The sequence below is a fragment of the Mugil cephalus genome, chromosome 22, assembly GCF_022458985.1.
Source record: "Mugil cephalus isolate CIBA_MC_2020 chromosome 22, CIBA_Mcephalus_1.1, whole genome shotgun sequence".
Lineage (NCBI taxonomy): Eukaryota > Metazoa > Chordata > Actinopteri > Mugiliformes > Mugilidae > Mugil > Mugil cephalus.
This window is the reverse complement of record NC_061791.1, coordinates 12263398-12548651: the sequence shown is the minus strand read 5'-3', so window position 1 is coordinate 12548651 and position 285254 is coordinate 12263398. Positions and strand designations below refer to the sequence as shown.

Genomic DNA, 285254 nt, shown 5'->3' with positions numbered 1-285254 from the left:
GCGGAGAACTGGAGCAGATGAGGAATTTTATTTCTGATGGAGCAGACGGCCGTACATCAGCCCTTCATCGTCTCATCACGGCATTTAATAGAGATGTTTCATTCCAGGCAGACGGGCCAACGAAATGATAGATCTATAATAACACAGGCCCTGCAACATCTGTCGCCTCCGCACGGCCCAAAGCGCCGATCCCCGCCGCAGCCCTTTCGCAGCGAAAGGCGCTCCCGCGACATCTCTTCGTTCGGACGCGATGCGGAGACGCGCTCAAAGCGCGAGCTCCCTCAGGCCGTACGTCAACTTTACGGAGCGGCCAGTGACAGAAATGGGAGCGTGTGTCCAATCTAGCGGAGTCTGCCAGCGGAGAGCGAGAGAGGGGGGCCAGCTGTTTGGCTGGGGAATAATCTAGGTTAAGACGTTTAGTCCCATTTTCTCCTCTAAGCTCCGCTCTGGAGAGACCCACGACCGCTCTTTTCTGTTTCGCCTTCTGCCACAGACTCTGAAGCGTCGCGTTTCGGGTCACGAGCATTAGCAAGCACATGAGGTACGTTATGAAGGACGGTCTAATAAAGTTATTCCATAAATCAGGGGTCTTCAACATTTTTCAGGCCAAGGACCCTCAAACTGGTGGAGAGATTAAGTAGGGACCCACCTACCTACTATATGTGTTCTATATTAAACTAGCACTTTTTTATAAATATACATTATTATTATCATTTTGCATTCAATGTTAAGCTATCCCTATTTAATGTGTGTTTAAAGAAATTTAAATTTGTGGTGGGAAACTAAAAAAAATATATACAAAATGTCTAATCAACCAAATATTTTGAGACCCCACTGCAGTACCGACCCCCTGCTAAAGACCTACGCTTTAAACAACTTGTGCGGTTTAGTCGCACACACCTGTTTTCGTGACGCTTTTTTAGCTTTTCGCCAAATTGCATTAAACGTAGCTAAATTGCTAGCCATGTGGATACGCAGCGTCTCTATTTCTAATCCTGGCTCCTCCGCTCTAATTGTCCAGGTGCTTCAATCAGGAAGTCATCAACAGGCATTTCTGACTAAAGACATTTTAACACGTTACAGTAGTGCATTTTACATCTCTGTCAGGCTGGAGTTCATAAGAATAATAACTGAAACTAAACTCATTAAAGGTAAATACAAATCTTTCCCGAAACCCCGTTACAACAGCGGTTGTGTGTGCCCAGATATACATACACACACGTATGCCTGCTGTGCTGTAGGTTACAGTAGGCTACAGGAGGGTTGGGGGTGGGGGTGGGGACGGTATAGCTGTAGGCGACCACGGGAAGCTTTCTAAGGCCATTTCCAGTGCGGTGTAAAGAGCAGCACCATCTGTGACTGGATCTCTAATGAGCAGTTTAATAGGCTTGGCACCATGCGGCTCCCACTATACGTACGCCTCCACGTGCGTATGTGTATGCGTGTCTGTCACACACACACATAGATGTTGACACCAGCCAACGTCCGCCTCTTCCTGCATTTATCGTGCACGCGTCTCCCGTTGTCGCACACTTTCTGCCTCTCGTGTCTTTTCTTTCCGTTGCCTCACACGCATTCAGACGCACGGCGACGCCGTTAATTGAAAACCCTTTAATTGGAGACGGGGACTTTTTCCTGAGCGCAACCTTAACTAAACTGCTACATTTTACGCGGCGCTTGCTTTTTGCGCAATGCTACTCGGTCCCCACAACGCGAGCGATACCAGCGCGCACACACGAGCAGATGTCGTCCCCCCCCCCCCTCGGGGCACAGCCATCATCAGCGTGATACCTTGCTAATAGTTTTATAGGACCTGGGGTGCAGCTCGCACATCATAATGTTATGTGGATGCTAATATCCTCTGATGCGGTGCAATTTGAGCAGAAAGACATCATCCGTGTGCTTGTGATTACACAGATCTGGTGTTATTGTACAGTACACTTTTATTAGTCTAATATTAAAATTATATAGCGGGCTCATATTGGTCCATGCGGGCTGTAAACTTGCTGGCTCACAGCACACAGCGCTTCTGTGTTGCGGATTTTTATTGAAATGTAAATATTGCATCACGTTGCAGCTCCGGATTGGAGATGACACGCACGGCGGACGCGTTTGTGTGAATGCACGCTTTGCATAAAACTGCGCGCTCTGTAAAAAACTGCAACATTTTCAGAATATTGCCGCTCGCTAATTAACTTCAAAACGACATTCTTGCGAAGTTTAACTGAGAAAATGACAAAAATTTTAAATAAATAACACATGTATCTGACAGACTTACGGCAGCAGCAATTATCTGCATCGGTTTAATTTACATTTCCCAGCGTATACCGGAAATAAATCAAACACATCACCGTATAGGTGGAGTCGTAATTTATGTATGAGCTGCAGCGGGGGAAACAAGGCTGATAAATTGCAGCTCAAAGGAAAACTAAGCGATATCAGTAAATGTTGTCTCAGTGGGAAAAGGAAGAAATATCTAAAAAGAAATAAAAAGAATTACCCTGCCAGAAAATGGATCCTAGAAGGGAGCAAGTGCATTTTATCTATGTTAAAACCTGTAAAAAGAAAATTCTATGGAGGATAAATAATGCCCCCAAAAAACAAATCTGTATGACAATGTTTAAATGGTGTTGACATTTCACTTTTTTTCTTTTTACTAAAGAGTCAGTGATGCATATTATGTTTAAGCTTACACTGGCACCCAGTAGCCGACACTGAATTCAATTACAATACGAATGTTTCTATATCTGTAAAGTTAGCTTTGTGCGACAGCTAAAAAGCAGCAGAATCAAGACAAGTTAAATAACAGACCTGAAAACAACTGGTATGTACAGTAAGCTTAAAAAGCACGAGTGCTGAATACATCTAAAATGTATGAATATACATGAATATCTAATGTATGAATGAAATGAATATCTAAAAAATACACAGTGCAGTAGCAAAATATTTTTTTTTCCCAACAGATTCCACATGATGTTAGCTTAGCTCGTGTGGAAATCTTTGGCGTCATCTCGCCGACACATTTAGCTCAGCCCCTCGCTGTTTGTAATTCATCAGCCGAATAAATTAACATACTACACCACTCAGTTAAGGTTGTGGATCTGGCTAATTACTGCTTTCCCCATTGTTTCGGTAATGAATTCTGTTTATTAGCATCTACAAAGAAGCTCCATGCTGTCACAAGGCACTGTGCAAAACCATTTAATGAACCGGTAGCGACAATTAGCGCAAGGTCGGTTCTGCTGCTCGCTAGAGGCTCTGGTTAGTACCATCAAATTGGTGTAATTAATTGTGTGATTTCTCCCCCCCCCCACCCCTTCCCTCTTCGGTTCGGTGGTGCTTTCATTTGTTCTTTTCTCCCTGCTGAAGAAAGTGAAAGAGGAAGGGGGCCATCGCTCTCAGCAAAAAATTACATTCACCCCATGTTTTCCTTCTTTTTTATCTTTCACCATCTAACTTACCCTCCATTTTGCCAGACGTACAACTTACTGTTTTCCTCCGTTGCCACTGTTTTCCACTGTACTTTTATTGTTTCTAGAGTTTCATTGTAATCTATGTCTTCCTGCTGAATCCTATTAGATTAAGGGAGATAACCCATCTACCCTTGGGGGTCATTTTATGATCCACATTTCCATGCTCGTGGCTATATTTCTCTCTTTAGTCTACCTCCTGTCGACCTTTCCACCTTTTATTTTTGCCACTGCACCAAACAGTATGCGCTGCTTTGTTAAACTAACATATTAGCAGTCCAGCTGGGACCTATCGGTTCATGTACAAAGCTTGTAGAGTGTAATGTGATGCTTTTTTTTTTTTTTTTTTCACTGGATTAGATACTTGATCCCTCAGTCCCTTAGCTTATGAACAGGAGAGGATACAGAAAAGGCCCCTCGCAAAGTGGCAAAGACAGATCAAGGAAAAGGGGGAAAGGCGGAAGGGGTGGTGGGGGTGGGGGGTGGGGTGTGCGGTTGTAGGCCTGCTAATGGTGAGGGTCCAGGGGGGGAAACAGGGTTAATGTGATGTCTGTGATGAATGCATTGTCAGGGTGGATGCGTGTTCGCGTGAGTGGGACATGCTGGCGGGGCCCCAACTCGTCTCTGGGGCCTTGTGTACATTATTTGGTCCCCCTTTGCACTTCACAGCAATATTTTAAACACACACATGCGCACACACGGGGGAAAAGGCATTATTGTGGTTGTCAAGTCGGACAGATTAACAAGAGCAATAGGGACCATAACAATAAAGGACCTCCGCTTGACTTGTCCCGTCAAGGATCTTTGGAGGTATGGATGGATGAGGTTGTGTGTGTGTGTGTATGTGTGCGTGCGTGTGTGTGTTTGAGGAGCATTATGATGGAACACAGTCAACACTGGAAGTTGCGTCAGTGTTGCTTCTTCCACCCACAGCCAGAGTTTCCATAAGCTATAGGGGGTTGTGTTTGCATCAGAGCCGCCTCGTCTTGCCTCAACGTGCGGCACCGACGGAGCGAACGACAGAGCAACGCGCCGCTCCGTTTTTTTGTTTCGTGCGATCCCACACGCGCGAGAAAAAGATGGGACTGAACGGATGATGAAACCTGCAGTCTGCTCTCAAAACATGCGACTGACTTAATGCAAACGGCATCAGATGGGTGTGTTTTCCTCAGAAAAAAAACAGTGTTTGTTTTTTTTTCTTTCCAGGTTCGCTTACAGTTATAAATACGTATGCTCCGAGATTTGTGCAAGTCAGAAACTGTGAAATTAAACTCATTGTAACTGTCAAGGAACATTAAAAAATAGATTAGCTGTATGTCCATGCAAAGAAAGTAACTGGAACGTCGTACACCGGCCGCACGCGTGAGCGCACCGAATAAATGTGACAATTTACACTTTCTTAAATGTGTTTACAGGGTGGGATGGCAACGGCTTTTAAAACTTAAAGCTGTATAAACATTTAGGTTTGATTTTAAACCTTAAATCCTAAATCCTAAAATCATTGGTCTTCAACAGGGGGTCTGCGAGCCCTAGGGGTCTGTAGAGGTACTGCAGGATGGTCGCAAAACCTTCCTTTTCTAAATATATATGTATATATATACTTTTTTCCCCCACAAATTAAATTGTTTTTAAAAACACATTAACATGAATTCAACATATTTTAGTAAAGGGATAAATGGAGGCAGAAGATGTTATCTTTCAGTCAGCACTTCACTCATTCAACGATACAGGAGCTGTCTCAGCAGTGCACTGTTTCATACAGAGCGCTACACGTGACCTGTCAATCAAGGCCTCCTGTATATAGTAGGCCACGCCCCTATCGCTGTTGAGCCAATCACGAGGCCACATATTCCACACTGACTACCAGGTTCCCCGCAATTGGCCGAGAGCCTATTCCAGGTGAAATCCAGAAGCAGGCTAGGTTTATGGCAGTTGGCCACTCTACTGTTGCACATGTTTGAAATAAAAAAAAATTTAAAAAAATGAAGAATTAAACCTGTGCATTATTTGAATAATATTGAATGCAAAATGATAATAATGACTTATATTTAATAATAGCACCAGTTTAATACAGAACAAATATAGTAGGTAAGGGGCTCCTACTTAATCTCTCCCATCAGTTTGTGGTCCTTGGACTGACAAAAGACCCGTGCTATAAATGAAAAAAATGCAGATTGCAGATTTTTAATGTCTTACGGGATACTCACATGAGTCTGTATGAAACAGCACCAGAAAATATATTTTGTGAAATTAAAGTGAGAAAATAGAGCCATTTACTGCCATTAAAATTAAGTAGTTTAATGTGTTTTAATGTTTGTTTTTTAATGGATTTATAAGTGGCAGAGATATAACCCATTATATTGTTATTATTATTATAAGGTTGGCCTGAACTGTTCCATATTCCCTATGACTGAAGCTCCTTTTTTATGTGAACAAATTTAGGCACGCATCTTCCGAGAAACCTTTAGTAAAGTCAGAGTCAGCTGAACAAGCAACCAGCGTGAGCCTCGAAAAATGGAGCAAAAACCCAACAAGTGACATAGTTGCCACGACAAGTTGCTATACAAACTGCCGGACAGCTGTTATTCAGCGTTGTTCCAAACTGGCGGTCCAAATGCAAACAGAAAAAAAGATATGCTAAGTAGTTCTGGGAAGTCACCGGGACTGTTTGGTCAGAAAGCGTCTTATATTTAGAGTTTGCTTTTCAGCGCAAAACGTCGAGCCCAAAATAAACAAATTATGAGGCTAATTATACAGCGTTTAGGATCGAATCAGCTCAAATTCCTGTGGAAGAAGGATCAAGAATGTCCCTGCTCTAACCCAGTTTGTTGACAGCAGAGACAGCGTCTTAAAGGTCTTCTCTATCATCATCACGCATCTCAGTAATCACAGGCTTAGCATTAAACACAAGAGTCCTATTGTTAATTCTCCATTCAAAGGTAGAGTTTCTCCCTCCGCTGAATAGGTGAGCTGTTCACGCTTCCATTAAAACTTGTCGACTTTGTGAAAATATTGTTGGAAGAGGCTGCCAGCGGAGGGCTTTGGGTTTAGGATTACACCGCCGGGGTATAGTGCCGGATTATGTTAGCGGCAAGCAGACACTCGGTCGAAACACCTCCTCTTTGTGTTGTCGAGTTACAACAGAAGGCTGTTGTCGGAAACGTGTTAGCAATTACGCCGACCGCTTCAAGTGTCCCGCGATCGGATCGGTTCAAACGTAATGGACGGGGGGGAGAGGGGGGCCGTCGACGGTTAAAGTTACCGCGTCATGTGATGCACATGCAGGCTGGACGTATGAGTTGATGAAATTTTATGCGCACGTAAAGCATTTCCTAGGGTTCACCTTAACGTGAAGTTCATCGCATAAATCAAATTAACTGTACAGAACGCTGCCGCGCGTAAGTACGCGGACGTATCATGTGATTTCACACTTAACCATTTTACACGCCGCGTGAAAGCCAAAGAACACATGAACGGTAATTACTGGACTTACAAAGCATGTCTTGAGGAGAAAGCAAGAGACAGGGCGGTGAGGCGGCTTTTGTAACGCGCCGTAGGTGCATCAGGAGCGAGTCTCCGTGCACGCTCACGGCTCTCCGGGGACCGACTTTAATCAATGCCAATCACAAACAAATTAGCCTCGCTTTAACGCACCACCTCTCCCCTCCCTCGCTGACTACGCAGGTTTCTTCCCCCAGCCGCGCACGTCGGAGACGTCCCACGTGGAAACCGCTCATAAGACACCCCTTGGATATACAGTATATGTGTGCAAAGCGCATCAAAAAAAAGCAAAACAGAAACACGTGACAACAATGTTTCCTGAAAATAATGTGCAGCATTTTTTATCCTACTGTATCCCTCAGCAAATCTCATTAATACAGTAAAACGGCACATGCGCCGCTCCGCATCCGAGGCCAGAATATAAATGCGAAGCTTACAGCACCACGTATAGGAGCATCTGCTCAAGAGGTGTTTAAACAGTTAAGAACGGGGATTACACTAGTTTACAGTAGATTATGCTAACACCAGAGTGGATGCTAATTGCAAAGACACGTCAGCGAGCTATATGATCGTGTGCCAGTTAGTGCAGAGCCTGTGTGTTCACGCAGATGCGACAGACGCAGCCACAGCGCAGCCAACCTCCACGGACCTCGCGTTCTGATCGCGATTCGACACAAGCAGACGTCCAATTTTTCACCCTTTTACGAGTCCTGCTGTGAAAACACTGCGCAAAGCTTTCTTGAATGTCGTCTTCTCGCAACCACGATATTGGATCCATTGATTTAGGCTCGCTGGGTCGTGTTTGTGCAGGAGTCGGCCATCCGCAATCTTCCGTCTTGTCGGCCGCAGCAGATTTATACTGTACCCCAGACGCCGATCAATGGGTGGAGCGAAAGCATGAAGGCGCACTTTTGTCACCGTCCCTTAAAGCATATGAGTAAAGTGGAGGTGTGTGTGTGTGTGTGTGTGTGGCAACAGTAAGAATTTCAGTTCGTAGCGTTTGTCTCTGAACATCTGTCTACTTATCTGTTATAGCCATGCACGCACCAGTGCATTTTCTGTGTACTATGTGCATGTGCACACATTAGTATAACATTCACGTGCTCCAGGAGCCAAGTCGTACGACATCCTCTGTGATGTTCAAAAATTGATTACACAGCCTCTTTGTATTGAAGAGTTTTCAGGCATGAACTGGTACGTTTTGTGCCGTCACTGAACTCGGTATTTGACTGAAGCAAATATGAAGAAGCAACGCTGGCCTTGCAATTAACCCCGAACAAGGCGATGAGTAAACATTCCAGTTCATTGAGGCACGGGGAGCTCATCAAGCAATTTATGTCAATTTTCTGTGCAGCAACCAGGACAATGCACTGTGGAAAATTAGTAAATTGGTAAAAAAAAAAATGTAGTTATACATAGGCCTCTTCTGCCATTTCGGGTCACTTCAGCTGCCGTATTAGTGTGTACCACATGGTATGAGTACGGTTGAGTACTGGACTGGCCTGTGGACTGCAGCATATGAAACAGCGTTCTACCTGAAAGGTTCAAGGGTTTATAAAAGTGTATATAAAAAAAAATTATATGTTTCATAAATCTATTGAGTGGCATATGACTGGACCTTGAATTACGTTCTGAATGAAATACAACATTTCAAAAGGACACAAAGAGGTGGTCAGCAAAATAAAGAAGTACAAGGTGCTGCCAGCCTGAGGCAAGATTAGAACTAAAAAGAAATAACAGGTCCAAGTATTGAACCTTGAGGAACTCCACAGACCTTAAGAGCTTAACCTTACAACTGCTGCAAAATTGTTCAGTTTCTATTAAATTGAAACAATTTCAGTTCAATTCAATTTTATTTATATACCGTCAATAACATTATAAATTGAAATCTTCCAGAGCAAACATGAAGGCATCAGGGGCAAAGAAGAAACCTTGAGAATCAGGTTAGCTGATGATGATACAAATCCAAGATATAGCTGATGATGATACATGACAGTTTGAGAATATAAGAGCAATTATGGGCAGGTTGGAGACCACAAGACTAGAAACAAAACCCATTGTTAGATTAACGCAGTTAGATTAGGCAAGAGGCTTGAGGCTGAGATGAGGTGCAGACCAACCGCGTTTCATTCACCAATAAAAATCATCACAAAAAGAACCTACGAGACAAAACACACACTCACTAGAGAACATTGGTGTGAGTAGCAGCAGGCCCAACAACCAATCACACCGTGTCTGTGGTCCCTGGCCCACTCATCAAACCTCAAACCCAACACTGAACAGGTGGACTCAATGAAATGATAATAAAATGCATCTACTCTTAACATACAACACATTCAATTCGTTCAGTTACATGTGTTCATCTAGGGTACTGTGGGACAACGTAACATGCACGAAGCCTACGCCGGTGCGAGCCATTTGCACTTGTACGCCTGTCAATCTGCGCTCCGTAAAAACGCTACATAAACACCAGTCGACGCTACGCCTTTTTTGCCAGTCGGGTAAATACCTGCTTCTGCTGCCAAGCTCCACTTTCTACAATGGTGGTTTAAACTTTCACCAAAGACAAGTCATACAAATGTTTGTATGTCCTCAGTTAACCTTTCCTCAATGTGTTTCATCTTTATTGATGCAAAACAGTCGATTCAAAAACTGCAGCGGTGGAGAAGCAGCTGGAAATAATAAAGTGGAAACACGCCACTACCAAGCGAACAAATCGCAACTCTGCGCTGTCGCCGTAAAAGTAAGAAATACACAAGTTTTCACACTACTGGAAGAGATAGCACCATTTAAACAGTATCAGACCAATATGTATCTCTTTACATGATAAACCTTGTTCAGTATCAGCTGAGAGGCACTAGCATGAAACACACCCAAAAACCGCAATAAAACCTATTCAAACTCTATGTGGTGAAGTTATTTCTTTCATCTTATATCTAACAACTGTGTTGTCCTTTAGTTACTTTGTTTTTTTTTTTGGTGGCGCCATTTTCCTGGAAGGAAACACTTGCTGGATGCAGATCAAAGGGACCACTGTGTTTTCATCCCCTTTCACTACTGGTGATGCCGTAATTGAGAGCTGCAAATGTCAAGCAACGACAGCGTTAAACATTCCGTCACGCCCCTCGGATCTTTTTAAGACTCCCTGACTGACTGCACTGTTCGCGCAGGCAAACACGCAGGGGCCGCATCCAGCGACGCTGTCGCCCCGCGTTCTGTCGAACCCGTAGTCCACAGGTCAGATGCCAACAGCTGTGCCGCGGCATCTCCGTCCAGGTCACGTGACCATCCGTGTGTCGTGCTTAACGGGAAATAAAGGGAAGATGATGAGGCGAATAGAGGCCAGAACGTTCTACAAAAAGCAGGAGGGAGAGGAGGAGCGGGACGGTGAAAAATGACAAAAGAGGAAGCGGGCAGGAAGGAAGTGAGAGATGAATGAATGGGCGAGAAGACAAAGAGAAAGAGAGGGAGAGAGCCTGGTGTTTGTATCTCCGCATTAAATGGTGAGAACTGAGCCCGCTCCCTGGCGACCAATCAGTCTTGCTGTGTCCGCAGGAGGAGGAGGAGGAGGAGGAGGAGGAGGAGGAGGAGGTGGGGGGTTCACACCAGGCTGACACAAACTCGGTGCCCTCATCCAGTCATCCAGACGAGATGGACCACCCTGACACACACACACACACACACATTCGTGCACACACCGGGATGCACCAGAGAAATGATGAAGAATCACAATTGCATTAATGGATTTAAAGTGAGGCTCCCATATTCAAGATCACACGCATATCAGGGGATCAAAACAGAGGCAAATGAAGACATGTAAATTACCACACACACACACACACACACACACACACACTTTGCTAGATATCGTATTCTTGGCCCGTCGTCTGCCCTTCCTCTCCCCTCTGACACAGTGAGCTTCAACCGGAAGCTCGGGCTCCTTCTCTGGAGAAAGAGGAGCTTTTGTCTCCAGAACAGAGGCCTCTTTCTCTGGGCTGTGTACTTTGTGCGCGCGTTTGTGTGTGCGTGTGTGTGTGTGAGAGAGAGAGAGAGAGAGACTGTGTGTGCGCTGCCGGGGTAACAAGTGCAGATAAAAGTTAAGAGTAACTGAGAAAGAAGAAAAGGGAGGGACGGAAGAGGAAGGAGGGAACAAAAACAAATCATGAGAAAAACCAACCGGGACCTTTTGTCAGACGTTGTTTGGAAGCCTTTGAAAGATTCTGTCAGATTCAAAAACAAAATGCAAATCGGAGCCGCCGCTTTCTGGGCAGCGGCGAGGTGACATCATCGCGTGTGTGAGGGCAATATAAAGTTGAGCTTTATTTCTCGCACCGTGTTTCTGGTTGGAGGAGGCGGGGGGGGGGGGCTTGTTGTTGGCTGCGTCTAGACGCGGGAGCCGCTAACGTGGCGCCCGACTGTCTCACTTGTGTGCGGCTGAACAAGCAGCATCTTTCTCGCTGACAGGTCTCGCAGGAGAAAACGGCGGGACGGATTTGTTACGGTACTTTAGAGGTGAGAGTGGGCGGCGTGAATTGTGCAAAGAGTGGGACTTTTTTTTTTTTTTTTAAGAACCTGACTGATTTTTATGTTGGGGGTTATGCGGTTGTGTCACTGGATCTGTGCTGCAGTGTTTTTGCGCTGCACCCCTGGGGTCAGTGAAAGTTCAGGGTGCTCAATTAAAAATGGAAAAGGAAGGCGAATGCGCGCGCCGGAGACGGAAACCTTGAATCTAGAAGGATTTGCGGCCGCTTCGCTCCGACTGCGAGGCTTCAGCTGCCAATCTCACAGTATTCCCAGTGCAGCGGGTTGCAGGATTTCACTCGTGAACAACAGCACAAAAGGCTCGAGGATACAATAGGAAGCGCGCTACATAACCGTGCTTTCACAAGGGGATGTCTCAACCGCGCAGCCTCTGCCTGCATCACTGTCCCGCGTCTGTGTCGGCGGCTCGACAACATCCAGTGTCGTCACCTTCATTCAGAGCGAGACGAGCGGGCCAGACGTCGGGTTTCGAGGCTTGAACTTTCACCTTCTTGCCCAACTCCGCCAGACGTCTCTGAGCAACGTGACACAACACCACCCCCCACACACACACACACACACTTCGACCCCCCGTAAGAAGCCGCCCCTTCCCCTGTTAACCATCACACAAGCAACCTTTGACCTCCATTACGTGCTGCTTGCACCTCTGTGGGCTTCTTTAAGTCTTGTACTGTAAGCTTGAAGGAAAGCGCTAACTTGGCCCAAAATTAAGCCAAGGGATAAGAGATACAGTTCTCTGCGATTAGCGTCGATCCCTTCCTTCTTTTCCCTTCTCTCTCCTTCATTTCATATATTCATGTTATTTAAGGTTCATCCCTGCGTTTCACTGAATGGACAGCGTCGAAGTTCTTATTCCTGCAACCTCTACTCTCGTCCCGGGGAACAGCGCAGACGCCGCAGATGTCGCGTGTCCAGACACGGTGGGTTTGCTTACGTCAGCCGCGTTCAGTCTGAATTGCAAAAAAGATTTGCACCATGAGTGCATTTAGGTCGTCAGAGGGTTCAGCATGCCAGAAAGAAATGGAGGAAAGGTGAGCCGGGGCTGACTTTCGATCAGAAGGAACCTGCATTGTTGATCTTCTACATGCCCTCGGCTGTTTATCCTGCGGGGTTTCGCGTTCGGCTTTTGATGACAGGCGGCTATTGTTCACTTCCAATCTGAATGCAAGGGAGGTCGTTCGCACAAGACACCGATCGCGACGGTGAAAGGAGTGTGCAGAACATACCGATTCAACGACCGCAATCGCCTATAGACAACAGAGATGGCAAGAAAACCTTTATTGCTGTGAACGCGCTCTTCTCTCACAGTGAAAGTGCCGCCGCTGCCATTGTCGCCGGCATCTTAAAATGACATCATTTGAAACTGCGAGGCACGCGAAGCCCCCATTTGGGCCAACGAGAGCCTTCGGGTGCAGACAATCACCCATCGGCCCAAAAGCGCAATAAAGGGATACTACGGAAAATGGTTGTTGTTACAGGCGAAACAAATACGACACGGATATACACAAGCGGGGATATTGAAGTGTTCACGCATGCATGTAGGACGACATGCTCAGGCATATGCGCCCATGCATGAAACTGTCTGGGAGAGACAAGAAAACACTGCTGACCCCCTGGCTCCGGGCCTTGTATTCATAATGACTGGCTACTTTTCAGCGTGACGCTGTTCGCAGCTTATTGCAAAAGAGCTGCTTTGAAAGCGAATGGAATGCAGCTCACTGTGATTTATTTTCAGGCCTCAGCTGATGCAGCTCACTCATCTTAAAAAAAAAAAAAGAAAAGAATGAAAAGATATTCTTTTATGTAAGGCGACCGCGTTTGTTACGCATGACTGACAAACTGGAACGCTCGGCAGCTGAGAAACGTACAGTAAATAGCGCGCCGAGCGTCAGTCTCCTGCCATCAGAATCCTCCCGTTATCCCAAAAGGACATCCTCTATGGTTTGACATGCATAATTTAGCGACAGGATGGACGTTGATTGCAGCTGCATAATCAATACGCTTCGAGCTTGCGTGACGCTGCACATACGCAGAACAGAACCGGCAATACATTAGTCGTTAGGTCGGATTCTTTCTGACGGTGTCTCAGGTTTGATTTTACTAGTTTAATGAAGAAATGGCCGAAAGTCTTCAACGCGCACATGTCCAGCGCATACCAGCTGCTCCGCGGAGAAGCCGACATGCTTTCACATACAGTAGGCTACACCCACACGTTGCCCACCACCCTGCAATAGTCTTCCCCACATTACCGTGGGGATGTGACTCAGGCCACTTGTACAGTAAAAGCACTCTCTTATGTGGCAAGAAACCCAGACACACACATACACACAAAACACTTTGCCATCTGGGACTCATTTCCCCCCATCTAGAACAGCTGTGGCCGAAGCTTTCATGTGTTGCAGTGGGCAGGCAGAGGAATGCTGGGCGAACGGCCCTACGTGCTCCGACAGAAGGTAAATTACAGGGAGCCACATCGTGCCATAACTCAGGAGAAAACGCAGTGGCCGCTTTGGAGTTTGCGGCCAAAGTCTGCGTTGACTCTCCTCGGGTTTGACATTTCTTTCTCTGCTGGTTGAGATCGACAGATGTTTCTTGGGAGAATGTGTGCGTGGGTGATTCATGCATCCCTTTGCTACTGGTGATGTTTGCTTTGCGCACTTTATGTTTTTTTTGTGTGTGTTCATGGTAGTATCTAAATGAGCTTAAGAGTCTTGAGTCTGTCAAATCTTAGTGTTGCAAACTGACCAGATCGGAGGAACTGAATCAAATATGTAGCCGTGCTGGCCGATTGTCCAACTCTTCGGTCCTACATGTCTCCTACATACTACACCTCTAATCAAACAAATGTCTTTCCCAATTACATTGTGGTGGCAATGTAATTGTTGGCTAGACTGCATTAGAAGGCATCGGTTCGTTGTGCTCAAAAGGAACGCCAGATTTATTGAGAGAATGAGAAACTGAGCTTGGGGCGGATGAAGGGTGGACAAAGCACTAGACTTTTAACAGAGTAAAAGTATTTCTTGATCTTAACCATCGAGTAATTTAGTGATATTGCAGTCACTACAAGATTGAATATCTTTAACAACACCAATGACATTCCTATGAACCTCAACTGTACACTCAACTGTTCTATGGCTCATCAGCAAAGTTAGCATGCTAACACTGTAATCAGACACTTTGTAAAGATTAACATGCTATATGTTAGCATTAACACAGCTGTGTTGTAAGCTACATGCTAGCATGTTAAGATGCTATATGTTACAATTAACACGGCTGTGCTGTAAGCTACATGCTAACATACTAGCATGTAGCTTGCAGCACAGCTTGTTAATGGACAGCCTCTCTGAGTCGTTAGCATGGCTGTAGACTATTAAAAATTCAGATCCACTGCATTTTTAATTCCTTTACTCAAAAGTATTGATATTAATCTTTACTACTATAACACGGAATTGGCTTCAACTGCTTACCCAGTGAAAATAATTTGGTTTGTGAATGTTCCAGAGCAGTTTAGTGCCTCTTATGAGGCTCTAAATGTTGTTTTAGAGGACCAGTTGCTTCACGCTGCCAAGAATAAAAGTCTGTGGGAAACATTAAATCCATGTAATTTACGGCTGTGAAAATTTAAATAGAGACTGATTATTGACTATCGGCAGCTTCAATCAAATTTTCCTAAACACAGTGTTGTCTGCGTGTGTGTGTAAGGAGGAAAAAAATACAGTCATGCACACATCTGTAGAAGTTGAAACCCTGCTATTAGCATGTCAGGGTGCAGGGCTCAAGTGCACCATTCAACACAAACACACAGGCAACTGCACACTTGAGCCATCTCTCACACACACATTTTTTTTTTTTTTTTTTTCAGAGTACCGAACCCAGAAGGGAAACAATAAAATGTCAGCAATGAAGAGGTCGTCAGGGGACAACAGACAAGCTTCCACATGTCTCCTCCTCTTTGCGGTGCCATTCTTTTGCGTCTGCGATCAAAGGAGGCAGGGAAAGCAGGCGTTCTCGTCGCAGATCACAGAGCCATCACTCAAACGGCAACCAGTGTGCCATACAGTCGAAACGCTGTAAGTTGAGCTAGGCGGGCGCGGAGCTGTGAACTCGATGGGTGTCCTGGAATTGAGAAATATGAGTTTTTAGCAGCTGCTTTTAGCAGACACATCACAAAATGCCTGCTTAGTTTACAGTTCCCAAGCTGTAACATTATCTCTCTGCCCTCTTAAACAAAAGGCACTGGCTTTCTCTTGCTATTCTTCTTCTCCAGAATATCTTCTTTTTTTTTTTTTATGAAGTCCTTGTCTCTGGTGTCTTCAACCTCAACCTTAAATCTTTTATTTCCATTGTGCTCATATTTTTAAATCCCCTGGAATGTACAGTAGCTCGACACAACTAAGATACGCATGCATATAAATTAAAATGGCTGGTTGGGGTTTACTTCGCACATTAAAAGAACTTGCAGATACATCATGATACAGTAGGAAAGTCTGCACCACCTGCACAAGTTCTTCACCAAAAACTACATTAGCCCCAATGCAACCTGACCACTGACTGGTCTGGCTAGAGATTCAGTTGCATTATTACGTGACGGCGAAAGCAGATGAGGAGCTAGGGTCGTGACACACCAAGGCGATGGTCGGTCACTTCTTGGGTGTTTCTGTGGCCGTAGATTTTGTGGCGTGTCCCTAACTGTTGGTGTTGGTCGGACGAAATTGCCATTGAGCAGGTCCAGTGGAACAAGTGATTGATTGGCCGTCCACTGCAAAAAGAAAAACTGTGACAAAACTTTAGATGGCGCACCCAGAAGTTTCCGTCACCGTCGTCACATCTGAACATTCAAAGAAATGACCCATCACTTTCCCCTTTTCATCTCTACCTCATTCTCAAACCTCCGTCACCTTCACCCTGAACGACCTCTCCTTCTTCCTGCATCCCATCTCGTTCTCACCTCTCCCGTCAGGTGACTGCTCTCCTACTAATCCACAAAACTGCAGCCACTGGTGGTCTAATCTGTCATCTCGCTTCTGACGTACACCTTTTTTTTTTTTTTTTTTCCAGCGAGCCCCAATGAATAGCCTAATCTGTGTTTATTAGCCCAGTTAGCCTATATATAGCCCCAACGTACGCACACACACGCGTCCGCGGCAAACACAGGAAACGGCAAAGGAACTACTGCCGTATTAATATTAAGCAGCTTAGCTTACGTAAGGGCCAATGTCTTTTTAAAATACCACAGAGGACTCAGAAGGGATTAGATCGGCTAAACTGGATTTTTCTTCTTTTTTTCCCCCCCTTGATGGGAGGAAGGATGAAAAATAAAGAGAGGAAAAGGGTGTAAAGATTGATTTCAAGGAGAAACGTGGGAGTGGGAGTCCAGGAAGACAGCTGCGAAGCACACCTAAAATGTCACTCACGTCAAGCTCTCGCAGTTTTATATAACTGAACCCACTACAGACACGGAGCATTTATTGGAGCCCGTGTGTGCATTTGAACAAACAATGGATTGTTGTTGTTTTTTCCTTTTTTTCTTCTCCTTCCACCACAAAAGCCACACTACCTTTGTTTTGCGCTGGAGCTGTCACGACGGAGGCGTTGCCGTGAAAAATGAAAGCCACATCAGAACAGTAATTGAGCTGCTTGGGGAATCAGAGGCTCCTCGCGCCACGGTGAAAGAAATAGGTTTTTGATCCCTTTCGAGCATATTCCGCTATCGACTGTTACAGTTTACAAATTGTCTACAAATTGGCAAGCGGGTCAGGACGCGACATATGTGGAGAGCGCGTGTGTTCGTGGTGTAAATCTGGATATTATTACTAGATTTCAGGGAAGAAAGTCTTCACTGAGATGCACCGCTGGGTGGAAACGGGCCTATAAAATTCCAAGGACACTTCACGCCGTGAATCCACTTAGCATGATTAATGTGTCCCTCTTTATTCGGCGTAAGTGTTCGTTTTTGGGGGGAAAAAATAAAATGTGCAAATGCGTGCATGCACTGAACGCTGCAAGCCTTCTAAAATGGTGCAGTGGAGCAGGGCCCCTCTCTCTCTCTCTCTCTGTGTGTAGTGTAGTATCCTACGCAGCATTTGGCGAGAGCGAGCGAGAGAGAGAAATTTGACGGCGTGCCAAGCCGACCTCGTTTCCCCCACTCGGCGCGAGTGTGTGTGTGTGTGTGTGTGTGTTGCAGTCACAGCAGTACTGTAGCAGCACTAGCCAGCTTGGCTCACTTCACAGCTCCCGGATCTCCACCCTGCGCTTTATACATGTAACTAAATCTCCACTGCTGCACGACGGTCCTCATCGAAACCAACCCCCCCCCCCGAACGCGCACAGACACACTGATACCTGGCGTGTACATGCATGCACACGTACGCTGATGCCGTATTTTTAACGCGCGCACGGGCTCGCCAGAGGTCTAGCGAGGTAACGCTCAATCAGCCTAACATACAGATATTTACAGTAGGTCACAGTAGGGATACTGTACATTCTGCCCTCAGGTTTGTGGTTGTGCATGTGTGAATTTGTGCATTTCACCCCATCCCACTCCTGAGCTGCACCATACCAGGGACAAGCTCAGGGTCCTGAAAATATTACAGTGTCTAATAATAGATCTATTGAATGTGTAGTCACAGTTCTTTTTTTTTTTTGATTATCTATGTGTGTGTGTGTGTGTGCAAGTGTGTGTCCTGCATGTGCGCATCTCTGGCACCAGGCCTGGCTGCTCTCCTCACACAAGGAACTCATTGACCTGAATCGTTGCAGAGCCGCGCCCCTCCTCAGGGCTGCTGCAGAAACTCCAGGGAGCCTCTGGTGGCCGCAGGGAGAACTGCAGCCCAGACCCTCAAAGCTGCAATATCAGACACATTGACTGTCTTGCTGGTGCTGTCAAAATTATTAGCACACATTAAAGTTTTATGATCGTGATCAAGGAAAACAGGCTCGTGAATCAGCGGTGGCGTATTTGACAATATGTTTTTTATAAGCGTGTACAAACCTGAATGAATTGATTAATTTCTAACGCATTTATTTATCCCCGCGGGGCAGGCTGGTGCCTTTCCAGACTATAACACAGAAAGACAATCAGCAATGCACACATACAGCCGGTTAAGAATCGCCATTTAACCGAACACGAAACATTAAATCCCACCACCGCTCGCGCCTTTCGAATTATTCGCCATCTTTCTGAGGAAAAACTGGACCATTCTGGTTTGGCGTCATCATTAGACACACGGCCGGCACAGACATGTCATGAGCGCTTGTGACTGGGAGCATGTGAGTGACAGTCCCAGGATGCACTGGGTTAATCTGTCAACCGTTGGATGAACTCCAGTATTTAATGGATTAGCCTTTCGCTGGCTAACTGGAGGACAGACAATGGGGATTACTTTTTCTTTGCCACATTGCAGCGAGGATGGAGCGCTGAACTGTTGTGCGTCTGTGTGTGTGCACTGGCATGTGTGATTGCGCCTGTCTCTCTAAGGCGACCCTGGGGATTCAGAGGTCAAGAAACTTCTCTCTGAGCGTATAGACTGTTAAAAAAAAAAAAACAGGGATCAGAGAAGCTGTCTTTTCAGGGAATATATAGAAAAACAAAAGAGACGCAAACTTTATTTAAATGACAGCAAAAATGTCTATTTTGGTATTTTTTTGTCATACCACAAATTTGCCTCAGAGAGGCTGTCAACCGGTGACAGAAAGCCCCCCTGATCATATTCTCCACACAGACACATCCATCTTTGAAGTTCTACCTCTCACATTCCCGTTAAAGTGGCGCCGCCTTCATGTTCATTCACTGGCTGTTAGTGGAAATGGCGAGGAATGCGATTCACTCGAGGTGCCGCGTTTCTGTCAGACGGCTTGGCTTTAGCGAGTGAGCGCGAGCGCTGGGAAGATTCCGCGGTGTACAGTCACACGTTCAGCAATAATTAATCACATGAGGGTTTAGTCGCAGTTTAATATTTAAGAAACGTGCAAAAATCGGATTCTGTGTCTACATTCTGTGCAAGTTGAACTGTGGGGGTTTTGTCCTGCACATGGAGGAATTCATAGGGTAAGCAGCCATTCAAACTAGAAAAGATTTTTGAATAAACAATAATGAAGAGAAGCTTTTTGGTGCAAAGACGAACATTACCACAGATTGGGAATATCCACACAATCAGTGTGTAAAAAGTGCAGTTTTAAAGCATGTGTTCCTTCTATTACGGGCAATGATTTAACCCCCTCGTCTCATTCACAGACACAGAGCCCCACCTCACTTCGGAGCCCACGTTTTGCTCTAATTCCACGGAGCCGCTGCTCTGGGTCTCTCAAGGGCAAACACCGCGGTCAAGGGCACCTTGACATGATCTGTAACAATATTAACTCCTCTCCCTTAGCACAAAGCTGCCTCTTTAACCTTGTAAGTCCTTCTTTCTTCTTCTCCTTTATTCTTTATTCCTACATAGACAAAAAAAAAGAATCAAGAAAAAATAGATTCTCCAAAAATAATAAAAAAAAAAAAAATAAAAAAGACTTTCTCCAGGTTTGTGAGAGTTTATTGTACTTTTTCATGCGACAGGACACCTAGTAATAGTTTGTTAATTAACTAGCTTGGCAGCGTAGTTTTTTTTTCACAAGCTAAAGCGGCTCGTTGGCATCGTTTAAGGAGCTCCACCTCAACAACAACACAATAAAGTCAATACACGGCTGGGTGAATTGGAACGTCTACTCTAAAAATTGCACAATATTTTAGCTCATGTTTTCTTGGGCCGTCGTGTACTTGAACACAATCCTCATGAAAGGCACCTGTGAACTACGTGCTTTTGCCCTTTTAACCTTAAAGTTGGACACAAAAATGAACATGACGTGAAGCTGAAAACCAGCTGATGGTAAAAAAAAAAAAAACAACAACAAACACACACATATTCACATTCCAGTCACTGTTTGCCTTTTGTATGTGGCGGGTAATGGCAGGTGTACCTTCAGCGTGTGTGCACATCATTTGAATTTTAGCCTGCATGCACAAACATTTACTCTTTGTTTGCATTGATGAGGTGGAAGATTTGCATGTTAGGAGATGTCTTAGAGTGTTTGCACACCTCTTGCTGAGTAACATGTAACCCTCTGATCTGTCCTTTGATGGTGCAGAACTGCCGCACACCAAGAGTAAATGAATGTCAATAATTTCTTTATTATTTTTGTGTTAATATTTTTCTGTCCTTTCTAGGAATGAGATGCCTGTAAACAGCATTAAAACTAAGCAATTAAGTCATTATCATAAAATACCACTAAGGTAGATATTTTTGTTGCTTCTGAATGTATTTTTATTAATTCCTTATTATTGATTTTCTTATTTAACTCCCATTAAGTTGCTGTTATTAGTTTTAGCATCAGTGGCCAGTCTGACTATTTGAAAACTGAAACGTCCGTCTAGCCACCTGGGCATGACATAAACCACTCTTTGATCCCGCCCGTTCAGGCAGCTACAGTACACTTTGTTAGAAAAACACACAAGTGCTAATATTAGGATGCTAACACAGCTAGATTTTCTACCCAGCACTGAAAAACTACTTACAGATTTTTGTTTCAATCCATCCTATGGTTGTATAGCTGTTGAACTACACTACCAGTCAAAGGTTTAGACACACCTTTTCACTCAGTTCAATTCAATTAAATTCTATTCAAATCAATTCAATGAAAAGGTGTGCCCAGACTTGTGGGTTTTGTCAAAATCTACAAGTGGGAATCTCACACCTCATTAGAGGAAAGGTCATGGGATTACCACGACTATCTGCAAATATTGTACTTTAGATTCTTCTGACGGCTGTTGAAAAGTTTTAGTGTGGATACCCCCGGGCCTAAAGATTAGCCAACAGGCAAGTACGAGTGTCGGCTCCAGTTCCTCAAATGTTCACAAATAACGGATTTAATCACAGTTTGCATTCCAAACAGTGCATAACTTTCGTCAGTGTACGATTTCGTAGGATACCTATTACACTGATGCACGTGTCAGAGCTCGGCACGGCTGATGACTGGTTGATCAAGCCGAATGTAGAAAATAATTTGTGCAAAGAGTATTAGGAGTTTAAAGGAGATTAATGGTTAAATGGTCTGTGTCTATTATTGGATTCAGTCGTGCATTAAAATCTATTTAATTTAAAAAATGCTACTTTTCAAGGTGAATATTATTATGCGATTAATCGAGATTAATTTATTACAAAGCCAAACAATTAATTAGATTAATTGTTTTAATCGAGTCGAATTCCTAATTTTAACATAACTCATCTGTTCGGATAATATCAAGGTTTAAATTTGCTAATAATTTAGGTTGTACCACCCTTGCTACACCTCTATGTCCATTTTTGAATCAGCCGGAAGTTACACGTAGTCCGGCCATGCCAAGTTGGCGAAGGCCAGAGTCACCACACTGCGCCTCAAAACACCAAAGTCAAATGTAAAGCTATGCATTATGCAAAGAATGACAAAGTTTCCCTTTGTTCTGCTTCTTCAACACGACATCGGTTCTGCTTCGCTGTCTCCAATTTAGAAATAATTTGACTTTGCTATAGTCAGTTTTAAAACTTAACTAAAAAGCAAAAAAATCAGAAAATAATCACACAATTAGTCTGAAAAGGTTAAACTATTTGCGGTCTTTCATCAAGGCCGACCTGACACCTTCATCACTGCACCGATACAACATTTTCAAGTCGTGCATTGTTTGTGGCAGCTCAACATGTGGTAAGGAATTAACTGAACCCTGTAGACGAGCAGTCAGTCGTAGCACATTCTGGATTAAAAATAAAGATGCTTTTTTTTTTGCAGACATTAACCCAAATCAGAATCATATGAGAAGGTGTCTTTGTTTGTTTTTCCCTCTGTACACTTGGTGGTTATTTTCTAATTTCTGGCCATGTGATGTGTCTGGGTGAGAGACAGAACATTCCAGCACTCTGTGTACCCACGAGCTCCAGGTTTGCTCCGTCAGCCTAGTAATTACGGAGGTCTTTATAGAGGCGCAGCGTGTGCTCCAGCATATGTGTTGATCATTCACACTGCATTCTCCCTTTCTCTCCACCTACAGGTGTCTATCTGCTGGTTTGCCTCGACTAGTTTAACAAGTCTCCGGGTCTGAGTCCGATGCGCTTGCCGTCGGGAGAGCCTGTTCTGCTCTTGAGCGATGGGGCTCTGTGTTTTGGGGGACAGTTGTGTAACCTCATTAACGCTGGAGCTCTGCGTGTGGGAAATGTGTCAGAGCACGGCAGAGCGCTGCCATTGGCTCGCAGGACACACTCCCTCGCTGCTCCGCCCCTCCCATCGCCTCCAAACCCGGGAGTGTTCAGACGCTCAGGCGTGATCTCCATGGCAACAGCCACTTCAGGAGGGAGGCCTCATGTAAATATCCTCCTTCCCCTCTCTCCTCCTTTTTTTTCCCCCCTCTGTTTTCTGTTTTGATTTCTGGGCTTCTTTTACTCCATCCTTCTCCCCCTCGTTATTTTAACATTTTATTCTGTTTCAGTCGGAACGTAAACTTACCTTTTTTAGGCTTGTGAATCTGAATGATAAGCATCACTTTTGTTTATTTTTCCTAGCAATTCTTCATGATTTCCACATTTTTTTTTTTTGTTTTTTAATCCTCTCTGTCAGGGGGGACGCCTCCCTGGAGCCTGTTCCTGAGTTTACGTACCTCCAGCTGAATCCCACTGCCCATTTCTGGCCATACTCGCACACGTGAAGGCTAGCTATAACTCATCAAACATATACACAAGATGTTTAAAACATCAGGACCACCCACCCCTATTCGTGATGATAGATTGCGGAGAACCTCAGCGACCGAAGTGAAGGTCACTTTCTCCTGTTAAATCCACTTCAGGTGAAGATGTGGTGAAGATCCCGCGTCAGGATCGCGTATGGACTCGTGTTATAAATCAACTATAAAGAAAGTGAATATTTAATAGGGAGGGTGTGTGTAACTCTATTACAATATTGATGGGCTGAATCTCCCAAGAGCTGCAGTGGCCGATAATGACATCTTTCAGTAATCGCGGTCGTTTCTCATTTCCGTGCGTCAGAAACTTTTTTTTTTTTTTTTTCCTTCCCGTAAAGCAGGTGAAGTCTTCGCGTGTGTGTGCTGTTGTTGTGAACTGTCTGTCGGACGTCGGGCAGATTCCTGGAAAGCTCAGCCTACAGCGTGCCCGTTTCCTGGTTGCCGAGTGGTCATCACGTTGCTCCCGACTGACCGTCCGCTCCGTGACTCACTCCTTCCGACCCTTGCGCAGCCTCCTCCTCGTGTCTTCGGAGCGATCGCAAATCAGTAGTAACGGAAAATGTGTGCGAGAGGTGATGCTGATGGGAGTGTGCTCGGGTTGGGAGGGGTAGTGGGAGAGCCCTCTGTGTTTATGTGTGTGTGCGCGAATGAGAGACACCCAGAATCCCCTTGTAGAACAAGCTGCAGCATACTAAACGCTGAGGGGATTTCTCCCTTTTTCCCCCATTTACTATTTGAACACCGACGCACTTTCAAATACGTGTTTCTGCTCTATCGATCGGTAAAAATGAGCAACAAACACCACCTTAAATCGATCGGGAGGTGAATTTTCTGATTTTTCTTTTTTTATTCTGAAGGGACGAGAGGAGGAAGGAGGGATGATGCGGAGGAGGAAATGGCGAGAGGAGAGGAGCGGAGGAGAGGGGAGGCGCGGGGGCGGAGTGGGGGAAAACCTGCAGTGCAACACGGTCTGAATTATTCATCGGCGTCTGAGCGGGTCGCCGCAGACGGAGAGACGGAGAGGGGAAGACAAAGAGGGAGGTGCGGAGAGAGGAGGAGACGATGAGCGGGGAAGGAGGAGAGGAAACGGGGGAGGAGGAAGAGGAAGTGAGGCGGGAAGGGGAGTCGGAGGGAAGAGCGCAAGGATGAAGGAGGGATAAGAGATAGGTGAGGAGGAGAAATGGAGGAGTGGAAGGGGAGATGGAGAGAAGGCAGGTGAGGAAAGGAAGGAAGGGAAGGGTATCAAAAGGAGAGACGGAGGGGGAGAAAGAGGGAGGGATGGCGCAGTAGTCTGAACTCTGTGTTCCCGACACTCAAGTCACGTTTGCACTGTCTGCTCCCCTCCCTGGCCGCACACACACACACACACACACACACACACACACACACACACACACACACGCCGTGCATGCTAAACCACAAGCACGGCCGCACACCTAACACACACCGTTAACACACCTGGGTACCACTTCACACACATTCCAGACAAAAGAAAGCCGTACTTTGGGTGGCATCCACATTAGGATAGAGAGGACAGGCTCCGACACCGTACATCACAAAAAGTACCAAACACACACACACACACACACACACACACACACGCTTAGCGTCTCCTTCAGAGGCCGACCTGACGGCTTCAAAAAGGAAGGACGCATCAAACGGTCGCGCAAGCACAGACGGAGGGTACTACGGGACGATCTGACAGATACTGCTACGAGATAAAGAGGAAGCAGGGGAAAAGCGTGAGGGGGGGAAGAGACGGAGAGGTCAAATGAATGGATGGTGGGAGAACGGCGGGGATAAAAGGGACGGACGCGCCCGTGGACATAAATCACGAAGCGACGGAGAGGAGACAACAAAGAATAGTCGGGCAAACATATCTGCATGCGTGATTCAAAAGGTGCTTTTAGCTTCGTCGACTTGGACACGGGTGAAAATGCTACAGCTGTACAAAAGGACCACTTTTCTTAAAGTGTGGCCGCGCATGCAGTTCTTTTGAAACATAGAGCAGCTCTATACGAGCCGGCTGGCACACGCGGCAGCACAAAATGTACAGACGGAACATCGGCCCCCAAACTGTGCGCGAAAAAGCGAGAGCGAGAGAGAGAAGGACGTGTTGTGCACACACAGAAAGACAGAAATACTGAGAGATCATTTGAGGATAAGGAAGCAGACTCAGAGAAAAAAAAAAGTGGAGATGAGAGAAGCGGATGCGAGAAGGAAGGAGAGAGGGATGTCAGAGAGGAGGAGGAGGAGGAGGAGATGGAGGGGTGAAGGTGATAGACAGCTCTGCTGCAGTGTGAACTCTTTGTCCCTGATGCATCTCTCTCTCTCACACACACACACGCCAAAATAGATATATAGCATGCAGAGGGGATGTCATATCAGCGCCGAGCACAAAGCCGGGCGGCAAACTCCACAGGCTGCGTGGCGCACAGACACACCTCCGCGAGCAGCTCCGCACACGGCGACGTGCGTTCAATCTGTCACAGCTCACTCATGCATTCACACATGCAACGCTGACGTTCGTCTCCGGCAGGTGGTTACCTGAACTTTTTCCCCCTAATTTGCATGCTGTAACCGCTGCGCTCTACAACTTCCACCTCTATCATTTCAGTGCATCAGATTGTGTCATTTGTGTCAGCCCCCCCCCTCCCACCGTCAATCACGTCAGGGTGAAGCCGAGCCGGTGAATAAAACACACCGAGTGCCTCGTACTGTACGACACGCAGACATCTGGAGCGTTCCTACCAGAACCGTTTGTGCAGGGTTACCTCAGGACAGCAACGAGCGGAGCGGAAACTTCAATTCACATGTGAATTCGTTTCAGTTCGTGTTGCGGAAAAAAAATCAAGGTTAGGATATTTATTAAAAAAAAAAGAAAAAGGAGGCACATAGGAAAAGTTATGTTTCTGTGTAGTAGTGATCAGAAACCCATGCTTGGAGGTGAAAAGGGTGTTAAAGCTTAATCGGCTCTTGGAGGCTGTGGATCTCTCATTTTCTCCAGGCGTAGCCACAGAAGCTGATTGCTAACGCTTTCCAGGTGCGTATGTGTGAGAGCGAACTCTTCTGGCCTCCTATTATCCTACTACCAATAATTATAGTAGCAGTGTCGAAGCAGTTGAGGTAACTAGATCAGACCGTCAGATCTACGTTTTCTGACGATTGTATTTGTGCCTTTAATAATGAGAAGTTTGGGCTTCCACGAGGGTTTTTAAAACAGGAAACTGTTAAATATGCAATAATAAGTGCTATTCCACAATCTGCTTTATCAGGTCATTCACTGACTTGATTCATGAATGGAATAAAAAATTAGAAATTGCAAAATTTTACGCCATAATTTCCAAGTTGGTTCAGGAAGTTCTGAACCTAATTCAAGAAAAACTGCTCTGTTAATGGACAAACAAACAGAAGTTCTCTTTCTGTGAGTGCTTTTCTTTGAGATTCTTATTAGTCCTCGGGATTAATAACACTGATCAAACAACAGGAACACCCTATTTTCTTCAAACAATTAAACTGATACGGTAAGAGACACAGAAAATGCCTCAATAAGTTTTGGTTTTGCCTCGTCTTGAGTCACAGCGCTGCCCTGCAACCCCACTGCCACAGCCAAGCGCTCCGGTGACATTTCCTTGGTGTATTGGTCACGATTCCTCTCCTCTTTCTCTTTTTGCCCCCATCCATCGCCCGATCTCTTTTTCATCCCCCTCAGCCTGATCTCCTCTTTCATGCCTCACTTGTTTTCCTTCCCCCAGCTGTCTGTTCTAATAAGAATTTGTACTTGAATGGGGGTGGCTTGTTAGGCAAAGGTTGTATAAAAAAAAATTAAATAAAAATGAACACTCTAAAATGTGGGAGGAAACGCATGGCATCCTTTCGCATCTGTGTGTATGCGCATGGGTTTAATGCTCACTGTAATAATATTATGTCTACATAAAAGAACACTGTAAATGGCATGAGGATAAAAGACTGGATCTGCCTTTTGAAGTACAGTTTTAGGCTTTAAGGCCAGCTATATACAATGCAGCTAAGTGGATACATCTGAATACATTACTGTTGCTTTTTAATTGAGCCAAGATCAGCCTTGGAGTATAAAAATGGTGATGGTTATGCTGAATCCATTAACACTTTCAAATATATATACACACACATACATACCTAGCAACCACAACATTAAAACCTAAGACAGGTTAAGTGAATAAAATTGGCCATCTTGTGACAATATGATGTTCTGCTGGTATTCATGTGGATGTTACTCAGACATGTACCATCCATCTAGACCAGATCAGGTGCCTTGCTCACCCCATAGCAATGACACTCCATGATGGCAGCAGTCATCCCCAGCAGGATGCAGCTCCCACTCAAAAAACATGAACAACAGCACAAGGTGTTGACCTGGCCTCCAAATTCACCAGATCCCAAACTGATCAAGTATCTGTGGGATGGACTGGAATAAGCCTGATACACGGAGGTAGAAGAAGAATTCAACTAGAAAGAGAAAGCCACAGCAGGACTAGATCACTTCTTAGTGTGCTACATGATCTAGATCAGTTCACCACTACAGCTCAAATAATATTAATGTTCGTTGGGTGCATTAGCTCAGTGGCATGAGCCGGATTAGATGTACCATATAAGGGCATCTCAATAAATGAAATGTCTAAATGTAAGTACATTCAGTTAAGACTATGATCCATCCATATCACCCAAAACTAATCCAAACACTGCCACGGCCACAGCATAGCGTGACGGAGTCATATTACACTAGACAACTCCTGTGGAGCGCCTTTATCTACATATATGCGTGCGACTGTACAGTACATACACGGCATATCGGTTTAACTATGTGTATCCAACATGTTTTTGGATTGCGCACTTGCATGTGCATTGCATGTAAATGTTGCGTGTTTGCGAGCACGCTCGGCTCATCCGTGTGCGTGGATCGAGCGCACGTGGACAGGCCTCCTTCCGACATGCGTGAGACTCGGGCCTATTACAGCAGACGACCCCTGCGGTGCAGCTGGCAGGCAGTGAGATATGAGTGTCCATCTCTGCTCTTCCTCCTGCCGAGCGGACCAGCCGCAGTCTGTCACTTAGCGGCAGCGGATGATTCTCAACCAGCGGTCTGCCACAGAGCGACGGAGAGGGCCGTACGTCAGGCACATAGAAGGAGACAGCTTCCATTTACCGTGTGTCGTTTTGGAGCTGCATTTAGATTTGGACTCAGTTCGTTTTGGCACAAATGAGAATCCGAATGAGAACGAAAGGAAAAGAGACAAAGTGAGACGCTTGTAAGCTTCTCTTAAATAAATGGAAAGAATTACAAATTGCCTCATGCGTGTGTAATAAGAAAGGGGGGAAATAACACAGCACAGAAATTCTAAATTTAAGGGAAACACAAGAGTTTGCTCTGTGAAATATCAGGGGGCCTAGGTGATGATGACCAACCTTTGGGCTGGTACCACATCAAACTCTCCTCTGAAGCAATGTTACTGAGGCAGCAACAAGTGGGAACAACTGTTACAGTATTTTCATGTACATAGATGTAAAGTAAAGATGTCATCATCCACAGCTCTGGTTCCTACTCCCCCATCAGCGTGTTGAATTTCAACACGCTGATGGGGGGATTGGAATGACTTCTTTTTTCAAAATGGTGACCATATAAAAGGTTACCCTGTCAGCACACTAGCAATATTTTCATGTTTTGCTTGTTTCTTATTTGTGGTGCTTAATCTTAGCGGCCAGAGCACAAAACGTCCACTAGCAACCTCATATCACATCAAATATATACGGACACTCTCAAGCATTCTGATGTCTAGAACTGAATATAAAGCAAGAGCCAGCAAGCATATTGTCATAAAGCCAGGAAAATGCATGCAAATGGCCTTAGGTTCATATCTAAGGATGTGTCAGTGATATCAAAATATTCCACTCTCTCGACAAGTAGGTAGTAGGTGAACAGGTATTCCTTAAAAAGTTACTAAAATGTGTGACAAGGAGTGAAGCATGGACTTGAGGCGCAAAGGCAGAATACACACAAGAAACCATGGACTGGATTAAAATAATAATCTTTAGTGTAATGAATACTCATGATTATGGTAATCCTATAAATCAAAAGCGAGACAAAATTTGCCTCTTTGGCCGCACTCAGTTCAGTCAACTCAAGTCCTTTAAATCCATCCCTTCCTCCGTCACGTAAGGTGTGCCCCAGGGCTCCGTCCTGGGGCCCCTCTTCTTCACCATATACCTCTCTCTGCAATATCTTACACAAATTTAATATTCACTTCCACTGTTACACAGATGACACCCAGCTCTACCTCTCTAAACCCTCGCCACTCACGCACCCACCTCCCTCACTGATTGCATCTCTAAAGTCAAAACCTCATTCATCCTAAACCTCCTTAAACTAAACAGCAACAAAACCAAAGTTCTCCTCATTGGCACCAAATACACTTCATCCAAAACCAACAGCTTTTCTCTCAATCACTGCGTTCACATGCACAGCTAAATCGAGCGATGCTTAAAATTCAACTTTCTATGCTATGTCCTTGTCCCAGTTTACGTGCAACAGAGAAAGTTGAATAACTGACAGGAACATGTCCTCCTGGTGATATGTGTCCTTTCAGCGGGTTAATACAGCCCCTTTCTGTTTGACCTATTGTCATATAACAACTGGAGTCGTTCATGTGACAGCATTTCAAACAACAACAAGATAGATAATAGTTCAGCTTTTTAATCTCACACATAATGTGCGCGCTACTTATGGTGCAGAAAAGATGGTGCTATCCCATGTTTTTTTGGATGTTCTTGTCATACGCCAGCACAGCGGTTGTACATGCATTGTCTAGTTTAACTCTGATTAAGGCGTATACATGCTACGGGGAAAATCAATTTTCCAATCGCATTATATAGGTGTCATAGCTGGATAAGGAGAACTCTGATATTAGCCAGAGTAATGCGTTTACATGCACTTAAGTTGTTAATGTTGGATTAAGGTAATAACTTGTTGTTTTGTGTGCATCTAAATGTACTGACTATTGATAATTCCTCTGTTTCACCCTGCGCAGGTTAACCCTCCTCTTATCCTCAATCTCCTTCCGCACCTCCTTCAACCCCCACACTGCTCCCCATCTGGAGTACTGTAACTCTCTCCTCTTCATCCTCCCTCAAAAATCCCTCCATAAACTTCAACTGTTCCAGAATTCAGCCCGAGCATTCAGTCGCTCTGCTCTCTGAATTCATTACTACTCCAACTCATCGATTCAGTCCCTCATTTCAAATCACAACTCAAAACACGTCACGTTTAAAACTGCCAGTTCCATCAGATGCCTATTGCTCTGTCACTTTTTATTGTTTTTAGATTTCTTGTTAAAGTATATTCTGTGTATTTCTGTACGGTGTCCTTGAATGCCACGAAAGGTGCCTTCAAATAAAATGTATTATTATTATCAAAACAAGGAACCACAAGGAAATGAACAGAAACACCAGGAAATACAAGGGTACATGAAGAAGTAAATCCAGGAAAAGGGAACAGATGAAAGAATAGAGTAGAAGCACTGGGAAACAAGCAGCTTTACTCAACAATTTTTTTTCAAGGGAAATGCAGGACTATATATACAGACTGAGACTAATGCGGCTCAGGTGAGACTCCTGAGGACGGAGCACGCAAGGTGAAACCAATCAAACAATCAGCGGAGGGAAGATGCACCAAGTAAAGTAAGACAGAGAACACCAAGAAAGAAACTTTTAAGGCAGAAACAGCAAAGTAAACCAAACAGGATAACAGGGAATGTACAAAACATGTCAACTGTGTGTGGAGATGAAGATAATAATAATGATAATAATAATAATAATAATAATAAGAATAATTTTCTTTGAGTCTGTTTGTCCTCGCAAAATGAAATGATTAAACCATTAAAAATTAATGATATTTTATCATGATTTATTGAAATAAACCCTTTGATTAATCTGATATATATATATATATAAAAAATCATTTGACAAGACATATATGAAGCATGTACTGACGTGATTCTGAAAAGATATACCTCACCACTTAATCCTAACTCATAAAGCGATAAATTAAAATTTTTATTCCATAACTCTCTCTGTCTTCGCTCATGTTCTGGCATGGGTTGACCTCTTTATCTCCCAGAGAGCAAGGTTGTAGCTTACTACAGCTAATTCATCAGAGGATTTATGAAAGTTAGTAAAGGTCAGCAGTACTCCAGACTTTCGCACATTCAAGAACCGTTAGCTCAAACCACCGGAACAACAATTTTGCTTTGATCTGAGACATATTTCACGCCTGAAATTAAATCCATATAAGTTGCCACACCTATAAATATATATATACGTATGGACTATACCATTCCATCCAAGCTCCTTGATGTTAGTGAATGTGTCAATGATTTTACCTGTGCTTGACAACTTGATCTCCTACCAGAGACCCCCCGACCACCCACCCACCCACGACCCACCCCACCCCAACACACACGCGTACATTCAAGAACACACATCTACACACACAGAGTCAACAACCATGAAATGACATCAACTGCCAAGACAATCACGGGTCAACTTGATGTTGAAAGGTTTCTATGGTTACTGAGATGGCTCACGCGCAGTCAAGCACACACAAACACAGATATATGTCTACATACATACATGCAGAGGATACCAACCATTAACGTTTAAAATGCATTATTTTTTATCCTGCAACAACAACCACCGTTGTTTCCGTCCATGTAGCAGCTGGAGTCCGATACCAGATGTAGCATGACCCGGATGACAGAGCATCTAAATCCTTTCCTTGGATTCGATTTTCCATTTAGTATATGGTATGCTGATTCTCCAGAGGTTGCTTGGTCTTCAACATTTTGGAAGGGTGACTATGATTGGCTTGATGGTCCCCTGACTTTACAAGGGCTGCAGCTAAGATGATACTATGAGTTTATAGCAGGGGGGCCAGCTGCTTTCAGTCAATCTCCTGCCAGGCTAAAGGTCAACCGAGCCATCTTTCCATCCCTCCTTCCATCCCTCCTTCCATTTATCAATCCATTTATCTATTCATCACTTTCCGTCTTTCCCTGCGTCCCTCTGTCTGTTTCTCCATCCCTCCTTCTGTGGCCTCTTGGTAACCTCGCGGAGGATGAGAATGTCAGTGGCATTTACGGCCCATTCCCCGCTCCACTCAGAAGACCTTATTACACCTAGGCCAAAGGTCAATTTGTGTGTTTTTGTTTGTGTGTGTGTGTGTGTGTTTGCTGGGGGGAGAATCACCAACACATATGCACCCATCACCTGATGGTCATGCAGCTGATCAATCATTTGTGACACTAGCGGTTATTCTACAGACGCACACGAGATCTTTCCCATGTGCTTAATCCATTGTGACATATTTGCCTGTGAGCACGTGTGTGTGTGTGTGTGTGTGTGTGAGATGCTAAGGTGGAAACATTTCATAAACGTATTGATTAGATGAATGGCAAATGTAAACACGGAGGTGCTGATGCATTATGCATAGGCCGAGTGGATAGTTGTGTGCGCAGCGTGTGTAAATATGTCAGCGAGCAAATGCATGTGTGCACGATTACATGTGTCGCTAAGCGTGGGCCTAAATGCGAGCATCCACATGTGTCTCTATTTACTGTTATATATAAGGGTGCGGGTGTTAACTAGAACAGAAGAGGCAGCTGCGGCAGAGAGCACTGAATACAGAAACCCCCTCTGGACACCCATCCGTCAATCAAACGCTCTCGGGGGTGGGGGAGTGTGTGTGTTTATTTTATTTGTATTTATTTGTGCTACTGTCAATCAGTTCGACTGACGGCCCACCCATCTGTCCGCCTGTCTATACATCGGCTATGCATAAACACATGAACAGTCATTACCCGCGCTGACAAACTGAGTTGATGAAGCTTTTTGTGTTCTATGTGATGCAAATAATGTCACTCTGAGGTTCTTTTCACACATAAACCTCACAATATTGCTTGGTGCAGTTTGCATGTAAGATAATGGCCAAGTGAATGATGGATTTCCAAACTTATTTTGCAGCTGAATTACCCATTATCTCCGCAGCTGGATTCCAGAAAACATACAATTACTTGCATTGATTGGTTAGTTTTTGGCCAGTAATTTCACTGCATTAAATTACCAAACTATTACTACTGTGTATAGCCATGTTTTAGTTTCTTCAAGTGGTTGGTCAAAATCAAAACGCAGAAGTTGGTGGAGACCAAAACGGAGTGACAAAGAGTAAGTATTGGAAATAAAATGATCAGATTATATAGAAATATGCCCCGAAGTTGATAATTCTTGTTTGTGCTGTATGTGCAAGGTTTTGTTACAAACGTGCGATGTCTACTTTAAAAGATAATAAATTGTCAATTCCCACCATAGACTGTAAAGAAACTGGATGCCATGACAGCTCCGGAGTGAAGTCAAAGCATGTGGAGCCCCCCCTGGTGGTTAGCTGCAGTATTTAAATAAAGGAAGTATTTTTTTTCCTAAAGTCTGTGATTCCCACTGACCATAAGTCATTATAAAAGGCTGCTATAGGACAAGTGATTTCCTAGAGAATGGATAACATTTTAACTTTTCGTATTTATTATCATTTTTAGTTTAAAAAAAAAAACAGACAAAGGGACAGCTAAAAACAAAAGGGCAGAAAATGATCAAATATAGCAAAGAATAACGTGAGCCCAGTTCCGTGTTATTATTTTTGTGGGAAGGTTAAATAGGATCAGGGTTGGTTTTTGTTTTATTTCACTGGAGCCCGTACAGGTCGTCGTACTCATTTCAGACAGGCACATGTGGCTCCATTCACTCGTAAATTATTTCTCGGCATACGTCAAATCATGCGTTTACATAATTTCCCAGTGGTGAACACCTGCACTTTGATGGGGAAAACAGTGTGTAAATACACTCCAGATCACAACAACAGTAAACAAGCAGTGGAAGCAGACCAGAAAGGTTAGCAGAAGATGGGAATATTAAGCTCTGGCTCGGATACGACGAATGAATCCTGTGAGAAAACAGCCTAAATAGCACAAACACGCATTCTTATTCCAGCACGCCTTATGCGCTATTCAGAATGAAACCGAATGTAAACAGCGGCTCCGTGTTTTGTTGCTTTACACCGACAGAGAATTACCACATTAATGAGTTAAGGTGCACACTGAGGTATAGGTTTACATGTTTTATTCAGAACTAAACGCACAGTGAATTTCTGTATATTAGTGTGAACGGCGTGGATGGACTAATGGAAACGTTTTCTCAGTTTATTCTTGTGTTCTGTTGTTCCCTGCATGTGTGTAGGTAGTGTGGTGAGGAGGATAGTGTGAGTGTGTGCAGCCATTGTAATGGGCATGTGCATGTGTGTGAGTGTGTGCCACCTCACGTGGAGGTTTTCCTCCCCTACAGGTGCTGAGTCGATATCCGTGCCAAGCTCCACACTTCGCCACACTCACCTTTTCCGAAATTGTACTTGGCACTTTGCGTGGTTGGATAAATCTGCAGAGGAAATAAGCTTACGCTGTGCAGTTTTAAAGACTGGTATCAACGGACAGTTTAACTCTACAGTTTAAAAATCTAATTAAATTAAATTACGTTTTAAAGGTTAAGCTCACCCCTTGCAACCCTGTTTTGACATCTTTTTCTCCAATAGTATAATGGGCATTCAAGACATTCAGTATGAAAAGGATGCTAAGCTTAGCTTTGCTTAGCTTAGACAGGAGAGACAGTTAAAATTGCATTTTACTATAGTACTACTACTAGATTTTTGTTATTTTCAAGCAAAGCTTAGCTAGCTGTTTTGCTAGCGTGTATGCTAAGCTAAGCTAACCTGCTGATAAATGAGACCTTATATTTAGCGCAAAGATGTGACTGTGTTGAAAAAGCAGAAAAAGACAAATCGGCTGTTGCTTTTACTTTGTGTTTGTGCAGGTAGGATCTCACAAGAAATCTGTTAGTCTGTCAGCAGATTGTACCACAGACTGTACCACTGGCACAACAGTGAAGCCATGTCTCAAAAAAACAGGGTGTAATTTTTAATTACCTTGAGAATTTATGTCCATCATTTGGTCACAGACTGAAAATGTTTATATTTAAACTACTTTGACAGGAGATATGCTCAGTCTTGATAGGAAGTTTTTATTCTAAAGTCTGTAAACTAAAAGAGATAGTTAGCTTAGCTTAGCTCACACACTGACACAGCTAGCCTAGAAGAAAGAATGAAGAAAATGAATTTATCTTCCAGTACTTCTAAAACTGAATTAAGAGCTTATTTGCTAGCTGTTTCTACTTGACTTCTTTGAATTAAACAAGGCTAACTGGCTGCCAGCTTCATATTTACTGTACACAGTGCCCAGTCAGGCCAGGCAAAGTGAGCAATTGTTTGAGTTCCCATGAAAAACATTAAAACGCAAGCTACCCGATAGCTACCATTTGTCATACAGCACTTTGTAATGACAGCTGTAAAGCCCCTTAAACTTACACAGGCCTCACAGATCATCGGCAAAGGTGAACATTTCCTAAAATGACCATGAATAGAGGCACACATTAAAACTAAAAAAGAAAACATTTGAACACCAAAGGTGGTCTGAGCTGTGCTGAAAGTAATAGCTGCGACTTGTTCAGTACAGAGAGAACAGCAGGAGAACGGAAAAAAGGGAACACACACACAGAGCGTGAGACCATACGTGCTCACAAAAGCCCCTCAAAAGTTTTTTTCCCCTTACAAGTGAAAATATGCTGCTATGATCACACAAAGCTTTGGAGAATGTGCATGCATGTGTGTTATTATGTGTGCGCTGGCTCCCATCCTTGGGTACGGTAAATATTTCTTCAGTAGAATCGTTACCAGTTGGTTCCCAGAACAGCCACCCTGCCTTCAGCCAGAATTATTTGTTATTAATTCCACTATTATGATCTCCTCGTCTTCTTCTATTTGCCTCCCTCCCTGCTTACAGTCAGCAGCTGAAGCCCCAGGGAGTGTGTGCGTCTTCGTGGGTGTGTCTTTTTTGTGTCTCTGTGTGTGTGTGTGTGTGTGTTAGTGTGAGAGAGTTATATGAGATTCAACATGTGACAGAAACTCCACGAGAAGAATCAGGTGACGCCAAGGTCAGATCAAAACAATAACAGGCGCGCACGCACGTGTGCACTCTCCCCCGCACACACGGGCGAACCACCTTGCTGCTCTTTTCTCGAAAACACGCTCCTTCACACGCAGCTGTCAAAAGTCGGCCTCTTCGCAGGGTTCGCTGCCTTTGTTTTCTCTGAGAACAACCTCCTTCACCCTGATCACGTGCCAAATGGTTTTGGTTTTTCCAGAAATTATTCAGCGGCATCAATTTTGAGATTTTTAGATAATGTTCGTTGGATTCAAATCACCTTGTTAGGTTTTAAAATCGGCGTGTGCACTCCAAATATTAACAGCAAAGTCAGTAATAGGAAGGACATTAACTTTAATAGAAACCTTTTTGGAAGGGAGGCATCGCAACCGTCGAACATTGTTAGGTTAAAGGTGAGCTCTTTGGAAAATATACTAGTTTCTTACTATATAATACGGGTCAACTTCTCATGAACTCATATGAACTGTTTCAAATGGGACATTAAGTGAAGATCCACCTATTGTTCAATGATTAATATATTAAGAACCTTACATCGAAACAGCCCTAATGTTTTAGTGGTGGTAAATGGACATATAATTATCATCTAAAGCATGTGAATCAAACACAAAACACATTTATTAGTTTTCTCAGCATTAACATTAGTTTGTAGTTGGAAACCACCCGTCTTTAAAAGGGTGTACACAAAGGACTGTTAGCGATGTGGTCATTAAGAGGACATGGACAGTTAATGAAATTTAATTTAAATTGTAGTGATGAAAACTTGAGTAATACAATGTGGGCGTGCGCCAAGTTAAACTAATCTCAAGTTACAATGACCAATGGGAGTGACTGATACAGCTGATTGACATATAATATGACATAAGCGCAGAGTTTACCAAAAGGAAACACCATTCATGACTTGATGACAAGAGGGAGGGAAATATACAAGGGGGTTTCCTAGGCAACCACAGCCTTAGAGTTCTTGATGTCATTACTGTCCAACATGAGAATAAACCACACTATATAAATTACGCTCTTGATACGGCATTTTTAAGCCAACTTCAATGAAGTTGATTGACATCCATCTTTAATAACCATTAGTAACATGCAACCTTGAAGTCTTGCTTTCTTGTTTCACTGGTCAGATTTTCACCACAGCTGAATCTCCTCTAATAGAGTGAAATTCAAACATGTACTCTTTGTCCAAAAGCCTCAGTTTATCTGTCTTCCATAACCCTGGTTGGATCTGAAGAAATCACCCACTCCTAATAGGATTACAAGGATGCCGACCCAACCGCAGATCAGTCCTGAGAGGGTTGGATTGGCTTCGGCTTATCCCCGAACTAAGACAAAGACTACAGATGGCTCCTTTTGTTGCACTAGAGAAAGGTGCTTTGGAGACTGAAGCACTGGATGTACATAGACTCACACCGTGTTCATCTCCTTGTCCTTGAGAGCTTGCACACATGGGTACACTTGTCCATTCAAGAAAAGATAAACAATGACACCTGAATGAAAATGTGTCAATGACATCAAAATTTGCCAGACAACAACAAAAAAAATAAATCACAGCAACAGTTGGTAAGGAGTGACAGGTACAGGAGGCTCGCTTATTTCATGGTCGCGCATCAACATAAAGAGAAAGTTGTCCTCTTTGCTGCAACACACTCACACAGGCAGTCGTCTCTATAAACAGCTTCCTGGTTTCCAGGTTTCAAGGCAGCTATCACTTTCTCAACCAGTCAGCCAGTATACTTCACACTTGGCAGGTGTACCACTGGGGACCCAAGTGAGTGCTGTGTTGAGTTTGAAGCTGTTGGGATGTGCCGTCGTCATACAACAGTATGTCTTAACCCTAAGCCTTGGTGATCAGGGGACGCTGATGGTGTGTTCGCCAATAAGTCGCAATTGTCGGTTTAAATGGCCACTAAACTGAAATGCAAATACACGGTATATTGGCCATGGACACTTCTGCCTGACTGCATTCAAAGGAAGCTTAGAATTAAGTTCAATAATGAAGATCTGTTCCCCTCCAGCTGAATGTATTTCCTCATCTCTACTACTTTCTCCCGCTGTCAAAATCTATTTGACAGCAATCTAAACTATTTGCCCGTCTTCTCCCAGCCACTTCGTCGTGCAACCCTCGTCCTCCCCATCTCCACTTCAACCTGGTCCTCCCGCAAGTCTTCTTCAGAGGTGTCCTCCAGCCGCCTGTCAACGTTATCTCCTGTCCCAATCTACTGCATCATCTGAGATCCATTTCAAGGACAAAGTCTAATGGAGTTTAACCATGAAACTTTTACCTAACATTTTCATGATCCTTGCAAGCTGCATGACAGTCTTAAAAACCACAAGTCCAGATTTATGACAAGATATGTATTTGTCAAATTGACTACAGGGCTTTTCTGTCAAACAACCCCACATTCCCACTGCAAACACGGTCCTGTCTCTGACTGCCAGTCTTTGTCACTTGAACGTAGGCATTTCGAAATCTGCTGCAAATTGACACTGATGTTTGTCTTGGGACAAACACTCCTACAGCATTTTCCATTCTTCATCAACATATGCTTATGGTCTTCATCGTGCCGGATTATCAGCTCCTCTGAGGCCGTGAAGGACACAGTGTTCCCTCTCATTGTTGTCTGCCACTGACGATTTGAATCAAGCATTCCTCTGCTAGGACAGCTATTACTTCAAGACTGACTTCAATTAAATGCTAACTTGAGAGAATGTAAATGAATGAAACAAGACTGGAGCCGATAACTGTTGCTTTGCGTGGCCTGCTCCGTGAACCTGAGTTATCCTGCGCTGACCGTGATCGTACGACTCTCCCTTTTCCACCGTTCACTCTACGACCTTCGCTCTGAGGACAACTTACCCCGCGGCTGATTTCCACACAAACCCAGACTTCCTTCAGCCTCACGGGGGTGGCAGGAGGGGGAAGTTTCAATTTCACCCTCTGTACTAAAAAATCACTGTCCACATTCCTCTTATCTCACCCCGTGAGCACTGCGAAGAACACTCACATGTACATACGCACAGCGATCGGATCTCATCTGATCCGGGTGACATGGTGCAAGGTGAGCTGGAAGACACATGTAGCCGGAGAGACTTACAGGACCCCTTTAATGGCTTTTCATTTCTCGACTTTTCCTTTTATCCATTCAAATCCACTTAGAATGGAACTCAGGGCTGTTGTAAATGACTGGGTCTCTCTGCATGAGCTGGAAAGAGCACGGCTTTTTGAGCCAGAGGAGTGTGATTGGGGTCACTGGGGAGGTTGGCTGAGTAGAGAAAGGAATCATTTGCATTTCTCCTCGAGTGACCCCGGTGGAAAGAAGGCGGCGTGCAGAGCAGAAAAAAAGAAAAAAGAAAAAGAAAAGAACGAGGGAATGAAATATGGGTCTAAGTATGTATGCATGGGACTAGCAGGCATAGAGAGTTAGATTTGAATTATTTACAGTATGATGTTTTTGAATATGATCAAATAAAAAACAACCAATTTGTCTTCCCTGATATATGACTTTAGGAGGACAAATAGCTAAGGGTTGTCGCTGCACTTCAAGGTAAACTCTTTGATTTTCCAGCATTTTATTAAGGAGCGCTATTGTGTCTTTGCATACAAGTCTCAATTTAAGTTTTATTGAAAAATAATCCTTTCAAATACCGTTGAATATAAGCTTTTTTTCCTCTCACCGAACATCAATTTGTTTCATTTCATTCCCCTTTCAACTCGTGGTAGTAATCTAGAGGAAAACACCCAGGCTTTGTTCTGATTGTCTTCACTGCTTGCGCTGCCTGACATAAAGGCTGACACCGACATGCTCCTTCGGCGACTCCGCTGTCAGTGATGGGGCTCTCATAAAACATGAAGCTAAATTTTATATTGTATTCTGTGAATGAAACTAAAACAGACATGAAAAGGCTTCCCTGCAGCGTAAATACAATTTGTTTTGTGGTTCTCTGGCCTCGTGCACACCTGTTATTAATTCGCGTCCTGGATGATTCCTTCGCAAGCTCTGTTTAAATGCGTCTGGCTCTGTCTCCACATGCATCTTGAGTTACCACTTTTGATCAAATCACAGTTCCACACACTATATGCTCTATATAACACTCAATTAATTTGGGGCACGGTAGAATATTGCATAAAAAGCAGCTGCCTCCAAACAATGGACCTCTTTTGCAGAGGACGTCGTTTAATATCAGCTCCAAACTAGGCGTTTCTGGTGTGTATTCAAATTGTACTGAAACTCTTTAAGGCTATATCTAATGTTTCAGTGATAACACAATATCTGGCAAAAGAGAAGCACTGAGCCGGGAATGTGGAAACGACACGTGTCGGCTTAAGCGATGGCAGCACATACCGATGAGCAGATGCCACTGTTTTGACTGTGGCTGCCGCCGTTGGAGGTCATAAAGCTGCCATATTGTATCAAAGGAGCCAGCAGCTGTAAAATGCCCATTGTCCGCAGGCGCCTTCAAGTAATGCTCCGCTCTTTTGAGTATTTAACACTCTATACTAGAAGGGGCTGTTAAGTTTGTTTAACCACTCACAAAGAACAGCAGCTGCCGTTAGCTTAAATTTATATTTGTTACACTGGATTCAACTGGTGACAAAACAGGACCCGAGTATTATCAGGTAGGAGCGGATACAGTGACTGAAAGCTATGAAGATGGGGTGGATGAGACCAGGACCATAGATGAGTAGGATGGAGCTCCACAGGTCAGAGACACTTATTTAGGGAATAAACTGCTTCTACACTGCGCTATTACCCTTACTTGGTCGTGTTTGCAGCAGTAATTAGGGCAAAACCATGTGAGAATTGAAAAAGTACAGGTAACACTGCAAGACTCAATAATTAAAATACATAGAAATATTAATAAAATCAAATATTTAAATTAAACATCATTAAAAATGAAAGGAGTCAAACACAAATTCAGCAGTATCTGGACTCTAAAAGTCATGGGAGGAAATCTTTTTCTATCTAATGCTGCTCTGCCTTTGTCCACTTGGATTCTGCCTCCTGCATGTCTGACTGATTATAGTCATTCACGGGGTCAGCAGCTCCATCCAAAGATATTCGAACATAATATCTCTTTCTTACTTTTTATTAGAATGCATTAGATGTGTTCAAATAGACCGTTGAACTGTCATTTTTCATTCAGGAAGTTTCTCATTTTGTGACAAATTGACCAAAGCCACTTGCACACATCTGTTGCAGGCATGAACTTTTCTAGAGATCACCCTGGGAGCTTTATGTCGATCAGAAGAGACAACTATCCCTCTAGTACCTACGCAGCGTTAGGATCTTAGCTCATGGTTGCGACATTGGTAGTGGTGTACGCTTGGGAGTTCTACTGGTAACATCCAAGTGGTAACAAGTCGTGAGACTACAACAAACATTGCAACTAGGCAACTGTTAAAATCCTTAAGCCAGAGAGACTAGCAGTTTAAAAAGATAACACAATACAAAGGTTGAGGCCGTTGGGAATATTTACAGTCCTCAGATGACACAAATAACAAAACTGAACTTGAGCATAAAAGAGCAACTTACCATGCACCTAATGTAACCCTCGATGGTATCCACCACTTCTGAAAACGTCTACATGTGAAGAGAGCAGTGTTCGTATGGACGTTGCTCTCGTGCATCTGGGGTGAAGAATACACACACCCAGGGACAAAGATGTCAGAAGTGACAGATAAAACCAATGTGGAGCAAAAGATCAAACTCTTGCACACTCTACCAAGTACTTGATGCAAGGATCTTATGAAGGGATGAGAGCGGTCAAGGAGAAGGGATGAACGAAGTTGAATGCGGAGGTGGAGGATGGTTTATCAGGAAGCTCGTCCTTGTCCTTCTGTACTTCGATTCTGCAATGAGAGAGAAAAGAAGAAGTGTTTGTGAAGGTTGAAAGGGCAACTCTGTACAATGTCTGTGAGTGAAGATGGCTCAATATGGCAGCACACAAGGAAGAACAACGAAGCTAAGACAGGTGACAGATGACCATAGGTGAACTCGTGTTATATTCCCTGTTATGCACATGTCAGATGAAGTTTTTATGTGAGGTAAATACTATAAGCGTCACAGCTCCAAGTCGGTTACATATACAACCCCGGGAATAGCTGAGCCGCGTATAAATGTTTACTCGCTAGGAAAAAAAATGCATTATTCATTTAAAGTCTCAGACCATGTATAGCGCAACCTTTCCGATACGTACCTGCCTGCGTGTCACACAGCGCAGTATACTCTAAATAACTTGTCGGAGAACGTGTGGCCAGAGCCTCTTGGATTTGTATGGTAATGCTTTTGGCCTCCAGCCAAAGTGGACCCTGCAGTTGAGTTATTCCACAACAGCACTCACACACACACGCACACACACGCACGCACACGGACACACACCATGCTTTCACACTGGGAAAATAGGGATGCCCTTTACTCTTTTGGATGGAAAAAGAAATATGTTTCAATTAGCAGCTCAGTCCAAATACACCACTGTAAACACAGTGTGTATGTGTGTGTGTGTGTGTGTGTGTGTGCGCGTGTGTGTGTGTAAGAGGGTGAGGGGGCTTGTGAATAGGCCCATAGAGTCACTAACCACAGGCTGGCCATTACACCTAGTTACAGTCACCGCTGGATCGACAAGGAGACAGACAGTCTGCAGCGCTGACAGAACTCCACTGTGTGTGCGTACGTGTGTGTGCGTCGGTGTGTGCGTGTCTTATATCAGGTAGGGGATCCCCTGAGTTGCCCCTGTCAGTACCACATGGTTAATAGAAAACGTAAACTCTCCCAAACAGGGAACAAGGGGCAGAAAGAAGGAAAGGCGAGCTTTTCTCTTTCAGCAGAAAGAGTCCTCTGTAACCTGGAGCTCGGGACTTAAAGTCTGTCTCCCAGCCCGTCTGTCTCTGTCTGTGTCTGCGTCACCGTCGGCGTTGAAAGAAGTATTCAGATGATTTATTTATGAAAAAGGTGGTCGTAGAAATAGTTCTCCAGTACAAGGGTTCTGCGTTAAAAATTGTGTAAGTTCACTCCGACATACAACATGTTGCTAATGGTTAAGAGCTGCATTGTACCTGTACTGTACATACATCCATGCTAGCATTTCCTAACGTTTTTAGTTATTTAATTTGAATGCATGCTACCCCTGAGGAAACTGGTTTTAAATCATGCTATTGAATTCTACTTACAGCCGTTAAGTGAATGGAGAAAACCAAAGATTTCCAAAGAAATGAAGACAGATGGCTCTTGACATTTTGGTTTGTGCCCTCTACTGAAGTATTGATTACTACATAAACACAATGTAGCAAAGTTTACACTTAGAATGAATGAGACAAACACACAGAATTATCAATCTTAGAGCTTGAGTAGTCACCACCTCACCAACCTTCCACAACCCTGTTGCCATTTTCTGGTGTTTAAAACAGATACGTGTTTCCCATCAAGACCTGGGTCGTTTAAAATGCTTTGTGGCTACGTCTTAAAGAGAAAGCCTGCATCCAAGAATCAAAATCATGCTTAACCGAAGCGGTCGACTGCCAGTGACTCCAAAATACGACTGTCAGAGAAAGATAGTATAAAGTTTGACATAAGCCCTATTCACATGGGATTAATTTTACCTGAGGACGGCCTGTGAGTCAGATATTACCCCCGTATGTTTGCATTTCATGTCGTGCATTCGCACGGGACAAACAAACTCTGAGTTTTACTCAAATTCCCAATCCGTTGTAATGTCTCTGCTACTTTTAGCAGTGCCAGAGGCAGTTTTAATTACTTGGCAAATATAATGGATGATAAAAATCTATTTTTGATGCTATTTATCCCAGGGAAGAAATTATCAACAACCTGCCGGTATCTTAATCAGCCGTTGCCACATTAATGAGTGATATAATGGCTTCATCCATCGAAACGGGTGAATAGTTCAGCGACATCTCCACTAACATCTGTCCAAACTCTGAATTATAGCACATCCTTCATAATTCTTAAGAGACAAGAGGCAGAAAAAAGCTGCAAATCAAACAAAACTCACGAAAAACTAAAAACTCACCCTAAAATCACAGAGATGTCAATTCGCACGAGATTAGTATTATCAAAGAGCCTAAGAGATAAAGACATGAACATGTACATATTTCAAGGTTTCGATACAAAGGTCTTCAACTATGCTAAAAATTAAACAGCAGATTTCATGTGCACTTATTCACAATCTGTGTAACATTGGTCATTTTTCAGTCTCCTTAAAAATCCCACTGCTGCTGCCGTTTTCTGCTGAGGTCGGGCTGATTTCTTTCACACAATGTAATGACACGTGCAAAATTAGGAACATGGAACATATTTTTGGACTTCTGGTAATTCCAAAAAAATAAAAAAAGGTCATTCAAATCAGCAGCAAAAGAGCAGCAGCAGTGTGACAAGAAAGAAATGAAATGAAATAAAATGAAAGAGAAAGATGCCCAATACTGCATACTTCCAGGATGTGCTAGTGGGATTTCTGCAACAAGTAATAACTCTATTAAAAAAACAAAACCTCAGTGTCCCTGAAAAGTACCTACGATTCTTCTGTAAAGGTATGTTTTTACATTCCACCACTATCTTCTTTTCTGTGTTTATCTACCGTACTATTAGCTTTCATTCTGTCTCCCTCTCTGCTGCTACATAATATTACTGTTCTGTCTTCTGGCTCTTACATCTCTCTCTCTCTCTATTTATACACAGTGTTACTGTTCCCTGTCTTGGCCCTTTTTAGAGTCTCTCTCTTGGACCCGGCCTTAAATGGAAAGTCTATACGTGCTGTCTGTTTGTGAAGCCCAAAGAACTCCATTCAACAGCTGAGCATTTATAATGGTTTGTTTATGTTTTAAAGGGCTTTCCACAGTAACCCACTGTCATGTGTGGAGCCTGGTTCAAACAGTAGGCAACTGAGTGGGCGCGCACACACACAGACGCACACACACGGACGCAGACACACAGACGCAGACACACACACAGATGCAGACACACACACACTGCTGTGCTTAGAGCATCAGCGATATGGATTTAATTAGTCTTATTATTCTAATCATAGGCTGAACATGACAGGCTGTGCCACTGGGGGGGAGGGATGAGGGAGGAGGGGCTAGGGGGAGGAGGGAGAGGAGTCATGGGGGAGGGAACCAAAAAGGAAAAAAATGGAGGAAAGGTGGAAAAGATTGGTGTTGCAACTGATTTTGAAGATAGTGGGGTTATTATTGGTCATTTGGAAGCTTGGAGACGCTAGGCTGGACCCATCCTCCCAGGAAAAGGCTCACGTTTAATAAACTGATCGCTTGCCACTCGCAGCTCACCTGCTGGTTTGGTTTTTCAGTGTGTGTGTCAGCTGATGCGTTGCACTTTTAAATGGTTACGTGTGCGTATCTGTGTTTAAAAATGGGAGTCGTGTGATTGACGGGTGTCAAGCTTCTTTGCACCTGTCAGTGGCATCGCTAATGGAGCTGTGAGCACAGGAGGTGGAGTGAGTGTGTGCGTACTTTAGCCCCCCCCGGGGGTGGTGGTGGGGGGGGGGGGCATCTTGATGGAGTGGTCCTCTGTGACACACACTCGGATGGAGGAGTATGGGCCTGGGTGTGTGTGTGTGTGTGTGTGTGTGGGAGGGGGGCTTCTCCCTGTTCTGTCGTTAATTGCCCCTACTCCATAACCCGCTGAGCCGCCGTGGGGGAGGAAGGGAAGGGAAGGGTGGGTTTGGGGGTGGGGTGGGAGGGGGGAGAAAAAGTAGAGGAGGAGGGGCGGCAGCACAGTCTGCCATCTGCTCTGACTCCTGACCACGCTCACCCTACCCCACCCCCAACAACGTGCACGGCTCAGCGCTCCACCCTTCTTTCCTTGCTTCACGTCGGCCTCTCCCGCCTTTTTCAGTGTCCTCAGGGGATTGTTCCTTTTATTCCGCAGTGAAAGAAAACATTGTACGTGTGTATATTGCTCTGTGTGTGTGTGTGTGTGCGCTGCCGCCATCAATGAACAAGCGACTCCTAATTACATTCACGCAATTTTCAACTGCGAGCTACGCGCACGTGCCTCCGTGGGGTTATTAGAATACCGCATGCACAATGCACAATGGACACTCGCTAGCACAAAATAAGACTTGCACAATACTTAAAGCAGTCACATGTTCATACTTTCATAGCTCGCTCATGCGTCCGTGTGCGCGGGGAGACTCGCACACACTCGTTTGAATCGGGGCATTCAGTTGAACTAAAGGACGGAAAAATCATCATTGCCACAAAACACGCGGCAAAGAGAGAAAGAAAGAGGAAGAGTGGGGGAGAGAGAAAGAGGAGAGGATAATGCACGGGTGAGGCAGAGAGAGAGGGAGAGAGAGAAAGGACAGACAGCATCCTTGGTGAGAGTGGTAACAAGTGTCTGGCTCTTTGTGTCTTGATGTATTGTTCCAGCAGCAGGAGGAGACAGCCTGTCGTGGCTTGTGATTGACAAGCACATGAAATGTGGATCAGCTTTAAAGTAGGTTGCCCAGCTGTGTGATTGTGCATGTGTGTGTGTGTGTGTGTGTGTGTGCACAGGAGCACATGCATGTTCAATTGGAGAGCAGCCATTCATCCATTATTGACATGAGGTTGTCACTGTGGTTTGGCTTGAAAATGAAAATGTTAACTGTGTCGGCTATAGAAAGGAAAAGAACAGAATAGAATACATTGTCAGGTACATTAACAAGCTATTCTATTACACCCTTGCAGTGAGATAATTTTATTTCTCCAAGATTAATAACCGAGGGATTTTGTTCCATTTAATCACACGGTTTGTGCCATTCTTCTAAGATATCTCGCTCCGCACTGAAATATCTCCCCAAATCTGCCTGCTGGAAATCCAATTAAAGACGGGAATATTGTGATTCAAAGCAGGAAAAAGTGAGTCCTCTAACTTTCCCTCTAACACCAGCGTGAGGTTCACAATGTAGCTTTGACTCAAACTGTCTCAACATCCGTTAAATGGAATTACTATAAAATCTGGCCCTGATGTTGATGCTCATCACAGGATGGATTTTTATCGGCCGCTAACTAGCTACTGTTAGCATGCTAATGTGTTCACTTGAGATGACAAACATACTAAATGCATTACACCAAACATCAGCAGGCAATAATTGACACATTTAGTGAACTATAGTATAATATACATTAGAATTTAAGGCAAATCACAACAGTGGCCATAATGTCCAGCCTCTCAGAGCTGCGGTCGTGTTCAGTAGGCTGTTAAGGTCAGGTTCAGAGGGGAAGAAAAGCTACAAGGTGTTCCAAGTACCCACTCTTGAAGATAAAGAGGAAAAGCTGGCGGATGAAGAGAAGGGCAGAGGACAGCGACATGCATTTACAGACAAAATCTCCAGGAACAACTCTTATAGTGTTGGGCTCAGTTGTTGACATTAAAAGTCATTTCTCTCCAGCACACACATACAAAACACTACTCAAAATGCAGGTGTCCCATCAGGTGAACATGCAGGTATACATGTCATGTGTTTGCGCATAATGTGTATATATAAATATACGCACATCAATAGAATGACGGTGTTGGTTTCATTTTGTTAACTGGTGACGGCAAAGTGAAACGTGGGAGAGACCAGCTGATGTGTTGAGCTTCTCTTAAAACGCCACCTCAGCATCTCTCAGCTGAAGGTGTTTGCGTGTGACCTTTGTCTACCCCTTCTCCAAAGCTGCACCTCTGCAAAATAGCAATTACCGACAGTCCATCAGTGCTCTGGCATTAATGGGCTAGCCCCGCGCTCCCCTGGGTATTGTAGTATGATTACAGGGCATTTGCCCTCAGGGCCACTCTGATGTCCACGCAGAGAGATTTCCCCAATAGGGACATCACAGATGCGTCCTTAAGAAACGTCCACCAATCGCATTCAGAATTCAAGGATAACACGACACCCAGATGAATTAGACATGCGGCCCTAAGACTAAACAGTCTCAGAGAATGTTTAGGATACATGTAGATATATCAGAGGGCTCTGAGACGCATGCATCAGAATGAATTGTGTGAGTTGTAGCTATGTGCTCCCAGGGGACACGTGCCTCAGAAAGGTCTGAGGGCCAACAGGGCCAAATGTGGCCCCTAAGGTGACAATAATAATAAAGGCTTGTGGAGCATGCTGCAGTGTGTGAGGTGGGGGGGGCGATGCAACCCCCATTATTACATGGGAATTGAATTCCCACAGGGGCCCTAGATGTGCGAGGACACAGGCTGGAATATAGGCCATCCATATGGATATGCTGTGATGATGAAAGACGTAGACGTGGAAGAATACAATGTGCATCCCTCAAGCCCCCTTTTCTCATCAGCTGCTCCACAAAGGCCAATGAGTTCACCTGTCATTCCGCCACTGCTGCAATGTAACCATAGCGTTTGAGGGCCACCGTGGCCCCCTGCCAGTACAGTATCGTATATCCGCATATACTGCGAGAGCTGGAATGTTGGCCGCGGCCCAAGCTGACTCACCGGCCTGATTTTCCTACAGGAGATGGTCTGTGTGAAAACAAAAGTTGAGCGGACCCTGAACGAGTCACGTTTTCCCCGTCTGTCTTTAAATAACATAATACTGATATTTAAAAAGGTACAGGCTCATTAGTCACTGACCTGATGCACACTGAAGGCAATGCATTCTCTTCTTGTAATCATTTCCTAAACACACGTAGAGCAGTGGTTGCTGATGTTTTTATTCTTGGAGCCCCTCTTTGCATTTTTAGGTATTAGTCATAACACTCTGATGGAAAACAGTAGTGAGGCAGGAGGCAGGAGGAAGGTCCACTAAGTAGCTTGTTAGTTATAGCATGAACCAGGAAAAAATATATTCATTCAAATATTTTGTTAGGGGTTCCTCGTGCAGCCTAATGTACAGTCAGGATATAAAGTGTGGAAATTTCCTCATCAAAAGTTCCTGCGTAACATCAGTGATGTGACCGGGCCTTACTTAATGTCCTGTGTTTATTTCTAAAGGACTGTCTAACACTTCTGTCTAACCCTTGTCCCAGTTATCAACCCATCCCTTTTGTTTTTGCTTCCTCTTCCCTCTTTCATTACAGGAACCAGAGGGAGACGGAGCCACAGCTTCCTGAGACGTGCCAGCCTTCTTAAAGCGTGTTTTATACTGCCGCAACCATACATCACAGGGGGCATCACAGATGAAAGCGTATAAACGTATGCACGTTTATGCTGGGGTGTCTGCATTGTTCTGTATTTACGCCTTTAACACACAGCGACGAGTCATCTGCCATTCACACAACGGCGAACGCAACTGAGCGTCTTCGGATCGACAGTAACTTTCGCTGAAATCACTGCAGCTCAGATCACAGAGGAGACATCTGAGTAGATGGTGTGTAGGAGGCTGCGCTTGTCTGGCGCTGAGATACTTGAACAAGGAAATGCCTTTTGGACCAATCACGGCCGTTCGGCCCTGCTTGCTTCTGATGAAAATATCAGAAAGCAAACATTTTCATTGAGGACTGAATTGGATAAGATTATGACCATGCTCAGTGGTCATTCATGGAGAAAACATGGGGAGAGGCGTTTATACATCGTCATTCTTGCTCCTCGTCTGACTTATCTACTGATCAGCATTAATAGAAGCATGTTTCTTCATTAAACCCTTCAGCGAGTGCCCACACGATGTGATGCAATTGAAAAAAAAAAAAAAAAAAAAATCCATATGGAGGTCCGAGGTTTGGCACGGCATCACATCTGAAGAGTAGCAGCGTATCAGTGTGATAGTAAAGAAGCCAGCCTTTCATGGCTATGACTATCAGTGCTGAATTCCTCCATGTGCTGTGATGTATAGCAGGTGGTGTGTTCCTACTAGGGCAGTCACAGTGTGTGCATGTGTGAGGGGACCCCCCCCCAATCTTTTTTTTCTCATTAATCTTCTGCTTTTTCTTTTCTTAGTGTCACTTTTTATTACCTTTGTCTCGCCTTTTCTTCCCTCTGTTATTAACTAGTTAGTCTTATTCTCTCCTGCCCTTTAATCTTCTCTCTGAATTACTCATTGAGATCATCTGTCTTTGATGGGATCCAGGAACCTTGCATAGAATATGACTGCGGTCTGATGCAATTGGCCTGTATCAACAAATGCCATTGAGCACGAGGGGGTGGTGGTGGTGGTGGGGTTGAAGAGGGGGGGGGGGGGGTGTAGGTTGGCTGGCAGATCTCTCTGATGCCGAGCCAGTTCTTCTGCCAGGCGTGCACACCCACACACACACATGCGTATCTGTGATTATCGAGCAAAGCCCGACAAGTGGGGGGGCTTTCAGGACTGCAGGAAGGGCCTGGCGCTCATCCATCCACGGGCCTCTTACCCCCACCCCCACCCCCTCTGCTTAGTGCACAGCGGGGGGTCAGTAAATACACCCTCGCACACAATCCACCCCCTGCAGAAAAAACAGCTTCTGTATTGCGTTTCCATGTTATTCTTTTTTTCTCTCCCCCCCCCACCCCCCCTTCAGCCAATCACAGCTTTTGCGGTGAAGACAGGAGGTCTGTGATTCGGCTGAGCTTTCACTTTAACAAAGACGTCCCAACCAGATCAAAGAGTGACAAGCTGACACACACACACACAAAGGAACACGCAACACGCTTCAGTCATTGCCGAAACCACACACCTGTCTTCTTTGTTCAATTTAATAATGAAAACAACGAAACACCTTATCTCAACGAGTTATCTTGCCTATGGTCTCGGCTGCCAGTCCGACACAATGAAGATACGCGGGATTTAGTTTGTGATGCTCTTTGTATTAAACCCTTACATCCCATTAATCCAGATTATTTTAACAGCTTTCACGCGAAATACTTTCAAACAACAATCCCCCGACGGCAAAATCCAAGAGAAAGCAGTTTGTAAAGCAGTACGGTAACATTTATGGAAACAAACAGACAGACCTCCTCGCCTGGAGTGAGATGTCATGTGCGCGTACGCTCACGGGCGCCGCTTGTCAACAGGCGAGGAGGGCTGACAAACTTTAGACTGGAGCGGCGGCAGTGTGCTGAGTCTTCAATGACATCAGGAGACCTCCCTAAGGGCCCCTTCACCTGACACAGCTCTGCACACTCGGTGCCGTCGCATGTCGTGCGCATGACTCTTTGAAGGCGGATGAATATGTCAGCGGCACCCAGTTCGAACTGGAGAAGAGGAAGCACGACAGCGGAAAGTGAAGCTAGTGATATATGATGGTTAATAAAGACCCTGTCTAAGAGTCAATGCCACCTCACCTTGAGAGAGAGGCAAATCTGCCCATTAGTTTTTTACTAAATAAAAGCGATATTTCTGAAATTTCCATTAAGCTCTTTGTACATGTCTCCATGGAAAGGTCTTGTGCAAATGAGCTGTATCCCATAATTCTCTCTCAATCGCCTCCTTCTCAATGGACATCACAGCTAGGCGCTGGAGTCTCTGGTCTTTCCCAGCCAACTATGTTTATCTTACAGGCAGTATTTGTCTTACACCGTGGCTGGAACATCAACACATATTCCCACCAAAAGGTTAAACAACAGCACAACAGCTCCAACCTAAACTGTGGACAGCGGCTGACTGACAACCTGCACTTTAACATTAAGTTGCCAGAGAGAGAGAAAAAAAAACGCCAGCTAGCCAACTCCTACTTAACAAAAACAACAACAGTAAAAGTTGGGGCTCTTGCAAATGACTATAATGTGCTGGTGATGAGCGATAAAGTAAATAGATGTTAGGTAACTTACAGGAGATGGTCAAAGCTAACGTGTGTGCCAAGTTCGTTAACGAGAGGTGGATCATACCACTGCGATGCAAGAGGGAGGGGGGTGCTGCATTGACTCTGTAAAATATTATGTAATATTAAACCATATGAGTTCTACTCAACGACACTTTTTTTAAAAAATAATAATAATAATAATAATTAAAAAGTTCAAATCTTATTTTCAGGGGTGCTGAGACACGCCTATGATTAATACTAAATAGCCAAATGAATGCCACTAGTTTAGCCTTAAATATGAGGGAGAAACATTTGCTGAAAATCATTTTACAGCGTATTATTTCCTTCGTCGTCTCTTCGACGTTTAATATTTGTTTGTTAGCTTCGTTAGCATGTTGCCGAGCTCTGGCGTCTAGAGTGGGAACCTTTGCCTCGGGCCTCAATAGACGCTAGAATCGCTTGTGTGTACGCTAAATATTAAAACCCCACAGCAAGCAGCTCAGCTTATCACTTGATATAATGAAATTTAATGACGAATGTCTCCTCATGTTTTCTGACTTGTTTTCTTACCTTTGGACAGGGCCTGGCCAGATGTTTCCATTTGTTTCCAGCCTTGGTGCTAAGCGAAGCTAACATTAGCAAATAGCCGATGCTTCAGCTAGCTCTTGGTAAATTAGCATATTTCCATAAAAAAACTAAAAAACATGAAACTGTTCCTCTATGGTCATTACAAAAAAACATTAACAAAATAAAAAAAATAAGTTCTTATTACAGGCTAGTTGGCTTTTTTTTCCACAACGGACGTCTTGACTTGTCGTTGCGGAAGAAGCACAGGTTCAATTAACGAGCTTTAATGATGGCCGCGTTCCGTTAAGTTCCTCACTAACCAACCTCCGGTCAGCTGGCAGGCACGACACCAGGTGCCAGGAAAGGGCTCACCTGAATGGAATGCGGCCATCGTTACTGGCTCAGTTACACTCACTTGGGCCTTTACTGCCGTGAAGGGGTCCTTTGATCCATCTTAAGAGAAAACATTTAAAGAAAAAAGGTGGATGGCATCATATATATGGACTGTTTTTCCTTAATAGAATTTTAGTAAATTAACAAATTTGGTTTCTCTTTTATAACACATCTGCCCATCACATCCACATGTGATCTGTCGGGAGTTGTAGCCAGCAGAAAAAAATATGATCTGTGGTTTTCAAAATTGCACACTGAGCATTATTTTCAAAAGCTAGATCTAAGGAATTCAATGGACGGCTACTGTATGAACCTAATGTGAATTTCATACTGAATATGGATTCCTAATCTTACTCCTGGATGTTGGGATCCTGCCTTTCGGCCTGTTTTTCCGTAATAACGTTTTGTGCTGAGTTAGCACAAGACAGCTGTGGGAGTGTGTCTTTCTTATTGTTCTCTTGTCTCTACACTTATGTGTTAGCACTCCAGCCTGGTGACTCAAACACATGCACACATGCACACACACACACACCCAGGAGTGTGGGACTTCCACAGCTGGCCCGGCCGGCACGTGGCCTGACCTATTGAAATGTCAAGGGTCACAGGTTGGCTTCCAACAGATGGACTCTCTGAGTTTGTGTCGGGGGAGAGTGTTGGGGGGGGGTTGGTCAGCGTGCACACGAGTGGCTTCAAAGTGGCGAACGGACACAACCTGGAGGAGCTGGGGGGCGGGTGGGTGGAGGGTTAGATGGGAGCAGGCTCGGCGTGTGCCGGGGTCGCGGCGGGTGTGAGGTCAACGGTGCGAACAAAAGCCAGCGGCTCGGCCGAGGTCAGGGCTTCGCTCGGCCGCTCACAGAGCTACCGGCGACCTGGCATTTGCGGCGCGGTCCCCGGTGGCGCGACCCTTTCCGGAGAGAGCGCCGCTGAAAGCGAGCGAGGTGGCTCCTAATTAAAAAGCGGGAGGTAAACGGAAAGGTCAGCTTTAATTGCGTGGCGTGGCGCGGCGCCGCGTGAGTCGTTGCGGAGAAAGAAAAAACAAAACAAAACAAAACAACAACCGGCGCGAAAAACATTTCTCTCAAGAACAAACGCTGAGCAGAGAGAAAGAAAAGGAGGGAGAGCCAGGATGAGAGCGGGATGTCGGTGTGAAACAGGGGAGGAGGGATTTGTAGAGGCGGCGGAGGGGTGACAGAGAGATAGGAGCCCATGGAAAAGGCCTTGTTTGCCAGCTGGGAGAGGCATGAGATCATAGCCCCGTGCTACTCTGCGCCATTATCCCCCTAAACCCTGCACTCCTCCTCCTCCTCCTCCTCCTCCACCTCCTCCTCCCCCTCTCTGCCTCCCATTATCCTCCCCAAACACACACACACACACACACACACACACACACACACATATACACGCTCATCTGACTGTTCTGTTTATTGATGACTCAAGCTTGCCGTTTCTTTCCGGATACACAGTCAACACTGGAGCTCCGGCACCTCGGGGCCTAATGGACTGATCTCGACTGTTTACAGCTGTGCCCTTTCTAGAAATGACTCACAAAGGAACAAAGAGGCCTCTGTGCGCGAGAGAGCTTTTCCTATTCTCATCAACGGGACCCACCGACGAGCCCCGTGCTTTTCTTCGAAGGCCCTCCCCGCCCCTCTCTCCTCTCCCCCCCGATAAGGCTGTCGCCTTCCACAGTCCCCCTCATTCGTCCCTCCACCTACAGGACGCTCCTTCACCTTGTCGCCCCCCTCTGATTTTTTGATTTTTGTCACCTTTTACAGTTAAAACTTTACGCCACAGAGGCGCCTTTGAGCGTCTCATCTTTGCGAGTGCACACTATCACTGTACAGTGCTTTTTTTTTTTTTTTTTTTCCCATCCTTGAACCTTTCACCTTTGTCCCACTTACCCTCGGAGCTCTCCTCCTATGTGTGCATATGTTAACAGATATGCGTCTTTCCATGCATACCTGAGGGCGTGAGCGCCTCTCTCTCTCTCTCTCTCTCTCTCTCTCTGTGTGTGTGTGCCGGCCTGTTTGACATCAAAATTTCCACGGCGCGGGGCGCTAAAAGGCCGGTGTTTGTTTGCACAGCGCAAAGCCCCGGCGCGGGCTCGGCGTCGGCGCTCGCCGATTAGTCCTCCGGGAGCAACACCCCATCGGAATGTCTGGAATTCTACACAACAAGGATTAGCTCATCCCTGTCTGTTGTCTCCGGTCTCCGTGTTTGTCATTCTTTTCACTGCGCGGGCTTAGAGGCTAAAGAGATAAAGACACAGAGAAATAAAGAGGCACGGCAGGGCTAACGTTTCATCCGAAGGCCTCAGTTATCGCCCGATTTGTCAGTTCCTTTTGTCCCAGCTCTGCTTCGGTTCCCTTTCTTTTGTTTTCGTTTAAGGAACAGTTCACCAGAAACAGCTGCTGGCACTGTACCTGGCATTTTTTTTTTTTTTTTTTTTTTTTTTTTTTATCCCTGAGGATAACCGGCCAAGCTCAGGCAACATGACATCATTTTCAGTACATTCCAGCGCAGCTACAACACAGTTTGATTTTTAGGATCAACAATCCACGGCATCAAAGAGACACGCAGCGTCACATGAGGAGAGCGCCGTGTTCTTTGGAGGAGTTTTGTTTTGCAGAGCCAATACCAGTACGAAAATGGTCTTGAATAGGCAGCGTTTTGAGCGTTTTGTCAGGATGCAAAAGCCGGCGAGTCAAGGAAATGTGGGAAAATCGCGGCAAATGAAGCGCGTTTGTATCGTTTCTTTGCAGTTTCGTGCCCTAATGTCGGTAGTGCGCTGACCATTGAGAGTGTTTCGGGGTCCGAACATGACGTTGAACCCTGTCCTCGGGTCCTTGGGCTGGGAGTCGGTGTGCCAGCCGTGCAATTAACGAACTACCACCTGCCCAACCTGAGCCACAGCCGCCCAACTTCATCACAGCATCAAACAGCACAGACACGTGATTCATCATTCACCCCCAGCATTATTTTATAGCTTTTACTTCACAGGGTTCTGATGAAAACTGAGGTGCACTCTACTGACATCCTGACACGGGCCTTGTTCGCTGGTATGCTACCAGCACTGACCTATAGACGCTTTTCACTCGCAGCCCCACTTCCTCTGAAATACCCCCATCACATACTTATTTATGCTTTCATGGACTGCTCTCGTTTAAGTTTCTAATTCTCTCATTTATATCATCAGTGTGACTGTAATATCTTCCACCACAAGCAAGCATCCTTCAAACCTTGGTGAACATCGCCACCTTGTGGCTGCTAAATTTGACCCTTCAGCAATATCTGAAGCATATATTGTATTCACCTTGTATTTCACAATACAAATAAATAACTATTATCTGCCAAACACCACCTATTGGGGGAAAGTCCTGAAGGGATGAGTGTGGCGCCATTTTTCTTCATGAAACCCGATCAATGCAGCCACAACAATAAAACCACTGACAGGAGAAGTGAATGACGTTGTCATGGCAATTGTAACAACTCAATGTTCTGCTGGGAAACTTTTGGACCTGACACTCATGTGGATGTTACTCAGATATGTACCACCCACCTAGACCATAGCAATGACACTGTTGATGGCAACAGCCATCCCCAGCAGGATGCAACAACTCACATCACCACAAGGTGTTGACCTGACCTCCAACTTTCCAGCAAGTGATGCCAAGTATCTGTTTGGATGAACTGGATCCACAGAGGCCCCTCCCCTCAACCCACAGGGTTAAGTGTGATGAAAAACAGAATGTTGTTAGACCCCCCTTTAACAACGTCCTGTTTCCAGACACCACAGGAAACCCTCATGTCCACTCTCTGATGAGTCATATTGTTTTGGTCTCCCTGTCGCCTCTAAAACAGTTGTAAGGCAGGTGGTCATAATGTTATGCCTGGTCAGTGTGAGTCATCTCCTCTGCATCTTCTTCTATCCTGCATTCCTTTCTCTCAGTCTGTCAATACCAAAGTAAATACAAAAAATACATATGAATATAATGGATAAATATCTTATTTATTTACTTATTTGGTGACTCCCTTTGCCCCCCTTCCTCTTTCCTCTTGCCTACTGTTTTATCATCTGCAATTAATGTTGTTGTTGTTCTTCTGATTATTATTATTATTAATATTACACCTATTTTTCTTTTTTTCCCTTCTTTTTCTTCCTTCTTTTGTTAATTCCTCTCATTAGGTATATTTATGTATTATTGCCATCATCGCTATTACTGTAGCACTTATCATTAACTGATGTTTCTACCCTCTTAAACCAAACTACCAATATATTATTATTATTATTATTTATTACAAAAAAATCAGTCTATGGTAACCTCCCACCTCTTCCTTTTTTTAATGATAAATATAATTAATATAAAATAAATGAATTAGAAATGCAATTGACATTGCTAATTACATATTCATCTTTATTCATTTGTGTTTATAGTTATTATTATCTTGACTATCTGATAATAATCATTATTATCACAAGCTCTGTAACTATCAGTATTACTATCATATTTATCATCAATAATATTCACTTACATTAGTTATAATAATAATAATATAGACCATGCTAGCAGGTGTATAATGCTCTTTGCATTCTTGCATCTAATAAGAGCTACGACCATCATAAGAAAAAAAGCCCTCATAGGTATGTCCTTTACGTGATTTTTAAAACATATATTACCTTCTTGTATTTCACAACACAAATAAATAAATACCATCTTGGGGAAAGTCCTGAAGGGATGAGTGTGGCGCCATTTCTCTTCTGATAGTTATTAGTGAGGAAAGATACTCCATTTCTGGGCCAGACTGGGAATTTCCAGTAACTACAATTCCAGCTTAATAAAAAAGATATTTATTATCCTTGAGGCGCCAGTATGATAATAATGTGTTTATTCGCACTCTTTGCCCCCACTTTTATTGTTTCATTTCTCTCCAGCGTTCAGCTTGGCAGACATTAACATTTGAGAAACACGCAAGGTAGGCTACGTGCATTGCCAATCAAGATATTAATGTGGTCTTTTAATCATTACAATGGACAGTAATATAAACCTGGCACAAAACACTCCAACAATACTATTTGATGTAGACTAGGCTAACAGGTGTTTATGAGAGAGTCGTGTAATAGGGTGAGGAGGATGACCATGATGAGAAAAAAACCTCCCTCCGTTTTACTTATTCAGAAAAATGTCCTCAAGGTGGCAGTGTTTACCACATATAGGACTGCATCATCATCATTATTATTATTATTATTGAATATAATTATTATTATTATTGGCATTAGTGTAGAATTTTGTATTTAACTTTAAATTATTGAGCAGGCAAAGCAAATTATTGTAACATTAATAACAAACCCTAACAAAATCTGGTAATAATTTAATAATTTCACATCATTACATGGGAACTTATCAGATTTCCTGATTCACGTGAAAAGCAAAATGAAAGGCCTTAATTGCTTTACTAAGAAATCGGAGGTGTGTAGGCTGTGGCCTGCAGCTCTTCATCTAACAGCTCAGTGTGGCTGCTGCTTCTTGTTCCCTGAAAACTAATCGACTATAGACACATTTCTGATAAACACATTCATAATAAGAGTCAGGTTTTCCAGTTAAGCGTGAAGCAGTTTCTCTGAACCTACTGCCTGTCATTTGATGATGATCATCATTAGTATATTCCTGTCCAGATTTCTGTTTATAGAGATTACAGCAGCCTTTTGTTCAGTAACCCATGTCATATTATTTAATTAAACATAATGTTACACTTTTGTCACTGTGCCATGGGCTCTGCCACTATGTTTTATCTCCTTTAGCAAGAGATGTTGTCTTAAGAGAAACCTTTGAAATTTCCACTTCAAGTTAACCCATTGACTTCTACACTATATGTGTTTAATAATCGCGATTAATACGATTAATCACGATTAAATATCATTCATTTTTAATCTATATTAGTAGTGTGCACTGCAAACTGAGTATTTTGACATATCATTATGAAAATGTTCACACAATATAATTATAATTATATTTTTAAATATTACTGTAAAATATATTGTCGAGCTATGCTCATCTGTTCAAAAGTGCTAGATCGCAAAAAGGATTAAAGCCACAGTTTAGATATTTGTACATAATAAGTAATGCAAATTTGCATACAAGTTGAATGACCAGTGGTTAGAAAATGGGTACAAAGTGAGAAATAAAATAAGCATTTTATTTATATAGTCTATTAGTACTACTCCAAAAAAAGATCAACCTTGCAGTCAAAAGGTTAAACTCAAGAGATTTTAAATGAAAATTCGTCAGAAAGAGGAACCATATGAAAGGACGTCACCTTCACTGGGGAGTTTAGTCATCATGGGTTTCTGGCAAACATCCCCCCTCTAACTAAAACCATGACGCGGGACGCGACTGACCCGGATGTGAGTGACTGATGCGAATGCCTGAACGTAAAGGATGGGGGAGACTGGCCAGGTGCCAGTTTCTCCCATATTGAGACCAGCCCTCTAAGGTACCTGCAGGAAACGGACGAGCGACCAAAACAAGGCACACACTAACCAGGACACTGCAGGAGATGTGACGGTGAAATGGTTAGAGGGCACGGGCTGTGACGTAAAATCAGATTGCGGTGTCTTTGAGGTTTGTTTTTGAGAAGCGTAAACTTACAGGAATTTTATCTGATCGGTCTAAAATCTTTTTTAGGTGTGGTGCTGTCACGAGTCGGGGCGTGAGGGCCCGCCCTGTGTTGGACTGAAAACAACAAAAACATAATTTTATTTTTGTTTTTCCTTTCATGTCATCCTGGGCTGCAGAGAGTTACATTATGTACTATCTGTTGATAGATATGTTTTCAGTTGTCCTCGGAGCAGGATTGCTCCATTCACAGTAAATGCCTGGAGCTGGGGGAAGCGGATGTCATACCTCAAAAGGAAATTCCTGCACATCTCGAGGTTCAAATTTACGAGTGCTGGGGTCATTCAGTGACTCGGATTTGTGTGTGTCTTTCTATGTGTGTTCATCCCCTGACTCATACTTTTCAGTAACCTTTTCCCAGAGTCGCTTAAAGGGTTCATGGAATAAGCTCAGCCAGGGATACTGATTAACCAGTGGCTGGACACAGGTGTATTTATCCCACAGCCACTTGGGACTCATACTGTACATTGACATCATTTACGTTATTCTGTTGAAATAGGTTTTCATTTTTATGTGTCAAATAGACGTCTGATAGACTTTTCTTCAAATTATTCCTACAGACCTGAACCCTGATAGCATTTTTTTTTTTTTTTATATATTATATATAATATATATATTATATATATATAGCAATATTTTTATTCTCCAGTGTCCTTTTAACTCTTCTATGTATAAGTCACCTAATGTTTATATTGCTAGAGCCACCCTCTATGTATTGGACATTCACACAATCACTGCACATTTGAACTACCTTAAGAGTCTCCGGCTACGCTAAAAGCTCCGTTAAGCTAACAGTACTTTGAGCTAGGGTGTATCGTGAATAAATCTAAATCTTTACTTTAATATGCAGCTAAAAGCCAACTAATTTCTGTCAAGTCTTCCAACATTTGGTGATCTGTGTCTTCTGAACCGCCATTCACAATTTTCAGGGAAGGACAGTTGAGTCGATCGAACGGCGCTTTGAGCGACTGATTTTCCCATCTATTGTACTCGTCTGAAACTTCCGCAGCACTTATCAAAAAGTGTGGCCCAATTAAAAGTACCTGTGCCAAGTACTTAATGAAACAAAGTAATGAAGTCATGGCGTTGGGAACGTTGTCAACATTTTCACCATTGACTTTTTTAGCTTTGTCACTGTGAACACTGCTGATCCCTTCTCCCTAGCCTTCTGTCGCACACATAATCTATTATGCCAATGACATTATGACTAATAGCGACTAATAGGCTAACAGTAACTCAAACACGTACCATATTGTTTTACGATATCAGATGAGGAAGCGTTGTACGCGCAAGGTTTGGGAAACACACGCGGATTTGTTATTTAACCTTTTTTTTCTTCTTTTTTTTTAATCCATCCTCATGTTTACAGTCTACACTTTGTGCCGGATGATAAAAATAGACCTTGCTTTTGACTTTCCTGCTCCGCTGGTGCTGGGACTTTATTCCATGTTCCATGTTTCATATCTGGCTGACCAGATGTTTTACATGCTTGCTTGCTGCGCATTCAAAACCAATCGGATGAGGAAGCGTATCCTCCTGGACCAAAACCAAAACACTCACCCTCTTAGAGTTTTACTGCAACAGTTCCTCATACAGTATATTTACATCCGGCCAGAGGCCTGCACGTTTGCAGTCCTTCTGTGAATCTGAATAGAGGGGCCTCTGTTCTCTGACTGGGTCTGCATCCTCTTTTTAACAACATCATTTGACTATGTAAACAAAGCGGAAATCATTCCTGTCCAGAGAAAGACGCGGGGGTTTGCAGTAAAGTGATGGGAAAGGCACTGTGACTGGAAGCACGAGACGCTTTTAGCTAAAAGCTTTTATCATTCAAATCGTTGAGAGTGTTTGTTTTCCATGTAACCATGGCTTTTCAGAGGTCAGGCCTTACACTGCACGCTTATTTATACGAGGTTATAAGGTAATACCAAAGCCAGTTGGGACTTCAGGACTTGCACTCTGTCATTATAGCTACTTATTTCACAACAATAGACTCATTCATGTTGCTTCTTCAATTGGAACATGTATGTTTGTCTGCTGACACTAGCCAAGCAAGTTTTTGGTGGGTCACCACCAGCCAAGCCCTTTAGAAACGTCAATGAGCGGCGAAATGACTTCAAGAAACTCTACAAGCACTTTTTGGGATATACCATGACCTAAATGACTGTGCAGTCCTTTGGGTATAGTGCTCATTCGGAAATAGTGGTGCTTTAGCTAAGATATTGAACATTTCATGCTTACGTGATCTTGGTCAAAGCACGGTGATTTACACCACGGTTTCATTTACAGCATTGCCAATGAAAGGGATGGATATTCAGTTTGAATGCTACAGCTGATAAATGGGCTGATAAATGAAGTTATTTCAGTGCATCTCTGTGAAGGTCCTCCGTCGTCCAGGTCACGTTTTATCCACAAACATCAAAGAAGATGCCACTCATTCATGTGGCGTCTTCACGTCTAAAAGGCTGGTGGGGTGTTGGGGTTAAACGGGAGCAGCTATGGGTGTAACCCATCAGAAACTTGCTTGACTAGTGTTTGTTAATGACCAGAGGCTGGCACGACTGGTGTTTGTGAACGGCTCCAGGTGATTTATTTCTGTGAACTTTTGTTAACACTTTGACTGGCTTCGTAACCACACAGTTGATTCTTCTTTGTAGCAGTGGGAACAGACAATGAAATGCTCAATTTCTTATTTTGTACCCATTTTTGCATTAAACACTGTACGTACAAATATCTAAGCTGTGGCTTTTACACTTTTGGAGATGACCATAGCTCGAAAATATCATCATGTAGCTTCAGTATTTATATTGTATGAATCTGTACATTACAACAGTGTGTCAAAATACTCAGTTTGCAGTGCACACTGTTAATATAGATTAAAAAATTAATTATTTCTTAGTGTGGAAGTCAAAGGTTTAAGAAGTGGGCGTAACAAAAAGGCCATCTTTTCAAAGACGGATCAAGAAACAGTGTCGCTAGTTTTTATCTAGCACATGTTGCGTTATCATCCATGATCAGTTGTTATGGCTTGGCAAGACATGGTGCGCGTTGTTTACACCAAAACAGCTTTTTTTTCAGAAGCAGAAAAACGAGGCGGTTGACGAATGTTGACGAAAAAACGTTGCAAAGGTCGCATCCTTCAAAAAAAAATTTTGCGGAATTTTTAAAATTTTTTTTAGTGGGACGCTTGGGGAGTGACACTTTTTACGTTACATGTAGACAATGGATTTACTGTTATCATTGACATCACAACCACATATGAGGAATCGTTCCTCTGAGTCACGTTCCACATCCTTATAGATGTAGCGAATACGAAAGCGAATTGGAACTTATAAGGAATCCCTGCACTCAGCTGCATTGGCTTGTCTCAACAAGCGCACACACAATATGGCGTGGGAACTCGTTTCTGGGAAACTATTGTGTTAACATACCAAAGAAGACCGGGCACGTACAGGGGACGGTCGAGGGACTCTGTAGGGTGTGGATGAAAAGGTCTTACAATACTACAGAACCCAAGGGGAGTAAACACCTGTGTGGTACACAAGGTTGAGACCTGCCTTTTGTTTGCAAGTGACACTATTTCCGTGTCACGTGTGGTCGCGGCAGTTGTCATACGAAGAAATGTTGCGAGTGCTGTGGTTAATACTGAATATCCAGCACAAGGAAAACAATATCATAGTGAAATATTATTGCGCTGCATTGTATAAAGGTCGAAATCAATTACAAAGGTCAGTAATTTCGATACACATTTTGCATTTTTTATTCAAAATAGATATTTAAATTAAGATGGTAACTGCTCAGCTGCAAGACGAAGGAATATTTTAACTTAAAACACAAACAAAACAATGCACGGACACGTTTCACCCATACGAACGACACCACACAGAATACATATTTTTTTAAAAACAGGCAGCGCTCACAAAAAGCATTCTAACCAGTACATCTACAGTTAACACAATGAAACATCAATCCAAACAATATACGTAAGGGATTCAACAGAGAACTTATTTGGCGTTTTTGTAACATCTTTATACTGCACAATAAATGTAATGCATTTGACCAGAGAACGCATGTTTGGTCAGTTAGAGATTAAGTTGGCCTTCTCATTGTTTCCACACAGTGGTGAATCAGGTATGAGGACGCCTCTGTGGAGAACTGGTCGAGTTTCTAACGCAGCGACCGCACAGTCAGCAGCAGGAACTGCAACAATAGGAGGAAACACATTTTTAGTTTTGTTTTTTTTTCCTTCTTAGGTGTGCATTTCAAAATGAGTAAGCTGCCGGCTGACTAAATCAGGCCATCATCTTACCTTTTTTCAAATCGCAGGCCCCGTCTCTTCTTTGTTTCCGCCTCCGATGCACTGAAACAGAGCGTGTGGGAATCGGATGAGGAAACAGATACATGATGATGATAGATTCGCTGCCTGGCTCTCATTCAAATTTTAGTTAATATCAACCCATCCATTCACAGAGGAAGCTGATTTTATGTGACGCATCAGCTGGGGAGAGACGGAAAGGAAACAGGTGTTTTTTTGACATTGCTTCTAGTTCCCTGCATCTTTGAGTCCTTAACCCAAGAGTTCAGTTGTGAGCGTTTGCAGACTTATCAGGGAAGTGTGACAAAGGTTTCAGAACAAGTGTTTACCTTGTGCTGTGTAAGCAGAAGATAAAGCTGAAGGTCTGAGCTTAGCTTAGTGTAATTTTAAACATACCTGTTAACAGCACATGGAGCCCCAGCGTCACAATTATGACGGCAGACAGACAAACACTGGCTGCCACAACAATCCAGGTCATGTCCTGAGAGCTTTCGCGGGGGATGCGGGAACTGGCCGTTAATGATTCATCTGTGAAGACAAATAACGTGGTGATTGATGGGTTTTCATTGGACTTCACGTGTGGCTTTTGGTGAAATTATTTACAAAGTATCCTCAGCTGATTAGACATAATGTTCAATACTTTCTTCAAAGCAGGAGCCGGACCAAAGAAAGCTTATCATTGAAAAGTGTTACAATGGGGAAACTGTTAGCTTTAAAAAGCCCTTTGAAGCCTGAACGTACCGCTAGCGATACGTTAAACAATTTTACCGTAACTCGCAATGGTTTGCGCTATTGACGGCATTCACGGGGTGGCTGAACACTGGGAAGTTGTGATTTCGTCTGGAAGAACTTCATGGCAGCTCAAGTGTATATCACTAACTTCGTTTTTCTAACAAATTTGTCCAAACAACTACTTCCTTGCGTCGCTCCTCAACCTGTGGCCGAAAGCAGCGGTGCGGCGTAATTACCGTAATGGCAGCGTCCCGCCCGAAAGCGCAACTTCCCAGTGGTCAGCCACACTTTGTCTTTCGGTGAGATACGGTAATTCAAATACCGCGAGTTTTTTTTTTTTTAATGCGCAGGCGGATGTTCAGGTCTTCCAGGTGCGCTGAAAGGTACAGTCGATAGATTACCTTTGCACTTAGCAAGGCTAGCTGTTTGCGCCAAATAGCTAAAATAGCCGCAAGCTAACTGGCTACATGTAGCATTAGGGCGGTATCTGCTCCACAACTTTTCAGTCTATTTTCTGCATTTATCAGACATTTGAAATATGATAGACATCACGTTCTTTGCAGTTTCTTAAACGAGTGAATGTGGATTTTCAGATCATGCATATTAAATTATCTTGCAGGTAAATTCCAAATGAAGCAAAAGAATAAATGTGTATCATAGGTTAATCAGTGAGATTAAGGTGTGTTGAAAGGCGGATCTTAAACCTTTTCACTGAACAAGGTTAGCTGTTTACTCCTAAGGTATTATACTTATATAATTAAACAATTTTCTATGTTCACTATTGAATATGCGGGTATGTGTAAATAAATAAGACGATAAATAAAATCACAAAAGGTATGGAGTACCTGCTAACATGCTTGCGTTTATTTTAACCTCAAGATAAGACAATATTATTTATCGTAAGCAAACTCTTTTTTTTGTTTGAGTACTTAAAACTTTTCTGTCTCGCAAACAGCCAGACACACAATAAAGGCAGAGTTTTGTTAGTTGGGCTACGTTTCATGACGATGAGGTTGTCGTAAGTCATTTGGAAGATGGTATCTTCCTCTTTCCTTAAAGCCTTCATTAATCATTGCACACAAAATTAAAAGTGTAATAAAGGATGTTGGTACTGAGCCACCTTTTTTTCCCCTGACTAATGCCAAGGAACCATTTAAAACATCAGACGCACATACATTTGTGATTTCCTTGTTAGAACTTGCGTGACAGTAATATATTACCGCTTTAAAACCTCAAGTTGAGAAAGGAAAACAATTGGAAACTATTTACATTTCAAACTGGTTAATGCCTTAGGTTGTGAGGCATTATGTGAGGAGAAGGAAAGGTTACGTAAACTGCACAGAAACGAACCAGAGACGACAAGAAGGATGAATAATTCTCTTAGCTGGTAAAAAGCAGCCTCAAAAAACATACTTACTGCACAGTCCAAGACAGTGAATGACTGTGGCGGCATAGTTCACATCAAGCCTCTTCACCTGCATAAATACAAGAAGAATGTTTAAAATCAAGGCGTGCTGTTTACTTAGACTGACTATTTTCTACAAAAACATACCTGAATACAAGAGTCGCATAGTATTCCCGGCAGTTCTAGGTTAACAGCTTTGTGTTTCTCCTGGGAAAGTGACAAAGGAGACAAAAAAAAAAGAAGTTACCCTCCAGATTGATCCCGAAGTTGTCATAGTTACCGTATTTTTGTTGTGGTCTTTGCCGCGCTATTAACCATAACCGTGTGCATGACTGCGACGGCAGATTGATCAGATGTAACGGGTGAAAACATGCTGTTGCATGCAACCGGCGTATTAGCAGATACAGCTGTGATTTCTATGAAGGATTACTTTTAAATGGTGCAATTAAATTTATAGTGTTGCTGATAGCAAATAGTGGTTTCAGTTTACAACACCGTGTTGCTTACCGGCCACAAAGAGGAAATATAAACAAACAGAAATCAAATTTCAAAAGAAGTTCATATGCAATAACTGCAAGCATGTTGTGGCACCTCCTCCTTATAACATAGAAACTAGGTCATCACTTCCTTCTGCTTTTCACTTGGATAAGAAAATCGTATTGCGCCAATCTCCCAATCTTTTTCAGGCTGCATGCTCACAATAGGCTGATTTTCTCTTGAAGGAGTATTATACCTACCACATGCATGGAGTGGGTGTCTTCAGTCTGGCATGCAGGGGAACCTTCAGACTTCCCGCAAAGCCCCACAGAGAATGTTGCAGTGACCTGCGACAACATCTTCACTTCTTCATGCGCCTGACTTCGTGCCAGAGCCACCTCCCACGCTGGAAATGATTATTATCATTACAGACCAATACAGCGCGGTATAATTTACATGGCTATCTTTGTCATGTAATCTAGCAAATGCAATATGTGCAACCTAACATAATTGCTACAGGCTAGCACTGTGATAAACAGTCATTTGGTATGATAAGTGTGTTGATTTGAGAAGAAGTGTCACCTTGGAATCTCCCGTCTGCGAAGGGACACCTGGTCCAGGAACGAGAGCTGACAGTAAACTGAGAAAGACATTAAAGTTATATAACCACTTTCCATCCACCAGGTCAGTAAAACAAGATGATATAACTCTGGATTAAGGAAGGGCAAAGGATTATTATGGAATGGAAAACAACTGGCAAATGTTTGTTTTTTTAACCTCCTGAGACCTGGTGTCCTCATATGGGGACATATGGTTTGAGGTTTGTGGCAGTTTATTCTGTTTCATTTAGAGCTGATGTTTTCATAAGGAGACACTTTTGCCTGCTTTTGCATTAAAGTAAACAGTTAGGTAATCCCAAATACCTAAAGATCTTAATCTTATTTTAAAGAAAATAAGATGCATTCCAAACAAATGTTTGGGTCTCCGAAGGTTAAATTAAAAGGTAACGCTGCAAGTCAAGAAAGTAGCACTTTGTTGTAAAACTCACAAGTTTACGTAATGAGAAAGACTACACTGCCAAAAAGGTGCACACGTGACCATTATAAATTTCTGTCTGCAAAGCTAATTGCTGAAGATCAATATGGGTAGATGCTCTAGATAAGACAGCAGTGACTTAATCGATGTAGACTAAATGCCTTCACACATAAAAATGAAATGGCAGCATGTCTTTACTGATCTTTCTGATTCCACATCTTTCTAGTTTAATACAGTGCATCCAGGACTTTAGGGCAAGCTGCGTCTTTTTTGTGAAATATTGTGTTGCTGATTTCAGACTGTGTCATGTTTATCACATTCATGAGTAAACTCCATAAAAACTATGCTCCCTCGTGGTGTTCACAATCTCGTAACATGAAGGCGAACTCTCGTGTTTTAACCCGTTTGCTTCTGGTGGTGGATTCATATACAGATACCTCACTTTCACCAAGAAGAGCCATATTTTATTGAGGTTTTAAAATGTCAAAAGTATTTCCTGAAAACACAGATAGCTAATTTGTGAGTTCTGTAATTCTGATCTGGTGGAAAGGGCATCTTACTGTAAACAGATACCATTATCAAGTAGTGTAGAAAGCAGAAACAATATATAGACTGTTTGCTCCGTTCTTTAACTTTACAACTAGATGCAGTGGCACGGTTCCAAAGACCTGTAGTTTTTGTGAAGAACCAAACAGTAGATGGAAGTGATAATTACCTTCATGCAGAGCTGTGGATGTGGATCCACTTTGGCAAACGTTATCTGCAAAGCATACAGGAACGAAACATCAATTACTGAAATACCAGCCAGACCTCACAAAAGCATGCCGCAACTACTTAAGATGACGTGCTTTGATTGTTGGGACAGCTGTATTCAGTCTTTAAATGTCACGTCTCTGCGTCATCTTCTCAAGTGACTAGCCTTGGGTCTAAACTGACGTCAACCTCTTAATAACACGCAATCTCAGTGTACGCTAAGGATTCCCAGGTGTTCAGGTTCCCCTATTCACTCACCCTGGCTTTACAAATACCAACAGCCCTGTATTTATGTGAGCTAAAGCCAAGGTTAGGACAAAACCCACACTTGCTTTAAGAGAAGGAGTCATTACGGGAAGCCTGGTTAAGTGAAAAACACAGTATACCGTGAGATTAATAAACCTCCTGCTAGAGTCATAGCCTTTTACCCCTGTGAAGGGTAGAATTACGCTCAGTCACAAAGGAGGATGTTGACAGATTTATTTAATATGTAACCTGTTGCCCGGTTTCAAATTACAGGTCACATTTGGATGAATCAATCACCACGTATTCTCCTCCAGTAGGACATTGGCGTGTTCACTTGACATTTATTGTCATTCATACCTGGGCATGTTTCTCAACAAAGCTCACTGTGTCAGCACATTAAAGTTTGTACCTTGTCTCTGCTGACATTCTGGGAGGCTTGAGGCAGATCCACGCAGACGCCATCCTGTCTTTTCTGGCACAACGTAACCACCGCAGAAACTGGACAAGCAGGCTCCCACTGCAGAGCCTCCTCAAGTGGGTCAAAGGTAATTCCGAACCACAGTTCTTCAAGACCTGAGAGGTGTGGAAATCAGACTTTCTCTAAATGGCTTGTTATCAGTTCTCAAGGACATGCTTTCAAGTGAAAGCACTTGCTCAGTTTGGTATGTCTAAGAGCAATAGAATTACTCACGGTCTTTGAACGGGCAGACCTGGACCCTGGGGGCGTCCATCACAACCGACCAACCCTATGAGGAATTTATCTATTTAGTACACTTTGTCAATCTGAAACTATCCAAAACAAGCAATAAATCTGAGCGCCTGTGCGTGCAGGGACTTTACCTCGATGCAGAGGCAGGGCAAAGGTCGGGCGTATTGAAGGGTGGCACTCTTTATAGGTTCCTCCTTCTTAATCTGCAATGTGAGTAAAACAATTCATTTATCTTCATTATTTTTCCTAAAAATTCCCATGTCAGGATACTTGAACTATTGTAAGATGACTCGCGAAGGACACACTGCACTTCTAATGTTACATTAGGGGACTTTGCTCTCTTAAAATCGTTGGAGAACTAAAGCGGATCAGTGACTGAGTAAATGTTCAAATAGCTGACTCACACGGGAAGGAACAGTCATAGCAGGTGCTATGGAATAAGCAGCATGACTGGACAAAATTCTTGGTTTTCAGTGACCTCACTTAGTTGACAATTAATAAAGGATTGGAAAATGATTTGCAGGGGAAGTTTCTCACTCAGCAGGGTGTAACGTGAAGATTATTCATTTGCAGTGTTTATGCTACTAGCTATTCATAGCCATCAGTTTGGTTTATTTATACAACCCAGTGAACCATCGGAGGAAACTCCTCTTGCTTTGTGGCTGTGCTCAAAGTCCTCCGAGCAGTCAGGACTTTGGACACACGCGTTACTATTTTGAAACGCAAGAAGTTATGTCCTACAAATCGAGGCCCTCACCAGAGTGCTGGCCCCTGTGCCAACGCAGATGTAGTCTCTGTGGCACAGACGGAGGTGGTAGTTGTGATCCTCGAGCATGTCCGACACGTTGACCCTCAGCTCCTTCCTCTCTGGGTCCACATCGTACGACAGCCTGCCAGCTGAAAGAGGCAAAAGAAACCGTCAGGCGATGAGGCGGACGGCGAGAGCCCTCAGATTAGAGGGGAGCAGCGGCAGTGGAGGCCGTGGAAGATCGTTTGACTCACTGATGCATTCTGGGACGTTTCTTCTCAAAGCGTCAGTGGTGCAATCTGCGGAAAAAGAAGTGCATTTAAAAAGGGTGAAATGCCTCCTACGCGCGGTTTTACGCGATATCCAGTTTCCTCTACGTGACTCACCATGGTTACGTACCACAGTGTCATTTGGCTGTTTCGCTCGGTTAAGCATCACTCAAGGAAATATTAGGTTGCATAACACCCAATTAACATTTGCTACTCTTTGGCTACCGCGCACCCGTGTGCGTGTGTTTGCATAATTATGCAAATACCCGCGCGCTCTCACCTGGAGCGTGATACGTGCCGGTCCAGGTAATGCCACAGTAGCTCGGCACTGTTTTCACGGTGATAAGGACTTGTTGGTTCGGAGACACTTCGGTGCAATTATTGTCAACTTCCACCTTGAGGAAAAGGAACATGCAAAACACACAAGCTGTCACATGTCTGTCATGGCTCAGTGGAGTCATAGTGGAAACCGGAGTGCGTGTTGGCAACTATTAGTGATGTTGGGTAGTTGGTTGTTGGTTAGCAGAAATTGTAACACCAAGAAGTCTCGCATCAAGCTCTAGTTCAAATTAGGACTAAACGTCCAGTGGTGCTGTCCACGTTACCTGCTGTCCAGACATCCTTTCTCTTGACGCCTTTGTGAAGCTTAAGATCCTGCAGTTCGTCATCATCCCTGCCGTGCTGGTGCAAATGGACAGGCCGTTGATGGACTCTGTGGAAGCATAATGCCAGAAGATGGCTTTAAATTACAGCTGTTTAAACAAAACTATGAATACACCACGCTGTGAGATGGTTTAGGTGTTGGTTCAGGTGTCAATTTAATAACGGAAACTGCTTGTCCCTGTCAGGCCGAAAGGGATTTCCCCAATACAGTCCAGACGTGGAGGAAATCCAAAGTTATTTCATTATGCAGCGGATGCCGAGATAAGTGTGCACGCGTCTGCGAACAGGTGTCCTTCTCGGGAAGCTTGTCTGATTGTGCCGCTTGTGTACAGAACTGGGAACATGAAACGTCAATCGAGCCAAAAGCTGAAGTTCAGCTGTAAAAGGTGGCTGGTCACTTCCACCGAGGCCAACTTCCTGGTCACCATGTTGGTTGATTACTTCCAAAGAGTAGCATTTTAAACTTCCCCATGAAGGCAAATTTAAATAAGCAAAGTCACAACTTCTGTAAATGTAAAGGGCAGCCACAGTACGCTGGACCCAGGTATGACCTTCCTTCTGCTATCAAACCAGAAACATTAACCTGATGGACGTGCAAAGTGGTTTTGTACACCGATCAGGCGTAACATTATGACCACCTTCCCAATATTCTGTAGGCCTCCCTGGTGGTGCATGTCTAAGTAACATCCACATGATCGCTAGGTCCAAAAGCTTCCTAGCAGAACACTCGATTGTCACGAAATGTGGCTGATCAGTGTCGCAATGACAGGCGGCATTTCCACCGGCCTGTGCAGCCATTCAGCCGCGCACGGATTCTGTGAACCGTCATGTATACGCACTGTCAAGCTGCAGAGCCGCCTTGATGCTGAGGTGCAGCGAGCACTTCTGCCTCCCCTCACACCTCATGGCCGTGGAGAGGCTGACGTTGTGGAGCACGGAGACGTTGAGGCCCTCTGGAGGGTTCTGACACGGGGGAGGAAACAGGTCTGCGCGGGACAGAGACAGGAAAGATGACTTACAATAGGAAAAAAACAACAAAAAGTTTAGTGTTGTCTTTCACTGCATGTGACCAAGTTATCTCAGGTGCCCATTTATCACGGGGGTGACTGCCCTCACTTGGTATGTCTTTATTATTAATAGAGAAGCACAACACACGCAGACATTTCCTCCTTCAGACAAATGCTACGCTCAGTTTTAACACCAGAACAATGGGTACTTTGCGAAGAATTAATCCGACGCCCACACGCCTGTGAATCATTTGCATTGTCTGACAACTTTCTAATTAAATTGAAGGCATTATTATCCATTGCATTCAAAAAGTTAATAATACATTATAATAGGTGGGGCACACTTTCAGTTCTTCTGCAACATGTGTTTAGTGTTTTGAATGCGTTTTTCCAAGTGTGATTATGAACGCCGCCAATACAGTGGCTGCAAGAACATGCAGAAGGTCTTTTGGGTAAGTTATTGTGCAAAGATGTAAATTGGGGGTGGAAATACTCACAGTCTGGTTTGGGCTTGCAGTGAAGTCCCTGCCAAAAGAAAGCAATTCAAATGAGAGTTTGGAGCAGGAGTCACATGAATAAAGTAATTCTTAAGAGAACAAAGGTAGGAGAACAAAGGTAGCAAGATAGGGAATTCCCAAACACCGAGGACTTTACATCCTCATTGCTCGTCCAAGTGTATTTGTGCGCGCTGTTGTTTTTCTTGTGGCAAAACACATTTACTGCATGCCGTCTCACACGTTTGTCTCCGCTCATAACACAATCTCACGATTGTCAGCGCGTATACCACCGTGAACTTAAGCGACGCCTCGCACAGAGATGCAAATCTTCGGTCATTCAAATTTTCTTAGGCTCACTTCCAGCATGCTGACACATCCTTGTTTGCACTAGTAGAAATGTTTTCTCTGAAAGATATTCAAAAAATGTGTTGCTACTCTTCCACCGAGTGACGTTTTCGTTTGTCATGAAAAAAAAAAAAAAGGAAAAACACTACACACATATACTTATGTTCTGCTTTGAGAATATCAACAGATATCCAGAGGGCAATTTGAGGATATTGTGGTGAGCTGCAGTGACTCTGATTTTTCTTTTATGACACCTGTAGAAACTTGCAAAAGGAAAAAAACAAAAAAAAACAAAACAAAACAGAGCTATATGCAAAAATATTAAAAGCTTGCAGGTCTGCTCAGGCCACAGAGAAAGAAGTAAACACGGTGTAACCTATCCACCTCTCTCCACCCAGGTATATTTGCAGTCGTTTCCTCCTTTGGCTCCAGTAAATGATTACGGAGGTAAGCTTCCTGAGCTTTCAGTAATACTAGCCAGGACAAGACAGCAACACGCTTCACATGAGCTGAGTGGAGGGGGCTGCTGACTGTTATGAAAAGGTGTAGGTGACTGAGCAGGTGAGTCACACAAACTGGGGTACTGTTATCCTAAACTAAACTATCCTGAGTAAACACTTGAGGCAATCCAAACAAAAAAAAGTTTACCTCATACAAGACGTGTGGCAAAATACACTGATATTAGAATTCAATTTGCTAAATGTGCTCAATTAATCAAAATACACTGATATTAGAATTCAATTTGCTAAATGTGCTCAATTTTCTAACGGCACATAACAGCAGAAGAAATAGCACTGGTGGAAATTATTGTAAACACAAGTGTACTCCTCTTTTTTCACCAGAAATGAAACAGACACATAAGACACATAAGATATAGCAATAGCAGGAGTATCATTAGTTATAGTGAGCATATACTATTGGTGGATTTTGGCAGAAGATGTTGTAGATGCGGTATTACCTGAGAACATCTTGTGCGACACCTCTCCATCTTCTCCAGCCCCACGCTTTCAGCCGCTTCCGCTCCTTTCAGACCCAAGCAGCAGTGGAACACCAGCAAGGCGACCAGCAGGATCATTTTTACCATTTTCGTTTTTAAAGCCAGCCCCCCTGGACCCACCACAGGCTCTTTCTTTTGCTGCTGCTCTTCCTTCTCCCGCAGGTCTGCTGATGTTCTTCTTCTGGATGGGAAGAGTGGCAGGACCGGATGAGGCTTCAGTGATAGGCTGACAGGTAGTGGGATGGTGAGTAAGCCGTGTCCTGGAGGTGATGATAACGTTTGCGTAGTGAGTAGAGTGAATGACTGCAGAAAAGCTAGAGGTAGAATTTTGTCACTGGAGGCGGGATCTGTGGTTCTTGGCACTGCCACATGGAGCTCAGTATTTATAAGTGACTGTCAGTGAGCCTATTGTAGCAAACACACTAAAAGCACACGTAGACACAAACTATAACAGGATTATCTTCCTTATAAAACAATATAATAACCACATCACCTCCCTCTTTGAAATGAAGCCATTTACCCTGATGTAACCATGAAGGTCACTACGCTGCGTTCACCTAAACAACCTTTTATGAAAGATGTTGGCAAATGTAGTTTTTAATAATACCCCTGGCACTCCCTAAAAACTGCAGAAAATGAACTTCCTCTCGGTTTTGTGACACAGCTTTATGATGATACAGACCTTATATGGACAAACTTCAGATGAGAAGTAATTAGGGCGATGGTTGGCTGTTCTCTGCCATATTTGAGAAGTTTGATACATTTTAAACTTGCAGAACTTGTGCAACTTACTCACAGTGGAGAAAACGCGGTAATTGGAAACTCACTGGCATACAGGTCTGACCAGCAGTTTTTTCCTCATAGTTTGGTCTCCACCGTCTCCAAAGGGAAATTTCAGGCTCTTTAGCAGTGACAAAAACAAAGCAGAAAGGAGATAAAAAAATAAATCTCTTTAAACGAGGGGCTCTGCCACACAACATGAGAGAACAGCGGCTACGTAACCGTTGGCGTGTAGCTTCGGCGGCTAACATTTAATCAAGCTAATGAGCGGGTACGGCATAATGGAGGGACGGGGAATGTTTTATTCACAACAAATATTACAAAACATTGAAAGAGATTTGTTTTTATTGTCAATTTTCGATATTTTCAAGATATACAGAATGATCAAAATCGAATAAAATCTACAAAGAGCAATGTGCCAACAGGTGCCAACTGACAGCTTTCAGAAAATGTCCTCTTTTGGTAGTGAAAACCAAAAAAAAAAAAAAAAAAAAAAAAGGAAGACTCCCATTTCCCACAGGGCACACCTGTGTTGCGTTTTTGTCATGATTAGCATCCCATTTGACAACGGAATTCTGAGAATTGAATAATAATTCTATTCTGAGAAACGCACCGATGTGATAAGAAAACATGTTACACATCAATGTCGCTGACGACATACATTTTCCATTTCCTCAACTGCCTGGGGAAGGATGTTCTGTTTCTGAGAAGAGTTCCAGCAAAAACCAGCAAAAAAAAAAAAAAAAATTTACCACAGGCGAACTCTTAAACTACTACAACTCTAATGCAGTTTATTACGAGCTACAGGTTATTGATTGTTTGCACTTAATAGGTGTACCTTAGGTCAACATACGCACAGACAGTTGTACTGCAAGTCATTGCGGCATGTACGAGCCATGACTCAGAGCTTCTCCCGTGTCTTTACTGCTTCTTTCAAAGCTTCTTGTTCTGCGCAAAACAAGAAGATAAAAAGGTGAATGAGTGCGCTCGGTAAAACAAGCCGGGCTGATTACCACCACAGCCACATTCACGGCAATCAAAATCCCCAATTCATGACCTTAAAAACAGATGATATCTTTTCACTATTTAAATCCAAAGAGTTTTCTGCCCACGCCTTCAGAAAAAACACAAACATAACACCACCACCACCTACAACTCACGGTGTAATCCAGCCGCACGTGTGTCTAATAATATCTCATCCATTTGTGTTATACTCCCTGTTGCGCCAAACTGTTGCGATACGGCAAAACTGTGTCAAGTGGAAAAAAACAAAAAAAAAAAACCAAAACGGTTTGCATATTTGGCACAGGCCAGATTCAAGCTTCCTCAATGAAAACGTCTTTCAACTCATACAATATTGGCATAACCCCAACCCTGAGCTAAGATCAGAGAACGCGAGCTCTATTTATTGACTTTTTTCTTTACAGGTCCTTTTACTGTTTCACAGAAGAGCATGACAATGCGGTTTGAAGTATTTCCTTGACAAACATAATCATATTTTTTTTTCAATAAATAAAAAATGAACTCTTTGGGAAGTCATAATATTTCCTTCTTCCTCTTCTGTATAATGGCTCTATCTACTGGAAAACAGCGTGCACTGCAATCAAAACATGGTGTAGGTCAGTTCAAAGTTTGCGCTATAGGTTTCTGTGAGATAACGTAATTAGCCATGGGTTTTATTTGTAGTGAGGCATTATCGTATCACAACAGCTCGTCATTTATTAACACGTGGTCCGTTAGAAGTTTTATTGGGAGTAATTAATACAGGATTCCCGTCTGCACAGCAGTGTGCACAGATAGAGTGGGTTCAAGCCTCATAAAAACGGAAATATCCTCTGACACACTAGAAGAATATGAGAGAAAAAAAGAATATGTTCTCACCTGTAAGGTCATGTGCCGTTTGAAGGGTGAATTAGCACATTTATAGCTGGTTAACTATTTATAGGCAGAAATCATAATGAGAATGCGCTTCTCTACTCCAGTCCACAGTCTAGTGAATTGCTCCCGCGTACTAACGCATGGAAAGGCCGCCTCTACTGGACTTTAAATTAGCTATTTGATTGACCTCATGCATGGGAAAATAAGTTATGACATAATTTTTTTTTTTTTTTTTTGCACACACCCGACTTGCGAGCTAAACGGATTCCATATATGGCGAGGTTAGCAGACGCCCTCTCATTGCCTAATTTCCCTTCGGGGATGAATAAAATAATCTATCTATTAGTTTCCGAGCTCCACCAAAGACTTTGGGGACTTTCTGACATGACATTAATCTATTAATCTATTTTTGCTATAGAAAGAAAAAAAAATCTTGAACGGCATAAAGGCAATAACACTATTTCTGGCTTGATTTCATGATTTAAAATCAGACTGTTCTGCTCACGAATAGAATTTGAAGGCGGAAAACACAGACATTTAGGAATAAGATCACGGATCAATGAGCCTGGAGAGCATTTGGATACGATCTAATGGAGGGAAGCTTGATGGGTGTGCGTAATGGCACTTATCAAATCGGAGACTAGGGATTTTGGTTGAGCTATATCGACTAGACGGTATGATTTATGGCTGTGGCTGTAGAAAATGGACACCTAATTATCACAACAGCTTCCATCTATGCACTGTGCAAGAGACAATCTAACACTGGGACAAAACGAATTTTAAATCCATGCAAATACCAGCTACTCGCGTTGGTCCTTATTAGAAAGAGGTCCTGTCTTTCCAGCTCACTGGGTTTCTCGCACACAAAACAAAGTGACGCGCAGCCTCTACACACACTGTGTAGCCGGGATCCGTTATTATTTCTTGCCCCCCCTTTACGTTTAGTAGCTCATGTCATGGAGTGCCAGACTACAGAGCAATAATTTTCTCAATAAAAGTATTTTTTGCACAGTGAGGGTCTCCTCTGACTTGAGAATCTGCAGATTACGATGCTTGTAGCACTGATTTGCCTTTAACCTGCTCTCAACCGCTTTAAGCTGCTCATCCTGCACTGTAAGAAATACCAGTCTCACGAAGCCATAATCCCATGCGAGGCCTTTAAATCGTATTACCTATAAATGCCACAGTTGGGAAATATATAATTAAAAATATGCCACTTTTGGCTGTTTCATTGAAAGATTTTAATCACACGTCGATGCTTTATTTGTGGTGGTTCCCTAAAATAATGAATAATAATAATAAAAAAACAGATCTATCTTTTATTTTATACAGTGATATGCTTTAAAATCATATTAAAATCACTTATAATAGCGTGTATGAGGCTGGAGCCAGCAGCTTGGATTTTTTGCAGTGTGCCTCCATGGATGCATCACATGACCCGTTAATCTTCACCGTGTTTCCGCCTTCACGACGGCCGAGCTGCTATCAATGACTCTCCATGGAGGTGTGCGGGGTTTTAGCCAAAGCATCTTTGCCGTTCCCTCCATCCTCCCCCCCGGCTGTTGTTTTTAACCCAGAGTAAATGCACCCTTAGCCTCCTGCGCGTCTCCTCATCCTCCTCCATCATCCGCCGCCGCCGCCGCCTCCTCCCCTCGAGCCTTCCCATCACCGAGCCAGCGCGATCGAGCTGGGGGGCAATCCGGGAAAAGGCAGCCGCGGTGCCGCGCACCGGCCGACGGACGCCCCGCCGCGACGCGCCACCAACATGCTCAGCCGGGTCAAGTCCGCCGTGGCCGGCTACATGAGCGGCATCATGGCCGGGGGCGGCTCCGGCTCCGGCGGGAATCACGGCACCGAGATGCCGCTGAAATTCCCATATATGAGACCAGATTTCCTCGGACTGTCCCAGGATGAGATTGAGTGCTCCGCCGACCACATAGCTCGGCCCATCCTCATTCTGAAGGAAACCAGGAGATTACCGTGGGCCACCGGATACGCTGAGTAAGTAACCCGGCGGCAGCTGGCCTCTGAGCGGCTCTGCTTTACTGGCTCGTGCCACTAGCATTTAATCATTGTGGAGGCCTTGCAGGTGCTCACCCGTACACTTTCTCAAATGTATATGCTCCTCTCAGGTTTAAATACACACCCATTAGACCTGCACGGACTCAAAAATGAAGAACATTAACTTGGAGCTGCACCTGTTGTGACCTACATCCACCTCCATCATTGGATCCAACCACTGAGTCAAACGCAGCCTACTGCCAGCCTCCAGAAACCGATGGCAGCCTTCATCCAAAGGATAACTAGAGTTAGTCTCCATTTAAGACCAAAGGTAGCTGTGTTTCACCAGCACCCCACTAAGACACAGACTCTGCTGCAAACTGGCCGACCGGTCTCTAGGTGCATTTAATGCTTTTTATGCTTTTCAGTGGCACAGTCAAGCAGTGAACCATCTGTCCTCTTTCAATCATGCCACATTTTACACAGCAGCTTTATCTTCGCACTCCTCCACAAAGCTGAGATAAAAGCTTAGAGAGCAGCTTTCGTCCTTTGCCTTTACTAAAAGGCTTGGTGAGCGCGCAGAACATTCAGAATTACATCATTAATTGTAAACTATATGCATAATCCCCCCCGGGGTGGCAATACAGTGAATTAAACAAGTAAATAGCAAGCAAGCAAATAATTACATAAAAATATTACCTGCATGGGTTAGCGTTACTTATTTTGAAAGCGAAAATGTGCACCGTTCACATAAAGGAAGCCCTCTTACTGGAAAGTCGGTGTCTAATCTGATTAATGAATAGCTTACTACACCAGATGGGCGGGTTACAAGTTCACTTATTCAATGATCAATATTTGTTTGGACAAAGACCGGCACCCTTGACCTCTTTACTTGGTGCCAGGTTCTTTCCTTGGGAATCACACAACTGACAACTGCAGGGAACTACTAAAGATTAGATAGAGACTTAGATAGAGTTATTAGTTGGAAGCAGTCACAGTCACACCCAGGAATGTGAATGAATGGAATATCCAGGGAGTTTTCCTGCAAACACTGAAGAAAGATTATATCAGCCGTTAATGATGCGCAGATATGAGGACCTGAGCTGACGTGTATGAGCACGAGTGACTCAATTTAATGCTGCCCTCATGTTTCGCCCTCATCCTGCTACATACACTGATTATCCATAAGATTAAGACCACCTGTCTATAGTCAGTATGATACTGGGAAATTGGCATTCATGTGGATGTTACTTAGACATGTAGCACCCATCTAGACCAGACCAGGCACGCCCACCCCATAGAAATGACACACCTTGATGGCAGCAGCCATCCCCAGCAGGATGCAGCACAAACGGTTTAGGAACAACTACAAAAAACATGAATAGGTGTTGACCTGGCCTCCAAATTCCCTATATCCCAACCCGATCCACAAAGGCCCCTTCCCCTGACCGAAAGGACCCAACGGCCTCCACTAACAAAATCCTGTTGCTAGACGCCACAGGAAACCTTCAGAAGGCCCATATCTATTCTCTGATGGGTCACAGCTGTTTTGGAGGGACAAGGGAGACCCACAAAGTATTGGGAAAGTGGTCATAATCCTCCGCCTATTAGACAAATCAATTTTGTCTTCGAAACTGATGTGTTAGAAGCAGAAAAAAAGGAAGTGGAAGGATTTTAAGGACTTTGATGCTGGATGATTGGCATAGAGCATCTCCAAACCTGCAGCTCTGGCCAGCAGTGGTCAGTATGTATCAAAACCGGGCAATCAAAGGAAGGGAAATCAGAGAACCCCCAACGGAGTCATGGGCGGCCAGCGCTCGTGGAGCATGTGGGGAGCCAAGGCTGGCCGGTGCGGTCTGCTCCAGCAGACGAGCTTCTGCAGCTCTGATTGCTTCAAAAGCTCACGCTGGTTCTGACAGGAAGATGTCAGAACATCGAACGCTCACTCAGTACATTGCAGTGTCTTTTTATATGGGGCTGCCTAGTTCCGGATATGTCAGGGTGCCCGTATTGACCCTGTCCACTGCTGAAAGCCCCTACAATGGGCATGTGAGCATCACAACTGGCCTACGTAGCAATGGAAAAAGGTGGTCAGGCTGGATGTACCACACTTTCTTTTACATCGTATGGATGGTCAGGTGCCTATGCACCGCTTACATGAGAAACAGGTGACACCAGGATGCTAGGGTGCTGTGTTCAGGAGGTGTACCACTTAAATGCCTGGTACAAGTTTTCCCAAAACAAGACGTTGAAATTAGATCATCAATGATATTCACTGTTTTACTTGTTGTGGCTGATTGATGTATGTTACAACACAATACCTCAAGAAATACATGACATGATTAGATCTTGTAGCAGCTTCATTATTTTTTAGGGGTGAAAGTCTTGGGCAGCATGGGCGTCCTTTAGCTATAGTATCACCCAATCAGCTGCTCCCTACGGTATCCTTTCCCACCCTTGGCTAATGTTCCTGAAAAGTCGATTCCTTGATGGCAATCTCCCTCTCGAGCCTAATACAAGTGATGTGATGATTAAATTTCACGATGCGGCACACAAAACCTTGAGAAGAGAACTAATCTGGAACTAACTTCTAATTCGCAGACGTTCCAAAAGGTAGCTCCTGATTATAGTATCCTCACACTAAACTATAAGTACATCAGAACTGTACTGGCATATCTGTGAATCTGCTGTTTTTTTTTTTCCTTGTCATGCAATTTCCGGTCAATATATTCCCTTCTTAAGTGAAGTGGGGCATCATTCTGAGTTACTCTTAGAAATGCACAATTATTTAATAATTGATACCATTACATCCTGTTGATGTGCACTAATACAAAGCAGACTACAGTTTATTTTTTAAGTATTCAGAGTCACCGAGTCTAAGCTATGTGTCATATTCCTGCTCTTAGTCTTTACAGCATTCCTTCAAGAACATGTGCACATTTAAAAGTAGTTATTCAGGGTCTTTTTAACCTATTTCCCAATCTGCAAACTGAATCTAAATATTAGTGCAGGGAACATTCTCCTATACCTACGAGCATAATGTTACTCTAGTATCTACTATGGATACTTGGGTTAAAGTAACAATTGAATGTGTGTCAACATGGAGTTGGCATGATCCGGTTTTTAATCGGGCCCCAAGTCACATCTTCCTTTCTTTCTTTAATACACACACACACACACACATACACATAACCCAGCAGTGCTCAGAGCAGATTTGAATCGTCTCATGCGGATTGGTGTGGTTAATTAAGTTCAGTCCGTATCAGCGTTTATCTGTAATTAAAGTCTGCTGTGTGCTCATTACAGCAGCTGTTATGGCTCCTAGAACTTGGGGATAGATTAGGCGCATTATTGCATTTTTTGGAAAAAAATTCCTGGTAGAAATTGAATTTAGTCCAATCTTCTGTTGCAGTGTCATCATTTTGACATTCGTTTAAGCCGTTCCACTAATCACGGTTGTGCAGTTCTAGCTTAGGAACTATCCAAATTTCTCCGTGGGCTGGGGTTAGGGGGCGGCTCGCACGGGGCTGTAATAAAATGATCCGGAGTGCTATTTCTTTATCCATATTTACATGTTTCCTGTAAAAAGGAGCAGGGTTGGCTGCCTTGCTCCTGAAAAAAACTTTTCTGATCAGGCACTGCCCATACATGGTGGAGAGGAGGAGGGGAGGGGAGGGACATGAAAATTAAATGTTAATATACGACCCCTAGTGCAGGATGAGTCATCAGTGTTTTTACCTAGTTTCTGGGGAAATTGAAAACTCTAAAACATTGAATTTTAGTAGCTGAGGACTTTAAAAGACAATTCTTTATTGCATTTAGTTTGATTGCATAGCAAAAGTTTAGGATTGTTCGTGTTATGGATAACTTGCTACCATATACGTTCCAAGAAATTACAATGAGCAATGAGTCTAAAATTTGCTGTTGGTGTCGGGCCTCATGACTCAACCCACAGAGTTTACATTTCTAAAATAAAACTGCAGCGCTGCCCACGCCTTTTAACACAATACCATATATGTAGCTAGCAAGCGTTCATCAAGCCTATTATAGGGTTCTGCAGGGTAAACGAGAAGGTCTTTTCCTAACTTTGAGCTAATGTTAGCTAGCTAGTCATAGATGAAAAAAGCCTGTTTCAGTGGAAGTTACAAATTATTTTATTTTTTTTTTACCCGTGTGTGAAATCAAAGGCCCGTTTTCATAAATTACAAAGAATTCTGAGCAGCAAGTTTGCTTCCATCACCATTTCATAGTCATTTCCAGTCATGTGCCTCATATTCCTCTTAAAACAATTTTATTGTTTATCTCATAATTTCAGATGGTTGAGCCAGAACAAAACCAAAACAAAGTACTGAATTTGGACCAATTTAGCATTTAACTCACAGATGTTTTGTTGTTACTGTTGCCTTAATGTTTTGAGTTAACCAGAGGCGAACCTCTGAACGATGTGCTTTACCAAATAATCATTACATCACTTGGGCCACCGTCTGGCCCAGAATCTTTTGCAGAGGCAAGAAAAACAAAAAGGGCATTAGACGTCTGACAATTGAGAGGGAAATTAGGTTTTGTTCCTAGTGGGAGGAAAGCTAATTGTTTCGAATGAAACCAAAATTTGATTGGCAGGGAAATTAAATCATTCTTCCTGCAAATGGTAAATTAAGGGCAAATGAGTTGCAGGAATATGCTCAAACACACAATAGCAGCAGCTGCGGCTTTCACGAAACACCGGAGGATTATTGACTTAAATGCACTGCGGTTACGGAGGATGATAATTGTTTTACTAATAGTTTTTATAGTCGTGCTCCGAACGTGCTTCATGACATGTTTACGTTTCCAAATACGAAAAAAAGCAGCAGCCCACAGCAACACACCCCGGCGTGTGCAAGTCATCCCGTTTCTGCCTGCATTCGCTGATAGCAGATTGCATGAAGTGGACAAAAGCTTCCTGGACTCCTGTGTATCAACAAGCTCAGAAGTGGGTGTGTTTTATGGCTGTAATAACTCAGAGGGAATTCTCTACCATGGTTATGGGTGCAGTGGTAATGCATTAGGTCTGAAAGCCGAGCTGAGTAATTGCAGCGAAGACTTGCCCCCTGGACATGATGGCTTTTGTACTCTGTTTGCACGGTGAATGGCACATCACAAGCAAAGTAGTGTCACTTTTTGTCTGGAGAACTGTGAGTACTACATGACTTAGCACATAGTTCTATTTGTATAACACAGTGCCTCCTTGTAGTTATTGGCATGACTACGAGTTGTTATGTGTCAGGCAGATTTGGGATTGCTCTTAACTATTTGTGAGTGTTTCACTAATTAACTTTGTTCTAGTGCATCATTTTCATTGTTTTTTGTATAAGGACTTTCCTCAAGTCAGAGAAACTCCTTAAAGTTATATATATATATTTTCATAAGCAAATTTAAAAATCTCTCTTACCTTTTAGAAAGTTTCCTCAAATCCCAAACTGTCGTCACATAGCTTGTTTTGACGGATTATTTTCTGGTGATTGACTCAAGATAATAAAATATCATAATAAAATAAGAAAGCGCAGCGATAACAGAACCTCCACCAGCCATTTAGTCACCTGGAATTATGAGGAAGACGAGGGCCCCCTCCACCGTTCCCTTACTTTGTTCAAGACAGTATTCAGGTTTGGCCAACAGCCACACACAACTTACAGTTTCAAATTTTCTTCTCTGTTTGTTTCAGATTTACTTTCAAGATAAGTCTTGAATAAACAGTGTGAAATTACACCGTAATTTAGACAAGCCAAAAGACTGTTGATTCTGTGATGAGTATAAACCATGGAATCGCTGGAGATCCGCTAAAGCACACGGTTTTGAATTACAGTACCTCACAGTGGTTTTTGAAGTGTGGCTGAACACTGTTCTTTTGTTCAGACCTTCGTGACATATCGGGGGTATAACTAACTTACCAAGAAAATCCTCCAAATAGCTCTCTCTTCCCGGCTCTCCTTGGCCTTGATCCCCAACCTGCAGCTGTCAGCAGCGGTGCTTGGTCACCGCAATGGCAGCACTTTTTTTTTTTTTTTCAAGAAAGTTGTCCACCGGTGAGTTTCGGTAATTCAAATGCCACAAGCTTTTTTTTTTTTTTTTTCCTATCTGCGCGCGAATGCTTAGGTCATAAGAGGTAAACCATATAGCTTTATGATGTACATGTACACATACTTCACATATACTTGCGCTCACATTTCCAGGAACCTGTCCTTGTGTTTTTCTTTCTGTCTGAGGTTAACAAGCGTTTGAGGCCGAGGACCAGGCAATAACGCTGCCTAGTAGAAAACAGGCCCACAGTCTGTGTCTATAAATAGACATGCCAATTTTGCCGCCCACTCACAGCAGCCTCCAGAGATGTTGTCTGTCAGACTTGTCAGTCTCAATTTCTTTTAACCATTTATTGGTAGCCCATTTGTATTAATCCAGGGCTAGCTGTTTGGCAGGTGAACTGACCAGTGAGGAGCCAAGTTAAAGATTATTTCTGCCTATTAGATGTTTGTTTAACTCAACCGAAAAGAGATGAATATTTCCTTTGCTAGGATGATATGAATACTACTTGAGCCTGAGGAAAGACTCCAAATCCACTGAAACACCTAATAAATGACATGAATTTAAAAAAAACTTCTTCATACATCGGGATTACAACAAGAAATATTTTGATAAACCCGCTTTTCCATTATGTCGGCACACTAACCCTAAGGCACACATACCTTACAGGGCAAAAATAACTTTACTCACTCAAGTCTTGTATCCTGTTGGTGCTGCTGGCCGTGGTTGTCTTTTCAAATTACCTAAGGGACGTTGAAGGAGGTCTCCAGCTCACCTCTGTCCAAGTGAGGAGCAAAGTCTTTGTACGTTTTAAGGCACACACCTCCCCACGGTCTCCCTCTGGTTTGACGTCAGCATCAGGGAAATACTGCCCACACTGAAATTTAAAACAGCGTTATGATTCAGTGTGTTGGCATCAAGAGTGATGTGAGCAAAAACACTATCTGTCTGTGTATGGTTCCCAGCAGCTCACTTTCTGGACTTCCCCGGGTGTCAGGTCTTCTCATGGAGCTAATGCAGCTGCAGCCTTGGGTTGTCTCTGCTTGGCACCAATGACATTGATGGTTCCTGAAAGAACGGCAAATTATGAAGCTAAGCCAGAGAGACGAGAAACAAAAAAAAGCTGCTGTTGTTCATATTATTTCTCTAATTATTTTTTTTTTTTTAAATGCTCAAAATGTTCTTACCTTTGATCTAAATATGACGCTTCTTTAAGCAATTTTTGGTGTTTGGTTTGGAGTACATGTATGGATGTACAATCTATGTCACAGGGTTTATACACAGAGTCTGGGCTTTGGATAGCGAAACTGCTATACGAAGTCATTTATATATATATATTATATTATATGTTTGGACCCTATCTCTCTGTAACCTGCCTGGTTAAATAAGGCACAAATAAAGCTGAATAAGACCTAACACACATACAAACAGCATCGGGCATGTTGTACACAAATAGAGGCTTCTTATTCGCCCAGAGGCAAGTGTCCCGATACACGACGTCACTCTCCACAGAGCAGCAGCATCAACAGCGGCTCCTGTTTGATCCTCATCAGGAACATTAAACGTACAAACGCAGCTGCTTCGCCGGGTGCACGGATAGAATCCGCAGGCTGGGTCTCTGGCTAATTGTTGCGACCCTGCAGCGATCCATAATAACCACGGAGGACTGCAGCGGCGTTTCATGCAACAATAAGCATCTGATGGTAGCTTTCATTTATCTGCTTGCTCCAGACCAAATCTGGGAAATCGCAGCCAGTGCTACATATATGGCAAATTATCAACTGGAGAAAAATTACTGTTGTTCCCAAATGCGTCATCTAAATGCCTATAATATGACCTGTAATGTGTCACTGTTTCAGGGTCATCAATGCTGGCAAGAGCGCGCTAAATGAGGACCAGGCCTGCTGCGAGGTGGTGGTGGCGAGACGGAGGCCAATGAGCTACTGCCCCCCCTCCACACCTAGCAGGACCCCCACCGCCAAGAGGCGCAACTCCTTACCCAATGGAGAGGGCTTAGGACTCAGAATGGATCACAACAAACTGGGGGAGGTGAGAACATACAGGAAACCTAATTCATTGAATGCAGTGGTGTTTACAGTGGTAGTATATAGTGTAGCAATACACCTCCTTAGCTGATGGAGCTACTCACTTGTAAACAACTACTATTGATGTTCAGCCTGTAAAAACTGGGCTATTTCTGTACAAATGTCAATACTAAAATACCTACTTCAAGGAACATTTCCTTCTAGGTGTTGTTGACGATTTATAATTAAGACCACTGTGGTGTCTGTCCATGAAATGTGAAGCTAGAACCACGTTAACATAGCTTAGCATAAAGACCAGAAACATAGGGAAACAACAAGCTTGGCTCTGTGGAGAAATGTTGAACAGCGCCTCTATTTACCACTACTGACTGTATATAAATATGGACAAACCTCTCAGTTACCATTGGCTTTCATAAGTGGCTTCCATGAAGGATACGTGAGATTTCCCATGCAACACAGAGGGCCGTAGCAACAGAAAATTACAAACCTCTGTAGTCTACTACTGAACGCTGAGCCTCAGCGTGGGCGGCACTGGGTGGCGCTATTTTGACAGTACCTCACTCTGACCTTAATGCTGGCTAACTCAAAAACAGGAAAAGAAGTAGAGGTTGAGTGGAGCTGAGGAAGACGGTTAGCAACTTGCTACAGCAATCACCTGTCATTCAGTGGAGCCAGGCCGTAAATTCTGACGTAATTATTGACTTTTTTCCTGAAGCAGCGTCAAGTGGCCATATGTGGAACTGCAGTTTTGCGTTTTCGTGTGTTAGCTTAATTTTTTAACTCTGGAGGCCGATTCTTGGGAAAATCAAACTGTACTTGAAAGCATGGAAATGGGCCACACGTGGTTACAAATGGTTGGTTTTCTACAAATTAGTCTAAGAGATATAGTTTATGAGCCCTGGAGATGTTTGTTAAGCAGAACAAAAACCCTTTTTCCCAGGATGAGGAGCACTTTAGTGTGACGCTTCTTTTTTTTTTGGATTATGTGCTGATAAAGATCACACATTGACCATACATAAAGAAAAACTGTGTGAACGGTGAGAAGCAGTTGAGAAAGACTGTCGTCATGCCTAGAGTTAATACCACTGGAGTTTGTTATTGTCATCCGCTGCCATGGTTACGCCCTCCGTGTTGCGTGGGAAATCTTACATATCCTTCATGGGAGCCACTTATGAAAGCCAATGGATATGATTATGAATTTATCGGAGCTCACGTTCCAAGTCCGGTTTAGTTTGTCTTGTGTGACTGGTGCAGAAACATTCAAAGATTGAATGTGCATTCCAAGCCAGGTAAATACCGCGCAGAATGTGAGGTAGCTCACGTGTGAAGGTTTCTCAGTACAGAGAGGAATGAGGAGGTTGGAACTCTGCAGCTTCCTCCTACTGGAGGGAAAACTGAGTCATGGATATTTCTGATGACTCAGCCGTGCTACAAGTTCAACTAGCAGGCGACATCATGGGTAATGTTGTTTTTTCCCTCTTTATTTAAATAAAATACATAATTTCAGATTGAGTACTTTCACCTGGGCGATATGCCTCCTTTGTAGTTTCATTATTCAGATGACCTGGGCATTGCAATTGTTCACATTTTTAGATTGTGCTCTTATCACGTCTGGTGACACACTCCACTGGAGGAAGTAACAGTCATGAGGGTGAATAACTTTTCCCAGTTACAGAGTAAAGCCTGTTTCTTTATCAGAGTCTGGGTCAGAGAAATGTCTGCGAATTTCCACAAGGAACTGTCATACATTTAGAGCGGTGCTTGAAAGTATTAAAAATAAAAGTGAACAATGTTCTGTTATGTTTATGCTATTATTTGTCATATCATTAAATTATTGTTACTCATGAAATCGTGAGAAAGCGCTGCTACACTGCTCTAGTTTGTAGACGTGGAGCTACTTTTTTGTATCGAATGCAACTAGCGATTATTCGATTGACTGTTTCTCCTTTAAATGATTTATTGTTTGGTTTGTAACCATTTGGTTCTGAAGATTTCCCAGAGCTCCAGGTGTCCAAACCTGAAAATGATAAAAATCAAACAAACATGATAAATGATAAAAAAAAGAGGAAAAGCAGTAATGGAAAAACATTCTGTTCTCCATCATCTGGATGTGAAGCATTTTTTATTTTTTGTAATCTGAAACTGAAATAATTGAGATTTATAGTGAGATATGATCCAAAATGCAGATCCTCTTACAGATTCTCTCCATGGAGACCCTTATCTCACGGTGACAGTGTGCAACACCATGTAGTCACGACTGACTGGTTTAATGTGGTTATGTTCAGTTTAGCCGTTAACTCGCTTTCTCTCGCGTGTGCTCACGCCACCTCGACCCTTTTTGTCTGCAGGACAGCGAAGGCCTCGTGTTCCACTACTGGGCCTTGTTCGACGGCCACGCCGGTTCCGGCGCGGCAGTCGTCGCCTCCCGTCTGCTGCAGCACCACATCGTCTGCCAGCTCCAGGCCGTCATAGACATCCTGCGCAACCTGGCCACCCCCCCCCCGACCGTCATGGGCGAGGAGCCCGACGCCAACCCCTACATGCAGGGGAACACGCCTCACCGAGCCCTGACCCGCGCCGCGTCCCTGCGCGGGGCCGCCGGCGCGCCGGGCTCGCCGTCCAGCACCCCGCCCCCGCCGCGCTTCTTCATCGAGAAGAAGGTCCAGCACGAGAGCCTGGTGATAGGAGCCATCGAGAACGCTTTCAAAGAGATGGTGAGACACTGGTGACAAGCGTTCACACTCGGCGGAGGTCACGCTGCCATGCCTCGCTGCAGAGAGCTTTAGATGAGAGGAAATGTAGCATGAAGTAAGCATGCGGAAAAAGGGTTATTACTGAACTACAATAACGCCCTCGTCTCCTTCCTCTTTCATTTGAAGCTATTTAAGCCACGAAGCTATTTTAAGACAAAGCGGCAAACACAAAGGTGAAACAGATAGCATTGAAAACAGGTTTTATGATTCTGGTATTACATATGGTGACTCAAGACACTTGATGGAATTGAGCCACTGTTGACATTTTTAGTCATGCCTGGGCTGGGTTCTCCATTGCTGAGAAATTACCGCGATTGTCGCGGACAAGTCTGTCATTTCATGCAAAAAAAATTACATAACACTTTGGAGTGGCACTACATTTCCCTAAAACGTACTTTTCTTACAAATTATATATTTTTTTTAATGAAATTTGGAGAATGGCTGTCAGTTCTGTCTACAAATCTTTCATGATTTCCATTAAAGGTACAATAGATAGGTGATTCATGGGGGTTAGGGCTGAGAAAGTGAACACCTCCGCACAACCTCTGCAGGAACGTGCCTCGCTGACAGATTTCGCGTAAACGCAGCTGAAGGGAAGTGTTGGTCTGTGGTCGCTGCTCAGACTGTTTGTGTGTGTGTGTGTGTGTGTGTTTGTGTGTGTGTGTGGGGGACTCAGCCTCAACCTCAGACGCACAGACCTGCAGCCCTTTACATAACCGGAGCAGTGAGCACAGGAATGCAGGCGCAAGGCAGAGACTCTGCAGATAAATGCAACACCAAACACTTGCACTCTAGTTTCCACCGAAAGGGATTCGTTTTCTGTTAGCATACACCTTGTCATTGTGTTTCAGGTCTTAAGCTTCACGGGAGGCGGGAGTCTAGCTAATAATATGGATATTACGCAAATAGTTACCCTGGCCCCGTGGAGGCAGCTTTTTGACGATTTACAGAACAATTAACTGCAGCCGTGCTCAAATTTGCTCTCGGTGGAATGTACGACTTTCTACATCTGTCGGTTCCAAGACTGAGAACACGAGTGGCACCTGCTGTTGTTGACATTGGTGTTGGTTGAATACATTTCCCTGAAACACTTCATCTTATCAGTCACTTCCAAGTCGCTCACATTATGAGCCGAAGCCGGTGAGCGCATATGGAGAAGCACAAAGCGATCTGTGAATAGCTCCCGTATTAAAAATGCATCGCATTCATGATTGCAGTGTGTGTGCAGTAAACATTTACAGGGGCTGATATGGGAATGTGGTCGCGGGAAGGAGCCAGCGCAGCACAAATAAACAAAAGCTGGTATCAGCTCCTGGATGCCATGCTGTGTTTGCCGTCGTAATCTGACATATGCTGTATTTGCACTGCTGATAGTCTGACCAGAGGACAAAAAGGTCCTAACATTTCACATCTGTGTTTACAGCTCATGTGGACAAACTGACATCTGGCGTCAGAGAAATTACGTCTCCTGGCTAAACACCAAATCAGCCGTGCACATAAGACTGTTCTGCACATAAGTTTAAAGGCGGCGTTACGCCTTTTTAATACAACTGATGGTCATCATTTTAGAAATAGAAATCTACATTAAGAGTCAGTTTCCAGCATTCACTTTTCATGCAGCTTCCTTGAAAACAGAGGTCTTTCATAAGCTAAAGATTACCCCGTATCACCACTAGATGGCGATAGAAAGCAGCTCAGGGAGTTTGAGCTGCACCCACGTGTGAAGAACCCCTGTGAAGGCTCCTCTAAAATCAGCCGTCCGCCTGCTCCCCTTCCCCTTGTGAATAGGAGCACTCTTACGCTTGATTTGACATCCTTAGAGGGAGATTATCATGCAACAGTTAAAGCTTTAGCCTCCGCTGAAAAAAGATACTCCAACCCTGCAGGAAAAAAAAAAGAAAAAACCCTGCTCTCTTTCTATCTGGGCTACAGATCTGGAACCACGTATTTTATTGTATGCATGTGTGAAATAATGTGGAGCTCTAACGTAAAGTAGACACGCATGGTGAAATTAACAGAAGATATCTGCATGTACTACCAGTACACAACTTCTTGAAACGGAGGCACATCCCGCATCCCGATAAAAAATGACACAAGGGTGACAAGAAGTTCAAGTGTAAAACAATGCCCACACCAGGTTTTTTTTTTTCCCCCCCCTCTTTCCTCTTGCTGACTCTTCTGTGTCTCATTATCTCCCTCCCTGGCTGCATATTTAAAACCCTCCTTGTGCCCATGCGTGCCGCCCGCGGTTTAGAAATACATTTTTCTGTCAATCGTGGGTGGACGTGGGAGCTTTTTTCCGGATCGTCGTCTCGCGCGATGTTTCATTAAACATCAACAAAGCTGTCTCCTTTCCCAGGACGCCCAGATCGAGAGGGAGAAGCAGGTCTACAACATCACGGGGGGATGCACGGCGCTCACTGTGGTCTACCTGCTGGGAAAACTGTACGTCGGGAACGCCGGCGACAGCAGGTATGCTTCGGTTCGTTTCGGCCATTGAGATGAAAGGATCTGTGAAGGCTGGGGTACTAATTACACTGTGGTGAAGACATGTATGGTGGCAGTATGTGAACATGCAGGGGCAGGAGCAAATAGATCGTAGGTCTTCAACAGGGGGTCCGTGGAGGTACCGCAAAATCTTTGGTTGATTAGACAGTTTTTATGTATTTTTCAATTTTCCACCACAAATTTAAATTTCTTTAAATACACATTAACATGAATCCAACATATTTTAGTAAAGGGATATGGGGTAGCTTAATGTTGAATGAAAAGGCCACTAGGTCAAGTTTAATATAGAACACATATAGTAGGTAGGGTCCTTAGTTAATCTCTCCATCAGTTTGGGGGTCCTTGGTCTGAAAAATGTTGGAAGACCCCTGAAATCGATGTTTTTTAGAACCTAATGTTTCGTTTTTATCTGTGTCTCCAGGGCTATCATTATTAGGAACAACGAGATCGTTCCCATGTCGACAGAGTTCACGCCGGAGTCAGAACGACAGCGACTCCAGTTCCTGGTAAGAACAATCTGCGCGTCTAAAAGAAAATCTGAATTTTTTTTGACAAATTTTTGACCTGATCTGAACCGTCTCATCTACTTTTACCAGAGAATTATTGACAATTGTTCTCCAGTGGTACAATCAGCGAGGCGCTTCTAGTTTGGCCTGGGGCTGGGGAGCAGGGAGAACCAACCAATCTGAGGACACTCACTAGACTTGTTAGCTAAGAATAGCCGGCGGTGATTGACCTTTTTATAGATAATAGCAGTAAGCAGTGACTCATGTTTCTGCACTAGTGCGTTTCATTTGGATGCGACGAATAAATATGCGTCAAAGGCAGAATTAGAAGAAGTGGTTCCGTTCTATTCCAGGTCGGGCACAGCTTGGTATTTTTGCTCTCATTAGACGATACTGAAACCTGAGCTTTTAGCATTTCCAAACGCACTTGCTTGGAATGTGTCAGTTAATAATAGATGCTTTGGCTTCTTTTTAAAGTGAATTTCTAGTGGTTTTCTCAAAGTCGGTTCAATGCTGGCCAGAACATGTCAGCTTCTGCAAATCTGCCCCTGCTGCTTGACTGACTTGAGGACGGTTGTCTGTCCTCCAGGGTTTCATGCAGCCTCACCTGTTAGGAAATGAGTTCACGCACCTGGAATTCCCCCGGAGAGTTCAGAGGAAGGAGGTGGGCAAGAGGATGCTCTACAGGGACTTCACCATGAACGGATGGTGAGTCCTCCCGCGTCCTTTTCATTTTCTCCTATTTCTGAGCACTTAAAAAGGGGCTCATGCAGCAGAAAAAAAAAATGTTAGTTATGGAGAACTACACCATTCAAATGCTGATGCTGGATGGAAGATGCACGTGTTCTCTGGGATCGCAAAGCCCAGCCGTCTCCACCTGGATCCGTTTTAAATGAAACAACAATCTAAAAAAAGGTTTTTGATATGTTTTTCGCACTGTAGCCTCTTCTCCTGACACTCCATCCCTGCCTCCCCTTTCTGCTGCGTATGCTCTTCGATGCAGTTGCAGCTGAAGAGACCAGCAGAGAGCTAATGAGGGAGCAGCCCTACCTGATATGATATAATGATACGGCGGAGATGGTCCTGTACGTGCAGTGTTATGTGGGCATGCAAGACGCCATGCTGTTGACTCTGGCTGCGGTGGAAGCCAGTAATGAGACGTGCTTTTACTGACATACACACCCACGCTTTCTGACACACACACACACACACTTACACACAGGCACATACAGTGCTGTGCCTATTGTGGCGTGTGATGTATATTTCAGAAAGAGACCGCCCCTCAGGAGCTGAAATGTTCCAGACAAGGTCTGCCACTGGATCAGCTACTGTTATGTTTCTCTACAAGCCCAAGAAAGGAAGTAGTTTGGAGTCATTTAATTTTTTTTTTTTACATTTTGTCCGTGCGTCAGAAAGACGCGGTACTTCACTAGCATAACATTAGTATTCACGTTGCGGTGGTGACGTGAATACGGTGGAACAAAACTGTAAATTTAAACCTGGAGAAACTAGCAGTCAGTGCAGCGCTGCTGTGTTATCACCTGGAGTCTTCGTTTACCTTAAAAGTATCGGCACCTCTCAGAATGTTCTACATTTGTGGAATCCAAACCTTTTCCAGCCTCGATAAGAACCACTTTGTCCACGCCATCATAAATTTCCACTTCCATGTGTTGTGAAAAGCAAAAGTGAAATGAACTTACTTGTGCAACTCAGATATGTGATATTGGCTCACTTTCCCAAATAAACAAAATCGTAATATTTCTGTTTAATTTGTTTGATTAGGTTGTTTTTGTCTACTTTTAGGACTTTTCAGTCATGCAGAAATGTAGAAAACTCTGAAGGGTGCTCTTTGAAGCTTTGTTTTGGTTTCCTCCATCTCCTGAGGGAAACACCTGGCTTTCAGACCACTAAATCTCATGCTGTTCACCAGCTAGCACCTCACGTTGTCTGCCTTATGGGCTGTGGTTATTTAATTAGTTACATTAATTAATAGCGTTCAGAGCGAAGATATTGGGCTGTAAAACCAAAACAATGGGCTAAAAGCGACTAAAATGGTACACAGATCTGAGAGGAACTGCAGGGTCAGTACGTATGTGGGTTCATCACTACTTGTGACACATTACAGATACAAGTTTGATCCATTGTTAATATCAAAATATTGATATTGGCAGTTTTTGATATGTTTTCTACAATCTACATTGACTAAGGTGATGTCTTCAGTTTGCCAAAACCCAAGGATCTAAGCTAAAATCAAAACATTTCATGCACATCAGAGAAAACCAATATAACATGCAACATGTGCATGCTAAAGATAGGGCTAGCTGAGTAATAGTAGTTGCTACGTTGTTCGGTACAAGGCACGGGTGTGAGGTTCCTTTCCCGGGGAAAGAGGTAGCTCGGACACCAGACCGACACAATTGGGTATTTTGTTGAATAGCAGTAAAAAAGGCTAAGCTAATCTCTCGGTGGAGTGGTTGAAAGCGTGTCTCCAGGATGCTGGAAGTCACTGCTAGGCCTTCTTGAGGTATTGTGGGCCTAACTTAACGAAACATCGGTGAAAACACCAATGATGTGCAGCATACTGCCTACCAACGTTGGCTAGGCTAGTTAGCTGGTGTCTTCTTGTTGGTTGCTAGCTGGTAGCTGACTGCTAGCCTGCTGGTCAGTTTTCAGTTGGACTGGTCTACGAAATGTGTTTTGCCTTGAATCCTGGCACAAGGAATTGTAACATCTCATCCTTATGAATGCATAAGGATAAGCCAATTTTGAGAATAACATTTCTCATTCAGAATTTCCCTCACCTTCAAGATGAAACTGTAGAGATAAATTAGCGCCATATATGACTAACTGTTGTCTCTACCAGAGGCGTTTGACGGATGGGAGGGCGGCTGACGGATGAAGCGGCGGTATCTTCGCTTCTCTAATAAAAAGGCACAGAGGAAAAAAGCCACTGAGACAGAAAGATATCTGGGTCGGGAAAAGTACAACGCTCACTTTTGAGACTGACAAATTGGCAAAAAGAGAACGGAGACGGAGTCAACCCTGGTCAGATATGAGTCCGTTTGAAGTTGTTGATATTCTCCTCTGACTGGTGACGCCAAACTTAATCTAGCTAGTTTAAACACATCATTGTCAACCGTGGAGTCTCTCAGTCTGACATCAAAGCTCCCTTTCTAAGTATGTTTTCTGATGTTCTCCCTCCATTTGTGCACTTCTGAACTTGCAGTCCATCCCCTCTCGCTAAATCTTTCAGCAGCACAAACACTTGTTATTGCACTCCAGAGACACACTCTCGCATTGAGATGAAACTTAGAGCAGAAGCCTCGAGTAACAATGCCATTTAGTTTGTTTCTCATCTACAGTATATGTTCATTATGCGCAAAACGAATCTGACTGCTACGGTAATAAATGGGTCAAATGTAAATGAACGTCTGATTATAGTAAATGTGCAGGGTAGGTTTACAGAAAGGCTATGCTATGAGCTAAGGCGGAGAGCTGGAAAAACAGGGATTTACCAGTTAGGGAGGGTCCAATGAAGCCACAATATCAAGTTGCATTGATCATTCTTTCAAAATGTATATCTGGCAAGTTCTTCAGTTTTATGAATGTGCTGCACTGATGTACTTGCTGGAGTACCCCTTTAATGACAACTTAAACACAACAGTGAAATGTTATCACTTAACAAAGTTGTTTTGGTGACTTTCTCTGTCACAGAGATGGCACAACTGTAGCATTTATCTGTGTTTATTTCCACCTAACAAATTTTTAAGCGTCCTTTTAGCCCTGTTTTTGGTCTCCACCGCGCTCTTTTATTTCCAACTGATCCGCTGTGTTTGCAGGCCGCTGGCTATTTGTTTCATGGCTTTTTAAGTAGCGTAGAGTCTGTGGCTTCAAGAAACTATGTTGACGCGAGCAGTGACAGAGAACCATAGCAGCGAAGTTGTGGGCGGAAAAACCAAAACAATTTGCAGAGATATGCTTAAAGCGCCATGTAGCTGAGAGATGGAAAAATCTGATCTGTTCTGTTTCTCTGCCTCCTTTCTCATTGCACATAGCGTGCATTGTTAAAAATTTTGGCAGGTGTAGCTAAGGGTGGGTATTGGCAAGGACTTCACGATACGATACGCATCACAATACGACACATTATTGCGATATTATGATATTGAGATATATTGCAATATTCTACTAAGTTAACTGAAGTGAACTGAAGAATTTTAAATGCAACTTAAAATACAATTTGTATATACTATATGTACATCAGATGACAGTGACAGTGAGTCAAATGATCCATTTCCAATTTATTGAACTTGTATAGAAAAAGTGGGTCAAGTTTTTTCCACTTAAATGTCAAAACATAGTTTGCAAACTGCATACTCTTTGTCCAGCTTATCACTTCCTACATCCAAGTGCCTCCAAATGTCAGCTATGGATTTTGATGGCGTCGACTGCCTCGCTCAAGGTGGCGCTACAGCGACACCTTGTGCAGAGGTGCAGAAGTCGTTCACGATCGGCCCAAAACATGAATTTTAAAATTGATATTAAGACATTCAAAATCGATATAGTATCAGAAGAAAAAGTAACACGATATATTGCCGTATCGATACTTCTCCCCACCCCTAGGTGTAACTTTAATGATTTTTTGCTTCAAAAGATAATTGTGTCTGAATGGTGTTTGTACGTGACTTGAGTTCCCCTGAGCTACTTTGAAATGTCTTCATATACACTAAGGCTAGAGAGAACTCACCATCTTGGTTTGCTTCTCTTTCTTTCCTCACACACAGGGCATACAAGACCATCGAGGATGAAGATCTCAAGTTTCCACTTATATACGGTGAAGGGAAAAAGGTAAGTGTGTGTGTGTGAGTGTTTGACTGTGAGAGTCTGTGTCTTCTCCAAGCTATGTATGTCTACTTGGAATTCAGAGCTGCAGAGAAAATCACTCGCTCCAAAAATTGTCAGTCTGACACACACACACACACATTAACAACACGCCTGCCAGCCACCCAAGGAGTGGGCGAACACTTGATCTCTGATGTGTAACACACTGTGTGCATGTGTGTCAGCGTACAGTACACCCTCACTAGAAGAGAGGAGAGACGGTCCATCTCTTTCACTCCGGCAGCAACACTATACATCTAACGGGCGCTTTCAGACAGACACCACTCGGGAGATGGCAAGTCGTATCTCTGAGAAAGTTAATGTACACTGGGAGAGCATCGGAGAGATGAGAAGAAGAGGCCGAAAACAACATAAAATGCTTAAATTCAGTCACGTCCGTCGATGTTTTCAATCTTGCCGGTTTGATGCGAAGAGAGACATAACAAGGAGCGCTGTCGGAAAGGAAAAGCGGCTTCTGACGACCACACAGCGCCAGTGTTTTCTGACGAACGGAATTCAAAGAGCGGCCACAACAAAGGCTTTTCACGCGCGGATGAAAGAGACGAAGACTTGCTGCAAAGGAATTTGATGATTAAAAGAATTGTTTAGTTTCAGTGCACTTTTGACACATTACAACAGCGTGGCATATACGCCGTAACCCTGCCAGCCTTAGTGTAGCTTGTATAGGAAAAAAAAATCTATCTGCGTAAGAAAGGAATAGAAACCCTTTATGACAGAACAGCTCATTTGAGAGGCTGCTAGCAGATATATGACGAACATGAACGGAAAGGAGGAGCTTCACAAGAAGACTTTCGACCAGATACTGACGAGATGACTCAAAAGCTGCCGTTTGTTCAACATAAGTATGACTTTCGATCTGAGAAAGTCATCATGTGTTGGTAGGTTTTTGCTATAAAATATAGCATGGAGACTAAATGACTAAAACACAACGGGGAACAACGGGAAAGGATGTGCTTTATATTCACAAGGCAGGGGGGGGGGGGGGGGGGGGGGGGGGGGGTGACGAGACACAGGTGAAACCAATTAGGGCGGAGCACACAAGGAGGAAACCAATCAAGCAATCAAGGGACAACACATGGGGGAACACCAGACAGGAAACCAAAGAACTTAACAAAATAAAACAGGAAACTCAAAACGTGTTCACGGGAAAATGAAAAAAAAAAAAAAAAATGAACCATGACAAAACTTTTCTTGCAGTATCCTAACTTCATGCATCTGTAGTTACTGTATACCAGCAAATCAGTTTTCTGGAACTATAGAAATGATTGACGATTGCACCAGAGATGAATTCAGAAGTCTACACCCATTTTTTAATACGCATTCTTGTACACATCTAACCTAACAGAGTCCAAATACAGTCCACAAGTCTGAGCTACCAAGTACTTAAGTCTGACTTTTACATGCTTGGTATAGATAAAAGGCCTACAACTCCCTCAGCTGTTGGTTAGATGCTGCCTAACCCTAAGCCAAAGCTTTTATGAGCATCAGATCAGATTTGTTTGTCCAGACAACACCAACTGATCTGCACATATTGCTGTTTATACAGTTTTTCAATGCAGATAGATGAGAAAAGTTTACAGCCAAAGGGCCGGCAGATGATGTACTTGAGTGTATGTCGGCAAACTGTCTCAATGTATCCTCCAGAGCAGCATGGCTTCTGCTCAGTACCTCAGTCACGATTTCAAAACCGATTCAAGCAGCCAGAGATTTGAGGAAGTATCTATAGAAATCTCATTGGAATCAATGCCAAACGTGGCTCAGATCCAAAGCCAAAGTCCAGACTTTCTCAGATTTCGGATACAAAATTTGATCTGGCAATCTGATCGTGACATAGGACGGCAGATTTAAACCCTTGATTTTCTCTGAAGAGAAAGGAGACTGAGTACAGAGAGTCCCTGTCACAAAAATCAACTGAGGGCAGCTTTTCCAAAGACCGGCTGTCCAACCAGATATATGAAACACATATTTCCTGTGTTTCCTTTGACATTTGCAGTTGCCTTTAGCTAGCCCAATAAAAGGCATTAAAACTAAAGCCAGACAGTACTTCTGTCTCATTATTTTGTACTCAAATTGAAATATCTTAGATGCCAATCGATCAAAGTTATATATGATATCGTAGATATCGTAGTGAGAGAAATGCTGCCAGTTTCTCTGAGATCAAATTTGCTTTAAAATTTCCAATGAAAAATGTTTTCTAAAAATATAAAATATGTGAGTTAAACCATCTCTTCTGTCCAGGCACGGGTGTTGGCCACCATCGGTGTGACCCGCGGGCTCGGTGACCATGACCTCAAAGTTCACGACTCCAACATCTACATCAAGCCGTTCCTTTCCTGCTGTCCGGAGGTAAGAGCTAGCGCCGCGGCTAACGTGACGATTCACTGTCTTCGCCAAAGCAGACCGAGGAAAGACTGGTGGTTTGGAGATGAATGCTTTTCTCAGTCATTCATGAACTTTGTGTTAAAAATAGCTCGTCTTTAAATGCAATATTTAATCTGATGACGTTGTTAATAAGATAAGTTCTTCTGTGCCTTCTTTTAAATGCACTGTAAACTAAACTAGAGTATGATTTAATGGCACGTTATCACCGGGGTTAATAGATACTGAAGATGAGCACAAGAGAAATCTGAATCCTGTCCTTGTAATTCATCCTGGACATGATGAACTTCGAGTCCAGAGAACATCAGATCGGTTTCGTCTGCGGTTGGGGTTTGTGGCCAGACATGTCATCGTTTATTTCCTTAAAGCTATTACGGCTCAGTCTGGGGTGGTTTCCTGTGCTGCAGTTGGTGTAATTACAACCTAAACAATCCTCCTCTTTCTTAACTATCAGGATCACATGTTACACATGTTCCTTCTTTCTTGTCACATGAACTGAGCCCTGCTTTAAGGGACACATCCATCACATGACTGAGCCTCCTTCTGCCCCTGTCACATCTTCACTACAGTCGGCGGAGCTAGCGTTTTTGCTGCTTCTCCATCCTCTGCTGCAGGAGAACTTGAGCTCCCCTGTCTGTCTGTTCAAAGTGCTTTCATCTCCTGATGTAGTTTGTTTTATGGAGTTTTGCATTTTTTTTTTCCAGACAGAGCTCTCTGCTTGATCTTTAATTCATTAAAAACCGGAGGGTTCATGCCGGGTTCACATGGAAGACTTAACTCCTCTCAACACTCTGTGCCTCTGTCTCCGTTTTCCTCACCGACACAACTCTCACCTCCCACTACAGCCTCTCAAGTGGTACCTCAAGATGCCCTCTGTTAAAGAAAGCTGCTTTGAGTTCATCATGCTATGGAAATGTTGCTCGCTGTGCTTGTGTGAAGGCCAGAGTGGTATAGATTTCAGTATGGGTGAGAAACTCAAGCCGCATCGGTTGAGTGCACTTGATCTTCTGAAGCGCCTAGAGAAATCTGTATCTTTAACTCAAATCTAGCACGCTGAAGTCCTGATGTCTTTATTACACGTTCTGAGCCGATACCAACGAGCGCGGCGAGCGCTGGTATTAATGCAAGCTGCTGACTTCTTGTTTACCCCCTAAGCCCAAGGCTACTTTTGAAGTTTCAGTCTGAAAAACATCTCAACGTGTCTGTATTCAGTTGGACGCAGCTGCCAAGCTGTCAAAACTGAACGAGCTTGGCCACTACACGTAAGAGACGCTTAGAGATGTCCATTGTACTTCAAAATTCCCTTATTATTATCTTCAAGACGCAGTGAGGTTTGAATAACTCAGAAACGGGCACGAATGCTCACTCTGAGAGGCAGCTGGCAAAATTCTTAAGACCGCAAGACAGTCCGGCTTGTCCGGCTTCCACACAGGAGTCGACCAGTCAGCATCTGTTGCGTAACTCAAAAGCTGCATCTGTAATTTGCCTTATGAAGATGGCAAGAATCATCTCAGAACATGCCAACTGCATAAAGATTACATCCCTGTTTAATAGCTTTAAAAGTTGTTCCGACTGCAGCTAGTTTGTGTCTTTTCCAAATGGTGTCCAAGGAGGACTCAGTCAGTAAACAGGGATGTTATTTATCTTGTTCTGAAGATCGACATAACTACAGGTCGATGGGTGGTTGGGTAGTTGTTACAGCAGCTGCTTTTTAGCCAATTCAGTATGTTAATTTGGCAGCAGAGCCAAGGGCACTAGCTAGTTCTAGCTATTCTGGTTTCCTCTTTTGAATGGCAAATACAGTTTACTGCCACCTGCTTTTGTTGAGTTATTTCAACTCACTCTGGGCAGAACGGATGTGGTAGTTGGCCATTGCCTGTAGTCTTTGAGGTGTGTTCAAGTGAAACTCCTTGGTCCAGACAAAGGTGACGTTGTTGCTCGTAGTTTGGTAGTTCTTTGATGTTGCGTAGTTATCGTTATTTTATGCTGCATTTTGGTGCCGTTATAACATTTTTCTGGGAACCATATATGGACATTTCATAGATGTGCTGTAGTCTTTAGATCCTGCAGCACTTAACATGTTAATTTTTTGTTATAAATAGTTTGTTATTATAAGTAACACTTTCAGTTGCAACGGGCAGACTTGAAAAGATCTGAAACGTCAGATGCTATAAAGAATCATCATAATTTTTTTTTGGTGATTTTTCACCAGGTGAAAGTGTATAACCTGACGCAGTACGAGCACGGTGCTGATGACGTCTTGGTGATGGGAACCGACGGCCTCTGGGACGTCCTCTCTAACCAGGAAGTAGCCGAAGCTGTCACCAGCTTTTTAGCCAACTGTGACCCAGATGACCTGCACAGGTGGGAACTCTCCTTCTTTTTCTTTAATCACGGGTTAGTTATGGTTGGCTCCAGACTGTTCTATCTTTATACATTACTAAATATGAATTTTGCAAACTGTGCCTCAGTTCTGCATGGATCATTTCTTTGAGAAAAAAGTAAATCCTTACTCTTAGCTTATGCAGAGCGGGTCAAGTATCCCTTTGTCTGACAGTTGCTGTCTGTGGACAAGGAAATCACCAGGGTGCTATTAAACGTTAAATATTATCGTAAGGGCTTCGTTATTGCTTCATCCATTGCACAGGTATACAATGGCAGCACAGGACCTGGTAATGCGAGCACGCGGCGTGCTGAGAGACAGAGGCTGGAGGATCACCAACGAGCGTCTGGGCTCTGGAGACGATATCTCGGTCTTCATCATACCTCTGATGTACGGCAACCGCCAGCCTTGAGGACCCAGACTGAGAGGCTGCATTTCAAGGACCTGAGGGGCCTGTAGAATCAACAGGATTGTTTAGCCCTGAAACCTCTTTCAGTTCCTTTATTTATTTGTTTCCTTAGACGGACGTCAAGTGGAACGAAGATTTGTTGGTGCTTCATTTCTCTATGGGAGTTCAGGATCGGTAATCTAAAGGGAATTACAGTCAGCGATGCTTGTTTGGCTCATCTTTTTAAGAAGTCAATAACAAGCTAATTTAGTTTAACTTGAATCGACACTGGAAAATGCCGACGTGACACCAGTTTCACAGCGTGATGACTGTCCCTGAACTTCCACTGAGATGTGAAAGCTACAACCGAATGCTCTTCCAAAGTGGAAAAAAGGTCTTTCCTTCCTTCTCTTTTCCTCTCTTGTTATGGTATACTTGGCTCCTTCTCTCTCAAATCTCTCTTTTGATCCCCTCTTCTTCTCTTAAACTGCACAGTCAACATGTTCATTATATATATATATGAAAAAAATACCTCCTTCGTCTTGTGAACATGGACCCAGCTGACTGGTCAGCTGAATTTTCCGTTTTGCCACAGTGTGGCTTTGAAGGATTCATCTACATGCTGAAGAGCTGCTTCTAGTCTGACAAAACAAACAAACAAACAAACAAACAAAAAACGGAAGAAGGTGATAATATAGATGCAGAATAAAAGAGACAAAGTTACTTGTGGAAGCAATGCCCATATAAGGAAGAGCTCATGAAGGGACGGGAGCTTGTAACAGTTTCATATGGTTTACGAACACAATTTGAGGCAAAAGAGGTAAAAAAAATGAAATGACAAGTCATTTAGTCTATCATGTCAAAAAAAAAAAGAAATTTAATTCACTTAATCGTCTGGCAGAGTTAGTTATCTAGCCTACAAAGAGAAAAGCGTCAGCCTAGCCTAGCGTAAACACTGCTGTAAGCTAGCCTAACTCTCTCCAGAGATTACAGATAAATAAAACTGTACAACTTACTGATGACACAGAATTTAAGTTGCTAAATCTGCCATTTGAAAAGTGCAAGGCCAAGCTGTTTCTGTTACTTCTAGTCTTAATGCTAACATAAGATAACGTGCTAACATGCCGCAGCTTCAAAGCTACAAATTGTACTGTATGTTGCTGCCTTCAAATACACCCAGGCATAAATGGTAATTGAATATACTGTAATTGTCATATAAAATTTTGTTTCTCATTTTATTTGTCTGAAATAATGTTAATGTTTTCATTATACCTTTGCATTGCCTAGATTGATTCGCCTCTTAGGCTCGAGGGCTTAGAGTAGCTAGTAGCTAGTAGCATAATAGCTTTGTCGTGACTTATGCTCATTTTACCATGAACTCAAACCATTTTGTAAACATGGCCTCCTATGCTACAACCACAGGCTCCATTTGAAGGCAGCAAATAAGAAACCTTTTTAAAAAGTACTTCTAAACAGTACAAATATTTTAGTCTTTTAAAGACTGAAAAATAACTAACAAGTAATTAGATTAAATGACCTGTACATTAGCCTAGTCTTACCAAGGAGCCACGATACACTACACTGAAGGATTAAGAGGCAAATATTCCCTGCAGCAGGGAGGAAAATAAATGTTTAATTTTAATTTCAAAAAAGGAAAAACAGAACTACAATCAAAGTCAAATTGAACATAAAACTCTGAAAGCGTTCTTTTACTTTAACATGTTCAGCACGTTTCATAAGATCCAGATGTACCCTCGGAGGGATCGGTAATGAAGTACCACATACGGATGGATGTAGTGAAATAGTATGTGGGCCGTGCACGCAGTGACATATAGTGTGGGCCTGGGATCATGAGCAACGGTGCAATGGTTTAAACTGCTATTTGTTTTATATGAACTGAATTTGTATTTATGTAATGTATGTAAGAACTGGTGACCATGTTATTTGTTTGTAAACGTGCAAAAACCATGCATATATTTGTGAGGTTGTTATTTTACCGTTAGCATCATCCCACATATTTAGCATCAGAGCTAAAGAATGAGACTGACCACGAAAGAAGGAAATGCAACGACTGTGCGAAATGGCCATACAGGAAACCAAATCATGTGCCGTTTTTGCACATATTTGTCTGAGTTTTGTAATTTATTCCCCTGATTTTGGAAATATACCAATGTTAACACTGGGATGCAGGAGACGAGACGCAGTTTGCACTAAGTCATCGTTTGTGAGAGGTTTGATTCTGAGCAAAAAATGTTAGTCTAATAGCATAATTGCCTCATGTCATTTTTGACTTACTGTTACAGTATAAATAAAGATACCAATGTGCTTGCTAAAAATTGGATTTTTCTTGTTTTCCAAAAACGTTCAAATATGACGTAGGCAATTATGCTACTATGCTAACGAAAAGATAGCATTACGTTTAAACTAACTGCATGTTTTAGATGAGCATTTTGGCGAAAATAAATTAATAATTAAATAAAACAGGGATAACTTATAATATATGACTTATTATCTATGTAGTGAAAATGTAGAGCCTTGGAGTAGCACAGGTTTACTTTTGGCTAGGTGGGTACATCTCCCAACTAAATGATAGAGGTTATGGACTGAATCCCAAAAGGTTCATTTGGAAATTGTGCTGGGATGAGGAAGCCATTGTTAAAAAAAAAAAAAAAAAAGTTAAACATTTTGGGAAATAACGTTATTTTACCTATTTCAGTATGGTAGCTCCAGGTAGCTAGCAACCACTTCGATTAGCTTAGCACCGATTACACTGGAAACAAGGGAAACAGCGAGCTTCAGTCTCCAACAAAAACATCTAAACAACAACAAAAGCTCACTAGTTGCTTTATTTTATAATAAAAATGCAACAATAACAACTGGATGTTTGCTTGGGAAGTCTTCCGGCACAACTCCAAAGTTAGCTGTTTTTGTTCTAGACGTCGCGGTAAACTAAGCTAACCTGTTACACGGCCTTTTTTTATTATTTTTTTTAATTAATTTATTTTTTTTAGCCACTGACTACCATTATCAACAGTCAACATGCAGCAGACATTTATATTTACCTGAAGTTCATATGGTGCATTTTCCTCCTGTACATTCCATGAAGCAAACATTTAATTTTTTTTTTTTTAGAAAATTACGTACGTAAAACTTGCTTTACATTTTAGTTAAAAACTCACGTGTCACGTGACCGACTTAGCGTATCACTCGGTTCAAAACAACTGTCGTCTGATGCTGGAGATTTTTTTTTTTGTTTTTTTTTTTTTAACCGTGTTGAATGTTCATCCTGTCATTAAGCCTTCTTATCTTTGATGAATGTGAAAAAAAATTACATATATACCATTTATTTTTCTCATCCTAATGTGCCACCCAACTGCTGCAACTCAGGTTCAAGTGTTGTGCGTTAATGACAACCTGGTTTTCTAAAGGCAGGGAGTCCACCATGATGGTTTATAAGTTACAGTACATATGTAAATACTTGAAGGTGGATAGGTGTACGGGAAGCTCTTAGACTTTAACGCTTACTTTGACCCTTCAGCCCGACTGTAGGTATCTCATTTTGAAGTTGCTGTATTGTGAATTTTTGTCATTGCTGTTGGATCTTTTTCTACCTTTAGATTACAAGGTTGGTTGTGGGTAAAATACAAAGAGCTGGCAGTTTTTTTTTTCTTCCCCTGTAGCAAAGATGAAGTTTGAAATCCACGGGGAATAATTTTTAAGTGACCGTTACTCTATCCTCAACCTACTTTGTTTGTGAATGTGAAATGTTCATTTTATATAATCAAAACATGTGCTGCGGAGTGAAAAAGAAATATTTTTTATGTTGTTTTTTTTTTTTTTGTGAAACTCTTGAACTGAGGCAAAAAGGAAAAGACAAAAAGCAACGTTTACCTTCAGTGTTTCTTATCCAGAAATGAAAAAAAAAAGACAATAAATGTTTAAGATCAATATAACAAAAAAAAAAGTTGTGGTTTGCCTCATTAACAGAACTGAATGTCAAGTAGTAAAGCGTAGTCGATAGTTGCCCCAAATCTTTCCGGTCTAGGTCCGGATCAGTCTCTAGGAGCAAGAAATAAAAGAGAAGGGCAGATGAGATAATCGATAGAGTTGCTGCTTGTATTCCCTGGGTTCTTCTTGTGGGGAAGCAGAAACTAACAAAGTGGGCTCCAAAAGACTAGCTGGAGTTTGTAAGGAGACACCAGAGGGATTCATTAGCTGAACTACGCAGCGCAGCGAGTTTGAAACACTGTGAAAGAAACCACCAGCAAACTCAGTGTGTGGTAAATGTGTGCACTTATTCAGATCCAATTATTAGATTATTTATTCAATACAAAAGGCATGCTTCCAGACTGAAATTCTGATAAATATTCAGTATGACTACACCAGCGCAGAGGGAAAGTACTAACGTCCTACTTTGTGTGGTATTACTAGTAAATGGTTTATTTATGACCTATGGCCAGATGGTGATTTGATGACCACGGTTACTCACATCTACGTGTTGCCTACAACGTAGCCTTGTAAATTATAGAGCTGAGGAGGGGTGCTTTCTGCAGCACCTTCAAATTGATCTAAAATCAAGAATTTATTCGAGGTACGTTGATGGAATAATGATTTGTCTGTATACCCACTAGAATACAAGTGAATTAGATTTCGTTTTTACTGAATATTACATCCAACTATTATTTCATAGCCCAGCAGCCTAACACCAAATGCCGCAGTACGTATTTAAATACAAACATTTACCAAATAAAATTCCTTTCAACTAGTTAAAAAAAAAATCTATTTATTTTTAAAGTATGTCCTTCCTTTAAATGCCTGCCCTCTTAATAATTTTGCTGTCCCTAAATGTTCTTCCGAGGTAAATTCCAGTTTAACTAATTGCATTTGCTGATAAAATTATTTTTATGATTTTTAAACGAGAGAGCACTGGTAAAAGACTCTAGGTCAAAGTAATTCTGGAGGAAAAAAACGACTTTCTTCATGACATATTTGCCTAAGCATGAGACTTGAAACTTGAGACTTGGAGAACAGAAACAGATTCAGATCCATAAACATAATTTATTGAAAAAAATTAAAGAAAATAGAGACTAGCTTTGCTTTTTCTACATATGTGCAGCACCAGTCGACTACCATTCTGTTTACAAACACACGCCGAGGTCCCGTTCTTCACGCCCATCTTCCCCCGTTGCAAGTCACCAGCGCTGGCAAGGCAGTAGATTGCGCAGTCATCTCCACATGGGGTAATATGACAACCCGACAAACAGCACAAACTACTACCTCAGCCAGCGCCTGGCCTCTGCGCCGCTCCGTTCTTTTGTTCTGTCCGCGTCTCTCCTCTTCATTTTTAGCACGGAACCCCGGTTCTCTTGGCGTCGCCGTGCGTAAAAGCGCACGGCGAAGGGGGAGAAAAAATGGCGTGCGCCCAAACACGGGGCCGCAATAAAGCGTGACAAAACCCCACCCAAAGCATGGAAAGGAGGAGGAAAAAAAAAAAAAAAACACCACTAGTACCTTTTCCATGCTTCCTCTGCACCCACCGCTCGCCTCGTATGACCTCGGTGAAAATGACATATGGCAGGTGAAGACGGCGGGGGATCGCTCTCTCTCTCCGGATTGGCACAGGCGACGTTCAGCGCCGTCTCGGATCACAAAATATGATGAAGGCATTAACGGTGTTTTTAAATGTTGAAAATAGCGCAGTTACTCGAACGATTAAAATCACGTGCAAGTGATAAAGTCGGTAGCATCAACGTGTTCAAATGCGCACGGAGCACCAGGCACAACACTTAGGTTACAAGATATAAGAAGAAATGAATGAATACTGTTTTGATTGAGCAATAAATCGTAAGAGATTAAAAATCGAAGCTAAAGTCACAGGTGTGATTTTATATAAATACCGCCGGGATTTTGTTGGAGATATAAGAAAACGGAACGGAGGGGAAAAAAAAAAAATCCACCTCGGCGCTCCACACGATCCTTCACCTTGCAGCTGAACTGCAGCAGTCTGTTTTATAATCTATTGTTGTCTGCTTCTCTCCCCGCGCAGTCAAAAGAAAGTTGTCCCGCGATCCAGTCCCTTCCGACTCCAAAACGCGACCGAATCCGCGAGCGAGCACACGACGCGCGGGTCCCTCTCTCTGGCCCCGATCCCTCCGCAGACGCCGCGTGTCAGGTAGTGTGGAAAATGAGTGGATGTGGCGGAGCGGCGTGGATAAAATTCGCGGGGAACGCCAGGACGGGTGTGGGCACGGGCAGAGATTGGAGAAAAAACCGCGACGTCCCACTCCGACTGGTTTTTCCGAACGCCAGGGAGGGGAGGGAAACTGCCCGAGTGCGACACCCGCTGGTGAGAGGTTGGTATTGTTTTTTTATTTTATGGCATTGTTGAATAAAGCGGTGCCAAAATCAGTGCTCCCAGCCATCTGCCAGATTATGCGCAATATTTGCATGAGAAAAAAAAATCATAATGGAACAAATCGAATCCAAAATCCCAGAAGCAGCTCATACTAATGATACTTTGTTTTTTTTTTTTAATGTCTAATGGTTATTTTTCTGATGAGCTGTGAATTTTCCTCAATTACATTTATATTTTTATGGAAAAACAAGCAAATCAGAATGTGCCTCATGAGGGGTAATTAAAGTTCTGACAAAAATAGTCACCCATTCAAATTTTCAAACTTGACTGGATTTGTGCATTTCTAACACCATTTAATAAACCCTTTATTCCACAGACCTGGGTTCTGGTTTTTCTTAGGTAGTGATCCACTCTCTCCAAACCGAAGGTCCTCCTTCTCCTTCTCCTCCTCCTCCTCCTCCTCCTCCCGCTCCTATTGGCCAGGAGGACAAGCCGCTGCCGTGGAAGGGGGACCTCCCAGCTGTGAGCTGCCCGAGAACCCTTCAGAACCCGGAGAGAACACCGTGTTCCTCCTCACCAAGCATGCCGGGATAGGAAGGTGGAGAATAAAATGGAGGGCAAACCGCAATCCTCATTTAAATCCCTGCAGCAAGAGGGGGAAAAAAAAAAAACGACTGCGTTTCACGGTTAATTTTGATGTAACGCACGGCAAGATCTGCCCGCGCTCGTTAGGATGATAGAGGCCGAGACATTTAAACTGAAACGGTGGTTAAACAGGTCGTGGTTTTACTTCTGCGTACGAGACCCTCCACAGTAAAAAAGGAAAGAAAACCAGAGCAGGACCCGCAAGAAGCTTTACACAACTTTATTGAAGATTGTGTATAAATACACATGCACATTTCAAATGTAAACCCAAGTGAACTCAAGTGCAGCCAAACCTGGAAACCCCCAACACATCATCATGCAAGGATGTCTGGATCATTTTTACAAAAAAAAAAGAAAAGGAAAAAAAAAAAAAAAAGAGTCCCAAAACAGAATCATCCTTTTATTTTTTAAAAATATTCCCTCCCTGACGAGAGCACAGGCAAGACTTTGCAAACTAGTGTGTCTGTGTGGACTCGAGCCACATCGCCCCCCTCCCCTCCCCTCCTCCCCATCCCCGTCCCTCCCTACGACGTTTTGGGTCTTGCCGCGGTTTTAAATATATTGTCTGTTTATTATTAAATGCTTACATATAAATAAATAAACTTTATCAAATGTGCACTCACAGAGTGAACTCTTATGTACAATATTGTATAAGCCTATAAGTAGCAGTCACATCTCACTCAGTTGGGATGGGGTGAGTCGCCCGAAAAGCAAGGCAGCGCCGAGGGCGCGTGAAGCCCACTGAAGTCAAAGCACAGAGATGCTCGTAAAGGCATGGTACACGTCTAATATTCTGAGGCGACAACGGGTACGCTGATGCTGTTTACAATGGAAAGAACAGGTAGAAAAAAAGGAAACGACGCTCCACCGTGGAGAATAGTTTTATCGCCTCGATGGAGGAACGTCCTGCAACGACCCGCTGCAAAACGTTTTCACTTGTATTGTGATCCCAAAAGCTGAAAGGCCTTTTAGGCGGACTCACCCCACTGATTTCATTTTTTTTTTTTCCCCTCCATCTTCTCCTTCTACCCTCCCTCTCTCTTTCCCTCCCAGCTCAGGACCACAAAGACGCATCACCACCTCCCGCCTCTGGAAAGGAAAGCGTTCGGCCGATATCCAAGGCGAAGAACCCGTTACTATTAACCAAACCAAGAAGCCGTGAAAGAAAAAAAAAAAGAAAGAATCAAAAAGGCATCAATCACATACATCTGGTCGTGTTTCATTCCCTTCAGCATACATTCTGGCCCTCAGTGTGAGTTAAAAACACTGTAAGAGGATGCGGGTGACGAGCGAATAGCGTCTGATGTGTGTTTGCGGAGGGCGCGGCGGTGATGTGCAAAGCAGAAGGCGGCCGCTGCGAGATTGAGGGTTAAGGCCGAGGTGATCCCGACGGGAGACATCTGATGTCAGCGGAATCACTGATGTTCCTAATCTCACAGTGCCAGATACATGAAGAGCGCGAGGCCGACGGTAAAGCTTTAAACGCCACCTACGGAGGATCCTTTAAGAGGGAGAGTCGACGGTTCGCGGTTCGCGCCGGCTAACCTTTTAGCGGACGCTCGCCGCGCGACATACGTTCAGGCAGAAGTTCTACAGCAGCCACTATATAATATGGTTTATTCTGCGACGTTAGCTGGATAACTGCTTGGTTTTAGGCTTTAAGAAATATAAATTAGAGAACCACATGACCTTAAATCACCACTAAGGCTCAAGCCAGTACACTGATAATCAGTCTAAAAATGCAAAATCACAGCAGCAGCAGCAGCAGCAGCACAAAGCTACGACAGTTTGGCTGTTTGACATTGTATAAAACCACAGCTATGGGCTTTACTTCTCTACCTTAAGTCTAGATTGTAGACGCGCCTCACCGCTGGCTTACTGAAGGCAGCTTCCTAAGCTTTTAGTGTGAGAAAACTCTCTGAGGAACAAGGTTGTTAAACAATTGCAGTGTCTGGCATTAAAATATATATAGATATATATATATATTTTAAAAAAAAAAAGGGGGGTGGGGAAGGTGGATGGTTGGTGATTGTGCAAGTTCATAATATTTTAGCTCGTCATGAAAACTCAATACGATTCAGTGTTTAAAATATTTACAAAATCTAAATAATACTAAAATGATATGCCGACGATGCATTGCTCTCAAAAATATACTCATATATAAAAAAAAAAAAAAAAAAAAAAAAAAGAAGAAGCAGAGGGAGATTGAGAATCGATCCCGGGTGTCGTCGTTCAGTGACTCTTTTTCGTGATTCTGGACAAATGGACGTGGCGACACACACTCGCACACATTACACGCACACGTTAACACACACAGTGATCCAACCACAGAGGAGGGCCCTGATTTTCTTAGAGTTGCGTACCCTGGCAGCTACCTGACCTAACCACCGTCAGCCCCGCGGTGGCTCTGCCTGTCGAGGGGCTGAGCCCGAGGTCCGCTGGGTGGGACCGACGCCGCCCGCTGCCATGCTGTGTGTCCATATGGCTTTGGATGGAAAGATCCCGTTCTCTCTCCGATTATTCCTGTCCCCGTTTACCTCAGTTGGTTTTCATGGCGACATCTCGACTGGGCGCTTGCTCCTCCTCCTCTTCCTCCTCTTCTTCCTCGTCCTCGTCGTCCTCCTCCTCCTCCTCTTCGTCCTCCTGCTCGTTGTCGTTCTTTCTGCGCCGGTTCTCGTTCAGGTCCTCCTCGTCGCTCTGAGCGGTGGCGGCGGCGGCGGCGGAAGCGGAGGCGGACGAGGACGAGGAGGCCTGGGTCGACGAGGCGGCCTTCCTCTCCTGTCTCTCTTCCCCTTCGTTCTCTTCCTCCTCCGCCTCCTCCTCCTCTTCCTCGTCCTCCTCCTCCTCCTCCTCGCGGTCCAGAGCGAAGTAGCCGGTGCCTTTAACCGTGTCCTGGCGCTGATAGAACAACACGTAGCCTGCTTTGGACTGCACACAGAGGGGAAACGTGAAAGTTACTTGAAGATTACCGACAACACACAACAGAGACTAAAATCGACTTTTAGTGCGACTTTGATAAAGCGAGTTATTCGACAAGATTGTCCACGAGGTGATAACTGAAGCCCTCCCAGGGGAATCCCCTCCCCGCGGTGAATAACAGGCAGGTCGACATAATCGATAAGGTCGATTCGTCTGGAACATGGCATCGTAATGTGCACATTCGTCACTAATTATGGCAGCTCCTTCTGACATGAACACACACACAAAGAGATCTGAAAAAGCCACATCCTAATCATCAAACGTGAGACAATCGATGGCAGTGCAACCGCTACGCAAGAGCATCAATATTGTCTGTCACATCCTTAAATATACCACTATGAGGAAATGTTTCAATAGAAGTTCAGCGGTAGAGGTTGTGATAATTACTGTGATAATTGACGGCTTGTGTGCAGTAGCCCTAGTAACACATTTGTCCATCCAGGAAAAGTTTGAGGATATTTTACGTGAGAATCTAGGCCTTGTTGTGTTCCTGTTGGCTCTGTCAGAGATACCACATCTACATCTACTGAACAGAAACTCAACGCTTCCTGTAAGCGTCCTAGAGTTTCAGTGGTCAAAGGTTTGTGGAGGAGTGGAATTATTTGCACATTATCTGTTCTCACAGCCACGCTGGGTCACAGCCCGTCCTCCTCTGCTGCTCTATTGTCAACAGCAGGGGAGCTCCTGGTGCCCCGGCCGCTGTCGCCAAATTTCAGTCGAAGGGATATCCTGCTAAATATTTTATCACTAGAGAACAACTGTCTACGGCACACGCTTACTCCTGATCAACACTTGGTGTGTGTGTGGTGTGTCTTCTGTGGCTTAAATCACTTCGTCTCTGCTCTTCTGGGAACGTCTCGGCACAGCTGGATATCTTTTGGAACTCGGACCGACTCTCTAATCCCAGTTAGTCCCAACATCCGATGTACTCTGATGAAATGAACCGTTCCAGTCCGCACATCTGCCTCTGACGGATGTGCGGCGGGAGCGCGGCCGGTGGCTCCTGCGAATGAGGACACTCACCACTATTTGATCTTCGTTGGCCGGAGACACGCTGCTGTCGTCATAGTTGTACCACTTCCCATCGTCTTTGTTCTTAGCGTAAGCAGTGTCTGACAAGGGTTGAAAGATTATAATTAGAGCAGAGATATTAACCGATGAGTCAGTTAGTCAACTGCAACCATTTATAGACACAATGACCTTTTTTTATTTGTTCGAAATAATATAAATTCAACATTTGAGTTGAGCTTATTGTCAATACTGAAAGTACAATGTGGGAGATGTAGCTATTTTAATACACAGTGGCCAAAATTCAGTAGGTTAAAGATGCTGGAACGATATACAGGAAATGAAGCCAAAGCAAGTAGAGCTCCCCCTGGTGGCGGACCGCAGTAAGGGCATAAGGTCAAGTTAGTGGATGGGACTTGGAAAAACTAAAACACACAAAAAAAAATTGCCAAGGATGGTTCCGGTCATTTTATGTAGTTAATATAATGTTGATGTTGTAAAATGTGAGTGAGTCTGGATTAGAGACTTCTCCGTGTTTGTTTATTTATGTTGTAAAAGTCACCAAAGAGATTCTACAGAGAAGCATTCAGATTAAAACTTTGCAGATGTTATGTAACACTCATTTCTTGAGAAAAATACTTTTGGTGATAGCGGTAATAAGCAGGAATGAGGCCAGGAAGTCCTTGAAGCAAACTGATTTGTCTTTAAAGATGTGCCAGACTCCTGCTGTAAAGCAGGACATGAACTGCATTTTAAAAGGAGCTTTAAACACCTCCAGTTATTATTGTGGCCGTTAATAGCGAGTGAGTTGGTGAGAATGAGAGTTTAATTTTTTTTTGGTGCATAAAGGAAGGAAGGTTGTAAAAAATAATTAATAAATGCGCGCGAGTGTCTTACAGTGGCCTCCGCCCATCCCTCCGTAGTGGTTGGACACAGCGATGAGGTCGTAGCGACAGGGCCCTGCGTTGGGGTTGATCAGGAACTCAGACATGTCCAGATCTCTAAAAGAAAGACGGTCGTCATGTAAATACACATGACAGGGATGTGAGAGCACAGTATGAAAGCTAATAAATCAAATCTACAGAATATCTATACTGAGAGTCTGCACAGCTTGTCCTGAGCGTGGATGATTTATAGTGTTGGGAAAAACAGAAAACAATACATACAATACAGTTGTGCAGCAGTGATAAATAGTTTTAGCTGTGTGTGTGTGTGTGTGTGTGTGTGTACCTGAGTGGGAAGTCAACGAGCGAGTCCAGTTTATCCCTCATGTAGCGGCTGTAAGAGAAGCGTTTCAGATGGACCACCAGCACCGGGGGCAGAGACCACAGGTCCAGCTTCTTGGTGGCCTGTTGGTGCTGCTTACAGTTGGGGCAGTACCTAAAGGAAGGGGCAAATGCAACGCATCAACAGCTGGGGTCGGCACGTACTCGTAACTCGTTTGTTTTTGCTGTGTTGTGTTTCTCACCAAGGGTCTTCTGCTCCCAGTTTCTCCTTCGTGGTGAACAGCTCGATGCAGTCCTTCAGCTTGAAGAAAGCCTTCTTCTGAGGCTTGTACTCCATGCTCTCGTGCTTGTCGAAGTCCTGCTCTCGGCAACACGAAGACACAAAGTTGTTAGATGAAAAAGTTTCTCGTGACGTTGCTTTGTCTAAATCAGGGGTTTCAGACTCATTTCGGTTCAGGAGCCATGTACGGTCAGTTTTGATCTCAAGTTGGCTGGACCAGTAACATAATGACTATACTTTATTATAGAATATCTACATTTAATAAACGGAAAAAAAAAATTAAGTGCATTTGGGCTCATTTCTTTCTGCTCTTTAGTCCTGGGTCTCAGCGTCGTGTCCCAATGGGCCGCTTTTGGCCCACGGGCCGTATGTTTGACGGCCGAGTGGACACTTTGACGAGTGGTTTCAGGATCACTGTGCTCTACGGGATTACACCGTGTCTGGGCTGTGTCTATTTCGGTGCACGGATGGACAGCAAACAGTTAAATGCATCAAATAAAGCGAGGATTCAAGGTTGTATTTTAACAAGGATGCAGCACCAGACATCAAACCTGCGACCTTTACAAGATTACAAGATGGCCGCATTTGTCTCTTGGACTCCCTGCTGCTGCTGCTGCCGTGTAGGTCGCGTCGTCATATTTCATGGTGTGACGGCTGCTTATGTTCTACACTAGTCGGAGGACTTTCCGCAACGTGAACCAGCTGCTCTGCAACACCGATGGAAATCTGTGTCCGTGCATAATGCTTTATTTCTGTTAGCTTTACCTCGACAACGGTCTCGTCAAAGTATTTCTTCTTGATCTCTGGTTCCCAGTCCAAGGAGAGATATGAGCGGTCTGCGAAAACAAGGTTAAGATGTAAATAAACAGATCAACACTTCTCATCGTTCGGTCTCGGTGCCGTCGTATGATTTCCAGACGTTTATAGTTTCCGTTCATGTATTCTTTCAAATCAAAGCCTGTTCGATGCTGTGGTTACATTTTAAACTGAATCCTATCCAGTACTCTGGGAAAAATACATTCATTTGCCACTTTTGTAAAGCTACAACAAAACAAAAATGGTAAATACTTAATAATGATGAATAAAGTTATCTAAAAAAAAAGAAAAGGGAGAAAAGAGAATGAGAATTTCCCGCTTGAGCTTCCTACCACTGAGTCGCAGGTGTCCCTCGTCGAAGCGGATCTGCCTGGTGTCCTCCTTGATGAGCGAGAAGTCCGTTTTGCCCATGTTGTTGAACTGGAATGTAAAAAGTCTCTTCCTGTTGTGCCCGGCCGTCTGCTGGCCTTTGGTGGAGTTCTGCGGGCCGACCACGCCGTTCTCCAGTTCGTTGTCCCCGCCCACCGAGTCCTCCGACTGGCTGTTGTCGTTCTCCGAGGGCAGCTCCTGATCCTGGCTGGACTCGTCGTCCTGCTCGTCGGTCTCCATCTCGCCTGGAAGATGACAGGTGAGCTTTTTTTTTTATTTTTTTATTTAGGATTACAGGCTTCAAACTACACAATGCTACAGGGCACAAACTTTTCATTTGACATGTCGGTGCACTCACTCGGAGAGCCCTCCTCCAGCAGTCCATTAGTAGCGTTACCGTTAACAGTGTGTTGTTTGGACGGCTGTGTCTCTTCGCAGTCGCCCTCGTCTTCCTCCACAGAAGATCGTACAAACCGGCTGCGAACACAAAACCCGTTTTAATCTACAGCACGGGATTTTTAAAAATAGTTAAAAAAAAGTTAAAGTTAGAAAGATGAAATGGCTGAAGCTACCAGAGGCGCAGGAGCAGCATGTTGTAGAGTTTCTCTTCACTCAGGGTTCTGGGGACGGCGAGGAGGAAGGGCTGTCCGAACAGAGGCGTGCTGGTGTGGTTGTAACCCGACTGCTTGTACTTTTCCCTCAAGTGCACCGGGATCACTACGTGGTCCGTGTCCTCCACTCGGTTCACGGCCACCTCGAAGCTGCGGAGAAAAGGGCGGTGAGTCCTTCAAAGCCCCACTGGAAAGGAGGGGGAAACTAAAAGCTTTACGTCGCAGGCGAAAGCCCGAACTTCAACGCGGTCCGGTCGCCGCCGGGATTTAGACAACGACGCGGTTGCGATGCGACTAGAGATTCCGGTTTATCTGTCGGCCGAGCTCGACACTCACACGTAGATGTCGTCTCTCTCCATGATGCTGCTGAGGTTTTCGTTGGTGGCGAAGATCCGATGGAAGCGGTGGTTGTAGATGTCGGTGACAATCATCTGGAGGATAAGAGGTGGAGAGAGACACAGTGAGGAAATCTCTTGGTAATGGCGGCTAATTAAGCTGAAATAATAATCTATCCCTGAGGTGAAACCCTGACACGCTGATATGGTGAGCTTGAGATTAATTTAAATGCAGGCGGGGCGACTTTTAGGGAATTTTAATTAACTAGTCAAATATTTTATCTCATTGTATTCCCGCCCCTTATTGCTCTCTTGCTCTTAAGGAAAAAGACATTTTTCTCCACTAGCTTGTAGCTTGGTGGGCAGGGAAGTTTAAAAAGAGAATGGACTATTTTGGGCTGAACCGTCCGCGGAGATGTCGGCATTATAGCGTGAAGGCTAATAACAGACGGGGCCGACTGTGATGTTTATACCTTCTCAGCAGGCACCCCAGACAGGCTGGAGAGGGAGGTACACAGGTCGGAGATGTAGCCCACCTTCGGCACGGTCAGCTTGTACTGAAACAGAAACGTCGTTATCGCCCGTCTTTATGTCGCCTTGGTTTTTTTGTCTTTAAAATTTTAAAGCTTCTTACCTGTGTTGGTTTGGCCACGGGGTCCAGTCTGACCAGATAGACCTCCAGCGTTCGCTCCTTCTTCATGGGTAGCGGCAGTGTCAAGTAGCAGAAAGGGTCAAAGGTCACGGAGACCTTGGAGCACACAGGACACACCAGCGTCGACTTGAAAAGGCCGTGGAAGATGTCCACGATGATGGAGTCGTTCCTCTTTATGTGGTTCTCCCACGCCTCCTCTGCCACCACCTGAGATAAAGAAGACACAGGTCGTTTTTAGGATAGATGCGAGCATACGTATTATTCATGTTTTATAATATGACACTGTTGTCGTGCGCTAGCCTCACCTTATCGGGCCGTCCGTTAGCGTCCTTGAGCTGGATGTAGGGCTTCTTCCTGATGCGGTTCAAGTCCTCGTGAAGGCCGTCGAGGAGGAAGGCCAGGAGCTCGTGGGAGTCCTGCTGCTGGTAGCCCGAGAACTGAGGGGCAAACCGGCCCACTTGGGTCTGGGAGATGGAAAAACGTAAAAAAAATGATGTGTGATGTAGCACAAACACGAGAAAAATGTGCATGATTGCGCTTCATTTACATAACCTGTATTTTAAGGCGACAACATGTAAAAAAGTAGTCTGGGAATAGGGGAATTCTTTCTTTTGGGTATTTTTCCCCGAGGTACTCACTTTGAAAGGCCTCGGGGTGATGTAGCTGTACTTCCCCGTCCACAGCTGCTTTATAAGCTCGGCGTAAGCCCTGGCGATCTCCCCCTTCATGCCCAGCGGGTTGTCCTCATTCAGCTCGTCTGTGTACTTGTCTTTGAGGAAGTACTCCGTCAGCGGAGAGATATTACTTAAACACTGAGGCGCAGAGACGAGAGAGAACAACAACGGGCTGGATTCAGTCCAGTGCAGCCAAACAACGGTCGTATATTCAAAGAACAAACGTTCGAAGGCTTGGACGGGATTATTAGAACTGTCCAGATCTCCCTGAAGGCACGTCAAGTCAAAGTTTCTAAAAAACAACCTCGGCCGACCACGGTGCTGACACGATGACACGTACACTTAATAAATAAAACAGGGGAAGGAATAAAAATTCCAAGTTTGTTACCTGCACAGCAGAGTTCATGAAGCAGGTGTTGCCCAGGTTGGAGAGGCCGCAGAGGCCTGAGCGCTCACTCGGCCTCTGGTCCGAGTAGTCATAGCTGTTGCTGTAGGTGTGGTAGGACGGCAGACTCGAGTAGCTTGAATTCTTCACACTGTGCAGTTTAGGAAATAGATAAATTGACAGGTTATACGGGAATGAATTGCTGTCAATCAAAGTGCTACAAGCAAAGAAAAAGTCATGAAGAGTATCGCACACATCACTGCAATGCACAGCTCTATATTAACCATGGAGATACAGCTCTTATAAGTTGTTAATTCGCTTGAAACTAAAAAAAAAAGGATAAAATAAAGCTTCAGTTTTCATTGTTTTCTTTTCTGCGAAACGCCAAACTACCCCCAAGACCAGTCAAGATCTCCCTAAAATAGACTCTGGTCGTCAGAGAACAGGGAATAAGTAAGAGCTCTGAGATAGACATCCACAACTGCAGCAATCAGCAGACCTCTGGGAGGCCGGCAAGGCATTGTCGGTCGTCTCCGGCTGCCATTGGTCGAGGGAAACTGCTGTGATAGCGGTGGAGGCGGTGCCCTCGCAGTTCAGCACGCGGTGGTCCACCCTCCTGCTTTCCAGCTCCACCGCCTCAGACCTCAGGCACCACCAGCAACACAGGAGCATGACATCTCAGCCCCGCCCCGGCCCGCGCCGGCCCGCATGTCCACGCTAAACGCTAAACCGCCGGCGGCCGGGACGAGGTTCGGGACGGCCCCCGCGCGTGCAAAGTCATTCGAGGGGGTCGGGCAAAAAAAACAAAAAAAAAAAAAAACAAACAATAAATAAAAACAAAAAAGGGTCCAGCAGCTCCAGTCTCCACTGTTGAGTCCTTAACTCAGCTCAGCACAACGCAGCTTACAGTTTCAATGCAGTCCAGGTGAAGTTCAGGCCCGGATTTGACTTCTCAGTCCGGCACAGGCCCAGAAACAAAACACAGAATACAGAGAAACACAGACTCTCATCTTTCTTTGAGCTAGCCGAGCAGCTCCCCTCTCCTCTTCTGTCCTCTTCTTCTTTTTTGGGTTCGACTGCCTGTCATCTTGTTATCCTCTACGCCTCAGATTCCTTCCCCCTGTCCTGTTCCTGTCCTGTCCTGTCCTGTCCTGTCCTGTCCTCTGCTCCTCCCTCTGGCCTGCCTGCCTGCCGCTCTCTGCTGCTCTATGGCTACCCGCAGATATTTATAGCAGCAGCAGCAGCAAGGATGCTCAAGACTACTGCTACTGAAGCTAGAGGTGCACAGCGAGAGGAAGAGGGAGGGAGAGGCAGAGAGAATAGGGGGGAGGGGCGGACAGTGGAAGGGGGGGGGGCTGACAGAAGAGAAATGAGATGGGGATGGAGGGAGCAGTTGATCCACTGCATCCAGCTGAGGCTGCAGTATTTAGAGGCCCGACTCTCTGTGTCTCTAACACACATTAGCACATACATGCCGACACACCACCTATCCTCTTTCCTGCGCTCCACCGCGACACACTAACACACAAAGTCTTTCCCGATGTCCCCCCCCCCCCCCCCCCCCCCGTCTTGCAGCTAAAACGAACCCTACGACACCCTCCGCGCACCTTGACACTCCCCCTTTCATCCTCTTTAATAAGCCGGGGCCGTCCGCCGTCTGCGGGACGGATTTAAAAGGGGCGGGCCCCAAATAAATAAAATAAAACCTTGGGGAAGGGTACGTTTTGTCAGGAAACGCCGGGCAACGGGAAGTAGATGAAATGCATTCTGAAGGTCACTTGGACTGCAGAACGCGTGCATCGCAATGAGCTCAGGGGAGAGGAAAGGTGCAGAGACACGGAGACGGAGAGGGAGAGGGAGAGGGAGGAAGAGGGAGAATCAGGGGACGCCACCTCGGGAGACGCTCGCTGCCGTTACGCGGCGTCGCCGCCGAGAGCTAAAAACGACTGGGGCGAAACTGCAAAAAATCTAAACGACAAGTGTTATGCAACGTGGGAACGGCTTCATACGGAGGGGGGGAAAAAAAATAAATAAAGAGGCCCCATGCATAATTCAGAGGAAACGACAGCGCCGGCAACCAGAGAGAATCAGGGACAGGAGAGCCGCCGGGAGTGAAGATCCAATTTCCCCAAGTCACCCGTTCCCCCCACAAAACCACCGTGCAGAAAAAGATGCCGCTGCCATCAAAAAAAAAATATAACGCAGAGCTGTTGGATGACAAATATAAGCTAGAATGAAAAATAATGGGCAAGAATGTGAGCGCAGGAGCTTACTTTCCTTCTTTCTCAGTATAGATTTTTATGGTGGCGAAGCTATTATTTCTGCATTCCAATAGAAATAACAGCACAGTGTCTATATCTAAGACACACACACACACACACACACACACACACGGACACACTCGGACATGCAGTAAATCACACCCATTAGGTGGAAGGAGGGCTCTGTGAATGTAGGAAGCTCCACCCACAGTCGAGCAGTGCTCTCTAGCACATGGCTGACTGAGCCTCTAGGTCCCGATCACTGACGGAGATTTCATTTAGGCAAAGAAACGGAAAATGGAAATAAAAGTGCACGATGGCGAATAATGTGTGGCAGCCTGATGATATGGAATAAATAGGGCTGCGTCTTTTGTATGAGGCACTAGAGCTGCATGATTCAGCATGTGTTTGTTTTTTTTTTGTTTGTTTTGGACAGGTCAGTAGTTTATGATGTCGTAATATCTGAAACTCACACGGGCGTCTGTTAAGACACCAGAACGGTTCAGGTGGCCTTTAGAAACGGTTAAAAATGCTGCGCAGAATGAAGATGGCAACACTGGGAGTCTCATCTTACTTAGAAACGGCCGAAATGGGGAAAGACGTTAACAGACTTGTGATGCAAGTTCCTAACAAAAACCTAATCTTCCTCACGAGTCATTCGGAACTAAAGGAGCTACTCAAATGACTGGTGAGAACTCAACGAGTGCAGCTGCCTTGGGTTCGGACTGTTATTTGGATATCCCCTGACCTGCGTGACTCTAAACAGATTCTTCACAGACGCTCGGTGGGATTATTTACTTTTATTTGGGGGATGTGTTGCTTTAAATCCGATGCCGGATTGGTGCGTCCGGACCGCACGGCTTAAGTTTCCACATTTGTTTAAAGCGGACGTAGTGAGAATATGGCAACACTCAAAGTAATGATGATGCGAGGGAAAACAAGTAAGTAAGTGGTGAGACGTGGAACGGGATTTTTTAGTCTGAGTAACAGATCCACCAATGTCAGTCGATCAATTTGGATGAACTCTGGTGAGAAAATCCATTTTTGTGCAACATCGACGCCTCGCTAACATCCTATAACATATACATTATCCTATAACATACCTTTAACCTGTATCATGCAACCCCAGCGAGCCAGCACCACTAATCGGTCAGATTTAAAAATCAGTCGTGAACTCTTAACCGACGTGATTTAATGCTCACTAAAGCACCCGGAGGCACCGGTGGGACGTTTTTTTTTTTTTTTTAGAGAGCACTGCTGTCGCTGAAGGAAATTCCAAGAGATCAATCCCACGTAAGCCCCTCCCCCCTCCCCTACTATCAGCTTTTACAGCCGAAACTGCATCGTCAGGAGGTCGTTTCAAACGCCCGAATCGCAGCCAGAGACAGAACCGGACGAAGAAACGTTCGACGAATTGAGCGCTTAAGTAAATGCGAAGCTGCAAAATTTGCGGATTTCAGATTTTCTTTGAACGCCGCTACGCTTTTGTGAGCCGATGCCGCCTTGATTTCAAACCGAGCTTTCACCGACGTCCGTGCCGAGACGCACTTCGGGCTCCATCTCTGGCTGCCGGCGTCCAAACCCACCCCCCTCGGCTGTTCAACCCCACAACTATGCCTTACTTCCTGCTGTTGAAGCTGCTGTTATGATTGTTTGTGAGAGATGAAGGCGAGATCTTTGGCAAAGCAGAGAGATTGGAAGCACCAGATGACCTTCAAAAGATAAAGAATAGATCATGAGTTAGAGTCGAAAATAAGGAGTCCGTCCAGAGGAGGTGCGCGAGTGTCCGTAAAAAAATCAAATCAAGATGAAATCAAATGAATTAAGAGTGATATGTCAGCAACGAAAGCTCAAGCAAAAAGAGGTAGACGGAGTCACAGAAAGGAGGAGTTATTGAAGATGACGTGGTGTTGAGGTGTAAACCTTTAAAAAAAAAATAAAAAATGAAAATTAAATGGTTATCTAATTTAGCAATTTCCAAAATAAATGGTAATGACAGCTTATTATTGGGCTTCTCCCCGGTGAAGGAAGTGCGCTCCTACGTCATATATTACTTCATTTCTTCAAACTGACTCCAAGTCCTCATTAGTTTCATCATGCCTCTCCTATGTGCGATCTTTCCGTCGCGAAAGCAGACAGGAAATTGTGTTCGGTTTCTGTGCCACGACTCCTCAGAGTCAACAAAGAAATATAATCCAGGCGATGTGCCATTCACTCACTTGGCCGTGGAGCCTCGGGGCCATGTGCCATCCTCGTTCTTCTGCTCTATTACGAGAACCTGTGGGAGACGGTGGGAAGAAAAAAAAGAGGGGTCCATCTGCTTCTGATAGTTTAAAGTCACCGAAAGTATTCGAACCCCACTGTGAGCTGTGGAGTTATAGAAAATGAAGACGTCTTTTCGCGATTTATAGAGCTACGTCCTTAACGTGATACAGATTTAGATCAATTTTGATGTATTAATCTAATGGACTGTGTGACGTCTTAATCATGCTGCAGTTGTTTCTAAAGACTAGGAGGTGGATGGATCTTATCCACTGTTTCACCTAATCAGGATTTGTCTGACGCTTCACAATCCTGTGGAACAGCTGCTGGCGACTGGAACAATGCTGTGACCTGAGGCCGAGTGTCTCACTGTGGCCAGGTGTCTAAATTAATCTGTGGAGGAGGGCGCCAGGATATGCGTGCACATTTCAAACCGCTCACAGGTATTAGTCACATGACAGCCACAGGTTTAGCTTTACCTAAAAGCTAAAAAGTTTTTTTTAGCAGCTACATACTGAATTTAAATTATTTAATTGTGTATTATAGGAAAGTTTGAGTTGAGGAGAAGTTTGTTTGTCTGAGTCTGACTGGCAGAAATCACAAATAATCAAATCAGACTGCAGAGAATATTCCAGTGAGCTCAAAGAAAAGAATGGATATTAAAACCATTCTTCAAATATGTCCTTAAAATTTGATATTAAAAATCATCTTACAATGTTGATGATTCAAACATTCATGTGATGATGTACATTATAACATATACGTTTAGATTCACCCAAATCATCAATGCTACTAGACTTAAATCTGCTTTAAATCTAGCAGAATATAACACAAGACGTCCCTCCAGTCGGTTATTCACTTAATGTCCATGTAGCCATAGTGAGACTTGAGCTGAGTCTACACATGTACCTACCTGTCCCTGGTAGAGGCCTGCGTCCTGGATGGTGCTGTCCGGTTTGTTGAGAGGCTCGAAGGTGTTGCTCATGTACCTGTTCCACAGCCTGGTCTCCTTCTCATCCGGGATGCTGAACAGCTTTCTCATTTCCTTCTCTATCATGTCTGCAGCAACATTATCAACAGAGATTGCATCAGTGCGGTTCACTTTGTAATCGTCAGACGCAGAAACACATGCGCTGACAGAGTGTGAAAGCGAAGAGCCAAGACACAACCGTCGATAAATGAAATCGTTTAATTTCGTGTTTGCTTTGGATAAAGCCTGGATCATGTTGGGGCATGATCAGACATGGCAACATGAAAGCCAAGGATGTAATGACATGTTGTTTAATGAGGGAAAAATGGCACTGAAGAAGAAATGTTTGAATTGAGGTTTGAGCGATTATAAGCGAAACCTTTGTTTTGTTACGAAGGAAACTACAAGTAGTGGCACGAATGATCCTTCGTTATTCAGAATGTGACACGCAATGACTCAACAACAACATGGCCAGTGTGTTTAATGATTAGTTCAGTGTACAACATGTACGTTTGCCTCAGTGTCTGAAATAACAACTGTATGTTTTCATCTACTGTGCTTCATGAACAACACGACGGTGGTTAAATGTTAACGCTTTAAAACCAAAACGCTCGACATCAATACAAAGTGTAAAATGAAAAAAAGTGTAAACGAAAATTAGCGGAAGTCATTTAATGGTGACCAGCTCCAGCAGGACTCGTGCCTACCTATTGTGTCAGCTTTACTGAAGCGTCTGGTGATCACATTGTCCATGTTGCTGTCTTCGCAGAGCTTCAGCTCCGTCAGGTACACCTCCACCTTACAGTGCTTCACGAACATACCCTGTTCCACCACCTGCATCAAGACAAAACAAAAAAAGGGAGCAGCTTATTGTTGAATACGAGGCTCGAACATCGTGCAAATTACATCGTACAATGAAGCTAATGAGATACTGGCTTCAAACATGGGTGATTATACAACAAGAGGAACACAAAATCCCTGTGAAAAAGACAATTCAAACTAAAAATGCTCTGCTTCCACCCTATATCAGTTGGATAAAGCCTAACAAGTCTGTATTATAATGCAAAAAATGACTCTTGACATTTGACAGCTCACAACCAAACAGAAAGTATGACATTAAATAGCTGTTCCACAGAATAGGATGCAAATTTTCTCTTATTCTTATCTAGTTGCTGTAACAACGAAACAAAACTGCATTGTGGTTTGTGCTAGCAACTCTTCCGAACGGATCACACCGTAGACAGAGTTGGCCACTTATCTACTGTCCTGACAGGAACAGAGTCAGAGTGAAGTGCCTAAATTAGCAGCACCTCGTGGAAACAGCTGAGGGGTCCCAGCCTATTTATTCCACCTCTGAGCCCCTCCAACGCACACACACACAGTACCAGCTTCACAAATGTCCCTGAGAAATGCACCGGCCCCGCACACACGGCTTAGATTCTACTACCCACCCCTCCCCGACGCGGACCCCGAACTCCCAGCGGGCCAGTCCTGCCCCTCTACTACAACACACATGTGTGCGATCTCAGAGCAAAAGCCCAACTCAGCGCAAAACTCCAGCAGAATTCCTCAAATCACATCCAAGCCAAAACCATTCACCCCACCCCCCCACCCCACACCCCCTCCCACACTGGTTATGCCTCTCGCACTCCTCTCGAAAGCTTTCACGCCGCTTCTCTCAGAGTGACCTCAGCCGGCATTCCTCCACTTCAAAAAACAAGGACGCAGGAGCCCTCCACCGGTGTTGACAAACCAGAAGAGGACAGCGGAAGCAACCATAGTGCCGAACGTCTGACTACAATCCTCCTTTTTTAAATCACACGTGCTCCCCCTACACCTCGGACTGACAAAAAGGAAGAAAGAGCTTCAAAAAAAAAAACAGAGGAAAACTAATAATGAACCTCCTGCATGTTGTGTCTCGCAGATCGCTCCATGTAGCTTTTTAGTCATCCAGGACGTTGCCTGAAAATAGAAACCCCGCGGCTACCCGATACGTCCCATGACATACATGGCAAAAGGGGAGGGTCGATGAAAGGGGGAGAAAGAACGAGAGACAGAGTGGTAGGGATGGAAGGGGAACCTCTTCCAGCAGCCATGATGCCATGACTAGCCAGATTTGAAGAGGGGAGGCCCTGTAAGGATGTAACTGCTGTCCTGAAGCATACAACTCGCTAATCGTCGGCAAATACTCGGACACGCACATTTTTTTGAACTCGTTAAAAACTTGCTTGAACTTCTTAACCCTAAAATGACTGTATTTCATGACAGAAATGAATGAACATTACTTCCTTGTTATAGATTTTTAATATCCAACATGCTTAATGCATCTACTTAGCAACAACATTTTGCTCACAGACCTAAATTACTTATATACATGCCCATATTGCTGCATTCGAGGTTAAATTAATTCAATTTTGAAGCCTCAAATGACTTTCACTGTGTCGTACTGTTCTCAAACCCACCAAATGTTTTTCTCACACTGCTTATACACTAACCTAAAATGGTCACTTTACCTTAATTGTTCAACAAAAGCCTCATTGAACATCGCTGACACCTTCGCCGGTGTTTATGATACTCTGTTGTCAATGCAGTGAGCAGCGCATGCACCGTCCATCAAACCTACTCCTCGTGCCAGGCGGACGACTGGACCCTCACCTTGCGGGAGATCGGCTCCTGACCCTCTGTCAGTCCATACCAGCTGACAAGCTTATTCCAGCCTTCTGTCGGGACCAGGATGTAGTCGAGCTCATCAATGAGGTGCTCCTTGATGGCCAGCACATCCCCGTCTGAGCGGAGGGAGGGGGAAAAAAGGGGAGAGACATGCGGGGTAGACAGGGAGACATGAAGCACATTCGACATGCCAACACTTGCACCACCGACCCCACGCTGACTGTCTCGCGCTACACAAAGAAAGGGTACGCTGGAGAGCTTTCTATGAACCTCCTACTCTATACACTCCGCAGACAATGATGTTTTTTTTGGTGCCATTTTCCCTGAACTCTGCTGCTACTTCCAGAATGACAAACGCACACTACTAAGCTGTTCACTCAGTGTTTATAACGCGCTTCTTATTGCGATTTCATGTCTGAGGAGATGAAGCGTTTCCTCTCTTACCTCTGAGAAGACCAGAGTTATCAACTGGTCCTGGGTAGACATTCTGGTCACCCATCTGGTATTTGTCCCAGCTGTCAAAGCCCACATATTTCTTCCACTGTTTGAACCAGTGACTGTCCACTAGATACCTGCAGAAAAGGACACCAGGAATGAATTAGCGCTGACAGAACAAGGTGCATTTTTTTTTTTTTTTTTTTTTTTTTTTGCAACAGTTGCTCTTAGATACACACCGAACGAATCTGACTTTTTGGGGGGCAAGAGCTACACAGACTGATAGCTGTAACAGAAGCTTTCTTGACGCCAAGTTGAGTTCAGGTTGCTACGAGCTTGGCCAGCTGGCTCTGTGATTTTGACAGGTGGTTCTTTTTCGACTCCGCCCTGCTGAATTCGACGGATGAACCCACTGACTGGTTAACCACTCGGAGCGTCGGTACGTTAGCCAATTAGCTACTAGCGTGCTAGCGAGCTAAATCCTACAAACGACATGTACCTTCACTGAAGTCGTGTCACGACGTGAAAATCGAGATGGTGAATTGGACGTTGAGGCTGTAGCTGCCGGAATGTAACATTTAAACGATGCGTGGGGAGTGTCGCTCTCTGTTTAAGTCAAAGAGCTAGCGTTAGCGCTAACCGCCGCTAGCCTGCCAAGCTGACAGGCTGCCGTTAGCTCCCTCTGAGCCCCACTGTCAACACGGCCCGTCCCCTCGCCTTTTCTCCTTCTTCGTGGCGCTGACAGCGTCCGCCGAGGCAGCCGGCGGCCACGCGGCATAGTGGAAAAGATTTCAGCTCAAGTCTTACCAGGTGTCCCCCTTTCTTAGCTGTGTTTTTAACAGTGCCGCGACCTCTCCTCTCTGGGTATCCAGATCCGCCGCTCCTCCTTCCGCCATCTTTCTTCGGACATCACCCGCTGCATGGTGGGAAAGGGGGCGTTACCGAGGCACGTAAGCTCGACGCAGCGGCGAGCAGCCAATCAGGAGCTCCGCGGCGGCTCGGGAGAAGCGTGACACCCAGCGGTGAAATTATTCTAGAAAATCTTTCAAAAGTGCTCCATCATTGTAGCTGCACGGGCTGCAACTTGTATGAGAAACCGCGCCTCTACAAATAAAGCCAGAATGAATTACTAACCTCTTTATCCAGCGAGGGGCACTACATCATCTTGATATATTTACAACACTGACATGAAGTTAGTGTGTTGTACAGGGTGCTTAAATGCATCATGATAGCATAAAAGCTCGTTTCTTAACTTCTATTAACAGGCGCACATGAATCAAATGAATGAGTGAAACTGGTTGAGGACGTGACATTAACTGTATGTACAATTGCTCAATTTGAGGTATTTGTACTTTTGCATTTTGCACAGTTTTATGTTCCACTACATCTCGAGGGGCAGATGTTGCATATATAAATTTTGTTCCTTTTACTTCATAGCATTTTTACATTTGTTTTAGTTACTTTTCAGTTGCACTTATTTATATACTAAATTGATAATAAATGAATAAAATAATCCTAGATGTGAAAATGAATCGTCACATGGTCACACAGATCAAAACAGACCTTATACAGCTGCAACACAATTTGGATGCAAGACTTTTAGAGGGGTGTAAAAGTTGTTACTAACACTTTAAAAGTTGAGTTAAATTTCCCGTGAGGAGCCGATTTTAACGGTCAAATTGGAAGCATAATGTAACTCAGTGATATACTCACATCGAGTCCTTTAAAAATCAACATGTGCGGTTTGTAATGAAGAATTTCAGTTTAAAATACGAGTTCTACATTTTTTTTTTTTTTTTACAAAGACACACGTACAAAATGTGTCAAGACAACATAGAGTTTTTATTGAAAACCATACTTACAAGATTCACATTTCTTTGTACAGTCATATTATGTTACAGTACAAAAATGAGCTTTATATACCGTGTTAGTCCTCTACATGTAAAACTATAGTCGTATAATGTTTACTGCTAATCTATATTCACGTGTCCACTATAAAGCACAACAGATCATTCATCATAATACACATATATGATACAAGTGTGACTCAGTAGCCACATCGTGGTGGCAGATATATAAAGAATCATCATTCAGTTGATGAATTTGTAGGTGTCCCATTGTTATTTGTAACTTTCAATGGTTAACCTAGTCTTTTATCATTGTTTTTTTCTTACATACAACCATTATCCTCTATACTGTACATTCCAATTCATTAACAGATTTCAGAGTGAGTTGAGCAATTTCGTTTCGTCCCTGAAAAATCCACTTCTAAATAATTCAATAAATGGCAAATTCTCTTTAATTTCTCGTCCTTCGCCCTCCTCTTATCTCTCAGTGTACAAAAAACAAAATTGCGACACGCCATTATGTTCCGAGTCCTCCACGTCTGCATTTAATTGGGCGATTTGATACCTTCTTGCAAGGGTGCAGGAAGTCAGAGATGTAGCCGAAACCGATGGGTCCCACACACTCGTCGCCGCTCATAAATTGGAGTCTTTCTCTGACACGGGGAAGTAGCCGTTTGTAGCCTTGGCAGCTCCTCCCTCGGGAGCGAAGATGGCCAGTAACCTCTCCTGCTCCCTCTTGGTTTTGGGTAAATCGTCGGCCGGTGTGGTGAGCACCTGGATGCGCTGTGAAACGCAACACAGTGTTCAATGAATCCACTCTCTGTACTTATTAAATGAATTCCATAGGATGGTCAAGATCTTCGTGAGGACCAACATACCTCTCTGAGAGTTCCCTGGGTGGTGCTGATCTTATACACCATCCAAAACGGGATGCAGACCATAGAGGAGAGAGCGAGCAGCCAGCCAATGGCATACCCCCACCACGGGTACACATACTCATTGTTGTACTTCAGAGGAGTGTATTTAATGAGGGAGAAGGCGAAGGTACCCTGCAGAGAGAATTTGCTTTCATTTCTGCTGGTGACTTTCTGGAGTGACTTTGAGGACTGATACTCACGATGCACGTGGCCGGGGTGAAGAACAACCAACAGAACTTGATGTAAGGTCCCGGGCGGTAGCCAATCATGTCCTCAATGTTATCGTAAAAGCGATCAGCGCCTGGAAAAAAAAAACACAGCGATAGCATGCCTTAGCACACCGGGGCCTTCAAGATGAAACCGATCGTCGGTTAAGAACGCATCAAAGTAAAACAGCGCGCTCACCGTAGACCCACGCAATGCAGACCGACTCAAAGATGGCCATGAAGAGAAGACACATGCCACTGGCCGCGTAGTAATCGAACAGCTGGAAGACGTACATGCCCCCCTAGGGAGAGGTAAAGCAGAATTGCGCACAGGCAGTTAATTTGGTTCATGTAACCCGTTTGTTTTTACACAATTAAAAGTTTGTTTTCAATTTGGACTTGAACTAACTGCCTGCTACAAAAAAGTGAGGCATTTACAGAACACATCTTTCTGCAGTTGCATTCAAGAAAATTGTAAAAAAAAAAAAATATGTAAAATGCAGGTTTCTGACTTTGCAGGATTGCAAAAAGCAAGTCATTGCGATATTAATGCTCCACAGATACGGTATATACATTGGAAATGATCTATATTCATATAAACCACATGAAACAAAGTAGATGTGTAGCTGTGTGCAGTTTCCATTCGTTTTGTAAAAGTTACATCGCTATGGTGAATCACAGCAACTTTAAGTCCAAAAGAAAATATTGCATGTGAAAAAAATATTTGTAGCGCTAACACACAGACACAAATATATGGCTATCAGATCTAGTTTGTGTACTTCAAATCGTAGAAGCACCAAAAACTGGGTGCTTCACTTCAATCCAAGTCGACAACACCCGACTGCGCAAAGAGACTTAGGCAGACTTTAATGATCCACCCGGGGAAATTACTCAAAGTCACAGTAGCTTCACAAAAACCTTTGACGTGCTCACAGAATGATGACTTGTTGACACCTCTGCAGAGCACTCGTCTTTCCAGCTGTGCAGGGGTGAAACCATGTCAACTATGCTGGAGTTTGTTTCAGCAGCAACAAAGCATCCAACCAGAAGGCGCAACCCCCGAACCCCGGCTTGTCAACTCTCATCATCCGACAGATTAATCGCTGTTTAAGGCATACAATTTAAATGTAGATTTTAAGTAACTAAATGTACATATTGATGATGCTGTTTATGCTTGCAAGTCTTTGTCTGTGTGCATGCATCTGCGTGCAGTCCCTGAGTGTGACCCCTACCTCCATGAGCATGATGAGGCCCATGAGAAAGGAGAACAGGGAGACGGCTAAGAGGAAGAGCTCCCTGCGGTTCTTACGGCGGAACACAGCTGGATACATGTCGACCACGGCGGTCACGAGGCTCTCGACGCACACAAACTGGCGGGAGTTGGGAGAGAGAAATGCAGCATATTGAAATACAGAGGCATTGATGTGACGGACAGCCGCCCCAGTCAGCACAAAAACAAAAATCTTTCATCCCGGGAAAAATCATGGCAATCATGGGTCATGATGGGAAAAGCAGCGCTCTACCTGGCTGTCTAGCCCCAGGAAAACGATCATGATGAAGAAGAGGGCGGCCCACAGAGGAGAGAAGGGCATCATGCTTACGGCTCGGGGGTAAGCTATGAAAGCCAGACCGGGGCCTGCACACAGACAATGAAGGATTGTTAACAGGCTGAAGGCTCAGACTGATAAAATAAATCACCTTTGCTGTTCTAGCAGCAGCCAGCCAGCTAGCTAGCTAGCTCCCGTGAGCCTCACCCGACTCTGCCACTTCCGAGATGGGAACATTCTGCTCGTAGGACATGAAGCCCAGGATGGAGAAGATCGCGAAGCCCGCCACGAAGCTAGTGCCGCTGTTCAGGAAGCAGAGCGACAAGCAGTCTCTGCAACACAGCATCGCAGTCACACGTGGGATCAGTGTAGTCAGTTGCTTTTTTTTGCAGATGATTTTGTACTTTATGTGGCCACAAAACATGGAAACGCCGCACCGCATACACACCTGTAGCAGTTATTATTATATTTGTTGTAGCTGCCCAGAGCGGTCAGAGACCCTAAACAGATGGCGTAGGAGAAGAAGATCTGGGTACCGGCATCCATCCACACCTGACAAGAAACAGAAAAAAAGACGCTACGTCAGTTGCAGCTCCAGTCACAACGCTAAATCACATGTAGCGGGTTTGTGTACGCAGGCAAACGTGCCGTGCAGTGTTTGTGATAGTCCGCAGGAATTCACATGCTTTTAGAATGATTGACCGGAGCGGTTGCACAATACTAACCAGTTAATTATGGCGTTTGTCATTTCGTCATTTATTAACAAACCATGCTGCCATTAAGATACGTCATGAAAAAAAAAGAAGCAAGACTGAGCTTTATTCTAGTTCTAACAGGGACTCATCCAGATGTGGCCCATTTTACAGTTCACGTAGGTTTGACTCCTGTTTTATTTTGAAGGAGCCCCTTCCATTGTGGCATGTTTAGTTTCACTTCCCGTCTTTGTTTCCCTGCTGATGCGGCCCACCTTCATTGATTTTTAATCAGTGTCTTTTTAGCCGATCAGCACAAATACACACACACACACAACTTTTGCAGTTATCTTTCTGAGGACCCTCACCGTAACCGAGACCAAATTCTAATTGCAACCTTTAACCTTAAAGTAAGTCTTAACAGGTTTTGACCCTTAAAAAGGTCTTGGGTTCAGAGAAGGGGGCCCCACAGTGACACAATGCCCCCCACAACTTAATAAATACAAGACCATCACCTGGACTCTATGGTCTGGACTGCACCCTGTCAGTTATGTTACTTGGTTAAAACTTTAATATTGCGAACATTTGAACGCTAATATTTTGCATATCCATGCATCATTTGTTTTTTAAACCCAGACTTTTTATATATTGTTATTATTAGTATGTGTGTGGCAACAGATTCACTCCATTACTTTTGTTTTTGTTTCACCCTTCTCCATTGTGTTCGCAACCTGTTTTCTTTTTGCTTCGAAGTTCTGACTCTCTGTTCTCTCAGCCAACGCGTCCTCTCTTGCGTTCGAGTCCCGCTTTTTGGCCACAGCAAATGCGAAATGCTTTACTCCGGCTTAACCTTTTCAACCGTGAGTCAGGCAGAGCCAGTTAAAACTCTCTAGTCACAGGGAGGATGGGGTGGGTTGAGGGTGGGGGGGGTTAGCTGACTGGCTGCAGATCACTGATGGTAAGGCTTATGTTGACAGTCCCAGTGGTGTCCTGACCCCGCATCTGTCCCCCGCGGCCTTTTCCTCTTTCATGGAGAGCAGATGGACCCAGCGGGATCGCCGGCAGCGAGCCGCGGGATACCTGCACTTTTAACACCATCTCTTTGGGAGTTGTTTTTATTCTCGGTCCAATCATAGGCTGGATTCAAATAGAAGTTATTAATTAACAGACTGTCCAAAGCGACTGGTACCTGTGGGTCCGCCAGACGCCCCAGGTCAGGGTAAAGGTAGAACTTTATGCCGATGGCCGCGCCGGGCAGGGTGAGCCCCCGGATCAGCAGCACGATCAGCATCACGTAGGGGAAAGTGGCAGTGAAGTAGACCACCTATACGGAGCAAACAGGTCAAAATAAACACCAGATGTCATCCCGAATGTGTCCCAGATCGGTCTTTGCTTAAACAAATAAACAGGGGAAAAAAAAAAAAAAAGGGTCGCTCGGCTCGTTCGCGTCGGAGCCCCCCCTCTCACCCACCTTTCCCGTGGATTTGACCCCCTTCCAGATGCAGAAGTAGCACATGACCCAGGCGATGAGCAGACACAGGGCCAGGTCCCAGTTCAGGGAGCCCATGTGGTCGAGGCCCGGGGAAATCCTCAGCGCTCTTCTCCTGCGGCGGCGGGAAAGAGAATCATTTACACCTCACTCCATCATTAATGGGAGGCACAAAAAAACTAAAACAAAAAAAAAAAAACTCACTCCCAGAACTCCATGACAGGAGAGGTGCTGTTCTGATAGATCTCTTGGTTGGCTGAAGTGTTCCTCCTCTGAAACTCCACGCAGTGCTCTGTGAAACAACGCAGAGTTGCACTAACGAGCGCTCTTTTAAAGAGACCTTCTGTGCGTCTTCACGCGGGCTGTTACCTGTGTTCCACGTGTTGTTGCAGGACGACCAGGCCAGGTCCCAGGAAAAGGAGAAGGACAGGTAGAAGATCCCCCAGGCCAGGACGACGATGTAGTAGAAGTTCAGCAGAGTCACTATCACCTGGGTGCCGTAGCCCAGACCTGCACACGGGACACGGTCAGTGTATGAGAGAGTGTTCAAAGCGTGCTTCGCCCGTCCTGGGGGCCTCCTTACCTTCGAACAAGGGGCTGATTTTCCTCCAGCAAGTGATGCCTCCCTGGCTGGTGTACTGACCCAGAGCCGTCTCCAGGAAGAAGACGGGGACGCCACAGGTGAACAGGAAGATCAGGTACGGGATGAGGAATGCACCTAAGTTGACGAAAGGAAATGAGTGTTCATACTTTATGTTGACTTTATTGATTTTATTGACAGATTGTGCACGAACTGGTCCGAACAACTGAAGGTCCACGAGAAGAGACAAAGGAAAATTAGTCTTTCTAAGCCCGAGCCGCCGCTCTGATTCGGGCGTCCCGTAGGGCGACCCGAGGATGTTTGGCGCGCTCAGATTTCCGCCTCTCCGCGGGGACAGCTGCGGTGAGCAAGGAGCAACAACAGCTGTCTGACCTGGTTCGAGCCCTGACCCCTGACCCCCGCCGCCCCGTGGAGGGAGAGATGGAAGAGAGAGCGGGGCATCCGATTTAGAAGATGCGCGAGCGTGTCCGCGAGTAAATAAGGGGGTTTTGGACATAGTGTGGACTTGAGGTCGAGTGAGTAAAAGAGGTCTAATTTCACCTTTTTCATTAAGTGCATGCAAAAAAATAATAAATAAATAAGTGTGGATGCATCAGAAGTGCTTTGAATTCTGTGAGCACGCTGGCTCCATCCTCCACTCACCTCCTCCGTTCTTGTAGCAGAGGTACGGGAAGCGCCACATGTTGCCCAGGCCGATGATGGAGCCCGCCACCGACAGGATGAACTCCAGCTTGTTGCTCCACTGGCCTCGCTCCTCCATCTTCTCCTCCGAGGGCGGCAGCACGTCCTTGGGCCGGCCGGAGCCGTTGGGGAGGCCCGCTTTGGCAGAGTCTCCTGCGGGACGATCAGAAAGAAGAGGAGGGCTACAGCAGGCAGGTCGTTGGAAGACTTTTTTCCCTGCCTTCAATCCCGTCAACGGACATTGAGTCACGGTGGCACTGTCACGAGTTGAACAAGGGAAAAGACTCACCTGTCATCGCAGAGATCTTCTGTCTACAACTCGAGTCTGGAGCAGAACCTGTAGGTTTATCTGTAAATGCTCAGGTTTTAGTATTTAACATGAGCACAGAAAGGGGCGGAGGCTTGTAATGCTAAACCTAGGCCAGCCTCCGCTCTCTCACCCATACGTACACCCCCCCCTCTCGGGCAAAGTACACCTACCTCGACTCTGGAGTTAAAATGAGGTCAGCACGGGAGGATGACACTCGACCTGTGAGACCTATGTGTCCCTCTGTGTCAGTTTCTGCAGCTCCGATGAAAAAAACAGTAAAATCAATGTAATAAGAAATATATATATATATATATTGTATGCTCTCTGGGAGTTCTCACAAAGAGACACTCGGTGCACATCTGATGAAAGGAGCAGCTGCAACTTATGTGAAGATACGAGTGGTTTAAAAAATAAAAAAATGACAAAATTTGACTTTTTTCCATGTTGTAAAGGATGCATGGACCAGGGGCGTCACTAGGTTTTAAGGACCGGGGAGGCTTAGGTCCCCAGGACGTGTAAAGGATGCGAGCAAACGTAGCGCGTGAGCACAAAGTTTCACAAGCAGCTGACAAAGGCTGGGAATTTACTCACTGTTATTATTTCAGTCTGTTTTTAAACACATTGCAGCAACAAACACAAGTTCCACCAGTAATTATTGACACCTGATCACCGTAGAGGCATGATTTACGCTCACAACACACAATTGTTTGCTCTCAGATATTTTAAAATAGTTGTAATTTGAAGCCCTAAAAAAAGTACTTATTTACTTGAATTGAATTAATATTAATGAGTGGAATGGATAAAGACAAACTGAAGGGGCTCTACCTCACACTTTAGAGTGAAGATTTATGATCATATTTAAGTGATCATATATAATTCTTTATTTAAACTCCATTTTATATTCTATTTGAAAATTTTTGCAAAAAAATAAACCAAATTACTCAGGATATTTGAGGGGGGCACCATCCCCCTTAAAATAGGCCTAACGACGCCAGTGGCAGACATTACGTGTCAATGATTTGATAGAGAAGTGGATAGAGGTAACAATTTTAGGATGGAAGCTGTACTTTTGAACATACAGCAGGCGGCGAAGAAGCAAAAAAAAAATATATTACAAATTATGTAATTTGTGATTTATCATCTAGTTTAGTTTGCTGATCCTGTGCAGCCCCTTGTGACTGCGTGCTTCCCAGTTTCTCTCCAGGTGAGTCACTATGACGGGAAGAGAAAGCAGCCGAGGTCAGTTCGCACCGGATTCAACTCGGCCGAGGAGAGAAGAGAGTGGACAGAGGAGTGGACGGCAGCAAAACCCCCTGACCTCCCCCCATCCACGATCCTCTCCGTTTCTGCATCGAAGAATTCCAGTGAATAACCAAAGAAGGCTCGTCTGCTCTGAGGCATCGTGCAATCGAGAGGATCTCAGAGTAGATTTTTTGTACGAAGCAGGGAGATTCCTGATATTGTAAACTGGAAAAACAAAACATATGATCCGAACTGCGAAAACATGGCTCCTCTAATGGAGCTAATGAGTAACACAGGAAGCTTAACTTACAACTTCGAAAATCAATCAACCTCTCAATAACACGGCTGCTGCTGAGTCAAACACGAACGCTGCAAATGGTCCATCGTATGGATTTTAAACATCCTTTTAAAAACGGCCTCCGTCGTTCCCCGCCCCGGTTCCACCATCAGGACGAAATAAAGTTCAATAAAAACAAAAAAAACAATTCTCATTTGACTAGGAATAGTTTATTAAAGGTGAGAAACGAAACAAAAAGCCACAATCCATTTGTTTAATTGCTTAAAAGCTATGTACATTATAAATAATTCCACTACATTACAACCGTTTGTTTTTTCCTAGTCTTGAGACCTACATATTGAGATGTTACTGTCTGGAGGGCCTGGCAGAGGGCAGAGGAGAGCGGTTCACGATGTTCTGGGACTGGGAACATGTTTATTTACTTGTCTGCTCGCATTGAATACAACAGCTGGAGAAAGTCTTTGTCTGACGGCAAGTTAAGTGTACCAGCGTCCCGTTATTGTTCATAGGGAGGACCAGGAAGTAGCTGGTGGATGTTTCTAGAGCTAAAACTGTGAACACATCTTCGGAGAGAGGACGCTTCATTGCTGAAGCCACACGGAGGATGTTTTTTTGTTGTTGTTGTTGTTGTTGTTGTGCTTTACGATCCGGACAGTTAGAGAAACGCTCAGATCTTCTGACAAGCACAACCTCTCTGAGGTTGAAACACTAACCTGGGTTTTGTGTAAAATGTTCAGTCCTTGGTTGTATTTGCTAAGCGCTAACTGCCCTGCTGAGTCTCTTGCTGCTGCTGATTCGAAACTACTGGGTTTAAATGTGGAGCGGTGGACCACGAGGCGATGACGGACGACGAGGGTATGCTCTGCACGCCAACGCCGCCAACGCCGCCGCCGCACATGGACGTCGTCAGCACCACGACGCTCTCCTCCGCCACCTCCTCCTCCACGGCGATCCCTCCGCCGCCGCCGGAAGCCTTCATGGAGCAGTCCACGCAGATGTAGTCTTCGTTCTCCGCCATTTCGCACGAGACGCCAACGCAGACCTGGTGGAACCACTCGTCGCAGCCGCCGTCGCACTGCACCCAGTCCACCTGGAAACCAATCGAGGTATGTGAGCGTTAAGGAGATCAACAAGATGAACAACTGCAGGTCAGCAATATAGCTACTTTACAGCAGAACTGGGAAGAAACAGAACTACCCACACGAACAGAGACTGGATGGGATCTCAGCAGCATAGGTTCATAAAATCAAGAAAAGCACAGCGAACTTCATTAAACACTAAGGTAGAGCTGGGCAGGACCGAACATCGGTATATGTTTTCATTTTATGTTTAATTTTTAATATACCGGTATATTTGATTAAACAGCGTAAGGAACGCTGCGCCACAAGACACTGTTTCAGACCGGAACATTTTCAATGTAGCGCTTGTAGACACGCATGGCGTGGTGAAGATGGAAACGTCTGAAAAGCGAAACGGCAGAATGAGGAGACCGTGAAGACGTGCCAAAAATAGGTGCCGTGTCGGTAGTTTTTTTTTTTGTTTTTTTTTTTTTAAAGAAAATGTCCCTGTTTTTAGCTTTTTATGAAAAAGAAAAAAAATTGTTGCACACAGACTACAACTACAGTTATTACGGTAGCTGGTCGCACTGCTATTGACATGTCAAAATAAATCAAACCGGAATTGTCCCTGTGTCTTCATTTCATCTTGATAACATTTTGTTTCATTTCAGAAGTCATTGTGAACACATGATTATGAAAAAGCAAAAAAAAAAAAAAAAAAAAAAAAAAAAAGAAGAAAAAAAAAAAAAACGTGATATACATTTTTGGTCGCTCTGTACCCTGTTCAGACCTGGTACTATAACAAGGCCAAAGTGATCCAATCACAAGTGGACTGTTAAAACAAGCTAATACCTCTACTGTACTTAATAACTTGTGTGTTTTTGATGATTCAAAAACTTCTCATTTCATTACTTTCCACAATTTGTATCATGTCCCCATGTTAAGGTGCACACACATAGTGGATGTCGGTGTGATCCAGTTCAACAGGACTGGACCAGTTTGCCAAGGAGCTACAACACAGACACAGATGTCACACCTGTGGATTACTTTTGTATCCACATTGCAGATGACTTGTATGGCTTTGGGCTCGCACAAATATGTAACACGAACACAACCCAAATGAAATTGTAAGAAGGAACAGGCTGGCGAAATTTCAAAATCCCAAACCCAGAAAGCTGTTAATCATCCCAAAAATGCAGGTGCTGCTGGTCTGGTTTGGAGCGGCACCTTCAGAATTTCATCACCTCCACTCCACCTGAGGAGCTGCGGACCTAACAGGGTCCTCCGCTCTGATTGGCCGCCGGGTAGGACACAGAGGGGACGGAGGCTGGCCACTGGTTAACTCGAGTCTGCGCTGCTGTTTCCGAACAGGACCACGTCGGCGTCCCCTGTTAATACGTTATGTGTAACTCTCCTCAAGGTGTTCCAGTGCTGTTATCAGCTGTTGATATTCAATAAAGCTGCACGACATTCATTTTGTGAAATGTTCGTTATTAACTCTGCTCTAAGCAGAGAGACAAACCCCGTGTCGTTGACCGGGAGACGTTTCGTTTGCAGCACTGATGTAAGTGATGAGGAGTAACGAGGTGCAAACATCACATGACATCATGCCTTATTTTCTTAGGCTCATCTGGACGTATTGAAATGTTACAAAGCAGAATGGAAGCATTTGTTGAGTCTTGACATGCTACACGTCAAGCAGTGTTGGAATAGTTATAAATAAAGTGAATCAAAAAAGCGATTGTTGCAAATGTGTTATAAGATACAAGAGCTCTTATTAGAACTACATCATATATCCTTGGTTACAGATCCGCCGAGCCCATATCCATCTCCGCTTACCATATATTTATATTGTAAAAACTCACATCAGGAGTAATTATGTGAATAACAACAAGTAAAAGTTCACTATATTCCGTCAATGCAAGTTTTTACAATTTCTAAAATTTCAGAAGGGATTTTAAAGGTCAGTGATTCACATTGTGTGTAATTGGGAATTAGAAAACGGTCAACATATGCCCATAATGATCACGTGTCTGTATTGCCCGCAAATGCACTGCTTCCAAAATATTTAAAACACAACTATAGAAAGGTGCATAGTCACATGGTCACCTCCGACCCCTGTTAATTGGTAATCTATAGCTGCGTCCATCAATCATCTATCGTTCACTGCTTGTTCTTCTTCTACCGCAAAACACGCCTGGATCCGAGGTGCTGAGGAAAATGCATGTAACACCACATCATGTGCCGTGTGTCCTCACCTTGTCTTTGCAGGGTCTCTGACAGTTCTTGGCGGCGCACACTGCGTTCTCGTCATTCGAGTCCTCGGCCCCCGACCAGTCGTACTTGGAGGGAATGTCGAGGATCTTCTTCTCCTTCCTCTTCTCCAGTCCCTCCCTGATGGCCTCGGCCTTCGCCGCCGCCTTCTCCTTCCTCTTCCTCTCCTTCTCCTCCTTGGCTAACCGCTTGGCCAGCTGTTTCATCTCGCGGTTCTTGTCCAGGTTGAGCTTGAGCTTCTTCTTCTTGGGTTTGCCCAGGCCGAGCTCGAGGCCTACTCTTTTCAGCTCTTTGGTCTTGGGGGGTCTGATTTCTCCGATCGCCGAGACCCCGCCTGCGGCCGCGGCGGCCATTAGTATGTGGTGGTGCTCCGCCCGTTCCAGCTTCCTCTTCCTTTTCTTCTCTGAATCTTTGAGTTTGATCTTCAGAGGCTTCTCCATCAAAGAGTCGTCGGGCTGTAGAAAAGTAGGAAAAGCTTAAATTACACTGCTCATTTCCATTTCTTATTCCGTTACTGTTGAGCATTTGCAATAGTGTCCAGCTGTGAAACAAGGTTGCATAATGGATGACCTCCGTACCTCCATGACCTGCAGGAATCTCTCCTCAGAGGGAGGGTGCGTGGCCTGCAGGATCCTCCAGATGTGCTGGGTCTCATCCAGGGACACCTCCAGCAGGTCTCCCAGCATCATCAGCTCCTCCAGCTGGGCCTTAGCCTGAGGGGACAGCTCCAGCACCGGCGGCTCCAGGCTCCGGGGTACCAGAGGGGTCTTCCGGGGCTGCTTTCTGGGTGTTCCCAGGTCTGGAATGTAAATATTTAGAGTGTGAGAGGTGTCTTTCAGAGGAAATGAGGAATTGGATAAACAGCAATGGCAAGGAAGTGAATCTCACTTTGCACGCAGGACTTTGAGGCGGAGGAGTAGGCGTGTTCGGCGCAAAAGGAAGGCGTGGCGGCCGGCCACATGTGGCTGACCACCTCTTCTGACTTTACAGGAATCTCCTCGTCGCAGAAGAGGTAGGGCTTCACCTCACCCGGGTCCTGGGACCAAGCAGACGCGACGGGATCAGGATCGAAATGACAAGAAAAAATAAAAACACACAGGGGGGTTTGAAGCTCGCATACCTTCATGTCGTAGCCGTAAGTCTCCCTGATGTCCTCGTCGGAGTCCGTCTCCTCGTCGTCGTAGTCCACGGACGGCCGCGGCGACGTGGCTCTGCTGAAACCAGACTGCTGAAAAGTTTGGATGTGGCCCTGGTGAACACACACACACAAACACACAAACATGCACATACACGTATATGCTTAAAATGTCTCTAATGTTGTCTCAGATTTCAACTGTGACTTACATGATATATTTTCAGCAGAAAAATAGCCCTTGTGCAGTTTTATTTTAAAATGATGCCCAATAAAAATAAAAAGATTAAATAGCCACCAAGAATTTTCTGTCATTTCCTGTAATTCATCAACTTTTAGACAGTCAATTGTGGTAAGTTCATATTGAGGTATTACTGCCCTCTGTTGGTGCATTCTATATTTACATCCAGACCCACACACCACAGAAACCGTTTCTAACCCTCTAACTTATGTTCTACTGTTGTAAAACAGGAATTACAACAATGTACAATGACTAGGTACCTGTAAGTCAGGGTTAGCAGCTGCTTTCTGCAGCTCAGCGTTGATGATCTTCTCTGTTTTCTCCCTAGCAGCCTGCTCCACCATGCGCTGGCTCAGCACAGACAGCTTAGCCAGGGCTGAGGACAACTCCTCCGTTGCTAGGGCTTGACGTGCTCGGTCCTGTTGGGACAGTTTAGACCGGCGTAAAGGCGGGTGGAAACCAAAAGAAAAAAAAGCCATGGGTGTCAGGTGAGAAGCTTTACTCAAACAAACCTGCCAGCTCATTGCCCTCTCTGTCAAACACTGGAGGGCTTCTCCTTCTGGCAGCCGCACCGGAAGCTTCTGCAGCGAAACCAGCAACGACAGAATGGTCTCTAGTCTCGGCCTCCTCGACCGCTGGCACAGCGGACACAAGAACTTGGAGTCTTTGCTATTGCTCTGCCAACCGACACCCATTTTCTTTTGAGATCCCGTCTTAGGGAGGGGAACACAAGCTCCGTGGAACCAGTCCTTGCAGAGCTCACACTGCAGCATGAAGCCGCTGGCAGTCTTTCGGCACAGGCAGAACTTGACCTCCTCGATGCGGTCGGCCATGGCCATCTTGGCTAAGTTGGCAGCACGGAGCGAGTGGATGGCCTCCACTTCTTTCTGCTCTTTGGCTTTGAAAGCTGCTACGACAGTGGAGGGGTCCCGCACCTCCTCGAGGCTCTCCTCCAGGTCGCTCAGGGTGTCGGGGTCGAATCCGCCTCTCTCCTTCTCCATCAGCTCTTTGACGCGCTTTCTCTTGCTCTTACTGTTGCCGTATACGCCAATGTCGACACGGGGGCTGAGGACCTAAGAGATGCAAAAAGTTTTTATTGTCAACACTCAACCTTGATGTTACAGATGAAATCTATTACCCAGAAACTCAAGACGAGAGATTTTCTCAAGATCTCATGGGTAAACGACAAACCAAACGTCTTCACGGTGGCCCACCTGGAGCAGCGTGTACGTGGAGTTCTTCTTGAGAAAAGTGCGAGCAGTCCTCTCCCTCCAGGCTCGAGCCGAAGCCACCTGAGACTCCACCTGATTCAGCGGATCTAGCCGGACGGGTATGGAGCGACCCCTGGCCAGCAGGCTCTCCAGCTGCTCCAGGTAAGCGTAGCTGCTGCCGCTCTGGATGGCCTCCACCTTGGAGGTCCACTCCTTGGCCTTCTGTAGGGCCTCTCGGAGGGCCAGAATGTTAGGCAGGTACGCCGGGATGTTCCTGGCTTCGAGAACAATGCTCTCCAACGTCACCATGCTGTGTCGAGGCCTGAGTTTAGAACAGAACAGTGATATGTCACATTTAGGTGCATTATATTGTGGTTTGTGTTCAATTACTCCTTAAATGCGCAATTCAAACCCTACCTGGCCTGCAGGCAGGCACGAGCCTTATCCTCCCATCTCTCTGAGACAGTGAGGATCTCCTGCAGTTCAGCCATGGCCTTCTCAACAGCGTGATGGGGAGCCAGACCCACCCCGGAGTCTATCAGCCTCTTCATCAGCTCCAGAGTGACACGGTTCGGCTCGGCAAGAGTGACACGAACCTGGGGTTTAATGAGACCCTCAAATTAAGTAATACCTCTTATCAGGAATAATAGCAGCTGTTCTTAGGTCCAATCTTTTTGGATATATTAACTGGCTCAACCCTTTACACCATTTCATAAGTATTTAGAAACATCTTATCCTGTTACCAGTCAGTTATTTTCATCATCATTTTCATGGGTGTTGTTAACAGAGCTAGAATGACAAGGCTTCGTTAGAACCATGTTGCGCATCTAATAACAGCAAAGCTCACCTCATCGAGCCAGCGGGCCTGCTGGAGCTCCTGCTTGAGTCTAGGCAGCTCAGGCAGCTCTATGTCCAGGCCGCTGCCCAGGTCCAAAAGCGCCTGCAGCTTGGAGGAATCGGGCATCTCGTCCGACAGCGCCACCTGGGCCCGCTCGTGGAAATCCTCCACGTTCTCCAGCAACTCCTGAACACGCGCGAGGAAATGTTTCAGAAGCAGCTCAACAAAAAGAGGACGCGATAGTCTGACTGAGAAAAGACGGGACCGACCTTGACTTGTCGCGCCTGGCTGATGATGCAGGGGAGCCTGTAGAGCTGATCCACGAAGGCTTTGAGCTCATCCACCGTCAGTTTGGTGCGGTTGCGACTGCTCTCCGACCGCAGGCGGCTGCTGGAGACACACGCGGACAAAGAAAATACGATTTAGTTTCCCTTGATTAACAGTTACATTGATTTCCACAAACAAAATACTCGCTGGTTACGGGCGACAGGTCCCCAACTGGTGAGGGATTAATGCGCATATTGCTTTTCTGCGGGATTGAATCAAGGGGGTTGCGTGAGTCCGTGCTGACCTGTGTCGCTGCTTGCGGCTGAGCAGCAGCTGCGCTACAGAAGAGCACGTCTCTGCCTCTTTGACCATTTCCCTCAGGCGACGGAACAAAGCGTTCTCAGGATACTTTCTATCCTCTGCATCCTCCGCCAAGACCTTGAGCTCAATTAGATCTGTGGATAGTCAAGAAAAGAGAAGAAATTAGTCTCGAGTAGTCACCATTAAGAACGTTTTAAGTATTTTGTAGTTGTATTTGAGACCTTTTTTGCTTTTCTGGTCTGCAGCCAAGGCTTCTGTGACTCTTTTTGCCCAGGTGTCATAGGACTGTGCCCGAGTCTTCACGCCATACAGCATGGAGGGAAACTCCTCCAGATCGTAACGATACCTGCAGATATATCATGCATATATCTAATTTAGAACATTAGAGCAGTAAAAATCTGAAAGGCGCTTCACATTTGAGCCATGACAAATTACAGAAACAGATTTCCAAACCACATGCTGCGGATATTGTTGTTGATGGACACTGTTTGTAAAGTCCCAGAAGAAAATCTCTCACCGAAGACACTTGTCGCCCAGTGGACAGTCACAAAGATCCGTTGCGTGGTGCAGACAAACCAACCGATCAGGGCTGCAGGAACAGGTCAGTGCAGACAGGAAACACGTTGTCTTACACTTGTAGCACTGGCGCTCGTCATCTGGAAGAAGCTCAAAGACCTCCTGTTCTGAGGACAGCACCCCCTGCAGGCGAAGAAGTTACAGAGAAGTTCAGATCCCGTTCCTAAACCAAGAAAAGTCTTTTTGTGGTTCCAATACAAAGTCAGCCGACGCACCATCTCTTGTATAGCTTGTCTGAGTTTCGTCTCCTCCTCTGTCATCTCTCCCATTTCTTTGAAGACGGCAGCAGCCAGTTCCACGTCAAGGCTTTCCGGATCAGCGGCCATCTTGCACAGCAGCTCCTCGTGGGAGAAGACGCAGTAGCGGTGGAGCCGCCGGTAATGGGCAACACACTGACGCCCCATTGGTAACTGCGAGGAAAAAACATTACAATACATATATAGCATAACAAAGATCCGTTCTATGTATTGAATGACAGAGGGGTTTGTTCTTCCCCTCACCCAGTCAGCAGTGCAGAAGTTAACAGCTTCTGCAAAGTTGTAGCCCTGGTTGAAGCCACTGTGGTAGGCCCTGGGAAAGGTCACCACAAACTCTCCAGCACACTGATTGGTCCTGTACACCTGAGGGGAGAATAACACACGAGACTAATAAATAACGGAGACCACGTGAGCGACCGGATCAAATGTTCTGGCCCAGGTTACATACAGGGACACCGTGCTCCATGAGGATGTTGGGATTCATGATGGTGACCAGCTGATGGAGCAGGTCAGGTTGGGAGTCAAACAGCTCTGGAGCCAGCTTCTTCATTACAGCCTCGAGCTTCTCAGCAGCAGAGGCAGGCACGCCGTACCAAGTCTTGGGTTCACCCCTGGGGAACAGAGGAACAGGAAATCATACGTATTATTAATATAAAATGCACGATGCGGCTCACTGTCACGCGCATTAGTTATTACGCTATTACACGATCTCACCAGTGCAGAAAATTGATGGAGTAACTCCAGTGGTCCTCGATGTGCCAGCAGAACGAGGAGAAACACATGCCCACGTAGAGCCAGGGTACCTTCATGCCCGAGATGTCCACGTTGATGTGGGTGAGCACCGACTGCTCCAGCACCGGCATGTTGTTCAGGTTCCAGCCTGAGTTGGCGTACTCCTAAGAGCAGAAGAGAAAAAAGGGCTTTTATACTCAAATGTCATGTTTTCACTTGATTAAAAAGACGGAGATCTGATAGAGATCTGGATTAAAGTAAGTCTATCTCCTCCATATAAACCTCCGAGAGAGGATGAAGGGGAGGAAATGAAGGTTGTCAAAGAAAAGAAAATTCTGTGATCATCATTTTCTGATTAAGAGTCAAGTTAACACTTGAAAGGTATGGAAATGTACATGTAGATGGTCAACATGCTCTCATCTGACCAAATCCTCAACTCGAAAACAAGCCATCAACTCACATGGCACATAATCAAAAACATTAATTCTTGTTAACATTACATTTATTTATAATGTATTTAGGCCTCAAAGTCACAATTTTGTTCATCTAAAGCCCAAGATCGATCAGGATCTCACCTCCTCATCTCCCAGCAGCCTCCTCTTGCCGTCCCTGACAGGAAACCCGCTGCCCACGTCCTTAGAGCTGATGTCGGCTCCGTACTCCACGATGACATCCTCCTCGATGCTGCTGACGAGACGCCAAAACTCCTTCTCCACCAGCTCCGTGGGGACCATCTGTTGGCACAAGGGGGCCGAGTGTAATCTCCTGCTTCACTGTATCACTGGAAGGCCTGTGAGCAACACGTTTGGCCTTTAACGCGGTGATTGGGACGTACGTTGGGATTTTACGTACGTGAACGGGCATGTTGAAGTAGTCCGACTTGAAGTGGTCGGCCATTTCTCCGAAGCTCTGCAGCGTGTACTCCCTCACGGCCTGCTCGAAGCCAAACGCCTCCCTGGGCTTACTGCACTCCTGTGGAGACAAATAAAAAGTTGCTACATCGTTTGCGTCAGTGTAATGCTTCACATAACAAGACCACAGTGTGATTCGTGTGGCACCTATGAATGTTTAATGTTCTTTGAAGTCTGTTGGATCAGCGCACAGACTGTATATAAATATGGACAACACGTCTCCAATTCAATCATATATGTTCAACTGTCAATCATGATGTCACGTCCTGTTTTAGTAGTGCAACTAAAATAAAACTTCTCAGAAAAACACGCATGTGCACCTGCACCAGAAACCACTCTTCAAAAACAAATATGTGCGGTCCACGGGCCGGCTTTCAAGCGTTACCTCGGCAACACACTTGGGACACCGCCAGTCTCCCTTGGGCACATCCTGCAGGGGTGGGATGAGGCAGAACGTGTGGTAGCTGTCGTCACAGCCGTCGCACAGCAGGAGCCGGTCCTCCTCGTCGCCCCGTCCGCATACCAGACAGAGGTAGAGGTCGATCTGGGGGATCAGTGGCACGGAAAAAACAAAAGATTGTCAAGCCTTTAGCCGGGAACTGAGTCATCCACGTAGCACTTAACACTCGACACTGCTGCAGATGCCAAACACAATTGAGTGACACTCACAAAGTTGACCTCCAGCGTCTCCTTGCGTGGTCTCATTTTGATCGCAAAAGCCTGAGCTTTGAGGTGTCGCTGCTTCTTGTTGAACCCGTCATCTAAGTCACAGCGGGAAAGTGAGATTTAAAATACAACTAAGACCTGTGGTCTTCTGTCTGCCATGCGAGTCAAACAAGTCACACCAAAAATAAATAAATAAATAAATAAATAAATAAAGCACGCTTACCAGCCGCCACAATCTCCAAGCCAACCATTTTGGGACTTGTTCCAAACAGTTTGTGCCCCTTCGGCTCCTTGTTTTCCCTCTAGAGAAACACAACAACAGATAACAGTGAGACAGAGAGAAGCAGCTAAAAGGCCAAATGTTCACATGGCCTCTGGAGAGCACGGTTACCACAGCTGGGAATCTGGGAGAGGGACGCCAAGACCAAAGGTGTCAATGTTACAAGATCAAAACTCTTCCTCTGCTTGGGACCAAGTGGCAACGATATCATCAAGATTAAGGTACATGAAACGCATTATTACAGACAAACGGTAGCTTCCTACACTACTGAGGCGTGACTAACAGGAACAGAAGAATATTTGCACCAAAACTTCCTCAAGTTCCACAGCTTTTTACCTCTGACTTTAGGCGCCTGGAGCGTCTCTCAGGCGGAAGCCGCTCCTTGTTTTGCGTTGGATCGCCCTCCCCCTCTTTCTCCTTATCCTTCTCCTCCTCTTCCTCCTCCTCGTCTTGCTCCTCTTCTTCCATCGCTTCCTCGCCCACTCCCTCGTCTACGTCATCCCCATCATTTCCCTCATCATACAGCCGCTGGAGGCCCTGTAAGAGGGACAAATGTGATAAGTTGCTGTAGATATCTACTTCTTATACATTTTGAGAGTTGCTGTGCGATTTCAGTTAGAATCATTTACAAAGCTACAAACTGGATGCATTTCTGAAACACTCTGAAAGACTGAGTTAACATATTATGAGCCTTTTTGTCAGACAACCTCAAAAAACAAACTCTTGTTTAGAGAAAACTAGAAAAAAAACAGAGCTACTTTTGATCGACAACACGAAGCCCAGATAATCTGCAGTCAGCACCACTCACGGTTAGCGTGGCTCCAGACTGGAAGAGCTCGTACGGATAAAGGATTCTCTCATAGTGGGAGCGCAGAAGCGAACCGGTGCCTTTGCCGGGAGGGAAGCCCATCCGGCTGGCCACGTTGGACCATCTCTTCTCTTTACACACCGTCTCAAAGCCGCCCTCCGACGACACAATCTGAAACACACGCATGAGTACACAGTTAGCATTTTTGCCAGCTGAGTGGACGGGAAAAACCCCTGATAAATACTCTATTTGTTCTTTCTAAAAAAAGGAAAAATTAATCTTCTGGTCGGTCTGTTTTTTACCTTGCTGAGCTGATAGAGGTCCAATATCTTTCTCTCCACATGAGGGAAGCGAATCTTGGATCCCTGCAGCTCCCAGAACTTTGCGATCTGATCCAGAAAGTTGAGTTTAACCCGAGTGAGGGCCTGGACGAGCAGGAGGGAGGGGGGGAGAGATTATAAATACAAGAGTCCAGTGTTCTGTTGTTACGCATGCCAGACGCCTCAAGTCAGGTTACGGTTCAATGAGTGCAAGTTTGATACACAAACACACTTTTCTGGTCCTGTATTGGAGCTGATCTGCTAGAAACAGAATCTACGCACGCCGAGCGGTGATGAGCACATTTTTTTTCCAGCTCACTTAAAGTTGGAACATCATCAGAAAGAAGAAAGGGGGTAATTCAAATGCATTTCTGTCATTGACCCTAGGTCATCGGCTACTAACAATGAGATTGTGAATTTAATAGAAACGTGTGTTGGTACATGTCAACAATCCAAATCAATAGTCCTAGAAACCTACAAAATGAAAACATAGTTGAAATGCTGAATACCATAACCTTCATGAAGATAATATTTAGTGTGGGAAAGAAGAGGCAAAAAATAAAATGTCAAGGGTCTCAGAGTGGACAACAGTTGGGACAGAAGCCTTGTATATAAAAATGTTCTATAATTATTTATTACATTCATTTGTTTTAACAGATATTGTGCAAATCTGAGAGTTACAGGAGAGGACCGACCCATCACAAGAGCCTATGGACACTCTATGTTGTGTGTTTAAGAGAAGGAACTAGTGGCCTATCATGCTGTCCACTTCAAAAGGGTCAACAGAGGCATGGATGAATACACACCATTCAGCCACAACATTAAAACCACCTGCTTAATACTGTGTAGCTCTCCCTTCTGCCTCCAAACCTGTTGTGACTCTCGTGGTGTTTTGCTACAGAATGATGTTAGTGGGGGTCTTTGGGTCCTATGGGCTGAGGGGAGGGGCCTCTGTGCATCAGGTTTGTTCCAGTGCATCTCACAGATATCTGATCAGTTTGGGATCTCGGCCAGGTCAACACCTTGAGCTGTTTTTCATGTTTTATGAGTGGTTCCTAAACCGGTTTTGTGTGTGTGCCTGTGTGAGGCTGGGGTGGGGGTGCCTCGCTGGTCTAGAAGGGTGGTACGTGTCTCAGTAAAATGAATGCCAGGTCCAAACGTTTCCCAGCCAAATATTGTGTTGTCACAACATGGTCAGTGTTACTTAGTTACTTACGCCACTTTTTCTGCCAATGGTTTTAATGTTGTGGCTGATCGTGCATGTGCTCACGTAAATATTGGTTGTCGTTTTGTTATTTTATGTGAGTGGTGTGCGAGTTCCAGGAACATATACGAGCATGTTAACCAGGAAAAAAAAAAAAACAGTAAAAAAGAAAAGCATGATAATGATCAGCACGAAAGAGTTAATTACATGAACACCATTTAAAGGAGACATATAAAAGCGTGTGCTCTTTTCTCCCGTGTTCCTCATAAAACAAAGTCTAACAGACAGGTTTACCGCAGCATTACCGTCTCTTTGGCAAACTCACCTCAAGTTCATTAAGTCTTTGTACTCTGGGAGTGAAGCGGAAGTTGCGTACATCGCAGGCAAATGGAGGCTGCCAATCCTGAAAGACAACAACACCAACATCAGGTCTTCCAAGACCAACTTCGGCAATGAGGAAACGTCTGCATCAACTCTGACGTTTTTTAATTTTTTACATTTTTCTTTATCAGTGTTTCTCTCCTACTCTTGAACAAAAGCTATACAAATGGTTTAAAAGTGCAGCTGAGCTTTTAGTACAGTAAAAAAATATTCTTAAAACTATTTTTTGCTAGCCACACACTCAGTTCAAAATCCTGGATAAATGCAACTATTTGCAGTTCTATATATAACATATAAATCCAGGTTAAATAAGGATCTGACAGGAACTACAGGCCTGCATGCATGTGGCCCAATGTGGCATCTTAGCAGCTAACCTAGTGCAACCATTCGTGTAACTTAGCTAGCCACCAGGAAAACCAAAACAAAGCCACGAGAACCTCAACCGGTGAATGTATTTTCCCCTTTTTTCAAACTTTTCTGAAGAGCTAAACCTAACCAGTGTCACACAAGTGTAAAATTTGTGCAGCTGGGTGCAAATAAATTAAGCCTCATTTGACCTCTATTACTGTGGAGTAATGGACACTAGTTAAAAAAAAAATTAGGCCTAAAGTGAAGCAGACCTGCGTCCATGAAAGACATGTTCAAAATGTGTGTTTACCTCGGGGGGCCGGATCTTGCAGATGCCCGTTTTCTCTGCAATCGGTCGGATCTTGTTGATAAATCCTAAAGGATCCGAGAAATCCTCCCAACTCGGCTCAAACACCGGGCATTCAGGGGGAGGGACGAACTCGGCAAACGCAGACATGTCGGACAGGATCCCGTGAAACAGTCTTTAAATGTAATGTCTGATGATTTAAAACAACAACAACAAAAAAATGCACAGCTCAACAGTCCATGATTATCTTCAATAATTGTCTTCTGGGGGGGACTTCCTCCTTGTCCATCATGATGCTTCCAAGTCGAAATAACAAATCACTCCAGTGACAGGCGGATCATAACGTGGTCAGAAAGTGAATGTAAAAATCCAAACAAGCGATCTGCAGCTGCTGGTGAATGTTTCCCCCCACCTCCATCATCATCCTCATCATCCGTAAACAGCGGTCCAAGCCAGGCCGGGGAGTCTCTCTCCACCACTACTCCCCTACCCGGGACGGAGGGCAGGGTCAGTCCGAGATCCCACCATTCCTTCACTTGAACAACAGCTTTACCCAAAAAGAAATTAAAAAAAAAAATCAATCCAAGACTTGGCACAAAGACGATCGCGGGGCTTGAGAGGAAGTTTGCAAACACGCAACAAAACACTCCAGCTTTACAGCGCTGGCTGCGATTTTACGTTACGCAAGCTAACATAGCTGTTGCTACGTCTCTGTACCTCGGCAGTGCATGATTCCTCGGTGAGGACGCATTTTTATTAAAGTTATCTACGGCCAGCTGAGTCCTGCGGCTGCTCGCATTGTTCGTCGGGTAACATAATACTCAGCGCCTCAAATAAACGACGTTTACCCACTGCTGGACCGCAGTCAGCCTGGACCACAACAAGGGGGGAGGCTAGCAGCGAGCGTACTTTGTTGACTGATGTCTTCAATCCGTAAATCAAGCCCCATTCATTGAAGTCCTCTTTGCAAAGGGGAAACCAGCAGACAGCTAATCAGCTACCGCGGCCCGTTGCGCAGCTAGCATTGGCGTTAGGAGATAAAGTCGACTGAGCACGACCGTCCGCCGTGGTTTAAACGAGATAACGCAGTCACATGGGACACATTTAACAGCCTATTGATTTTGTTTTACCAGAGAAGACTTTCAGTCTAATTTAACGTCGTCTGTAGGTGCGGTAGCCGCATTAGCTAACGTGCTAGCTACCACTAGCAAGGTGGGGAGAGCTGTTATTATGATGCATTCAGGGCCACTCGGAAATGTCTTTCTACTTCCAAATTAGCAGCTTGTACGAAAGTAGCGATATTTACATGTCAGTGGCTTATTCCGGTAGTTTGTGCGAGAAACAGAAAGTTGTTACTGTTGTAAATGAGGCTATATTTGTTGTTTCAATAATAATAATTGAATACGATGACATATAGTCGGTGTATGCATCTATTTAGGCAAGAATTAGGGGCCTACTAATGTGTGGTACTAGATTTAAGATAAATTACTGGTAAGACTAATATGTGGGCACTCCTTTTGAGCAACGCTGACTTATTTCTCTCATATGAAAATACTTTTTTTGTGTAAAACCTCTCTAGGTATGTGTTTCTTTTTCATTTATTGTATGTATATATTTACTCCAATTTGTTTATCCTATGTTACTTACACCTTTAATTGTTCCTTGTTGCCTTGTCTGTGCGTCCTTAATTGGCCCCTGGGGACAAATAAAGCTTCAATCTGAAATCTGAATCTCTCATATACATGGTCTCTAGAAAAGCTAAGTAGAGAGCTCAGTTTTCCGCGTGTCTTTAAATCACCCACAGAGGCCTGTGATGAAATTGCACAGAACGAAAACAAAGTAGGCTTTTACAACTCAAGTTTAGGCAGAGAGACTTTATTGATCAATAATCCTTTTAAAAGTACGGTACAATAAAATGCAGTAAAATCAATAAAAATGAACGAGCTTGCTCTGATTAAATTGAAGCAGTCTTGATATCCACGGAGTCTAGTAGTCATCATGGAAAGGGTACTCGGGATGATCGGACCACCTGTTGAGTCAGTAAAGAAAAATGTAAATTATTTGCATAGTGAAGAGTGAAAACATCCCACAGGGTGTGCTTTGTACTCACATGAGGAGCTCCACGAAGCGAATATTCTTGTTCAGCCCCTCAATCGCCTTCATCTCATCCTCGGAGAGAGTGAAGTCGAATATCTAGAGTGTTGGTGAATCAATAAAAACGTTCATTTTTTTTTTTCAAAAACTGGACTGTAACGTACACACACGCAGCACCAACAAACCTCAAAGTTTTCCCTTATACGAACGGGGTTGAAGCTCTTCGGGATGACCACTATTCCCCTCTGCACGTTGAACCTCAGCGACACCTGGGCTGTGGTCTTCTTGTGCTTCCTGGCGATCGACGCCAGCAGCTCATCTTCCAACAACGGGGGGCATTTTAGGTTTACCCTGTTTGAGAGACAATTGTTTGACTATGACACATGCCACCACGTACAGTAAAAGGTTTTAAGTCTGCACATTTGAGTTAAATGAGAACTTAAACCAGCTCCACATGAACTGAATATGACGATCCATACCAGGATGCATCTCTAGATGTCCCCAGTGGGCTGTAACCGACAATGACGATCTCCTTCTGCTTGCAGTATTCTAGTAACTTTGGTTGTGTGAAATAAGGATGACATTCAACCTGTGTTAGAAAAAAAAAAAAAAACAGCACAAATATGTTTCATCAGTTTATGAAAAGTACTGTACTTTCCCTTGTCATGTACTGGCATGCATGTTTGTGCTAAGCCGGTTTTCCAAAGCGCATCTTTACAGTCTTAAGATGTTATCTGCGTTGTTGTTTGCCATGTTGTCTTTCCGGCTGTAATGAGATTAGCGCTCTGTACTTCTGAGGTGGATTGTGTCTGCACCTGGTTTGAGACAGGCTTGTGTTTCAGTCCAGGTTTGTTGAGGATCAGCTCCAACTGTCGCCTGTTGAAGTTGGACACTCCGAGAGACTTCGCGAGTCCCGCGTCTTTGCAAGCTTCCAAAGCCTGTCCGTGAGAGAGCATAATAAAGCAATACGTGACCTTTGGAGTCCCGAACTTTACCGCACATCAACCCTGGAGCTAATGTGCATGCGAATTAAAGCATTTATTTTCACACTTTCATCAAGGTGTAGTTAGCTGTAGTGCAGTAATACATTCTTCTTCTTGAATGAAGAGGTCAACAAGTCTCACCTCCCATGTTGCACACAGGTCTGTTTCATGATAAATGTCCTTCCCGTTCTCATCTTTGGGGTAGAATGTGTCACCCGGCTGCAGAAAGTCATAGCGCATATGGAATATTTCGTGCAAAGAATTCAAAACAAATAATAATAAAAAAAAAAGATAAGAATTGCAGTTATGAATGAAGTGCTTGTTTACCTTAAAAGCTGTGGGCATTTCTACAATATAGAGGTCGACATAATCCAGCTGTAATGTCTTTAAGGTTCTCTCCAAAGCGGGTCGGACCAACTCAGGAGGATGGAACGTGTTCCACAGCTGCAAGAAAAAAAAAAATAAAATAAATCACAACAACGGCCCTCGCCCCCCCCTTTGTGGCCGTGACAGTGGTTCAGAGGACAGGTTCAATGGTCAACATAGAGTAACTAGGATTTGTTGACGTGCGTGCAAGCAACCATGCAAACCTTTCCGCAGTAGAAAATGTCCTCTCTCTTCACAGTTCCATCTGCAATTTTATCCCTTATCGCTTGCCCAACTTCATGTTCATTGAAATAAACCAAGGCTCCATCAATGTGTCTGTATCCCTTTTCAATGGCCACTTTGACTGCTTCATATGCAGTGCCTTTAGGGGTCTGTCAAAAAATAAATAAATAAATAAATAAATAAATAAATAAAGTATGAGTAAAATACCTCTAAAAAAAACTCATTAATAAACATGAAGTGGAATCTTGAGCATATTTAGATCTGTATTAACATATACAGTGTATTCAATCTTACCGTGCGGGGATCCCCATAAGTTCCCAGTCCTATCAAAGGTATACTGTTTCCATCACTCAGAGGAATAGAGTGATTCTCTGCTGTCAACTCCATGTCTGATCAAAATGAGTGCTGTCAAAAATCCTCCAGTGCTTCGAATTTCGCGTTCACTGCAAGCACACTTATAAATGATAAGGTTTATCTTGTTGCTCTTTGACCACAGTCAAGACTCCTCCCAGACGGAAAGAGGAGCCTCCTGCAAACAGCGAGAGGGGGGAAAAAACGTACTCATAAGTTATTTGATTACCGAACTGGTATGCCATTAGATACGGGCGATTGCGAAAGAGTGTTACGACCACTGTGTCGAGAACTGTGAAGTTGAAATGCAATGTCGAGAAAAAAACGTCGAAAAGTCCAGGGAAACGGGCGGTACCGTTTGTACTCATGGGAAAAGTGAGGTCTTTGGCAGACAAGAAGGGGTTTACCATGACCTGGATGACTAGGAATCTTCACAGACATGGATGAACCGTGTGCCCTTGTTGGGGCCCGGAGGGACGGTGCCGTGAGCAGCGTTTTGTGTTTTGCGGAGACCTGGCAGCATGCGAACCTCCCCTGAAAAAAAAAAAAAAAATCACAATACAATTGTATTTTCTTAATTATTCTTAATTATTAATTAAGCCCCAATACTCTTCCTTGTGGTACCGCTGGTCTCGATTTTTCTTCTCGACATTATATTCGACGTTTTTCTCGAAGTCATGAGGAAAAATAATCTACCTCCTCTCATGTTTTTTTTATTTCTTTTTTTATTTCTAATGTGTGGCCCTAATACTCTTCCCCTAAGTGTCAACTTTCACAGCTGCGCGCTGAAGTGGTTTGAACCCAGCCGACCACCATAGCTTTGTAAAACCGCGGTGCCGCCTGGGTAATATATGGTTTGTGTTTTGAGCAGAGAAAGCACAGATGGTCGCCTCTCCCTGTGGACATATGAGTCTCAAAATAATACGTGTGTAGCCTCATTTTAACTTATCTTATCTACCTTATCTTTTGCCTGTTTTAATTATGACCGCCACAAATGGTGGAATGACGTATTTATTGTGTCTGATGCATGTGCATTTAAAATAGGCTACATTGCTAATTTAGCTTCTCTTACGGAAATAAATACATTCCAGCTAGCCAAAGCTCATGTTGCACACTTTAACAACTGAGGTGAAGGAACAGTCTCTATAATGATGTAATGTGCAACGTAAGTATTTGTCTTAATGCAGGAAGGGGAATTGTAGACTTTCATTTGTTTGCAACGCTCTTCACATTGATTGGTTGACTGGAAAGATCGAGAAGCAGTCGCAAAGAGGGGAGAAAAAAAATATGGATGAAAGTGCCGAAAATGTTGACAACGACGACATCGTTATCATCGTGGAGAACGAGGCGGAAAGCCTGCCAGCTGGGGAAGGGAGACAGAAGCAGCAAGGCACGTTCGGGCTCATGGACACTTGTCCCATGTGCAAGTTGAGCTTCCACAATAGAGAGCCCAAGCTCCTGCCATGTCTCCACTCTTTCTGCAAGAGGTGCCTGCCCGCCCCCTTCAAGAGCGCCGAACCGAGACCGGACTCGCAGGGCCCACCTGACAACAAACCATGTGAGAAAAGTGTCCACTCTTGTCCTCATATGTTTTACACCAGCTTGCCGTATTTGTTCAGTTTCAGCATACACCTTGTTGACTTTGTATCTTCGCACAGGTGTAGGTAAAATCCTTCCTTTTTTTTTATGCTGCGAGAAACTTGATACTCTGTAGCCAAATCATTAGTTACGGGTATGTGATGACAGAGTAGCCATGATACTGTGCAGAAGTAAAGCAAACCCTTCCTGCGCTCTCATGTTAATGATGCCACAGTCCTGCTCTAAACAGTCCCTTTGTGACTGTCATAATGTTCCGCTTATATTGATATAATGAAAATGTAGCTGTTTTAGGTTTGCAGAGTAAACTATTTCTGCAGGAGCAATTCACCTGGAACAGGTATTACACGCTCAATTGCCAGCTCATTAGGTACACGAGGGAAAAATACAATTTTACTCAGATGATACAATCCCACACCAAATGTTTCATGACTTTTCCCATGATCGGTTGGCGTAGAAACAACGTCAGAAAGGTGGCGATTCAACGGTTCGGCCATTCTTGAACTACAAACAAGAGTCGTCAAGAGAGAGTTGTTGATTCAGCTGCATTTTCTTACATCTCAGTGAACAGCTGTATCAGTTATTTTAATCAAAAGCATTTTCACTAGGGTACCTAATGAACTGGCAAGTGAGTGTATGTGCTGCTCCAATAAACAGTCATTGCTGGGGTTCTGAGGAGCATGTAGAGCTGTTTAAAACGGTTAAAAAGAGATTACTTAAATTGTAGCCTTTAAGACCAGTTACACAAAATGACATCCTAACTAATATTATACTTTGTACTATATTCTGTTGCCACGCGCTATACCATGTGTCTAAATTATGTTGCAATCCGTGGGCAGTTTACAAACTTCTCACTAAACTCTGTGTTCACACAGGAAACAAGTTCATGTGAGTTAATTCCTCATTGACGGGTCTGGTCCCTTGTTCTAGTGGGTGCTATTCGATGTCCAGTATGCAGACAGGAATGCTGGGAGATGGACATACTGGACAATTTCTTTGTCAAGGACTCGGCTGAGGTGCCGAGCAGCACCGTGGAGAAAACCAGCCAGGTCAGGCATCAGATGTTCAGCTCTGCAATCGCCCTTATTTTCCTTCAGGTACTGAGGAGATTTTTCACTCACTTCGTCCTCCAATCTCTTGCCGTTTGTCCGTCTCTGACAGGTGTGCATGAGCTGCGATGATAACACGGAGGCGACGGGTTACTGCGTGGAGTGTGTGGAGTTTCTGTGCGTGACGTGCATCGAGGCGCACCAGAGGGTCAAGTTCACCAGGGATCACACCATACGCCAGAAAGAGGAGATGTCTCCAGGTAGTTTGAGTCCTGTCGCTCTCCTGCAGTTACAGAGTTGTCATCACAGACTAGTATTGTGTATACTAAATAAATATGAAATGAAATATTAAAATAAACCAACTCTCCAGGCAATTTGCTGTTTGATAGCTGACAGTTTTTTTTATACATGTCGTAGTACATGTAGATACACCCGAGCGAAATATACCCACAGCTCCTGACATTTAATCCTAGAAAACATTCTCCGTATTCGTTCAGGTAAGATCAGCCCTTTATTTTTTGACTGTAAAATGTCAGAATGATAGTAGAGATGAAAATGGTTTCTTGTGAGATGTTTAAATAGACTCGGTTAGTATGTGTTGCCATTGCTTTTAAATTCTTTAACTTGGATCAGGAGTTGTGGGAAATCTTCCATGAGGTTCTTTCAATAAGGATTTCAGCCTGTTGGAGAGTGAGTCACAGTTGTTGCTTCCAACAAATATTCTTTTGGATTTGACTGGAGGTCATGGATTTGTGACGACCACTTTAATACCCAAAATTTGTTATCTTTAACCCGCTTTGCCACAACTGGATGTGTAGCTGGGGCTTGGGAGCAAACAAGGAACCAGCTTTAACCTCCTGGTTGATGTCATGAGATGTTTCTTCAATATATCCCCATAATCTTCATAATCTTCTCCACGCTCCTCTGTGTACCAGAAGCAGTAGGCATGTCCACGCAGAAGCCCGTCTTTTGCGACATCCACAAGCAGGAGCCCCTGAAGCTGTTTTGCGAGACGTGTGACCGGCTCACCTGTCGAGACTGTCAGCTCCTCAAGCACAAAGATCACAAGTACGCAGTTTTTTTGTTTTTTTCCCAACGATGGACTGGAAGAGCTCTCGAAAACACGCTCATTTGTCATGAGATTAAGCATGCGCTTATTCAGGAGTTGCGGTTTTTGTTTTGCTTGCAGCTATCAGTTTTTGGAGGATGCTTACAGGAACCACAAGCAGTACTTAGAGAACATGACGCAGCAGTTGCAGGATAAGAGAAAGGCCATCGAGGAGGTGTCCACTTGCATCAACTCTGGGTAAATTTTTGCTTCGCGGCTGGAACTTGAGTTTAATTCACATTTCGGATATGGATTGTAGTATTCATTTTCTGTCGTTGACTTTCCCAGACTACAACAAGTTGAAGAGAATCGTAAAGCTGTCACCAATGAAATAAAGAAGTCCATCTGTAATCTGATTATGGAGATCAACAGGAAGGGGAAGATTCTGGTTAATCAGCTTGAGGTACAGAGTGTTTAATGCGTGAGGCATTCGTGGCATTTCGCACTCATCGCCTGACCTTTGGTGAACACATCTACTCCCAGGCTTTGACTAAGGATCATGAGTTGAGTTTGAAGAAGCAGCAGGACGACGTCAACTCCCTGAGCCGCCACCTAGACCACGTCATCAACTTCACCAAGTGGGCCACGGCGAGCCACAGCGGGACAGCGCTTCTATACTGCAAAAGACTGGTGTGTAACTTTAACATCCAACTGCAGTTCTAATTAGTTTACAGTGGAGATGAATGTGCGATTGTGGTATCTAATATTTTCTCTAATAAGTACTTAACAAGATCCCGCCGTCCTTTTAGAAACATAGTCCCTTTAAATTTGAAAACTTCTTTTTGTTTTTTTTAGATCCTTTATCAGATCCATTACCTGATGAGGGCGAGCTGTAATCCCTCCGTCGTCCCTCAGAGCACAGTTCGCTTCCAGTGTCGCTCCGGTTTCTGGGCCACGAACGTCGACCTTGGTAAGATTGTCGTCACTTAAAGTGTTCACTGTGCGTAAAGCAGCGGCGATTTCTAATTGTGGGCTGAGAAATGTTTCCTGCCGATCCTCAAATTGGGGTTTTGTGTCTTAAAAAAACCAGCAGGAAAACGGCGATAACGAAAAATATACTTTAGCTCTTTAGCAACTAGCTACAAAACAGGTGTCAAACACGCGGTCCGCGGGCCGAAAGCAGCCCACCAGAGGGTCTCATCTGGTCCGCAGCAACCCAACATTCAGATACAGGATTAAACCGCAGACGATAATGTGCCCAGAATGCACTTATTTTTTGTTCATTTGTTTTTTAAGGATAGTTTATTAAATGTAAACATTTTCCTAATTTTCTTGTTGTATTTTCTTAATCTCTGTTTTCAGTTTACCTGCTCCCGTATTCACTATCTTGTTCGTGCAAGTGGTAGTTAAACAGTAACAGGACATTAAAGTTTGCTAAAAGGCCAACAACCTTTCTCTCCAAATGAAATGTTGCCGCTGAATTTTAAGCAATTTAATTTATAAGAGTTTTTCTACAACCAGTAGCAGCGACGTGTTTAATGGGCAATAACACTCGTGTTCATGCAATTGATACATGCCTGTATTTCATTATTGGTTGCAAAGTAGTATACAGTGTACTGCAAGAGCACATAGAAGAGTGCTACTAATAGACCTGACGAATACTTAACCCATCTTAACCCCAAATATACGTTTTCCTGTGAAACACGCCTGCAGTAATATTGTGAAATGTTACGTGAGGCACAGGAACCGACTCATTTGTGGTTCACTCTGAATCCAGACCGTGCTGTTGCATTTATGCAGAGTTTGCCGATTTCTTTGGAGTAATCCTTATCAGCCACCTGATGTCATGACAGCGGCCGGTGTAATGTTTAGCTGAGCTGGGATGTTAAAGATTAATTCACTGGCCTGTGTCTATGGGAAGGAATCATGTGGTCGACAACAGATACTTAGAAAGTTCTTAGAACTTTGGACGGTTTACCGTGACCTTCAACACCTTTTAAACTTTATTGAGGTTCTTTCTTTTTATTGTACATATAAATATATCTAGAGTAAAACAAACAAATGTTATGTAATGACTGGTGTATAACTTCCTGACTTTATTGAATTTGTAAAGGGGTTTCAGAGCTAGAAAAGGAAACTCCACAGGAAAATATGACTCACTGACAAACTTCAGTCAATATTGATTTGGGCAGACAATTACCTATTTATTCGTGTTCCCATCCCAAGTACTCGGGACATTTAGTTCCAGGAACTGCTACAAGGGAAATAAACTGCTCCCTTAGGCCATTGTTTGCATTTCCATTGTTAACTAAAAAAAAAAAAAAAAAAGAAAAAAAAAAGTCTGCTAATGTGTGAAAATGAAGTGGCGTTTTTTTTTATGCAAGTTACTGTTCTGCATTAACAAAAATCTATGCATCCTGCTGGTAAAGCATAAAGCCGATACGGCAACAAGAACATTTGGACATAAAGTCATTCAAAGCTGAACGTCATGAAATCCTTTTTTTTTTTCCTTTTGTTGTGTAGTGTAGTGGAACATCACTGTGGTACTTCCAAATTTCCCTCGTTCCCTTGGTAAAGTTCCTGTAGTGGAACAATTGTGCAAAAGCAAAGGGCTTCAATCGTTGTGGGTAATCTCCACGCTCGCTATGGAAAATAGAGATCGACTGATATGGATTTTTTTAGGGCCGATACTGTTTTTTTTTTTTTTTTTTTTTTTTTTGAAAAACACCAGCCTTGGCTGATACTTCCTGCCAGTTTTTCTCAGCTGACTCTTGGAGCCGATACTCCCATTTACATGATACAAATTAAGCAATGAATTAAGCTGAACTATCGGCCCGATATATCTGCCAGCTGATGTATCGCTCGCTCTCTAATCAACAAGTACTACATTGCCAGCAACAAAGCGTGGAATCAATTCATACAACTTTCTTTTTTCTTGCAGGTTCTCTGGTAGTAGAAAGAGGTGCAGGGAGGCCACCCATCGCCAACCATCAGCCAGGCCCCAGAGCGGAAGTCCCGACTGGAGGCCTCTCGCTCTCGGCTCAGCAGCGACAGAGCACGCTGGCTCAGCTTCAGATGCAGGTACAAGGATTTTCAACATAGTTTAATATCCTGAATTTGCTGACTGTTATAGAAACATTTAACTTAGTCTTCTGCTGCCGTGGAACGTGCTCTCCGTGGAACATCTAATCTGTAACATAAAAAAGTTAAAGCATATTCGACTTTGTTAACTTGTCCAAGGTTGACAAGCTTTCCCAGCAGCCCCACAGGCAACCTCCCCCCAACCACTGGTCCTGGTACCAAAACGTCCGGCTCCCGGGACCTCCGCCCCCCATGAGACCCGCCCACGGAGGGTCTTCGCCCTCCCAGGGCCCTGCCGGCTTGACGCTGCCCGGACGCAGGTATGGGAGCTCCCAGCCCAACCCGAGGAGCCCCACGTCATCCATGCTCCAAAACACCGGATACCCGGCCGCGCAGGTGAGCGGGTGCAGGTGGACGGGGTTTGAATGCGTTGCTGTGGGTGGAATGTTCTGTGTGCCTGTGACACGGCAAGTTTTTGTTCGCGGTGCTTATCAGTTGTGATAAAATTGTTCCCGGTCCTGGTATTTTGTTCTGTCCTGTGAGGTTTAATTCATGTACATAATGTTGAAATACCTCTGATAAAGTCTTGTGCCTTAAACACTTCATGTTTTCTCTGCATGTAGTCCCTGAGGGATCTGATCCACAGCTCCAGCTTCCCACCCAAACCCATCGAAGTGTCCCAGGTTACTTCCCGCTATCCACAGCCTCTGACCGCTGGAACAGCTACACAGACGTCACTACATCAGGTGGGATAAAAGACTCATGGCTCCGTAGACTGAAGGTTTTGGGCGACTGCCACGATTCATTAATTGTAACTTTCCTTGTTTCCTTCAGAGATGCCTGCCAGAGTCCTCCTTGCTCAAGAGGAGTGAAGCTGGAGGACCCGTCCCCTCCATCACCATCTCCGTCCCCAAACCCAGCTTCGGTCAGAGTCTGGCCTCCGCAACCAGAGACAAAACGAGCACGCTCAACCACATAACGGGTCAGTGTCTGTGCTCCGATCGGCCCTTCCTCATGTCGGAATCGGTCTCAAAAACTTCTTTTAAATGTTCATTTATTTTAATTTCTCAAGTGCAAGGAAGGCAGAACTCTCCGCTGGCTAAGCCGTCCTCTTCAGACAGAAGCACAGGGTAAGAGGACACCTCTAAATCCGCCCCATCAGCACCTTGGCTGTTGATGCTGCTGTCAGAGCATGGGCGTATCCTAAATGATGTGCCATGGATAAACCAGTGGATTTTATCTTTATCTTACCCTCTCCTCTGTGGCCATCTATGTATTTTAGGACGACCACTTGGAAGCAGACGTCTGAGCCGCCGTCAGCCCCCTCAGCCAAGAGACGAAAAAGGTTGTCCCCGGGGCCCGTTATCGTCATCAAGGACGAGCCGGAGGACGAGGATGAAGTCCGTTTTGTAAGAAAACTACTCATTAGTGATCAAAAATTGCCATTAAAAGTGTTTCAGGATCTATATTTATAACGTGAAAGTGCAATAATCTCACATCAACAGATAATCTTGGACAAATCTGAGTATTGAACATTCTGAATGTTTTCTATTGTCTAGCTCCAGTTTAAAATAAATGGTCACTCTTGTATACGTCATTGTAACTATAAATATATATATATATCCCATATTTGCATTGCCCACAGGTGCAGTCCAGTGTAGGGTCTAGCCTGCCAGACAGCAGCACAGGGGTTCAGTCAAAACCCCGGCAGCAGCAGCAGCAGAAGGGGCCTGCATCTGCATCTGCATCAGTCTCCGGATCAGACTCCAAAAACCAGCGCCTGCCGCCCCCGTCGCAGCCGGAGTCTGAGAAGAGAGCGGACCCAGAGGAAGATCCTAACGAGGACTGGTGCGCCGTCTGTCAGAATGGAGGAGAGCTGCTGTGTTGTGATAAATGTCCCAAAGTTTTTCATTTGGCCTGCCACATTCCCACTCTCAATGAATCTCCCAGGTGAGAAACCAGTCACCTCTCAGTGTCATGCACCTGCAGACTTGATGATCCAAAGTTTTATTTTCGGGTTCTGTTAGCCTTAATTTGACTGTGCATTAATATGCACCCTGACCACAAGGCCATCAGGTCTAACCTAAACATTTTGTCGCTTTTCCAAAAAGGAATAAAGGATCAACAAACGTTAATATTATTAAAATGATTGGAACATTGACAGTTAAACAATTTACACTTGAATTTGGTAGATCGGGTCAATGTTCCTCTATGAAGCTGTGGATCCACCCAAATTCAATACGTTTATTTTAGAAAAGCAGTACTTTATGTTATACTATTTCCAATTAATCTTAAATTGGCAATTTCACAGCTGTTGATGCTCACGTCATGTGACTTCAGTGACTGGACTGTCTGAGGACCTCCGAATCAAAATTGCCAATCGCCGGTGCTAAGTGTCCACTCTCCAGTGCATCAAATTAACACAAACAGCACAGATTAAACCCAAGGACCAAGGCTGTGAGCTATGACACATGCTCCGTGGAGAGCAGTGAGTGTTCAGACACTGCGTTTGACTTACTGTTCCTGGTCTTAAGTCTAAAGCCTCATGTTCTTCGGACATTTAGATCAAGCGTAAATGGAAGATAACAAGAATGAAGACGATTAAACACGGACAATAAACAAATAAATGGAGGCTCTGATACGGAGTAATTTGTGAGCCATCCTCCACGGCAGCAGCAGCAACAAAAAAGTGCAAGGGCCCCACCTACCAGCCAGAAGTGGTGACTCCTCAGTGAGAGAAAACTGATCCTGGCGAGCTAAGAACGTGGGATAATCGAAAACGGCGGGTGGAATAAATGAGAAGATGGACACCGTGACGCTCCAACCAAAGGATGCAGATGAGGATGAGCTGAGGGATTTAAAAAAGAAAAACAGGACAATTGAGCTGGTCGCCAGACGTAAAGCAGAGAGGGAGGCAACTGAAGCTGTAGACCCTCTAACCCAGCAAAAACCTGAGGGCAGCATCACAGACGTGCTTTGTTTTGCAGAGGGGATTACAGCACTGGAGATTGAACAAGCCAGGGTGCATGCAGAGGACGGGATCCCTGCAGAAGCTGAGATCTCTGCGCCCGTCAAAAGATTCTCCATCAAGGCCTTTCAAGAAATTCCTCCCTGCAACACATTTCCACAAATACAAGAATGTGGACCATGGAACTTGAACTATGCCAAGGAGACCCCTTGTATTTGTGAAGAAATATCTTTTGTCGTTGTTTTCACTCTAAGGAACAAGATTGAGCCCACAATATATAAAAAAAAATAACTCTAAGTCAGTGTGGCATAAGTGTGTTTCCTAGAGTTTTTTTTTTTTTTTTTTTGTCGACTCTCACAGAATTGTATTCATTGAAGGAAATTGTTTACTCCTTTCTCCTGCTCTGCAGTGTGCAGAAACTTCTAATTAGGCGTGTGAATAAGTTATTGGCATCTCGTGGAGTTTCTGTAATAAAAAACGATCAACAAGGTTCATCACCCTCAAGTAGTTTTCTCACCATAATTCACTTATCGGTCCTCACATTTAACTGACAGCTTAAATGCGAGGTAGCGCGGTTGGGAACGAGGTTCAGCCTCAAAAATAGATCTGCTTATGTGAACCGACCTACCCTGATTATACTGGTTGAGCTGTTATAGTGACTAGGACCAAACGTACATGCACAGAGTGGTTGACTGAGCAGCACACAAATAACTGAGAAGACAAAGGGCGCCACCCAGAGTGGATCTGACAGAAGATCCACAGACTTAGACACAATGACTTTGTGATCACTGACACACAAAAGCAAAAGCCATCTGTCTTACTGTCGAACATCAAAATGAATTAACACATTATAGTGCTAGAGCAGAAAGCTTGGATGTAACTTGTATAAGTTCACTAAGTATACTTGGCAAGTACATTTTATTCAGCAAATCCCTGTATCTGTCCTAACAACTTGACAATCTCGACTCACCTTGTCTCACCCCAGTGGCGAGTGGTTCTGCTCTTTCTGCCGAGACCTGGTCTCTCCCGAGATGGAGTACGACTGCAACACCAAGGACGACCCGGTCTCTGAGAGTTTCCCTCCGGTCGACAGAAGGGTCAGCATTTCTCTCAATGTTGTTCTTCAGTTTCATGTCCTTGCTGCTTTTGAGATTCGTCTTAATCCTGAAAGTTTTCTAAACGTGCATGCAAACGGATCTGATGTCATTGAGGTTTATCGTTTTTTGTCTGATGTTTTGTCTTTTCTGAGTGTAGAGATGCGAGCGGCTGCTGCTACGACTGTTCTGCAATGACTTCAGCGCTGACTTCCAGCAGGCTGCTTCTCCATCGGTAAGGCGTTCTTTCTTGATATTTAGTCAGTATAGCTGTGACATGTGCTGCGCTTGTACTGTAATGTTACATGTTTTTATTGTAATAGGACATAGATCAAGCAGAATGCAGTTAAAAAGTAAAGTAATGTTAAGGAAAACAATATTAGATTTTTATGCATTGGAGGTACTGTGGACTAGAGAACAAAAATGATGGTACACTTGTGTTTCGGTAGACTGGTAAACACTCGTTCACCTGTAAATTATATTCAGAAGAATAAAGCGACTAGTTAAAAAAAATGACATACTCAGTTGTAGTAAAAGGTGAATATTTTGTCATAATTTTATCATTTTTACAAATGTCACATATTAAATATTATATTCATTTCCTCTGATTTAGGAGACGAGAAGATACAAAGAACTCATAAAGACCCCGATGGATTTGTCGATAGTAAAGAAAAAGCTGGAGTCCAAAGCAAAGGACAACGAATGTTACCTCAGTCCGGAGGGGTTTGTTGCTGATGTCAGACTTATATTTTTCAACTGTGCAAAGTACTATAAGGTAAGTATCGGCTTTAACGATTGTCACTTTTAACCATATTTCCACCGCAGGAACTCTCCCCAGGAACTAGGAACCACTGGACCTTAATTTATGCCTAGCATTTGGGTTAGAGTTAGGGCTAGGGCTAAGGAATCTGCTTTGCTACTACTACTAAGTTTTTTTCTAGTATTTAATGATCCCACTTTACAAAACCGTAAATCTGTCGGCTTGAGTTGCTTTAGAGCTTACTGTTGTTGAAATGTTCCTGTTTTATACAGGACCATTGCTGGTTGTTATGTAGTTGCTTGCAAAACAAAGTTTGTCACATTTATATGATACCTCTTGTGTTTTTACCAGTCAACCTCTGAGGTCGGGAGTGCAGGCTTGTACCTAGAGGACTATTTTGAGGAGCAGCTGAAGCTCATCTACCCAGACAAGATCTTCCCCGGAGGTAGGGAAGAACAGATGATCCCTCCTTTAGAGGATGAGATAGACGAAGAAGACGAAGAGATGATGCAGGAAGGCGTGGCTCCCGTTGAGAACGATAAACCCCAAAGTCCTGCGGGGAACGGAATCCCTCCGGTGGAAGAGGAACTGACTCCTTTGGATGAAGCCCCGGCAGAGGAGGAGAAGTCCGAAACGGAAAAGAAGGCGACTGAAACGAGTGAAAACGACACGGAGAAAGTTGCGGCAGCCACGGAGGGAGACGTGCCTCCGGTGGAGGAGGTAAAGAAGGACAAATCGTCTCCTGTAAAAGAGATGGAAATCTCTTCAGCTGCTGATAGTGAAGCAAAAGATGAAACAGCTCCTAGCTCTGCGAAAGAGGACGATCCTCAACTGCCTGAAGGCGAGACTGAACCCCAGGAGGAGAAGTCACCTCCTGCAGCGAAGAAGGAGGGATAGAACGATACTGTAGAAGAGACGGACGATTTAAGTCTTCCACAGAAGCGGCCCCAGTGGGGACCAACATTTGCTGCAATCAGATCTTTTTTTTACTGTTATTTACGAACGGAGGAAAGGTCGCTGCTGTACTAAATAGACTTTAGTGGCAGTTAGGCTGTAGATTGTTGTAACATAGCTGTAGTTGTGTAACATAGGTTATTTTCTGTGATGGTGACACTGAAAAGCACACGTATAGATATTCTTTGTTCATCATGTTTACGTTATGAGCTTATTACTTGTACAGAATAACTAAGTAAGTTAAGAGCACAAATGTTGTAGCAGAAATAAGAAAAAAAATGGGATTAACAATTGCATGCAAGATGTCTCAGTATAAATAATATTATCTCCATTTTGTATTTATAGGTTTTAGCTTACTTGCTCTGGCCATTTGGCTGATGTTTTATTGCAATAGTATAATTTTCTATTGTTTTAGTATGGTATTAATTATGTATGCAACAAATATGGCAACAAAGTACTGTAATATCTGTACAGAACAAATCTTATAGTGTACCAGTGTTAAACAATCCCCTAAAAAAGGAAAAAAAAAGCTGGCTTTTGAAAATTGTGCTGCTTGCGTGCCTCTATTCTGAGTTGCCAGTTTGAGGCCTTTTTATCCCCCAAATCGCAAAACACTGTTTTATCACAGAGCAGCCTTGTTGTTTTCATCCAGAAAACAATTCCTCAGATTTCGTTGACTCTCTTGTTATCAGTCCCAGATAGTTCAGAGGCGTGATGAAGTGCTTTCTCATCAGCCTCTGTTCCAAATTGTGTCCTTGCCCTTCTGCATCGTGATTACTCTTACATCTAAGATTAGGCAACAAAAGCTTACTGTTAAAGGCAGTTTCTCCTCACTGGAATCATGAGGAAAGAAGGATGTGCCTCATTTTTGGGCCAGTTTTAAACAAAATATAGAACCAAGCACTCCTGTATAGATATCCAAAGAGTGACTCAAAACCTGTCAGTGATAGATAGTTGATATATTGTCTAGTACTGTCATTTTATTACAAATTGAAGATGCAGGGCCTGTAAATTAACACCACAAATGACGCTGATCCTAAAAATACCTGTATTTACAATATTTGTAATAAACAGGATTAGGTGTGTATATGATTTGGTATTTTGTTTTTTTGTTTTTTAAATAGTGCAACTAAATGCGACACTTTTTACACTTTTAAGTTTTAATACATTAGTTTATGAGTTAGAATTAGTTCATGTCTTGCAGTATACGTTGCCACTTTGGGGCCAGGCCAAGATAGCTTCTTTGGGGTCGCAACAAAATTTGACAGTTTCTTAAGTTTTTCAACTATCTCCATTTTGTACTTTGTGGTGGCACCTGTGGCAAAAAGCAGGCAATTGCAGGTTTGTGTTTAAACCCCACAAACATTGGTGAGTAAAAACACTAAAAAGATCTAGGGTCCTGTGATACACGTTGTGACGTAATTTTGTCATATGGCGTTTCGCTGATGGTTTTCCCTTTTATGTCCTAACCTCTAGCTGCGAGTTCCATTTGAAGACAGCTTTAAATCCAAACAGTGTTGCCTGTTGGGCTTCAACTAGTTCTATCTCCTGAAAAATAACTTTGATATTGCTCCATGCTGCCTTCAAATGGAGCTGAAGAACTTGAGTTTAACAGTTCCTGGTGAACCCAAGAGTCACAGAGGCTAGCAGTTGGCAAGTGAATTACTAGGTAATGTATCTAAGAAATGGAGGACATGAAAACTTAAAGCTCTTGGGAATATAGGTCTAGAAATAACTTAAATTGGATCTGCCTGACAAAGTGAAGTAGACTAAGTCTGTAAAAGGTTATAGAGCCATTTCTAAAGCTTTGCGACTCCAGTGAACCGCAGTGAGAGCCATTATCCACAAATGGTGACAACATGGAACAGTGGAAAAAGAACATCATAGCAACAGTAAAATCTGGTGGTGGTAGCGTGATGGTCTGGGGCTGTTTTGCTGCTTCAGGACCTGGAAGACTTTCTGTGATAAATGGAACCATCAATTCTGCTGTTTACCAAAAAATCCTGAAGGAGAATGTCCAGCCATCCGTTTCGTGACCTCAAGCTGAAGGGAACTTGGGTTCTGCGTCAGGACAATGATACAAAACACACCAGCAAGTAAATGAGGACTTTAGAGTGGCCTAGTCAAAGGCCTGACCTGCGGTTCATGCTGGAAAACCCTCCAATGTGGCTGAATTACAACAATTCTGCAAAGATGAGTGGGTCAAAATTCCTCCACAGTGCTGTAAAAGACTCAAGATGCAAGTTATCGCGAACGCTTGATTTTAGTTGTTGCTGCTAAGGGTGGCCCAACAAGTTATTAGGTTTAGGAGGTATTCACTTTCACAGAGGGCCATGTAGGTTTGGATTTTTTCCCCCCCTTAATAATAAAAAGCATTAATTTTGAAAACTGCATTTTGTGTTTACTTGTGTTATCTTTGGCTAATATTTGAATTTGTTTGATCCGAAACATTTAAGTGTGACGAACGTCTCAAAAAGAAATCAGGAAGGGGCCGACACTTTTTCACACCACTGTAAAACTGGCATCAACCTCGTGGTATTTTGTTACCGAAGTATCACTAATCTCCAGTTTGAGGGCAGATGCACAGTTTACGACAGATATGTCAAACTCATTTTAGTTCGGGGGCCACATTCAGCCCAGTTTGATCTCAAGTGGGCCAGACCAGTAAGAGTAATAACAGCATATTAACCTATAAGCAACAACTCCAGATTTTTCCATTTGTTTTAGTAAGAAGAAGGAGAACATTTAATAAACTATCCTTTTAAGAAAATGTACGTCCAATTGGACGTTAAAATGATGACGAGGAGTGATAGCAAATATTCCCTTTATTATTTTATTGTTGCTTATACTGATATAGTTACTGTCGGATGTAATTACGCCAAAACAGCAACATTGACAAACTATCTGACAGCCCTCCAGAACCTAACTTAAAAAGTAACTTAAGGTATAATTTCATCAAAAACTACAGCATAAATTAATATTAACAGACACTAAATGTGAACCACAATACCAGGTTTCGGTGCCTGGATTTAAAGTTGTTTCCTCTAATGCAGCGATCCATTTATTTCTCTTTTCTTTGGCAGTCGGAGATATCTGTAAAAATATATCTCCAACTGCTTTTCAGATCGGTTGGTACAGTCAATCACAAAACAGCTGTTCCCCTTATTTTAAATTAATATTACAATTTAGACACCATTGAAGTCTATGATTCAAGCTAATGCGGCTAATCTCTATGCTTAAGTGTCACTTTTTACCACTTCGCTAGCTGTGACGTCACGCCCATACCCTATTTTTGCTGTTTGATGTTCAGTCCTGGGTCTCAGTGTTGTATTCTGTCCACTTCTTGTCATTAAAATAGTGGGGGGAAAAATTGGGACAGCATTTATTTTCATTGAAAAACTGCAGTCTTCTATGTCATTTTCGCACTTTCGCAAATTCATACTGCGGGCCAGATTTGACCCTCTGGCCGGCTGCTTTTTGGCCCGCTGACCGCATGTTTGACACCTGTACGAAACTAAAAATAAATAAATAAATCTTTAAAGCGCCGTTTTGTCACCTCAAAAGGCGTCAAAAGGTAATTTAACAGACATTTAAATATTTAAATATACGTGATCTGCTTATGTTCTCACATGGCCCTAAATATCTGAAGTTGGAAAAAAAAAACACACTTATTTTCTCCGCTTTTGCAAGAACTTCAAGAAGACAGCATGAACTTTGGCCCGATTCGTTGTCGCTTTAAATGAATCCTTTTATCGGCGGCGTTTTAATCATTCAGTGGCCCTGACAGTGAGTCTCCTCTACCCCTCCCTCCCGTCTCTTCCCCCCTCCCTCCGTCCTTCCCTCACCGCCCTGGACCTCTCTCTCAAGGCGAGATCTCCGTTGCCTCCGCTGCCGCTGGGACTGAGATGTTCTCCTCTTTCACGCAGGAGACACCGCCTGTAGCTCTGATTCATCTGAATTTGATCTAATCTAGTGTACCGCTAAGTTTAAACCACTCCAAGGGCTTGCGCCGTTCAAACTGAGCCCCGATGGCGCAGTGGAAAATACTTTTATTTTTTCTTCCCGCAGTTCTGCATGGACAAGGTAAGAAACTTTGGCATCCGTACACAGACTTTGAACACATTTAAAGAATGTTTGTGGTTTAAATAGCATATTATTAGCTGTGTTACTTACTTACTTACTTAATTAAGAGATTTAAAAGTACGCAATTTTAATTCATAGTGACCCTGGCACTAAGAGGCTACTTTCTTTCCATCTTCTGATCTGCCTCTGCTATTTCTAATACCATCCTCCTTATAATATAGAGGTGAATCCTCCCTCTTTGGAAGAGTGCTGTCAGGACGGGAGGGCTCGGGGCCTAGGAGGAGAAGATTGCTCAATCCGCCCATTCGCAGCCTCCTACATCTGCAGGTAAGCAACACCTGGTTTCGCCAACAGCCCTCTGCTGTGTCCAAAGTCAGTCCAAAAGGAGGAATTTTAACTTTTCGAAATCATTGTGTAGGGTTCGGCTGTTTAATTTGAAGGTCCGAGTACGTTTATGTGGATGTGTGGGAGTTTGGCAAATGTCTCAGTCCTGTGGGGTGGCGTATATATTCTATTTTGAAAGAAAGAAATACCCTCAGGGCTGCAAGCTTCAAATCCTCTCCGCGGCCCTCAGAACTACTCATCTCACTGCATAATAACTAGGAGCAAGTGTTAAGTGGGGCCCCCCTGGAGCATGTCTGACACTAAAGGGTGCTGTTTTACTGTAAGAACATGACGGTGGTGATTGATGAAATAGTGGAACACCTGGTCATCACACTGAGGTTAGAAGAGGAAACATTTGCTGGGGAAAGCGTAGCTACGCGAAGCCTTTTTAAGGCCACAAAAGAAACTGGGTAAATATGCGAAACATTACGACATAAACCCACTTTCAGTCCGCTGATCTAATGTAAGTGCAAAACCTTTTATTCGCCTGCCTCTTATCTTGAACTCTTTTCCCAGAGTTTTTTTTTTTTTTTTTTAAGTTCCAGCTGAGGTTTTATGCCAAATCTCCGCTGTCTGATTTCAGCATCGCCCACGAGCAGTGCTGTCGATCGGCAGAGAGAGACAGACTCTGCGACAACGGCGTCAGGATGTCTCGCGAGCAAGGGGCCTGCGAGAGGCCCTTCTTCCAGGGAGAGCCCTGGGAAACCCTAATCTCAAAGGTGGCTCTCAGTCTTTACTCACCTTCTTCTTGAAAACATGTAGAGAGAAAAAAAAAAAAAGAGACTGGTCCGGATGTCACTCTACATGCACGATTAAATTTAAATTTTTATTTATTTTTTGTTTAGATGTGCTGCGACTGCTGCTCCCTCGGCCTGGTGGCGGCAAGCCGGGGCACGAGCTGCGATCTTCAGGGTTTTCTGCTGGGGAGGGACTGTGCACACGTTGCTAAAACCTGCTGTGGCAAAAACACAACAGGGGCAACAACGGAAGGACCGCAGGAAGTCAAACCAAATGCTGGAGGTAAAAGAACACAGCGATCTTTCCTATGCCGACGACGGCGCCTCTGCTCTGTCTTGTCGTGTAGGAACAGCGGCTCAAATCAAATTGTACACATTTGGTAGGAAATTTCAAATAATACACCAGGTATAAATAAATGTCTTCACTGTTAGGAAAGAGGCCTTATACGAAGTCAGGGCCAGGATTTTCTTGGAATTGGGGCGTGAAACCTTGAGAAAGACTAAGATTTCTTGTGTCTTGAAATAGTTTGGACTAACAGTGTTGGGCCTGCATCAAAACAAGCAGCGTTTCTTGGATAGGGCTGGATAAACGGCCTTCGCGTGACAGCTGCGGGGCAGATTTCTTCCATACAGACAGGTCACAGACCCGGTCACCCAGCAGGCTAAGCTCTTAGATACCCCGCCAAATGGTGACTCCGGGCCAACTGGCGACATGTTGTGGCTCGCAAGCTTTTGTCACTTTGCCGACTTCTGGAGAAAAGCACAAATGTGAGGGAACAACAGAGCTGGGAAAACACTCAATATAGGTGAGGAAAAGCTAATCTCCGCGAGATGTAGAGCAAAGGCCGGCGTGATAGCGGCGCGTCAATGCAGCAACGAGAGAGATTTGTAAAGTTGTACCGCGTGACAAAGTGCTGACTCCTGTCCAGCGGCTCAGCAAAACATGTTGTTAAGATGATTTATTTTCTTTTTTTTCATTTTTGTCCTAGCGGGAGAAAGGCCTGAAGTAGTTACTACCCATCCTCCAGAGGAAACAAACGCCTGCAAAGGTTTGGCTTCTCATTTCCTAATGTGATCTTCCTTTGTTACAGTAGGAGTCGTAAGAAGCTTAAACAAATGCCCCTTTGTGCTTTTGTCCCCGGTAAGCCAATTATATGTATGCCTCCTATGATCCAGGACGTACAGTACATTGCACATGTCATGCTTTGTGACGTTTTCAGACTCCAGCTGCTCCCAGTTGTGTGTGGGTAACGGTACGTGCGCCTGCCATGACGGCTTTCAGCTGCAAAAGGATGGAGTTCAGTGTCAGGGTACGTAAAAGCGTGGCTCTTTTTATGGCAATGTCAGTCTGATGGAATGAAATAAAATTAATTCTCTTGATTTGATAGTGTCATTAGTTAAATTCTAGTTAATCTTCTTTCACATACAAATCCATCCCAGAGTTTAAGCCTGCAGGTGCTAATTCGCTAACATTAACATGCTAACTTCTTAAAGTGAGATTGTAAACATGGAAAAAAAAACACAGAGCGTTTATCAGTGCCAAGTACTCCATGATATAACTCTTACTGTTCAGTTGGTTTTCTGAAGAGCGCTATTGAAGCTTGGTGTTGTCGCTGCCAACTGGGTCGCTTAAATGTCAGCTAATCCCAAAATAGCTTGAGGGCACCACTGAGGCCAATTTCTGCTTTAAAGTTGGGCATTTGAATACAAAGTTTTATTGGGACTCACTTTTGGAATCATTCTCGAGTGGCCATCGCAGAATTTGGCACTTCCGGGTCGCTGTTTGAGCAAACGTTATACCTGCTTACCATTAGCATGTTAGCATTGCCATTGTGAGCATGGAAAGCCTGAATATGAGCTTCAGTTGAAATCCTTAAAAACACAGGACTCACTGTTTTTCTTGTCTCTGCCTGGGTGTCTGTCTCCTCAGATGTCAATGAGTGTCTGATCGGCAGTCACAACTGCGTCTTTGGGCAAGTGTGCATTAACACCGAAGGCTCCTTTCGCTGTCACAGAGAAACTGGCTGTGGCACCGGATACGAACTCACTGCAAATAACAACTGTCAAGGTAACAATGAGGAGCAGCCCAGGACGGAAATGTCCAATCCACAATGCAGATGGCTTTAACTGAAGTATCACAAATTGGTTTCTGATTTTGCAGTGTCATGTTTTGTTTTGTTTTTTGTATGTGATCATGTTTTCATCGTTGCTTGTTCCAGACATTGACGAGTGTGCTTTGGGGATCCATAACTGCGGACCGGACTTTGCTTGCACCAACACGCCGGGCTCGTTCCGCTGTAGCCCAAAGTCAACTTGCTCAGCCGGCTACATCCAGGACGCCTTCGGCAGCTGTATAGGTAGGCTTATGTGTCACACTGGACTAAAAGCGTTAGTGTGGCTTATTTACTCATACGTCAGCTAGATTCAAAACCCTTGCCATTCGATTGGATAATCATTGCCAAGTAAATCCCCCTGTGTTTCGTAGTGTTGTCAGCGTTTTGGAACTGGGGAACTGCAAACTGTAGACAGTTTGTGTAGTTACTCTCACCACCAGAAGGGGGAGATAATAGTTCCAAACTGCAGCTTTAAAAGATGAACTCTCTTAAGTGTGGTTTATACCTCTGTGGGACTATAACCTATGCAGGTAGTCTACGCCAGTGTGAGCCATTTATACTTGCGAGCTCATCAGTCTGGTTCGCTCTGTGTCTTTTGTGTCTGTCGGGCTTTTTTGTTTTGTTTCTACTTCCTACTTCACATTCAATAATGGTGACTGCAACATTCGCTGTAATTTTGCCGAAGACGAGTCCCAAGGTACAATGCTTGTACCTTTGAACCTCCTCAGCCAATCTTTCTTCGGTGTGTTCCATCATTGTTCTTGCATCCACGTGGACCAATCACAGCTCGGTCCACGTCGCCGTGGTGCTTTAGGGTCCATGTAAGGTCTGGGCTGCCGCTGTAGCTACGACGTCAAATAACTGAAGGTGTTTCTTTCTATTTAGATGTTAATGAGTGTGTGGTCCATCCCAATCCATGTTTGCCTGGCCAGACCTGCATCAACACTGTGGGCTCCTACACCTGCCGCAGTAACACCATCACCTGCGGACGAGGCTATCATCTAACGGAGGATGGTTTACGCTGTGAAGGTACATACCGTCACAGTCTGTTTTTTTCGTGGTTTTAACTTAAGTCATGTAATTCCCTCTTCAATTTCTTCCCCTCCGCCTTCTCCTTGCCGCTGTCGCCTTGTAGATGTGGACGAGTGTCGCACAGGCAACGTGTGTGGCAGCCACGGCTGCGTCAACCTGGTGGGGTCGTACCGCTGCGAGTGCCACAACGGCTACATGTTCAACAGCATCACCAAGCTGTGTGACGGTACGTTCGCTGTTGTCATGTGAGAGCATGTCAGCAATGAAAGAAGGTATCCTGTGTTCAGCTAATGATCCTCCTCATTAATCCTCTGCTCCACGCGTTCTTTAGATATCAACGAGTGCCGGCATTACCCTGGGCGACTTTGCGCTCACAAGTGCGACAACACAGAAGGGTCGTACCAGTGCAGCTGCACGAGGGGCTTCAAGCTCGCCTATGATGGCAGACACTGCGAAGGTAAGCAAGCGCGTTTGAAAAGCTTGCGCGTTTTTTAAAAGTGCTGATTCGTGCGTCTGTTTGATGACAGACATCAACGAGTGTGAGGCCAGGCCTTGTAGCCAGGAGTGCTCCAACGTCTACGGCTCCTACCAGTGCTACTGTCGCCGCGGTTACCAGCTGAGTGACATTGATGGGATAACGTGCGACGGTACTGTTTTCTTTACTAACCTTTACCATCTAAAAAAAAAAACTTTGCTTTACAAAAAAAGGAAAAAAACATTAAACTGACCTGCCACTGTCTTCTGCCCTCCTCAGACATTGATGAGTGCGCCCTACCCACTGGAGGTCATGTGTGTTCCTACCTGTGTTTCAACACTCCGGGAAGTTTCGGCTGCACCTGCCCCCCCACGGGCTACACACTCGGCCCTGATGGCCGCACATGTCAAGGTGAGGAGACGCGCGTCGGCATTCACGCACGTCATAATGTGAAGTACAAATACACATGGCAGTTATGTTAAATTTTTATTTTTTTCTGGGGTGTGTGTCTGCAGATATTGATGAATGTGCCGCAGGAATCCACACCTGCTCCGTGTCTCAGAGCTGCTTCAACATCCAGGGAGGATTCCGCTGTCTGTCCTTTGAATGTCCTACAAACTTCCGCCAAACGGCGCCAGGGTAAGAGCTGACAAGTGGCGACCTGGTTTTGAAAATGAAAGGATTGAGCATCCTCCGCCGTGCATGATCCACTCTATTTGTATGACTCCCGCCCTGTCATCATGTGTTTGGTTTTGGCCTGCTGGTGCCTTCAGCTTTTGTGCGCGCAGTCCTCTCTCACACTCCAGCTTCCGTCTGTCAATCCACCTCTCAGTACCGCAGACGCCTCCAATGCACACCCAATGAGCCCTTCCTTTCGTTTTCTCCCTTTTCAGCCGTTGCGAACGCGTAACTTGCGAGTTCACGCGGGATCCTGCGTCGTGTTTCTCGCTGCCGTTGAGAATCTCCTTCTACAACATCAGCTTGCCCGCCAACACCCCGGTGCCGACCGACGTTTTCCGGATGGGTCCCTCCAATTCTGTTCCCGGAGACGAAATGCTGCTCAGTATAGTCTCCGGAGATGAAGAAGGCTACTTCGCCGTTCAGCAGCAGGCTCACGGCGGGGTGATCTCACTGCGCCGTGCCCTATCCATGCCCCGGGACTTCAATTTGACGGTGGAGATGAGGCTGATTCGCTACGGGACGTCACACCTGTACATGGCCAAGATTGCGGTGTTCGTCACGCACGAGCAAATCATCCGGCCCTCGAGAACGTTTCCAAATTAGAAGTATGTCAGGTCGAAAAGGAGTAGTTTGGCTATCTGAGGTCTGTCCCTGTTTTGTTCTCACCACATATGAATTATGAAGAGTCAGGATGCATGTGGTATCTTTACTCTTCAATAGGGTGCTATAGTTTTCTGGATTCTGGAGTGCACTGTGAATTGACTAAGACGGCACAACTGACCCTTTGTCATCCTTCCGATTGGTCTGCAGACGGCCATCCAGAGGACTTCTAACATAAAACAGATCAGCTGAAGCCCAGTAATTAAACTCGGGAACAGTTGGATCATTATTAACTAATCTTTTCATGGAATAGTTGGACACTTGTTCACTTGTTTTTCGCTGTGGGCTAGACAAGCGTAATCAAGACCAGTTTTATGTCTGTAGACTAAATAAAGTCATGAAAGTGGGGAAACCGCTAGCATGGCTCGGTCTAGCAAAGTGTCTGGTCAAACAATTACCGGGTACACAACCCCTCTACTTAAACTCACCGCTAATTTGTTTTGTGTGTTTTAGGTTTATTACATAACCAGGTCAACTAAAGTACGGTGCTAGGCTTTCAGACAGCGCTACCTGTTTCCAGTTTAAGCTAACAAGCTACTGGTTAGGCTAACTTGCGCTAGATGGTAAAAGAAAAAATGCAACCTTTAACATTAAGTTAAATCATTATTTTTGTAGCATAAAATTAGTAACCACGGTCTTTAAACTAAAAAGAAGTAATAATATTTCATTTTTGGATGCTATTCCCTTTTCTGTTCTTTGAGAGGTACAAAAATCAATAAGATAAGAAAATGAATCAGCTTTATTGCCTTTTTCTCCTGAGAACATCAGGAGACATCATGCACCACTAGATGGGGCTTGTTAGTTGCAGAGGATCGCCTCGACGGGGTGTCAGTTTTGCACTGCGAGTATTGATGGCAGCTCACTCTACCTCATATCTGTGCGGCAGCTTCCCTTTGAGTGTACTTTCTATGTGTATGAATTAAAAAGTGACAGATAAATAATGTCTTTTTTTTGCTGTGTAATATCCACACACACACACACACACACGCGCGCACAGGCAACGGTTTCTGCCACCACTCTGCTGCTTCCTGTGCTGCGGCCACTTCTAATGCTGAAACCAATTTTTCCTATGATCTCTTCCAAGCGGTCTCACCAAAGGATCAAACGGCCTCGGCGGACAGAAAAGAAAAACAAGCGTGGCACTTATTTATGGGCACCTGGGGCCAGGCCAAGAAGCGGGCGTTCAATTAGTGGTGGGGCAGCGTCTTACCTCGTATGATGGATGGTGCTTTTAGTGTTGGTGTTGGGTGGCTATCAGTTAATTTGCTGTAAATGATACTGAAAGGCTAGTAGCAGACAAATTTTCCACTGTTCCACTTTCCTCTTGGTGGTTTTTGGGGTTTGATGCATATGGAGCTGATTGAAAGATATGAGGTATATGTCAGCGTAACGCTCCCTGATCTTTAGATTATGTAACCACCTAATTATTTTACACACGATAAAAATAGTGGACCACTGCTTTCTTCATTCTTTAAAAAAAAAAAAAAACATCTCCAAATTGAATTTGCCTTTGGATCGCATCAGACGGGCCCTCATTATTCATGACCATACTCTGTTTTGGTCTTCTGGTTTTCAACTAGCCTTTTTCCTCGGTGGCACTGGGCTGGTGCGGAATACCACACAATCATCTCCGCGGCTTGGCCCTCGTGCTCAGCGAACGACTTGGACTCACCTGCTCGCTGCTAATTACATGGCTGGGCTCCCTCTGCAGCCTTTGAGGTCATGTTTGAAAGCGCCACTGTCTTCACGTCGGGGAACCCTCGCAAACATTATTCCAGGGTTTGGGATCAGGGTTTGGCTCACTTTTCGACTCGGTTAACCATTGCATGGTCTATGGGACTATTCAGGTGTTGCCAGGTTCGTCTCGCTCGAGTCGACAGTGGCGCGCTGGTCAAAGTGTTTTCCGATAAATTTTGTTGTGTACCGTACAGTATGGAGTGACACTGTTTGTATTCTTTTCTTTCCGTGGCACACGCCATTTGTTCCCCGCTTTTTTTTTTCCTATCCCGCTCTCAGGTCCGTGGCGGATGCCTCGCTCACTGTGCGTTGTATAAAATCCTGTCCGCCATATGACACCGCCTGCGGTCTCAATCCGGTCCACCTCATCACCAATACCGCCCTCTCTCTGCCAACCTTCAGAGACTTCTCTGAAGCGGAGGGTAAGGCAAAGTTCTTTGTGAATTTATGCACACATTTGACACAGAACAAGTACTGGTTTCAACCCACAGGACAATCGATTAATCACGATGTAAACGTGTGACTTGAGACGCTGAATTTTTTTTCACTTTTTTTTTCCTTCTACTGGGACTGACTAAAACTTTAAACCCACTCCGCCAAACAGAAATCGTACTACTGCGGACTTCTGTGGCTGCTGACTCTGCTCCTCGACCTGGTGCCACCGACGTTTTCTTCGACATCCTGGCTGCCGACGACCAGTTCTCTTTTGACTTAGTGAAGCGCTCCAACTACGGCATGCTTATGGGTAAGAGGAGAGCATTTCGGCTTGAAGTGGCCTCACGTCAAATGACTTTAATTAAGTCACCAATCTTAATCCGGGTCCTCCCTCAGGTGTAATCCGGCAGGTGAAGCCCATCGTCGGCCCCAGGGACCTCGTGCTAGAGGTGGCTATGAACTACGTCAAGTCGGGGGTCGTTTCCCATCGCAACGTGGTCATCGTCCACGTCTTCATCTCAGAATACTGGTTCTGAGATGGGCTAAGAAGGGGAGGAAAATAACTGCAACAAAACATTACTCATTTTATCATTGTTAGGATTTGTTGCGTCTGAAAGGATAGCGACGTTGCGCAGGTCATTTGCAAGTTTTTTTTTTCACGTGCACGGAACTCAGTTACAGCTGCAACATGATCCTTAGTTCACGAGATGTCATTTAACGCAACACTACACGTACTGATAACATAAGAACACCAAAGGATACGGGACTTTGTGTCTACAGCCTCTGTGAGGAAGTGCTTGGGCTCGAAATGGCAATGCTAATGTGAGGTGTAATTCCGTGTTCAAAGGCGTAGTTTAAGTAAACAAAATTATTTAAAATTTTAAATTTAACCTGAAGAGGTGTAAACGTCTGGAACCAATTCAGTGACGGGTAATTTGTTTATTCAAAATCACAAATAGTAGCCTCACACTAAGAGGAGACATCAGTGGATGTCTAAAGTTGGCGCGTAATCTAATTTATACAGTTTTTTTTTCATGGAGCAACAGATGTGTCGAAACATGCTTTTTACCAGAGTGGAATGAAATAATGCAACATATTAACACGGCGCAAGTGGCCATCTGTCGTCTCCTTCGCTGCTGTGACGTGTGTAAGTTTACCGTACAGTTTGTTGTAAGGGAGATAACACGCTGCTACGTAACCTGTTTGATTCTGGTCAAACGTGCTTCATTTCACGATAAAATGCTCCATCAACGGGCTTGCTTACGACAACACTGACTGTGTTTTTATGCCGTCCGACCATCTGTGAATAATAAAGACTTTGTTTGGTTGATTGTGTCCATGTGTTGGTTTGGTCTTTTACGGAGAGCGCTAGCTAGCAGAGCAAAGCAGGCGTCTTCTAGTAAGCATAACTGAGGTTTCTAGAATAACTCGAATCTGATAGGATGTCTGGTTTTCCCTGTAACTAAACTCTTCAGATTCCCTCCATCATACCGGGCCGTTTCCAGTTTGCGAGGATATTTCCAGTTATTCCAATCAAAGAATGAGTTATGCGAAGGCTATAATGGGAATGTTTGCCTCCTCGAATGCCTCATATTAAGGCTGACAAATTGCTTGAGGTGGACGCTTCTTACCAGCCGTAATCAACTCCACTCAACGCTGAGCTGCCTTCCACCACCGCCGTGCCGCTCCTGGCCAGAGGAAACACGAGGGCCAACCATGCGGGTCTGTAATCTAGAGTTTGCCACACTGCTTGGAAATCACAAAGGCTTGTCTTGTGGCTGCAGCTGCAATAGTTGTCCCACAGCTTGCCTGGACTGGGCGAATTGATCTTTAGACTTTTTAAACGTTGCTTTTAAGTGCATGGATTACATATGGCACTGCAGCTGCAGCTCACTGCGTTTTCTATTATGTGTAATAATGGAAAATGATTGGGTCTAGTTTAATAAAATACACAGTCTGTGATGGATGCTGCCCGCTTTCACCAATGACGTCCCCGAAAAACTCTTCTCAGATTTATACTGGATGCGGGTGGAAGCACAAGCTAGTGTACAAACTAAAAGCTTACGAGAATGGACAAAGTTGGTTTTACAGACAGCGTAGCAAAATGCAAAAAAAGTTAGGCGCGAATGTGAATTTAATTAGGAGAAACGTAGGAGGAGTTGTACACGATTTAAACATTTTTACATGCAATCGAGGAAGGTAAGGCTTGTTAACCCACTGTGGGATAAATTTGTAGAACATCTGTGGGTAGGACACTAGCTGTAAAAAAAAAATACAGGTTGTCACTTCTCCGATTCAGGTAGAGCACGTACCCTCCAGATTTGAAGTAATAGATGGAATTAAACTATCACAAACCCATGAATCAATGATAAAGGTGAAACTTTTAAGAGTCGATAGGCCTACTAAGGCTTTAAGAGGAACGATTACACAATGCACAATAATGATTTAATTGTGTACCTTGACTTAGAAGTCAAATAATTAAGGACATTCCTTTACTGGGGCCTATTATTCCCTACTTGGTCATTACATGCTAAAAATCTTTCGGAGCTGTAGCATTAAAGCAAAGCTGACAATTTTAGCTCTTGGTCTGAGGCCTTGTCTGCAAGAAGGTCTCCACAATCTAATTTATAAACCAGCCTCGTCCGCGACTATTACATATACCGGGGTTATTTAGTGCTTGGCCCAACATTTTGTGCACCTACGCTCTCTGTTGCATTGACTTGCTGCATGCATGTTGTATGTTGAATGTTGGCAGCGGTCGGTATGAGAAGCTGCCCTGTGAACGGAGTCAAAACAGGAGCACATGCTCTGACCCCGCCCTCCTCTCGGGTTTCAACCAATAGCGTGTCAGAGAGCGACCCGGACGTCCCGCCCACACGCGTGAAAGCAGGCGAACAAACATGGCCGCTTCCACCGACAGCGCTTTGGAGATTTCGGCGTCCGTCGCTGGGATTTTGAATGAAAAACACAGCCCGGAACACTTGCAGCTTTTAAAAACGCTCACAGCCGAGTTGCGGGAGAAGTATTACAGGTGCGGCGAAAGCAATTTGCGGCTGTTTAAAATGGAAATCGCGAGTGTTAGCATGGCTGCTAAGCTAGCGTTTACTCGAGTCATCCAACTGTCGACTGCGTAACTGTTACTGTGACATATAGATGAAAGCGGATTCAGACCTAATTATTATCTTTATAATATTAACTCTCAATAATGTTGGAACTGTAGTGAACCACGCAGCTGCTCTATGAGTTAAATATATCTCTGTGTCGCTTAGGGTTAGGGGGTGAGGGTTTCTATACATTTCTGAAGCACTACCAATTGTTTGAACTAAGAGGTAATTCCAGAATGAAAGTCAGGAAGCTCATGCTACCTGTGTATTACAAATTACCAATCCTGCCGCTGTGATCATATTTTTTTGTAGTTCTTAATTTCCCTATCAACATTACGGTGCAGGTTTCTGTTACTTCTCCATCTGAGATAACGCACTTCCTGTGATGAATTTTGCATACAGAAGACTGTAAGCCTGTGTCATGCTGTTAGCAACGCCTGTGTTTGAGTCATTTTGCCAATTCAGCTTGTAATTCCACTCCACACGATTCCTGATTTTCTGGGAGTCACGTAAATAATCCCTCTCTTGACTTTTATCCCTGCGTCCTGACTGTCTGTGCTCAGAGATGCTGTGGAGGAGGAGGTGTTCTCTAATCTCCTGAAGGTCCTGACCAGCCTGCGCGAAGAGCTGCAAGCTGCAGACGCGGACGGCGAGGACCTTCGACTGCAGCTCCAGCTGACGGCCGAGTGCTTCAGGGCCCAGAGGAACTCCTGCGTCCAGAGTCCACGCAACCAAAGCCTTCTCAGGTGGTAACCACTCTAATTCCGAAAACCGTGTGGGTTTTCGGATTGCATTATATTAAATTTTAATGTGTTTTTACACCCTTCATGTGTACTTTTAAACAAAAGCAAAAAGTAAAGCAGCAGTCTAACTTAAGTCTTTTTTTTCCTTCCCTTTAGGGAACTTGGTTTCATTGATGTGTCTCTTAAAATCCTGAGCTTTTTTCTGACCTTTAATGTGGCCAGCAAGGATGCCGTATTTGAGCGTGAGTACCAAATATTTTCACTGATACTTGATGCTATGACTCAGTTGTTTTTTTTTTCTTTACGGGGATATTTTTGAATATCGTCTATTTTTCTCTGTGGCTCAGCTCTCCGTTGTGGCGTCCAGTTTCTTGGCAACTTGGCAGTTGGAAACCAAACGTGCAAAGATGACATTTGGCAGCTAAGCTTCCCAGATCTTCTCCTGTAAGTTTTCTTTGCTCATGTGTGTCACATTTGTAGTTTTTCAACACGTACTTTCAAGCAGACTCCGTCACATCCGTCACCTGTGCTCTGAAAACACTCGTTCTGAATGAATCTGTCTCTAATCTGTCTGTAAACAGGCAGCTGCTCAGTGTTGAGGATGAGAAGACGGTGAACTACGCCTCTATGGTGCTGCACACATGCCTGGATGAGGCCAGGGTGGAGGACTTGTCTAAGCCGCAGAATATCAAGCTGGCGCTCAGGGTGATGGAGCTCTGCATGACCCAGCCTGATCTGGACTGGACGTAAGTCTGCGTTCGTGTGTGTCACATGACTGCTGCTGTTCGTGAAGAGTTGATGTGTGTGTGTGTGTAATTTCTGCGCGGAGCTTCTTTTTTCTGCTTCTTGTAAAGTTTTTTCATCCATCACCAGGGTGATCATTGCCACTCAGCATTTCCTCAGGTCTTCAGCTCTGGTGGAGAGCATGTACTCAGGGATGTCTCACCAGGAAAGGTACGACGCTTTTACTGCTGATCCACGAAGGTTAACAATTCATGATCATGATGATGTTTTGTATAGTTTTTTGAGGTTTTTAATGGCGTCTTGGAGCTATGAAACTTGACTTACTACTCTTATGTGGTTTAATTGAAAAATGCTGCTGTTCAATACAGCTTAAAACAGTTATTTATGATACTGTATAATATGTGTGTGTTTTTTCAGAGTTACTCTGTTGGAGCTGCTCTTTGCTCAGCTAAGAGAGGAGGGCTCGGACGAGTGTGGCATCCCTCCCAGCGTGGCTCGGTTCCTGGCGAGTTCCTTCCAGCAGGGTTGCGGAGCTGTGCTTTCACTTGCTACTGGTTCTGCTTCCAGTGATGAGGTACGTAACACAAAGACACAGAGGTGTTAAGCAGACCTTCAGCTGGCATTGTTAATATGTTACACCCACTGTGGAGCCTTTTCCGTTTTTCCACTTTTGCCACTGCTTTTATCGGAGAGAGTCGGCTGAATCCATCACTGATTTCGCCTCCAGCATCGGCTAACAAGTCGTTATTTCTCTGTGTCACTGACACCTATTGGTTGCAATCCCCTGCAGGTCCTGCAGGAGGCACTGACGGTGATCAGTCTCCTGGATGTGCTGTGTGAGATGACCTCAGACCACAAGCAGTTTATGTTCCTGCAGGATCATCCCGGCCTTCTGGTGACCACCGTTGGTAAATGGAAACACCGCACTCGCATAACTTCTCTCACCGGGTTTAAAGATCCACATTCCAGTCAAAACAACAAGTTAGGATTTTTGCACACAGCCCTCCACGCTGCTGACATGTAATTTAAGACGCTGCAGCAAAATGCATCGGGGTTGAGTCATCCGCGAAAAATGTTCTTCAGTTGTTTTTCACTCTTTTACCACCATTCACGTTTTCCCTGCAGAGCTCCTGGAGCAAGTACACGCCATCGGGAAAGCTAGCAAGAACATTTTCAGCGCCGCTCAGAACTTCTCCTCTCTCAGTATCGACGACGACTCTTCATCCCATTCTCCTGTCATCAGCTTTAAGGCGCACCTCATCAGGCTTATAGGAAACCTCTGCCACAGCAATACCAACAACCAGAACAAGGTTTGGATTAATTGTACCTTAGGTGGATGAATGATGAAATGTAATTACACCAAAAGTATACCTTTTTAAGCGTGCAGACCGTAGTTCACAACAGCCTGAATGGAAAATGTAAAGAGGATTAAATGGACGTTTTGACAAAAGCCAAGATCGGAGGCAGTGCCAGGACATCACAGAGGTTAAAGTCGTTGGCTCAGACTGTTTGGTTTCCTATTCCCGTAATAAGGGGGCGGTGCAGTATACCCCTGTGCTCATGGAATCTGGGGTTCAACATCGTTGATCCCTCATCTAGAATGAATAAACTTCAGAACAAACTGATCAGCGTTGTCCTCAGCTCGCAGGTAATAGTAGCTCCTGTGGTTTCTCATTTTAAACGAGAAATACAAACTACTGCCCCCAGCTGGCGCGGGTGTTGTATGCACCAACTATATTCTTCACAGTGTGTTCAAGCGCAACTTTTAGGTCCAGACACATGCGACAGGAGGTGATTCAACAGTCACTTGAACCTCGGTAGTTCTTGGATGACGCTTTTACGTGTCTGTGCCGTAACAGATCGAGGTCCGATTAAAGAGGTTAAATTTGCATGTTTACAGTTGAAGCTGCAACGACGCGCCTTTAAAACCGAGTAACCTCTCGAGGACAACCGCGCCAAACGAGCGGAACATGTAACGGAGCGGGAGGCTGTGTTCCTTCAGCACATTTTTGTTTAATGTGAAACATTCCCACCCTTTCTCGCTCTAGTGATCTTATCAGCGCGTCTCCATCCCGTCTGTCATCATCTCAGCGTTAACAAAAAGCACGGATAGATAATAAAGCAGAGGGGCAGGGGGAAGGCGGGGGCGGGGGTGGAGCTCGTCGAATCTATGGCACATTATAGACTGGGTTGCGCTTAATAGAAACAGATTTGTGGAATGCTTGTGGGATGGCCACCCTCAGTTGGCCTCTCAATAATATTTATGGTTGCTGATCTGTGGTCTGTCAGTGGTCAGAAATCACCCCATATCTGTTTTCACTAAGATCCCTTCCAGTAAACCAAATGTCATTCTGTTCACCTTGGGGAGAGATTGTAATTTAAGATGTGCATACAAAGCAGCGTACTGCTGTACCGGGTCAGGGTCCAGCCGGTTGTTATTCATCCCTTTATGGGTTTGGACATAATGTAAGCAACTTCAGACAGTCACTCTGTAAGTGGAAAACGCAGACCTGGGTGATCGCAGCAGTCAGCAACTGCGTGTCCATGACAGCTTAAATGACATTTCCATTTTCTGAAACTCAGCACAGCGTCTCGTTCTGTTGCCCCTGCCGCTGTGTTTGGAGAGCGACCGCAGCGGCGAGAAGAGGGAAAGAGCAGGCAAAGACAATAATTAAGCCTATAGAATTAGACAGATGAAAAAGTGCAGATCACCCCGGTGTCGTGGTCTTAGTCTAACCCACAACCACAGCGCTGCTTTTGCACGGATGTGAGGCTCTGCTAAGGGAATCTCCATATTGTTACTTTTCTGTTCCTGTCTAAAGTGGAGTCGGCTTGACAAATTCAAGTCATCACTTTTCAGTATAATATAATCTACGCGTCGCTTTTAAGCACGCGGGCTGTTTTTCACTTTAAAACACTCAGCGGACCGTACGGTGAAGTCCTGTGCTGCGATTTCAGTTTTGTTCTCCAGATCGTTTATTAGGAGCCGTCTTGGCTCCGTTCTACTCAAGAGTCTCAACATGTCATTACAGAGTAGCAGCATGAACGATACCAGGACCTTGAAACTCAAGCAGCAAAATTAAATGTATCACATAATCAGAAATGGCTTTGCAGAATACTTCGAGAGTAGCGACACGATGTTATTTTGAGCGAGCGTGTCGACGACAGTATCACTGCCGCTGTTGGAAATGAACTCTATTTATATTACTGACTTCCTCCGCAATCTTGTTTCCTCAGGTCAGAGAACTGGAAGGCATCCCCCTCATCCTGGACAACTGCAACATAGACAGCAACAATCCCTGTATCCTTCATTAATGAGCTGATGCCGACTTGGAAACACATATTTGTTTAATGTATATATGTTGTTTATATTGAGACTCAGATATCATTGTAGTTGTCTTGGTCTGGCACGTTTGGACAGTTGGTGGATTTGCAACTAAAAAAAAATAGCTTTAATTGCTGCAATCTGAAATATTACCGCAATCATGTTCCCCAACTTTCAGTACGTCTTAGTTTGCAGATGTTCAACAGTGCCGACTGACATTCAGTGTTAAAAAATATCACTGAGACTGCTTGTACTGTATGTTCCCATTCTTATTTCGGGTGGTGTTCAAATGATTTTAGTCCACTACTAAACTAAACTTTCTATTAATCAATCAATCAAACTTTATTTATAGAGCACGTTAGAGCCCAAAGTGCTTTACGTAAAAACAAGACTACAAACAAGAGACCACACACGTGGACGCACGCGTTTACACACGGACACGAACATTTAAGAACACTAAGGAAACGCCATCCCACCCTCACAACCTAGAGACATAAAAATAACTGCACAAACGAACTATAACTATAAAATATGAAATAGTAAATAAATAAAAAAAAAATGATGGAAAATGATATTCAGTGGAAAGCAAGAATAAAAAGGCAGGTCTTTAGTTTGCTTTTAAAAATGTCCACATGGTCTGTTTTCCTCAGGTTCTCAGATTGTTCCACAAGTGGGGACCATAATGGTAAAAGGTAAAACCGTATGTTTTGGTTAAAACTTCTAGTTCTAGAGGGCTCACACGTTAAAAGCAAATCAGATAAAAATAATTAGGACCAAGACCATTAAGAGCTTTAAAAACCATTCATATTACTTAATAATTAATAATGCTAATTAGGTACACAGTCAAAAACGATTTAAGTTTAATATTAATCAGTTTACAATAATGTTTAGATCACTGTAACATTTTAATGTTCATTTATTTTGTCATTACTCCTTTAAGATAAGGAGATAAAAGTTGTCTCAATATGACGCAGTCCAACACTTTTAGCTTTGACCCCAAAAACCAACATGCACTTAAATCTTCCCGACACTGAATGTAAGGAAATATATAGCGGTGACACGGAGATTTACTCTGGCAGCGTTGTAGAACTCACTTGTCACCCCGTCCGCGATAACTCTGGCTTCAGATAGTTTATGTGGGAATCAGCAGACCTTAGCTTGGACCAGGAGGAGGAGGAGGAGGAGGAGGACGTATGGTGAGGTTTTACACTTCGAGAGCGCACATGTTTCTGTACGGCTGGGAGGATAGTACACCGCAGGTCGCCGAGCCCCAACCTCTGACTCATTCTCATCCCCACACCCCGCTGGGCGTTGTGCTGCCAGTTGATATTCAGCTCGCCAAAGTGGGGGTATTGTGCCAGGCCGCCTTTTTTACGCCAGCCGACGGTCTGAGCCGAGCCTTTTGTCCTCGCCCGCCCCCCCCCGCTACACATGCCCATACCGCACGCACAACCCTCTCTAGCTACCTTGTCGTAGAAACAGAAAAAGATTGTCAAAGCAAAAAAAGATTTTATGGATTTGCGGGAGAAACCCGAGAGGGCTGAGTTGAAATGTTTCGTGCAAACATCCGCGACATGTCTGTGCGAGTAATTAGCTCGCCGGGCCGCCGCGCGCTCGGCGGTCTGAGCTGCGTTCGTCTCGCATGCATCTGCAACTGATAGCGTAAATACACTTCGCTTGACAAAAAGCTACAAATGAAGTAGCTAATTGAAATGAACCCCTCTGATTCCGGCCTTGCTGTCCTTAACCGGGCGCCTCCAGTTATCAGCCAGTGGGCCATCTTCGCCGTCAGGAACCTCCTGGAACACAACACGCAGAACCAGGAGCTGGTCGCCGCCTTGGAGCGGCGCGGCGCCGCCGACTACTCCGCTCTGAAGGAGCTGGGTTTCCTCGTGGAGGAGCGAGATGGAAGCTTGCTGCTGAAACCCGTGAGGAAAGACTCCTAAAAACACACTGAAGAAGAAGAAGCTGCGAGGACAAAGAGCCCACGAGCAGGTTCCCATGCAAAGTCATTGTTGTGTGCATAATATCGTCTAATGTTAGAGGCCTCGTTAGTGTTACTTAGTAGTTGAGCCTGCAGGTTACAGGACCTGTGCGTAATCAAGCAGAGTAACTGCCTATATAGTAAGCTGAAAAGCGCTTTTGAATTTGAGATTTGTATTAGAGAAGTATATATAACCTGCCTTTCTACCTCAGTAATGCTGTCTCTCCTGCCCAGCTCGGGCAAAAAGGTATTACTGATACACAAAAGGCCCGCGGGGTCTCTGTGGAATAGAAGTCAGGATGTCAGGGGCTCTCACTTAGTCTTAAACCCGAGTCTGAGAAGCGAAGAGCTGGCACCTTCTGGCACCGCCGCCGCTTTGAGATCTAATCCAAAGACAAAGAGCGCCGCAGCATCCGGCCTTTCCGCTTTCTCAGAGACGGCGATGTTACCAGCAGGGGTCGGAGTTTAATCTCGGGCCCTTAGTGACTTCTGCAGTAACCATGAAACGGAGAATGACCAAAACATGATGTAATCTACCCCCTCCCCGCCCCGGCTAATTAAACGGTGGCATCTTGGCCGCGGTAGGAAGAGCTTCTCATCCCAACGCTTACAATGACCGCTTGTCTGAACGGACGTTAAAATCTAAGCGCAATAACAAAACTAATATCTAACACTATGCATGTTTTCTAACTTAAACATATAGAGACTGAGTCTGTTTACCTCTGCTCGCTTTTGCAACGATTCTTGTGAATTTCCCCTTTCCCTCCTCCTAACCTTCTATTTGTTCTGTTTTACATTAATATTGATAAGTAAGGCATGCTGCGTGAATCCTTAGACGGCTTCTCTTCGCCCTGCGTTAGCTATAGTTGAGTTATACGAGTGTTTTTTTTTTTTGTATTATTTATTAACTGATGTGCTTCATATTTAGTTGCGGCCGCGCTTCTTCTTTGAGCCGAGATTAGCCGGCGGGCGAGAGCGCAGCGAAAGCGCGCATCCGTCGAGCGAGCGAGCGAGTGAATCAGACCAGAAGCATTAGTTTGCAGAATGACATCCCTCCCTGCTCCTCCCGCTAGCCGGATAAGCTGAACGGTCCTGACACCTCAACAATGCGGCGCTTTACGGGCCTGCCCACACCCTGCTCCACCCTGTTTGCTCTGCCTCTGATTTTTTAATGACAAAATGTATCGAAACAATTGGCTGGACTCTCCCCTCAATCCGCCGGCATAGTGAGGGGAGCTTACGCGGTTCCGGTCCCCAGGATTTCAGACGGCTAACAAAACAGCCGTTACTCGCGCTCGACTGGCTGGCTGCAATGCTTTTCAGCCCCCCACAGGAAAGAGGCCGCGCGAGTCAGCCGGGCGCTGAATGCGGCCTCGCGCGCTTCACCTCCCCGACTCGCCGCGCCTCGGGCCTCTACTGTAATGTATTTGTGCCTTCTGGTTTCGGGGCCTCGCACCTTCGCTGGAGTTTTGTCTTTCATGTTCGGCTCAGGTAACGAGGTTATAAAATGCCTAATAAAGTATTGTGTGTGTGTGTGAAAAACAGCTTTTTTTTTCTGTAATTATTTGCCAGTAAATGGCCAAAATGTGACATAAAAACTCAGGAGGCGTTACAAATATGCACAAGATTTATTTGGTAAAAAAAAAAAAAAAGTAATACAACTGTCCATGTTCGTGAGGGATGTAGACTTTTGCCACAAAATGAATAAATTAAGCTGTGTTTTAAGTTATAATTACACGTTTGCTCCTAGTTCACTAAAAGCACTATTAAGACAGCTGGAAACACAGAAACCCTCTCCATCTAAAGCTGTGCATTTAGCCGAAACTTCCAACGTACTTTCAACTTCCATACTTCAAAAAAAACAAAAAAAAAACGATTTCCACAAGCTTTTCTGGACTTTCCGTAACTTCCGCGAGTCGCTCAACCTTTCCGGACCGCCGTGACTTCTTTTTTTTTTTTTTTGTTCTCGCACCGACGCGGACAATGACGTTAGAAAACACTTGTAAATAGTGACTCTCTTTCCATCTATAAATGACATAAAGTGCCACGTTCCTCATATAAAAATATACTCTTCAAATTGTTTTGTAAGTTATATAAAGCCTAAGTAAACATTTCTGAATACATTAAGGTCGCTGTCCAAAAATAGCTCGGAGGCCTTTGATCCTCTCGTACCCCCTTCTGTGTGGTTAAGGCGCATGCCATCCACCCAGGCAGGCCTAAACCGCGCTGGAAGGCCTTGTGTAAGCAGAGGCCGCGATGTGGAATTCCACGTCTGTGTCGCTCATGGGAATGTTGGATGTATCCGAACCTGATTGCACCTCTATAGGGTTCCAGCGAGGCTTACACGGCTTTCTCAGAAGTCAAGAGCCCTCCGAAAACAAAAACGGCGAGCGCAGTCGGGATGAAGTGCCGCTCATACCGACGAGCCGGGTGCTTAAAATACGACGTGTGTGTGTTTTTTTTTCTTCTTTTTTTTCTGCCTCTTTGGCTCTTGGCGTAACAAAGAGTCTGGGCTGTGGGCGAGTGGGATTTTTGTCCGTGAGAGATGTGTCAGTGCCCGAATAAACTGATGAAATAAAATAAGAAAACGTGACCGTGTGAGTGCAAAAAGAAAAGGATGAACCGATGGCGAGACGTGGGCGTCTTTCCTTTTTCCTTAAGCGAATCAGTAGCAATCGGAGATCAGAAAAAGACAGGTAAACAGTTTGCTATGCGTCCGAATTTTGAAAAATATCATTACATAAATAATTTTGCTTTATTTTCAGTGTTCAAACAGAATACAGTGTGAGTGTACAGTTAAACGTCTTCCGCTGCCTCCCGTCAGGCGCTGCCCGTCCCGTTTCACGGCAGTCTGAAAGCATTTGTTGCGTTTCCAGTTGGCCCCCGAGTCTCCTCGGGTTTCGGGCCTTGGTCGATTTCCCCTTGCATGGGACAGCTTTAAGGTTCGAAAACGTTTCTGTTTCTGCCTAAAGAGGAACCTCAAATCCTTCTCACCTCTCCGGGTCATCGCGTCACTTCGGTACCAGTGTGCGCACAAAGTGAAAATAAAAAAAAAAAAAAAAAAAAAATGTGGTTTAAACGTCCGTTTCCAAACCTCATATTCCATTTTCCTTCCTTTAAAGAATTCCAAATAGGATGTCGGAATGTGCAAAAAGTAATAAATACCCCCAAGTCCTTCTTCACTTCAGACTTTGCCATATCTCTTAGCCTCCCTCTTCCGTTCGACGCCTCCTACTTGCACGTGAAAACCTCCGACTTCTCGCTGCAGGTGTTGCACTTGACGAAGCAGCACCAGTGGAACTTGCAGTTGCACTGCCAGACCCGCGTGTAGTGGTGCGTGTCGTAGCCCCGGCCGCAGCACATGGCGTTGCAGCCGTCGGCGTGGCTCGACGTGCCGTTGCACAGCCTGCCCCGCGTCCCCGTGCTCCCCGTGGCCGTGTCCTCTTCGCAGTAGTTGGGCGAGCGCTCCAGGTACACCAGGTCCGTGTCCGTGGGCTTCTGGTAGCCCCGGGCCTCCTTCAGGCGCAGGAAGGAGGGCTGGCGGAGCCGCGAGGCCCGCACCGGCTCCACTTGGACCGCCTCGCTGTAGCGCTCCTTCAGCAGGTAGCCGATCTCCCTGAACTTGGGCAGGGTGATCCAGCAGGTCTTGGTGGTGCAGGAGCCGGACACGCCGTGACACTTGCACTCCAGCTTCATCCTCTCCTCCAGGATCTGATCAAGCAGACAGTAGAGGTTAGCACAGTTAAGAGCTTTTATTGCTTTTATAAATAAAGGGATTAGGATTTTTGACTTTGACAAGAAGGTGAGTGCTCTGGATTGACCTCAGTCCATGGACGAACGAGCTTGAGCACCTACCCATGCAGATTGTGGCCAAAGGTGCATCTATTAAATACTCGACAATGACTCCATTTATAAAAGCGGAAAATACCCAGGCGAACACTTCTCCCCTGCGCCGCATTCTCTAGGATAAATCCGTTTGAATTCACGTGTCCGTTTGCTCGAACTTGAAACGGCTAATAGCGATCGCACGGCCTTCAAGTGTGTTTTGGGAAGCCCGGGCCCTCTGTGGGCACTTCAACTTTCAGCGCGGGCGGACGCGCGCGCCAACTTTATGTCAAAAAACCTGGGGAAAATAACTCCTACCCCCAAAAGTCTGTAGCCTCTAATTAGCTTTACCTTTCTTCAGACCACAGAATGGCGTGTCAGCCCGGGAAAACTGACCAGAGCTGTTGTGGAACACAGCACGCGTATAGAGTTACGTTTGCGGTCCGAGGCAGATTTATTTTCTAACGCCGTACAAACATTTGCAGATGACAAAACTGACAGGTGACTGTTTGCCTTTTGCGAGCGACCTCGTTCCGTGCGCGGAAAACTTGAGCCCTTTGTTATAGATGCACTTTGAACACAAGATATTCGATCGTAATTGTGACAAATTGCAAATTGTAACTCATGGTTATCAGGTTTTTTGGAAGTTTGCTCCTGGGTGGTTGGTTCAGTTTGTGCGGTGGCGCAGAAATGTGTTCTTTGGTGCTGCCACTGAGAAAAACGAAGAATGAGAGACTTTGCAATAATATCCCTTATTCTGATTTAACGCTTGGAAATTCAATGGATGGACTGTAGGCATGTGGCAGTGCTCCATTTGGCGGCTATGGCGTTTCATCTCGCTGTGAACCGACTTCACTTTTCATACGGTCGTATTTTGCGCCCGGTACCTTTCGCCCTGCCTCGTTGTTGTGCAGGTTCATGAGCCTGCGGGCGTTCTTCTTGATCTCGCGGGCGTCCACGAATCGCCGCGAGAACTCCACCCCGTACTTGACGTCGGCCGAGCAGCCGCCCCACTTCCAGCCCTCCTCCTGGTCCTGGTATCCCTGCTTCTCGCGGTCGCAGCCGCACTGGCTCAGGTTGCCTTGGCTGCATGCCGCCGTGACGGCGTGGGCGACCCCAGCGGCGGTGATGGCGTAAGTGAAGGCCGCCTCCCGGCTGCCTGGTTAAAGCAAAATCAAGTAGTTAAAATACAAAAAAAAAAGGTACTTTCAATGCTGTACTTTAGTTAGTTTGCAGTCTATAGAATTCGTAAAATCTGAGAGTGGTCTAATCTGTTCAGACGCAAGCAGAAAGGTTTACTGTAGTTTTGCTTGGACTCTCTTCTTGACGACGGCAAACTTTATCTGTGAGTGAGGGGTTTGAAAGAAGTGAGCATTTTCGAGGTTGGGAGTCAAAAAATGGAGACATCTTGACCCACCAGGGGTGGACTCCTCAGGTAGAAGCTAACACACCTTTGGCGGAGTTACACAAGATCTCCAAACTTCTTGAACCAGTCACATTAATAAAGCATTTAATATCTCACACATGGTTAAAGAGACGACAATCAAGCAAACTCCCGCCCTGTCCATGGTCGCCTGTTGAGTCAAAAGAAATGTTACGCCTTTAAAAGAAAGACCTTCGTAAACCGCCTGCGCCCGAGGAGCCGAAGGGGTTAAGCTGCATTACTGCAGCATAAAAGGTTTTCTGACCTTTTCCTACATTTCTTTCTCCTACTCTCCTCGTTTCCAGCTTTCCAATACAGGCAAAACATCTCCTCATGCGAGACCTCAAACTGATTCAAATGCTTTAAGGGGGAAAAAAAATAAATAAATAGCCATCATTTCAGAGTGAATAACCGTCTTTCGGTCGGTTTTCTGACATTTACTTATTTATTCGTTTATTTTGTTTGGGGTGAAATGAAAAGAACGTCGACTTTTGAAGGAGCGGTGTCCGGTGTCGCTTGACGGGCATCAGTCAAGAAGTCTGTAAGAAACAAAAGCAACGACTGCGACCTGAAACATACGATGAAAGCAGTAACGTAAAACAAGTTTAAATCACATTCAACACAAGCTTTTATATTAAAGTAAAGACGAGTTGTGGCTGATTAAGCTTTTGTAGCGAGTTCCAGTTGCCTCAGATTCCTTTGACCGTAAATGCAGCTTACACAAAGGGAATTTTACGTCGTCCAATGTGGCACTTTTATTTGAAAAGCCAACGTAATAGCACTTTCCATTTTATTTATTAACGTCCAGCATCAGTACCGCAGCTTCAGCAGCCCTCCGCCGCTTCGCTCCAGCTCCCCATATGAAGCAAATTAAAAGGCCATACATGAACGAAAGTGAATTTGAGAAGCATAAGTATAAAGAGCATTACTGTTAACATCTGTATAATCTCATAATAGTTATGATTTTTCTCTCCATGTCTCGTTTCATACTCTGTCACGGGCCTCCACCGGTAGTCATTGGCTGTTTAAGCAATAATCAGCAGAGTGAAGAAAACACAAGTGACATCTACTGGCTGACTAGAGGAGCTTTTTTTTTTTTTTTTGTGAGTGGCATTCATAGAGCTGCAGTGTTTTAATGTTTTTCATCAATGGAATTTCTCACGCAGCTTAAGTGTCATTCTGCGTCCGTCCTAGGCGGTCCACATTGTTATGGCAAATGATACTGTTGCGTTGTTGAAATACTCTGCGGCCGGGCTCGACTGCGTGTCCAAGCTTTCGCATGTCACCATTTGAACTTCGGGATAAACGCGTTTATATTTATGGGGCGGAGGGGGCGAATGAATTTATTGGCGCTGCGGCCTGTAATAAGATCCCCTCCGTCTCCAATCAGGATAATGCCGGGCCTCGGTTCACTCGACAGCCCCGAGTATTAATGCGCAGTCTCTGGTGGAGGAGATTCTGATGGCTCCCCTCCAAGCTGACAAACTCACTCGCAGAAACCATCAGGCCTGCGGTTCCCCCGGTCCATAACTCAAAACAAACTCTGAAGTCTTCTCTCATCAGGCTGAGTCTGCGACCCATTCAGATATATTGTATGGTGAGCATTTCTCAAGGCACCGGGGCGCATGCAATAGCCAAGCAGCCATCTCTTCGCGCTGTGATTTGTTTTGATTGTACAGCAGCGCATGCAGGGTTCCATTGTTGCCCATCCGACTGCTGGAGCTGACTTCAATTAGTGGTTTGCCTGGATCTCGCTGGTCTTTCTCAGGCCCAGCAGGTCATTCAGACCAAGTGCTGGATGGTACGTTCGCCTCATCAGGTGGGTGCTCGGCTCTGGTTCATGTTTCCGCTTTTAAAAATAGCAAGAAGAGGCGCACAATCAGAACCATTTTGCTCGAGAATCTGCCGAGAAATGCGGCATGCTCCGCTCGGTTGTTTCCCTCTGATTAGCTTTTAAGCACATCAAATCACATTTCGCCTCACAGAGTTCTTGTTTGTTCCTCGCGGAGGGCACCGGAGGGGTCCAGAAAACAGACATTTCCTCTGACAAAAGAAATAAAGGGATCCAGACGTTTTGTCTGCCCGTCTCCCGTGTAGAAGAAAGTGATTGCTGCCAGAGCTGCTAGATTAAACATGGATCCAAACCCACAGCGAGACCGCAACAAAACATTTCGGACTGAGACACAATTTATATAAGGGGTTCACATTAAGAGCAAAACGCTTCTGTGAGAAGTAGTCGTCAGAAGAATGTTGAAACCGGCTAGATGAGTTAGTTTGGGTTTGTGTAGGTATGAAACAAATACTTTGAGAAGGCCTTGGACATTTTGGGCGTAAGTCCTCTCAAAGTTTGGGACAATGTGTTGCAAGTTTAGCGATGTCGCACCCCTTTGGGGACTCCAGTAAAGCCTTTCGATTTGGAGTTTGTTCATTCATTGTTTTCGGCGCGCAAGGGGCTCATAACACGCCGCCTTTAAAGTTTCACCACCCCTCTTGGAATTTCATGCCTCTTAGTTGAGCTATGCCGCAACTTTTTCTCACGCCGTTGGTGTCGGCTCCTATTATTTAAGGAGAATACAGGCAGACTGAGACGAGAAGGCCGTGTCGAAGCAGCCCAACCAACCAGGCACCTGAACTCCTCACCCGAATCATCCTAGAGCTCAGCTTGGACGGTCCACCTGTTGTCAGTCCACGCTTTTAGTCGTTTAGTTTGTCATTACACATGTTAATGTACCGTCCATATACTGCAGCTTACATTTACAAAGGTGAAAAACTGTTTTGGGCGTCTTGCCAAAGGTTTAAGGCGCTGACCATTAAAGGCAACATCCCCAGTTTGATTCCAGCTAAGGATCCTTGCTTCATGTCATATCCCTTCCTCATCTCTCCTGTGACAAATCGCACCATTAAAATGCCAAAAAGAGCAAATAGTTTTGTCCCAGAAATACCTCATTTAAATCCCCCCTGACTCTGCCTCGTTCCCTGAACCTACTCTGCTGATGTCCTACGCCCTTAAAGTAAACTAAAGGAGCCGAGTTTCAAACAGACTGACCTACTCTCAGCTCTTGTCCAAAGACGGTCCTCTCCCCCAGGGCAGAGCAGTTCCAGCGGCCGTAGCGGAACTGGTACTGGCACTCGTTGATGCCGAGCTGGGCTCCTTCGCCGATGACGATGATGGCGTCGGGGCGACTCTGGCAGAGGGCTCTCTGACGGGGGGCCAGTCCCGGGATCTTGTTGCAGATGATGTTTGCACCCAGAGCTACCACGGAAGACAGAGCCCTGGGCAAATACAAACTGGGATTAACCAGAGGGACGACCGAGGCTTATAGATCTAGAATCTTAAGTAGAAAGAAAACACAGATAACATTCGGAAACCAGAGGGAAGCTTTAGCCTGTGTGCTGTTTATACGCCGTTTCTATCTATAGGCAAAAAGTAAGGGGTTGTTGCACGTCTGTGTATAGGAGATGAGACCACATGAAGAGATCCCATCAATCAACATACGAAGACAACAGAGAACAATAGTTAATTACAGGAATGACATTTTTTTACCCGTCTTTTTTGTCTGTTTCTCAAAACATGAGCGTATACAGCTAATTTTAGGTTCCAGGGCCTGCCCTTGTTATGAATGAGAGGCATGTATGGTGCAGCAATCATTCCCCCTGCGCGGGTCTTTTAGTGCCATAAGAGCTCATTACACGGGCCCGCGCCTATAGGCAAAGCATGAAGTAGTCCAGTATTACGCTTTTCCATATGCTGCTGTCCAGTTATGGACCTTGTCTGACGAGGTGCTCCCATGACAAAGTGGTTCTGGTGTAATGTGTAAATCCATAAGGGCAGGTTATCTCATCAGCTGCGCGCACACTCGAACACGTATTAGAAAGAAGAAAAAAAAAATCATGTAGATTACATACTGGCTTCGTTCTCTCCATATACCTAGTCTTTTTATGAGTCAGTATTTAAATGGGGCTGTTCATATGTTGGGAAGAAAGAAAAAAAATCCGCAGCTCTCGCTCCATAACTGATTCAGTTGTGGAATAAAAATGAAACTTGAGTGATTCCAAAATTATGGTCAGATGGATATTCCGAGTTCAATTTATTTTCCGTTTCCAGATTTCTCTCTTTGCCACACCAGAACAAGATGTAACCGTAAGAAGGATTACGTCACTTAATAAATGCCAAATCTATCATTTCAAATGAAGAAAAACGTTCACCGTATCCTCTAGCCGTAATAAACACCTGCATACATTACGTGCGAGCACAATTTACGGTGCGTAATTGCCCCCAATTTGCGCACGAGGCACGGCTAGCTGAGGGCAGAAATAAAACCGCGTGGTGTGTGAACTGATCAAGTGCAGTGACAAGAAACCTACAGGTAGCTACCGCTGGTGAGGATGAGGAAGATCTGCGGGTAGTAGACGGACAGCAGCGCACTGCGAGACGAGATGATCAGCATGGTTGCGCATTGAACACAACTTCATTCGCTCGCTCGGATTGGAAAAAAAAAAAAAAAATGGGATGGAGGAGGGAAAAAAAAAAGTCGCGTAAAGAAATATATCCTTTAAACTGGAGCCCAGGGGTTAGGCGCAGAGGTGACTCCTTCCTGGTGTCGGCGTTCTTTCAGATAATGGAGCCGTGGCGCTCTGCGGCCGCTCCAAGCTCCGCTGCCCATGTGCTGGAGATGAGAGGCTGCATCCCTCGGCCGATGTGCGCTCTGCCACCTGGACTGAATGAGGACTAGGTGGGGAAGAGAGAGAGTGGAGAGAGGAGAGAGGGTGGGGGCAGATGGGGTTCCGGATGTCCGATGAGCCCGGCTTACGTCTCCAAAAGTGGGACTGTTGTGGCATTGGAAGGGAGGGAGACAGTGGCCTCTCCCGGTGCACCAGCCCCCGGGATGAGCCCGAACACCCCGCATCCCACCGTATCTCCACCCCTTCACCTCTCTCTCTTTCTCCCTCTGTCTCTCTCTCCCTCTCTCTCTTAGAGCCCCTTTCCGTAATTTCTCTGATGTGGGAGTGAACTGTGACATTTTGATTACAGTGACGCCTCCACTCCACCTAAAACTCAACTCATTATATTTTCTAACATCAAAAGGATCCAGTTTTTCATCATTTAGTTTCAATGTCCTTATTATATCAAATTTTCATTCAATTTCATTTAAATTTAATTTTCATTAAATATCAGGTGATATCTAATAATCACTTATTTTCCAATTGTAATTCATAATTTAAACATTTAGAAACACTTACACTTAATTTCAGCTCAGATGGGAAACTATGACAGCAATCTAAATGTATTTGTTTTAGTCTTTTGAGTAAGCCTGTAATGGGTATATAATTAAATGCTTCATAAACTAGTGGAGATAATGATCACCAGCTGATAGTGATGGTTTCAGTCTCAGCTGCTCTTCTTCTCTTTGCAGAAATGCTTCAGACAATCAGTTTATCAGACTCTGGGGTCTTTACTCCTCATGTGTTTATACAACGATACGCCCTCATGTGGTGACATGAAGGAAGAGTTCATCCTCTCCAAACCTCCGGCTAAATATTGGTGCTTGTTTGCAAACCTGGAAGTATACTATCTGTGAGTTTGTTTACATGAATCTTAAATGTTGCTTTTAAGGTCTTCCCCGCCGCCCGAATATTCGCGCTAATCCTTTGATGTGTAATCTGCCGGGGCCGCAGACGGAGACGAGCTCTCACGCTGTAAAAATACTGTGAAAACAAAAGGAACATTCGCCGTGTCATTCTTTTAAAGATGTTCCACAGCAAACGGCGCCCCGTTGACAGGGGTAGGGCCATTTTATGGCCTCACAGAGTGCTCGGAGGACAAAGTGCATATTGTCTTGGCTTGTTGTTGACATTTTGGAGACCGAAACGGAGAGTTTTGCTTGAACTGAGCAAATAACCGCGAATGAGATATTGCCGATAAAAACTGCTTCTAAAATGAGGTATCAGCCGTCTGAACGAAAGAAAGACCCCCTCTCAGAAAATGATTGGGGGGTAGATTTGTGGAAAGAAGAAGGAAACCTCTTAATTTAAATTCCCTTTCGCAACCAACAAAGCAGTCTGAGAGATAGAAGCGATTTGGAGTAGGAAAGAGTATAATTTTATTCTTTGGTTGTTGTAAGACTGGCTCAGGCCTGCTTAGACTGTGTAACGATAGCTAGTTAGACATACACGGCCCTCTGTGAAGTACTGCACCATCTTGGCTGCCGAAACCTTGTTACAGGATCTCGATCTGCAGCCATATCAGTGCACAACTCCAGGATAACGTCTGTGGCTCATGCCACAGCCGAGGCAGAAACCTTTGCGTATATGTCCGCATGTGTTTTTTTTTTTCTGCCTTTTTCTTGCTCACATCCTTTCTCTCTTTTTGTCCAAATAATCCTCCTAAACCTCAATTTCCAAAGCCAAGATAGCACTTAAGCAGCGTGCACTCACTGTCCTGGCACTCGCACACTGATATCTGTTTCTTTTCATATTTTTTTACGCAGAGGACGAGGTGAACGGGGAGACGCGGGCAGTGTGGGGCTGCACGGGAACTTGAACGTCGTTGATGTTAGCGACTATTGAACTAACATCGCCCCTCTTTATTAAAAACCTGGACAGCTGTCAGAGTTTTGACATATTTGACAGCAGCGTCCACATCCACTTTTTGATGATGAATAACAGGTCTGGCGTCAGGAAACTGGAGCGGTGACGTCAAGAGGATTCAAGTTGGAAACGGGCCCAAAAAGTCCAGATTAATTATAGGGTTCTGTGGGATTTAGGGTCTATCTTGTCCTTGAGCCCAGAACCCTGGTCGTCAAATAAACTCTATTGTTGAACGTAATAGTAAACATCTGATAATTCATCATAAGTGACGTTTTTATTAACAATAGTGAGGCCAGATTTTTGCCAATCCCATCTGCACCCCCCTCCCCGAAAGCCCTGAAAGTTTATGCCGCAGAAACTGGTGGACCGCACAAACCAGTAAGTAGAAAGTATCTCATTAGTTTCTTAACAATCGATAGCATTATATTCAATTGATGGAATTAATGTTTGGATATTAAACCCACAGAATTTACATAGAAAAACATCGCAACTCACTAATATCACTGGATCTGTGGTAGTCTTGGGCTTGTTCTCTCCCAGCTAGGCGGTCACACGCACTGGGTGATGGGAGATACCAACACCCAAAGCGAATTCCTCACATTCAGTCTATTCCACAGTTTAGTTTTTGTTGCATTAATTGTGGAAAAACTCACAAATTGGATATTGGAAAATTATTCCAGTGCTCTCAGGACTATCACAAGATATTCAGTCCTAGCTTAGCTTTAATCCAGAATGCTAAGATAGAGGTATTCAGTCAAACATACTTTCTTCTCACTGTCACTAGCAACCTTCTGTCCATAGTGACAGAATAGAATCTATTTCCTTGAATTTCTTGGGGAACTAATGGTCCAACAAAGCTAGCTAGCTAGCTTGTTGCAACGCGTACACCGGGTCAGATCAAGTTCTGTGTAATTACTGCTACTTGCTAGCAGATGTTTACCAACCTAGTGCCTGTCCATGGCCTAGTGGTTGAAGACCCCTGCTCCAGAAAGCACCCTGACCTTCAGTCTGAGGCCTGAAGCTGCCTCTGAATTAGGTGATTAGCATCAACTTCTTTGTTTATGTTTTGACCAACGTGGCCTTCTTACCCTACTGTACCAGTCACATTTCTTTACTTCCCAATAAATCCATTTCCTATTCACTTCTTTTTGGAGTCATATGCCTGATTCCCTGACTGTGTTTTCAGTGCACTAGTCCGTGGTGGTGCTCACCAGGTTTGCTCACCAAAACGAATGCTTGTCTTCAGACGTTAATGTTCTTCCCATGAAATGTTTCTAGTTTGTGTTCTGTACTTATTTATCACCCACTTTGGATGTGCCGCATCACTTCCTTCCAGTTTCAGAGGACAGAAATGCACTGAGACCATAGTGCATAATGAAAGCATAATGAATTTATGCTTCATAAGGAATCAAAGCCATACCCAGAACGTCAGAAACACTTAAAAATGAATAAATATGAAATCCTATCATAATGCAGAGTCTTTAATGTCGCTGCCAATTTAGTTTCAATGGTGTGGAAAGAAAGGAAGGATAACAATAAATATTAAATAAAAGAATACCTAATGTTCCCATATTACCAATAACATCTGAGAAAAATATGCAAGAACAGCAAGGGGTCAGCCCATTGTCGCTACGTAACATGCTTAATTATACTTCCTTTAGAAAGGCAATAAAAGACAAACCAAAAGAAGAACTGACAATAAGGGAAGAGTAAAACATCTTGGCTTCATTAAGAAGATCGATTTACGCTACTCGTTTTTATAAGGTTTTCACATTGTGAACGCGATATCTCTGGGACATCTTAACGGAACCTCCTCAAACGTTCACATAGACCCACAGATTAAGTGGAAATGTTTTGTGAAGATTCTCAGTCAACGATGTCATGGTTTATCTAAGGGAACAGAACCCCCTCTGTGTTGTGTGAATTGTTGTACCGTGTCTGGAAAGAAAGACATTTATGTTTGCTGTCGTCCCTTACTTTCTGTGTTTCGTGAAGTCTGCACCTCTTCCACCAGTTTGGAGACTCCCTTGGTAGATGGGACGCCGGTTAGGTTGAGCATCTGTTCAGTGTCTGATTTAAGACCCCCCGATTGTGAAGTGAATTTGTCTCACTCTCTCATTGAGTAGCTGGTTTTGGGGTTTCTGGAGGATTTTCTCAGCTCTGCGGCCCTTTACACTGGAGCCAAGACGCAAGCTGGTGAGAATGCGTTGCCAACATCTTAGGCTGAAGTCTGGAACTTCCTGTAATCTGAATGTTCTCCTCAAGATCTTAGACTTATCCTCCCGTCCAGGATATCGTAATTATAATTAATTATAATTATAGGTGAAACCATTGAGAATGTTCACTTAATTATTGTACTGCTAAAGTGTAGCCAACGGCAAATGAGAAATCCTGGATGTCATTGAATGCCTCTTTGGTTTACAAGTTCTAGAAAGTAGCATTTTAGGAAGAGGCGGTTTATAACAGCTCTTCTTAGGGTTTCCTGAAAAGAGCACATGTCCCTAATAGTCATTCATTTCTGAGCTCAGTTGCACAATGAGGCAGAAGAAAATTGTCTAACAAATATATCTATATCTATATATCCCTGTTTGCTAAGGCCTGCAGTCGTCAACTACAATTGCTTTTATATATGTTTCCCAGTTGTTACGGATTCACGTTGGGATTGAGGTGCTTGGTGCTGAGTGCCACACACAGCCCTGGCCTTTTATGGGATTTGTTGACATTAAGGAAACTAGGGAATAATGTCAGCTTTATCCTTTAAGTATGACATCTGAACTTTAATTAGATAGAGAGAGACAGGCATCAAAGGCCTCGGTTTTGTGTATCGCGTGCGTCTCTGATCTACTAAGGCATGCTGATGGGTTTAATTTGTTTAGGTCAGACAAGTGCATATGGGCCATTTTGGCTCATGCAGCTTTAAAGCTTAACCGCAATGTCAGACTCATTGTTTCGCCTCTAATACGGCAAGACAAACACATGGTGCTTGTATATGTAATGGAGTGAAACGCATGCTGGAATGCGCAAAAGATCTGACTGTGGTTGGCGCAATGGATACGGTCCCCTGCACTGAGAAGGGATTTCAAACTTCAGAGATAGAAAAAAAAAAAAAAAAACCTACCCCCGGGGTGAAGAGGCAAGAGAGTATTTATGACACAACTAAAAGAAACTACTTTGTAATCAAATCTAATTTACACCGGTCTGAGGATCCCCGAAACCCGACAGAGCTGACAGGGGGAAATTGTTTCCATGTTGAGGAACAACAATTCTACTTTCGAGCAATTATTGCCTATGGAGCATCTTGAACCTTTTTGGGAGCAGATGAAGGCAGGGACATATTTTTAACAATGCCATGAGGCACATAAACGTCCTCAGAAATCATTCCTTTTATGTGAACGGGATTTATGATTCTGGTGTAGAAACACCGATTTGGAGTTGTAAACATGTTGCAGATGTCAGGATACAAGGTTATTAGCAGAACTGCTTTTGAATTCAACACCATATACTTGAGTTTATATTTAATGGAAGAAACTGTACGTACAAACAAGTTCATTTTCGCTTCAAGCAAGACGAAATCAATCAGTCTGTAATTAGCGACGGATGAAAATTTTTGTAGACATTTTGCCTTTTATTATCGATTCCTTAATTCTATTTTCCATCTTTTTGTAGATGTTTTTTGTACATCACTTTGTTAGTTTTGAACATTTGAACAACTACCTTTACTCATTTGTAACTGCAGAGGGAGACAAAGCACCAGGGAAGGTCTCAGCTCAGGTCAAACCTGTCTGCTCCGGGTCAAGCATGTCCTCTTCACATCGACATTCTGTCTTTCATGGGTTGAAAATAGCATCTCTTAGCAGACAATACTATCCAACACAGCCAGTGCTCTTTAAACAACTTACCAGTGTTTTTTATAAATTATTATTTTACAACCCTATGATCACTCGGTTCAGAAATGTTAAATCATATCTAGAGACACTTGAAGGGAAAATTCCTCCCTCTGATCCCATTGATATTGTTTATAATGTCTGGTAAGCGATTCATTCTTTGAACCCGATGCAGTTCAGTGGCCCTAGCAAAGTTGAAAGCGAGTAATTCTGGCATCCTCAAGGGGGCTCTTTCCTCCTACGTTTCAAAGAGCAGGAGGCGAAGCTGCACAAGCACCCGTCGCCCCCATCGACCCCTCGGTAGTTCCACCATCTTGGTTCCTACCATCGAAATTTCAAAATGTAACCGTCGCTGTAACTGTTTGTGTAAACGCGGGTTTACACACGCCCGCCTCGCAGATCCTGAAGCACTGAGAGGACATGAACCCAAAATATAATCGGCGCTCGGTGTTGCTTTTGAAGGATTTTGATTGCAGCATTGAATTTGATGTGATTTGGACTGGAGGGGGGGGGGAGCAAGATACCACAAATAAAAAGGGTGCGCACGCCCCCACGGAAAAACGTGTAATTTACAATCTTTATTTGTACATGTGCATGTGACAATTTTGTAATTTTTGCATCTTCTGGTGCAACTAAATACACTTTACTTATCTGTGTGAATTACTTAAGTGATAATTCGGAGTTACACAACAAAAAATGAAGAAAAATAGGAGAGAAGAATTTGCCGATCTGGGTGGAGTTCTCGGTGGTCATCAGGCCTCTGATCCCCCTGTGTAATCCTGGGTTCAAACCCCATCTGCTGCAATCTTTTGACCGAGATCGGACCTTTTTTTTTTTTCTTTTTTTTTTAAATCCCAAACAAATCATTGTCAGGCATCTTCCCAGACACAAATCGCTAATTGTTAATATTTTTAAGAAACCGAGCAGAACTGCGGCTTCTTAATAATACATTTTATTTAGTCTTTGAACCCAGGGACACTTTACAGACAAGAACAGACGAATAGAACAATGGATAAAAACATCAATGGAAACATATAATAAAACATCCAAACACAAGAAGCACACAATAAGGGACATTCAAGCATTAAACAGACAATGTACAGCACATCACTACATTCTGTATAAATAAGAAATGTATTTATTTATTTATTTATTGTCCACAAAACTTGGTCAACCATAGAATTTATAGTATCTGCTCATTTCGCCTCACCAAAATCGTAGCTCCACCGCAGCCGGTGTGATCTGGTACAACTTGATTTGATCTGTTAGTAATTCATATGTGAAGAATTATTGCGCTGGGGCCCCGGGAATCAAACATGTGTTACACTTCTGTAAGTTTCTATTCCCTTGAAAATACTTGGCCCTTAATGGGTTGGGCCTTTCTGTCGAAACACACTAAAAATTGCTCCCATTCTCTTTCTCTTCCTCTCTGTCCTACACACACACACACACACTCACAAATTCACAAATTGATAAAACCACAACCTCTTAACCGGTTTTAGCGGCCTCTGTTAGCTCAAATCAGAGAAAGTCAGGGAAAGGAGAAAAAAACAAAAACACACACACACACACACATTTTGCAAGAGTCACGTCGCGTTAGTGCTGACCTTGCTGATTGAGTTTGCTCACAATCACATGGGTCAGAGCTGGGGTCAGGCCCATGGATCATTTAGTTTAATGGCTGTTTCCTGTCTGCTCACATGTACGTGCCACATTGAAGGAAACAGAGAGATGTAATGTAGTATGCAAGCATATTATTTACAGGGCATAATGCGGCAAGGGGCGAGAGAATAGAAAAAAAAAAAGGTGTGCGGGGAAAGAAAGCAAAAAAAAGAAAGAATCTATAGAGGGAGGGAAGAAAGAAGACGGAGAGGAGGAAAGAAGAAGAAGAAGAAGAAAGCGGGAGCCAGAGGGGAAGAAAGAGATGGTGACAAAGGCAGAGAGGGAGAGCTCTACTAATTTTGTGGCCTGTCTGTGTCACCAGCACCCTGTTGGGACGACAGATGTGCAGATGATGTCATGTAGAAAGGGGATAGGGCGGGAGGGTGGAGCGATCAGAGCGCGGGAGGACAGTCGACGGGCGGAGCCTCCATCTGAGAGAGGGGAAGGGGTGGGGTGGGGGAGTGGGGTGGGGGAGAAGGGAGGGAGAGAAGGAGCAGGACTGTGGCGATCCTTCATTGCCCCGCAGTCACGCAATTATTCAGTTTTCATAAGATGTGACCCGGTGTAGTTTAGAAAACGAGGGTCTTGTCCAAATTATGAAAAAAAAAAAAAGCTGCTCCTGCTTCTTCTAAACAGCTCTCACCGTTAACTGTGAATCAGACCAATAGACCAATTGAGGAAGAAAAAAGAAGAAGAAGGAAAAAAAAAAAGAGCCGTCGTCTTTTTTAACTGCAGAGGCAACAAATGTGCTGAACTGGTGGTTTTAGTCGCAGGACCTCTCACAAAGCGCAGCCTCTCCAAACCGCACAGGCCATTGGAGCTATAATTTACTTAGTGCAGTCATTGCTGAAGTTTACCCTCCCATCCCCTGACCGGCCACAGCATAAGAACCCAATTGTTCTCGTGGTCTGCAGTGACAATGGCTGTTTGTGGTCATCCAGAGAAAAAGAAAGTGAGAAAGAGAAAGGGACTGAAGAGGGGAGAAAGCAGAGCCATGCGATCCAGTAATTTGTACCGTTCGCTGCTAAAGATATAGTCGGGGTCAAGCTCGGAGGGGAGGGTCATTGTGACCGCTGAGCTCAGCCGGGATCGCCTCAAGGACACGGTCTTTTCCCAACAGTCTACCCTGTGTCCTGTGCTTTTATCCCCACCGGCCCTCTAACAGTTAGAACTGTGTGTGACCAACTTCAGCTTGCTTGCATTTGAGCAACAAGCAGCCTCCTCTGCGCCCCACCTGCGCCCTTTCAGGCCAATTGTGCTGGCATGGCAGAGGGAGAAATTGAATGAATTAGGCAGTCGGATGTTGCCTAATGGTTGCACTGCACAAATGCAGCCATTCCTGGCATTGTTATGTGTTCGAGTGAGACTGAGGGGGATTGTGCTCGTCGGTCCGGTGCAGGAAAGCAGCTAATAAGTGAGGCAACCTGTGGGAATGAGCCCAAACCGAAAGAGGACTGAGGCAGTTTTTTCCACCTCTCTGAATTTCGGCTACTTTTGGGTCCACTTGTGCAGGGGTGTGATGATGGACAGCGGTGCAGTGGCTCATTTGCCTCGGTCGCACGGAGAATATTTCTTCAACCAGAGGCTGAGATCATTCTGATCGGAGATTACAATTTAACCGGTTAGATGGAGGCTAAATAAAATGATCTGGTGAACAAGATGGATCTGTATGAACGACTGTCCCTATCATGGTGCAACATGCTCGGTAATTAGATGGGTGTTGGTTCAGATTCAGAAAACTTTATTTGTCTCTGAGGGGCAATTTATGGCACATGTGAACAGCACCGTGTAGAAAACAAAACACTTTTAATACACAATATGTACAAAAGCTGTAAAAATTTAAAACATTATGAACCGTGTGGAGGATGTAAACATGTATGAATAAATTTCACACAGCGTATAAGGATTACATATTTACTAGGGGTGGGAGAAAATATCGATGTGGCGATATTTTTTCTTCCGATATAATATCGTTTTTGAATCTCTTCATATCGATTTTAAAAGAAAAAGACAGAAAAAGTCATGTTTTGGGCCTAAGGGCAATAAATTGGACATCATTTGGATTAATATTGTTTTTTGACTCAATTTGTCCAATGAATTATCACTGTCATTTGATGTACATACATACAATGTGTATTTTAAGCTGCTTTTAAAATTTCCCATATTGAACTATATTATATGCGATATATCGCAATATCATAATATCGCAATAATGTATCGTATTGTGACTCAAGTATCGCGATACGTATCGTGAAGTCCTTGCCAATACCCACCCCTAATATTTACATGTTATCGCAGAGGTATTGATGGACAATAAATACATTTTAAATTATGACAGGTTTTAAATCACTGCTCACATTCTGAATTTAAAATTTATTTTTAATATTGTTCCAGTCATTCTGTTGAGATTGAGGTGGTTCCATGAGATCTGACTGGGCTGTTGTTCTGATTATTAGTGGAATACTATTCGTGTTAACTTCATTGGTTTCCTTTTACATGGACTGTAATGAAATGATTCACACTTAACTGTATACATAAAATGGTGATAACATTTTTTGACATTCGCCAGGTGGTTTCCCCGTCATTTAGAACTGAATGTGCTGCAAATATATCAGAAAAATTAACCCTTAATTCATAACAAAACTGAATCTATTCAGTAAAAAGAGATTTGTTTGTTCAGATGCTAATATCTTCCTTTTGAACAGACTATCAAAAGTTTGCATCACCTCTCTCAACCCCCACTAACAATACCTCCCCATATGATCAGATCAGGCCTTTCTAATCTGACTGATGTGGTTACATGAGACATTTCTGTGTCCTCACAAGCATAACCGATTCACTGTTTCAGTCACGGCTGAACATATGGCATCTCTGCATTTAATGCAACCTAAAGCAAGACGAATCCCTCATTAGGCATGACACAAAACCCCCCAAAAAATAACAAAATAATAACAACATAAACTCCCAGTGTGGCCATCCCCCTTCGGCACAGTTCACACAGTGTGAACACAATGCAGATAAGACACGCTGATAACTACACACGCCTAGAGTTACAGATGGCAGCTGCAGTCCACTCCCGTCCCGCCCCTCTCACGGGAGAAGCGGCTCTGACCCGAGTCTGAGGACACCCTCGGCCCTCCTGGTAATCATTCACCTGTTACCTGTGGCAACGGAGGCACAACACGCCGTCCGACCGCCGCGGTGCTGATAATAAGGCGATAATGCAGGCGCAGGGACGCATTTAGACGACAGTGCAGGCATGTGTGCTCACACTTATAGGTGATATCAGATTAAATGACACACATAGTTCACATGTCCCGACTCTCGGGGACATGTGCTCCTCTCGGTTTATCGCTAGGAAGAGCTATTATCGTTTACTGGTGTTTATAATTTCCTTAAACTGTAAAAACACACATTTTCACCCAACCTTTACTCCTTTATTGAAACGTATCAAGTCTGTGCTAAGGTTTACAAGAAGAAGCTTAATCGCTTCACTCAGATGCTTCGAGTTATGAATTGAAATTTGCACCCACCTGTGTGTCTTCTTACTGTGTACTGTCTGTTAGGTGCATATGTGCAGTAGCCAAAGTTGAGTACAGACTTCACAAACTACTTACTTAAAGTTCGATTTTTATTTTTTTTTGCTCAAGCGGAGAAAGAGGACGAGCTCGTGACCGGGCGGCTGTAGCTTGCGATCGATCAAGTGTTTTTTTCGCGATACTGGTCGGGGCGTGGCACCGCACTGCAGCACGTTTGAGGGGAATGGGCCGGTGTACTGTCCAAGATGAGGAATGAGCAGCAAGAGGAGGTGGTGAGGGTGTCCGGGGTGAGGGGTTGGGATGGGGTTTGGGGGGAGAGGGAGGAGAGACACCAGTTTGGTCCCCGACAAAGCCTCCTCCCACTTTTTTTTTTAAATTTTTTTTTTCCACACCTCCCCCTCAACATCCACCGAAACTCGCTCCTTCCTCCTCTCCTCTCCTCTCCTCTCTCGCCGCTGTCTTTGGGTGCTCCATGCAGAATGGTCTGTGTCTGAGAGCAGTGGCCTGAAATAAAACTAAGAGGGGCCTTGGGCGGCGGAGAATGCTAGCTTTGTCTCGGGCTGCCATCCACACTGTCTGGAGACGTGGTGGGGAAAGAGCTCAAAGAGAGTGTCTGATTGCAAATTAACAGTGCACCAGATAGATAGAGCGCCCCGGCCACCTTCACGAGATCCAACCCTCTCATCTCCTCTCCTCTCCTCCACGGACACGTCGCACCGTCCAAAAAAATCCGGTGAAAGAAGGTTAATGGCGGAGTCGAGACTCCCCTCCCGTCGATAGTTCTCACTTAATTGGTTCGTTCAGATTCTACCCCGATGAAAGATTGATGAGTGCTGAGTGCAAAGTTTTTGGATGATATCATATCATGCCCACGACACGTCCATCAGCGGCGGTGCTCTCTTATAACGTCTAACTCGGAAAAAAAAAAAACTCTGACGCTACATTTCGATGTGGCAGTGACTTCATGTCGAGTTCTGCTGCTTGGGAGTGTGGGATTTTGGAATTCGGTTACACCTACAGCACTAGCTGGAATGAAAAGACAGAAGGCAAATAAGAAAAAAAAAGAAAAATGTTCGTTAGTCGATATTTCCTCGTGTTTTTAGTGTATTCATTTATGAAAATAATAATAATTAAAAAAAAAGGCTACTACACAAAAAGAAAAATGTACCAAAGGAACAGCTGAAAGATTTTTGCTGAAGAGTTCAAATTAGATATATATATGTTTAAATATATATATATATGTATATATATATATATATATTTAAATCTTGCGTTACAGAAAAATATCTAATTACTATAGATCACAATAAAATAAATAGAAGAAAATAATTTTACACTTTTGCCACATCCAAAATCGAACAACATAAAGGTCTATATACCATAATTTTTAACATATAACATATTTAGATAACAGGTATTTATATAACTAAATACACACAGCTTCATAAACATTACCTGCTTATAAGAAGCCTTTATTAGCTGGTGTGTGTGTTGATAGAAACAAATCTGATCAACTCAGGTGTTTTTGTCTTTCTAATACTATATTTATTATAAATAATGATTCAGCAAAAATATATATACTGATAAAAAATTGTTAAGAATGATTTATTTTGAATGGGTTAATTAGTGGAGTATATATGGACATTACATGCCTTACATTTCATCGGTGACATCTATAGGCTATTTATACTGTCTGTATATTATATTTTCATTACATCCACTCTTGCGCTGTTCAACTCAGGGGTAACACCATCCACTTTATATATATGTGACACATATTCTCATGTGTCACGTTTTTCTTTAGTCTACTTTGTATGTACAGGCTATATTTTATATATATTGATATATTATCCTCCTTTTTAAAGCTCAACATTTGCACATTTAATGTTTACATATTTTTAGCTGCTGCACCGTAGGCCTCGGAGGATGTCATTTCAGTCCTGTATATGTGTTGCACGTGTCAGAATTGCCAATAAAGTTGACTTGATATAGTTAAAGTGTGGCTTTCATCTTTTTTTTTTCTCTCTCTCCCCCGGTAAACTTATCATCTCTGTTTAGCTCCGTTTAAACACAGAGAAAGTGTTTTGGTGCTGAAAAATAATGTGTGTGTGTCTGTGTGTTAGTCTCGGGTCACATCAGGGGATCAATATGAACTCGTGTCACCTTTTAATCCTGGTAAGCTATAGCCTACATGCTCAACGAGCTATAAGGACTCACACACACACACACACTCACACACACTCAGGCACACTGTTAATCCTGTCATATATTTGTTGATGCTGAACACACAGCTCGGTCACTGAGTGCAAATGTAATATCACACTTGTCGATATATTTGCCGGCACTCAATACACTCACCTCCGGTGAATGCTGCTTCGACTCGTGCTGTTCACCGAGATAAAAGAAGAAGAAAAAAAAAAAAAAACGTAGATTGTTTCTAATTTGAACATGAACAGCAGCACAAACAAGTCTGTGTGAATCATGAGAGAGCTGTTTTAAAGCATTTCTCTCACAGCTAAGCATTTTATTAATTCATGCAATGTTGTTTTTTTTTCTGGAAACTGGTTTTATTTTATAGTTTTTTTTAAATATATATTTTTATGGAATGAAAAAAAAAAAGAAAAACACCACAGGGGGATTTAATCAGTTTGTTCATTTAATAATTGACTTTTGGTCACTTATTTATAGTCGAATATTTCTCAGAGAAGGACTCTGTCTTTAAACATTCCAGGGAAGTATTGAAAGTTAATTTTTATCCTTGACTTCCATGACTATATTATAAATCATATTTAGCCACAGACTAAATCTGAAATCTGAACCACTTTAATTGACACACACCTACATTTGTGTGTGTGTTCATTATTAAACATGAGCCCTTTAGTGAATGTGTTTTAATACATTTCTTTTTTTTAAATGTTGATAAAGTGTAAACTGCAAACTCAGATATGAAAAACTTATAGACAAAAATATATCCACCCTTTGCTCTCATACATTTGAAGGCAACCTCAAAAAGGTGTGTTTTTCTCCTCTGTTCACAAATTAATCAAATATATTGGAAAGTTCAAAACCCAATTCCAGGCTGTCACGCTGAAGATGGTGAAATATAATTTGCTTAAATTTAGACTCAATTAAGTATCAAATTAGTCTAACTTGCCGGTTTTGACATTTTTTTCCCGCAGGTTCGTGAATGCCGCATTGGTCCTTCTACATCTCGCCTCATTTCCATAGCTGATTAATCAATAAAGTGTCTGTGAGGCAAATTGGGTAACTGCACAAGTCTGGGCTTGTCTGAAAGTCACCTGTGGCGTCCAAGTGGATGAGTCGACCTTCATTAACTCGCAGAGAGGGGGATAAAACTGATTCAAGCTCATTAAAGCGGGGGAAACAGGTGCGTTCAAGTCACACGTGAGTGTGTTTTATTAGCTAGCATATAAAGAAAATAATTAGCTGCTGAGCTAAAGCTTTAGCCAGCAGGAGAAGTGAATTTAGGTTACATGTGGTTTTCACTTTCTTGTAGAGTGATACAGGACATAATGTGAAGGGTAGTTTGGATCTTCTTCAGTTTGCTGTGTATTTAAACAATTATATTTAATGGAAACAAGAAACGGCAGCATATTATTTTTTATAATAATCCAAGATGGCGTCTAAATTCGATGTTAAAATGGGACTTTATATTAGCCTTGTTGTGTTTTATTGCATTTTAATACTTTAGAAAATATGTGTATTGCACCTTTAATAGTCATATCCCGTGTGTACTTTAGTTTGTAATTTAGGCTACTTTCTGTTCTATTAAAAGGCGCTGGAGGAATTAAAAATGTCTCTTCCTGACTTTAAGTAAACGCAAATAGTGCTTTTTTAGATCCGCGGAGGGGGCAGGAGAGGAGGGGGAGTGAGGCAGCCCGCTCCATAATCAACACAGCCTATTTTTTTGCAGATATTTCACCGCGATGTGCCTTGTTGTGTGTTTTTTTTTCTTCTTCTTCTTCTTCTTCTTCTTCTTCTTCTTTCCCCCCCGCATTTGGAGACATTAAATAAGCAGCAGGAGGACAGTGCGGACCGCCGCACACTCGAGCTGCTTGTATAACTGCGTTTCACCTCAGCTGAACTTGACGCATCTGGTTCGTCGGCGGCGCAGGACGCACGGCGCAGTCTGAGTGTCCCCGCTGAACCGAGCAGGATGGCCGGCCAGAGACACGCATACGGGGGAGGAGGGGGGTACGCAACACCTTCATGGCCGTTCTCGGAGGCATCTCTCTACACGTTCGGCACGACGACATTTTTATTTATATATCTAAATTTATTGTCGCCTCGCTCCTTTTTTTTTTTTTTTTTTTTTTTTTGTCTGTTTCGTTTTTTGCGTTCAGACAATAGAAGAAGAAGCCAGCGCACTTGGACACCCTTGAGGAAGAGACTGTACAACTTGAACTTGAGACGTATCGGTGCGTATTAAAACGTTTCTCTTCGTAGCGTATTTTTTTAGATGTTTGAATTTGGGTCAAGTGCGTAAAAATAACAACAGTGACAGGATTTTTTTTTTTTTTTTTTAAAGTGAAAGGCACGCGGTGGATCGCAGCGATATATTTCCCCCCCTAGACTGGGTCAGTGGATATTGACACTGTTATGACTGAAACCGTCCACCGTCCTTGGGGGGTGGAGGGGGGGAAGTTTCCACGGTGCCAAAAACGAGCGCTTTCCGAATTTAACTGCTTAACATAATCGTCTGTAAATGCGAGAACAAGTTCCAGACATGTCCCCGTCTTTGCGCGAAGATGAAATGGTCGCCAGGCTGTAAATTCTCCCCTCGCAACAGTAAGAAAAGAGGTCGCCTATTCGTGCCCTAGTTTCTCCTCGCAGAGAGGCATAATCTTCCCCTTTGTTGTCCCCGATGCAAACAGAGATAGGCGGCCGGGAGGATCGCGTCAATCCGGGGGAAAAAACATTCGCCGCTGCGCAAGTGAGCAATTTGTAGGATTTCAGTAAAATGTGCGTTTAATTAGAAAAGCGTCGTCCCGAGCAGTCGAGCCCGAGATAATCAGTGTATGTAAGACACGAGAACATATGGTAGAGCTGTGTGGCTTCCCCTGATGTGTCACTGTGGTTTCCCTCAGAGAAGTTTTTGATGAAATTAATTCATTGAAATCTGAGAGGAGCTAACTCAGCAGTAGCTGAATGTATTTTTAATGCTTTAAAGGCCTGCACGGTGCTTCCTGGCTGCTGCTCAGGTGTACAATGAGCTTATTCGGAAAACCATTTCAAACAGGTACACACTTAAATTCCTGTGTGGACATCAAAATTGGGTTTGCGCTTGATTTATTTGGTATCATGTGTGAATGTACACTTGGACAGCAATAACAGGTGTTGCGCATTCATCACGTAGGACCATTCGCATTAGAGATGTTTACAGGTTCACACAGAGTTCACTTTTTAGCCTTAATCGCGTTTGTCTTGTGGTGATAAATGATTAATAAATACATTTACAATTTTTCGCGACAAATTATCAATTTAGGTCATTGTCTCGCTCCAAGCAGCCACCACAGAAATTCAGCTCTGAATTTATTATTGTCATAAGATGACAGCTTTGCTGTAGAATATTTTTTTGCTAACACTTTATTATAAATTAATTAAATGGCAGCTTTTCCCTACTTTTTGTGACTTTCAACGCAGGTTTCATTCTTGCCAAAGATAACTTTTATTAATGGCACCGCCGCTCATCTGCACCTTCGCACAGATCAGTAGTTTAAAACTGGAGCGCCACACTTTATCAGGTTATCTTAACAGGCTGCTAGTCCTTTCAGTTCATCTCTGGCATTGTGCACATCTGTCTATGTATTTTGTGGTCGGGTAAGGTTCTGCTCATGCTGGAGTGTCGGTCGAAACTGCAGCGCAGCAGTGTTTCTTAAGAAAAGATCAGTGTTAGCTGACAGAAACATGGTGCTGTGCTGTTAACACATTCCCTTTACGACTCGTACTTTGACTGGAAAGAGGAACAGAACTGTCAGAACCTGAAATACGAACGTGGTCAGGGTGACCTTTTGGCTGCAGCGTTTGGTCTCTTTTATGTGATGTATTAATACCCTGATAGCGCCTGTTTATGAAGCACAGTCGTTGTTGTAAACAGGAAAATGCCATTGTGCCTTCGAGAAAATGGAACAGAAACCCAGGTGGCCCTCAGACAATGGACTGGTGCTCATTTCTCCACTGTGAGTCAGTGGGACAGGAGAAAGCACATGGCTGCAGAGTGAAAATTGGCGAGATTATCTTCTGATTTACCCAGCCACCCTGTAGCTCAGAGCCCCGTTGTGGGCTGTACTGGCAGTGGCCGATATGGCAAAGAGAAGAGACTTGGATTCACCCAGAATTTCTCATTTGCTTCCAGAACAGCTTCATCCACCCTCCCACTCTGCCCACCTCCCTCTCCAAAGCTCACGCAATTGATTGAAACCCTAAACGGCGAATCCAGCCTTCCTATGAATAGTTGATTGGATGTGATGGCGATGTGGTGTGTTGTTTCTTTAAGGGCATTTCAGGTCAGAGGCCGGGAGGCGTTGGCGTTGCAGGGGGATTTTCGGCCAGCTCGGCTGATACTGGAGTGTTTCGCGTTGTCCCGTCTCATCCTGTCCTTAGCTGTGTGCACAGATACTCCTGTCACTCCTAATCAGGTCATCTGGTGTTTTGAGAATGCACAGGATTTAAAAGGTGTGCTCTGAGCCCTTTCATATACAGCATTTATTTTATTGTGTGAGACTGAGCCACCTTGTCATGTTCTAATCTGCACAGATGGATGGTGCATTAACAGTAGGTGGGCGTCTGTCGCTGATTATTTCAGTTTTCTTCGGTATTAATAATGTGGCGAGCCACGAGCTGACGGTACAGTGTGTAGACTGTGTGTGTTTCCGAGTGCAACAGGCGCTTGTTTGAGTGCATGTCTGTTGCTCTCGTTTGCTTTTGCTGTCCCCTGCAAACACTTTGCATTTAAAATCTTAGTGCATCTCAGTGCAGGGCATTTAAGTGCTTGACCTAATTTCTCTGGCAGCGAAGAATCCACTAGTGAAGGCCTTCCTCTGTGTGTGTTTGTGTGTATGTGCACACGCGCGTGTTGCTCTGGGTGTTTCCTCCTTGCCTTTCTAACAGGAAGCTGATGTGGAGTTCAACTGAGGACAGGGAAAAGGCCTTTTCTTTCCACTGTGAATCATTTGAGAGAGGGAGAGAAAAAAACAAAAAAGAGTGGAGAGTGAAAAAAAAGAGACCAGGCTGCTGCATTTATTCAACCCTCTGCAATCTGGCATTTTCTTTCTTTCTTTCTTTTTTCTGTCTTTCTTTCTTTTTTTCTCTCCTTCTTTCACTCGCTTCATCCTATGCACGTTATTGTCTGTTTCAGCTTTTTCTCTCACTCTGTTGGGGTTTTTTTCTGACGTTGGATAGACAGCAAGCAGTCTGGAGGGAATCAGCAGGTTTATTGAGAGTTCACGAGTCCTGTGAGAAGTTTTTTTTTGTGTGGGGGGGGGGTGGAGGGTGGAAAGCAAATGAAGCAGGACTCTGTGGGGAGCAGTGCAGGTTCTTCCGGTGCACTTTTAATGCAGCTAAAAAAAAAAAAAAAACAGAGGCTGCCTGCGTTATAGCTAGGAAGCAAAAATACCATAAAACACCTACACAGACTGGCTTTATTAAAGCCTGTACTGTACTTCCACAATGCTGGGATAAAATAGAAAGAAGATAATCGTTTCCGGGTCAGAGTTAAACTATTGCAAATAAATGCCAAAGCACGATGGGAAGCTGACGTTACACTGTACATCGTCTTCTTTCTGTAGTCATTTTTGGCCACGGATTCATTCTGCTCGAAGGACACTGACTTTAAAACTGTTCTGAGACATATTTCGCGTCGGATGACACTTATTCCGACAAGCAAAGCTCAAGCTCAAGCGAACGTTCAAAATGTTGAAACAGCACGACTTAAACCCTAATTGTAGATAATCTCATCTTCAAGGTTCTGTGTACATATCGTGGTAAAATGGGGGGAGGGGGGGAATTAAATAAGGCTAGATATTTAAACTAAAACCACCTACTCAGCGTCTTTCACATGTGCACGAGCTCTTTTAACTGTGCGAGTTGTATGTCTGAAAGACTGAGCTGGGAACGTTGTAGGAGACGCTGCCGCAGCGAGACAGAATTATTCATGAATATGTTTTTGGCAATGGAACGACAGAGAAGATACAGTCTGGCTTTTAATGAACTGTGCTGTTCAGGGAATAATGGAGGTACTTTCCTCTGTCTTTATGTGCTGTGTGTTTATAAGAGTTTGTAGCGATAAGGATGAGGCTCACAGAACATGTTCACAAAAATGCCTTTTGACCCCTGCAGTCAGAAGTGTAGTGGCTGTTAACTCCACTCGCCTTCCAAAAAAAAAGGACAGGAAATTAATCAGTTAAATTTGTGAGATTTCTTTTTAATGAACGGCTTCATTTCACATATCACCCTCGATTTGCTTTAAGTGTACTTTATGTGTCCTGTTTACTGTATGTAAGCAATTGCTTTGTTCATAAAAATAACAGCACTGATTCACGATTATTCTAATTAACAGAAATATTGACAAATATCATTATCTTATTATCTAATCAAAACCAAAAGTTAAAATTGAAATGATCAGTCAATAAATCGTCGCTGGTTTTCTGCTTAACAGCAATAACATGTCACGTTCCAGTAAGAATGTCCTGTTCCCAGTTCCTGCTGGCACACAGTGAGAGAACAGCGCGCTGCAAAACTACGCAGCACACGTCCTAATCAATCACGGATTGCCATCATTTTTCTCGGTGCAGGTTGAAACAACAGACGTTTCTCAAAGTCAACTGAGTCTTTTTTCTTTGTCTTTTTGTTTTTATGTGCAGAGTGCGAGTGATGCCACAAGGTGAGGAAGACAAAGCTTCAGACGCTGCAGATCAGGTGAGCACATAAGGAAGGAAATAATAAATAAAATGCTGTTGAAAATTCAGGTGAACCTGTTACTCAGAATTTAGTTTCTGGATTGCATGAAGTGCAAAATGGTCCACGCTAATGTATTATGCAGCCTGACCCCTTTCCCGGAAAGTTCCAATATTGCATGTAGTTTTATTATGTTTTATTCTAATTATATGGTATGTGTCATGCATCAGTGTAATCCTCGGCTTTTTGGGCTTCCCTCTCAGACGGGTATCTTGTGAAATCTGTATTTCTTAATATTATCTCTAGAGTTTTCAAATGGAATTTTCTCTAATCTAATACACACTCTAGCCTTCCCTGCGTCATCTCTCGTGCAACCGTGATTGGTAGCGAGGCAGGAAAAAAAGATGATTAATGCTCAAACGGACGGTCTCCTAACGTTTCAGGGTAGACACGTTTGTTTTTAATGGCCCATAATAAGCAAAATCGGATTTAAGAGAGGAGCTCCCTGACATTCCCAGTGAAGGAGAGAGGGTCCTGTCTTTGACGGACATGGTTACACCGATCAGGCATAACATTATGACCACCTTCCTGTTATTACACAGGTCTCTCTTGCGCCTCCGAAACAGTTGTGATTCATCAGAGGATGAACATACGTCTTCTGAAGGTGTAGTGTGGTGTCTGGTAGCAGGATGTTGTTAGTGGGGGACTTTGGGTCTTGTGGGTTGAGGGACGGGGCCTCTGTGCATCATCCATAATCAGTTTGGGATCTAGTGAATTTGGAGACCAGGCTTTTTTTTTTTTTTTTGAGTTGTTCCTAAATTGTTTTTGTGTGTGTGTCTGTGTCGAGCTGCATCCTGCTGGGGACGGCTGCTGCTGCTGCCGTGGAGGAGTGTCACTGCTGTGGGGTGGGGGGGTGCCTGGTCTGGTCTAGGTGGGTGGTACACATCTAAGTCACATCCACAACGTTGATGAATTGCACAAGGTTGATCCTGACAACATGATGTCTTTGACTCCTCTTAAATCTGAACACGATGTCGTCGTCACGGAATTGATGCCATTTGAAAATGTGGTTTTGAGTGAACTGTCCAGGGACTAAGTTTCTACTCAGTAAGGACGCATATGGTTGTCCTCATTCTTGAAACGAAGCAACACAATGATTTGCAGTGTCTTCCTCGGAGAGATTAAAAATTGTGACAGTGGGACTATCTCTCTGTTGGTAGTGTATTTGTTTTAACTTGCACGGAGAATCAAGTGGGTGGAGTTTAGTGGTGCAGTATAATTCCAGCGGCATAAGATCAATATAAAGTTCAGGAGCAAGTTCACTGAGTTCACCTAAACCTCTGTTCGTTTTGCTCTACGTTTTTAAACGAGGAAACAACACCCTCCAGACACGTGACCGTGTCGGATACATACAGTATTCGGTTTGAAGCCAGAGTGTGGGATGATTATTTTGAATTAAGTATCCTGCTCTAAAGGACAGCCCTTTGATTCGCACGCTTCATATATTAATTTATTTATTAGTAAATAAATTAAATGTAAGTGTAAAACTTTATTCATAACTCTCTATACCCATCAAAGTCAGCCTTAAGTTCCACAGACAATTTGTTTTTTTGGGGGGGAAAAAAAAGCTTCATTGAAATATCACTTGACAAAGGCAGCGGGCGGGGGGGCGCGGAGGGGGGGCCGAGGGGCTCGGTGTTTGTACTCAGCGTGAGTTCTGGGGAGAGGCCGGTCGATTGATTCGTATGAAGTCGCAGATTCTGGTCACAGGGAGGCCGATGATAACTCCACATGCACCGTTCAGGCATCGTGCTAACATGCTATAGCTGATGGATAATAACTGCACTGCCAAAAACGTTTAAGATATAGTTTGTGCTGGAGATTGTTTTATTTTTTTTTTATTCCGGGATCACATAAAAAGAGTTTTGACAGTAATTGTTTGGCTCACGGAGGTTGCGTCCCGAACAGTTTGGGATGAATACACCAAGTTTACACAATTTTCCCCATGATTCAACTTGACATATTTAGTATATCTGGAAACATTAGTAACTTCTCTAGAACATGAAATAAAGTTCTTTGGTTTTGAACAATGCTTGGCTGCACAACGTGCTTTTGACTGATGGAGTGGGACAGAGGAGTTTTATGAATTTCTATTATATCGTGGCAGCTCAGTCGGCCCTGACCTGTGTCCTTTCTCCGTGATTTGTTGAGATACATTTTGGCTCCGGACCAGCGCCGTTTAGCTTGTCTGTTTTAACCAGTAGGAAAGATATTCACATGGGTTGCAGTGATTTAGCTGCAACATATATCCAAAAATGTCTTACTTATTCCAAATAATAGCTTGCTTCACTTAAATACTGTGAATAATTGATTGAAGCAGCGTTAATAATGTCTGTGGATCTGCGTCGGCGTATCCATCTGCATTGTCTCATTATGCGTAGGGAATAAAGAATTTAAAAGGAGTGGAACGCATATGGAAAAAGGCAAATAAAGCAGCTCAATTATATTTGTTTGAGCTACAACACTCGTTGCATTGTTGATATAGGAAGCTGCTCTGCTCAAAACAAACTCAAACAGAAGTTATTTGTCTGTGGTGCTAGACTAAAGTCTGACTCCTCTTGTCTCCGTCTGTGTCTCTGGTGTTTCTCTTCTCTCTTCACTTCCTCTGTCCTTCTCCCTGCAGAGTTCTAGCTCATGTGTGACCTCTGCAGGTGCCAGTCCATGTACAGCACGGCTAACTGATCTCAGCTCCTCATTCAAATAAGTCACCGGGATTTTATCACCCGTGAAAGCAGCTCTTTTTGTAGTTTTGTTGTAATTATCTTTCCTGTATTTATTAATAAACAAGATTATTTAAGTCGATCTTTTCACCATCTAACACTATGTTACACAAAAAGATCTTTAGCAGTGAGTGCTAAACCTTAATGTGTGCTCCAAAAAATGTTAAAAGGTAAAATCTGGGATCAAAAAGTCAAAGTTTGAGACCTTTTTCACATTTTATTTAATTGTTTCAGTTTGTTACTGCGTTGCTACAGTTTCAATTTAATTGTGCAAATATAGACGTCACAATTTAGAGGTAAATGAGCCAAAAGCTCATTCAGGCAAAATCCAATTTGTAGATATTTTTTTTTTTAGTTTGTACACATGTACAGTGTGTTGGGTAGAGAAGATGGATGCAGTGTGGTCTGGTCTGCTTCCCACTACGTCCCTTTATGGGAATAAAACCCTTCATTTGATAAATCCAGCCCCGTGAAGGTCCAGTAGGCAACTTGCCTCAGATCAGGTGTTGTCCAGATGTGCCGTTCGTAGTCATCCTCAGGCTCCCTACTAATCTCCCATTTGGAGAAGAGGGATGGAACAAGAAAGCTCTGCTGGATTTCTAACAACCTAACATGCTATATTCTGTTAAAAAGGCTTATTGTTTCAGGGTCACGTGAAGATTTGTCTCACACTGCAGCAGCATTTACAGACAAGTGAGCCTCTTTCCGACACATAAAATGGCTTTTTGATAATCTTTCTCGTTTCTTTGTTTAAACACATCCTGATCTGTTTAAAGGGGCATGAAATAATCATATGCACACACACGTTCATTTAATAAAAGCAGTTACAGGGGGAATAGAGACGAGTTAAGTGTAGTCATTTAATGGCTTATTCCAAAGCTTCCTACAGTGCTTTCGCTGCTCATTTTTCACAATTTCATTTACACGCAGAAGCATTTTGTTTTTGTGATACGGTTAAACTAGTTGTGGGTTGACAAATCTCATATCTCACTTTGCTCCTTCTGTGATTTTGAAAAACCTCAGTTGAGTTGTCTGGATCTCGTCCCGTTTCTGTGGCTCGTGTATCTTTTGAACTGAGTCATATCTTTCCCCATCATTACTGTCAATTAAATTCGCCTTTTATGAAAAAAAATAATCAAATGATTAATTGAAGGGTGAGTTCTCATTTGATATTGCTGTTTATTCTTTATTTATTCCCTACAGTTAAACTTTTCTCCTCCCTCTTTATCTCCATGCCCATGTCTCATTCCTCGACACCTCAGATAGAAATAAAAAAAGCAGACTGTGATATAAGTCACAGCAGAAGCCAAGGTAGTGTCTGATTATCAAGCGTTGCTGGTGTCATATTTGATAACGGGAATTGTTCAGGTCTGCTGGCATCCGGTTACAAAAGCCTCGCATACAAGGTAATTATGGGGTAAAGTTCAGGGCAGTGTGGCAGTGTTTGCGCTTTAGTGAGGGCAGAATTACAGCAGAGGTGTGTGTCTACGTTCGTGAAGGAGAAGTAATCAGAGTGGATGATTGCTTTCCACCAGACAACCAGAATGAACTGTGCAGTGGCAAAAAGAATCCGTCTTTCTCTCTGTGTGTCTCTCTCTCAGACTGGGGGGCTGTCCAGCCTCCACAGAGCGCTCGGCCACTGCCGCATTGTGGCCCGGGGCCTCATTTGAATGGGCCTTTAGTATTTTGTGTGAACAAGTCAGCGCCATTTGCATTTGTTCCAGTCACAAAGGTTTAACAGGTCAATAGGGACTCCCTGGCAGAAAACTAACACGCTAGGCTAACTTTTTTTTCTCCTCCCTCCCTCACGTCTCCTCCATCGCTGTGGTTGTCAGGCACCCAGCCGGCTTTGCCCCGGTAGTATGTAACTCAAGCATGTGGTGGTGTGTGTATACATGCGTGCGTGTGTGTTTTAGGACATGATTGGTGACGGCGGGGTGCGCGGTCAGAAAATAGAAGCTAATGCTCTCTCAAGCTGCACTGACAAAAAGTTTAATTAACGTACGACTTGGTTTTGCGTGAGTGACAGGAGGGGTTTGTTTTGTGCGTTCGAAAAGAGAAAAACTTTCACACACACCCGAGCACGTTTACGTCTGGAGGCCTGCGGAGCTTCATTTCCTGGCCCTGGAGTATTTACACTCTTAATAAAATTTGTAACATGGTGTGGATGAACACATGATGATATGCAGGAGCTAATTGCACCTTGCAAGCTTCGCTGCAAGTGTGATGGCAGCATAAATTCAGCCATTTATAAAGACTAACACTTTCTTTGAAGGACTTTCACTTTGTTTGTTTCCCTGAGGAGAAAAATAAGGAAAAAATATATAGTGTTTGGCAGAAGCTAGAAATATAACTTTGTAGGCTGTTAGCTTAAATATGTCAAGCCTGAGTGCTGACTTTACTAACATGACATTTTTCAATGCGGCGATTGCCAACACAGAAAACTCTTTAAAGCCACTACTTCTGTTTTTAATACATGTTATTACTCACATAAACACTTCCAACGTGTCACATGCTAATTTGTACAGAACTGCTTCATATAAAACCATTAAACCCAGTATTGGTCCTAACATTGTAAAACTGGTGATTACATGCTTGTGAACATATTTGAGGAGCATATCTTGAGAGAACAGAGCATCGTCTCATTAAAGATTTATTGTGATTTTTGTAGGAATAGCACCATTTACTGTTTATGGTTCTGTTTGCTTCTAAGCAAGCGTTGCTTGTGTGGGCCTCGGGGAGCTTTCACATTCACAAATCAGCAGCGCACTGAGCAAGTGTTTTTGTATCGACTATGAGCTTAGAGACACTAAATAAAGTAATCTGTACAGGTAATAATCACTAATTACCTGTAACAGTAAAATAGCATTGATACCAAAGCAGAATTTCTATCTCTTCATGTGGGTTTTAAGTGCAGTCAGGGTGGCGGGGTGTCCCCGTCCTCACAGACCGCTTTAAAAATCCTCGGGCAAGACAGCGAACCCACCCAGATGTTCATCCGCTGTTGGTAAGAGAGTCCACCTGCCTCATAGTTGTGAGGATTATTATTATTATTATTATTATACCAGCGTCACCAAATCCTGCTGAGCGTCATCCGTCAAAGGTCATTCTGATAAAACAATTTAATAACATTACAACGGTTTTTATCACAGTGATATTGCCCTGAAAGATTTTGTCTATGTAACGCATAGTGCACAATAAACAAATAGTAGCTTGGTCAAGGTCAGGTTTGTGTAGTTCGCTGCCTAATATTCACAGTAGACATATAAGGAAAAATATCCTCTTATAAGTAAAAGACCTGCAGGTAGTCACAGTCAGGAAGAGGCACTTAAGTCCTCGATTCAGTTGGTTTATTATAATGTAAGGCAGGATTTTACTGCCGTAGATGGCTGAGGTGAGTCTTATTTTTTTGTACTGGACTGAAGCTTATGACTGTGGCTCAACAATTCAGTTTTCTTCTTCAGTTCATTCGTATTTTTAAAGGGTCAATAACAACTCAGACTGTGAAGACACTTTAAAAACCTGGAGCCTGAAACCACTGAGGAGCACTAAGGCCACGGAGAGAGGAGGATCATTCAGCTTGATCTTCTGACTATATCCTGCTTTCATCAACTGATTGAGTGTTTGGAAAAAAAAAATCCAAGTGGTGAGAAACGCCATCAGAAGTTTACTAAACGATGATCAAAATAGTCTATTGAATAACGTGTATAAACTGTTTGGTAGTTTAATTTGTAGCAAATTGTATAAGTTCTTCATATATTTGGGTGCTTAATTGTGTAAAAGTAATATATTTCCCTCCAAGATGTAGGTGAATAAAAGTAGAAAGGAGCCTGATGAGAAAGTACAAGTACAATAATTGAGTACTCAATGTATACTCTTATTAGAACCTCGGTTCTGTATTTCCCTACAATTAACAAACCTTTTGATTGAAAAATAACGACGAGAAGATTGCGAAAGAACTACACAGGTAGGAAGCGCAAACCATATGAATGCAGCGCTCACCAAGTATATACAATTTCTTTTCCCAGTGTTAAGGGCAGACGAATCATTTTCTTGTTCCAGCATTAACTAGTTTAATCACTGTGTACACTATAAGGAACTTCCCGTAGTGACTTGGCGCACATAGCATAAATATAGCAGTAGATACAGACATACACAGACACAGTGTATACAGTAGGATACAAAACTATGTACACATTATGCACAACTGTACACATGATTAAAACATGCACGGGTAGTATTTACATCAGCACATTACAAGTAGTGTTGGAGACTCTTTTACAGGGACATTTGACAGACAGCAGAGGAGGTCGAAGTCAAATATTTTGTCGCAGACCTGAGCCGGAGCCATGCTTACAATGCTCCTGTCATGATCTGAGCCCGCCCGGCTACAGCGCCGTGCTCTGCTGCGCTGTATGTTTGTCGTGACTGTTTGTATTGAGCTCTGTGACCCACTATTTGGACTTCTGTTCCATTATCTTTCGAAACTCGCCGCTCTTGGGTCTCAAGCGAAGAAAAGCAAAGTGAGAGCCCAGCGTCAGGTGCTACAAGCTGCTAGCTAGGCCTGCAGCCAGGCCCAGAGAGCCAGACCTGGCAGCTCCGAGGCTGCGACGTGTGAAACGCTGCACACAAAGGAGCTCACTCCATCTGTATGCACCCTACATAGGCAGGCTTTTGTTGGAGCCGACAGGCACATGACTGCTAGCATCTTAACCCCTCAGAGCCAGCGTCTCTTTCCCCTCTCACTAGACTGCACGCTGCAGCAGACGCCACAGTGAGTCAAACTAAGCAAAAAACAAGACTCGATTTAAAGCAACTGCCAGTGGTTTAATAGTGATTTATGTGCTCGGTATTTTTTTATGGACATTTCTTCCCAGAAAATACATCTAAGATATAAATATCTCCACCGGCTGTAGTGCTGTGATAATTAATGGTCAGGCCAAACTTTGCCAAAGTGAAGTGAATGCTATACATTGTTTGAAGACAATGATTTGAGGTTAGCGTTGAGGTCGGCCATGAGCACCACAGAACAAAACAACCGGAAAAAAAAGTGTTCGCATGGAATATACGTGAACGTATGCAGATGCATGTTTCCTCTGTATGGATTCACAAAGCAATGGCGGCGCAGGTCATATCGTCACATTTTTACATTTTAGGGAAATTGCATTTTCTGTTTACTGCAAATCCCGACTTTCATTATTTGTCCAGACATTTTGTATAAAGTTACAAAAATGGGACTGGCCCCGGGTGACGTCTCTGTAAAATCCAATTAAAGATAAATCACTGGAGTCAACGGCTGCGACAGTCAGGAGATGCTCCGTCCTATTAGCACTCTTAATTTTTCAATTTTAGCTGGGCCGTCCTTGAGCAGACTCTCACACTCTTTCTCTGACTTGAAATGGTTTTCGCTCTTATTGAACCGGCAATACAAACATTATAGAAATTATCTTTTAAATTCAGAAACTCGAGAATTTGCTGCTCTCATAAATACATTTTCTTGCCTTCGTGTAAATATACTTGTGTGCCTCGTGTTACCTCATCTGACCCAGACAACTCCAGACGTGTGTCCGAGTGTGTGTGTGTGTGTGTGTGTGTGTGTGTGCATGCGCGCAGACATGCAGTGCATGTGTGTGCTCGATATGAAATCAAACAAACACTCTATCTGGGGCATTCCTGAATCCTTAGTCAGCTGAATTGGACACAGGCGACTGAAACAAACACACTGTCAGTCAGTCTGTTAGGTGTCTGATTTTGCAAAATAAGAAGAGATGGGAAAGAGGTGGGGGGGGGGGCTCCACAGAAAAGGCTGGAGAGTTAAAATAAAACGCAGCTCCACACCACCGCCGCCGCCGCCAATCGACTCGTACGAAACCCGGGCGTGCGGTCGCGACGGGGGCTCTGGCGTGGAGGGCTCCTATCTGGGGCCGAGCCAGGTCACGCAGGTCCATCCAGGCTGCAGTGGCTCTGTGACGTGGCAATAAACTAGAACCAACAGCAGGTCCGAACGCTTTAAGAGGTGGTACCACTCCCTGAAAATGCCAGAGACCTGCATGTAAGCTGATGTTTGACATGAGCTGCAAAAACAATCATTTATTAATGCAGGACGGACCCCGAAACGTGAGCAGTGTGTAGCTAGAAATCAGGAGAGGTGTGTTTGTGTGTGTTGGGAGGAAGGAAGAAGAGGGGGTAAGTTTCACATGTATAAAAAAAAAAAAAAAAAAAAAAAAAAAAAATATGGAGCAGGAAAAATGTTTTCATTTAGTTTCTGCATATTTGCAGTGTTGCTATTTCCCTTTGTTTTTGGATGTTTAGCAGCGGGTTCCACTCGATGCGCAGTCCGTATAGAAATGAGAGGAATGATTAAATGCTGCAGCCTTGAAAGCTCTTCGCATGTGTTTTTTCCCCACGTCATGTAGCATCGCAGGGACCTTTGATGGCTCACAGTGAAAATCTTTTTTCGTGCAATAACACCAACCAAGGAAGGATAGTTTATCTTGAAAATTAAATTTTGCCATGCTCCTTACACATTATAGAAAAAAAGCCTTTTTGTGGTGCCAAGGATCACAGTGACATCTCTTTGTTCCCCGACTAAATATCACTCTAATTACATTTTTTTTAACATCCTCAAGATGGGCAGTGTGTTCAGTTAGCTAAATTAGAAACCAAACTTTTCTAATAAACCAAAATGACCTAGAGAGGGGAGTCTCACGGTTAAAAGAAAGTAGGACAGTGATTCTCCCAAAGCACTGCTCTTACTTTAATGAGGAAGAGCTGCAAAAAGGGAGAAGCTGCGAAGCTATCAAAGTCCTGCTTGTTTGGGATTTACTGTCCGTTTGCTTGTTTTAAAAGCTGTTTTCGGACACATGTCTCGAGCGAACGCGCGTCCACTCCGTCTCTGCTCTTGTCCAACCTTTGCTCTGCTGCGCTGCCGAACAGGCTCCCTCTGCACAGAGAAGCTGGCTTCTCAGAGGTGAGTGGCTTAATGATTATCAAAGAAATATATTTGAATCAAAGTGCTCAGTTAGTGCCCTTGATAAGCCTGAACTGTGTTCGGAAAACACTTGAGTGTGTTTTTTTTTTTTTTTTTTTTTTTTTCCTTTTCCTGACCTTGCTGGCTTTAACCACTTTGTTTATTTAGTTTCTCTAAGGTACTTTACCCTCTTGTGTTTTTACTAAATAAAAGCGTTCACATCTTTTTTATAGAGTAATTAAAAATGTATATATGTATTTTATACCTTTAATGTGAAAAAAAGAAGAACACACATATATATCTTATAAAATCCAAAATGTTCTTTCGAAACGATTATCATAACTTAAATGATATTATTCACCATTTTGGCTGCTAATTTCCTTTCACTCTGTATTTTTACCTTCGCCTCAATGCGCAAAGAGATTTAAAGTTTCAAAATAGTTTTCTGACCTCCAGAAAAACTACACTAATTCGTTTTTAATTTCACAGAGAGAAACGTTCTTTCCGAGTTCCAACTGAAGCTTTTGTTTTTAAAAATAATTGTTTCACAAATTATTTCTGATAAAGCGTCAAGTTAAAATAAGTGCACTGCATTTCCATTTTACTCTTTAATTTATGAAATTTACTATAAAACGATGTCCAGCCGAAAGCAGGAAAACCTCATTTTCATCATTTAATGATTAAAATATAGAGAATCTCTTCAGAATAAAAGTATGTCCTATTTCTGGAATTATTACTGGAAAGGAAACTTGTACTTTAATATTGCATTTAAATGCTGAATTGAATTTTCCGGCTTTTTAAAGAGGGAAGACCCTTTTTTAAATGATCCGTGAATTCATTCAGACTTTTAAAAAAATGTGTACGAACAGAGAAAAATGATTTAACTCCCTGTCTGAATTTCCCTCCTTTTATAAAGTGTGTGCTCACATTAGATTAACATCATTCACTGTGTTTCCTTTATTTTCAGCCTTTGTTAATAATGCTACAACATATAAAGATTCGTATTTTTGAAGTGTATTTTTTTTTTGTTTGAGCTTTGCCGATATTCCCTGCATGAAAGGAAGAATGAAAGAAAGGCTGTAACACTTCACTCACAATTATGACAGGAAATAATTAAAATTCAAATGAGTTAGAAACAACCGAAATACTTTATTTGTTCCTGAAGTTGTTTGGACAAAAAGAAGCTCCCCATTAAATGTGATGTGGACAAAAAGCAGACGATCTCACTCCACTCTTCCTTCGTCGGAGTGACGGTCTGCTCAGGGTTAACCTCTGCATCTGTCCCAAAGTGACTGAAGGAATTCATCTCTTCATCGCGTGGAGTGAAGCAACCACTGGTTTCTGCTTCGGGTATTTGTTAAAAACGAACTTTTCATACATCACGTGGAAAGATATCCTGCAAAGCGCGGCGCGTTTTGGTGGCGATTTGCCACGTATAAGCTGTGATCGAGTGGCTGCATCACTCGGGCCGCCATCTTGTCTCCTCCTGTCCTCCATTTTGTGATTCTGTGTCGGTTCGTGCTCACCTGCTTTTATCTGAGTTTTGCAGAGCTCTCTGTGAGCCTTTGTCTGAGATGGGGGGAAAAAAATCTACAGCTTTCGTGTGATTTTTCAGATCATGTGTTGTTATTTTTTTTTTTTTCCTTAGACTTGTCAGGTTTTAGTTTTCTTTGCTCAGACAAACAAACCTGATTATGATGAATAACTGTTTTTCTTTTACCTTAGCTTTTACGGTCTTCTTTACTTTGCGCAGCTAAATCTGCACTCTACTGCAGCAAGTTGAAAGCTGCCTGGACAGGCAAAACTCTTTAAAAGGAGGACTGAATCCAATCTGACAAGGTGTTTATCTTGTAAAACAATTTGTCCATGTAATCAGCAGCACTCAAGTTAGAAGTTGCATGCGACATTAGGTTTTACAGCTCTGCAGCGCGAGCGACTGTGACCCGTAGCCCCATAATGGCCGCCGGGGGTCACGGAGGTTAATAGAGACTGATGTATGAGGCCCCAGAGTGACATCCCAAAGGGGATGGCCCCTTAATCCTTATTAGGCCTCTGTGTTAGTGATCCTTACCTTTCAAAGCAAACAGCACGCTCCCTTTGCCGTGGGGCCCCGGCCTGCCCCCGGCGTTACACTTCTGACCTCGGGGTCGTGGCCTTTGTTCGAAACCCTTCAGAGACTGACCTTAGGGGTCACAGCTGTAATAGAGAAGTTGTCGAGGCGCGTGCTGCTGAGGGGCCCCTCTATAGACCACCTTGTAGAGGGAGCCGGCCCCGCCGCACTGGTCACCGGAGAGGAGAGGAAGCGCACGCGTTATGTGTGTGTGTGTTCGGCAGAGTGCGAATGTATAGATTGCTTCGACTCACAGGCTTAAAAAAACAACAAGCTAATCCGTGTGAGCGCAGGGGAACGTCTTAAGCTTTCGAGCAAGACGCGAACATCGGCTTTTTAAATGTCGCGTATGGACGGAACGAGATCGTTTAGAGAGGGTCGCGTTTCTCCCGAGCCGGTTCGGCTCATTACTCACTGCCAACTACAGGACGATACGTTTTCAGGAAGAAATGCATTAAAGATTTTAATGTTTATTTGTTTTATACCACATCCAGCGATGAGCTTGATAGATAACCTAGCCATAATTCCTCCAAACTAATAATTTAATTGCAGCCGTTGTGTCGCTTTGTCTTTGTGCTGTTTGCACCAGGGCGGTGCAGCAACGAGGAGCGTGTGTGCGCTATAAATTTAATGTGAGTGTGTGAGTGTTAATTTGTTGTGTATGTAGCAGTGGATTTGTGGGATGATTCATAAGGATGTGAAAAAGGCACTGGGGCTCTGATAAGGACACTGAATCAACAACTCCATTGTTTCAGCCCATGCGTGTCTCAGAACTCACTTTTGGCTCCGATACATTCGCTGCAACGTTGCCACCGCGCAGCACGACTCGTGCATGAGCGCGGCGTTCGCTCCGGCGCTTTTCTGAGGTATAGTTTCAGATTTTTATCTTTTGGATTTTTGCACATTTGAAAGGTTGTGTGCCGTGGTTTAAACTCTCCTGCGGTTTTCCTTCGCCTGCTGCGCTTCACGTGACACAGACAGGAGCTTGAAAATGCGACTTGCGCGCTCAGATCGGTCTCTATTTATTCCACAGTGGGGGGAAATTGCATTGTCAACAACGCAATATGGTTTTACACGCCGACAATAAATGCACGGTGCAGTAAAGCGCAGCTCGGTTTTTAATCTGAAGTGCGCCGATAAAAAAAAAAAAAAAGAATAAAAATAAATAAAAACTGCGGTTGTAGCCTTACGGAGGTGTCATAAACGAGGTTGTTAATATTGGAGTTTCATCAATGGCAGCATTACGCAGGCCGCTCCTGCAGGGGCGAGGCCGCGCAGAGGGCTACAGTGTCAGAAGTTGGCAGCTGAGCCAAAACCAGAGCTGTATCCTCAGATGAACTCTCCACGACGTACGGTGCAACAGGCTCTGCCAAGTTTTTTGAATTCCTGCCACATGTTAGACGGTAAACAACTGACTCCCAGAAACAGTGTCTTAGAGAGATGATGAAGAGCCGAGGGGCTCTTCAGATTGCTGATGAAACATGCATTTGTTTACACTATTGTTTGATTTATATTCAGCATGTAGTTGTAATGGCGTCCTGCGCTCGCAGCGGTTGCAATTGGTTCAAAGACGTGGCGAGATGTGACGTCACAGGGCTCAGTCCGGTGACTGTTTCGCTGCTCGACCCATTTTTCACCATCAAGTGAATTTGTGTTACGATAAAGAGCGTTAAAGTGATCAGCTGTGTCACGCCGAGCTCCGCGGTGATGTCATTTCTGTCTCATTTTTCGCGTTTTCGCCGCCGCCGCGCTGCGTGTTTTTGATATGCGGACGGTGCGGCAGAACTCGGGGACGCCGAGTTTTTATTTGAGAAAGCTGAGGAGAGTTAGGCAAGACAAGTGCACTCATTTACTGTCTTTCTCTCTCTCTCTCACTCCCTCTCCACGCCGTCCTGTGAGGCAGAAACACACATAGCAGTGCAACGCCTTTTCTTTCAGCCTCGAAGACTGAGCGTGAGGAGCTAGGAGAGACTAACCAAGCGGCCATATTAGTTTGCTGTTCGGTCGCTCGTGCTCGCTCTGTTCTCCGTCTCCCCAGTAAAAACACACGCGTATGAAACACAAAAACCAATCGATATCGCACTGTTTCCCCCCCAATTTCACTCGTTTCCGTTCGTCCTGTTTAGCCCAAACGTGAGCAGCAAAGACAGATTGAATGTGAGATCAGCTAGCGGTGCTCCACGACGTGAGATCCGTCGTTTTGTTGGACATTTTTCCCTTTTTCCCCCTCTCTTTTGTGAGGCTGCTACTTTGGGGAGAGAAGAGGGGAAAAAATTTCCCTGCGCTGAGTTCTGGGTTTCTTTTGGGAAAGAGACGACTGGAGGGGAGGGGAATGGCGTCCAAAAAGAGAGGAAGTTGTTTTTTTTCGCCATGGGGGAATCTGTTGCAAACAGCTACGGGGCATTACAACATTTCGGTCTCAGAGAAAAGTTTTTTGGGAAAGGAAGTCGGGTGGAAACCGGACGGGTGTGAATAACCTTCAGCGTGCTGATGCAGAGGTTGGTAGGTGTGCACGAGACAGGCAGAGAGAAAAAGACAGCAGGGGTGGTATGTGGCAGAAAGAAACCCTCAAAAAGATCCTTCTCATGCAGGCTTAAATTAACACTAGGTGCTCAGAGCTGTTTATCACTGTGGGCTATAACAGTGCTACTGAGAGGACAAGAAAGGGTGGAAGACAGAAAAGGCTGGACACTGGAGGGGAGGCGGAGAGGGAAGGAGGGCGCAGGACACGAGCAGAGTCATCAGCAGAGTCCATTTTATCGTTCGGTTGCTGCCCGACATTTCTCCTCTCCTTATTCGCGCGCAGGGCCGCTGCTGCAGTTCGCAGCGACGCGAGGTTGGCCTAGTAACAGCACATGGCGGGCGCACTGCGGTAAATATTACAGGATTTTACAGCACGGTTCACTGTTGCAATCATGACGGGGCAGTCGCACCCAGGTGCTTATCTGGCTTTGATTACGTGCCAGCGAAGCCATTCCACTCATTAATGTGTCTTTGATCGGGAGGAAGAAGCCGTAATCGAAGCGATTTTCGCCGCCGATCACGCCGCGCGTTCTTTTTTTTCGGCCTTTATTAGCCGTCGCGTCCGCGCCTCCTGGAAGTTGCCAGATAAAGGACATGTAGGTCAAAGACAGCTGGCTGATATTAAACAGGGAGCAGCGCCGAAAGAAAACATATTGTTCGTCTATCCCCTCAAACGTTCAAGTTAGATGTCCCAGAATCCTTTATTCATTAGTGAGTTTTTGACCGTCCTCCTCAGGAGAAGTGTACTGCCCCCCCTCCCCTCCCCACACACACACACACACACACACACACACACACACACACACACACCCGCCCCCCCACCTCCAAGCCAGCTCCCTTCCCACCCTGCACCATGCACGCGCACGTCGTGCCGGGCCGGTGATGAAAACGCGTAGTGGGCACGCACTCGCACACGTCCCTGTTTCATCATCAGCTGAGCTCCTTCTCCTCCACTCACAGCTCTTCTCCCCTCCCTTTCTCGCCCCCTCCCCTCTCCGCTCCTGCTTCTTTTTCTATCCATCGCCCTCCTCCTCCTCCTCTCTCCCTGGGTCCCGGCCACATGCAAGAGGGTAGACTAGGACGCTGCAGCTCTGAAAAAAAAAAAAAAAAAAAAAAAAAAAAAAGAGGGGAAAAACGCTCTGCTGCTATTTCTACAGGCAGGCCCTCCCCTTTAGCTACTCTGTGCCAAAAGAGGGAGGGATTTTTTACTACTCCCAGTCCCAGGATTTTAACCCTGTGCCTGCTCTCACTTCTCTCTGCAAGATCTGTTCCTCAATATCATGCAACAAGTGGCTTTGCGTTACTCCTCCGACACCGCTGCGCCATTTGCGAAGGCATTTTTCGGATTCGCCATTTTTGCGCGCTTTCGCTCAGATTTCTCTTCTTCTGGCTTGCAGAGATTCGCAGGACTGGGGGGGTCGGCGGAGGGGGCGGGGGGCAGAATTTGCGGTTTTGTTCTCCTTGCGTGATGCGAAGGCTTTTTCGAGCACGTGTTTCTCGATTGCTCGCCATGCTTCTCGGGCTCTCGGGTCCTCCCCGAAGCTGAGGACGGAGGCAGCGGTTCGCTCTCAACGTGTTGCCCGGAAGGAGCCGCTCGAAAATTCACGTCACCTGTCTAGAATTCGGCAGATTATTTCTCGCGTGTTTTCCTGCGCTCTTATCTCCTTTGCCCTCCACCTTCCTAACCCTTTCCATCTCTAAACCTGTCCCTCTTTTGGGTTTCTCTGCCCCACCCTCTCTCCCTCTCTCTCTCCCTCTCCCTCTCTCTCTCTCCATCTCTCCCTCTCCCTCGCTCTCGTGGGCAGTCTCCAGTGAAAGGGGAGCAGGAAGGCGGAGCAGCGACGGGGCTTTTTCTGGGACAGGTGCCAATTCCAAACAAAAGACACGAAAAGCCAAAAAAGAGCCAGATAGTTCTGAACGACAGGGGAAGAGTGGCATGTTTCAAGAGCTGTTTTGTAGTAATTACATGTGTGTGCGTGTGTAACTGTCCTCCTTTTGCGTTACTTTTTTTAATTGCATGAGTGAGTAGCAGCAGAGATCTTGAATTCTCCTTACCACCGCCGCTCCCCCTCTACCCACCCCACTCCCCCCCCCTCCCCTCCTCTCTCTCACTACCGTGAAGGCATTTGAGTTTCGAGCGGGGAAAAGGAGGAGGAGCGGCTGGAGTTGGGAAGGGGCAGGGTGAGGCGGAGCCTTGCCTCCTCTCCTCCCTGCCGAGTCTTCTGCATTATTCATATGCCCGGGCCAGTGCTGCGATCTGACTGGCTGCCTGGCTTAGCATTCACCCGACATTCAGCAGCTCTGTTTGCTAACATTCCTCATTCAAAGCCTTGTTAACTGCCAGACGGGAGGAACACGCGACTCCATGGGAAACCCACATGGCCTCCCCATTGTGACGGGGCCCTGACAGACTCAGACTAGGAGGTGGCAGACAGGAGAGAGCAAGGAGAGCTGGTTTGTAAATATTAAAAAGCTTTTAGCTGAGGTTAGAGAGGTTACCCGAGGCTTAGAGTCGGGTTTGGTGTAAGGAGACCAGATTGTCAGGGTAAATCCCAGGCGCAGGGGCAGACAGACGTGTAGAAAAGGCACCGAGGCAGACGGGGAGGCTGGTACTTTCTGGGACGCTGAATGGGTCCCTCGTTGGCGTGCCCGCCTACTCCTTGCAGGGAGTGCAGAGCTGTGTGACTGAATCCGAGCTCCTTCTCTGCCCTTCTCTACAGAGAGGAGATGTGGACATACTGCGTGCAGCTACCGACGGGTCCGGCACAATGAACGGCGGAGATTTCCGAGCTTTATCCCGGATAGCCGCGGCGTGTGCCAGCTACTTCAAAGTCTCAGTGGGTAAGTCAGAGAGTGGGTGTGGAGGTAAGAGTGTGTGTGCATGAATTACGTGTGTGGAGACACATGCAGAGGTTTTCTTCGGGGAAAAACGATGAAGCGCAAAGACTAAACGAAGGAGGACGAGCCGCACGACCGGACCGGACCTCCATATTGGTGCATTTAAACGTTGCGTCCGGGTGTTGTTTCCTCCCGGGCTGCACGAGTATCCAGTGAGAGGAGGCTTAACTAAATATAGGCAAACCTGGGGGAAGAATGTGGCATGGGCTTAGAAATTTTGATGAAACCGAGCTAATCGCTTCTCCGGAGCATTCCTCCCCGTAGTCCTGCACTCCAGACCGTCCTTTAGTGCGTGTGAAAGAGAGACGTTTTGGAGGGAGCAAAGGGAGACTAGTGCTGTAATGTTGGGCTGAGGGCCAGACGAGGCCTGCTACACAAGGCCGAGCCCCACCACAACGCTCTCTCCCTCTGTCTCTCAGTCTCTGTGTGTGTCTCTCTCTCCTTTTCTCCCTTGGTCAGCTATTAGAAAAGTGTTAACCGCTCTCTTATATTGAGTTTTCTTATTAAAACCCCGTCTCACAGAATACGTGCGAGGTTTAATAGTAATCGTACTACATTTGAAAATGGGTCAACGCTGACACGTGGCCCCACGTAGCTTAATTCTATCCGAAATAGGCTTTTTGCACGTACAGTTTATTACGTCTTATTAATATAGAGCGACTTAGAAGCCGCTGTTTTTATTTTTTGAATTTTTCGTAGCACGCGTAAACAAAAAAAGCTTCAATGTGTTGCGCTTTAGACGTTTCCTTCTTCTCCCTTCACATAATAAAAAATAAGACACATACACAGTATTTAGGTGGCGTATTTTAGCCACGGCACGGACGTCCGCTTTTTTTAAAAAAGAGAAAAGAAATAGAAAACAGTTTTATCATCGTTAACACTAATAGCAAACCTGCCTCACCCCTGAAGATGAACATCAGCTCTAATTTTTCTCCGCATTACATCAAATTTTCCCCATAATTAAAAAACTCCATGCGCCACACCCCTCATCAGTACCATCCAGCACGACATCTTTTAATTATCGCCCATAAATCAGTTTTTCAGATGATCACTAATTGAAAATCTTTTTTTATTTTTTTTTTTAGCTTTTTTTTTGAATTATTTATTTCTGCTTTTTCCCTCACATTAATTGCCGATATGGCTTCATGTTGAGCACCTCTACCCACCACGACCAAAAGGTAGGAGTGGAGGCAGCGTGAGTCATCACAGATAGCTCTAGTCATCCCACCTACGTCCTACGTTTGACAGGCCTATTCATCTGCCACTCTCACACCACAGGGCCTGGCACGAGCTCCTCCATCACTATCACCCTGGCCGGAAATCCTGACGTCGCTTCCCGCATTCACCGCATCCAAAATCTTTTCTGAGACCCTCAGTTGGGTGAAGTTATGAGCTGAAACACCAATATTTAGACAAGGGACGCGTCATTGTTGGACACCAGTTGGCTCACAACGTGTAGCGATAAAGAATAGAATACAGACAGGCTGCTGTTTTTTTTTGTTGTTGTTTATTTTTTTATTTTTTCGGTTTTCTACTTATTATCCCATGCAACACGTACTATAGAAATACCCCACAGCCCGCGCTTCTCAATGCATTGCGGTGCTCTGTCCAGTCTATAAAGAAACGGGGCGAAACGCGCTTTAACGCGATTTTCGTGACTTAAAAACTGTTTGTTGTTTAATTAACGTTGGGAAAATCCAGAAATATTTCCAAGCATTTTTTTTTTTTTTCACGATACACATATCTAAGCGTGTCCGCTGCGTACTCACAATCTCGTATTTTTTGAGGTTTATGTCGTGAATGACGAAGAATGTTGTACAGTATATTTCCTCAGAGCATTGGCAGACTCACCAAAGAATATTTAACCTTGACAAGATGAGAAAAACAAACTCGGTTAGCTTTTGGAATTTCGTATTTTCACATCAAACTGGAGGAAGAATTGTAGTTTGCAGTGAGGTTTAAAGCAGCACCCACTGATTTCCCGTCCTTTAATGAATTACCCTGCATCGGTTTATTCGAGACTAAATAATTAAAGCAGCTGTGGATTTGAATCGGACTCAAACAAAACAAACGTTTCATCGCCACACAACATTTTAAGGGAACATAAAGACCATCACACCACATCTTGCACCAGACGCCCAGGACTCACACACACAGGCGAACACCCAGACACATTTGATGCTATGTACCCCACAATGAACCCAGGCTCCTAAGATGAATGGGGTTCCCACGCCTCTCCCAAGGAGTGCAGGGCACAGCCTCCTCCTCTGAGCATTCACACACACACACACTCTCTCTCTCTCACACACACACACACACACACACACAAAGCACGCACTGCAGATGGCCACACAGTTGCACTCCAACACACACACAGGTGCAAGTATGACAGAGAGACACACACAAATCGCAAAAAGAGACGAAAACATGATGCACGACGTGCTTAAAATATTTATTATTATGGAGACACAATAGAAGGTTTAAGGTCGTTTGTCTTTGTTGGAGCTTTTGTAATTTGGCATTTAAAGAGTATGTTAGGTAGAGTGGAAATAAAGTATTTATAATGTTTTACTTTCAGCTACACCTCTTTTCTGAGAGAGGGAGAGAGGGACTGTGTGTATATGTGTGTGTGTGTGTGTGTGTGTGTGTGTGTGTGAAGGAGAATTTAATTTAGGAACATACTTTAGAGTGTGTGTCTTTGTGTAGTGTCCCTATTTATTTAATTTTAAACTTAAAATTAAAAGAATATTTTACACTACTTATTGTCGTATTGTCACACAATAAAAAAACGTATTTTTATTTTCCTGTTAATAAAAATGTATATAATTCATTGATGGAGAATATCGTATTTTATAGTATTTTTTGTGTTACATATTTTTAAATTATATATTGCAATAGAGGATTTCTTGAAAATAGTTTAGTAAATGTGTATATGTGTGCGTGTGTGTTTGTGTGTGTGTGTGTGTGTGTGTGTGTGTGTGTGTGTGTGTGTGTGTGTGTGTGAGAGAGAGAGAGGGAGGGAGAGAGAGAGAGAGACAGTGATGGGCACCCCTGGATTATTTATTAATATGTGCTACAGGTAAACATAGATTTAGCAAAATAGGCAAATAAATACATATAAAAATTATTTTAGTAAAAAATAAATTATGGTTAACTCGGATTTTATTTGTGTGTATTTCTAAATGCGAAATAACTGCCTCCCTGTCTTTTAAATGTTTTAAATATTTTCTTCTAAAATTCTGCATTTTATTTTTAGAAATTAGAACCGGACCCGAAAAAAAGAGCTAATTAGAGAAAATTAAAATAACCTCAGAACAAAAAAGCTTGAGCTTGTAAATCCACAAACACACACTAATAATTTTCTGGACTAAACACTTTTCTGAGAGATGAAAATTTGTGCGACACTGGCCCAGTACATGGTAATACAGTTATCCAGTCTAAATTCGGCTGCAGTATTCTGAGCCATGATCACTCTAACATGTGCTACATCAGCTTTAATGATACACTCAAGTAACTGCTTGGCAGGTTTATGACCTCAGCACTACATGGACACCTTGGCCTGTGTGTGCATTTGTGTGTTTCGCAAATAGACCTGAACAGTGCTGTGTGTGTAGACGTGGATGTGTGTGCATTTATGTCTGTTTTTCGCTTTCTTTCACAGACTCAATATCTGGGATTTACTTCACTGTTCCTGCTCAGACATCAATACTAAGGTCAGTTTAACTTTTTATTCATTTTGTCTGTTTTTAATTTATTGTTATTTCATATGTTTACTCGACTCCCGGAGTGTTTACGCTGGTATATCTGTGCGCGTGCCACCACATCTTTGAATCCCCAAAGTCAAAAACGATGTTTGACTGGTAGGAGGGAATCTGCGTCGTTTGGTTTCCTCTTTCAGCTGCGTGCAGGCACACAACACAGTCACCGCAGTTTGTTGTTAGTTTATTGGACGCCACCGTTTCGCAGCTCGCAGCGGCGGCAGCAACCGAACGACGCGTCGTGTCGGGACGGGACGGGGCTTTTGGCGCGTCGTGTGTGTCGTGTCATCTGAATCAGTAAGTCTGCGCCGCGGCTCAAAGATAATCTCCTCAAAGGAAATTAGTCAGGAAAAAGGGGAAAGAAAAGCCGTCAGCCTAAAGGTCAAATGAAGATTAGAGGGAAACAGTACACGAGGGCACACCGGCTGGCACCCCGGAACTGCACAAAGGCCTCATTGTCGCGGCAGCCCTCGGCTCCGCGCACACTCTCCTCCGCGTTGTTGGGGAGCCATGACACCTGTTGGTGGTTTTGGTCAACTGCACGCGGAGTGACTCTAGGACACCTTCGCCAGAGTGGAGCTCTACTTTAATGCTTCGGGCTTCCGTTGTCGTTTTCTGAAACTAGATGCCATTCCAAGGTGCATGAATGCGTCGAATAACTCCAGTCGCAGCATGGATCAGCAGACTCCCACGCAAATACCGTCACGGGTTTGATTCAGGGTCATGAGTTTTTATCTCATGTCATTCTCCTTATCTCCCAGTGTTTCCCGTCAGTCTGCCTTTATGTAGAAATAAAAATAATAATAATAATAATAATGAAAAACAAGCAAATCATTCTGATTTCTGTTGGGAGAAAACATTTTTACTTTATTCCCGTCCTCCATGCACTCGTCTCACTTCAGAGAGTGCAGTGGTTCATCTCAAATGAATATATGGATGTGTCTCAGTAGTTTTATACAGTTGTACAGTTCGTGGCGCCGTGCGTGTAAAACAATGGACGGGCTGTGTCTTTGGGGGGGCGCGGGGGAGTTGTTTGAGCGTTTATGTCATTAGAGAGTTTCTCAGTTAAACCCCTTCTGATTTAAAATCGTTTTACCAGCTGCACACGGATCCATTTTTTAATATATATATATGATAAGAATCTCTGACTACATTTTATAAATACATTTTCTGAAGAAAAATATAGCTAAATATACAGTTCTAGTGTGTAAGTTTTTCTTTATTTATTTAATTATTTGGCCAATGTTAAAAAAGTGTACCAAAAATATTTCTCTTTCCTTGAGTAGTTTTCATTGAATGTCTTTTTCCTCACTGATTCTAGAAAGGTGAATGCTCACTGCATTTAATCAATAAGAATAATTAAAAAAATTAAGTTAACAACCCTTCAGGAGCAGAAATGTAAATTAGAAAAGTACGTCCTCCATATTATCCTGAGTAATGGAGGTGTTGTTTCTGCCTTCGAGGTTTTGAACATGTTAAGTTCTCTACATACCAAAAATTAAATTTAATTCACTTTGATTGTCAGACGCCTTTAACAGGAACAGGCTGCACGAACAGAATCAGCAGAGTTAAATGAAAAAATACGTTTTGTGTAATTTACCTCAACCGACCCTTTAAGTAAAAGGTCGTCTCCAGTGTAAACCCGATACCGACTAAACACACATTAGCAGTGGAAGTGAAGGAGTGAACTGCACACAGCCGGGTCTGCCGTATACCTCACAGGCTTGGACATTAAGTAGCTCATATAGAGATTTGTGTGGCATTTATGGGATAACCGACCTGCAATAAAAACAGCCGCAAACTGGTGCGTGAGTGTGTGTGTGTGTGTGTGTGTGTGTGAGCGTGAGGAGTTAAGGCAGTGACTCACTTTTATAAGCCGGACCCCACCTCGCTCCCCTCGCGTTTTCCCCCCGTCGCTCGCCAGCTCGAGAGGAAACCGCAGCGGAGCCGCAGTCTCTCCTGTCTCACTCAGGAAACTCCCTGAAACAACCACAACCTGTGTGCTTGACCTTCCAGCCAAACACACGCTCCGACGCACAAAGTTAGGCACAGTTAAGCTCGTTCGCGCCGACTTTTCCGGCAACACGCAAATAAAGCGCAGAACAAGTCCGGCAGATAGTTTTCCTCGGCTTTAATGAATAATACAGTCGGCTAACTCGAGACCCGAGCGCGTGCGTGCAGACACCTGCATCCTCGCGCAGGTGCACGCGCGCGCAACGCTGAAATCGCCGCAGCCAGCGTGCATGACAAACTGATGCTCGGGTGTCGGACGAGAAGTGAAAGTGTGACCTTTGAGCGGCCAGCTGCAGCAGCTCACTCTCTCCTCTCGTTTGTCAGCGTCGAGACGAGACGAGGAACCCAAGAGGAGACGGGGAGACGGACCTGGCGCTGGAGACGGGAGGACAGCAGTCAAGCTCGAGTGACACACAGGAAGTATTTTGACAACATTCTTTGATTTGCAACAATTAAAGCATGAAGGAGTGATGGTATCTGGCTGCAGGGCTCGCTCTGCTCTGCTCTGCTCTCACGTCAAGTTGGCTTTTGATTTGTGAATACAGACAGTAATAAAAACTAAAAAAGCATTAGCAAGCGGTTAAAGAGATGACAAAGAGTTGAAGATTTACTGTGGTAAAAACAAAAAAGAAAATGAATTTAATGTGCTGTAGCCTGTTGATTATTCTGTGAGAAACGATTTAATTTAAAATATCTAATCATTACTTTAAAAGTCCCAGAGGCTTGTGTGTTTATATTAAATAAAATACCAACCTACAACACATTTAATAATGTCAGTATCATCAATTCATTCACGAGATTTAACTGCATCTCACACTTCTGATCAGCAGAAACATATTAACTCTTTTATTACTCACTCGCCAACATTTTAGGTACACTAGTAAAAAAAAAAAAAAAAACAGGAAGCATTTTAATAAAATAGCCCTGCACTAAATTTTCTCTTCATGACTGTTTGTTGAATGTTGAGTTTATGATGAAAATCGGTGCCAGAAAGGTCCTAATTCAACTATGATCTTTTCAGAGGATTTGTAGCGCCGTTAAACTGGATCAAATGAAACACTAAAGCGTTTCTATTATTAAGCCCGCTGAATAAAATGGGCTTGTTTAATAGAAACATGTCTGTAAAACACAACACAATTCAATAATACTTCAAACTGCAGCCGTCCAAACGAAAACACAACTGAGTAAACAGCTCTGGATTATTTTTAAAACGAAGCCTGAAAACCATTATGTTCCTCGAGCTTTAGTGCAGGACTTTTATATTAGAACACTTTCACTTGAGTACCTAATGAACTGGCGAGTGAGTTCCCTCTTCTATAAACACACAACTCTCTGTAGTTTTGTTTCGTGTGTTTCCTTCTCGTTTCCTGGAGGCGTTTTGAGTTTCAGTTCCCACAGGTCGCCCGTCGACTGCTTGACACGGGAGACACCTGCAGGAGACAGACTGTCCTTTGGGGTGAGGTAGTAGGTTGTATAGTTTTAGGGTTATTCCCAAGCTGTCAGATGACTATACAACTTACTGTCTTTCCTGAAGCGACTGTGATGGCATCGTGTTCAAAACGGCAAGAAATACGACTTCATGGATATTGTGTTTTCACTGTTTTTAGTAGAGTCAGAAAGGTAAGAGACTACAGAGGATGTTGAAGTATTTCCATTTACATCATGTTTTGGGGTGTTAGTTAAACTCTTAAAATATTCTTAAATTGTGTTTTTAGAACCGCAAGTGCTTCAGGTCATAAACCTCTGCACCGACAACAAAGTACTTTGTGTCCATTTGTCCGCCGATAAGTTTCAACCTCTGCACAAACCCTCCGCTCCCCGTCCTCTCCCGTCCCACCTGGGCGACTCATGGTGTTCGTACAGGGTGAGGTAGTAGGTTGTGTGGTTTCAGGGTTGTGATTTTACCCCATCAGGAGCTAACTATACAACCTACTGCCTTCCCTGGAGGGCAGCAATACATCACAGGAGCACGCGCATCCTTGTCATCTTTTATACTCATTTACTGAGCCACACAAAGAACTGGCGTTTGATTTCAGAAGTGTCACAGGATGGGTGAGTGGCCATGATTTACAATGTGTGTGTAGATTTGTGTAGAAAACATTTTTAGAAAGATTCATATTCTAACTTTGTATTTTTTCATTGAATAATTAAATAAAGACTGGACAAAAAATAATGGGAAATAAAACTGACTGGTCTGATCATTGTGGCTAATGAGGATTGTATTGAGCTACTTTAAATCTAGTCAGAGGAAAATCCCAGACAAAAGCAGCAACAGCAAGTAAATCTGAGTCTAGAAACTTCAGTGAGAGATTAATTTAAAAAGGGAGGAGGAGACCAGGTGTTAAGGTAAAAGAAAAAAACAACAGTAAATTATCACCCTCCCATTTGTTTGGGCAAGCACAACGGAGAAGCCTCAGAAGAGTTATGTTGTCTCGATTCTCCTGTGGAGGTCAACAGGAAAAGATGACGGTCTCTGGAAATGTGGGGAAGCGCTGGTTCACAGTAGGTGGCGCCAGATACAACATTACTGCTCCGTAATTTATTTGGGACATTGTCGGTTCTCAATAATTACGCATTTGCCGGATAAGATTTATTACACACTATAAAAACATGCGTGTTGTCACAGAAAAGAACCAGCTTTCTGATCTATATATGAAAGGAGAAGAGCTAAAAATCAGGGTAACAGCCTTCCCACGAAACCCACATTACATACAGAAAAAAACACACACAGTACAACTGTAGGCTGGAATTAGGCTTTGGGGTTTACTTTTAATACAAATCAATTCACTTATCTAGAAAGGAATGTTTTCATCTGGTGGCTTCTATAGTTTCACTGCGCGGTGCTGGTTGTGTTATTGTGGCAAACTGGGACGGCATTTACAGGCTCAACAAGTGCATGACTGACACCATAATGACCCCCTCTCTCACTCTAAAAAGTCAAATGTTCCTTTGGACTGCAAGCGACAGGAAATTAAACAATTCATTTCATTGTGTGATTTTACTACCTCCAATAAAAACAAAAATCCTGCATGGACAATAAATGGAGTTGTCACACAATGTCAGTTGTAGTTTGACACTAATGAATAATTAAAACGTCATAAAATTAATACAGTTGTTGGGTTTGCCAACATAGAAAAACATTTTGAATACAAACAGGAGATCACATACACATTAATGTGCAAACGTACATTACAGTAAATTAGCAGTACGGAATGGCTACACCAATCAGGCATAACATTATGACCACTATGAATAAAATTAATCATCTATCTATCTAGATATTAAAGTATATTATAAGATCATCAATGTAAATTGAAGGTTCTTCTGTAAATACATTTAGTAAATGGTACAATATAATAAGAAGTGTACTTAAATACACACTTTTCTTGGACGCCTTGTAAATTGGCATTACGAGGAGTTGGAAATGGATTTTATTGAGCTTTTAGCAGTTGGTAGCCTAACCCTATAATATGCGATGTTGTCGACTTGTAATTACAAGTGAGTGATTGGTTGGAAGCGATCAGCTGAGCCCATCCATTTTACAGCTGTTGACTAACGGGAGTCAATCAGTGCCATCGCTGCCTCGTTTTTATTGCGCGGTTTTGGGAGATTAAAGAGGAGCGAGACGTCGTCCCAACACGCCCCCGCACGGTCCAGAGCGACGAGCCGCGCGCCGATTGGTCGCGACCATAGGTGTGTCAGGAGGTGTGAGTGCGTCACGCCGCTGCCCTCCGCTACGTTATTTCCTGCGGAGGAAGAGCGACGTCTCTGACAGCGAGGGAGGGAGGCTTCAAGTTCTCAACAACAGAGCCGATCGGGATTTCTGCGCGTCCGGGACCAAAACACCCTCCCTCCTCTCCTCTCCGCTATCAGACAGGCGACCATCCCGGCAACATGGTGTGGAAATGCTCCGGATAGCAGCCTCTGAGGTAATCAGCACTCTTTATTCCCAGAGACTGATGTTATGTAACCGTGATTATCAACCTTTAAGAGGATTTCCATTCCCACACATGTGGAGTTGGCAAACTTGACATCTCACTCACACAGAAAGCGACTTTTTGCTGTTGTTTTGCATGAAGGTGAATGTTGTTTAACTGTTGCTGCAAGTGAACTTCCCGTGGAGCCATCACCTGTCTGTGTAACAAAGCGCCCCCGCTGTATGGAGATAGGCTCGGGGTGCCTCTCCATCTGTTTGCGCGTGGAGCAGAAACAGAGAGAGTTACTACACTAAACTCTAACATGGGGGAGATTCCTTGGCGCATGGGTGACCTTGGTTGCAGTGAGATCAAAGGTCCAGACAGCTGACCCAGAGTCAGCAGATGGCACCAGCAGATGTGAGCTATTCTTTACTCTGCACAGCTACTCTGTCCTGCTCAAAATCTTAAATAGCAAGCGACCACTCTGAGGTGAGAGGAGCATCAGCAGGTACGCCGCTTTGTGGTTTGGTTCTAGGTGTGTGACGTCTCGTCACAGCTCCTGTTTCCTTGTCTAAAGATAGAGGCCACCTCCTGAGACTATGGTTCCTCTGGGAATTTAAAACACAATGTCCTCGGAGGTGATGGGGGAAACTTAGGCAGGGCTGGAGTTATCTGGAAAGGGAAATAAAGAGTGCTGTTGACCTGTTCGCTGCAGGTTTCAGGGCGACAGTTAGGCGACAGTTTTCTGGTGATCCTAGGTTCTGGGGACCCTAGGCGAAGATATATAAAAATCTGTCATAGTGTAGATGGAAGGGGGTTTTGTGGAGGACTGTCTCTAAGTATTTAATTTACTATGTAAGTCCAAGACTTCTGAGAACCTGGAACCATCAAGTTAGGTGTAGATTTAATCATGTCACATGTGGGTGTGGAAAGAGCTGAGACTTTAGAGAGCTTCATCAGATCCCATTGAACAAAGGAGTTAAATGGAAGGAAACGGCTTATTCTCAAAACACGTCGGGATGAGACACGCACAGAGATACATTCATACAAGTTCATGTACTGAGTGATCCCGCTGCTTTTTACTGTCTTGTGCAGAGACTTATCCAGCCATACCTTTAATTGCCGGCTGTCAGGAACATCGCTTTGTCAAATGTGCAGCCGACCTGCCAGACCAGTTGGTCAACAGTTGTCTCGACGTGTAGAGCCGCACTGCACTTCCTCTCTTTTATTTGAAAAGTAAACCAGAACAGACGGCGGTTTATAGATACACTATGTGATATGGTACCCAGTAGGTAGGTAGGTAGGTATGCTGTAGGTACGAGGACACGTCCATGTACACAAACAAACGTTTCCCCCCCTTAGACAATTTTGGCGTCAGTCGTCAGGACCTGTCCCCTGACATGCTGCAACACAAAGAGCAGATAAACAAGAACAAGCATGCCAACCAGACCTGGATCAATCACGTCCTCAATGTTTGGCCTCAGGAGTTGACTGAGTGCATGTTTTCTGCCCCAGACAAATTAAGTTGTACACAATTTTAACCGGTAGTACACTTTGACAAAGAAGGTTGCACAATCTGATACAACCCACGTTTCCGTCACAGATGTGTGCAGCTGTGTAAACTGAGATTTTGCATCGCATGAGCTCTGTGATGGCTCCGGCCCTCCCTTTACGTTAGATTTGTTAGCATGATAAAACGTAAAAATGTACTGTGATAAATTCACTTGGAAAAAAAAGTAAAGGATTATTAATGCATACTCGTTTCACAGCCATAATATGCCTCAGAAAGATCTAATCTGCAAAGTACATATAGTTCATAGTCAAACAAGAGAAACATCTGTCGCTGTGAATTGCTGGATGTTGGAGAGTGCTACAGAACACGATCACTGGCCGCAGTGATGTGATGTGGTGGTGCGATGGCTCAAGCAGATGTCTTCCACCCTGCTGTGAGCAGCTGGGAGCTCCACCAAACTCTCACCCACACATATATACTTTAAGAACCGCTCTTAAAAGTCGACACATCCTGGACAGACAGGCGGAGACACACAGGTAGACGGTTTACTTTACGAGACAAAGCAGAGACTGAAACAGCCATCACGCAGTCTAAACACAAAACACGATGCACAGAATACACTTCGTCACGGCCAATAAATCACAGTGAAATAGTTTGTAATGAGAACAAGTTGGGATTTGGCATGTGATGACAGTTCATTTTGAAATGACGCGCTGCTGTTGACTCACGGCGCCTGGTTCACTTATCACGCAATAACTCTCACATTATGATTTTAAAAGCCTTATCTCCTTTGTTAGCGCACGTCTGTTTCGCAAAGGGTGACGGAGTTCAAAGATTTATGTCTTGTAGTTTTTACGTGAACATAGTAAGACATTAATCTGGTTAGTCTGAGCTGATATTAAAGCTGCAGTTAAAACTTTTGTGTCCCCCTTCTGGCAGAGAGACGAATTACACGAAAACGCTATTGCCGTGTGCAAATGACGTATTCCTACATTCTATGCGTTCTCAGTCTCTTCTATTCTTTCACTGCTCTTTAATGGGGGAAAACCCACAGCAACAGCAGTTTGTGTCGCCTTCAGTTTATCTGTAGCATCAGAAAAATTTCCTGGACTTCCTAGTTTCCGTTTGATTCTTCCTGACAGACAGGAACATGGAATTCATAGAGCCTTAGCAACATTTTTAACTCTTCTTCCACCGTACTCCTAGTTGCTGTTGGCTACCCCATCTCCGTGTCTATGCGTCAGCTATTGATGCTTCCCTGTGTTTATTGTTGACATTAGTTTTCATACACAGTCGATGCATAAAATGCTTTGGTACCAGTGTGCCACCTAGGGATTTTGCCACAGACGGCAGATTCAGACATGAATTGACATGTTCAAAGTAAATACTGGGACACTCAGTCGTGGTGGGTCTGTTTGAATTACTGGCCTTTGACCTTAGTTAGCTTAGCAAACATTACCTGAACTTGCCCCTTGATCGTATTTTACTTGTATTTGACAGCTGTTAGAGAGAAACAGAAAAAATATCTTCCAGCTGGGAATGAACCGTCCTAACCCCCCAAACCTGAAACTTTGGTGTATGTCTTTATTGGGTAAAGGAGGTATCATTTGCATGCAGAGAATATCAAAAAAAATATCAAAACAAAAAATGTCATACATGTGGTGCTGCGTCTATACAAATGTAATCGTAGCAGTTATGTTATACAATGATTTGTAAATTTATCAACTCCTCTGTGAATATGAATAAAATCCTCTATCAAGATAAACGCACAAATGGAAAAAAAGGGCCTTTGTAAGAACAGTGTCCTCATCCTAACTTTGCCCTCTCGTCACAGTGTGCGTGAGTGAGGGCTCGCTCACCATGGCGGGGGATCTCTACTGTCCCCCATCCCCACTGGGGGACTCCCTCCTGGACAGTCCACTGTGTGGGGACCTGATGGACGATCTTCGTGACTTCTCTCAGTCCATAGGAGACGACACGCTGGGGTTTGATTTCCCAGAGTACCAGAGCATTGCTTTGGGGTCCAAGAGTGCCATCGCACTGGGTGAGAATAACTGGCGAGGAAAGAAGAGAACATGTAACAGTGGCCATGAGCAGCCGTGTTAAAATTAGACACACACAAAAATGCGCTAATGAGCTTAAGTAATTGTCTTAAATGGCTCTTAAAACATTGCTGCAGACAGGTAATGTGAATCATTACTACACTGACCTCCCGGCCTTTTGGCTCTTTTCAGCCTTAAAGAGGCTCATATGAAGCACTTTGTATCTGATAACAGAAGAGTCCTCTCAGTCCTGTGTCTCTTCCAGGACGTTGCCGCCACATTCCTGAGCAGCACTTGAAAAAAATTACCAAAAGCATTTTTGGGTCCACAGGAGACACTTAACCAGCTACTCAAGTGGACAAAGGCAAAGGCCACTCTGACAATAATCGCCTGTGTTGGCTGAAATACTGTGGCTGTTCACACAGGACTGTTAGCCAACTTTAATCCTAACATGTCCTTAAAATATTTTTTTTAACACACACTATTATTACAATCCATTAATTCACTGTGTAATATGTTTATGTGGGGAAGCTAATGGTGGCTAATTTTGATTCCGCACATTCAGCAGCCAGCAGTCTGGTCCCTAGTAAAATGGTGGGAATATAATAATGCAACAGGGATATATTTCAGATGAAACACACAAACTACGTTACAAAAATTGGAAGTGGTGCACAAAAAATGGTTGGCTTTCAGTCGGCAGCTTCAGTCGTAAGTCGTGAGAACGCCGCTGCTAGGCAACTGTTGCCGTACACTAAGGCTACCAGTTGCATGCTAACTTAATCTGGGGGGAAAAAAAACTTTTGGACAGAAAACCCTAAAAAGCTACTTTACATTTAAATATATCGATTCATCATCCACCTTAGCCATTTCTGAAAACTTTAGCGTAGCACATATCTTGTCAACAGGGACCTGAATGTTTTAAATATGCCATACTGCTGCCTTAAGAACCCCATTTGAAGGTAGCATACCCACGGAAAAGAACTACAACTACACTACTATGTTGTACAGCTGTCAGTTTAGCTTAGCTTAGTTTGGCTTGAGACGTCTGAAAAGTTAGCCTTTCTGTCTCCGCCTCTTAAGCAACTAGCCTATCTTTCATAAATGTATAGTAAGCTAAGCTAACTGGCTACAGGCTGTGTCCTCTGCCCATTTTAACTCAGATGTCTATTTGGATTTACTCACTTTTAAAGCAACCCTCAAGTGGCCACTTGCAGAACTACAGTTTTTTGCACTTTCATGTTAGCTTTATTTATCATCCTCTTATTTTGGGAGCAAATAAACCTTATTTCCAAACACAATCAAAACATATAGTGTTGTTAGTTCCCTAATCCACCTGCTCTTATTTATAAATGCGTGACTGCTTTTTTGAGAGCAGATGTAGATTATTCCAGGAAGTTGATCCGCCAAATCGGAACAGATGCTTTTTCAACCGGTAAATTCAGCGAGATGACTCACCGCTGTCTCCTCTCTGTTGTATTGTCTACTATAGACACCTTGACCCCAGCCTCCAGTCCGTCATCGGGGGTGTGTGGAGCAGCGCCCGACCCAGAAGAGAGCCGCAGCCCCCTCAACCTTGAGTGCCGGGTGTGCTCAGACAAAGCTTCGGGCTTTCACTACGGGGTGCACGCTTGTGAAGGCTGCAAGGTAAGAAGTGTGGGACTGAGACTGGTTGCGGCGCTGCACGTTGTAGTCGGCACGCAGCGACACACTGTGAACTGAGGCAAAGGCCACGCAAGTCCTATTTGGATTCTGATATAGCGTGTGTTTCAAAGACAAATTGACTTCTGTGTGCCAGCATGTAGCTGTGCAAAGGTGAAAAACATCCCACAAACACACTCGCATGTACACATGCACAGGCACCCAAACACACACAAAGCCTGGCACGCCGAGGCGCATGACCTAGAGGCCAGTGGAAAATTTCTGAGACATGCAGCCAGGTCATGTGAGGTGGGGTACATGGCCTTGGTCGACTTATCACCCCTGCCCTGCTTGGCACGGAGCCCAACTCAGTGACGTTAATGCACACACATTTGTACACACACGGAGCTGCTACAGGGCACTGCTTATACTACCTCTCACAGGGTCACTTTGTCATTTACTGATGTGTGCTTTGCATTAATATCGTCTTTGATTGAAATTGAAAGTAAATCCTTTAAGTCTGAATGTGCTCAGGTCAGCAGGACATTTATGTGCTGGAATTCCCGAGATTTAAAGCAATACAGACATGTTTATAGCAGTGAGAACATTCTGTAACTCAGGCCTCAGCGATCTGGTCTGTGTACGTGTGAGGATCATCACCACATTGTTTGTGCGGTCATGTGAGTTTGTCGTAGCCTCATACCTCTCTAAGCTGACCGCAGGTTGCTGCTGACGCTAATCTGAGCCTTTGTTTGCTATTTTAACTTGTGTCCATACGCTTTAAACTCTCGCCCCATCCGCCCAGTGACCGTGATGATAAAGAAGTCCAGAGTCTGGGTGGCACTGCCAATATATTCAGCAGATGATGTTTGAGTTGCCACATGTGTAGTAACTGGAGATTTCTCCTGTAGTCTGGACTGGCACTGTGCATCCACAGACCCAGGCAGGAGGTTTACGTTTCGCAATTTTTATTCTCTCTCCGAGTTCTGCAGCGACTCCTGACAGTTGCACAACGCTCATCTGGGAGATTCCGATGCAAAACAGTCTCATTAAACACGTCCGGTTTATGACCCACATTTAACTCATCACAGTCGCCGCCGAGGGCGCTCGTCGTGCTCTGAGATCGTGACGCCCGTCGTGGCACACCATCCATCATTGTGTCTATTCTGAAGCACGGACGTGACGACCTTTAGCAGTTTGACTCGCCGCATGTGAGATTGTGACAGCACCCTGCTCCACAGTCCTCTGACCGGTGATGTTGCTGCATCATGGAAAAGTCTCGCTTGTGATATGCGGCAGCCGCAGTGCGCGCTTTCCATGCTGGGCGGGCTCTGTGTATTATTTCAACACGTCGCTTTGAAGAGAAAGACAGAGAGAGCACCCAGCAGTGGGAATGTGAATGCAATGTGCTGTGATGCTGTGGTGTGAGGATTATGTGGAACATATGCGGGACGTTTAGGCCAGAAGGACATTCAGAAAAAAAGTAGAAAGTATTGGAAAGGTAAATCATAAAGCCTTTACTTGCTCAGTAAATGGAAGTTTGAGTAAGATGTAATTTAAACCTTGCTGTCTGTTTTATTATGGAGCCCTTGAGGGAATGTTGCACAACGCACCTCTCTGCTTGTCTTGTTACTCACGTCTCGTGTTAGATATACGGACGTGCGTGCCGTAAACACGCACATCTGTTTTCTCTCCCGTTGTCCTTTTAATGGATTTCTAGTGGTGCTGAACTGTATGCCGCGGCCTTCAGAGTCGCGATTTTGCCTCACTTTCCCAAAACGGGCCCATTTGTATCACTCAAAATGACACAAAAATCACTCTTCAGCATGAAAGCAGCCTCGTCCTCTCGTGAGACGACGGCCGACTTCAGAGGCTCGCACACTTTTCCACATGTGTGACATGTGTTGCCTCGCTCTGGCCTGCTGCCATCTGTCTCAGTGTACGTTAGAGGGCTGCAGGGTGTCTCAGCCAATCGGGGATCTTGTTCACAAAGGTCAAGTCAGGCCGCACACCTTTGAGCGCCTCTCTCTTTATGAATAGACGCTAATTTATAGGGGGCCTGTCCAAAATGTCATACAATACGGGTATGACCAGGGCATAAAATGTACACAATGCATGCTTTATAAGGTGCTGCTGATCTGGGTGACTGACGGTGTGTAGCGTTCATTGCAGATGAATGGCGTTACTGAGTGACGATGACGTTTGTGCTCAGATATTATAGATAGACCCACATGTTGTCCCAGGGATCCAAAATGACCACATCAACTTTAGAATCACAGCGCTAACAATTCATTTAGTGAATCCACACTTTTAACCATCAGGACGAAGGCTTTATTATATTCACGTGACCTGGAAAATTTATTTTTGTGTTAAATCGTAATATTTAAGATTACATTCATAGTGAGCTACGACTAACATCTTTCTTTCTCGATCAGGGTTTCTTTAGGAGGACCATCAGGCTAAAGCTGGAGTATGATAAATGCGAACGCAACTGCAAAATCCAGAAGAAGAACCGAAACAAGTGCCAGTACTGCAGATTCCACAAGTGCCTGTCTGTGGGCATGTCTCACAATGGTAAGGGTAACATGCTGGTTAAGCTAACTGACAGTGAAATGAACTGTAACAGCAGCATGAGTATGAAGAATCATAATGTCACTCAAACTCTGTAATGTCTAACTGATGTTTGCTAAAAATTAGTTACCATGAGTTAGATATGAGCTGACATTAAGTTTTCATAGGATCTAATTAAACTAGTCTTGTACACTGACAAAAAGTTCACTTTGTGTATATTCTTCTATGTTTTTTTGTGTTTTTTAGAGTTACTAGTGTGCTGGAAAATTATTAAAAACCAGTGATGACTCATCCTGCACTAGGGCGCGGATACTAATTTTGCTGACTCATCCTGCACTAGGGGGCGGATACTGATTTTGCATCCAATGAAATCCTTTCTCATTCCCTCCTCCTCCTTTTCTGATCTGTTTTTACAGGAAACCCATAAATATGTGTAAATGGATAGCACTCTGCTAACGGCTAAACTTTAAATCTTATGAATCCTGGAACTAATTTATAAAGGTCACGTTTTGTATTAACAATTTCTATGATCGCATTAGTTTTAATATCTCCCTACCCAATGACCGATCTTTACATTGAAATCAATTGAGACATATGGTGCCCTGTACCGATGCATTGCAACACTTCCATAAACCTGTGGTCAGAACGTATTCAGTTTACACCACACCATGTGTTTTTTTTTTACAACAGTAAGATGTATCCTTTCGTGATTTCAGCTCCAGTCGAACATGCTTTACAGTGAACGGCGTGCTCTAGGAGCCGGCGTGACGCTGAGAAAACACGAGCCCATATAGCTGCACATCTGGCCTGTCATCTGTGCTGACGGCTCAGGGGTCATCGGGTTTGTTATTGTAGCCTCCCGCTGCAGACAGAGCAGTGTCAGAAACATGAGAGGAAGATAGAAATAGAACAGAATGCAGCAGATCTTTTGTGCACGTTTGTTTGGACGCATGTATGCTCGCGGCAGTTATGTGTCTGATGTGTCTGCGTGCAAATTAACTGTGAAATTAAACTCCTTAATAAGTTCCTAATGGCGAATGTTTCATGCCCCAGCCATCAGGTTCGGTCGGATGCCCCAGGCAGAAAAGCTGAAGCTGAAGGAGGAAATCAAGATGGTGGAGAAAGAAGTGGAAAGTCCCATGGAGGCTGACCACAAGATCCTGGTTAAGCAGATCCACGAAGCCTACATGAAGAACTTCAACATGAACAAGGCAAAGGCCCGACTCATACTCACCGGGAAAACGAGCACACCGGTAAACAGGGAAATAAATCCACAGGCTAAAGTTTGAGAATTTGCTCTGTGCCACCTACACACAGTCTCCTCTGTCTCTTCCAGCAACCTTTGATCATTCATGACATGGAGACCTTCCAGCTGGCGGAGAGGACGCTGGCGGTCCACATGGTAAGCGGTGACTACGCGGAGTCCGACGGCGGCGTAGGAGACAGACAGGTGTTTCCAGCTGTGGCGTGCGAGGAGCTCGAGCAGAGGGAGGCCGAAGCCAGGCTCTTCCACTGCTGCCAGAGCACCTCGGTGGAGACGGTCACGGAGCTGACGGAGTTCGCCAAGGCTGTGCCGGGATTCCAGAGCCTGGATCTAAACGACCAGGTGGGTTCAAGGTTGCTTTACGCCAAGGATGTTCTGTGTTGTTATGTCTGAATGATGGTCTATTTTCCCCGTCTACCTTTAGGTGACTCTCTTGAAGTACGGCGTCTATGAAGCCCTCTTCACCCTCCTGGCCTCTTGCATGAACAAAGATGGGCTCCTAGTGGCCCGCGGCGGAGGCTTCATCACCCGCGAGTTCCTCAAGAGCCTCCGGCGGCCGTTTGGTGACATGATGGAGCCAAAGTTCCAGTTCGCCACGCGCTTCAACGCTCTGGAGCTGGACGACAGTGACCTTGCCCTTTTCGTGGCTGCTATTATCTGTTGTGGAGGTAAAGCGACATTGCACAGTCTGATAGAAATGGTGCAAAAAAAACAAAAAAAAAAGTGTGAACATGATGTCCTTTCCCTCGCCCTCAGACCGTCCAGGGCTGGTGGACGTGTCTCTGGTGGAGCAGCTGCAGGAAAGCATCGTTCAGGCACTGCGGCTCCACCTGCTGGCCAACCACCCGGACGACACCTTCCTCTTCCCCAGGCTGCTGCAGAAACTGGCCGACCTCCGTGAGCTGGTCACGGAGCATGCTCAGTTGGTGCAGGAAATCAAGACGAACGAGGACACTTCGCTGCACCCGCTCCTGCAAGAAATATACAGGGACATGTACTAAAGAGCTAACACGCGGTCTCGAACAGGGACACGTATTAAAGCATACACAACTTTAACTGATTATGCTTATTAATGTACTGTAAGTAGCGTCAAGTGCCGCCGCTGTGGCTGCACACTGCTGTGAGCATGTGACTCTCTGCTGATGGAGCAAAACCCTCCATGTTTTTGGAGGGGAAAGGCAGCTCTTGCAGAGAACAACATATTACCACATTGCTGTGTAGAGATATCTAAGCTAAACAGGGAGCAGGTTCTGCAAATTTGTATTTTAAAATGAATGTCCAGATATTAATACTGTGTACCAGTGCCTTAATGAAGTTTGTAGCATTATCTTTGACCAGTTTGAGGAAAGAAGCGGCTCAGTATTCATCAAGTGCCATCACGTTTCCACTACCTGACCTCAGATTTATTTTTTCGAGCATCCCCCTCAAAACAAACACCCAGCCTTACTCCTACTGAAAGGAACCTTTTTTTTCTTTTCTTAAAAAAACAAAAGACTGTGATTTCATGTATTTATATTAATCATATGTGCAACATCTCACCTTTGACCTTATTTTCCATTGTCTCAGAGTACAATCCTGCCATTAATGCATTTTTCGCTCTCTGAAAAAAACACGGCATTGGCCAGTGTTGAGTATTTCCACCATAAACAAAGCAATCTGTTCGACTGGTTCCTGTTGTATTTTGTAAATATGACGAGAATGTGGTGACCACGGTGAAAGGGACTTGTGTGTGTGTGTGTGTCTGCGGGTAGGCCCCCAAGAAGAGGAGCTTCCTGCGCCATTTTCTGTTCTTCAAATCCCACTGTAATATTAAAATGTTGTTTCACGTCATAATAAATAATATTTTTTATTATGTATAGTGGAGTGTACAATGAAATTCCTTTGCTGTTTGTGAAGTCAGATGCCTGTCTGGGGTAGTTTAAAATAAACTCATATATTTAACTAGGTTTTTCTCTGTAATGCGTGATTTATTTGCTTTCCTGATGAAATCGATCGTATCTATTCATTCACCGAATGCTTGAATTAAAAGAATTTGTTAAAAGGCTTTTCTGAGGCAGCAGTTTTGAGCTGTCATAGAAGGAAACCCACAGAAGGAACTAATAAACTTAATGATAGCTTTGTTCCAGGCGTCCCATTGAGCCTTTTATGTTATTAATCACGCCTGGGTTTTTCTTTTAATGACATGTTGTTTAACTATCTGCTGTAGGGGGGAAAAAAAAGATAATTATTACTACTTATTTTACTACTCTTTTTATTATAGTAAATTGCCTATTTTAGCAACCCACTCTTTAAACTTTAATTACATTTTAAATACCAGACAAATGCATCTTAAAATAAACTCTAAAAATAATAATAAAAAAAAACTTTCGTTCACATAATCAAGTCCAAATGTTCAGAACCTTTTATTAATTTGTCAGTGAATATTAAACATATGAATTGACGCGGTTGTAACTAAACAATCGCTTTAAAACGACCGTATTGTCATTTGCATTAAATTTGTGCTTTACTCCCCCGGCCCATGTGGTGGCGCTAAAGCTTCATGAAACATTGGACGTGTAGTCGACACGAAAACCAGGAAGTAACTTATTTTCCTGCTGTCAACGATGGAGCAAACTACAAGTGAAAAACCTCAAAAAACATTTACGTGCCAGTTGTGTGATTTGAGTAGCCCCTTTACTTACTACGGCCAGAAGCCGCCCAACACCAGAGCTATTGTGTAAGTGAAAATACAGAGACAGTTTGAGAGCGCCCCGGGGCTAGCTCGTGCTAAAGCTAATGTTGTTAGCCGCTGCGTATTAGCATGCCATTTCCAGCTGTGGGGACACGGGGAAACTGCTTAACTATGTCACAGTCACACTTACACCAACTATACGAGATTTATCCAGCCTAACGGCTCACAATTAAAGTATAATCACGTTGATTTTCTGCCCATTAGGTTGCTTGAGGAGTGTTTTGTGACCAAGGACCCCTTCAGTCCAGACAAGGAAAAGTTTCTAGTGTTGGGGTCTTCCTGCAGCTTGTGCAACAAGTGTGTGTGTGTTGGATCGGTAAGACGTCTCAACACTTTGCCACATGTCTTGTAATTCACTTTATCAAACCATTTGAATGTCTGGGCGCACAGACGTTACAGTGTTTTTGCAAGGATACGCAGAGTTCTTCTGCGTGACACTGTTATTTCTAATCAGTTGAATGTTGAGAGAGAAAAACTATAATCATGAGCCGAAACCGAACGTCCTCCCTGGGGTTGATGTGCTCTTGTTGTAGCTTTTTCTCTTGGCATGAACTGACCTTGCAGAAGAGTACAACTGCTGATAAACATGCATCTGCGGTTTGGATGTTTTCTCTCGGATGACTTTGCAATCATGTGGCCTATGTGCTGATCGAGCGCCGTGACTGTGAAGCTCTTGGAATCGATCGATGCAGTTTAACTGGCGGACAATGAGACGTCTTTGCACCTTGGGATGAATGTGACAAGTTCGACTTTACGTGTAACTGGAGCACCTTACTCTGAGCTTTGCTTTGTCTCCTGCCAGGACTGCAGTCTCTACTACACCAAGAGGTTCTGCATGCAGTGTGTGAACAAACACTTGGACCAGTTCCCCCATCAGATTCAGGCTGAGCTGGCTAAGAAGAAGCAGAGCTCCAAGGCTGCCGTCTCATGACGTCTTGCAAGACGTCCATAACCTGCTCACCAGTCTGCACCAAATGCCAGAGTACATTTATCGCAGTAAAGCATGTGCAAAGGTGATTTGCCAGGCAAAACCATACTGGAGGGAACCACCAGAAAATGTCTGTGGACTGTATCATCTTGCAATCCTGTTATTTATTACTCATAAAGACTTATAATATCTTTTAATTACCAGAGGAGTTTTTTCCACCTTCGTGTCTCCACTGGTAAATATGTTAACATTCAATTACAGATGTAAAATTACAATTATTGAGCCTATCGCTTGTTCAGGGCAAGTTCAGCTACTATTCTTGGATATTACAACCCCGAATGCATGACTCAAACAAGTGTAGTAACTGTGTAACTAATGTTTGTTTTAGTGGCTGAATCTGACGCCATTGCATCAGCCCACTCAGCCACATCCATCCAGCAGCTCCTTCTGCTGTGGCATCTTCATGAGACACTAAAAAGGCACAAATCTTTTCACCGAACAATCAAAAACGCTAGAAAATAATGCCGTACAGAGATGACAGTAATATATCTACGGATTTAGATTTACTGGTGGAGAAAGCAAAACTTCGAGTTCCAGGTTGAGGTTTTATATCAAGTATGATCTAAGTCGTAATATTTCTAATGGTGAAGAAAAGTGTGGCCCTTAATGTGTTGGTTATGCATGTGTGACCGTAACAAAATGTTCCCGTGCCTCATTTTTCACTTACCGGCCGAATCAGTGCGCTCAGGCTGATTTTCAGTTCAAGGGCGGCGCGCGCAGCTTGCAGGAGCAACATAAACACATTATGGATTAAGTTCGATGGCGGCGATAACATCGATAAAACAGACGGCCTCGCTGTGTTTATCACGAGATGCTTGAGTCTTTTCAAGGGTTAATTGAAACAGCATGGACTCATAGGCAGGCCCAGCGATTTTTTACTGGCAAAGGCTGCAGAGGAATGCAGATGTCACTAGCTGCACAGTTTAATACGGGACATTGTGAACTCCTGGTTAAGTAGCGCTTACTGTTGCTGTTTTCGGCCAGTGATTACAGGATTATGCAGCTCTGGGCAGCACGGAAAACAAATTGAAGATATGAATTTCTTTGAGTTGTGAAGTCTTAAATGGGAACTTCTAAACATTTGTTGTTGTGTTTTTTTTTTTTTTTGTTTTATTTTAAAACTTCACCGGGCTCCTTGGCGTTTAAATTCTAAGCACACACACGCAATTACAAGCAGTGAAGCACAAAAACCACCCCTGTGGCACCGGTGGCAAAGTCTGACAGCGATAGGCTCCGTGCCAACAATGACGGAAGGCCTCTGGCTGAGAGCTGATGTCATTGGAGGCTGATTTAAAGCTTTCTCTCACAGTTTTTCTGCAAGAAACCTCGCTCCCCGTCTCTGTGCCCTTCAGTAACCTTGAATTTGTAACTGAATGGATTTACACTGATTGAATCAAGCGTGCCTAAGCCGTTTATGAGCCACCAAATCAGATCATGCAGTGATATCTATCAGCATACAATCATTTGATGATTGATTTATCTGATAGGACTACCAGCCTGGAACAGGGCTTCAAACTGCCACTAGCAGTGTTTTGTTTTATTTTTTTGTTGTTTTTTTGTTGTTGTTGTTCCTTATCAGGTGTCATAGTCGATGTTCTTTATTCGCCACAACCTGCAGTGCACTAATACTAAATGTCAGCACATGAGATCAAATAAAGTCTGTGACCTTTAAGTGTTTATTTCATGTCTGTCCCGGTCCCGAATGCAAAGATAAAAGATGATCACGCTTTTATTTATAACCGCACTCTCCCTTTCATTTGTTCGCGTGTGTTTAACAAACCAAACAGATTAATTAGGCCATATTCATGCATAGAGTTAATCCAATTCAGCTCTGTGTTGTTGTTACCCCTGTTCAACTTTAAGAGAGCTCAATGGGCGGTCCTAGAGTGCAGACCAATGAATCGCCTTCTCTGTTTAAATAGTCCTTGATGTCAACTTTTCTTCTTCACTCATAGCTCCCTCTAACGCCATGTTGGCTGTTATGACTTGACGTGTTTTCATCTGCCTTACTACGGACTTGACAGGAGTGGCTTTCTTAAATCCCCCTGCGCCTTTGGAGACGGTATTTTTTCCCCCATTTTTCGTGCGCGCACGCGTCTTGGATGATACGCGCGGAGCATGCACGCATCATTCCCGTGACTTTGCATTTGAAAGGAATACAACTTGGAAATAGCCGTTTGAAAGGCTTCGGTTCTTGCTCGTGTGTGTGTTTTTTCTTGTCATATGTGCAACAAAATGTCAGATGTTCGCCTTTCTAATGCGAGCCCGACATTGGAGAGGGTGGATGCGCGGCAGCGGGACAACATTAGACCTTCGGTCCGCAGAAACCTATTTGGTACACCTGACCCAGAGGAGATACGGAGGCATGCGGAGGCTGTGGTGCAGGAAGAAGTGCAATTGTTTAGGGATACGTACAATTTCGATCCGGTCGAAGACAGACCGCTCACTCCGCGAAATTACGAATGGACGAGAGACGACGACCCACCGGAGTTTTTCGTCAGACCGCCTCACGGACGCCCGCAGCCCCGGCGAGAGGTTGACGTGCCCGAAGACAACAACCGGCAGGATGTGGAGGAGAGGCGATCGCGGAACACGAGCGGTTCACGGAAAAGACGCTCGGAAGCCTCAGGTGAGGAACTTTTCTCGGGCTGTCACATTTTTGAAGTTGCACGGGTCTCCGCGGCAGCACGGGGGACGCGGAGCAACGGTTGTTTGCAGCCGCGAGCTCGGTGGCGGATGATCTTTTGACTTCTCATAACGTGACATTGGAGGGGGGAAAAAAAAAAATACTTCCGAGAAATGCGCAATATTGCACATTTGCAGACAGTCCCTTCTTGTTGTTCTGTGGTTACTTTTTCGCGTAAAAGGCTCAAAAAAAAAAAAAAAAAAAAAAGGAGGAGGGGGGGCACAGCCTCCTGTTTGGCCGCGGCACTCTGCCGAGTTTATCAGGTGACTTTTAAAAGCGCGGACTGGACACCCCTGACAACTTATTCTGTCCTGTCTGCCAGGTTCTTGTTCCAGCGAGGGTCAGAATAAGCGGTTGCGCGGCGACGAAGATGATGATGATGATGATGAAGAAGACAAGGGTGCAGGAAGTCAGACGGTGAGCGCCGAGGAGAAGAGACCCAGCAGGCCAGATGAGCTTGGGGAGGTCCAGTGAAAACCCGCCAGGTCAGAAGCCACCATCGACATTCGTTTCTTTTGCTTGAAATGACAATAGTCCTTCTTTTTTTCCCACTGTGTCCAGTTTGGCCCCGTGTTTACTATGTCACGGCAGCTGTAAACAGCTGCTTTCTTAAACCCAAGGCGTTCAGACTTAAAATAACTGCTTTTTTCAATTGCACCATTCAAGCAGCCTGTTTCCTCTTTATGTCCCACAGAGCGGAGAGACCTGTTGCTGGTGAATACTGTAGCCTTTCTCATCATCTGACAGAGGGGAGAGATTTTTTTTTTTTATATCTGCAAAGATATATTAAAAAAAAAAAAAAAAAAAAGATTAAATAAAAAGCAGCCTGAAGAAGGGAGGAGGAGAGGCTGCACAAGCACTGAATATGTACACTATCAAATTTTGGCACTCATTAATTAAATTGCCTCAGAAGCAGCAGACAATGTAGCAGTGTGCAAATGGATTTTTGCTCAATTGTTTTTTTTTTTATTATTATTATTATTTTTATCTACTACCTATGTTTCAGATGTAGCACATAAGAAAGCATGTTATGCTTTTTATACCTTTTGTTAAAATGTGTTTGAGTAAATGTGTGAATTTGACTCGGGAAGTTGCAGTGCAATTTCCAACAGAGAACTATTATTTTGTTATAGTGGTCATTTGTATCATTATTCAGGTAATTGATGTAAGTTTAAAAAAAAAATGCAGATTTAAAACGTCAGGGTTATGTGGAAGCAAATTGGCTTCACTTTTTCTGTGGCTTTATTTTCCCAGTGTTATCCATCTTTTGTTTTTGAAGGCCCAGATGGTCACACTGTAAGTTGAGGGTCCATCTAACTGGGAATTGCCATACTAGATAAAAGTTTACATGCAAATAATGTCTCCCTGTGTCCCAATTTATATGTCTTTATATTTTTTTATTTTGTTTTATTTTTTTATTTTTTTTTCAAGTGGGTTTGCCAAAGTTTCTACTTTTTTTTAATTTTATTTCTGGGGTTAAAGGTTGGGGTGGGAGGGTGGCTAAACTGCAGAGCAATATCCAACCAAATTTTAACAGTATTTGCTAATAATCCTAAGAGGTAGCTTTTTTTTGTTCTCCTTCTTTTTGTTTTTTTGTTTTTTTATTTTTTAAATTAGGTAATATTTGGGTGACTTTTTCGGTCACACACCCAGCCCCTTGTAATAGGTGTGGTCCAGGTTAACATAGACAAAATATGTTAAAAAAAAAAAAAAATCACTGGGCTTTTTATGCAAGTATGTGAATCAAAGATTTGTCTTTGTGGTGTGGAATTCATGTGGAACATGTAATTGCACTATTGTTCATTTCTCATCGCAGTGAGGGCAGAGAAAAACAAAGTGACACCGCCTCACTTGGTGTAAAACTTTGAAGTGTACCTGTGTGCTTGTTTTTTTTTTTTTTTGGTATTTTTTTTTTTCAAAAACACTGAAAAAGTACTAATTTATTTATGTCAAGCTTCTTTTGTGGGTGTGTGTTTAGCGTCCCAAAGCGACAGTTTTTTTGTGCATTTTTGTAAATATCTATTTTCATTATTGTTTTTAAGATAAATAAATAAAATTGCAAAACTGAGCCTTATAATTGATTTTATCCCCGTGTGTTTTGTATTTATTTTCCCCTTAGAACCGCGAACTTCATTAATTAAAAGAGCCCAACGCTAATGTGTAATAAATGCATGTGCTCGTTATTTTCACGTCAAAGCCTCGTCACCCCTTAAGAAAACACACAAACACACACACACACACTCCACCCATGTAAACTGGCACACTGATCATAGTAATTACAAAGTCTTGCACAAAAACCTGGGCCACGGCCATATTAGAGGTTTAATTGTTCTTGCAGTCTGAGGAGTGACACAGCAGTGATACGATTAACTACAACAGTACAGTAACCGATCAACACTGACTAATGAATCACTCAGACGAGGAGTAGCTGTCACAGTTATCTTGAGCTTGCAAATAACTCGGCTGCAAGCTTATTTCTCTTGGAATTGGACTGTTCAGGCGTTTGCCAGCTCCATTTCCTACAGAGCTGCCATTTCGAAAGGTTTGATTTTATTTGCTGCAGTCAGGAACACCGTGTACATCTTGTGTGCAGGGAGCGGGGCCGTGACTGCGCTGAATCGCCTCAGCCCAGCTCTGCTCACCAAAGTTGAAAACAACAAGGGTATGTCCTGAGGAAAAGAGAGGGAAAAAAAGTTTTTGGTTATTGACTTTCCACGTCTCCAATCGCAGCAGAGGGAAGAAAAGCAGACCACTTAGGAGGCAGCCAGTCAGAGAGCGGTGGGAGGGAGCCTGGGACAGTACAGGCTGTTCTTTTCATAAAACACACACCACCCAATTAGTTTCATTGGCTGACTCTTTCCTGTTGATACCAGCGTGTAGCAGTCAAATACAGAGTGAGTGAGAGAGAGGGAGAGAGAGAGCTATTCCTATGATGCCTCATTCTGGCTTTGAGTGTCTGTAGTAATTACTATGGAGCTCATGGCCTTTTGTAAACTTGTAGTGGATTGTTACATATTTGGTTTTGACAATACACATTTGTTTTGTCTTTTTAACACAATGTCAAATGGCAGACACATGTTTAAATGCGTCATCATTTAAGCTGCTTTCAGAAACAAACACACTATGTGCTATTTAAATAAAGGTTGTATTGTTTTGTGTAGCACTTAAAGCTGCGTAGTGGGGAGGTTTGTCTCCCCCTTCTGGCAGTGAGAGTTGTTGCACAAATATTGTTGACAAGCGTGTGGAACACATGCCTTCAGCAGGAAACATTCAATTTAATGCGCCTTTTTTCTTGACAATTACCCCGGATCCACTTTGTTTTCCAATGTCTGCACGATTCGATCTGCTCGCACTGATGCAGTTTCCAAGTGTGAAGCCGGAAAAATAGAACAGTCGCCTGCTTTTGGCGGCGCGGTTCCACGCTTTTGGGGCGCCTCTGAAACACGCCGTATGGAAAACACTTGAATTGCCACAATCTACTGCAGAGCCTGGTGGAGATCCGGTGTTACTGCAGTGGGGCGCAACCAAAAAAAGTTTGAGGAGCACTGGCCTCCAGGGTCCTGACCTTTCACCTCCAGACTTCCCCTTGTGCAAGTAATGGCAATAAGGGCAAAACTATGGAATTACAGTATTTAAACCAGAAATGTAGACCAGGGGTCTTCAATGTTTTTCAGGCCAAGGACCCCCAAAGTGATGGAGACATTAAGTAGGGACTCCCTACCTACTACATGTTTTCTATATTAAACTCGGCTTAGTGCTATTTATAAATATACATTATTATTATCATTTTGCATTCAGTGTTAAGTTATCCCTTATCCATTCACTGAAATATGGTGGATTCACGTTGATATGTATTTAAAGGAATTTAAATTTTTGAGGGGAAATTACAAAAAATATACATATAAAAAATGTCTAATCAACCAAAGATTTTGCGACCCCCCTACAGTACCTCCGTGGACCCCTAGGGGTAGCAGACCCCCCGTTGAAGACCTGTGATGTAGACTATTTCCCACCACAGAAAAGTGTGACGCTTCCTCTGACCCCTTGTTTTCCTTTTATCTAAGATCTTTGACATCCTTGTTTTTTTTAAACTACAATCTCCACCAATGTGAAATTGCTGGCGACTACTCTCCATTGTTTCATCTCTTCAATCTGGCTTTGGTGCCGGTTCCCTCCCTTTTCCGAGATGTCCATACGCATCGGAGTTTCCGGACCTTCTCTCGTTAAACTGGTTTTCATGGATCCCTACCTTTGCGCCTCTTTCACGCCCCATTTTGTGCATGTGCAACACTTTTAAACGAGGCCACGGCCTTTTTTTGCAGTAACATTCTGTGGACAGACGAGTCAGAGATAGAGTTGTGACAGGCTTGGCACGGACCAGCAACAGGTTTTCAAGAGAATAACTTCAAACCAAGTGAGAGGCGTGGTGGTGGAAATATTATGGTTTGGGTTTGCTTCGCCGTCCCAGTGACTTGACAGCACGTAGCATCGATTCAACAAGGAATTTCTGCATCATATCAAAGAGCGCAAGGAATGTTAATGTGACAGCATCTACATAATAACGGGTGTTGCACCGTAGGTGGACCTGTGAATGGGATAATGTTCATACGCACATGAGCAGATCTGACGCAGAATGGCTAAAGTAACAGAGGGTTGTGGAATGAAAGGGAAAAAAATTATATTTTGGGGGGATTTGGGATGGGTGGCACATGGAAGAAAACCCTCACCTTGGAACTGGGGAAATTTTGCAGGCAAATTCAAAAATTCCAGCAAGCCAATGTCAGAGATTGTAGGATAATTATGCAACACACCAACGAGAAGTTATTTTCTAGGGGCACGGGCATACTTTCCACATATGAATGAGTACACGTGTTGATGTTTTTATTGAATTAATTATTGAAAAAGCTTTCTCTGCTGATAAAATGTTCGTCAGTCGTGATATATGAAATGTGGAAACTGTTTTCCTGGTAATGCATTTACATACAACTTTATATCTATTTGCGGTCTTATCTCGCCCGATTAGACTTCTCAGGACTGAGGGGGGGACATGTGCAGACATGTCTGAGATGACAGCACCCAGTTCATAAAATACTGTAAGCTTTAATTAGCCAGTGTCCAAAGTGTAGTCTGTCAGGTGTCTCGGCCAAGATTTATGACTGTAATTGCCTATTCTGACGCAGTGATGATCTTATCAGACAAAAATAATGTGTTGTCTGAACCTGACATCAGGGAGGGTTGACTCACACCGTAACAGTTCATTTTAGTTCAGCGTCAGCTGTTGTATTCAAATCACCGGATTTGCACTCTTTAAAAGGTTTGTTTGGTGCAGTTAGCCCTGTTGCAGCTCTTTATTTGGAGAAGGAAAACACATCCAAGAGAGCAAATAATGGCAGAAAAGATTCTCAAATCCGAAATGAGGGAATGAGGTAAACCGTCGACCTCAAGGTAGTGCAGGAAGAGGGTCAGCGGCTCGTACATTACGCCGTGATACAACGATGACATCACCACTTTAAAGGATTTCAGAGACCTGTGGTGAGTATAACCTCAAAACCACGGTCGATAGAGGGTACAGTTCTCTCTGTGTTTGTGTACGCTACCCCGGACTGACCTTATTCACCATTTTACTCTGGCTTGGAGAGAAGCAGACGCCCACATTCACTCACTCAAAGCCATAGCCACGCTGTATTTTACCAGGCTCTTGTACCTTTTAAGAAGTATGAAGAGTTTAATCAGTCCCTGTACACTCCGGTCTTCCTGTGAGCCTTCCTGAATTTGCTTCCAAGGCAGGAAAACACTTCCATACTCCCAGCGTTTAAATTAGCAGGCCCCTAATTATTGCTGCAGATAACGAGAGGAGAAATGGGTCATAAAAGTCTGACATCTCGGAGCGGACGCTATTAAGAGATATTCAGCAGAGGGCCTACAAAGTATGAGCTCATAACTTGGCAGCCTTAACCAGGGGGATTGGAGGTGTGTTTTTTTGTTTTTTTGTTTCAAACAAATGTCTTGTTTTAATCTAGAAATACAACTTCCCCATCTGTTCCATGTTATGAATTTGTCTGATTTTCTTTCTTTTCTTTTCTTTTTTTTCTTTTTTTTAGACGTCATAGTCAAAGTTTTTACAAGAGCGTAGCTGCTTTACTTTTTCCTCTTCGCTCTGCCTCATGGTCATGTGCTCTTGGCAGTGGTGAGGCCAGGAGAGATAAAGTGGAGATAGTTAGGCGAGAAGAAAGAAGAGAAGGGAGGAAGAGAAGGGAAAGAGGCAGAGAATGATTGAGTTGAGAAAAGGAAAGGGAAGAGAGGCACGTTGGCTGTGTCTTGTTGCAGTCCGGCCAAATCACATCCAGCGCAGGATGTAAACAAACTAATCTGCCAATGTGAAGTCTTTACACATTTTGGTTTTGCTCAGGGCTGTGTGACTCATGCAGGCTAGCTATGTGACTTCAGATGCTGGCTAGCCTGCTGCTACAGTACTAGAATGTTTAGTTTGCCTTGCAGCAGGGGTCACCAAGACTGTGCAGGCCTGCTGTGTTCACTACCAATGCATACAGATACTCTTTGACACAATGGATAGAATGAAACTGCTGAAGTTCTGAAAATACTGCATGCCGACAGGATTTAGCATCCAGTAAATCAGAACTATTTAGACAAGTTCCTTAAAGTTTTCAACCTCCAGATTGTAGTCCTGAACATTGTGTTACCATGACAAGCATTTCTTGCACTGTATAGAAGGTTTTCATAGCACATCATCAGCGTGTCATAAATCTGGAAGTCGCCATCTTGGAGGCACTCAGCAAGGTAAACAAAGTGCATGGACTTAAGTAGATTGTCGAAAATGGTTAATTATTGCCGTGTTTTTGTCTGTACCAACTGGGCAGACTGTTAAAAAAACATTTGGAATTTTACAGACTGTCAAAAGTTATTATAAATCAGAGAGAACAATGCCAAAATCAGACTAAAACAGGCACTAATGGTTAGCAAACCAGGATCTTCCAGGCAAAACTCTAGACAACATCAGAATTTCAGCCCATTTCTTAATTGAAATGTTGATAGAAGCGACTTTTAGTGACTTTTAACTAATTTTGTAGCGTAATGATAATAATATGGATCCATTGTGATCCATAAGATCACCAGATGCCACTTAATATTAGAGACACTAATGTCAGAGAGCACTAATGACTTATATCTGACCCTGACTACAGTGTTGCTACAGTAGCAACACTGTTCTGAAAATGTAGAGCTAAAATCTTCCGTATTTCTCATTGTATCCCAGGTAAAAAGTCTGACCTTTAACAAAAGTATGACCCAGATTGGATGCCATCTGTTGGAATGACAGGTCAACAGATATCACCTTTAGAAACAAGTAGCTTAATTGCTACTTGGTAGCTTGATATGAATTATATTATTATCATTACACTAGAAAATTAGTTAAGATCCGCTGCTATCAATATTTCAATTACCTGACAAGAAATGGGCTGAACAAATTTGGATGTTGTCCAGACTTTTGCCTCCTAGTTCCTGGTTTAGCTTGGCTAACTACAAACACCTCCTTTCCTCTAATAACTCTTGGCATTATTGTCTCCGATTTGCAATAACTTTTGAAGATTTTTCATGGTCTGTCCAATTGGTAGAGCCAAAAACATGGCAATAATTCTTATTATGACACGTTGATGACGTGCCATGAAAACACTCCCATACAGCGCAGCCAAACAAAACCAAGGTTCCTTTTAAAGGGCCACTCTTTAGATTAAGTGGCATCTGGTGATGAGAATGTGAACTTCAACCATCTGAATAACCCACCGTCACTCCTCCCATCCAAAGTGCCTTACAGTTAAAGTTAATATAAACCTAATTATTAATTATTGCTTATTATATATATATATATATATCATATTATTGCTAATATACTTTTCAATATAAAGGCTTTGTCAATATTAATTGCAACAACGGTTGGATTTCATGCTGTAAGAGTAGTTTTCTGTGGTGCACAGAGCAGTTGTCTTGCTGGGCCGTAGGATTGATTCTACTGCTCCCTTGGAAATAATCCGAAATTGTGCACTCATATAAGAATATGCCAACATTTTTTTGTTTTTATTGTAGAGTTTTTCAATAATTTTGGACAGTGTGAATATAAGTAAAAGCAAAATATACTTATTTGAAAATAATTTGAACTTTACAGTTAAGTAAGTTGTTTTTTTTTTTTTTTTTATCAGCTCCTTTGAATTTGATACCAGCAACAAATAAAAAAAAACTGGGACATGTGTAAGAAAAGACTGGAAATGCTGTGTAATGTTAAAAGAAAACACCTGGTGGTACAACTGATTAGGTGAATTGGTGACAGGCTCGTGACACGGTTTGGTATAAAAGGAGAGGAGGAGGAGAGGATGTGTCTTTGACCACTCTGTGAAAGACTGTGTGTACTTAATAACAGACAATTGAATGAGGTTTGTTAATGTAAAAATGAAAACAATTAGGTAATTCTGTCATCTACTGCACAAAAAATATGCTTAATATAGATGTCAAAGGGCAGATAAACAATATTTAGTAGGCATGATCTTCAGGCCTTCAGGTGGATCAAACAGATACAACTCTGAGTGGAAATCCCTGTAGGGGCTCAGGAACACTCATGAAACCCACCGTCTTTAAGCCCAGCTTATCACCACATTCACAAATGCATGTGAAATCCTATGAAAATACCATATATGAACAAGATCCAGACCCACTGCTGCCTTCTTTGAGCCTGAGCTCATTTAAGACGGCCTGAGGCGATCTAAAAACTGTCCTGTGGTCTGGCCAATCAAAATCTGAAGCTGTTTTTGGAGATCACGGAGTAAATGCGCGAAGGCACCGTAGCAACATTTACCGACATCCACACAATGTGATTTTTCAGAGAAGGCTTTGCTTGTTTTAGCAAGGCCGTGTCAAGCCACATTCTGCACGTATTACAACAGCACGGCTCCGTGGTAAAAGAGTCTGGTTGCTAAACTGGCTAAACTGAATAAAAGTCAAGACACATATTTAATGTCAAATTTGGTGCATTGTAAAACAGAAAAAAATATGACACAAGAGGCTTCTAATTGGAGTTGCATTTTGTATTTCTTTTCTCCAACTTGATTGTAGTAAACTTGTTATCTTTAGCTTCTGGACCATTGAGCATTGGTTGGAGTTTGGGATGGTCATTTTTTCATAACTGCCTCATTCAAAAACTGCTTTCTCAAGGATCTAAAGGATTACACCTTCAAATGCAGTATTGTAGAGATAGTACAGCTTTTGTATGGAATGAACCCAGTGTATTAATGTATTAATGCTATGGAGACAAACAGTTTCAGTCTTCAAGGCTGGCTTAATGTTGAGCTCATCCTATCCTGGGGATTTGATGACATGTGCCTCTGAGAGCAGGATGAGAAGAACAACAGCAACCAAGATGAAACAATCAACTCCTGAGGTGACTTGTGCTCTAGCTAATAACCTGAGGCCATGTCTTTTCACTGTATACGTACACCACTATTCAGGCAGCTGGGGGATGGCACGCAAAGCTCAGTGTGTGTCCGTAACGAGCATAGCAACAAGGTACAGCACCCTAAGTATCAGCCCCAGTGTGGATGGATAATATTGTTACCGTCTTTAAAAATAGGTGGTTACTAATGCCGACAAGTACCTGGTTACTATGATATGCATTTGTGGGTGTATTGTATTCATATTAACATACGAGGGTTTGCAACTCAGAAAAAAAACAACCCTGAAACTAAAACTGTCTTTGATGATCTCTGAACATCTGCAGTTTTTAGCCGTGAGTAATGTTTGACCCGAGGAGAGACGTGTGGCTACAGGAAGTATCAGCGCTCTCTAAGGTCAGCCTGGGTCGAAACAAACTCCTCTAATGTGCCTGATTGGTGCTATGATTGGGTGAGTTTGGGTCATGACCCCTTGAATGGGGCAAATGTTAAAGGCTAAATGGTGAAGGCTGCAGGGAGATTCTTTGATTCCTAAATTGTTGTGTTTTAGAATCAGACCAACCAACTTAACTAAAGCACCAAAGCTTATCATTGAGTTTCTACCTTTCCTTAAGCCTTTCCATTCTCTGAAATCCATCACAATGTGTATATACTGTACATATATGTATAGTTTTTTGTATGGTGTCTCAACAGGCAGCACATCTAAAAGCTAATGCCAGTTATAAGAAGAAGAAGCAGCTAGCTCAAAGTTGTCTTTGCTGACATCACAGCAGAGACTACAGAAGAGACAAATGAAGACATTTATGCAGGAAGTGAGGAGGAGATATAGAGAGAGTGACCGAGCAAATGGCAAGTCCTGGACCAGCTCCTGGTCGCTGGCGTGAACTTCGTGGGATAAAAGGCTGCAAGACAGACACCGATCTGGTCTAGCTGCCACTGGAGTGCATGCAGTGTGGCTTGTGTTGTTGCACAAATTTGTCAGCTTGCTCATTATATATGTGAAATGTGGTCACTCCTACACGTTTTCTCAGTGGGGCTTTTAAAGGACACTCTGCCCTCGCAACTTATAATAACTACTAACACAGAAGCGAAACAATAACCTGAACATCCACATTCTGAAACAAATCATTTAAATTTAGTCATTTGTTACACAAAAGTGCACAACCACTCAACAACTGTTTGATTATCTTATCTTATCTTAGACACAAGGTACTTTCAGCTACTCCATAGGCTCACACCTGCAGGTTTACATCCACAGTGCTAATATTTTTATGTTTGGTAATATTTACCAAGGTGTGTGTTGTCATGTTTAAATTTGATCATAAACCAAAGTATTGGCGCAATTTAACATTTCACCGTCATTAGCAGAAGAAGATCACACTGGGGAAGGCGTGGCTGTGTTTCACTGTCTTCTGTGACATTGCAACCTCAACAGCTGGTGCGACATTGGACTCAAAACCACAAATGTCAACCTTATGATGATTAAAGAAGAAAGAAAAAGTCACCACAGTTATTAGCACTCATAGCAAGTATTAGATAAACCTACAGACTGACACTAATATCATTAGAGCCGAGTTGCTAGAATTGGCTAAAAAAATAAAAATTGTATATTCAGAAGGCTCACCTTCCACTTGCACCTTTCTCACTACATACAGCCATGCATATTATTTCTGAAAACCTATTTCAGATCTTGCCTTCAGACCTAGCAAACCACAAACATGGCTTGACACATACCCTTTACCGCCTTCATTTGACTGTGGAACACACACGCAGCTGATGGGATGCATATACGATGAGTTTCATAACCACTCGAGGCGTCTTGCACTTCCTAATATATACAAAACATATGACTGTCACGACAGCTGCTGCTATAGGTGGTGCAAAGGTGATAGAGGAGGCCAGATATATACTGACTCAATTCATCTTCACACATTAGTAAAAGCTGTAAATATTAGCTCTTTCTGGGAAGAAAAATCCTAACCCTAATTCCAACTAACTTCTTGATTCTACAACCTCTCTGTATTTCTTCTTGAAGACCTTAATAACCTTAAAAAAATGTTTAAACTGATATCCTTCATTTCAAATTTAATGTAAGAATTAGTTTAACCCAAAAAAAGAGAGTTCATAGCCGTGCTAGCAGGCCTGTGACGTTAAATACTAAAGTTAGCATGGCAGGATGCTAACATTATCGTGTTTATTATGTGCAGCTATGCACTCTTAAGTGTAATTTAGGAGCAGAGGCTCCGATGTTAACGCAGAAATGGGGAGAGCGCAACAGCTTAGTAGTCACGTGTTTCTCCTTTAGTATTTCCGACTTCTTCTCCATCTCCGCGATTTTTGGATTGATTGATTTGGATCAGTAAAGAATTGGAAAGCTTAACAGAGGAGGTTTGGAGATACAGACAATTGTACGACTTGTGTTCGTCAAAATTTCGCCATTTTAGCCATTGTTGAAAGTGAAGCAGGAAGTAAAGACCCAGCGCCATCTATTGTTTGGGTGGAGTTGTTACAGAGCGAGACAGACTAGCATAGCCAAGTGCAGAAGCATATTTAACAGTCACTGACTAGCACAAGTGCACTGGAGCACACTAAGCATATAATTAGTTTCACAGATGTTTGGCCTTACAGCTAAAGTAGATTTCAAAGCTGACGAGGGTGCCAGATAAAACGCTATCATAACAGTCAGAATTACTCCTAAGGAAATATTAAAACTGCTAAAGCTTCATGGACATCTCATGTCTGTTGGGATATTTTAACCTAAAACTGCAAATGTCGGCCATAGTGGTGCTGGGAGAGAATCCTCATCTCCTAGTTGGAGTTTTAGTACTGACTGACGTCGCATCCCTAGAATCCTAGCTAGCATACAGTAGCTAGGAAAATACATGACCCCAAACTAAAAAATGTCCATGCATTTGAATGACTTCTAAAAACACTTACTCAAAACACATTTTGGGAGCCAGTTTTCTTTTGTTCTCAGGATTAGCATTGTGTTAAATAGCTGACCAATCTCTACACTTCTCTGTGCACTGCTCAGGAGAAGACACTAATATGACAGCAAGCTGGACAATATATTAATGACGAAAATAATATTTAATCTGCTACACTAAACAGTGAGGACACCTCCAACCAGCTTGAAGAAGTAGCTGCACAAACACAACCCGCATTCAGGCCTGGGAGCTGCCCAGTCCAGCCACAACCACAGTTGGGAGTCCAGTTCACCGAGAGGCAAGCGCCTCCTGTTCACTACCCACTGCCCACATTTATCCTGGCTGTCTCAATTTACCCAGAGAAATGATTTACAGATGTTTAAATCCCACATCTGCAGCTTCAGTTGCATGCTGCTTGATTTGTGTCAGCATTTTGCTGCGAGTGAGGATGAGCATTAGTCATTGTGACTCGTTTGGTGAGACGAAAATAGGTATATTCTCGGCTGAAGGTGAGATGTCACAATGTGACAGATCAGATATGTGTTTTCTTAAACTTTATCTCTTTGTCTAATGTTGTTTTACTGTTTTTAAATTGAGAATCATGGGGTGAGTGACAAAGACATACTTAAGGATCTCTTGGTTTATTTAAGGATTTTAAATCAACATACTATTAAAACCAGAGCTTTGGCTTAGTTCACCTTTTCGTTGCTTGTTTGTGGGATAAAAGCTGAGCTGCTGCATGGTAAGAGATGCAGACATGTTGTGTTTTGTTTTTTTGTAAAATTTGGTTTTCGGGGGTGTGAGAGAAAGTCTACTGAACGAAGGAAGACACACACCAGCAGGCCCTTTTTTCTGAATTTCATGTGGTATCGGGGTCACTGATGGCCCACACATCTACCAGACGCATGCAGTTTCACACTTCCACACGCGTGCACACACACACACACACAAACACACACACACACACACACACACAGCCTAAAGCTACCACTTCCCACACACTTTCACTGTTGAAGCAGCTTTAATCTGGTTTGTAGTTAGACTAACATTTTGAACCAAGCAACAAAGGGGGAGATCAGAAGACGTTTGGCATCGATCACATCAAACAAGGGCAAAACCTGCACCCACGCCTGCAATGGTGAACCACTTCTGTGTACGTATGTATTATATGTGTGTGTGTGAAAGAGAGAGAGGAGGAAAGAGCACGCTCTAACAGAAAACAACATGTCTGTCTCTGGCTAAACCACAAGCCAAATGTCACATTCAACACAGTTGAAAGGAAAACCACTGAACCAAGTTCTTTTTCTCACAAATAAACAAATGTATATTCTCATTACAAGGTTACATTTGCAACTTAATGAAGGTTTTCATCCTGGTGCAATCAGGAAATGATGATCACGGATGCTTTCAGTGAGATTTGCATGATTTTATATATAAGAAAAACAAATCAGTGTCGTCAGCATCGGCTGCCTATCTCTCCTCTGGACATTAACCATCTGTTCACGATAAAAGTGCACATACAAAAACACATGCATTGACAGTGAGGTCAACAGAACACACCTGCAAGCACCTGGGCCTAATCCAAAGACATCGTCTCCTTTTATGAGTGATGATGATATGTTTAGCCAGTGATAAGCTATACTGTGGTCGTATGGGTGGATTATTAACTGTAATTAAGCTCTAGGATCATCACGTAAACCAAATGCACGCCGGGTTGGCTTTAAGTGCACTGGGACAAAGGGCAGTGTACACAAGTGTAACTGACAGGTGGATGAAAAATACGACTCTATGCTGATTTCGATAAGGTGCCTAGTTCAAAGTTCACCTACAAAAGACAAAGAGCAGTTGTCTCCAATTATTTCATGTTTATCCATAATATGCACTTTAAATAATAAGAAACAGAGCATTCTTTTGGTTTTTAGACAGTTAGTGGCATTTTCAAGTGTAACTTTCTGATTATCTTAATGTCTATTGATCCGTTTTGCATAATACTGTCACATCTGTGCAATGTTGACCCATCCTGCAATTTATTACGCGTCTGCTTATCTGTCTGCTTTCAGCCAAGCCAAGGTTTTTGTCCTTCTGCAGAAGCAGACTTGTGTGCTTCCAGTATTATCAGTTGCAGCTCTGATTTAAACCCCCTATAAATGGTCTGTATCCAATGATTTGACCTAAAGCAAAAACGGATTGTTTTAGTTGGGTTCAGTTGAAAGTTTCAAGTCCTTTTTATACACTTCTGCACTTTAACAGTTTGTCGAATTGTTATTAATTGCTACCCTTAGTCAGGAAACGCTACATCTTGAATAATTTTTAGGCCCAGAGTATTACAGTCAGTTCGGATGAACGACTTTTATAACTGGTTTCCATGCAAAGTTGGTTAGAATCGCCTTTTCTGTTAAAACGCCTCTGAGTGAAACACATTCAAACTTGCACGTGCGTTTCTACAGTTATTTCTGAGAAAGATAAAAGCTTTCATGTTCTCACTGATGTGGTTTCATAGTCTTCTAAACTTTATTTGCACTGCTTAGAGGATATGTTTTTTTTTTTTTGTATCAGTATTTAGCATGTCAGTGGTTAGCACGAAGAGGCTGTTTTGTTTTGTTTTTGTATTTTTGTCTGCATAAACGGTTACGTGGTTTGTAGCATAGAACAGACCTGTTTTAGTATTTTCCTCAAATGAGATGAAATAATGCACTTGTTAGGGTGTTAGGTTTAGTAGAACAGTGTGTATAGAGATTATATGACATTAATAAGTATCTGTGTTAGTGAACAAAGAGAAGTGCATTATCTGCAAACATGGTGAGCCCACAAACACCCAGAGTAACACATTCTGGATGGAAACATAGATGCAAGTCAAATCATTACCAGTGACATCTTTCTCTCTTTTACTAAATGTATTTGCTGTCTATTTGCTACAGAAAACCTAGATTGTGGCACGCAGTTCCAATGGGAAACTATTTAATGCCCAAAAAACACATTTATGATCAAACAACATCCACTCCAAGACACGTTTGTGCATAAATCTACCAAACTTTTCTGTCATTGCTTTCATTCTCGAACTTCCAGGAAGACTGTAAATGGATTTACAAGGCAACAAACCATTCTGGTTATGAGGCCTCCCTTTTTCCACTGAACTCAGTTATCAAAGTTTGATGCTGTAAGAGGGACAATGAGACACATTTTGCCTCAACCAGCCACAGGAGGTGGTGAATATGAAAGTTTTACCGCCACTTTTTTGAAGCCAACTATTTTACCAGCTAACCAAACAGAATTGCCTAGAACCACTGAGTGATACAGCACTTATATTCTGAAGAGATTGGTAGACAAACTTACAGGCCACAGCAAAAATATAACCATAGTATGACTGGTGGCTGTTGTTAATTTCCCAGTCTGTCTGTCACCCAGGCCATTTTTGCAACTGAGTGCATTCTGAGCTTCCTCTATGGCTCCAAAGAGGCCTATAAAATGAGCCATAATTGTTATGTAGATGAGCGATGAGGTTATGTCCTCGGGTGTATAAATATATCTTTATATGAGAGCATGGTAGGTAATGAGCAGTCATTATGATAGGGGCTGTCTTAGATTGCACACTGAGTCACATCCCAAGGGCTCCCTGCTGCAGCATAAACACACACTTATGAACCGAGTGCCGGCCGTTTTCCCTCTGGCCTGCAAATGGAATAACACAAGAGGAGAGAAAGGGGGAGCGCTAGCAGAGGGCAGAGAGCTGAAACCCAAGCTCTTCGGTCTGACAGATAAATCGAGAGGAGCAAAATGCAGAAGAAGAGGGAGAAAAGTCCGAAAGAAATGGAGAACTCCTACCACCCAACTGCAGGAATGTCTTGGCTTTCGCGGACATCTTCTACCATCAGTAAAAAAAAACAGAGGGAGGACTGGTGCGTTTGGCAGCGGCACCCTCTAAATCAAACACTAGAGCTGCAGTGAGGGGAAACCACTGCAAGGAAGCCATGAATTTGATTTTGACGTTATCTGTGTCAGTTCTCCTATCTCGTGTTGCACTACTGGGGTTTATGAGCCTCGCGCAGTAATCTCTCACTGAAACACTTTTCTGGAAGCGTGTAAAACCAGAACGCTGCCATTATCATCTTCGCCAGCTTAGCACGCACGCACACACACGCACGCACACACACACAGACACAGGCGCACACACACACATACACACACTCACACACAAACACAGCAGCTACGCCCCTCCCCTCCTCACAAAATCATAGACCAAACTGACACCACAGTACTCGAACATGGTACTCCTGATCTTGCTGTTGTTTCGCGTGATTAAAAGAGTGTTGCTGTAAATTATGGATTGCGACACTAAAACCAGGCACTGCAGCAAAAACATCTTAAAGTTGCACCAGTCTGTAATTTTCAGCAACATAATCACATAAATTTAACCAAATAAGTATGAAGTGAAAGTGGTTTTCTCAATGTGTTGAGAATGATTACTTGACACTACTTTGTTTTACCATCATTCAACTCATCGTTTTAGTTTTATGGCCACAACTTTACTATTTTATTGCTGCAATCTGTCCCCTGTCCAACCCAATAGCGCTGTCCAACCTGATAATAATAATAATAATAATAACAACAACAACAACAATAATAAAGCCAGATATATTATTTCCAAAAGAACAACATAGTCAAACATGTCATTTTGTTTAGAACCATAATGACTTGCTTGCAGGACTATCTAATTGCATGCACTGGTATTTTTTGCCATTTCAATTTCTAGTTAGTGCTAGATGTTTTTGCACTTCAGATGTAACACTGTAGTAATTTATTAGTTTTCTTTTTCTGAGTTGTTATATTGCTGTTGATTAAAGCAGGGGTCTTCAATGTTTTTCAGGCCAAGGATCTCCAAACTGATGGAGAGATTAAGTAGGGACCCCCTACCTACTATATATGTTCTATATTAAACTCGACCTACTGCTATTTAAAAATATACATTGTTATTATTATCATTTTTACTTAAATATGTTGGATTCATGTTAATGTGTATTTAACAAAATTTAACTTTGTGGGTACCTCCACGGACCCTCTAGGACCATGTTGAAGACCTTTGGTTTAAACAGTCACCCAAGTGCAACCTTTGACCCCTAGTGACACTGTGAGGTATATGCTTACTGTAGGCAAGCAGGTGTCCTATTTGTTTGTACCTTGTCTGCCACTGGCATTTAGAGGAAGATAAGAGTGTACGTGCATACTGCTGCTGCTATGGAGCTAACTATGGAGAACGGTATCGCAAATGTGTGACGTAAGAGGAACAGGTGACATTAGGACATCTTATCTGACTGGAAGCACCTAAACAGTTACAACTAAAGGAAGCTTGTGTGTCAGCTGCACAAGTAATGTTAAATAATTCAGTGGCAGGCACCCCCACAGACCAGACGACGTCTCTTATCGAGTTCTGTATTTTGGGACTTTGTTAGCTACACAGTCAGGCATTGATTGAAATCACACTGTAGGTTGTTAATTTTGTCTGTATCTTATACTCCACTTGCATGTACGCAAAGATGCATGCACGCACATCGCTGCAAATGAATAATTCAAGCAGAACATAAGACACCAAGATGTCTTATCTGAGTGGAAACATCTAAACAGTTGCATCCAGGGGAAATAATTAAGTTACAGTGCGACTCTTATCAAATGGAACGTTTCGAGAAAATGTCTTGACTAAGAGGTGAAAATGTGCAAGTTCACACCCATAATTCCTTTAAGTACCCAATGGTCAGTCATTTGAGTCGTTTTCTCATTAAACCACCTTTTCATCGTGTTATTAGCCCCAGAGGAGGTCATTTTCTCGTCCAGGTCATTCTTTAAAAGGAGGGAGTGGTTGTATCGCTGCACTCTCTAATGTTCAGTGCTGTTACCTCTGGCCGGAATTGCCGGTCAACTTCAAAGGCCCGAGAATAGCGCGAGGTCAGCGGTCAAACTGTTTGTCTTCCTCCCAACGCAAGTGCAGTCACCGGGCCGTAGAGTAGGTAGACGCAATGAGAGAGAGAGAGGTGTAGATCTTATCTGTGCGTCGTGTGTTTGGTTTAAAGAGGAAACTCAACTCGAACTGGCGCGCTCTGAAGCAGAAAGTGTTTACACGCACGGTGATGGCATCCACATAAAGTAAATCTTTGTGAAATGAATCTGTATGGACACGCACACCACAGCTTTATTAAAATGTATTAAATTACTCAATACAAAAAAAAGGACTGTATTATTAGCGGAGTTCGTGTTAGAAGGGAGGTAATGGAAAAGGAGCTGGAACATGAAGATGACTGATTGATTGTAAGTTTATTTGAAATATAATTTGAAAATTGTCAGATCGTCAACATTTAGGAAGCAGTGTATTTATTGAACATGCAGTTAGTGTATTATTAGGAAACATAATCACTTCCCAGTGTATTTTAATCACTGTCAGTGTTGTTAAAGAACACGCGTTGACACTGAATATCCAATATTTCCAATACAACATCCAGTGACAACAACATGACTTCCTACGTTATGTCGGGGCAGTACTTGGGTAAAGTTAGGGAAAGTTTGTGGTTGGCTTCGATGCAGAAAAAGTCCCAGATGACTTCAGACACAGTCTGTTTGTTGAAATTTAATGAAAGCTGCAGTCTTTTAGTAAGGTTAACCGAAGTGCTTTTGATGCCAGAATCCCAGCGGAGGCAGAATTATGGATACCGTTTTGCCGTTTTGTACGCCCACCATCCACCCCAGTCACCTCTTGCTGACTCAGATGCAGTTCACAAATGTGTTTCTTTCAAAATGAATATTTCCTGATTTTGAATGTGATAGAGATGCGATGCTATAAAGCTACATGAATGTGAGGAGGATTGGGTCCTCTCTTTTGGTTTATCTCCACAGGTCATTTGATCCGTTATTAGTTCCTTTAAAACCTCCATTTAACATGGATCTTACCCATTAAATCTGTTGGTTCTCTAACGTGTTTTAGATGATCTTTATTCAGCACTATTCTGTTTTTCAAAATCAGTGTAACCTAAAAGCCCAAAAAGAGGAACACAAACAGGGCATCTATCCTGAGCCGACAATAATATTCATTCAGGGTCAAACAAGGAAAAATGAAAAACAACAGATGGAAGTACATGAGCAAACACTGAATAAACATGGACACACTTTATTTTCACCCCTCTGTTCCTCATCCGCTTGCGATGTGTTAACCATAGTTTGGGGAAACAGATAATGCATCTTCTAAAATTATTGATAGTGGACAACGAAAGTGTTTCACCACATGTTGACGAGCGGCAGACAAAATGATCCTTTTCGCGGAGTGAAAACTCATGTTTCAGAAAATATAGGCCCGACTGATGAGTTTCAGATAATGTTTCAACCTCAGAAGTGACACCCTAAATTTTTTGGAAGTGAACCTCTCGTATGCTCCAACCACCGAGCCATAAGTCATCCCCTGGTAGGAAATCGTGGAGAGCATTGGGGCCCAAATTCATTCCTTGTCAAAACAGGACATACTACAGCGGCCATTAAATTGAAAGGAATGCAGGGAGCGCGTCTCGTAATTTCTCTCTGTGTCTCTCTTGGCTCCTACGTCTCTCGTTTGCTTTTGGGAAAGAAAAATGAAAGACAGGCCCTGGTTCGCGTGCTCGGGGTCTCACCGCTAGGAACCTTGAGGGCAAATCTTTGTGTGTGTGTGTGTAAGTGAAAGAGTATTGGGTGATGAAGGGCACATGGAGGGGACAAGGAGCATAATTCGCAGGCAGGACAGATCAAAGAGTGACGACATGGTTGTTCTTTTTCTCTCGCTCTGTCTCTTTAGCTTTCCTCTCTGCTTTCGGGCAGCTAATAAAGTCCACTAATCAAATTAGGGCCTGCTTAAAGAGACCAAGTGGAGCCTTGTGTGGAGAGAGGGCTTTTTTCTTTTTTCCTGTGGACTGTGGTTTGGAAAATATCCATCTTTCAGGGCGGAGCGAGGAACTTTGATTCCTTTTAATGCTTCACTTCTCACCTCTTGTCTGTTTGAGCCTCGCTTCCCAGAGGAGAGGGTCTTATCTGTGACAGCTCCCAAAGCACGCCTTGGAAGTCATTTAAGGCCATGGAGAAATTAAGTAGGGACCCCCTACCTATTATATGTGTTCTATATTCAGCCTAGTGCTATTTATAAATATTCATTATTATAATCATTTTGCATTGAAAATTAAGCTATTCCATATCCCCTTAACTAAAATATGTTGGATTCACATTAATATTTATTCAAAGAAATTTAAATTTGTGAATTTGTTAAAAAAAAGTATAAAAAATGTCCAATCAGTTTTGCAGTGCCTCTGAAAACCCCCTGTTGAAGACCTGTGGTTTAAGGTCATCAGTAAGGTTAAGAGGTAGTCAAAAAAGTAAAACGCAGCCACATACAGTACAACATACCTCTTTTTGCATCCCTCATACATACCTTTCCATTTGCGGTTGCTATCCTGGTGCGGTCTCACAGCAGCAACATTTGAAGGTCCTTCCAGTTGTCTTTGTGCACCTGTGAAGCCCTTAGAGGTGCCACACTATGATTCAAGGCTCTTGCTGGCAACATAAACACCAAACTGACTTAGCCGCAGCTGCAACTATGAGCCTTTAAAGCTCATTACCCATTTTCATGGTTAATCTGCAGCATTTCCATACGCGTTGATATAATATGAAAATGAAGTTAAACTCTTTAATGGAAAAAGAAAACGGTTTGCAGATACTGCTGTACGTTTTATTGCATTTGCCAGACTCTCTTTCAGACTTCAGACTTTTTAACGGCTACTTTATAGTTTAGGCCTTTGTTGACCAATGCTAGAAGAGCAACCATTCCAGCAACATTGTCCGCCACTGAATCAAACTTTGCACCATTTGATGGTTAGCGACTGCTTAGGCCTTGTTTTAGACCTAGCATTAACAACCAACCTGGGCAATCTGACAGTCGCTAGCGGTCAGCTTTACTATGTACGTTCTCATGCACCAACATCATCTGAGGCGCAGCAGAACATTTTAACAGTGAGTGTCTCTAATGGATTTCTACTGCTGTTTCAGAACCACAAACAGCACTGTGTTTCTTTTTTATGTATGTTTGTGCTTCTTTTTCAGGCAGTAAAACTATCTTTTTTTTTTTTTTTTTGTCTTGGACGCCTCCACTCACGCAACAGCACACAACAGCAACAGTTAAGAATAGGTCTTGTGCAGTCTTTAATGTGACCCAGGACGCAACGTGTGCACCAAAAGAGTGTGGACAAATGTAAAAAAGCTCTGACCACATCCAGATGTTAAGAGATCAGATCTGTCAAGTGCGACCTCAGTGCATCCTGGGCGTGTTCACACCAGCACTGTAACATGGCCACTTGTGATCGGATTCTCCAGGAACGACGGAAATGCTACGTCAGAACAGGCTTTAAAGACTACCATCACGAATTAGTTACATTGAGATATTTGTGAGATTGCGTAAAAGCAAACCTGAAGCACAAAGAAGATGTGCAGAGGTCAGCCTTTCTCTCTAACCATTTGAAGCTCGACATGCTGTGAGAGTTTTGCCTGTTGACATCAAAAATGTTCTTAGCTACTCCAGCTGTAAGAATGCGAGATAAGTTTCATGCCAGTCTTCGGATAAGAAGCATACAGTGGATTTTACATATGGGAGACATGCAAGATATTTGATTTCCTTCCAAAAACATACAAACTCCAGAATATTTTCCATACCAAGCAGCCAGATACGGCTGGTTATTAATGGAGACATAGCCGGCACCCTACATGTACACAGTATACTGAACATCCAGCCAGTATCTTCATCACTCTTTCCAACTGAAACCCTCCTCACTGTCTCTAAAACATGCAAAGTCATCGCGGCTTCAGCTATTACCATACGACCCAAGAAATAAACTACAAGTTAAACCCGGTTTTAAAAGGTAACAATAGTGTAACAGCGGTGGAACGTGCACCGTGCATCTTGCTATTGCAGTTTTTTTTTTCAGCAGCAACAGCAGAAGTAGAGCTTTGTTTGGGTTGTGGTACAATGGTGTGTCATTTTACTACTACTAAGGGTGTGGCCGAGCTTGGCTTTACCGCACACACACACACACACACACACACACACACACACACACACACACACACACACACACGTGCACACACGCACAGTGGCTTTAAAGAGGCAGTCAGGCCGTGATAATGTAGAACTCAATAAAGCAGATCATAGTTTGTCATTACCCTTGGGTCCGTGCAGCAGCTGGTGACTATGGAAAAAAAAGGGGGGGGGGTCTGTTTCACAATTATTGCATAATGATTAATAACTGTGGTGGAATTAGCAGCAAATCAGGATGCAACCTGTTCAATGTAATGAAAGATTAGAGATTTATGTTATTAGTGGCGTTATACTTGTGTCAAAATGCAATAACTGTGCAAAAATGATGCACCTCTGTCCACAGTTGACTTAT

General features: G+C 43.8%; 13 protein-coding genes and 1 long non-coding RNA gene across 32 annotated transcripts; 8 read left to right on the top strand and 6 right to left on the bottom strand.

Moving 5' to 3' along the window:
• Positions 1 to 63432: 63432 nt before the first annotated feature.
• On the bottom strand, positions 63433 to 76787 carry il17rel (interleukin 17 receptor E-like). 2 transcript variants are annotated; one of them, XM_047575450.1, is made up of 21 exons: positions 76556 to 76787; positions 75513 to 75622; positions 74722 to 74795; positions 73856 to 74154; positions 72553 to 72580; positions 71888 to 72034; positions 70991 to 71097; positions 70666 to 70780; positions 70371 to 70415; positions 70126 to 70265; positions 69500 to 69571; positions 69351 to 69405; positions 69069 to 69232; positions 68376 to 68420; positions 67208 to 67265; positions 66886 to 67031; positions 66296 to 66355; positions 66161 to 66218; positions 64408 to 64539; positions 64006 to 64056; positions 63433 to 63896 (listed from the first exon to the last, which is right to left on the bottom strand). In XM_047575450.1, the coding sequence occupies exons 4-21, from the start codon at positions 73979 to 73981 to the stop codon at positions 63775 to 63777; spliced, it is 1671 nt and encodes a 556-aa protein (XP_047431406.1). In that variant the 5' UTR covers positions 73982 to 74154; positions 74722 to 74795; positions 75513 to 75622; positions 76556 to 76787; the 3' UTR covers positions 63433 to 63774. The 2 variants fall into 2 exon arrangements, with proteins under 2 accessions (XP_047431406.1, XP_047431405.1); XM_047575449.1 differs by lacking the exons at positions 75513 to 75622; positions 76556 to 76787 and having other exon boundaries at positions 74691 to 74795.
• A 1071-nt stretch (positions 76788 to 77858) lies between these two features.
• LOC125000086 (protein phosphatase 1H-like) lies at positions 77859 to 106438 on the top strand. Of its 2 annotated transcripts, XM_047575452.1 has the most exons (11): positions 78413 to 78553; positions 78685 to 78884; positions 86473 to 86662; positions 89007 to 89372; positions 91771 to 91883; positions 92341 to 92425; positions 93015 to 93133; positions 97207 to 97270; positions 99563 to 99670; positions 101916 to 102067; positions 102351 to 106438. In XM_047575452.1, exons 3-11 carry the CDS (start codon positions 86549 to 86551, stop codon positions 102496 to 102498), a joined length of 1269 nt encoding a protein of 422 aa, XP_047431408.1. In that variant the 5' UTR covers positions 78413 to 78553; positions 78685 to 78884; positions 86473 to 86548; the 3' UTR covers positions 102499 to 106438. The 2 variants fall into 2 exon arrangements, with proteins under 2 accessions (XP_047431407.1, XP_047431408.1); XM_047575451.1 differs by lacking the exon at positions 78685 to 78884 and having other exon boundaries at positions 77859 to 78553.
• Positions 106439 to 107409: 971 nt separating this feature from the next.
• LOC124999849 lies at positions 107410 to 111635 on the top strand. Its single transcript, XR_007111234.1, has 2 exons — positions 107410 to 108827; positions 109206 to 111635. It is a non-coding gene; the product is annotated as an uncharacterized LOC124999849 (long non-coding RNA).
• On the bottom strand, positions 109680 to 128346 carry LOC124999845 (ubiquitin carboxyl-terminal hydrolase 15-like). 6 transcript variants are annotated; one of them, XM_047574987.1, is made up of 22 exons: positions 128215 to 128346; positions 127417 to 127544; positions 126958 to 127088; positions 125010 to 125136; positions 124246 to 124391; positions 123290 to 123348; positions 122693 to 122782; positions 118813 to 118960; positions 118389 to 118562; positions 118056 to 118214; positions 117733 to 117957; positions 117572 to 117655; positions 117100 to 117194; positions 116725 to 116913; positions 116511 to 116629; positions 116116 to 116397; positions 115733 to 115803; positions 114930 to 115045; positions 114692 to 114841; positions 114359 to 114462; positions 113477 to 113565; positions 109680 to 112402 (listed from the first exon to the last, which is right to left on the bottom strand). In XM_047574987.1, exons 1-22 carry the CDS (start codon positions 128301 to 128303, stop codon positions 112013 to 112015), a joined length of 3165 nt encoding a protein of 1054 aa, XP_047430943.1. In that variant the 5' UTR covers positions 128304 to 128346; the 3' UTR covers positions 109680 to 112012. The 6 variants fall into 6 exon arrangements, with proteins under 6 accessions (XP_047430943.1, XP_047430944.1, XP_047430945.1 ...); XM_047574988.1 differs by having other exon boundaries at positions 116550 to 116629; XM_047574989.1 differs by lacking the exon at positions 122693 to 122782.
• Positions 128347 to 129230: 884 nt separating this feature from the next.
• On the bottom strand, positions 129231 to 135774 carry LOC124999847 (sodium- and chloride-dependent GABA transporter 2-like). Its single transcript, XM_047574993.1, has 15 exons — positions 135677 to 135774; positions 135349 to 135540; positions 134689 to 134823; positions 134475 to 134615; positions 134310 to 134397; positions 134088 to 134220; positions 133806 to 133940; positions 132373 to 132476; positions 132132 to 132256; positions 131901 to 132013; positions 131610 to 131747; positions 130577 to 130679; positions 130372 to 130472; positions 130133 to 130303; positions 129231 to 130037 (listed from the first exon to the last, which is right to left on the bottom strand). The coding sequence occupies exons 1-15, from the start codon at positions 135681 to 135683 to the stop codon at positions 129888 to 129890; spliced, it is 1836 nt and encodes a 611-aa protein (XP_047430949.1). The 5' UTR covers positions 135684 to 135774; the 3' UTR covers positions 129231 to 129887.
• Positions 135775 to 137424: 1650 nt separating this feature from the next.
• Positions 137425 to 153081, bottom strand: kdm5a (lysine (K)-specific demethylase 5A). 5 transcript variants are annotated; one of them, XM_047574975.1, is made up of 28 exons: positions 151373 to 153081; positions 150659 to 150736; positions 149112 to 149234; positions 148810 to 148980; positions 148338 to 148538; positions 147945 to 148023; positions 147725 to 147816; positions 147441 to 147608; positions 146997 to 147116; positions 146720 to 146878; positions 146127 to 146308; positions 145861 to 146023; positions 145656 to 145775; positions 145371 to 145565; positions 145097 to 145278; positions 144801 to 144925; positions 144563 to 144713; positions 144261 to 144381; positions 144001 to 144177; positions 143571 to 143749; positions 143157 to 143475; positions 142455 to 143015; positions 142203 to 142361; positions 141690 to 141818; positions 141458 to 141605; positions 141148 to 141368; positions 140554 to 141024; positions 137425 to 138327 (listed from the first exon to the last, which is right to left on the bottom strand). In XM_047574975.1, the coding sequence occupies exons 1-28, from the start codon at positions 151517 to 151519 to the stop codon at positions 137998 to 138000; spliced, it is 5271 nt and encodes a 1756-aa protein (XP_047430931.1). In that variant the 5' UTR covers positions 151520 to 153081; the 3' UTR covers positions 137425 to 137997. The 5 variants fall into 5 exon arrangements, with proteins under 5 accessions (XP_047430931.1, XP_047430935.1, XP_047430932.1 ...); XM_047574979.1 differs by having other exon boundaries at positions 141690 to 141794; XM_047574976.1 differs by having other exon boundaries at positions 144261 to 144378.
• A 142-nt stretch (positions 153082 to 153223) lies between these two features.
• Positions 153224 to 155593, bottom strand: LOC124999848 (aldo-keto reductase family 1 member D1-like). Its single transcript, XM_047574994.1, has 9 exons — positions 155350 to 155593; positions 155037 to 155204; positions 154774 to 154890; positions 154588 to 154665; positions 154279 to 154401; positions 153943 to 154052; positions 153649 to 153814; positions 153480 to 153562; positions 153224 to 153398 (listed from the first exon to the last, which is right to left on the bottom strand). Exons 1-9 carry the CDS (start codon positions 155440 to 155442, stop codon positions 153356 to 153358), a joined length of 981 nt encoding a protein of 326 aa, XP_047430950.1. The 5' UTR covers positions 155443 to 155593; the 3' UTR covers positions 153224 to 153355.
• A 398-nt stretch (positions 155594 to 155991) lies between these two features.
• On the top strand, positions 155992 to 169043 carry trim24 (tripartite motif containing 24). Of its 6 annotated transcripts, none has more exons than XM_047574982.1 (20): positions 155992 to 156331; positions 156594 to 156964; positions 157933 to 158051; positions 158164 to 158311; positions 158990 to 159119; positions 159241 to 159357; positions 159448 to 159562; positions 159643 to 159789; positions 159955 to 160069; positions 162041 to 162180; positions 162340 to 162576; positions 162804 to 162926; positions 163015 to 163162; positions 163253 to 163310; positions 163463 to 163589; positions 163826 to 164130; positions 166134 to 166245; positions 166403 to 166477; positions 166856 to 167017; positions 167354 to 169043. In XM_047574982.1, the coding sequence occupies exons 1-20, from the start codon at positions 156258 to 156260 to the stop codon at positions 167897 to 167899; spliced, it is 3369 nt and encodes a 1122-aa protein (XP_047430938.1). In that variant the 5' UTR covers positions 155992 to 156257; the 3' UTR covers positions 167900 to 169043. The 6 variants fall into 6 exon arrangements, with proteins under 6 accessions (XP_047430938.1, XP_047430940.1, XP_047430939.1 ...); XM_047574984.1 differs by having other exon boundaries at positions 155993 to 156331; positions 158987 to 159119; positions 162358 to 162576; XM_047574983.1 differs by having other exon boundaries at positions 155993 to 156331; positions 158987 to 159119; positions 162349 to 162576.
• Positions 169044 to 171782: 2739 nt separating this feature from the next.
• On the top strand, positions 171783 to 181629 carry LOC124999673 (fibulin-1-like). 2 transcript variants are annotated; one of them, XM_047574637.1, is made up of 17 exons: positions 171783 to 172039; positions 172261 to 172366; positions 173007 to 173142; positions 173269 to 173443; positions 174150 to 174209; positions 174381 to 174470; positions 175091 to 175228; positions 175380 to 175517; positions 176160 to 176303; positions 176410 to 176532; positions 176638 to 176763; positions 176834 to 176953; positions 177061 to 177192; positions 177297 to 177420; positions 180139 to 180281; positions 180464 to 180604; positions 180691 to 181629. In XM_047574637.1, exons 1-17 carry the CDS (start codon positions 171985 to 171987, stop codon positions 180828 to 180830), a joined length of 2091 nt encoding a protein of 696 aa, XP_047430593.1. In that variant the 5' UTR covers positions 171783 to 171984; the 3' UTR covers positions 180831 to 181629. The 2 variants fall into 2 exon arrangements, with proteins under 2 accessions (XP_047430593.1, XP_047430594.1); XM_047574638.1 differs by lacking the exons at positions 180139 to 180281; positions 180464 to 180604; positions 180691 to 181629 and adding an exon at positions 177675 to 180114.
• A 1531-nt stretch (positions 181630 to 183160) lies between these two features.
• On the top strand, positions 183161 to 203171 carry atxn10 (ataxin 10). 2 transcript variants are annotated; one of them, XM_047575492.1, is made up of 12 exons: positions 183161 to 183325; positions 183962 to 184144; positions 184298 to 184383; positions 184489 to 184585; positions 184723 to 184887; positions 185015 to 185095; positions 185303 to 185459; positions 185676 to 185793; positions 186011 to 186195; positions 188123 to 188186; positions 189972 to 190205; positions 201931 to 203171. In XM_047575492.1, the coding sequence occupies exons 1-11, from the start codon at positions 183195 to 183197 to the stop codon at positions 190154 to 190156; spliced, it is 1452 nt and encodes a 483-aa protein (XP_047431448.1). In that variant the 5' UTR covers positions 183161 to 183194; the 3' UTR covers positions 190157 to 190205; positions 201931 to 203171. The 2 variants fall into 2 exon arrangements, with proteins under 2 accessions (XP_047431448.1, XP_047431447.1); XM_047575491.1 differs by lacking the exon at positions 201931 to 203171 and having other exon boundaries at positions 189972 to 191738.
• Positions 191077 to 201924, bottom strand: wnt7ba (wingless-type MMTV integration site family, member 7Ba). Its single transcript, XM_047575494.1, has 4 exons — positions 199808 to 201924; positions 198489 to 198715; positions 194907 to 195178; positions 191077 to 193905 (listed from the first exon to the last, which is right to left on the bottom strand). Exons 1-4 carry the CDS (start codon positions 199888 to 199890, stop codon positions 193426 to 193428), a joined length of 1062 nt encoding a protein of 353 aa, XP_047431450.1. The 5' UTR covers positions 199891 to 201924; the 3' UTR covers positions 191077 to 193425.
• Positions 203172 to 246787: 43616 nt separating the features above from the next.
• On the top strand, positions 246788 to 257974 carry pparaa (peroxisome proliferator-activated receptor alpha a). Its single transcript, XM_047574652.1, has 8 exons — positions 246788 to 247012; positions 250348 to 250557; positions 252045 to 252199; positions 254629 to 254767; positions 255818 to 256017; positions 256101 to 256370; positions 256453 to 256696; positions 256785 to 257974. Exons 2-8 carry the CDS (start codon positions 250374 to 250376, stop codon positions 257027 to 257029), a joined length of 1437 nt encoding a protein of 478 aa, XP_047430608.1. The 5' UTR covers positions 246788 to 247012; positions 250348 to 250373; the 3' UTR covers positions 257030 to 257974.
• Positions 257975 to 258572: 598 nt separating this feature from the next.
• On the top strand, positions 258573 to 261419 carry cdpf1 (cysteine rich DPF motif domain containing 1). The gene is made up of 3 exons (XM_047574654.1): positions 258573 to 258744; positions 258964 to 259075; positions 259562 to 261419. The coding sequence occupies exons 1-3, from the start codon at positions 258632 to 258634 to the stop codon at positions 259688 to 259690; spliced, it is 354 nt and encodes a 117-aa protein (XP_047430610.1). The 5' UTR covers positions 258573 to 258631; the 3' UTR covers positions 259691 to 261419.
• A 258-nt stretch (positions 261420 to 261677) lies between these two features.
• Positions 261678 to 264519, top strand: LOC124999680 (cyclin-dependent kinase inhibitor 1B-like). The gene is made up of 3 exons (XM_047574653.1): positions 261678 to 262376; positions 262756 to 262918; positions 263128 to 264519. The coding sequence occupies exons 1-2, from the start codon at positions 261971 to 261973 to the stop codon at positions 262905 to 262907; spliced, it is 558 nt and encodes a 185-aa protein (XP_047430609.1). The 5' UTR covers positions 261678 to 261970; the 3' UTR covers positions 262908 to 262918; positions 263128 to 264519.
• Positions 264520 to 285254: the final 20735 nt, after the last annotated feature.

Bases quoted from the DNA above. Each gene is read 5' to 3' on its own strand.
- il17rel (XM_047575450.1), bottom strand. From the start codon at position 73,981: ATGGTAAAAATGATCCTGCTGGTCGCCTTGCTGGTGTTCCACTGCTGC. The intron at 66,219-66,295 runs GTATGTTTTTGT...GTATTTATGCAG, and splicing joins TATGCGACTCTTGTATTCAG to GTGAAGAGGCTTGATGTGAA. The intron at 64,540-66,160 runs GTAAGTATGTTT...TTGTCTTCACAG, and splicing joins TCACTGTCTTGGACTGTGCA to ATGAATCATTAACGGCCAGT.
- LOC125000086 (XM_047575451.1), top strand. From the start codon at position 78,318: ATGCTCAGCCGGGTCAAGTCCGCCGTGGCCGGCTACATGAGCGGCATC. The intron at 91,884-92,340 runs GTATGCTTCGGT...CTGTGTCTCCAG, and splicing joins GGGAACGCCGGCGACAGCAG to GGCTATCATTATTAGGAACA. The intron at 97,271-99,562 runs GTAAGTGTGTGT...TCTTCTGTCCAG, and splicing joins TATACGGTGAAGGGAAAAAG to GCACGGGTGTTGGCCACCAT.
- LOC124999845 (XM_047574987.1), bottom strand. From the start codon at position 128,303: ATGGCGGAAGGAGGAGCGGCGGATCTGGATACCCAGAGAGGAGAGGTC. The intron at 125,137-126,957 runs GTGAGGGTCCAG...GTCTTGATGCAG, and splicing joins AGGAGCCGATCTCCCGCAAG to GTGGTGGAACAGGGTATGTT. The intron at 123,349-124,245 runs GTAGGTACATGT...CGTCTCCCACAG, and splicing joins CAGGCCTCTACCAGGGACAG to GTTCTCGTAATAGAGCAGAA.
- LOC124999847 (XM_047574993.1), bottom strand. The intron at 133,941-134,087 runs GTGGGTGAGAGG...TGCTCCGTATAG, and splicing joins GGGTCAAATCCACGGGAAAG to GTGGTCTACTTCACTGCCAC. The intron at 132,477-133,805 runs GTACCAGTCGCT...GTTTCTTGTCAG, and splicing joins GGCGTCTGGCGGACCCACAG to GTGTGGATGGATGCCGGTAC.
- kdm5a (XM_047574975.1), bottom strand. From the start codon at position 151,519: ATGTCTGCGTTTGCCGAGTTCGTCCCTCCCCCTGAATGCCCGGTGTTT. The intron at 150,737-151,372 runs GTAAACACACAT...GTTGTCTTTCAG, and splicing joins GCAAGATCCGGCCCCCCGAG to GATTGGCAGCCTCCATTTGC. The intron at 144,714-144,800 runs GTCTCAAATACA...GACTATCCACAG, and splicing joins AGACCAGAAAAGCAAAAAAG to ATCTAATTGAGCTCAAGGTC.
- LOC124999848 (XM_047574994.1), bottom strand. From the start codon at position 155,442: ATGGAGTTGACAGCAGAGAATCACTCTATTCCTCTGAGTGATGGAAAC. The intron at 154,666-154,773 runs GTAAACAAGCAC...GACTTTCTGCAG, and splicing joins AAATGCCCACAGCTTTTAAG to CCGGGTGACACATTCTACCC. The intron at 153,815-153,942 runs GTATGGATCGTC...TCTCTCAAACAG, and splicing joins ACATCTAGAGATGCATCCTG to GGTAAACCTAAAATGCCCCC.
- trim24 (XM_047574980.1), top strand. From the start codon at position 156,258: ATGGTTTGTGTTTTGAGCAGAGAAAGCACAGATGGTCGCCTCTCCCTG. The intron at 156,965-157,932 runs GTGAGAAAAGTG...CCCTTGTTCTAG, and splicing joins CCCACCTGACAACAAACCAT to TGGGTGCTATTCGATGTCCA. The intron at 163,163-163,252 runs GTCAGTGTCTGT...TAATTTCTCAAG, and splicing joins CACGCTCAACCACATAACGG to TGCAAGGAAGGCAGAACTCT.
- LOC124999673 (XM_047574637.1), top strand. From the start codon at position 171,985: ATGGCGCAGTGGAAAATACTTTTATTTTTTCTTCCCGCAGTTCTGCAT. The intron at 172,040-172,260 runs GTAAGAAACTTT...CTTATAATATAG, and splicing joins CGCAGTTCTGCATGGACAAG to AGGTGAATCCTCCCTCTTTG. The intron at 176,533-176,637 runs GTACGTTCGCTG...CGCGTTCTTTAG, and splicing joins CATCACCAAGCTGTGTGACG to ATATCAACGAGTGCCGGCAT.
- atxn10 (XM_047575492.1), top strand. From the start codon at position 183,195: ATGGCCGCTTCCACCGACAGCGCTTTGGAGATTTCGGCGTCCGTCGCT. The intron at 184,145-184,297 runs GTGGTAACCACT...CCTTCCCTTTAG, and splicing joins CGCAACCAAAGCCTTCTCAG to GGAACTTGGTTTCATTGATG. The intron at 188,187-189,971 runs GTATCCTTCATT...GGGCGCCTCCAG, and splicing joins CATAGACAGCAACAATCCCT to TTATCAGCCAGTGGGCCATC.
- wnt7ba (XM_047575494.1), bottom strand. From the start codon at position 199,890: ATGCTGATCATCTCGTCTCGCAGTGCGCTGCTGTCCGTCTACTACCCG. The intron at 195,179-198,488 runs GTCAGTCTGTTT...TGCTTTAACCAG, and splicing joins TGGACAAGAGCTGAGAGTAG to GCAGCCGGGAGGCGGCCTTC. The intron at 193,906-194,906 runs GTACCGGGCGCA...CTGCTTGATCAG, and splicing joins ACAACGAGGCAGGGCGAAAG to ATCCTGGAGGAGAGGATGAA.
- pparaa (XM_047574652.1), top strand. From the start codon at position 250,374: ATGGCGGGGGATCTCTACTGTCCCCCATCCCCACTGGGGGACTCCCTC. The intron at 250,558-252,044 runs GTGAGAATAACT...TGTCTACTATAG, and splicing joins CAAGAGTGCCATCGCACTGG to ACACCTTGACCCCAGCCTCC. The intron at 256,371-256,452 runs GTGGGTTCAAGG...GTCTACCTTTAG, and splicing joins GCCTGGATCTAAACGACCAG to GTGACTCTCTTGAAGTACGG.
- cdpf1 (XM_047574654.1), top strand. From the start codon at position 258,632: ATGGAGCAAACTACAAGTGAAAAACCTCAAAAAACATTTACGTGCCAG. The intron at 258,745-258,963 runs GTAAGTGAAAAT...TCTGCCCATTAG, and splicing joins CCCAACACCAGAGCTATTGT to GTTGCTTGAGGAGTGTTTTG. The intron at 259,076-259,561 runs GTAAGACGTCTC...GTCTCCTGCCAG, and splicing joins AGTGTGTGTGTGTTGGATCG to GACTGCAGTCTCTACTACAC.
- LOC124999680 (XM_047574653.1), top strand. From the start codon at position 261,971: ATGTGCAACAAAATGTCAGATGTTCGCCTTTCTAATGCGAGCCCGACA. The intron at 262,377-262,755 runs GTGAGGAACTTT...CCTGTCTGCCAG, and splicing joins AAGACGCTCGGAAGCCTCAG to GTTCTTGTTCCAGCGAGGGT.